This window comes from Rousettus aegyptiacus, unplaced genomic scaffold (genome assembly GCF_014176215.1).
Source record: "Rousettus aegyptiacus isolate mRouAeg1 unplaced genomic scaffold, mRouAeg1.p scaffold_m13_p_1, whole genome shotgun sequence".
In the NCBI taxonomy this organism is placed as follows: Eukaryota; Metazoa; Chordata; class Mammalia; order Chiroptera; family Pteropodidae; genus Rousettus; species Rousettus aegyptiacus.
Genome location: NW_023416284.1, coordinates 162,398,561 through 162,686,918, shown reverse-complemented (window position 1 = coordinate 162,686,918; position 288,358 = coordinate 162,398,561). Strand labels below are relative to the sequence as shown.

Sequence of the window (288,358 nt, the reverse complement as noted above, 5' to 3'; positions counted from 1 at the left end):
TATGGCCAACATAAAATCAGTTATTGATGAGATTCCATCTGAATTCAATGCCAAGTTTTGTTTTCTAATCTGTCTTGTGCTTGAAATCCATTAGAAATTCTAAATGACCACCTGTATAACTCATAACTAAATGGCCACCTGTATAACTCATAAACACTCTGAAATGATCTTTAAAATCTTTTAAATGCTCCTCTTTCATGAAAATATTTTTATTTAAAGGCTCAAAAACTTGTACTGGTTTCATTCCTCTGTTTTATTTAACTCTAAAATCAAGCTCTTTCATTTTGTATTTCTTTTGTTTTGTGGACACTTTTTGATCCTCATCTTAACTTTAGCCTTTTCTTGGCATGCCTCCTTGTGGACCACTTCCCCCATGAAAATTCAGTCATTGCTTCTGTGCACATTGCTTTCTGGGTTCTCTTCATACCTTTGGGCTATTTCTTAGTTTTCTTTCAGCCTCCTGCTTTATCCTACCACTAATATTAAAGTGGCCCAGGCTCAAACCTTGGCGAATTAGCCCCTTTTCCTCTCACTATCTCTTTCTCTCTTTTCCCTCCCTGGTTCTCCATCTTTCTCACTTTCTCATGTACTCTGCTTTCTCTCCTTTCCCTCTTTCCAGCAACACACAAGTTCATTCATTCTCATGCTTTAAATACAATCCATACAATCTTCCATAAATGTTCAGTTCTCTGAATGCCAGATGCTATTTCCAGTTGTCTACTCAACATTCCCATTCAAATGTCTCACAGACACCTTGAATTAATCATGTCCAAAACTGAATGCTGATTTTACTTCCTACTTAATTTTGTTTTCACCAGCTCAATAAATTAGACTGCCATTTACTAATTTGTTAGAGCCAGAAACCTACGACTGTTCCTCTTTCTTTTCTTCCAACATTAATGCAATTCATTGACACATCCTATTGAGATTACCTCTAAAACAGATTTCTTTTTTTTCTTCTTCTCTTCTTTTTTTTTTTAATCCCCTACCCATTATCCCCAGGGCCTTGATGCAAGGGCTAAATTTTTTATAATAGAGCTTCTTTACCCTTCTCTCCACATCTACTCTTCCCTGTCTCCACCCCGCCTCTTGACTTTCCCATGAAGAAATCACAGCACTGTAGACAGATGAACAGTTTCCCCATAACAGTGAGGTTTCCCCAAGGAAACAAGGCAATGAAAGAGGAAGGAGCCAAGAGTCATCCTGAGAAGTGGCACACTCAACTGAGAAGCCAGGTTCCTTCTTCGTGGCAATTAACTCTTTCACTTCCTCACATAGCTGTTTTCTTTTTCTTCTCTTCATGACTTTCTTTCTTTTTCTGAATAAAAGAAGCATTTAATTTTGTGAAGAATTGAGGTATTTGGACCCTCTTGAGAATACCTAATGTTATGCTTTCATTTAAATTACACTATTCATCCCAACCTATCTCAGGGCAAAAAAAAAAAAAAGTCACAGGGATTAGAAAAGCTACCAGAGGCTCAAAACATGGTCAGAAGGCAATAGCTTAATTCTTTCTTTGAAACTAAAATAAACAGACATATCCAAACATTGAGTATGTACAGATTGGAAATTTTATTTCCAGATTGGGAATTTTTTTTTAAGTGTTTTACTAAGCTAAAGTATAATAATAATGTTAGGAAGCATACTTTTTATGGGTTTTACTGTATGTCAACCTACCATTTTTGACTGTTTAAAAAGTCTTCAACTTTCTGGATACCTCCAGCACACTTTATCTTATCTCCTATACTCCTTGGCATGACTCCCCACCTCTGTTATCTCAGGGATACCCTCTCTCTCTTTCTCTTTTTATTCTTACCATCCTTCTACCTGAAAAGTTCTCCTTTTGCTCACCGCTCACCCTACCCCACACTTGGCCAAATTCTACATATTTTTTCAGAGCCAACCACCGTTCCCTGTGAGCCAGTTATGCAAGGCACAGACTGCTTTCAAATGCTTCTTCAACGTTTAGAAAATACTGACTTATAGTAACAATTACCCTTTATTTGACTATAATATACTAGCACAAGTAGTGTTTTCATAGCACTTAGTTTAGAAAATGTTCAATAATTTTTTATTTTTCCCTTGTGTCTCATAACTCAGGAATGCAGGTGTCCTTAACCCTACTTTAACAACAGGGATGCTAAGCATCAAAAAGGTTAAGTCACTTCCCCATGGTCACATAGATAAGAAGTCCCACGTCTACTGACAACACTTGAGATTCTCTTTCCATGACATCACATCACTTCTCTGGCAACTTTTGTGGTTTTTCACCGGGCATCCTACGCTTATGATCTTCTACTGTAGGAACATCAGAAAATTGAAATGAAATTGTTTTTACGCTAGCACTGTCAGAGTCTTTGGTTAGAAGTAGAAGGGAATCCCCTTTTGTCAATTTTGTCTCCCAAATAACTTTTGCTCTTGTGTTCCTTTACTTACGAGTGGTCTGCCATTTCCTGAGCTCAGGCGACCTTCATCCTTCCTTGGAGAACTGCTACCAGGTTGCTCCACGGGATCCTCCAAACTGCAATGTAAAAGAGCTTTGTGAAATGCAACGTGTTCACTGTGGCCTGACTTGCACTGCACTGTAGCACTGTGGCTCATCCTAAACTATTCATTCATATAAACATTTATTGAGAAACTGCTAGGCCCAGGGATTTTCTAGGTGCTGGAAATAGAACAGGGAATAAGACAGACAAACCTGCCTTAGATGCTTACATTCTCAAGAAGTGAGATAGTCAATAAACAAAATTTAGAAAGTAAAACACTCCAATTCCAAAAGGACAAATATTATGTGATTCCACTTGTATAAGGTACCTAGAGTAGTCACATTGATAGAGACAGAAAGTAGAATTGTGGTTGCAGGGGCTGGAAGGGAGTGAGGGATGAGGAGTTAGTGTTTAATGGGTACAGAGTTTCAGTTTGGGAAGATGGAAACAGTTCTGTATTTGGATGCTGGTGATAGTTCCACAACAATGTGAATGTGCTGAACTACACACTTTAAAATGGTTAAAATAGTAAGTTTTGCACTATATATTTCACCATAATTTTTAAAAATAAAACACACTATATTAGATGGGAAATGTGCTGGAGAAAAATAAAGATTGGAAGGAAGGATAGGGAGGGCCAAGAGGGAAGAGAGATCTCACCGTTACAAGATTTCATGCCTGTGTTTGCTCAGGACCCGAGCCGTGTGCACAATCATGTGTCTGGAAGAGGAGTCAGAAAGACCTAAATCTTCCATCTGATTATCAGTGGGTACAAAAGTAGAGCTTTTATCATGTGCATTGCTAAATTCCTGAGAACAGGATGCCTTTCATTCTCCAGGCTCTTCCTCATAAAAGCACAGTCATTGAGTGAAATTCTCAAGAAAAACATTGACATCTCACGTTGTCGCTCAGACCTACTATTTATCTTTCCTTGTTCACATTTCATTTGACATAAGCACTCTCCGCTGTGCTTCATCAAAGAATTACGAGACCATTTGAGGAGGTGAAGATAATAGGTTTTTGAAAATCAGATAGTTATAACTGATTTATGCCTCCAATGTCTCCATAAGTCACCTTAATATCCATGGTTTCTTTAGTCTGGATTTATACTATTTACTTTTCTTAATACACAAAAGGTAATCAATATGGATTCCAAGTCTAATTGTAGTCTTTTAGTAAACGATTTGACTTCTTTTTTTTTTTTTTTGACATTTTAATACAAGCTTTTATTAAAGCAAATGTTTTCAAATCTTGAGACAAAGTTTGATCCATATAATGTCAAAACAACTGGTTATAAAGTGAAACTTCTATCCAAACAACTCTGTTTTGGCTTTACAATGTCAACTGTACCGTCTAGCTGAGCTTTGTTGTTTTAAAGGTAATATGGCTAATAAGAAAATGCAGATGCTCTGATAATCTTTTTTGCCTCAAACCAAAAGATTTCATTATATAGGGACACTATAACCAGCAAAGCCTCACGAAATATTAAATCTAATACTGTTTTATAATGTTATCTTAGTAAAATACAATGATTTACGATTTTAAAAATTTACAAATCTTTTTCAATGAAATAGTAAGACTTAAAGCTTATTAAAAATCATCAAATTATGAGCCATCTTACATTGTCTAGATCCTAAAATATAGATTACAAGAGCTTAATTCTTCAAAAATTAAAAGCATTCTCTTTTTCTCACCTTCTTCTGACACAGACAAAAAAATATATAGATTTTAGCTAAGATCGTAGCCTAGAAACAAGTGGATTATCTAATTATAAAGGTGACACATGACCTAGAGAAGACACTCCCATGATCGTGGTGCTGCCATTTAATTTCCCTCTTTTGGTCTTTTTTTATTCTGTCACAGGGAATCCTTTGGTATTTCAATCACTGTAAACATGTATTTGTAGTATTCCCAACATTCTTAAAAAATAGAAATATTTAAGCGACTGGTAAATCAGAACTCTTGACTGAATAAATATGACTTGACCAGCTTCTGTGTTTTAAGGTCAGTTATAGCTAATGCTGAAAACATTTTAAAGCCATTTCCTTCATGATTCAATTGCATTTGGACCCTTTTTATCTTTTTTTTTTTTTTTTGTAAGATGACCCCTTCTATACTGTGAACCTGAGCTTCATTTTCGTGATGAAATCCATTTGTGCAGAGCAATGAACTCTTTAAGATTTAATTTTTTTAAGTAGTTTTATTCATCTGAGTCTCACTTTCCTCAACCGTAAAATGGCAAAAGGTCTTTTCCAGGAGTGTACCATGTGAAATGGTTTGCTCTCCTGCTGTAATTCGTAACTAATACATACACCCTCCACTCTCCTATAGTACAGGCCCCCGTGAATTCTCATCTGGACTCCTTCAAAAGGCTCCTAACAGAGCTCTCCACCACCTATCTCTCCTCACTCTAACCATACCCACAGGCTGAGCTGCAGATATGCAGTGATAGGTGTGGAACTAGCTTACAGAATTTACTACAAACCCTTACGATGGTGCCAAAGGCCCTAGTATCAGGACCTCAATTGGATCTTTCTTGCCTTCCCATCTTTTTCCTCCCTGCATGTTCCCTGCAATCATTCATTTGTTCATTCAGATATACTTACTAAGGACTGACTATCTGATGAGTACTATGCTACCGGCTAGAAGCAATAATGAGACAAACCAGATAAAGTTCCAGGCAGGGCACTGCTTGTGTTGAGACTCAGGAAGGAAGAAGTGAGTTAGTTTATGAGAGATGGCATACAGACCACCTGGCTCAAGCAGAGAGCCTGATAGTAGGGGAGACGTTTAGAGAATAAAGTAGAAAAACTAGATAGGACCTCATAGACCTTAAGAAGTGTGTCATTATCTTAAGTACAATGAGAAGCCACATTCATTGAATGGAGTTGCATTTCCCTGTAATTCCTCACCCCCCAAGTCATTGTTTCTATAGTTCCTTCAATGTGAACTACACTCTTCATGTCTCCAACTCATAACCATTTTTTAGAACACTAGTTTCAAATGCCGTCTCTTCCATGGAACAGCTCTTCTTCTCTCTAACCCAAATGGAGCTTTTTTGTAGTCATTTATGTTCTTATCTCTTTTAAGTATTAGGGGTGAGGGTCCGATATGGGAGTCACCAGTTCTAGGTGGCTATTCAGCACACAATTACTGTGTGGTGAAATTATTGACCAAAATGTGGCTAATTTGAATTGAGATGTGCTATAAGTCTAAAATACATGCCAGAGTTTAAAGACACACACACAAAATACTCATTGACAATTTTATATTGATTAGATTTTGAAATAAAAATATTTAGATACATTGGGTTAAATAAATTATAATGTTAAAATTAATTTCATCCTTTTTAAATTTTATTTAATGTGCCTGGTAGGACATTTAAAATTATGTATGTGGTTCACATTGTATTTCCATTGAAAACACTTTTCTAAACTATACACTTCCTGAAAAGTGAATGTTTTTTTGATTATGTATAGGTTTATCCCCTTAAGAAACAAACACACTAGCTTATCCATAGTAAAGACTCAGTAAATGTGTTGTTTAAATTCATTGTCGTCTACTAAAGGTTTTTAAAAAGCACTTTGCAATTTGAGTATCTGAAATATATACTTTCTATCTGAGATAGCCAGAACTCTACAGTGAAGGTAGTGGGTAAGGGGAAAGGAACACATTTTTCCCTCGGCCTTAAGAAGGCTAATGTATGGGACATGTGGTGTGACCATGGCAAACACACAGGCCCTGACTGCTGATTGAAAAGGTTTCTTTGTTTCCAAAACAAAAACCTTTATTGCAGTGTATGGAAGGAACATTAAGACAGGAGGTTCCTTGTGGTTTCTCGCTGTATCTGTGGAAAAAATCTGTGGTTAAGGTTTAAATTAAACTGACATTAAAGAGCCTTTGTAGTTACTATGTGTGTTTTAACATCTGTTGCTATCACTAAACTGACACTGATTATTACGAATGATGGTTTATGAGTGATAGAATAAAATGTCCTGCTAATGGACATTTTCTAGTGTTGACTTGGTCCTCTTTAATGCCAAGACAGAGAATAAGGAAAATTATTAAAAGTACAGAAAACACAACACGGAGAAAAAATTATTAGGATACCAAGCATTTCTGGTATGAGAAAAAGCATTTAGGACTTCCAAGTACCACATCTGTAATTTTATGGATTATTTTGTCTTGGCTGACTTCTCTTTATGGTTCATAGAAGCTCTCCATGGCTTCCTTTCATACACATTTTCATTTTTGGTAAGGGACCTTTGAAGATAAACAAACATTTTTCTAATCATAAGATGGTTAGAGACACATCTTTGCCAATTAGAAAACTGATTCCGAGGATATTATGTCTTATAGAAAAGACATTTAGTTTTAGACTTCTCTTCAGGGTCATTTTCTTACACTCTCCCATAGGAGCCTTCTGCTTCAACCAAACCTGTCTCCTCACTGACCTTTGAAATGCTTGCTGTTTATCTATGTTCATCTCGGCCTGCACCCTGCTACTGACCAAGTGTAATCTCTGAATGTCTCACAGTCAGACACTCTTCAAAAGGTTGTCAGATTGCTACTGAAGATTAATGTGGAAAGAAATCTCATACTAATCCCTCTCGTAGGGCAACAGCAGCCTAAGCGGGCTGCTCCCATGATTGGTGCTTAGTTTTGGTCCAATTGATTGTGGCCAATATGACTAAGTCACATTATTGCTTTTCCTCAGAAGGACCAGACACCCAGAACGAATAAGCTCCTCTCTAATATACCATGTATCATACCTATTTATGGGAATGCTGTTTCTCTATATTCCTAGGCTTAAAGGACTTTGTTTCCAGAAATGATTTATTTAATGTCATCGAGCATAGTGGGATAAAAACATGTTTGTAAATTTGTTGTTGAGGTCCAGCACATTCTTTAGAGAGATTGCAGGAGGTACATAAGAATTCTGAAGGGGCTCAGACATGGATTCTGCATCCTGTTGTGTGACTTTAGGCAACCTCTCTGAGCCTCAGTATTTGTCATCTATAAAATGGTGATGATGTTGACCTTGTGGGGTGTTGTGCATAAGAGGTGATGACTGTACAGTACCTGAGACACAATAGGTCTTGAAAAATAGAAAGCTGCTTTTAATATTACTGTTAAAATCAATGGTAAAAATTTGACTTCATTTTTACTGAAATTAGTCCTTATTTTATTGAGTATTGAACATCTATGAATTCAGAATGGGGGAGAAACATCAAATCCAGATTCTACAACCTCAGAAATTACATCATTCAGAAATGTATTACATTGTAAATAGTCATTGATTATATGTGGCACCAAATATCCAAGGAAAACAAAACAATCTCCTAGTCAATCATTTGGATTTTAGTGTATTTAGCAGTCGACTTGACAACTTTGGGGCAAATTCGTGTAGCTTTTAATAATAATGTACATTTGTATAAACCTTTACAGTTTACGATGTTCTCACAAACATTATCTTAACTGATCTTCACAATAACTATCCTGTTCTAGAGCTAGTTTTCTGATGATGATAATGAGCATGATGAGAATAATAATGATTAGAGAAAAAAATAGTAATATTACCGGATGGAAGAGATTTTTTCCTCAAACTGGATATTTTATTTGGTCCTTTCAATAGCCCTGTCAGTTAGACAATATTTCCATTTAGTAAATAAGGACCTTGAGGTTCAGAAAATTTAATAGTATCAGTAAAGTTACAGCCAATGCTCCAGCCAGAATTCAAACCCCATCCTGCCAAATGCCAGTGATCATGTCCTCTTCAGTATAACTGTATATTTGTTGCACATCCACAAGCATCTAACGAATAATAGGCTTCAAGAATGTTTGAACATATAAAGGAATGGATTTGCACTGGAAATGTAGCACAATGTCCCAGTTGAACTTTAAACTGTACATTTCCATCCATCTATAGAATTGGAACTTACACAAAATGATGTGCATTTGTGCTTTTGTTTTTAATTTAAGGAAGAAGAAGGCACTATTTAACAATGAAAGAGTAATGGGGGGACGCTCAGGCCTTTAAGAATGGAGAGGGTGAAAAGTTGGGAGAAAATTGCATAGTATCCGTTTCCCTGCCCACATCAAGGTACATGTTTGAGCAAAGGTGGAGAAGCAGATATCAGTACAAGACGCTGAATGGCAGCATTCTCCAGTGCCTTTGAAACTCTGAGCGTGAATTGTGCCACTTGGGGTTCCTGTGGTGACCAAATGAGAAAGAGAGCTGAGCAGAGAGGTGTCTCCCACCTCCTGACCACCAGCCTCTTCATGTTATCATCAACGCAGAGCAGCTACAGTACTACAAGGATGCCAGGTAGTCACCAGTAAAGGTGGCCGGCCATTTGGCCATTAGGAACCAAAAACTGCAAGCAGGGTTGGAGGCAGAGATGAGGTTGAAGAACACACACACACACACACACACACAGGATTTATTTCCAGAGTACTCTGAGGAAAGACTGCCGCTAAGAGACATAATTTGGTTGTCACCTTAAAATTGATCTTGTTTGTACCAGTAGGCTCCTGAGGGGTGGGACATATTCAAATTAGCTAATCCGATTAGTAAATAGTCACTTTAGAAAGTACTGGCAACTTGGCTGGTGGGAAAGAGAAAACTAATGTTTTCTTCGTGAAGAAAGAAGATACCAGGGCTGCGAAAAACCCTCCTAGATTTGAGGGAAAAGGAGGAGCGACACTGGGGAGAAAGAAAGAACTGTGCAAGACCGCCAGCAGTGGTTCTCAGAGCAGTGTCTCAGGAACAGCAGCATCGGCTTCACCTGGGAACTTGATAAAAACGCAAAGCCACCCTAGACCTACTGAATAAGAAACTCTGGAGATGGGGTCCAAAATCAGTGTTTCAACAACCTTCCGTGTGATTCTGATGTGGGCTTAAATTTGACAACCACTGGCCTAGTGGAAGTTGAGAACTGGAGGTGGCCTGTTAGGTGGGAGGGAGCACTGGCAGCGGTTTTGTCCCTAGGACCAGGGCCATAGAGGTCCCTCTGGGCCGAGTTTATATAATGCTTCCTCGGATAGCCTTGTCCACCAGCAGGCAGCAGAGTGGACTGAGTCTCTTAGGCCCACACCTAAGAGAGCATTAACCCGCTGACGACCACGCCCCCTGTAGACCACACCCCCAGGGTCCACCTAGGGTTTCCTGTACAAATGGTCCGAAGCCCTCTTCCAGAGCCCACCCTCCTAGGGTTGACCTCTGGGTGCTCTTTAGGGGCAGCATTGGAGTTGGAACCGGAGCCCCTGGCAGCGAGGTGGAGTTAGGTGACCTAGCTAGGGCCTCAGGCAGCTTCCGGCGCCCCGGAACTGTCAAGGACAAATCGCCTGCTCACAGTTTTATCTAGAGGCAACTTAGGTGACCCCAGTTCTAACTACTGACCTGCTGAGAAGAAAAAAGACCATCATTTTTTCTCTGAAATCTAGTCTTTGAGAGAAAAGCAAGAAATTCTACGAAAATTGATTTCGATGTACTTTAAAAAGAACAGTTAATCTTTCTTGTTGCCTATTTATATACTGTAAGCGGAACTGTTCATTTAATTACCATACTGAAATATGCTTTTTTCCTAAGCTATTATATGTGTAATTATGAAATAAGATCTGAAAACCTAGGTTAACTAGAAAATTAGTATCAATTGAATTTCAATTTAAAAAAAACTTCAAATTCTAAATCAATAAACTTTTTTTCTAGTCGAGAACTAAGTTTTTTTAACACATGCCAGTTCTGAAGATCTTTAAATATTTTGTTAAAAATTTCTTCATTTCCAGAAAAATGAGAAATAGCAAACAAGAGCACATGGAGATCTTAGGAGCTGGAAAATAGTGGAAAATATATTCAATTCTAAGCTTCATTATTTCTTTTCAGATTGAAATGAAATAGTTCTTTGCCCCTTTTAGAAATTCATTATTAAAATATGTCAAAGTCTACATCCTATTAATACAATTGTGTATATTTTAATGAAATAAAAGAAAGTAGAAACAAGGTCATATTAACCAGTGTTAGAACACTTACAATACCTTTGAGGTAACTAGACATAGGGACTTAAAACAGGTATAATTTCTGTCCAAGAGCTGATGACTAGAGTTAAAAGATGTCTCGTTTTAAATGAGGAAATCCATTATATTCATCTCCAGTGGCAAAGGATAATTATTATATTATAATTATATTTTACGTTGGCTCCATATTTCAGCCAAAGTTGCTTAAGAGTAGAAAAAAATTATAGCAAACAATTGCATGAAGTATATATTGGGGAATGTAGTATTCAAGGGAGAAGCCTTCTATGAGTACGTGCTTATATGATGGCACCCAAAACTGGGTGCATAAGACACACTTAAAGTATATATTTCAAGGGCATAGTTGGCTGATTTCTAAGCCACCTTCTAACTTTGAAGTAATTTTCATAAGATTCAGTCGTTTTGAGCGATGCAGACAGTAGTGTTAGGCATTACAACATAATAATGCCATTCGTGCATTTCAAAGATAGTCTTTTAAAAATTCAGTTATTGAGTCTATGCTTATCTAGCACTGAATTTATTTTACTGGCTACAAGCTTACAGAGAAATTTATGGCAATGATATATTGCTAAAGACATTGGGTTGAGAGATGCCACCTAGTTTGGTAAGAAAAACACTAGTTCAAATTCTATAAACTTGCTAATCCTGTCTAAATCCTGCTCTGTTACAGAATAGTTGAATATCAGCAAAGCATCAGCTTTATCTTCTTTGAAATGAGAAGCATATGAGCATGAATGTTGATGACTATGTGTGGTGAAGCTTCAATGGTCCACAGATTAGAAATATTGTTTATATGAGTCACAGTGACATTCTGGGAAGAACAGTTATAAAGACTGTTATAAAGAGCAAATAAAAATTTAAAGAGCTATAAGGGAGGGACTCATTTAATGCCTAGAACCAAAAAGTGCATTATTTTGGTATTTCCCTTCACAGAGTGAAAGATTGGTTAAACTTTGTCTTTGATGTGCTCTCTGATGTTCATCAGCTGCCTTCTTTAAAAGAAAGCCCCATTGAACTTTTGTACGTGGGAGGCCCAAATATGCCTTTCTGTACCTCCATCCATTGGTTCATTTTTCATATAATAACTATTCAAATACTGGAAAACTGTTGGGGTGGAGAGAGAGAGATTTAAATTAATTGGCTCATGTGACTGTGGGAATGAAAAGTCTGAAATGTTTAGGGCTGACCAAAAGGTCGATGCTGTAATCTGAAGGCAGAATTTCTTCTTCTCAGGGAAATCTCAATTTTGTTCATAAGGTAGTTCAACTGATTGCATGAGTCCCACTCAGATTATCTAAAATAGCTTTTTTAGTTCAAGTAAATTGATTGTAGATAATGATCACAGCAACATCCCTTCACAGCAATAAGTTAATATTTAATTTAATAACCAGGTACTCTTGCCTAGGCAAGTTGATACATATATCTAACCATCACAATCTTCTTGCCCATTCTTCCTGCTCTTATTTGGGTATTTACTACTTTATCAATACCTTTATTAAAATTTAAAAAAAAAAAGTCTCAAATCAGTATTTCAGATTTGATTTAGCAAGACAAGATCCTTTCTTATTATGGCTTCAATGTTTCTACTAATAAAGCCTCATTCAGGTAGTCTATAAAATGGATTACATTATTTCTATAAGACTTGGAGTGAACTAAAATTCATGGGACTTTTTCTACATGAACTGCTTTTAAGTCAGTCTCTCTCATTCTACAATTAGGATGAAAATAATCAGTGAGTTGACTTGTCATAGTTCAAGAATAAAAAATTTAGCTAAAGTACATAAATAAACTTCATTAGCATGTGAGTGATTTCCTAGTATAAATTGTATGTGGGATTATAGAATGTCATAATCGAACAGGATCGTAAAGATCTGCACTTCACTCTGCCTATACATACCTGAAACTTTCTTTACAGTAAACTATAAAGCAACTAAAAAAATTCTATCCCTTCTGTTAGCCAATTTCATCTTTGGAAAGCTAACTATGAATAATTCAAAATTAATTACCCTTATGTATGTATATTCATTGTTTAAACTTACGGAGAGCTCACATCTTCTCATCTACCATTGACTTATCTTCTAATCCTTACCACTTGTTAGATAGGTAAGATCATTACCTCTTACTGGATGAGAAAGCACTCAAAGGTTAAATTACTTGTGCAAAGTTACACATCTAATAAGTGGTAGAAATAACACTTCAAACCACATCTTCTAACAGTACTAGCTTATGGAGATAAACACCAAAATGGACAAAAACTAAAACTATGAATGGGTAAGTGGATGAAAAAGTTGGATTAGGGATTTAAAAATGTGGTTATGATCTAGATTCGAGGAAGCCATAACAGAAAATGAGGCTGTGAAATTCCCACAGATAGGGTCTGCTACTTCATTAAGATCTCACAGAGTGACATGTACACACATACTCAGCAACTAATATAACACACGTTTACTGAACTTGATCCACACGAGACCCTGCTGGGGGTGCCAAGTGACACAAAATGTGCAAAGTGAAATCTTTATCCACAGAGAATTTACTATCTAATAAGGGACACAATTAAGAAGCTAAATTACCACCAAAAAGCATCTATCCTTTCCTTTACCCATCTTGTCATTCAATAAGTACTTAGAGATTTCTATGTGCCTTTAAGACAGTCATGAATAAGATGTAGGTAATAAAATGGTAATGGGAAGTATATTCCACAGGGTAGATATATCTTTATGAATGAGACTGGAAGAAAACACTTCATCCAAGAGACAAAAATTATGAACACTAAAGGTGAGAATTCCTAGTAAAATAGGCCAAGTGTTCCTACCCCCAAACATTCTCATGCTTGTCCTTACATGTTTCTGGGGAAAATGACTAGGCAGGCAATAGCTATAACCAGACCAGTGATTTTTCAAGAAAGTAATAAGTGAAAATATTAAAGCCTGATATAATCAGGGAGGCAAAACTAATACCAATGGATGGAAAGGCAAGATGCAACTGGAGATGGAATTATTGGCCACTCCCCAAATCAAATAAATGCTTTGGAAATTGGCAGTCCGAGGATGTGTTATGAATTTTACTGTAGCATTTGAGGTTGTGTATACCCTCTTATTAAAAGGAATAGCAATAGTAGTGGCAAAGAAATTAGTTTTACAGACTGAACCCTCAGGGAAATTCTCAGGGTATAAATGAAATCTTCCTATTTTATATATGCGTGATGACTTATTTCTCCTTACCCTTCTAGCATGACATTATGGCAAAAAAAAAAATCTATATTTTTCATAATCCTGGGGTGGGGGAAACATATCTCATGGTAATTGCCTATAAAAATAAATACTAGCTGGAATAATTAAAGAGTCCATGAATTGTGTGCTATAGAGCATGATAGATTCACACAAGAAGTTCAAAGTAAAATGAAGGTTCAAGGAGAAAGATACATTAGGGAGTTGTAATAAACATTCATGAAGATGATTTGAGAGCCAAGTTCAGAAGTTTGGGTAAGATTTGGTTTAGCAAAACTAAGATGAGGTGCTGAAGAAAGGGTACCCCCATTGACAAGAACACATGAGTAGCCAGAGGCTCAAAGGTTGAAAAACACAGGATTTGTTAGGAAAAAAGAGAATCTGTTTTGGCTAGTATATGGCCCAAAGGTAGGCAAGTCATGGGAGATAGGACTGTAAATTATGCTAAGACCAGAGCATAGAGAGAGACCAGGTAAAGTACTAAAAAATATATAAAAAATTAAAATTAAAATTAAAAAGTGGCTTGGCCCTTATTCAGCAGACAATGAAGAGTATTGAAGGTATGAAGCAAGGAAGTAATATAATCAAAACTACATTTCAGAAAGATAGATCTAGCAGCAAAGTGCAGGGGGCATTGGAAGGAGGCAAAGGAAAGAAGGGAATTGAGTAGGAAGGTTAGTCCGATGTTGTTGAATCATCACTTAACCTGCAACTTCTGGGTTCCTAAAAATGTTCCCTGTGGAACTCAGAAGAGAACATGTGCTGCTGAGCTAGCTGACTGCTGACCATGGTCCTTCATTCAATCAACAGCATCTCTTTACTATTTGGTTTACTAGAGTCAGGCCTGGAGTTCAAATTCCTTGTTTCCACTAGCACTCTAAGTTTTCATTTTATTTTGTTTTAGTGGTTTAGTAGCCAAATTACCCACAAAAATATATTCAATAAATTTTATTCCATGTTTCTGGAAAATTATTCCATATTTTTCCAGGATAACAGAAACAATGAGTGCAGACAGACTAGACTTTCTAAGCAAGGCTGAGTGTTTATATTTTTGCTTATGAGACTACAGTAGAGTACTTAATGAACATCTATCTACCTATTGATTCCAAATTTGTATGTTAACTCAATACCTGACTTGTTTGAGTATTAGTTTTACAGTGAAAGATTGGCACAGCACAATGATCAGAAGTTTCTACAAACCACCTTTTCATGAAAAATGTTATACACGAAGCTCTCCCTATAAAGCTAAAGAGTTTGCTATTTCCTTTTGGGATTTAATGAGGACTACCTTAATAAAATGCAATCAATGCATATTTCTGGATTATATACCCCATTTCCATTTTTTTTTCTTTGCCAAGTTAGTTCGTGCTACTCGTATTGATTTCCATCGACAAGTTACACCATTTATGATGAAGTGAGGTCACTAGTGTCTTTCTTTGCCAATATCTTTCTTTGGTTCTGCCCGTTTATGATTATTATCATTATTATTTTGCATATTTCAAAAAAATGCATCTGTACTGAGAAAAAATTTTGTTTTTTCCTTCTCCATTTGGAATCATGTTAACAGTCATTTTCCTGTCTCAGTTGTCCTGAGATCACAGTGAGTTTTCCAATTTCAGCAATTTCTATGGGCCCTTCAAACATCTGCAATTCATTCTCAATCCATTCTCCTATCATCCACATTTTCAGAACCTCATACAATCCTTGGATACAGTAAGTACTTAGTAAATACCTGTTTATTAGCTTTGACTCTCTTCTTGTTTTCAGGGAACAATTAAATTCTACCATTTTCTTTGTAAAAGATGAAATGAGGAAAAAAGAGAATACCAAAATAGAAACCAACCCCAAAACAGCACAGCATCATTTGGAGGAAAATTGGTTTTGCATAAAATTAAAACTGAGTGTGTTGTGCAGCTTCTTGTCTAAGAGGACTCAACAAAGGAGCAGAAACACCGGAGAGTAGTAATAAGCAGTAATAAGATGTTAATCGTCTTTCCTTTCATTCAGTACTTTCAATTTAATTAAGTAATGTACACAGTTCAAATAATAAGACTTGCTTTCAGTCTCCATTATTGCAATTTCAATGGATTGTCTAACCACTGCCTTTAAGACCATAAAATTATTTTAAAGGCCTAGTGGGTTGTTTTTTTTTTTTTCAGTTTATCTAATGGCAGTAATATAACTTTATGGAAGAATGTGATTGGAATGCCAAGAGAGAAAATGTACAAGGTAAAGCAAATGCTATTGATTCATTCAACAAACTTGTGCTGAGGGCAGCCTACTGCAAAAGTAGAGGCATCCAAATCATGTTAGCATAACTCCAGTGAATAAATAGCCTTGAATCTGAGACATGGCTAGGAAGGACTGCAAGGCTTATCTGCTCCAAGCCCTTCATTTTGGAAATAAGGGCACTGAAGTTCAAATGGATTAAGTGACTTGCTCAATCAAGGTAGTTGCAACTAGAACTAGAATCCAATTCTCTTAATCCAGTTAATTATTCATTTCTGTAGAAAATCATTTTCATAGTTTAAATGTTTTTCTTTTGTTTAATAAATTGTGAGGAAATCCGAAGCACTTGCAAAGTAACTGCTTAACCTCAGACTAACAAAAACAATATTGTACTGCAGCGTAGTAACCTTTCTTGTGCCTGACCCTACTCTTAACTATAAAAATCTATTAAATTCATAATATACCTAGATTATTATAAGAATTAACAGCTATATGAAATAATAAACCTCTGACATTATGTTAGTGGGTTGGGGGAGACCAGATGGAGGAAGGAGATGGTCTTTGAAGGACAGTATTATAAAGCACCGGTCCCTAACCTTATTGGCACCAGAGACCAGTGCTCTTATGAGAATCTAATGCCTGAGGATCTGAGGTGGAGCTGATGCCTTGATGCTAGCACTGTGGAGTGGCTGCAAATACAGATGAAGCTTCGTAAGTTCACCTACCACTCATCTCCTGCTATGCACCCCAGTTCCTAACAGGCCCTGGGGTTGGGGACCCCTGCTGTAGAGCTCCAACAGAGGTTAAGGAATGGCATTTCCATGCTGTAATTACATGCAAAGATAACCCCTTCCCAGTGCCTTCTCCTAGTCTGCCAGGGACATCCTACTCACCCTACCAGCCTCAAAGACTTCTAAGGCTCCGCCCATTTCGTGCTCCATTCTGCCTTCTCTGACCTTCAACCAGGTCACATAGAACTTTAAAAAATAAAATTTAAAAATGTGTAAAGCCTCTGGTAAGCCTTCTTGTTTTAAAAGCAACCCTGGGTTTAGAAATACGTGTAGTCTATGGCCATGCCACCCTGAACAAGCCCGATCCCATCTGATCTCGGAAGCTAAGCAGGGTTGGGCCTGGTTAGTACTTGGATGGGAGACCACCTAGGAAGACCAGGTGCTATAGGCATAAAAAATAAAAATTAAAAAAAAAAAGAAAAGAAAAAAGAAACACATGGAAAAGATACACATTCTTGAAATGCCCTCTGTATACACTGCTCTTTCCTCTGGTCTAGCCTGCCTTTCCCCTGGACCTACTGTAATTCATCCAGAATACAGCAAATCAGATCAGATCAATCAAAAGTTTAAAATTCTTAAGGGTTCTCTCCCTAGGAGTTAAGGATAAGGATAAGAGTTAAGGATTTCAGCATTTAAGCATTCAAAGGTCAAGTCCCTTTGATATCTGACCCCTTTAACCTCTTCGGCCTTCTGCCTTGCCATACATGCTTACCCTACAGTTGGCTTCACTCAAGCCCTCTCTACAAGCATGCCTTTAAACATGCTATCCTCTCCATCCAAAGTCCACCCCCATCCCAGCCCTATCCTATTTGTCCCCAAAGATGAATTCACACCAACTTGGACACTGTTTTACAGCTGTTGATTTCCTTACTTATTTTTAAGAACAATTGTCTCTTATTTTTTATTCCCTGTACCTGGCATAGTACCTGGCTTTAAACCAATCAGCAAAAATTCTTTCATTACTTAACTGTACGCTGGGAGCTGTGCTAAGCTCTGGGGATAGAATAGCGAGCCTCTTTCCTTGGGGGCTGCAACTCAAAGTGAAGTCAGACAGGAAATGGAGAGGGCATATAAGCTGGGAAGAGGGAACACACAGAGGGAACTTTGTAAATACCCCATTAATGAATATGTGAGAGAAAATAGTGTCTTGGTCCTTGTGAAACTTGCATTCTTATAGAGAAATAGACAGGAAAGCAGATCAAATGTGTTTCCATTTAAACAAATAAATACCACAACGTGTCAAGGGGTAGTGAGACAAAGAAGGACTGTCTTAAATATGTGACTCTTAGCAGGAGTTCTCAGATGGACAAAGTGGGTCAGAGGGAAGAGTCAGTACATAATCAAAGATGTAGGAGAGCGGTCCGTAAAGACAACTCCAAATCAAGCCATATCATAGAGGGTCTGGATGCACTGGGGCCACAATGGGGAATAAGAATTCAGATCCTAGGGAACTTGGTATCCCAAGCCAAGAAATTTAGATTTTACCATTTAGCTGTTCTCTAATTTGTGTGACAACTGTTAGTGTAGTGGGTCATGAAATCATGTCGGTGGGTTGCAAACAGCACTGGGGTAAACCAGTTATTTCAGTTATATTTTTATATTTATTATACATGTATATGTGCACAGGGAATTCTTACAGTACCTCAGTCCTGATCAAATAGGTTTGAAAGCCACTGCTGCTAGCTATGGGGAACCGCTGAAGAGCTGGGACAACTTTGGCATTTAAAAAGATGTGGTTTTAGTAAGAAGAGATTAGAGGACAAGGCCGTTTAGACGATGGCTTTAGGAATCCAGAAGAAAGACAGTAAAATAGTGGCACTTGGAGAGAGAAAAGGAGATAGATTTGATATCTCAATAATAGATATATTTGATGATTCATCCCTTCTTTCCATTTCCACTACTACAATCCTCGATCGGCCCTTATTATTTCTTTTATAATCAGTTTCTGACTCATTTTATGTTCTTGACCATCTTAAATTCATTCTTCACACTGCACTGAAAAACACACCTGATAATCCCACTTTCCTGTTTAGACATCAGTGGCCACTTCTTGCCCCATGATCCAACCTCTCTAATCAGCTCCAGTTCTTGACTCTCTTCTTCGGGCTCATTTTCTACACGTTCCATGCAGATTTTTGCCTCTATATTTTGGCTTTCGTCGTCCTCTCTGCTCTGCTGAAAATGTTTTCCCCACTTTAAAGGCTTCCTTTAACTCAACCTGCATTAACTTTAACCGTTATTTCCTCCAGGAAGCCTTCCCTGATTTCTCCCATCACGGCCAAATACCACCCCCCTCCCCCCACCCGCATCTTTTCTCTCATGATATTTTGTATAAAATTCTCACAACATGAAGCCATAACTGCAGTAGTAAATATTAACCAAGCATTCACCCAGTGCCAGGCACTAAGTTTACTTGCATTACCTCATTTAGTCCTCACAAAACCCTGATGAGGTAGGTATTGTTATTATCTTCATTTTGTAGTGCACTGGGGAGGCTCAGTCAGTTGCAGTGGTGCCAGGCAGTATTGTTCTAGAGCTTGTGATTTTAACCGATTGCTGCATTATACACTTAACTATGCTACGATAAATCACAGAATCATGGATCGGTCTTCTCTGAAATCTAAGCACCTCACTCAGCATAATACCAAGTAGGTAGCTTAACTTATGCTGAAACCTTTCAGCGCTGCAGAGTAAGGAAGCCAGGCAGGGACTGAGAAGTGTTTGCTGGATTTGGCAATGAGCTTTATTAGCATCTTGGTGAAAATTTGTTTCAATGGAGTGAAACTTTTTGTCATGTTCTTCACTTTAGTTCCAGCAAATATTAGGTGATCCATAAATATTGTTTCATGGATAAATTGCCATGAATTTAAGAGTAAATGTGAGGTGAGGAAATGGAGATCATTTTTCCATGAAGCTTGGCTAGGAAAGAAGAGTTTGGGGTGATGGCGAAAGAGGCTTGCTGAAACGAGGAAATTTGTGGATTAGAAGGAGATCTTAAGTTTTTAGGTAGTCTGCTAGCTTTTTAGAGATGTTGCAGGAACAACGTATTGAATGTTCTAAGAGACAGTAGCCAAAAGAGGGAGAAGTTAAAAATACTGGAAAAGGGGATTTCTTGGACGAGATGGGAGAGCAAGTTTCTGGAGTGCTGGTGGATTAGCTGCGGGTATGCGAGCCAGGTTCTTTCCCAGTGACCAGCGTAGCATTGCCATTTTCCCTGAGCCTTATTTTTCAATTCCAAAAGCAAATAACACAAACTGTCCCTTAGAGATATGATATTACCTAAAAGAATCCTCTCTCACATCCTCTTTCTTACTTTTGCTTTCTTTGCTTTCTTTCCTTCTTTCTGTTTTAATTGTCTAAATCCAAACTAAAAGTCTCAGTCGCATAACTTAAGGGACTACCGAATCTACCTTCGGTTCAAAAGAAAGACTTAATGTCAGTAAATTCCTGTGAGTGTGTTTTTTCTACTTAAAATTTGGTGCTGTGAGTGCCACAGTGCAGGGAGAAAGAAGGGGATTCTATACAGAGCTGGGAGTGCAGGGCAGGGATGGTGTTTGACGTCGTTTGACTCTCATCCTCACAGTGACAAGCTGGCTTCTGGGGAGAGGGGGTGGAGTTGAAGGCGCCGCCCCCTGCGAGCTGCAACATGAAGCTGAATGAGGAGATGTGGTTAGACTGTGAGAATCTAGAACAGGATGCAAGTACCCCGGTCAAGGCTGAGGAAAAAGGACCTGAAAATCCCACGGGGCCACAGCAGGGATCGAAGGGGAATTCCAAGCGACACTCAGTTGCCAGGGTGTCTGCTCCGGGGAGGTGTGTGGAAGGGAAGTCGTTCTGTAGAACATATTTATTATCCTGCTAGATGATGCGAGTAAAGCACGTTAGGAGCCTGTACATAAATAAATATATATAATGATCACCAAAAATAAGCAGTTCCATTTTTATTGCCTACTATTTGTAAGACCATGTGCCAGTCTGAGGAATTAACAACCAGTGAGCATAGAAGTCCCATAGTTTTATATAAGCAATAAACTATAGATGTTCAGAGAAGAGAAAACTATATGATGACCAGGTATAGCTACTATCAGATTACTATCACTGACCTTGTATCACAGTACTGTTGTATTTTAGGAGCCATGCTATGAAATAGTCCCAGGCTTCAATGTGAGAGGAATTCCCTTCCAGGAGCCTTCCCCTGAATTACATTAATGTCATCATCAACCTGGGGTCTGAAAAGGAGTAGGTAGGGTGGTGCCTTTTTATAATCAATTGAATTACCCAAATAACTTCACTGGAAAACTTGCTTGACTGTAGCCAAATTGGAAGTTATTGTGGCATCATATAAACAAAGTCAATTTTCTGTAATGAAAAGATGCCTCTCTGGCAATTGAAGAAGTTGTGTCAAAGTCAAGTTCACTTGGACTTTAAGGAAAAGACAGCTCTTCACTCCCAGAAAACAGAAAAAAAATGATGAGACTAGAAGACACTGCCTATGGGTTCACAAATAAATACCTGAACACTCCATAGTTTTTTCTGAATCAATTGGTATTATTATCAGCTAAACCATTATGAATTAAGAGGAATATTTGTTTACTATCATGTAATAGCAAAAAAACCACACTTGGAAAATCCCCAGAAGCTGGTCAGTCTTTTTAATCACATCTGGCTATTTTCTAGTCTGAGGGAGCTGTCCGGTTAAAAGAAGGGTCTTACTTTCTCACTCCAGTGTCTAGAGAGGTTGTGGCTTCTAGTCTGGTGAAGTGTGGAGACTAGTCTCCTATAAACCCCAGGTGAACAAACTCTTGATTTGTTCAGGGAGGATGCCTTGCCCCAGTCTATGTTTGTTTCCAATGTTCTCCACAAACGGTTTGGTAGCTCTGAATAAAATCGTGGCCCAGGTGGCCAAGGAGCCAGGTCTGAGGGTTGTATCCAGGCATTCATTTTTCTCACACACACAGCTGCAACAGCTATCTGAGAGCTACCGCGACAGGTCTCTGAGGGGCTCCAAAAGCCACTCACAGTCAGCAACTCCCTCCGGTTGGTAGAGCAACTCACCGCCTGAAGGAACACAATAAGCCAGTTGTAGCTTGAATTCCCTCAGGGGCAGAGGGAGCATTTCTCCACTCAGCAGTTTTGGAGGGCACCTTGTCTAAGTCTAAGGCCAGAGGAAGCATCATATGCGTTCATTTCACAACTGAGCCTCTCTCAAGATCAAGTAAACATCATAAACTCTGTCATTAGTCAGCCCATAAAACCCACTTGGGAGGCTGCAAAACCAATGAAATGTGTAAAGGAGTAGCAGGGAAGGGACATACTGAGACCAGAATGAGGACTTAGTGAAGAGATAAAGCATTTCAAGACAAAGCTTGTGATTTTGTGCCAGCAACAGTGCTGTTACAATTGTAACACCTTTATCCCTGATGTTTCTTTATCCCTGGATGTTTCTTTATCCCTGATGTATCTTTGATCTTTCTAAATTTCGCTTGCCGCATTCTCTGTGGAAAGGGAGTGATAATCATCTTCCCGTGTCCATAAGGCTCAGAGCAGTTCATTTGTTGAAGGCTATTTTGTATCATGGGCCTTTCAATGAAATATCACCCCACTCACCCCTTGCCCCCAGTGGAATGTGTTAAGGCACAAATAATATACCTGCTCTTTGAACACTTGAGTAAATTATATATGTCAGTAAGTTTAACTGAAATATAATAGATTCTAATCATCAAAGCTGCATAAATATGCGCTTAACACCTAGACACGTGCTTCACAAGAAGATTCAGGCAAGTCACTGTTTTCTTTTGTTTTTTTTTTCCCTTGGAAGACAGGTAGACTATGGCTGTTTGTTTCAAGTCTCCAATTCATTTTTGCCCCTTGAATTTTTCCCCTGAAATCCAGGTCCAATGATGCCTCTTCCTATTGGACAGCTCACTTGAATGTCATAGCCTTACCACCTCTCAGATCTTTACTAAAAAGCCACTTTCTCAGGGAGAATTTTCATTCTCGTATAATTAAAATTGAACCCTCCCACTCCCAATATCCTGCTCACTTGTTTCTGCTTTATTTTCTCCCTTACATATTATAATTTACTTATTTTATTAAATAAATAATGTAGTCCCTTAATAAATAAATTTATTCCCTTAGCCATAACTCAAGCTCCATGAGGGATCTGTTTTGTTAACTGTTATATTCTCGATGCGAGATTAGGCCTGACATATAGTTGCTCTTCAATAATGAACACTGAATGAATGAATGAATGAATGAAAAATAAAATGTCGAAAGCATTGGATTGTTGTTTTAAAAAGTTAGAAGATATGAAATTATTCTATTTCTACTTTATAGAATTCTACTTCATACTTATTCCACTTGACGGAATAACTTCCAGGGTCAAGCGGTGACCCTCGAAGGTGTGGGGTAAACTTGATTAGGGTTTTGTTTGGATAACATTATTTGTTTGCTTTGGTTTTTTGTTTATTTGCTTTGTTTTTTTAATTTAAATGCCCTTAGCAAGCATGCACTCCCAGTTTGCCACACACAGTCCCTACCACTCCCTATTTTTATACACTGGTCATAGGGCTTTAGGCACTTACTGTTCCCACCAGCATCTGAAGACATCGAGTTTGCCAGCCATACCCTAGTAGAAACTAGTTCAATGATTTGCTTAAACCAATAGGTGTAGTTTTGACCACATAATAATTTACAGTGTGATTTTGGGTACATTATTAACATTTTTGGGTCTCTTCTGACTCTGAAATTATATTAAAATATCTATTGGTTGCTGGATAGCCTGTGTTCAGGTCATCTGAACTATTTTGGGAATTCTTAGCTGAGTATCAAAAGAAATGACAATTCCTTATGTGATTCTTAACCCCCTATGGTTTCTAATATACAACAGATCATTTAAGTTTATAGATCATTTGTATGCTTTGAAGTGAGATATAATGTCTCTAAATTCTTATCCTTTGATAAAACCAGCCTACAGCCTAATGGTTAGATTCAGTTGCATGGTCATTTTTTCCGTATAAAATGAATACTTGTAAGATGATATTGCATAAGATTTATCTAAATATATTGGTCCATAATATAAAATTTGCATTTCAATATACCAAGATTCTTACTTGGGCCACACAAATTCATTTGAAGGCAAGTCTTTTTAAAATTCTAATCATAATAACCCCAAAGTTAAATCTACTTGGCAAAAGAGACATTGAAAGTAAGCCAGAATAAAAGATTGATTTTAAGATGCAACGCTGGCAACTGATCAGAAATGATTACTAAACTTCGAGCTCAAAATCCTCTGAATAAAAATAACAAAAAATGCTTTCCATCTCTAATGAAATTTAGCACTTTTAAGATTGATCAAAAACATTTGGTACTGACATCAGGAAGAGAGATTCCATTGTCGTCTCAAACTTTCAGGGTTTTATTTAGACTTTCATTAATAAAGCAAATAAATATTTTGAATGCAACTATTAATATGCTTATTGGGCCCTAAAGTGCAAGAAATACTGCTGGAAACCTCCCAAATGTTAACATTAGGGTAGTTAACTGAAAAAAAAAGAAAAAGAAGAAGATATTTTAAATGGTTTTGAAAAGAATACATATAAATAAAGGAAATAAACAGTTAAAATACATATATAAAACCAAAAAAATAAATATGATGATTTTAATTGCTTGAGATTCTTATAAACTTTTAAAGAATTTATTCTTTAAAAAATGAAAGGACAGGACATTGTAAAAAGAGAGAAACTAAAACAGCCATAATCCTAACAATGAATACAACAGTTTCCGTTTGGCCTGTTACTTTCTTGCTTTGTAACTACAATAATTGAAAAATTCTGTATTTGGCTTTTTTTTAATATAATTATGTTCTAAACATATTCCACATAGCTAGTCTTTACAATATTTATTTTTAGTGATGGCATATTATTCCATCAAATTGTTTAAACAATTTTTTGCTATTGCTACTTAGTTTATTTCTCAGTGTATTTTTTAAAAGTTAATTATAGCATTACTAACTAAAATTCGGTACTGTGATTTTATTTCGTATTCCTTCTGGAATATGCTAATTTCACTAATTGGCTGACTATAAAATAATACTCAGGTGTTTGTTTCAAAGAGCATGGAAAGCCATATTAAATCAAGATAAACTTCAAACATTTGATGACCTCAAATCTCACAGTACTTTAACGCTTGTTGAAATTGCATGCTCATAAAGGCATCTCTGGATTCAAAGTGCCTGGATCCTGACTTCGCTCAATACCAGCATTGTACCTCAGGGAAATTTGCATCATCCCTGTGTGCCTCTGTTTCCTCATCTGTAAAATAAGATTAATAATAGGGCCTACCATAAAGGACTGTTCTGAGGATTAAACAAAACAATGCATGTCGAATACTTAGAACGGTGCCTTTCATATATAAAGTGCTATATAAATATTATTTCTTTTAATATTAAAATAGCTTTATATCTTTTGAGATAATTTCTTAGTCAGAAGCAACTTCTTTCATAATCAAGTTTTTGCAATAGTGAAAAATATGTTAATTCATTTAGGAACAATTAGAACCTAAGCTATGGGCTGAGTATATTTTCTCTAGTTAGAATAACTCGTAATCCACCTTAGAGATTTGTAAACTATCATTATCTCAGCATAATTATAATAGTAAGAGTCGAAGTAAAATAGTCACTATCTACTGAACACTATGCGCCAGGCCAAACACTTGGACATTTAAAAACATTGTGAAATCTTTACAACAACATGAAAGGAAGTATTATTACCCTAGTCTTACAGATGGGGAGACAAACTCAACAAAATGAAATGACCAGCCAAAAAATATACACTCCTGGATTGCCAATGGTCAGCATTGACCAATCTAGGTTATGTTTAGACTTGAAAGATAGAGAAGTTTTGAGACCGAATTCTCCCTTCATGAGTATCCATCCAACAAATTTCCCACTGAAGCCTGGTTCAACATCAAGAGGAGTCAGATACATTTGTTTTTTCTTTTCTTTTGCATGGTATAGGTACGAAGATGGATCAAGAGTCCGATGGTCAGTATGGACAAGCATCAGAGTCCCAGCCTGAAGTGCACAGGCCCTTCGGGGGTACACGTCCCATCTGGGGAGCCCGACTTCGAGCCTTCCTTGTGTCAGACGTGCCTGGGAGATCACGCTTTCCAAAGAGCGGTTCTCTCTCAAGAGAAAGAGTCCTGTTCATGGGAAACTCAATCTGGGTGTGAAGTAAGTTTCTTTTTGCTCTGGATCTACTCTCCTAAAAGAATTCTAGGTCTTTGTTTTTCTTGTATTCATGCCATACTATGCTCTCCCCCAACCCCACATTTTTAAATGTACATTTATAAAGCTTCTGAGGAGGATATAGAATTGTAGCCTTTGTTAGCCCATTGTACTATTTTTTTAAAATACATATATATATATTTTTTGAATTGATTAATTTTAAATTACAATTGACATTCAATATTATTTTATGTTAGTTTCAAGTACACATCATAGTGATTAGACATTTATATAATTTATGAAGCGATGCCCCCAATTAGTCTAGCTCCCACCTGGCACTTTATTCCCTGTGCTGGGCTTTACATCCCTATGACTGTTTTGTAACTAACAACATGTACTTCCTTATTGTTTAAACTTTTTCACTCAGCCCCACAACCCTCCTCTGACAACCATCAGTTTGCTCTCTCTGGGTCTATTTCAGTTTTGTTTATTCATTTACTCTGTTCTTGACATTCCACACTAATTCAAAAAGATATATGTATGCATATGTTCATTGCAGCATTATTTACAATAGCCAAGATATGGAAGCAACCCATGTGCTCATCAATAGATGGTTGGATAAAGAAGCCATGGTACATACATACAATGGAATATTACTCAGCCATAAAAAAAAAATGAATGAAATCTTACCATTTGCAACAACATGGATGGACTTAGAGGGTATTATGCTCACTGAAATAAGTCAGACAGAGATAGACAAAAATTTTAAATGTTTAGAGCAGTTTTAGGTCTACAACAAAATTAAGAAAATGGTATAGAGATTCCTGTACATCCCCTATCCCTACACATGCATGTCTTCCACCACTATCAACAACCCCCACCCAAATGGTACACTTGTTACCATAGATGAACCTACATCATCACCCAAAGTCCACAGTTTACATTAGGGTTCACTATTGGCTCTTGGTGATATATGTTCAATGAATTTGAACAAATGTATAATGACATGTATCCATCATTAGAGTATCATGCCCTAAAGCCCTCTGCGGTCCACCTATTCATCCCTCCTCCCCCCTACCCTTGGCAACCACTGATCTTCTTACTGCCTCCATAATTTTGCCTTTTCCAGTTATCATATAGTTGGAATCATATAATACAGTGTGCTAATTTTTTATACTGTTCCAAGATCGACACAGCAATGTTTTGGTTAAATAGAAATTCTCATTAGTTGTTTGATCACAAAGAGATTAATTCTTGTGTGATGGAAGAAATATACCATAATAGTTATCTACAAGTTTGTAGCTTCCATTGAAATATTTAGCACAAAATAATTTGACCCACGACAAAGCGGTATATCAATGCTTCACTATTTTTTTCACATGTACTAATATTTTTCATATATCTTCATATTTTTAATAAAACTTATTTTTCTCTACTACTCCAAGAATTTTCTTTGTCTTTTAATTTTGCTAATCCAAGCGAGATGATTAATTTATCTTGCAAGTTCTAAAATTTCAAAAATTCAGTTGTATTTTTAACTTATAGCTCAATTAGGTTCATATTTATTTCCACTTTTTAAACCAGTAGATTAAATATTTATTATTTTTAGTACTATCTTATTGATATAAAAACACATTAAAAAAACAGAACTTGTTATTAAAAGGTAGAATTAGTGGCAAGTGATCTTCCAACACGCTTATTTTAAATCAGTGCATCATAAGATATTAAATATTAATAACTCCCTCCCTCCTTTTTTTTTTAATTGGTGTTTTCCAGAGGTAAAGGAATCAATTTAGCTGCTAAAAGAAAAGATTTAAAATCCTTGAATCTGAGTTCCCTTTAACTCTGGGATATCCAATATCTCAGAATCTGTTTCTTCATGAAAAAGTAACATCTGCCTGCCTGCTTTTGAGGGTTATTGGAAAGATCAAATGAGATTAAAAAATTATATGAAATAGTTCATAATCTATAATGTGCCATGCAAATATAAATCATTTTTACTTATGTTTGCTGATTTACATATTAGTTAAGCCTGTCAATCTGTAACACTGAATTAGACTTCCATGACTAGGTTAGCACTTTGCTGATTGATGAACATTTGTCACGGTGCATTTATTGTTTAGCCAGACACTGGCTCTACTCCAGGTTGGTCATAAAAGGTAATAAATAGATTCTAAAGACAAGAATTGGCTAACTTTTTCTGTAAAGGGCCAGATAGTAAAGACTTTAGGCTTTGCAGGCTATACAGTCTCTGTCATTTCTATTCAGCTCTATCCTTGTAGAGAACACAGCCATAGATAACATACAAATGAATAGAGCTGACTGTGTTTTAATAAAACTTTTGTTTACAAAAACAGGTAGCTGGCCCACCAGACATAGTTTGCAGACTCTTAGACTCTTAGAGTCTAAAAGAGTTTTCCAAGTCTTTGGAGTCTAAAGAACTATTCTTGACTCAGAGGCAGAGAGAGCTCTGCAAATCCTACACAGAGAACAAATGTCTAGGACTAAATGTTTACTTGAGAGCGTACTATATGCTCCCTTTGTTAGAAGCTGGTGATAGATTAATGGATAAATGGAATTCCACACAAGAGGAAACAATAGACAAAGAGCTGGAAGAAATTTAAAGCAACATTGAGGTTTATTCTTTTTACTTTATCTGGGATAATAGGTGAATCATTCTCTAATTTACAATGGATTACCTAATTCTGATTTTGCTGGATTTTTTTTTCTAACAGTCGCCACAAATTAAGAAGACACATCTATTTTAACAACTTAAAAACAAATCTATACTTTGCGTTCCTGTAGAAATTAAACCATGAGATAGTTCCTTGAGAATGCACCACTGTCCTTTCAGGAAATGGAGTTCTGTGATTAGAAAATGGAGAGGCTGTTAGATGCGGAAGCCTGAGAGTAAAAACTCCAGGCTGTTCCCTTGACAACTCCTGATGTGGATTATTTTAAGCAAGTCATTAATTCATCCTTCTCTCTCAATGTTCTCTCTTATGAAAATTGAGATCATTCATGCTTGACATCCAGTTTCTTTCCAGGAGTTTTTTAGTAATTTGCAGATGAGATGGGATTGTTAAAATCTTTTGTAAATATAAACTTATAGTAAATAGAGTGCTGGAGTCAGGCAACATTCTGGTGCCCACTCTGCCACAAGGTCAGAACATAATCTTGAACAAGTCACAAAACCTCTGGCACATCTTATGATGGGCCTAACCTAATTAACTCGAAAGCCCTTTTTTAGTCTGAAATCCTACAGGTGGATTTCTATGACCTATAAAGGAAAATAAACTCTGTATTCTATGTGTAAAGATAAAATATAGACTATGAGGTGAGCATTTTTTAAATAAAATAAAAAAGCAAATAAAGCACTAGTTCTTTACAAATAATTGTGGGGCTTTTCTTTCCCCTAACTTTAAAAATAATACATTCTAAATGCTACCTTTAATGGCCAAAAATCAATTGTAGTTAGTTTGTGCCAGGCCTTGCCAATAGTCCAGTCAATGGTCTTTGAACATGTTTCTCTCATGGAAGAAACTAGAATATGTATATTGCCAACAAATTACCCAGAATAATAGCAATATTGTGGTGTTACTAGTAATGCTGTCTAAAATGGAGTGTTTATAAATTAAACAGACCTTTCTGGAAATGAGATAGAGAGATGATAAACTGTTACTGAAGATTGCATACTAGTGGATCTCAAGTTGTAGTTTTAAGTCTGACATCAACTTTTAGACCATAAAGAGACAGACCAAAGTAGTTTTTCAGTGGGTACATGCTAACTAAACATATTCGCAAACTATGTTCTCTACCATATCTCTAACAGCACCTACAATAACCAGATCAACCAAGTTGGAAAGGAAGGAGAGGAGCGTTTTAGAGTAGAACTGAGGAAGGAAGTCTGGAGTTAAAAAAGTGTAGGATTGGATGAAGATGGCAGCCTGAACAGATAAGGTCATCTCTCCTTTCTGCCTTAAATGACAAAGCACACACACATATATACCCACTATTTAATTTATAATAGTGCTAGAAAACAAAGTATGTCATTGTACAAATGAGAGGTAAAGAGAAGGCGGGTAGGATTATGAGGTTGATGTGAAAACCACAGTCAAAAATGATCACATCATAGAACTGCAACAGATAGGGACACCACAAGCTTCTGTGTTCAAACGGACCCAGTAATTTGGAAAATAAAGATATACCTGGCAAGGCCTAATAAAAAAGAAGTAGTTTTAGTAACATAAATCCAGACAAAATGTAGTGTAAGTAAAAAAAAAAAAAAAAAAAGAAAGAAAGAAAAAAGGAGTATTTCACACTGATGAAAGATATCTACTAAGAAGATAAAGCATTCACAAACCTCTGTGCCACTAACGACATAACACAGAAATCTTTAAAGCAACAACTAATAGAAATAGAAAGAAAAATTGTCAAATTCAAGTCATAGAGGGAAGTTTTTATCATTCTTCTCCCATAAATTGCCAGTTGAAGAAGATTGAAAAAAAAGATAAGGATAGAGGATTTTAATAAAGTAATTAACTAAATATGATTTATGTAGAGATTTGTATCTAGTAAACAGAAAAATACTCATTATTTTAAGCAAGCATGGAACTGTCACAAAAACTAAGAATTAGATAACAAAGCAAATCTCATCAAATTCCAAAATGCAGAAATCATACAGATCACACTGTATTACTGATTATGATTTGATAAAATTAGAAACCAATAACAATATGAGAGCCAAGAACCATCCCCAGATGATCCACCCACCTGGAATCCATAAACACCCTTCCTGATAACTCTGGGCTTACAAAGAAAATAAAAAAGGAAGTTAAAAATTATTTTAAGTGCTTTGCTACCAGGAAAATGCAGATCAAAACAATGAAATACCATTTGTTTTTAATCCATCAGATTGTCAAAGGTTAGAAAGATTGATAATGTCATATTGGTGAAAGTGTGAGCCGAAACACTATTGGTAGAAGAGGTTTTTTTCTGTCAATGTTTCTCTATTAAAAAATTTAAAATCTCATATCTCTAATTCAGCAACTCTATGCCTCCATACTTGTTTATGTGATAATGAGGATGGGTGCAATGATATCCACTGTAATGCTGGAAATGGTAAAACAAACAAACAAACAAACAAAAAACGGTAATATCAGTAGATAACAAAATTGTAAACTCAAACGGGATTATTAATTATGGCATATTTATACTGGAATCTCATTAAAAATGAGATCTATATGCACTAATATATCCCAAGGTATATTAATTTAGGAAAGCAAATTGAAAATGAATATGTCTCTAGCATGATATTACATCCATGTCAGGGTATGTATATGTGTATCTATCGGTGTGTGTGTTTACATGTTTGTGTCTATGTGAATGCAAATATAAAGATCTAGAAGTATGTATATCAAACTGAAATTTTCACGGGATTAAAATTGAGAGCTGATTAGGTGGGAAAGCATAGTCAAGAAGGATTTTAGTTTTGTCTATATTGTTTGAATTTTTCAAGACCATATTGATATATATTACTTATGGGTTTGGGGAAAATATCATGCCCACCAGGACACTCACTTGTACAAAGTGAATATAACTCAGTCTTATTGGTAGAAAGTCAGGCACCACTCCAAAGATGATTTCACACCATGAGACCATCCCATCATTACAAAGAAAGGCTCCTGGAGAAAAATGGAAAACACAGAATATTTATGCTCCCATCCCACCTTGCTTATATTTCTGTGAGTCAATTCTTTTGCCCCACCCTGTGTGATGTTTGTTCATGTGCATGTCCATTTATTCTCTCAGCTTCTGGCAGTCATTAAATTTAATGTGGTTTTTTTTCATTCTCTTCCCTGGGCTTTGCATGCATGCTATAGAGTTAACGTGTTCTTCTTTTTCTCTTTGCCTTTTTTAGCTAAAATTGAAATTTTCTTCATGCAAAAAAAAAAATTTAACATGAAAAGGAGAGACTAAGGCATAAAATTCTGCAGCCCATGCTGGCCATAAATCACATGCATTCCAGAGATGCTGCAGGCTGAGGGCTCATGCCTGATTCTCATTAATTTGTCCTCTCATATGGGATAGATTTGGCTGAGTGAGGATTTCCTCAGACTTCTGTCTGTCTTTCAATTCAAGACAGCTCAAAAAGTGCTTAGTCAGCAACCAATGGCTGAAGCCAGGGCACTGTGTGCTGTTTTTAAGGCCTAGTGAAGTTAGGCCTCTGGAAGGAGCCAACCCACTTGGAGAAGCTATTAACCACAGAACTAAAAACAGAAAGATTAACATTGAGTCTTTGACGTGATTAAATATAAGGTTACTGCCTCTTCTTCCTCCTTAGCAAATCACTAAAGAAAATAATAGAAGACACTTTTAATTAAGCCGACTTCTTCACACAGTTCTGGAAGAGAGTCTGTCCTCATTGTTTACTCTGCTTCAGATGCCTTACCTCCGTCTGTTAAACTCCCTCCATCCAAGGTGTTGCACCGTTACCTTTATATATCTTCTCCAAATTATTGAGCTGTTCCTTTGAAGCCCAAGAAGCTCTGTTGTAAAGTGGTCAGCCGAGGAATAGTTTCCATACTGACTTACTTTCATATTGTCTTGGGTTTTTCTGATCTTTCTTAAGAAGAGGCTATAAAAAATATACTTAAGTCAGCCAGATGGCTTTATAGATTTCTGGTTTCTTTCAATTTACATAGTAATTTTTTTTTTTCTTTTATGAAGGCTCTAGAGAATAAAATAACATTGCTTCAAATTATCCTCTTCTCACAGTTTTCTGCTCTTGACGTTAGGGTCTCTGGGGGATGTCTGCTGATTTCTCAGCTTATCAGCCACAATTGTCCTTGTTCTGCACAAAATTTAAGTCAGTAATTATTAAGAAAGCACTCATTACATAAAATGAAAGTTCAGACTACTAAGGGGAGGGGGATAAGAAAATGCCCTTTTCTTTTGCTCTGTATACTTAGAATGTGATTGAGGGATAACATTCCAGCCAGGACGAAGCCTGGGTTCTAGGCCCAGCTCTGCTGCTGGAGGGTCATGTTACCTTAGGAGAGCGACTTGAACTCCTGTGGCTCACCTGCAAGTAATGAAAAATAATATAGAGATGCCTACCTCACCTGGTTGATGAGAGGATGGGGATCAACTGAAAGAGAACATGTGGAAGCTCTTTAAAAAATAACCATAACCAGTATTTGAAATATTATTAGTTGGCAAATATATCTAAGGATAATACAAACTGAAAAAACTTTAAAGTGAGTAAATTAGCCTTAAGCAAAACATTCATCACATTTCCAAGCTTTCTTAATTAAAATAATAATAATTAATAAAGAATACTACCTGGAAATATATCTTAGGAAACATTAAAAATGATAGTATATTGCCTTTTTAAGATAGTGAGAATCCCTATAATTACTATGCCATTATTATCTGAATATTACTATTCTAATAATGAGGCAGAATTGGGGGGAAAAAAGATACTTTTACCCAAATAAAATTTAAAATTTTTTTCCTAGAAAGCCAGCATTAAAATATACATATATATATTTAAGACAAGAGTATGTAAAATAGAGGAAATTCTACTGGTTTCTTCTTGAATTTTTCCATATTTTCTTCTCTTTTTTATACAGTAATTTGAAATGTCCTCAGTAACTTTTTTAAGCAATTCTCTTCAGCTGAGAGGTAGGGGAAAGATGACTTTGTTATCCTATAGCTCCCGCTAAGAGCTATTGGTCAGCTGAAATTTTCATTTTTAAATTTCATATTATACTGGCACCATTCACATTTTAAAAATAAAGAATGCTATTTTCTTAACATACCAACTGTTTTTATTTTTATTTTTTGCATTCTTTCAGTTTTTTTCATTTGCACTTGCTTCGTACATGATGTAGTAGATATGATACTGAAACTGCCTTTATTTTTCACTTAACATTTATTGGAAACATTTGTATGTTGTAACATAAATTTAATAATTATCATTACGATGTCACTGCATGAAATAGACACCATCTTATGTAACTATATACCTACTATTAGCACTTTAATTTTATTAATTTTTTCTCTTTTTGATAAGGCTACGAATGATTTTGTTTCCTCAATTTGAAAAAAAAAAAAAAATAGGATAAATCAGACCTTAGTATAAATTCCAAGTAGTGGAGTATAGTTTAAAGATAATTATGGTTCTTGCCAAAATACTTTCAAGACCAATTTAGAGAGTCAAATCAATAAAAAGGTCATCAGTCTTATCCAAATAAACCCATAACATTGCCACTTCACCCCTGAAGGTCACTGCATGTTTTAATTCTTGATAATTAAATGATACCTCAGTGATGTGATATGCATTCTTTGATTATCAAAGAAGTTAAGGAATGTTTCCATTTTTTAATTTAGTAATTGCAATTCCTCATGGAAATTGTTTTTGTTTTTGTTTTTCTATCCTTGCCTCTTTATCTGTTGGAATTCTGCATTTATTTTATCAATTTAAATGAATTGTTTCTATGTAGATTTAAATTCTCTTTCAATCCTATCTATGTCAGATTTCCCCCCCCCCAATCCAAGTCTTGGTTATTACATACTCAAAAAGGATCCAGGTCTACTTTTTGTACTTTTAGAGAGGGAATATCTATGCTAGCTTAAAGCTAAAAGAAGCACACTCTCTTCCTTCCCAAAAGGTCCTGTTGCCAACAGAAGGATTGCATGTGAACGAATGCCAGGTCCTGGGTGATTACGGCTTTCTGTCTGTGCCACGTGCACATTTGTATCTGGCCAGACAGCTTGATATCCAGGAAGCTGGCTTCTTCTCTTCTAGGAGTATTTCCATGTTTCCAGTCTGTGTTTCCAGAGCTCTTAGTGCCAGGAGGCCACATCCAACTGAGTCAGTGCTGCCCTTTTTTTCCAGTGGCGAGGGCCTAGAATCTAGAGGGGAGTTCTGCCAGGATACAGGGCACAGGAGGAGGCAGGGTGGACTCCGGGTCACTAGCTGTCTCCTCTAGGCACCGACCAAAGAACTGTTTTATCTACTACCTGGCATATGCTTCTGCTGTATTTAGAGACAAGTTGCAAAAATTAAATTTTAGAGTCAGGATTTTGGGGTAAAACAAGTTTATGTCTACACTCATAGTTCACTTTATTTTTATTACCTAAGCTCCCCTATGAGTTACAGCCCACCAATATGCCTCCTTCCCAGGCAATATGTCTGAAAAGGGATAAGGAAACTCATCCTGACTATTTAGGGCATAAAAAATTTTAGGAAAGTTACTCCCTGCCCTCTCCTGGAAATCTCTAGCTCATGATTGCTCTTACCCTTGGGTTAGAACATATTTCGTTGGCTTTTGTTGTATGTAACCAAATCTTTCCTGCTTCTGATTAAACTTATTCCTTTTAGTATAGTCTTTCCCAGAAACCATATGGCTACTTTCCACTAAAATAATATCACTTCTTAGTAGTTTTGAGACTTTGAAAATTTTAAAAGAAGAATTTTTACAAACTACTAAAAATTTACAAGCAAGAACAGAATTTAAGTGATAAAGGAAAGATTAATTATATTTGATTTTTTTTGCAATTATTTCCCTTTTTCTCAACATTTACAATTATATATTTTTCCCTTGGATCGCTTAGTAAAATGATAGGATTTAATATATTAAGTAGCTTCCCTACAGTATAAACTACTCAGTAAAGAACAAAGTAAACAAAAATACAAAGAATCTTGGAAAATATTTAATGATTATTTCTTAAAACAGTATAACTTAATTCTAAAATTTCATTTTGGGGACCTGAAAAAACTCTTCTTATAAATCTTATGAAAAAAAAAAAGGACTAAAAATCATTAATATTACCTTAATATTTCCTATTCTCATAGAGCAAATTGCTTCTTGTTCATTCTGCTTACACACAGAGCCTTGGAAAAATACTTAAATGTGCCAAAACCCACATTTGTCCATGCTGTTCATGATAAATAAATCATTCTATTTTCAGTTGTCACTGATGTTAGATCCCCTTGTCTTTGCAAACTAGCAAATCAATCAATCTATTTCTGGGCAAGATTCTAGCAAAGCTCAATTTGGGTGACATCATCTCTTCAGGGACTTATGACCAGCCAAAGTCCACTGATACCATATGACTCAGCTGTATTTCATAATAAGGTTAAACTTTTCTTATCTACCTTGAGTAGCAGACATTGGTAAAAGAACATATTAAAACTCTCTTTGAAGTCAAGCCAAGCTCCACAGCTCGCTATCTGTAATTTTAATTTACTTTTCCAATGTCTGTAGCCTTGATAACTATAAATACACAATTCTATTCTCAATTTTTTCTTCCTCCTTATGATGGTAGGTTGTTTTGCTATTGATCCTTGCATGAGATTCACCTAGATTTCTACTTGGGGGAATATGTAAGAATTCAACACCCTTGGGTAGGTTAAATAAGAAGCATACCGATGGTTCCATTGCTAAGTAACATGAGGATCAGGGGTTATAAATTCTTGCAGAGGCAAAATGTTAAGTGCATTAACTTGGTGGTACCAAAAAAAAGAAAAGAAAGAAAGAAATTAATGGCCACTATAGTTCTCTTCTTGGCTTAGAACTGTGTGTATCGGCAGCACCAAGATGTTTTTAAAATAAGCAATCTGCTATCTGCATGAAAGCAGACCTTTCCGGGAGTGACCACCTAAACAAATGGTTACAGAGACATCAGAATCCCTAGTCCCATCCCAGCCCACCACGAAGCCTGGGTTTGTTAGTTTCTGTGATAGCAGGGCAGTAAGTATCCCATGCAGTATTTCCAGTTAAGGGGGAAATACTGACAAATAACCAGGCAATTATAATACATTATGATACATGCTCCCATAGAAGCTATAAATTACACATAAGAGGGGCCCATATTTGGGGGCCAATGAAGGGCCCAGCAGAGTAGAAATCTAAACTAAGTGAAGGATGAATAAATTAGCGAGGTAGGTAAAGATGGGAAAGAGAAGCCCAGAAAAATAACTAAAGGTCTGAGAACTGAAGTGACAGTAAATTTAAAGCAAGAGAAATAAAACTGAACTGAGAATCAAGAGTTCAAATCATTAATGCTTTCACAAGGCATCTAAATAATTTACATACTATCCTCAGGAAACAAAGATCCATTTAAATGTTTCAATCACAGCAGTGTTATCATAAGGCATAAGGAATGGATAGCAGAGAGCCAAATTCCAGAAATTCTTCCACTGGAGATTTATGGCTTTGGATTAAGGTTTATGGCTCTGACCCTGCTAAACCTAAATATGCTGGAGAGTTAATACAATAAGCTTAATTCTGTTTTGCAAAAAGAAACACAGATTCTAAATTTGGGGAAGGGTAACATTAACCAAAGAACTCTCATTACTGAGACGGGAAAAAAATTATTCACAAGAGGAGTCTGACACCATGAACAAACTTTGTCATTTGCCAAGTTTGTCATTATTTAGTGACTGAAGAGAAAAGGCAAAATTAAGATGTGAGAGAATTAAACACTTCAAAGAGGATAGTAGTTGGGAGGGAGAAGAGAACAAGGAGAAAGAGGCGAGGAACACTTTGAGTGCAATTTAAGATTACAGACTATACTTCATTTTGTTTGACTTGAGAAATCTAACAGTCTCCTAGAGAGGTGGAGCCTACCTGGGTTGGAATCAGAGAGTTCTCTCTATTAGGACCGATTGTATATGAGTAAGCACAAAGCCGCAGAAGGTGGAGGAGAGTAGGTGTTTCTAAAATGCCTGTGCGTGGGAGTCATTAATCTTTGTATGGAAGATGGCATTATTGACTGTGTATCAGTGTTTAGTATGCTTCCTAGATTAAAGACTGGGTTTGTACTGCTCTGTTTATACTCTCTTGCCTAATCTCACTGAAGACGAATGGGACAAATTTTTTCCCATAGAGTTGGAAGGTTAATCTAACTGACCTTCCCTGGGCTTGAACAAGGAGCCCTGGCCTTTTTTGCACAATGCTCAAATCAACTACACTAATCAGACTCATGGCTTGTGATACATATAAGAAAAAAAATAACAGAATTTGAAGGAATGGTTTTTTTTTTCTTTAGAGTGATTTTTAGTCACTGAAGAATGCGAAAGTTCCAATTTTCTTTATAATTGAAATTATAACATCTATAAGAGCTCAACTGTTTATCAAGGCATGAGCAGAAGTCATAGGCTATATTTCATGAATTAAGTCTAAAAGCTGTATGTACTTTCATGAAGTCTCATAATGAATTTGTAATGGTTATTGTGGATGATAATATTTATTTAGACAAGTCAGAACTATCAAGTACAAAAGATGTTTAAAGCAAAGATGGCATACACTATTTTGCAAATGCACAGGCTGAAATTATCTGTAATTTCAGTGAATGGCGTAAATTGTGTGACACAGACTTGGCTCTGGCTTTCATTTTCATGGTAAGGACAGCTTGTAAATCAATGACATGACTCATGGGTCTCAGGCGTGGTGCATCAATCTAACACCTGCTTTCCCAATCAGTCAAGTTGCATTCGTATCCGGACACAAATAGCCATATTATTAACCTTAGCCACCAAAATTAATCTTTTAGTATTGAGAGGATGTGCAAATTTAAGCTAATAGGGGTCATTCTCTCCTCATGGCATATACAGTCACTTAATTTATAAAAACAATGCTGTTTCTGCTGAGTATCTCAGAAGTGGATGCCATTTTGGGTTTTTGTGTTTGTGGCTTTTGTGTGAGCCGGATATGGGTAAATTTTACAAAAGGCCACAGCAGACATGCCTTTGAACTGAGGACATGTGACTAGCAGCAGCATGCAACCGTAACCTCACTTTGGGGAAATCCAAGCTCCAAAGTTACCACACAGGATATTTCATCAAAAGAGGGATTTCCCCTCTGCTGTGAAACAACATTACTTTCTTCCCCTTCCTCAACTCTACGGCACAAAAATATTCTCAAAATGGTTAACGATTTGCCCTGTCACGGGTGACTGTATTGGAGGAGAAAAGAGTGGGGATAGAGAACGAGAAAAAGTTTGAGCACTTGGGTATGAAAGGTCAGTAAGAACAGGACCACCTGAACATTCTGCTCAGCCCATCGTGTCTCCGGGCGTACTACTTGATAAAACCCAACAGTAAAAAAAAAATCTTCACTGGCCCACATGTGTATTAAGCATAGTTTTGGTGTCAGGTCTCAGTTCAAAGCCCAGCTCTGACACTTACCGTGTATTCTTGCAATTCCCCATCTATAACATGGATAATAATGCAAACTTAACAGGGATGCTGTAAGGTTTAAACAAGAGAGTTCATAGATATTTACTTCATTTGTCTCTGCTTCCATCTTGCCTCAAACCCCACTCTAGTTTCCAAAACAAAAAAAAATCAAATAGGTCTACACAATGAAAATTATATGGTGATTCTGAACTATGTATAATGTACTCAATCTACTACTTTTCTTTACCTTATAATTTAAGTCCATTGGATATGACACATATTAATCATAAGCCTATGTTCTGTGTCTTTTTGTTCAGCAGAAAAGGAATGAAAAGAGGAAGAAAAGCAAGTACATTATTAAATGAACTTCTGTCAGTGTAACTTGCAGAATAAGTGAGCTTTTTACTAGTCAAGGTATTTGTCAACTTATTTCTTGTCTCAGTTGTTATGTCTCATTTCTGAACCTCCTGAGAAAACCAGTGATAAAATTGGAGGAAAGATCTTCAAGTTTTCTTTCTCCAGGGCAAAATTTTTAGGATTTCCACCCCCTGTTCTGAAGGTTACATCTCCCCTGAAGACCTGTCTTTGACAAAACCACACAGCTCATTTGCACAACCCTCACTGTAATCTAAAATGTTCTCACAGAAAAAGAATTCCATTGACATTTTGTCTCACTGAACTTCAGCCGCCTTCAGAAGGGTGGATTCTCTATACAATCTCAGGACAAGGCAGCTCAAGACATCGAGCAGGTGTGTCTTTAAGAGATAATTGCTCCCTGGAAGATTAAGCTAATTGGGCCTAAAATATAAATAAAACTACAACTCCTAGGATGTTTTTTATTGTTGTTTAGTGTTTCCTCAAACTCAACTTTATTATTTTAAATGCTGATCTCGAGACCTAATTTTTCTTCACCTATAAAGATAAAAATGCAGTAGAGTTTTAAAAACATAAATAATAATTATCTGTATATTGATGAGCAGCATCCTGAACTTTCTGAGCATAAGCCAGACAGTACAATTTTTTTGTGTACAAGGTTAATGAATAATACAGATTTAAAAATCACTAGAAATTGAATTTCTTCAAGGATCATACTTTAAAATTATAAATTACGATGAAAATAATAAAGCTTTAACTTGGTATATAATGAATGACCTCAGTTACACTTTTATAATTTACTTTTAATATGCCTTTATTTAAGCTATTTGGAAATAAAACTCAATTATTAGTTTATTAAAGGTGGCATATATTCTTTATTATTTTCATGTTAATTTATTATTATTGATTCCATATTTTCTACACCAAAAGGTGAAAGCTAAATAGGAAAACATATCAATGACAACACTTTAAAGTATTTTTATTTGGAAGACATGAGACTCTTTAAAAGGTTTTTTGTTTTTGTTTTTGTTTTTTATCATTGAAATACCTAGCCAGACTGTCACTGTATAATCTAGTGCATACTGAGCAAAGATTAATATTTTGAGGATTTAAAAAAATTCTAAGTGTTCAAAGGGTTATAAAGCAACACTGGATAAATTTCACATGTTCAAAGTAGCTTCACCACCGGCCCAGGCCACCTGTCTCCTTCACTCTTTCTCCCTGCAAAGTTCCAACATCTAGATCCCTGCCACCAGCTCCCTCAAACTGCTCTGCTTGGGCTCCATGATTCCTGAGTGTAGCCTCACTGCAGTCACTTCCGCTCACTCCATCCCACTCACGGTTTTAACCTCATTCACTTTTTCTCACTCAGCCACTCTATTAATCCCCTTGCTTCCCCTTTCTACAACATCCCCTGGGACTGTGGTCAACAAACTCCATTAAATTATTAAACTTTTCCTCAAAACTCTCCTTCAGCCCTCTCATCTTGTTATGCCAGATCGTTAATATGTGGCATATATTAAACAGAGTTTGTTGGCCAAGTGTTTTTTAAAAGCCAGGTTAGACATCTCAGAGCCTTCATTTGGGTGATGTGCTCTGTGACTCCCCAAGAAGAAAGAGCCTTAGCATTCTCCAGATATATTGGACCAAAAAGCTCTTTGAAAGGAACATCTTCTGGAAAATGCTGCCTTAGTTGAGGTTTGACTTTCTACTGACAGTGACATGTCTCTGACACCCTCAAGCAGAAGTAAATGGCTCCTTCTCCAGGCTCCTCCGCCTGGAGGTCAGGAGCTTAGTCACTGCTCTCCAGCAGCCTTTGAGAACTTCACCACCTTTACTCAATCACAGCCTTTAATAATCACCTACTAACCTCCAAGACACTTCTTCCAATCTTTTAATCACTTTGGTGCCTGATGTAATCATTTTCCTCTGTACTTCACAAGCAATTATTCTAGACAAATTCAATATTCACACTCATGATTCAGCTAATAATAACAATGATAGTAGTAATAATAACTAATATACCATTTTTGAATATCTACTATGCACCAATAAGTTTCTTTAACAGGCGGCATGCATCATCTCATTTATTCTCCACAACCACTATAAGAAAGAGGTATCATTACTTCCAACTTGCTAATAAGGAAAATATATTATTTAACAAGTACAAGGATATATAAGATATTCTGTGGCAGAACCAAGATTCAGAGCCATATTTAACTGATCTGAAACGTCTTTCCCTGCTTTATAGTCATTTAAACTTTTTCATCTTACCTTTCCAGTTCCATTCTTTCATCAACCTATAGGCACCGCCATTTGTTGGATATTCTCTTGTCCTAAACTGCTCCTTCTCCTAGTTTTTAAACTCTGCAGTTTGCTCTTGACTGTGGCTTTCTGCCTTCTGATCCCTTCCTCACTATCATTGTCTGCCCTTCTCCTTCATCGTGCCTTCCAGCCATTTTCCTTGCACTTCATCATGTAGAAGCCACCATTATCTGCTGAAGCTACACATCCTCTCTTCATCTACTGGAGATTCCTGCAGTGTGTTTAATGTGGGGTTGACCCCACAAGCTGTGATAGTTTGCAGAGAGCTTAGAACAGAGACGACACCTACTTAATTTGCTTGCAGAATTATAAAGCACAGTTATAATCATCTTAGAGGTCATCTTTGAGTGCAGCCCTCTTCCCCAAGGATCTGATGCCACAGAGTGATACGCTTTCCCAGAACTGGATTCAAATTCCCTATTTCTCAGTAGTCTTTTCACTCAGTGCTCAGCATATATTCTATAAAATCCCAAATTTGTGGAATATTAGAATTAGAAGAGACCATAAAAATTTTATAGCCCAACTCCTTCATTATACAAATAAAAAAACGGGGCCTGGAGGAGCCCATAAACCAATATTATCAACAGAAGTTGCTGGAAGATTAGATAAAGATAATAGAACTTGCCTATACAAATTTATATGTAGATGCCACACTGTCAAGAGAGAAAACAAGTAGCCAGAAATTGTTTAATCCAGAGCTTAAACATAAAACTCACGAAGCAAGAATGCGAGTGCTACTTCCTGAAACGGCCATGTGTCACTATTTGGTGTGATTCAAAGCATTGCTCCCAAATAAATCTTACCCTCCATCCCTTATCAGCAAAATCAGCATGGCCTCTGAATGCCTTGCAAAGCACAGCTGATTTTATCATTTATAACTAACAGGGAGTTAACTTAAGAAGTTATATACATATGTAATAGTGACAGGACCAAAATACTTTTTTTGCCTGTGGCAATTTTAATTGAAAGGTGATCCGGAAATACAAAAAATAAAACCAAAAAGTCACCAAGTATGGTAAGAGGATACTGGACACCTGAAACACCCTCTAAACTATCCGTAGGGACACTGAAATTTACAGCAGTAACTGATCACATGTTATAGACATATTGCCAGATACTCACAATTGATTCCATACACTAGCTATGTAAACTCATGGAATCAGTTATGATATGCACTAAAACCAGTCATATTCATACAATCCCCAAATCCTCAATTGGAGTCATATTATGTACTGTCTTAATTGTTATGATGAAAAGTCATCCATTTGAACTGAAAACTCTCCTACTGCCACACAAGTTCAAAAAGGGATTTATTTTACAAATATATTCCTGCCAGTTGTAGGTCCAAGCTTATTAGTAAATACTCTGTGCACATATATTTCTCTTGATCACTCAGTAGTTGAGAAGCTGGTGTATTATCAAGGGAAGTAAGGCCAACCTCTTTTCATAGCAGCACAATGAGGTTCTTTCTGGGTGAACACTTCTGTGTCTGGGTGGGACATTTTTGTCCAGATTTCCTTTGCACCAGATGGCTGTCCCCCAAAGCTCCTGGGATCATTAGGATTCCAGATGTGCCTGCTACTATTGATCTAGGGTAATGTGACTGTAGCTGTCTTCTTGCCAAGTGTGTGACCAGCTATGAGACTGTACATAGATATGTTTGTCATGCTTCTACTATATTTGACAATTTTCATTTTTAATTTTTAATCCTGAAAATAAGCATTATGCAGTAATTAAAGATATTTAGAGTTTAAGTAGTTAACATTTTTCTGTATGAATTGTGTGTTCTAGAAATGTATTGGTGAACATCTGAGACAATCTAATTCCCAGGTCCCAGAGTTCCAAGGCATCTCCTTTCTTAATACATTGAACTTGTCCTGAATCCAGTTATACTCCTTCCATTTTGCTAAATAACTCATTCTGTGTGTTCATCAGTAGAATGTACTTTGATATTAGAAAAAAAAAGTTTTTACTTTAATGTGCTCCAGATCGAAAATCCTTATTAAGGCTAGTCTGCTTTATTTCCCAATTGTATTAATTAAAAGTACTAATTATTTCCATGCTAGGATCCCAGGACCATCTTTTTATGCATGAAAGTTTTGAGAGAATTAAAAAAAAAAAAAAAACTGACTAACTTTGGGAATCAAGTGAGAAAATTAATATTCTTAAGTCCCAATTTTTAAAACGTTTGTACGTCAGCGCATTTGACTTTCAGCCCTACTTTAATTTCAGGTCTGTTCTGGATTTACGCCATGTAGGGAGTAGTTAGTTGCCAGACTCCCCTTTCTTTATATAGCAGTTAGTGTAATGAATGCTAAAAAAAAAAAAAAAAAAAAAAAAACTTACCTCACTCCTGATGCTAATAAGCTTCTCAAAAGCAAGTTTGTTTATTTTTTTTTAATCTAATTCTTGTCATTTATGAAAGAGAAAAGAATTTCAAGAACCTTCTTATATCTAAAGTTGGTGGTTTTCTAAGACATATTGGTCACTTTCTTAATTCATAAATCAACCTATTTCTTGCTCTAATGAGAAATAATGCAGGTGTGCTCAGGCAGGAATTCAGTTATTTACTTTTTTTATTCAAAAACTGAGAGAATGGAAGAAATATTATCTTTCCAGCTGGAAAGCAGCCCTTTCCCACAGATACAGATAAACTCTTTTAAAAACTCCTAGACTCCAAAACAATTATATTCTTTAAAAAAATTAATTCACATAAACCAAAGGAGCTATCATATTGGGAAAGAGAGTTTTATTCAAACTTTTACTGGTGCAAAATTTCATGAGCAATGTGAATTATTTACAGCATGTTATTCTCAATGGTGAGTTTATTCTAATTTAGATCCTCTGGAATTGCAAATACATAACTGATTTAATTCCTTGAGTATAGCTTTGCTTGAGAAAATATTTTTGGTGGCAAGCTATTTCAGTAGAGTCAGACTATGCAATAAGACAGAAAAAAACGCTAGTAGAAAACAAAACTGGAAAAATGCCTACCTAAAAAAATTATATATGTTAATAAAATTGAATCTATTTTATTAAAATAAAGTCAATCAAAATGAATTCCACAAGTGGAATACATTCAGTAAACAATGAATTTTTAAATAACGTAGTAGCAGTATTAGCGATGCTTGCTGTTGGTGCCTTGCTGTTCAGCTGTAATGTTGGTGGGAGGTGTAGGGAAACCGAAAATAGCAGCAGTGGCTTCTACCTGAATTCCATTAGCACTTGGGAGTTAATAGCCACCTGATTGTTGAGAAGAAGAGAATTGGAGCTCAATAGGTGACAAACCATTCCATTCTGCAATTAATATAATTATCTAAAGATCCTTTAGCATTCAATACTTAGAATAAAGTTATTTCAGATATTTGAGTTGCTGGCAAGCTACCCCTAAATAATCATCTTGTAATGACTTTTTAAAATCACGTATCTAGGGCTATTGATGGAAACAACAAACTAGGGATAAAGCATAGAAGCAATTACAGGAAGTGAAAGTGCCCGATAGTATGTAAAACATGTTGGAACTGAGTCATATGTAATTTTTTTTTAACTTTTCACTCTTAACTTCTAGTTCCTGGAATCCTTCCTTCATAACTGACTCACAATCTATTTTGGGACAAATTTTTCAAAACTACAACCCTTTCACTATACATTAAAATTCATGTGGAAGTCGGAGACTAATGTCTTTATCAGATGAGACTCACACTTGTGGCTCTGTGCTAACACTGAGCTTGTGACCTCCAAGCTGAGGCTGACCTAAACTCCCTGTGCTTCGAAGTTATGTTTCTTAATGCTGTGTTTGGGAAAAAATGAATTGATTAGAAATACCTAGTTTAGCATTTAACACTTGATCATGTTCTTTATTTAAAACATCTATTTTTCTACTTCCTTCTGTCAAAACTTCTCTAAGCATTTTTTATAATGAATTTCATTATTTTTAAGGAATTCTTTTATTGTCTTTTTTCAATAAAGGCTTTGGAGCTACATTTTCACCTTGATCTTAGTTGATTTCTCTCCCTTTTGTTTACTAGGTTCAGCTAATTTGGTTCCAGAGTTTACATTACATTCTTGATTTGAAGAAGATATTTTTCAGGGACCTGAATCTTAGGCCTAGAAGGGACATGAAAGTTGACATAGGGCATCCCTCACCTTTAAGCAGAGCCGCTCAAAGAAGATGACACATAAAGACTGGTTTTCATGGGTCGAAAGAAGATTGCGCAACCTCAACCTGAATCTCATTTTGACATTTAAATACCCTTACTCTGTTTAACCAAAGCCTTTATACTTCAAACCCAGCCTGTTTTCTCTTGTTTTATACTCAATGGAAATAGCCAACCACTCCTTTTAAAAGGCTCTCCATACACTCAAAGAACATATTCAATTACCATCTGGCCTTCTCTTCAAGAAAATAACAATCTCACATACCTCTCCTCATTGGTCTTATTTTCCAACACTTAAATCATTTTGCCATCTTCGAAGGCGCCTTCTAAAGAATTTCCAAATTCTCTAATCGGTCTTTAAATATGGACTCTAGAGGTTCACATTTCAGAATAATGCTAAGTTGAAATTATCTAACAGCTTCTTCACATCATACTCTCATTACATTTATTTGTTTTTTCATTGATCTTTTTAAGTGTCCCGTTATTAAAACATTTTTTTGTCTAGATTTGGATTTTTTAAAGTAACTGATTTTTTTGGATAAGGGTGTCTATACAGAGTAGAAATTTTAATGCAACACTGATACATACACAAGATTTTTCCAGAAAGCATTTAACGAAATTATAACTACAGCTAAAATAGTTTTATTGTTTCTCTATTTAGCATTATTTTTTCTACTATTTTTCCTCTGTTTAATCTTGGATGAATTTTCCAGCAAGTTCCTGGACAAAAGAGAGAGAGAGAAAGAGAGAGAGAAAGAGAGAGAGAGAGAGAGAGAGAGAGAGAGAGTCAGAAACTAGCTGCATAATACCAGTTCAATAACTATGTCAATTTAGTTTGGCATCGGTGTGATTATGAACAAATATAGAGCCTTTAGGAATATTTGGGGCTATTTTTGCATAAATTATCTTTGAATCCCAGGTTTGTTTGTTTGTTTGTTTGTTTGTTTTAGAAATCAGTCTGAAAATAATTATAACATATGGAAATATGCGACTTGTGATTTATTAATTTCATTAGCTCTTCTGAAGATTCAGTCTTTTAGAAAGGGCAACCCTGACTGACATTCTATTATTAGTCTTGGAAGATTTAATAAAGTGCTGCTCTGGCATGCGGATTTTCATTTACCTTGGGAGAGAACCAGGTCCATGGGCAAACTAGGCAATAGAAATAATGATCGAGGCCCAGAAGACTGAATGGAAAATCTTCACAAGGGAACTTTAACACTCCCTGTCCTCCTATTCCAAGAGACATAAAATGAACCTGTCATGGACTAGAACTACAGGGCCTTATCTTTGCACAAGTGCAGAGAAACTTGAGAACACCAACAATTCTATGCTTAGAGAGTATGAGATTGTAGCCTCAAAATGCATATCATTTCTTTTTTATTGTCAAACTTTATATCAGAACCTTTTCCAGTCATTAGGACATTCATCCCTCCCCTACATTTCCTTGATGTGGACAAAGTTGTTCTGTTTGCAAGATAAATGATAGGTAGGTAGGTAAGTAGACAGACAGACAGACATATAGGTAATGATAGATTTATAGATATAGATGCTAGATAATTTTTAAACTATCAAGATAATATAAAAATATTATTGAAATTTAAGAAGTAGGAAACAAAAATAAACCATCCATAATCTCACTATAAACAATAAACATTGCTTTATGCATTGACTTGTCTGTTCTTCTATGCACAATTGGAAGACAATTTTATCTTGTGATTTTCTTTATTTAATGTTTTCTAGGTAACATTTCTCATATTATTAAAAATACTTAAGAGGCACCATGTGAATAGTGGCTATGTCATTCTTTAGCCAATCATTTCTCTATTAAATGTTAGGTTCTTCCAGTGTTTTGTCATTGTGATAATGTTAAGACAGCTTTGTACATAATGATTTGTGAATTATTTATTTTGGATAAATTACTTAAAATAAGATTAAGACAATAGAAAGATTGATCATCTTAAAGCTCTTAAAATATAATCACTTTTAAAAATGGTTTAAATATTAAAATACAATGATCAATCTATGAGAATACCAGTTTTAGTGAACCCTTGCCAACACTGAATATTGCCATTTTAAAAATTAGTTCCATATATTATTAAGATTGTCATTTCCTTTTTAAACATGAATATTCCAACAATATATCATCATTGCTAACTCTTATTTTTTACATGGGAAAAAGAGTCAAATATAAATTATTTGAAATATATTGGCAAAGGTTTTTCCACTTAGGTTTTCAATGAGGAGCTTGGATTATTTGAAGAGTGTGGTGATAAACAGTGCCTGTTTTCAGTTATAACCTACCACAGGAATCTCCAAGGCAGGTTTTTCCATAGTATTAAGAGTTAAAATCTATCTCACTTTAGGGAGTTACTACATAAACTGTTGTGTAGTATCCTGAGCTGCTAATCTTCCAGCCTTACTCAGCAGCTAAATTGCAAGGTCAAGTCCTGTTAATTATCACAACAAACTCCTATGCCCTGAACTAGTTATTTTGCATTAGAATTTTTAGTGACTTTAATTTGGAAACAAGGTACTGATAAAAGAAGTGTTGAGTTCAAAAAAGAAATGACAAAGATTCTAAACAAGCCGTTTTCTTTTTTTATCACCCAATTCCCTATGCCTAAAACAGAGGCTTCATTCTTGTTATTCTCTGCATAGAATAAAGCCCAAAAGTGTATATGCATACACACACACACACACACACACACACACACACACAGAAGAAATCATTGCAGATATACATCTGTGTATATATGAACGAGCATGTTCTGGAAGAACCCACGAGAAACTTGGTGATTATTCAGTTGTGGGCCTGGGGACAGATCTTCCTTTTCTCCAGGTACTTCATGAGATAATCAGGAATTTTTCCCTCAGTAATCAATTTGGTTTTAAAAAATGGATCACTTCTATGAATGTTCAGGAAAGATATTCTTTCATTTCTTTTAAGAAATTAAGCCTATGTGACAAATATAAATGAAACTGGCACTTTTGTATGGTTATAGAGCAAATGTAACAGGATGGAGTGACTTTAGCAGGTGTTAATAGACTGTTCAGATTCATTTTTCTCTATATACTTGAATGCTTTAGACTTACTCTTGTTAGGTTAAAATACTCCATAGAAAGAATAAGGGGGATTTGGGGACCAAGCTACAGTAACTTAAATGCACAGTGTGCATGAGACAAAGCCTTACTATAAATCTACCCCCTAGTACCTCTCTTCTGCAGCCCCAGTGATTTGTAGCAAATACCAAAGCAGGTATAAGGACTGAATTTTCATTCTCTTTGTAAACAGTATTTGGAACTCTCCAGGGGAGATGTTGGGATACATTGAAAATAAAGTAACATAAGCAATCACTTGCAACTGTTTACTTGGAATACCTTCTGGTTTTGAGCAAAACTGAATAACAAGATATGTAGATAAAAGTAAAACCATGAGTTTTCATTCATTCGTTTGACCAGTTCCTATTGATCGATGACTACGATCAATGCTAGTATAGTGCTATGCTAAGACACTGAAAATTAACTGGTGAGAAATTCAAGACACAACCCCTTCTTCCACAGAATTTACAGTCTAGGAATATCTAAATTATAAATAATAAGCAATAGAAAGACTTCATTTTTATTCAGAAAGTATATGGTTTTTGTATTTTTTCTACTCTCTCCCCTTTTACACTTCCATTTCTTAGAAATAAAGATTTGTCCCTAGTGAACTTTTAACCGCTACTTTGTGAAAGGTATCCTATTTTATCATCTTTATTTTTCCATAACAAACTAATACTCAAAACAGAAATATATTTTATGCTATCTGGGGGGAAAGTGAGCACTGAAGCTATCGAGAATGAATTCCATTTGTTCTTCTCTTTGAAACAGATTAAATAAACTCTAAAGGCAGAAATAAGTAAAGGTTAAAAGAGTAAATTTCAAATAAAATTTTCAAGTAAGATTTTATTAATATACTCATGTATAATAGTTCTAACCTAAGTCCTTTGACTTTAAATATGTACATAATTGGAAGTACCATGGCATGAAAACAAAGCCTGGGCTTGCTAGTTGCGTTTACCTTTTCCGAGTTACCTCAGCTTCCTCGTGTGTAAAATGGGAATAATGATAACAACACGTTCCTCATAGGGATGTTACGAGCATAAAGTGACTTAGTAAACATGAAGCCCATTGAACAGCATGCTTTTCCTCCTTGGTGTTAGGCATAATCTTTTACCCTGGAAGGCTATACTTTATCACCTTACAAGTTTTCCAGAAATGTTCACTGCTTTTCTGGCCTGGCTGAGTGATAAGCGGCTTACGTCAGTGCTTTGGTAGGTAGCTCCCAGACAGGTTCAAAGAGACATATATTCCAGAACCAGGAAGCAGGGACTGAGAATGGCAGGAATAAGGGCTACCTGACTCTTAAAGACTGCCACTGAGCTGGGGAGAGAGCAGGGTGAGGGCAAATAAGAGCAACACAAAAGTTTCTTACCATTTTTAGGTTCCCCCTCGCTTCCATATTTTTTTGATTCGGTCTTCCTTTAGTTGCCGTAAACTTTCAACTGTTCTCCAGAGTTTTAATAAATTAGGTTCTGACCAATTCTGCTTTCTTTTCAATGTTTCCATCTGGGGACAGAAGTTTGAAGATGCCTAGTCTCCCATTTTGATGATGTCACTTAACGCATAAGTTGTAAAGGTTAACTTGTCTGTACTTCCTTTTCTCCCCCAAAAAAGAGACAAGAAAAATGCCCAGAGATTGTTGTCAGGATTAACTGAATAATGATATAATAAATGTGCCTGGCCCACCATCAACACACCATAAAAATATTATCAGTAATTATTATGCTGAAATTTAGTGTGACTTGAAATGCTTGCTATTGTAGGTCTAGGGAAATCTTTAACACCAGATTGCAGTGGCATTTACTTCCACTAAAAATATCATCATTTGTTCCTTAGTAGCAGTCTCTTGCCTTTAAATATCTAGAATGTCTTTGCAACCTTTGACTGACCTCTGGATCCACAATTATATTTCATAAATATTGTAAGATCTCTATAAGAAATGAAAAATACAAACTCAATTCATGTAAGGGTTTCCTAGAACCTACTGAAAAATAAACAGAAAAGAAAATATAGACAGAAAGAAAAGGTAAAAGTAAAATCGCATATGGAAAATACCTGCAAAGGGAAAAAAACTAATGTGGATCTTCTCGGAACACTCACAGACTTGCATTGTTATGCTGCTTACTTCCCAGAAGTTAAGAGCTCAAGTGACCTGGCTGGGATCAGAACCTGTGCCTCTTAAAGTTGAAATTCAGTACTTAGTAAAACTATCCACTTCTCCACATGTTATGTAGATTTTTTTATTCCCTGGACATTCTCCCACTTATTTCTCCATGGGTCTAATGACCTACCCGCTGAATACCAAGGAGATGTTGGATAAAGAATCATTGTCGAGACGTATGATTAACTTGGCTAAATGCTAACAGAGTTTCGCAATGAAAACCTTCCATCTCTGCCATTCAAAACTTCGTAAAAGATGTATTCGTGTTGTTTTTGCTTATGCAAAAAAAATATATTTCATAATGGTCAGGTATTGTTTTCAACATGTGTTCCATATCATACACAAGAAAGGTCAAACAAAATCCAAAAAAAATGTTGGCCAGATCTTCTATGAGTGAGCCTTTTAGCACATCTGGGAACCTCTGTAAAAAATTAACTCAATATTCTGGGCTCTTGGGATGGCCAGATTATTAACTGGTTTTGCAGAAGCACTTTGTGCAAGCCAAGGCATATAAGAAATATTTTTAGACCTGTAGACCATTAAATACTGTACAGTCAGCCTAGTACATGAGAAAAACAGCAGGTATTAAACGAAGATGTCTAGTTGCATTCACAGAAGAAAAAAGAAACCATGCATTTGTTGGCAATTGCTCTTGACAATTTAGACTCTATAGCTAAAATGTTATTGGAAGATTGACTGTAGGACATTTTTATTAAAAGAAAATTGAACATCAAGAATTATAGCACAGTGCAAATTATAATCACATTGGCCTTGAAGCTGACATAGCTTCTGTATAGGAAAGCTGTAAGAACATTTCTCCCAGAATCTCACATAAAATCTGATTCAAATTTCTATTTTTTTCTTCTCTTGTCAAATACTTTTTTTGGAGGTAAGCTCAAGCAAAAAAAAAAAACAAACAAACAAAAAAAAAACTAAGGAATATATTGTCACTTAGAAAGAGAAATATTTCAATGTTACTTTTTTCCTCATAAAGCCTAGGTGAGGACATTTCTTGATCATCTAACTTAGGTCTGGGAATCACTTTTTATATTGTCCTTATGCGGTACAGTGACCCTGAAATAGTCATACTTAGTTTTTTCCTTGTACCCAGTGGATAAATACCACTTAATCCATATTGCTTCTGTTTGGCAGGAGTTGGTTTAAGCAAGAGATCCCCCCGGGAGCCTAAAATATACTGATACTCCCCTCTCTTCCTTCTCCTGGCACTGGTATTTATTTTTTTAAGTTCCTCATTGTAATATGTAGCAATGATTGAGAACCACTGAAAAGCAATATATCTTAGATGGGGGCGAGGGGAGGGGATCTAAAAGTGAACTAGTCATGGATAAATCCAAATGATTTATTTAATTGAGGCTGAATCTATGCGAATGGTTTGAAAAATTATTTTTTCTGAGCCACATATTGGCTTATAGTCACAGATAATAGATAGCCTGAAAGATGAAAATGGTCAATCATTCATAATTTTTTTCTGCTGAATATATTTAGTACCAGAGTATAGCCTAAACTACTTTCCACGTCTTTATGCAAAACAAACGAACAAACAAACAAAAAGGGACTGAATGGCAATGTTAGGAGCTTAACAGCAGGCCAGGTCCCAGCCTTACTGCTTGGTTGGGATTAGCTACTTACACTCCTAATCATTTATGAAGGCATCAACTAATCTAAAGGAATCTCACCCTAAATCACTTCAACATCCTAACATCAAGAATTCAGGATGGTTAAAACACTAGAAATAAGAAGACATGTTAAACCACATCATTTTATCATACAACTATCTTCTTTTAGTTCTAATAGCTTAAATCGGGTGGGATTCGTAGTCTTCATTTTTAACTTTTTAAGGAGTAATAATTCAATAATTCAGCTAATGTTTATTGAATGCCTACTATGTGCCAAGCACCCTTTTAGGACTCATGAAATTTACAAAAGAGCATAAAATTGAATAAGATAATTATACATGAGGAGGTGTTAAGTGCAATGGAGAAATATCAAGCAGGAAGGGGGAAAGAAGTTTGCATTTCATAGTATCAGAAGTTTCACTGAGGTGACTATTGAGCAGATATCTGAAAAAGATGAGTGATACAGATATCTGAGCAAAGAAAGTTGCAGCTTGCATGCTCAACAAGCACAATGCTTGGAAAGAAGTCTTTTTACTTTTGTCAATATTATTTGCAATAGATAATTTATCAACAGAGTGAACTTTTCCTATTAAAAGATTCTATCTCTTCCAGCCTCCATTTTAAGTTATTATACTGTTAACATGTTTGATTATATGACCATAGATAATAATAAATCCTACCAATTTTGAACCCTGGGGGAGCTAACCCCAATGCTAACTTTAACTTTGCCAATTTTTCCAACAAGGAAGCAAAGACTAAACAAGGTTGCTGTATAACTTGCCTGGGCCACATACAAGTGTGGGCCTGCCATGTTTTATTCCAGCTCTGTCTGACTCCAAAGCCATGCTCTAAGGAGCTATATATAATTATTTTTATCAACTTTGCATTAAAATGTAAGGGACCATCTTTTAATCACAGAGGATATAGTATAAACAACATGAATAATTTTTTACTCTCTGTGTGAGCTTCCGTAAGCCATTTTGCCTCTTTCAAAATTTGTTTTCTCACTTGTTAAACAAGGAGTCTGAACTAAGTCATCTGTTAAATCCCACAAAATACTATTATTCTGTGACATATTGACTTTGGCAACTTTAATCTTTTGAGTTCTACCAAAACAAAGATGTAATCAATAAACACATATCGATTTCCTTTTCTGAGATGAACACAATCAAAACCACTGTGTCACAAAATAATTTTTAAGAGTTTAATTATATGCTTTGGTATAGAATATATAAAGTTTTAACCTAAATTCCAGTCAAACCTACTCTGTGTGCCTAGTGAGCTTTGTGTTTTAACTTACAAATGCAGATGTGTGATCATTGATTCTGGTGATATTATTGAAAAAATATGGAAGAAGATGGACTCTCTTAAAGAATCTAAAATGACCACATATCACCTCACTCCTCACTCATGTCATTCTATTTATTTCTTCCATAGCACTCATCTCAACCACCAGCATTAGAAATAAATTTTATGAGGCCAGGGACAGGTCCATCTGGTTCCCATCTATGCCTGTGGCTTCTAGTACTGTGCCTAATATACAGTAAGTTATCCACAAAGATTTATTGACTGAAATGTATAACTGAATTAATTCCAAAATTGAGGATAAATCCAAGTTTTAATACTAGTTTTTCAACTGACATCTTGAAATCTAAGTTGAACTTGGACTCCAGCCTTCAATCAGTTACTAACTTAAGCTACATTATCTTCTAATATTTGGTTTCCTCATCCATAAGGCAAACAGGGAGATGAAAAAAGATCGTTTCCAGCTCCCCCAAATTACTGATGCTCTGAATTGTACTATTGGTATAAAATATAGAAAACACCTAATTTAATAAAGCTTTAACCTGGTTATCCTAACTTTATGTAGACCAGAGGTTAAAACTAAAATATTTGCTGGGCCAGGCAGGAAACACAAATAAGTAAAGTAGGCCGAGTGGCAAATTGCCTTAGTAATTTACAGTCATAAGTGACAAAGTAAAAAATACCAAAAACAAACAAGAATGCAAATAAAACAAAGCCACAAAAGGAAGAACATTTGTTTAGTTTCTTGAGATCACAGTCTTTTCAGGGGCCAGGAATGGCCCCTATGCTCCATGTTATATGGATGCAATTGATGTTAAGCAAATGAATGAGGATAAATCATTAGCTTGCATGGACCAAAACATAAGACCTGTGACCAAGGATGAGATTCTTTCAGCAACTTCTTTATCAGACTCCTGCTGTGCTTGTCCAAACTGTCATCTTTACGAGGGTGAAGTTAGTGATATCAGATACACAAACTGTGGGATGTTCGCTGTAGCGAAATCATGTGGATGGATTCTCATCCTGTCACGTGCAAGTGGAAGACTGTAGCCCAGAGGAAGTCTGGAGAACCCCACCTGCCCATGACCACGTGAGTGAAACCTCACCACTAAGCACCCAAAAGGGAAATGGTCTAGGTAGGTCAGAGATGCAGTAAGTGCTCCCAGGAGGACAGCAGACCCAGCATTTGAAAAAGGGCCTATATGCACAAGAGAGGCCAGCCATGCTAGCTTAACCATGACACAGTGTGATTCCTTTAGCTGCCAGAGACTGTGGATAGTTGTGACAGCATTTGACCATCCTCCTAGTCACCAAATTCCAAAGCTCTGAAATTTGTGTGTTCTTTCACATTCCTTCATTTTCGGTCATCAATTTTTTTTAATTTATTTATTTATATTAGTTTAAAGTATATAGTACATTAGTTAGACATATATATAGTTCATAAAATGATCCCCCCCAATTGCTCCCTCCCTCCCCTGGCCCTCCACCTAGCAGTCATTTGTCAAATTTTATCAAATCATTTCAGCTGCCCTTCACACCATGCCTCTCTTTGCATTTTCATAGTCCCCAGGTTCATCATGCTCTCATCAACTTTCCTTTTATGGTATAGCAGCCTCCCAATCTCCTCAGCTTTGGTGTTTTCTGACTCTGGTCTTTCGTACAAATGGCAAAGGCCCTTGAGTTTCTTCAAAGTAAAGGACATATGGAAGTTCAAAACCTTTCACCATCTGGCTTCTACCCAGTTTCCAGTCACTTCTCCCATGAGCTTTCTATTCCCAGGAAATCACGCAGTCAGCAGTTGCCTAAACACACCTCATTAAGTTCTGCCTCCACGCCTTTGTTGGTATTGTCCCGCCCACCTCGGTATGTTTCTGCTGCCTGCCCAACAAGCCAAACAATGTCAGTGTTTTAAAAACCTGTTCAGGTCCTCCCTTCTTGCTTGACAACTTTGCCCAAAGTATTGTTTCCTTCTTTAAATAATGACAAAATGTAATAGCTATAGTACAGTCTTCACACTGGGCTTAGAAGTACTTAATATCAGGTTTCACATCACTTTGTGGCTGTCTGTGTCCTGCTCCCATATCAGAATATAAAGTCTTCATGATCAACAAGTTTCCTTTATGTCCTTGTAACAACCAGGGCAGCTGACCTTACTTGTAACAAATACTCTATAACTATTTGTTGGATGTGATAAACCCATCTAAGAGAAATAATCAAGGAAGACTTTTCTTCCACCTGGGTACTCAAAACAGAATTCAAAATTAGTATTTGCAAGGTGGCTTTACATTCTGTAATAGTGTCCAAGGGACTGTTTTTAAAGCCTCACTTAAAGAGTAAGAGAAGCAAAATTTTATTTCCCTAGATATAAAGTGTTCTTACTTTTGAACATCAGATAAACTGAGATGGGGGAGAACCAACTTCCTTGGGTGATAAGAGACAGACATTTTGAGAATTTCTGTTTGTGTTTTAGGAAAAGCTAATGACTTTATCATATACTGCTAAAACGATTTATGTAAAATCATATATAAATTATTATGAATAAGTGAAAAATAAATCAAGGAGAAATCTATAAGTTCTCATTTATTTTTCCTATATCATCATCACAGGTGATTTTTAAATTATTAATATATGCATCTATATTTATTCGTTTTGAACCGACATTTTTTAAATCAGGATGAGAGGGCATAGAGAAAGATGACCACAACTTTTTTCTTTCTAGCAATTCTACCAATATTCCAACTTGCCATTAATTGGAGACACTTTATGGAATTAAGACAGGCTATTTGCTCATGTCAGTGGAAATTTAATGATGTATTTCCAGGTTCATTCCTCAGAGCTTGTCCAAAATTTCTGAACATCTGGCATCTCCCTAAATGTGATATTCTCATGAACCCTATCCTCTAATATTCAAGTCCTATCCTCATTTAAATGCCCCTATCTTTCTATTGTCCTAATGTTATCGTAATTTATAAAAGCACTTTTAGATTTTGAAACTATACAGATTAAGTACTGGGCAACGACGTTCCTCCTCCCTTAACCTTCACAATTTTTAATTCTATCAGGCAAGAAAATTCTCTTTTCTTTCCCTCCAGGGATGCACTGAAAATAAGTTGAAAGACAATATCACTTTTATTAGAAAAATAATTTTTTATGATGACTCTCCCTCCTTCCCCCCCCCCAAAAAAACTATAAGGATTTAAATAGGAGAGAATTTCCATTGACTTCATAGAGCTTATAATTTTAAAGGATTTCTTTTTTAATCATCATTTCCAAATTGCTCTATATGCAAAATAGCGCAAGTATTCATTGTTTTTCAGACTGTGCATGCTATCATTTATTAAATAAACTTTAATAACCCTCATTAAACTTTAATAAATCTAATTATCGTTAAAGTTCTCAGTTGCGATAATGGCATGATGGTTATATAAAAAAAGTCATCAGTTAGAAACACATTCTAAAGAAATTATAGATAAAATGTCATGATGTTTGCAATTTGCTTTAAAATATTGCACCCTAAAAAAGGAGGATAGATGAAATAAGACTGGCAAAATGTTAATAATCATTAAAACCGGATAATAGGTACACAGGGGTTTATTATACTGTTTACTTTTATGTATACGTGAAATTTTCCATAATAAAATGTTTAAAAAGTCCCTAATGTTCTGCTGTTCTTGTTATATCATCACCTTTTCACCTCTCTTCAATCACAAGTACAAGGTGCATATTCCTTTCCCAGGGAAAGAAAAAAAAAAAACCAAGGACCTCATTGTGGATTCAGCCAGGGGTCATACTCTAAGTACGGGCCTCTTCTTCAGCCGCAGGTATCTTGCGAAGACTCAGCAGGATTGAAATCTCATAACAAATTTTCTCACTTCTATGAAGCACCTAACACTACAGAAGTCAGTAGTCAATTTGCTTACAAATTGTTGCAGAATATATAGTTATTAATGAATACATATAAACTCATGCTGAAAATAAACTGTGTGCATTCTATAATTTGCTGTGTGTACTTTGATGCTTGGGGATCATGAAGAATCATATGTTCTATTGCACGATAAGAACATGAAGAGCGAGAAGAAATTTTTGATGGCCCTGAACTTAACAGGAACAGCTTCAATAGAAGATTTTTCCAACAAATAGTGATAAAGAATCATTCATAAGTAAATGAGATTTGGAGGAATGATATTTGTTTGACGCAAACACCACAAAGACACAAGGTAATTAGAGCTTAATGCAGAAAGAATGCTCATACACAGCAATTTTCCCAAATGCATCTATAGTTATAAAATCAATTAGGACTTTTTAGAATAAGAAGCATAAGAAAGCGGCTAAATAATAGAGAATTATTTATAGGTTCTTGGAAACATTTTAATTACTCACATCTGGAAATAATGTTTATAGTCCTTTCCAAAAGCCATCTCAAAACCAATTCCTTATTTTAGTGGCTATTATTTGGCCTGGGCCCAGGCCCTGGCCTTGGTTGCTCCCAATGGATTAGCTCACATGCCAGAGAGGATGATTTCTGGGGCAGAATGATCTCAGCAAAAAGACTTAACACCACTTCATAAGGAAGAATGGAAGGGAAGAAGGACGGCTAACCTATGAATGGTAGGCTAAGGTAACACATAGTAGCTACTTTCAAATATTAGAGATATTTTATGAAAGAGAATAGATCTATTTTATATAACCTAAGAGCGGGCTAGACTCAGTGAGGAGAGTTTTAAGGATCCAGATTGCAGTTCAATTTACAAAGAGCTTTCCAACAATTGGAGCAATCCTTTAGTGTAATTGACAAATCCTATGAAGGAATATAGCCTGAGGCTACCTAGTGGGGTTTGAGAGATATTTCACAGAGCTGTTCAAAATGTCATCTGCAGAGTAGTGCTGGTCCACATATTGTTGTTGTTGTTTTCCCTTGAGATTTACATTTTAATGTATTTTTTTTTACCATAGTTTTACTACTAAAATCATGTTTACTATAAGATAAAAACCTATTACATTACCAGGAAATTCCACCAATAAAATGTATACCACTTACATATTTACGTATGAAATATTTTATCTACCTTTATCTTATCTGACATAAGATTTTAATTGTGGTAAGAACACTTCACATGAAATTTATCATCTTAACAAATTTTTAAGTGTATAAATAGAGTAATGTTAATTACAGGCACAGTGTGGATCGGCAGGTCTCAGAACTTAATCATCTTGCATGACTGAAGCCTTATACTTACTGAACAGCAGCTTCCCATTTCCTCCTCTTACAGACCCTGCTTCTATGCGTTTGACTTCAGATACCTCTTCTAAGTAGTATCATGCAGTATCTGTCCTTTTGTGTCTAGCTTATTTCACTTAGCATAATTCTCAAAGGTTCATCCATGTTGATGTACATGGCAGGATTTTCTTCTTTTTTTAAAGTAGAATAATATTTCATTATATATATAAGCCATATTTTTTTTTATCCAGTCATCTGTCCATGGACATTTAGGTTGTTTTTTCATCTTGGCTATTGTGAATAATGTTGTAGTGAACAATGAGGGTGCAAATAACTGATTTCCACACATTCTTTCATACTAGTTCACAACAAGAGAGTTTGTGCCAGATTGTAAATCGAAGCACCGCTTCCTTCATCAATAGGACTTGCTATGGAAAGAAAATGTCATTGGAACTAAACAATTTAGTTTGTGACATTTTTGAGTACTTCATTACAATGGAAGGAATTTATCTATGAAATAGTAAATACTAGAGACTTCACCATAATCAAATTACCACACTATGAAGCATATTTAAATGGAAGGCCTTTTTTAACCCTAAGGTTTATATTTCCCCAATTGAAAATGTGTTTGAAAACCACACATCACAATAGTATAAAGTTAAAAAAAAGAAAAAATTATTGCTCTTCTCTGGAACTATTATAAGGAATCTATTAGTTAGATGTGTACTAGGCAGAGCCTTTAGGTTGAATGAATGATACACATTGCATATATGCATGTGCTACTATTTAAAAATATAGATTCTTATATGGCTATAAAATAAGAATTCATTTTAAAATGCTACTGTGCTACTGATTAAAAGTAGCTCTTCTTTTACATGTATTTTTCCAAGCATTATACACACACACTAAAAGTACTATTTGTTAGGTAGAAATCCAAAATGCTTTTTTATGTGATGAATGTTCTTATACAAATAAGTTTGCTAATTATCCAGGGCTTCTGCATATAGCTGTGCAGTTCATATACTGCAAAAAGCAGGAGGTGAGGTTGCCATTGGGGCCTGAACTCCACCTCTGTGTGCTCACCCAGCTATGAGCCCTGGCAGTGAATCTGTGCTGGGCTTGGGGTGACCAACCATTTGGGCTTGCCCAGGACTCAAAGTCCTATATCTTGGGAAACGCTTCACTCCCAAACAAACTAGAATGATTTGTCACCTTTATCAGGGAACAGAGGTGCCATAATGTGCTAATGTCATCCTTAAAATCTTACCTAATGAACTGTAATCCTGAAACAGCTGAAGTGGTAAAGTCGTTTTCACATTACCTCTTTTCTCCTTATATTTTCAAGGTGAAAGAGCCATGTAATCATGCCAACATCCTGACCAAGCCTGATCCAAGAACCTTCTGGACTAATGATGATTCAGGTATTTATTGGAAAAATACACTCTTGCCCTATGATATACAGAAAGCATTCTGTAGTAAAATCCTACACCAAGACAAGGTGTAGGGCAAATTTTTGGTTTTGTTTGTTTATACCTAGTCCAGCCCTTAAATATACTTCAAAATCATTTTTTTAAAATAATTCATATCTTCTTTTCAGCAGCTATGTATCTTCTTTTTCAGTAGCTAAAGCAAATATACTATCAGGTACAGATTTCTGGTTTTTGAAGTATATTAAAGAGTTGGGTGAGACAGAGAAATGAGTCTATTTTCTGGAGTGGGTGACAGAGGGACATGATAAGGAAGACAAATACATTGGTCCCAGTTTTTCTTCCAGGGGAAGGAAGAGATTAAAAAAGCTAAGGTGAGTCATACTTCAGAATGCTTCGTGGAGGGCAGATATGACTTATTCTATCGATCCAGGTGTATAAATCTAATCAGAATCAAAAGAATGCCACTTCCTAGGATCTGAAAATATGCTTCCAGTTACATAAATTGCACTCAGCAAAGGGTAGGGTATGTTCTCATAGGAGAAAGAAGGTATTTTTTTTTGTTCTTTTTCAAACACATTGAGCCATGAGGCCTATTTGCACCAAGTAAAGACGTTGGAATTAAAAAGGGAAGATTAAGCGAAAGGAGCTAAAATAATTAAGAGAGTGCTACTAGAGCTTTCACTTTTTCTAATTAAACAGAGAACCAGTGATGACACCTAATATTTGTACTAAGCCTCATGGTTTTACAAAGTGGATTCACAAAACTCTAATTTAGTGTCTGTGGCAATCCTGTGAGAGAGGAAGGGGGGTTCTCCTCTCTGTGTGAGAGATTAGATCAAAAGGTGAGATAAGTTAGCTGACATATTTAAAACTTACAACCAGAAAATACTAGGCCTGGGAGTGGGATGGAGACCCTGTGTGTCCAGTTCTCCATCTCACTTCATAGGAAAAAGAGGCTCTCTTCTGCGAAGCAGCGTGAGCTAAATTTGTGCTTTAATCTTTTCTTCATAAAAAAAGTCAGAGACTATACCTTCATAAAAAAAGTCAGAGATTAGCAGAAGTTGGAGGGGTTCGGAAGGGAAGTAAAAACCTTTCTGATGCTTTTTTTTTTTTCAAAGACCAGGCTTATGGTCTAAACTTATTATCAATTTCATCTGTCAAAAAAAATTGTTCTGTCTTGTTTTATGTCTTTTGAAGAAAGATGAAGAAACATGAAAGTGAATCGGCCTATTTATGTCATTTTGGACCATTAGTAGAACAACCACAAAATAAACAAGCCATCCACAAATTAAGACTGCTATAAAGAGCTACTGCACATTTACTGTGAAAAAGCTATGTTGAACAAAACATTACAATTTAAAAAATAAATGCTTCTCAAAGGTATATAATGAGAATGGAATGGGAGGGGAATCTGTACAGGACAGGTCCAGAAAATGATGCTCGGGTAATTTTTGGAGCTGGAAAAATTATGTTATAAGAAAAATTAATGCAAAACATGTAGAGAAATATGAACAGGAATATCTCAGATGCGCTTATTTAAAAATTTTTTTTTAATTATTTTTGTCATCAATGAGGCTACAAAGACATAGTGTCCCTCCTGCACTTATCTAATGAAGATCTTTCTAGACCAAGGTCTATGTGTAGTGACTTTTTTGGTGAGGGAGGGGCTGGTGGTTCAATAAATTACTGAGACAGGACTATTATAGTCTCCACCTATGGTGGTGGAATTATCCTCTGCTTCTTTTAATGCAGTCAGCTTTTTCTGAAAATATTGTGAAGCTCTGATATTAAGCACATACGCTTTATAATTGTTATGACTTTCCTGATTAATTAATCATTTTATCATTACAAAATGTCTCACTTTATCTTGGTACAAATCTTTGAGGTTTATTTTTTCTGATATTAATATAACCAAGTCAGCCTTCTTATGCCTATTCTTCACATGGTATATCTTTTTTATCCATTTACCTTCGACCTATCTGTGTCTTATAGTTAAAGTGCTTCTCTTACAGACTTCATATAGTTAGGTTTTCTTTTAATCCTATCCAAAAATCTCTATTTTTTTATTTGAAATGTTTAGACCACTTATACTTAATGTAATTGTTGACTTGATTAGATAAAACTGTACCATCTTGCTATTTATTATCCTCATGCCCCTTCTCTTCTTAGTTTGCCTATTCTTCCTTTCCTGACTTCTCTAGGATTATTTGAGTATTCTTTCGAATTCAATATTAATTTATTTATTGACATAGTGGTGGCTCTAGGAATCACAATAAATAACTTTTACTTTTTCACAGACCATTGTCAAAATCTTGAAACAGTATAGTTCCATTTTCCCCACTTTCCTCCCTTCTTTTACATTATCATTGTCAAAAATGTTACTTCTACATATGAAATAAAGCCTGCAGTACAGTGTATTCCAAAGAAAACATCTTTAATATTTACCCTGATGTTTACCATTTATGATGTTCTTCAGTTTTTTTTAAAGATTCAAATTTCCCTCAGGGATCATTTCTTTTAGCATTTCTTTGTGAGCATTTCTTATAATTCAATGATTCTCTGAGAATGGTATTGCTTGGTTCTTTTTTATCTTCATGATATGGCTTCGTGAATCAAAATATCTTCATTTCATTCTTAAAGGATATTTTTTCTAGATATGGAATTCTGAGTGAATGTCATTATCTTTCTTTCATCAATTTAAAGATGTCGGTCCATGTCTTCTGGCCTCTACAGTGTTTAAGAAGAAGTCAGTGCTTGTGTAATTATTGTTACCCTGAATGTAATATGTTTTTTTTTCACTAGCTGCTTTAATTTTTCTTAATCTTTGGTTTTTATCAATTTGACTATAATGTATCTAGACTAGAATCTATGTTCTTTTAGATGTTTAGAAAGTTAAATATTCTTCTAGTATATTAGTAGTTTTCTTAGAATTTGAATCTGAGGGATGCAGTTGTTTCTGCTGTGGTTTCTACATCGCCCTTTCTTGTGTGCCCTTTCTTCTTCAGCGAATCAGCACTCTCACTAAAACTTTCTAAATGCCTTCCATGTGTCAAGGATAAACCCTAGCTAAAGCTACTCCACAATCAACTTTCCACAACGTGCAAATTTATGAGCCTGTAAATGGATTTTTTACAAAAGCAATATTCTAGTTGCAATATGAATTTGATTATGATAACCTTTACCAATTCCTGAAATAATTGTGATAAAAATGATTCCATCATTTCCCATGGAAAATATGTTTTAGTGGATGGAATATTTTCATTCGAAGCCAGCCATCATCAGAGTACTTTACTTTTTAAATCTGATATATAGTCTCTTAATACATAGCTTAAGGAGAGTTAAATATTAGAGATAACTAGTCCACTTTACTTGATAGAAATACAATTTAAATTAAATATTATTTTGTGATTTTTTTAATAAAGAATTATTGAGGTTTTTCATACTTGCTATCTTTTTGCATTACTACCAGCGGACAAGACTGGCCTACTCAATTGCCATATGCAGACATTGATAGCTAAAGAAACAAAAGTAATTTTTAAAAAGTTTTTTTTAATATAATATAAAAGTAACAATGTTCATTCATCATAGGAATGAAATGGAAAATAGAGAAAAGTAGAAAATGGATCACCCGTGATCCTACCATTCATACTTTTTTTTATTGGACTTCACTTTCTTACGCATTCCCAGCAGTTTTCTGACAATGAGCAAAGAGGCTGTACAAGTTTAGGCTCTTTTCTATTATTTCTGTTTTTAGGCTTTGAAACCTGAGTTATTAGTTTTTGTACACGTTCATTTTTTAATTGCTGGTTCTGTAATGACTAGCAACATCCTCTTAAATTAGAATTTCAAGGTAGGATGAATTTCCCCACACTTTCAGAATGCGTATTTTTTTTGGTACTATTATTGGCTATTCAGATAATGTTCTTTGCTTAAAGGAAGTCAGATAATGAACTGGTTAAACAATAAGGTGTCTTTTACAAGAGCCATGATTCTAACCTGGCAGTCCTTTTGCTGGGTGAAAATATAAGACCTTGATGTTCTCCCTGGGCTTTTATTTGAAATCTCCTTTTAACAAGAACACAAACTTGTACACTTGAGATGTTTAAAATCTCTAGATATCTTTCAAGCAAAACTTAAAGAGAAAGAATTATTATTGTGCACATTTTTTCCCTAAAAGAAAATATAATTTTTCTTATATTTTTAGAATTATGCATTGTTTCTTCATATTTTCTAATGATTCATCACATTTTAAAATTCAGCCCAAATTTCTGGAGATGTTGAAATCATATATTCATTTTTATTCAAGAGCAGTAAATAGTTTATGTACCAAATATATAAATGAAGTGATTCACAGTTTAAAAACACATGGACTACAGAAATATTTTAGTATTTCAGAGAATATATAAAATTAGATCATTTAATTAATATAAGGAGAGGAAGGGCTTATTTATATAATTTTTTTAACTAAAGAAACATAATTTCTAGATTCATTTTCTTAAAAAAAGAACTCTCATATTTATATCTAGAAAACAGTTGCTTCCTCTCTCAAAGTATGTCCTTCTTAGATCAAGTAGCCACAATCATTCTCAGTCTCCTGAACCACATTCTTTCAGACAACTGGACTCTCCTCAGAGCTGACCAGTGAGCCTTGGGTTAAGAAGCAGGAACTGCTGAACAGTTTACCACCTGTTGTGTGGTTAGGCCGCCTGAGTTTCCCACCAACTTCCATGCTTATTACCTGTGCAACTTTGGACAAATGATTTCACCCTGTGTAATTCCATTTACTTGGAGAAAGGATTATACAAACCTGAGCAAATCCCCCTTCCCTATGATTGAGTTTACAGACTATGGGTTGAAAGAATAATACAATTTATTTTGTCATTACTGTTACTATCTCATACTTCACTGGACCTATAGCTTGTTTTTTTCTCCCTAAACCACAAAGCTCATCATTCTCTACCTTCTGTTGTCTCAGTTCCCAGTCACAAGACTGATAAGCTCCTGGAAAATAGACATATGGCAGGACATAATATCTTCAAGCTAGAGAGAACCTTAGAAATTGCCTACTCATTTAGATAAATATCGCTTTTTAAGCAAAGATCCACAAAGTTTTGCATGACTTGAACGATTACAATGTTTTAGAGGGTTTCAAATTCATAGACAGATATTTATTCCAGTGAGCAGCAAAATGTCATTTCAAAACCTTTCTGTTTAAAGATATTAAGCCATGCTCATATAGCATATAAGTATGTTTGACAGCAAAGTTTTTCAAATCTGATCTTCGTGATGGTCCTGCTCCCAAGTGCATGAATGTATGACTATAGACTGTTCAGCTCAGCATAGAGAAGCACCCTCCTTTTCCTTCAGATTAGGTAAATTAAGAATTCAGCTTTCTGAAGCTTTGCAGTTGGAGCAAAATCTGTTTCTGCCTTTGTTGGACTCACCATTTTCTCTTCCTCTTTGTTATGAACAAAATTACTTGTTTTTGCTGCTGTTTTACTCAAGACTAAACCAACAGTGTTTCACAATGGCTGATTTTTTCCGATTCCCCGGGGCTCTTTAAAAAGATTTTCACACGGTTTTTCCTTCTGCCCATTTTACCCCAATCATTCGTTTTATGCGTAAGATCTTGGATTTCCAGAGTATTAAAGAACATTTTATTATGGTTAAAATGGTACTAGGAAAATTTCTCACTTAAAAAATACAAGAAAATAGATTACATGCAACTTCATTCTTTTAGCAAAGTCATTTTTCTTGTATTTTAATAGATCTTTTCTTGTTTTATTAGTTTACAGCAGACTAATATGATAGATTTTCAAAACGTGGTGAATTTTAGTTGCAGCTAATGTTAAAATGTCCTAATGCATTTTATTATTTTAAACATACTGAAATATTCAGCCTTTGCCACCTTTTTGTTTTTTTGCCCAAGAAGAGTGTTCCAAAATACCAGATACATAATATATAAGACTATATTTCAGGAGGTTATATGTCTATCATAGAAAAAACAAATTTAAAATTTTTGGATTTTTGCCTTTATTAACAAAAATATTTTATTTGGTCATATATAAACATTGTTTTCAAAATCTAAAGACTTTATTTTACAACTTTAAAATTGCATGTAATAAGGCAATTAGGCCAATGATCAATAATAAATACAGCCTATCCCAGGAATGAAATGGCCCACAGAGAGAGGCAGGAGCAGGGCAGAGAGTGAAGGATTAGGAAAGGGAATGGAGAGGGTGGGGGGATGGGGGATGGGGGTGGGGGCGGGGCTAAGATGAGCATAGCAGGGTAGAGGCGCCGATGATGAACGTGGGAGGCTCAGAGACTGGGAACAGAATTCGAATTTAGAGAAGGGAAACTCCAGCAAACTCCTTTGTAAAATAAGAGTTGATTGAAGTAAATCAACTCTAAGATTCTTATTCTGAAACTCCCTTCTCTGTGAAGGTGTAAAATGACAGTAAACAAAAGGGTTTAGAAAAAAAATAGCTCCAGGCGGGCTGAGGCCCTTGGAATAGACTTTGATGAACAGTTTAGCTCTGGGAACCCTAACTTTCCATCTTCGGAAATATTGACGATCAGCTTTTTCCACTGATTAAAATTTTGGCTCTTTGAGGAAATTTTTATATTAATAGTTCAGCTGCACTGTTCTTATAGATATTTAAGTACATAACACAGGAGTTTTCAAAGCATTCTCCCATATCTAATCTTATCTGACCTTTCCAAACACCCTGTGGGTTTTGGATTAAAAAAAAAAAAAAAAAGGCTGTTAACCCTCAGGATACTTGAAGATGTTAAGTGCTTTGCTCAAAACTAACTATTGAAATACAAAAGCTAAGACACAGAGATGAAGTCGGATTTCCTGGAAACTCCTCAGGTTCTCTTTCTACAACTTCAAAAAGGTGAATGGAGCTTTGCAATGAGAGTAGCTTGAACATGAGCACAATTGTTTGGGGGAAAGAGCAGTAAGTAAAGGATGAGATGCAGACTGAGATGTATGTAGTCTTGCCATCAGGCACGGGAAGCTGGGAAAGGGAGAACATTAAGGCAAATGCAGGGTGTGTTTTACAAGAGTGAGATATATTACATCCCTCTCTGTCCAGCACTCTGCTAGGTTCTATGGAGGAGACGGTCATTTTTGCCATTGAAAACTCAGGCAGATAAACTGGACAGATTATGAATAAAATAGTTAAAATAACTATTTTAATAATATAAGTTAAAATAATGATTGCCTACAGATATGTGAAGGACTGTCACTTGGAACAGATAGGAAGGTAGACTATTTTGCTGGTTGAAAGCAGAGCTTTCAGCATTGGAAAAACCTAGATTTGCATTCTGGTTTTGCCATTACTAGCTATGTTGTATCACACAACTGTTTACTTCTTTTTAAGCCTTGGGTCTTAAGAGTGTATCAGGGAATAGTGACAGTTTTTTGTTTTTGTTTTTGTTTTGTTTTGTTTTGTTTTGTTTAATAAAAGGTCATTGTGAGGATTAAAGGAGAAATTGTATAAAAAGCACTAAAGCATAGCATCTGACCGTTAGTGTGATCATTCAGTTGTTAGCTGTTACAATAGATACACTAAACCATGGACAGTGCAGAAAGGAACAGGTTCGTTTCTAATCGGTATATTCTTAGCACCACAATCGTGCCTGGCTTTAGAATATATAGAAGCGCTATTCTTTAATAAACTTTTGTCAGTATATTTGAACACGGTCTAAGGAAGAACTCTACCAGTTGATGCTAGTTAACAATGATAGAGATAGCCTTGGAAGTAGAGGCGATTTTAGCGAAAAATTAAAGAGAGAGCTCCATGGTTATCAGAAATATTGAAAGGAGGTTCATAGTTTCTGAGGTCCTTTTAACACGAATAGAATCTGTTCACAATTCTGTGAAAAGCATGAAGTGACGCCGGCGGTGCTGTTGAAATAAATACCCCCAACTTTCGTGTATATACAATAGTTTCGAACTTTAAAACAAAGAGAAAAAGGTCATTTAATGTGCTGCCTGTGAGCTGTCCTTCATATATATGAGTATATGAACACAATAGAGCTAAGGTGAGTAGTGGTTGGATTATTTTTAGAAATGGCAATGAGTCTACAATGAGCAGACCACATGCCTTCACCCGGTCTCTTTGTGAGACAAACTATCAGAAAGCTGTCTGTGAAAATCAGAAAGGATTGCTCTGTAAGGAAAAATAATTGGCTCATATGGGGAAAATAATGTTAGATGCAGAAGTACCATGTTGTAACAAGGTTACCTGTGTTAGACACGTTTTTACTATTCTTCCTGGAAATAATTTAGTTATGTCTATTTATTCCTCTTTGACATTTTTATATAAGGGTACATTCTAACATTTTAAAGATATTAACATTTTAATAACATAATGTAATATGTAATACATTATATAATGCATACATACACATTATATAATGTTTGTAATATTAATTCTAATTCTCAGAAACTGTTTTAAGAAAAAAGATGGAAAAAGAATAGCAGTCCTAGGAGCCTTACAAGGTCTCTGTGAACCTTACAAAAACTAATAATCGTAAAGAAAATGAAAATCTGAAGGGGAAAAAACATGGGAAGTAGGAAGAGGTAGAAAGAAGGCGGCAGAGGAGAGTGGTAAATGGAGCTTGGACAGAAACTGTGTCAGTTGTACCGACTTATGTCTGCCCTTTGGTTGTTTTATAAAAGGAAAAGGCAGAAGGCAGTGGGCCATCAAGGATGCTTACAAGAGCAGCTTGTGAACATCAAAGTATAGTATTTACAATGTGGGTAGAGAATTAAAAGAAAATGCTTTTGCTTTTAAAAAGTAAATTCAAGCTTGTTAAACAAAACTTGCCAAACTGGATTTGTGCTGGTATATGAAGATGTATATAAACAACATAATTTGAAAAATGAATTTCAAATAGGGCTATCATGATGATCTATGTTTGTGTTCTAAAGCTTTAGATTTTTAAGCAACATTTTATGAATGTGAAATAGAATCATTGTAGATACTAATGATATTGTCTTCTTGCAATTTTGAGGGTAAGGTATTATAAACGACATTATAGTAACTTCTTTAAAGTGACCATATTTAGCTTAGAAAGTGAGGCATTATTCATGATATCTATCTTTTGTTCATATTTGTTTTCTTTCTCTTTAATTTTCTTGTGGTCTTATACAAAAGCTTATTTCCATTCTTTCAGATTTCATTTCTATCTTTTTGTGAAGTGGTGATTATGAAACAAAGTTGATATTGTAACACACACTAAAAAATAACAGAAGTTGATATGTCTGAAACTCTTAGCCAAACCATCAAGCAGTTCTTTTCTGACAACTAATCTTATCTGTTAAAGGGATTTTGTAATCACGATTCAAAAGCAAATAGTATTGCCAAAAGTGTCTGATGCTCTTAGAGAATCAGGCTATGACAGCTAATCATGGAAGCTCTGATCCAGTATATATTAATAAAAACAGAAATGAATTTACTCTCATTAACTAGCTAGAATGAACATCTCTCACTAAAATGTGTCACAAGCCAAGGAACAGGGATTTTAATGTTTTTCTTAGAATTCAAAAGCTGAGAAATAAGTAGAAAAAATTGTGGTGAGCCCCACAGAGAGATTTATTCATCAAATATGTCCTATATTTACAGAATGTTTGTGTTTGTGTAAACATCTTTGTTTTTTTCTCTCTCTTACCCCCTTGCCATGTAATATAAAATGTATTGACTTTATATCACAGTCTTTTAACATTTATGAACTTTACATCATAGTATTTAAGTTACAAGATATCAAAGAGAAGAGTAAATGTCCTACAAGGATTTTGCATCCTCTTCTGGCAAGAGGTATGTTTTTGGTTATGTGTAGGATAATTATATCATGTTAAGTGGAAATTGAACCTAATTATTGTCTCTATGGAGATTAAATATAAGATGTATTCGTGTGCCAAGTTGTCAAAGGGTAGACTCATGATAATTAATTTCATATATCAACTTGTCTGGGCCAAAGTGCCTAGATATTTGGTTAAATATTATTCTGGATGTTTCTCTGAGGGTGTTGTTTGTATGAGATTAATGTTTAATAAGTCAACTTTGAGTAAAGCAGATTGTTTTCTATAATGTGGGTGGATCTCATCCAATCAGTTGAAGACCTTAGTAGAACAAAAGCTCACCTCCCTGAGCAAGAAAGAATTCTGCCAGCAGAAAGCCTTTGGATTTGAGCTATAACACTGGTTCTTTCCTGGGTGTCTAGCTTTCAGGTCCACCCTGCAGATTTTGGACTTGACAGTCTCTATAATTGCATGAGTCAAGCCCTTAAAATATCTCTCTGTGTCTGTCTGCGCGCTCTCTCTCTCATTCTCTCTCATTCTCTCTTTCTCTCTCTCTCTCTCTCTCTCTCTCTCTCTCTCTCTCTCTCTCTCTCTCTCTCTCTCTCTCTTTCTCCTTCCCTCCCTCCCTCCACCACACACATATACACACCACACACAATATTTGTTCTGTTTTTCTGGAAGACCCCAAGGAAAGCACACGTATGTTTATATAACCACAGATATGAAAATGCAGTTACCAACTTGGTGGTAAGCATTTGCAGCACTTGCATGTGTGCTGTAGCTCTTGCCACTTCTGACAACCTAACAGTGGTCATTCTGCTATGGCTTTAAACCTACACACTAGGCACTGCACAATAGGGCTCCTGTTATCACGGTCTCATCTGCATAGAGAAGGATATTTTAAAGGAAAGTAAAGTAGAAGGGTTTTGTAGTAAGTGTTCATTCAGGCTTTCTAATAGTAGAAAAGTTATAGAAGAACTTTGTGATCGCAAAGAGAAAAGGAAAAAGAAAATCCTCTGTGAGGAGGCAATGTTATCCCCTGTGTCCTCAGGCTGGGCAAGAGGTTCAGAAGCTCTTGGCGAAAGTGGATTACATGACAGAAGTCATACCGGTTAGGACAGCATTCTTTTCTACCAACCAAATTTATATAGCATCATTAATTAAGAGGGTTTCCCCCTTGATTGCTATATATCTGCAAATGCACTGTGACATTCTACCATCATCTACTAAGGGTACAGGTAATTTTACAGACTTTGTCAGGCAATCATAGAGTGCTAGGAAGACACCTTAAGAGCCCCAGGCTGCCTCCCTGACTAAATTCTGACAGTCTTGGAAAGGTAGCTTGTTATCACTGTCTTTAAATGCTAAGGAAAGGGCAGTTCTCCTCAGTCAGCTGCCAATACCTTATAAACATGATCACTCCTCATCTGCAAAACTGAGTTGGTTATCAACAGAATAGGCCAGAGGACTTTCAGCTGAAAACAGAAAAAAGAATTATGGGACCTAGTGGACTTCTCATTTTAAATTCTGTCTTTATAGACAAAGAATTGGGGTCAAAGGAGAATTTGGGAGATAATGTTAAGAGGAGAGAATAAAAGAATATATATTATTTTCTGACTCATTGGAAGATTACCTGTGGTCCTTGGAAAAAGGCTAAATTGACATTTTAAATAAGCTGGGTGAATGAAAGCCTTGATGGCCACCCTTCCAATGGTTTGATTCTCTGAACTTGACAAAGTATTCATTCAATGCTATTAAAAAGAGACCAACTACTTTAGTTTTCTTGAAAAAACGTTTTTTAAAATGATTGTTTAATGATCCCTTGGGACCAAAAGAACAGCCTTGATTTAAAAATCTTCATTGTATATCATTCCTAAAATCTAGTCCCTTGGTTTTCTGAAACAACTGAGAAGTGTAATATGCAATATGTAATAAAAAAGCTAACACCTGAGGGGTTTTAGTTTGCTCTGATTTTGTTTTCTTTTTATAGTGAGTTGTAAAGTGACTATATGGAAATATACCCTTAATTATTAGGTGAAAGGAAGAAATCTACATTTTATTGAGAGGCAGTTATGTGTTCAGAAATATATAATAGGAACATTAGTAAACTATTTCATTTGTTAAGCACCTCCCATGGGCCAGGGATACTACAGAAAATAACATAGATCCTCTCCCCGCTTCACAGAGACTACTTTCTATTTTGGGGAGACAAACAATAAACCCTAGAGACATGTCAGATAATAAACTAATATGCAGATAATTGAAATAGGGTGAGTAACAAAGGAAGGCCAGCTAGGTTCTATAGGTCCACTGTGTAAGTGATGCTTACTCTGAGATCTGCATAGCAAGAGGGATTCAGCCATCTGAGTGTCAGAGGAAAGCATTTCAGGTGGAGAACACAGTACAAAGTCCCCAAGGCAGATAAAAGCTTGGTCCACTAAAGGAATGGATAACCAAGATGGTGGACAAAGGGGAGAGTGGAAAGAATGGAAGTCGGGGGAAAGATATGATTGGAGGATGTTGGATAGATAAGAAACATGAATTGTGCTGTCCCGTGTTCAAGGAACTCAAGGTCCAGAGAGGCAGCTGAGATTTAAATAACTAAGAGCACAAACTCCCTCACTAAATGGTACAGTGAGGGAGGCAGGGTGGGATCAAAAGGATTAACTAGGTGTGGGACGTTATTACAGGAAGCCACGTGAAGTGGTTCTGGGCTTCCAGAAGTTCCTTTTAGATTTATCTTTTCCCAGACATCACAGAACTGTACAATATTAGAGCTGCAGGAGAACTTCCAGATCATTCCTCATTTGGAAAAGTCAATCTTCTAAATGGCTAAACATGCCCAAGGCTGTATTTTAATGACAATAAGGCATAACTGGGTCTTCAGAAAAGTAGAACTTTGTACTGTGTTCTTACTTTTCCTTTTGGGAAAGCGCTGTTCAGCTTAACAACATAAATAGAGGCCTTCCCGAATGCAGCAATACTGCCTGTCTTAGGCATCCTCATTAGCTTGAAAAATAACACAGTACCTGGCACCAAAGAAGTGCTCGATGAAGGTCTAAGTGATTAAAAATAATTGGCCATGATCATTTGGAGCTCGTTCCTCTTTCCCTAACTGAAGGATAAGCTGAAAGACCTAGACCTCTGTGCTAGCTGCCCTTCTCTGACCCTCTTTCAATGACTCCGCCCTTTCAGTAGGCCAGTATTTCCATTCTATTGTTTCCCACCCACCATGAGCAGTTGAGAATTCCTTTGGGTTAGGTTTTGGCTCCCTCTCTGCCTTTTCGCCCAAACCTTAAGCTTTACTTCAAACACTTGGGAAACAAGTATTTATTCTGTTATCACATCATTTAGTTCTTTGAGACAGTGCCTTCTGAAGCATTGTCTGTGGGGAGACCAAGGGAGGAGGAGTAGGAAGTTTGAAGAACAAAGGCCTATCCTTGGCCCAGCAGACTAAGTGGCCTATAGTATTTTCGCGCTTTAAACACGGCACATGCCATTATTATTTTGACTTGTTGGAGCCCTCTGCTTTGTATGATGTGTTTTGTTTGTAGGGCGATATGTATATGGTAGGGTTAAGGGACATAGACATATTTTCCGTGTGAGATTCCAACTTGAGTGCAGCACTTAATTCTCTATTTCAACTACCTTTCGCGATTTATATTAAATGCTAGTCTCTCCATTATGCAGAGTAAGAGATTAGGTTTAGAGAATACTTTGTCTATGTCTCACAGGTAATAAACTTTAGTTGTAGCCTACTAACACATACCTTCAGCCTGCTACTGACACTCCTGAGCTCGCTGTGGGAGGTGGGATAAACATTTACACAGCTTATATTCAGGGTTGAAATAATAATTTAAAAAAAAAATCCCTAAATTGTTCAACATTAAAATGACACCAGCCGACCTCCTGCCAGCCATCCTGCCCTGTCTGTGGTTTTTCCACTGCTGGTTACTGTTACTGCCGTTGTCTTATTTTGTTGCTGCAATTTGTAGGAAGTGTTTACAGGAAACAGTCCTTAGGGGCAGGCTGAATTTCTGCTGCTTCTCACTAGATTATATGGTCAGAAATGGAGAGAGATTTACACTGAGACAATGAAAGCTTTTGGGTTTCGCTTTAGTTTGGCACAAGACTGTCTACGAGAAATCCAGGCTCCTTATTTATTATTGGCACTTAGTAAATAAAGTGGGGGTGAAAGACAGCCCTTTATACTTTCCTCATGTAGATTATGAGTTTAATATCTGTATCCCAAGGATTCAGTCTGCAAAGAAATTCCAAGCCCTGTGCTGCTGTCTGGATGCTGTGCTGCAGAACTAGTAAGGGAAACAAGTGGGCATGTGGATTCTCTCTGGGCAGAGTGAAGGGAGAAACTCCCCAGCCCAAAGCTCTCTGGTATACCTTGCCATAATACCGGAAGTTTTGTTATTACAAAGTATTTTGTTTTAATTAAACAAAAAAGTCTTTTAAAATGCAAGTGCCTAATAATGAATAAATGCCTACAATAAATGCCCAAAGCTATGTCAGTAATATTATAAGGCTTTCAGTAAGGCCATAGTTCTCTTGGGTTTAGAAAGTTGCATAGATAATATTGAATTTTGACTTTAAAATTTTTCACTTGCTTTTGTATCATTTTTCATGATCATGTAAAAAAATTCCCTGGATGTCATTTTCCAGGCCAATCTTGAAATCTAAATATAAAGCTGTCAGATACGTGTTATCGTTTGTCCTTCATATTGTATTCTAGTTGACAGTCATTATTTTTATTTGTTATTTATTGGATTGTGCTACATTACACATTGACAACATTACAAAGATAGGGATAAGGTGAGTTTTCAGCCCATTATAAACCCATTGGTTTGGGGCTAGCTAGATTCCTATTCCTCCCACGTCAAGAGCTACCACTGGCCTCCTTCTTTAATTTATCACTTGATTGAAATTTAAAAATTTACTACAAAACCATGTTCCCACCTGCCCTGCCCACTTTCCTGTGGCCCAACTTTCTAGAAGGAATGGGTACAGAAGATTGGTGTGATTGACTAGGAAATATCATTCGTTTCTATGCTAGAACATAACGATGTTTGTCTAAACTTTCATCCATCTTCCAACTACTTAAATTTCCCCATTCCAACTTCCAACACCCCCTTATACATTTGTGTATGTAAGTTTGTTCATTTTTTAATGAGATAGGGGTATTTTTTAAAAAAGCAAATATTCTTAATAGAACGAGTAATAGTTGAATGAAGTCTCCAAACAGATTGAATCTGTTTCTTTAAAAGCCTTGGTGAACGAATTTTCCTTGGTGGCTTTTAGATCTTTTGACACTAGGGCTTGATCTACTATTACAAGCAATTCCCCAACTGCCCTTCACCCTGCGAGCTCATGTTTACTACAGCATCTGGCATAGTGTGTGATGCATAATTCTAGACGAATCCTTTGACGAATGAATAAATGAATTCCAACCATGACTAGAGCTGTACCAGACACAAAGGTGCCTATGCAGGCTAACAATTGTCAGTCCTTCAGATGGATATATTTTTAAGATATAAATTTATTGGGGGGGGGGGGGACAGTGAGAGGGAGAAGCAGATTGTGCCAGCTAAGATCTTTTTAATTTTACTCGAAAGTGTGGTTTTCCTACTTCAGCAGTAGTGGCAACCGGACAATATGCATTTTGCTTGTGTGTGAGGTCTGAGTAAGGACCATAATTCCAAATTATTCCACGGATGCTGCACATCATCTTAGAGTTTGGTACTCATGCTTTTTCTTCCGCTTAGAACAACTTTCCTCTTTTATAACAAGCTGGTCATTTTGGGGTCAGCCCAAATATCATTTCTTTGTGGAGACTTTCCTCAACAATTCCCTGCCTGCTGCTTCTGCCCAGGAGAAAATTCCTCTCTTCTACTCTGGCCGATTGCTTAGACTTCTGTTTTAACACTCATTGTGTTGTATCATAAGTTATGTGTATGTGTCTCCACTTAGAATGACAGCTTTGTAGAATTCGATAACTGGATTACTCATATTTGTGTTCCTTGATCTCAGTATTTGTACTTAAGTGCTTTTTAAATGCTTGCATGAATGAATGAAAGGGAAGCAGCAGTGAGAGAAGAAGGGAAGGAGGGAGGGAGGGAGGGAGGGAGGGAGGAAGGAAGGAAGGAAGGAAGGAAGGAAGGAAGGAAGGAAGGAAGGAAATAAAGAAATAAAGAATGAGAGGAGGGAGGGAGAGAAGGAGGGTCGGTCTGGTCAACATCTGTAGCAATTAGCTGAAAGCAAAGCTTTAAGAGAGTTGGCATTAGTGGGAAGGAGGGTGGGAGGCAATATTTCAAAGTATGGGGGACTATATGGTGTGCTGGTGCTGTGGGTGGGAAGTGGGGGAGGCATAGGATCAACTAAGGTGACAAAGGGGTACAGGAAGAAGACAAATTTGGTCCTGAAAGGAAGTTTTGCTCCTTGAGAATTTTGCCTATTATCTGCCCAACTCAGAAGAAAAATAACAATAACTGCATATCCTTAATAGTTTAAAAAAATGCTGTTAGGGAAAAATAATGTAAGGCCTCCAGTCTAGACAGCTACATGTACATTATTTAACAGAACCCTATTTCAGGGTTCTTATGTGTATAGTCTTGTTTTTCAAAAGCACTGTCTTGGGCAGAAAAACGCGCCCTGCATCTATAAACCATGTAGTTTTGTGGGTTTAAGTAACTCTTACCACTATTATTCTAGATAATGTGTTCTTCTCTTAGTCACTCACTGTATCACATTCTCGTTTCCTTTATGCATGTCGGTTTTGACCATTATGAATATGGAAGGTAACAGTCACTATAGAACCTGTGTTCTATAAGTAGACATTTATTTAATTGTCATTGCTAGTTACATATCTATGATAGCTATCCTGAATAAACTCATTTGTCATCATTTTATGTTTGACGAATACCGTAAAAAAGACAGGCACTTAGTGATAACCTTAAACCAAAATGGATCCATTTAGTTGCTCTGTAAAGTAATAACTAGGTTTTCTGGCATTCCTATGTACTTTCTTTGGTGATGCTACAGGGAAAGAATTCTATAAACATCAACTAATGAATCAATAAGGATGGGAAACTAAATGGCACAGGATTGTTCTAGAATGTATAACACTTTGAGCAATACAAAACAATTGCTCTGTTACCAATCAAATATTGTATCTAGGGAAGGAAGACTAACACAGCTGACACCGTTAAGAAGTAGCCCAAGTGCAGATATAGTTAAGTCTATATAAAAATATTTAGAAACATATTTCTTTTAATATGTTGAGAAACATCAGTAATTTGTTTGCTGAGCCTTTAAATTAAATGCAAAGGGTCAAGTCTTAGTAAAAGTTTCTGATTTTAGTTCTTACAGTCCATCATTAAGCAAAAATAAAGTAGAAGAGCTAGAATGATTTTCTGAAGTATTAAAATACATATGCACTAGAAAATGTTTTGTTTCAGTGCAAACTTTCCATTCTGACAAATCATTTCCATTTGAGAGTTTTGATTGCAGTTTGCCCAGTATGAGGCCTGAATGTGAGAGGACTGGCTAGGGGGAGTGAGGAGGTAATTAGCCTATTTCATATCAAGCCGTCTATATTTTCTATGATTGCACAAGGTGTTGTAGAGAAATTATCTGGAACTGATTAAACCTCAGGAGAGAAGTGAGGGAAATCCTTCATTCCAGAGTGGTTTTCTTAGAGAACGCGATCGCCCTCTAGTTTGCATTTACAAGCCGAGTTTTGTGACGCAACTCTGGCCACTTCGCCACCAGAGAATAAGAGGGAAGGAGCCGGATTCCTCCTGGTAGGTGGACTATCTAGACCGAAGAAAGAGGCTGGCGACGGGAAGGAAGAAGCAGATCAAGCATTCGAATAGCGGCCACCGGGCAGCCTAAAGCCTGTACCGAGTTAATAGGCGCGCGTCACACACAGTTCCCTCGTCTTCCTCCCCCCTGCCCCGTACACCCGCCGTGTGTCACCTTCCTGTTGGGAAGTCTTAGTGGGTTGCTGGGACAGAACAGGGGGCGCCTGCTCCACCCATAAGGTATCCGGTTGGAAGAAAAGCCAGTCTCAACAACTTGCTTCTCTCCGTTAAATGATAAGTTTTGCAGACCGTTCGTCTCCAACAGCTGAACGTTAGGGTAGGGGGAGGAGGGAACACATCAGACATTTCTTTTCTATTTCAACCACAAATCATATGGTTGTGCCTCCTTTCTATTCCACTTAGAGCCCTCTAACTGAAATTCCACGTTCTTCCTGGAATGCATAGTGCAGCGGCAGAGCTTCTTTGAGAAAATGAACCCTGAGCATGTGTTTTGATTCTCTAGACTGATCTGTGATGATAATCAGTCAGGTTACATTTTTGTGTGTCTTGCTGGGGGTGTAATAAACCCAGGATGCCGATGACTGTAATTTTCTAGTGATGTTGCAATGGAGGGAATAAATGGCCCAGTGTTGAACTTTGCAGCTTGTTCCCTTCCTCTATGTAAATTGCCTTTATATAAAGTGAGGTTGTTAACAGAGTAGGGACAGTCGCCTCTGACTCGTGCTTCCATGTCATCTTAGCCTGCAGCCTTATCAGGCACATAGCAAGAGGCTACTCCATCCCTGAGCTCTACCTACCTCCAACCTCCAGGAAATAATCTCCAACCTTCATATCCTAGGCAAACTGAAGAATGAAAGAGGAGGCTATAAAGTCCCCTTTGAAAGGTTTGTCTGCTTTTATTACTATAATTTGAATGAAATATAAATATAAAACAAAGATACTTCAGAGGATTTGGGGTTACCTAGCATGGGGAAGGCACAGAATGTGAAACGTAGGGGAGGGTCTCTGATGGAAAGTTTCTTAATTTAATGCTTTAAAAGCAAACAAGCAGAAATCTATGTGCAGGTTGGTGTTTCTGAGCAGTCTTTGCAAAAGTTGGGCTTTCAAAAGGGGAAGGAATGGTGTGGGAGCAGGGCTGGGCTAGGCTTGTTAAAGTGGTACATGGAGGCACTGGCAATAACAAATCATATTATACGAAGAACTCATTGTAAGAGGAAGCAGAAGTGGGCCAGTAAGTGTGACTGGGAGTTTCCTAAACCTTGCTTTAGGTTGAAGCATCAATTTCAGGCAATAGTAAGAACTTTCTCAAGAGTGGATACTGAGACAAATTTCTCAGCCAGTCTCCAGGAGAAAGGATGTGTGTTCCCGTCTCTCAGTTTGGGACTGCTGTAACTGGGCAAACCAAGAAGAATTGAGGCCATAGATCATATTAGGGCAAATAAGGTAGTTGTGCCTGCAAAGCAAATCCCCGTCCAGGACCAAAGAAAACCTGCTTCCATGCTATTCTTGGTTTGACACCTGGTATTTCTGAACCACTAGGCAACTCTGAAATGGCAGGGCCCTTGGCAGTAAGGGGTCACGGCAGGGCAGCCACCGCCGATAGCACCAGCGCGAGCCAGGTACCCGACCCAGCAAATTTTAGTAACTTGCAGCCGTCTCCTCGCTCCTGGCCAGTGGCACTGCTTAGGGCGTCCCGGCCAGCGCTGGCGCGACTTCTCGCGCAGGTCAGACTGCAGCTCCCAGGCATCTCCCCCCTCCCGGCGGCGGGGTTACAGGAAGGCACCGAGCCGCCGCTCTGCCAAGCTTCCCTCTCTCCTCTGCTTTCTGGAGCCGAGGCTCCCGGCTAATCTTTCAGGAGCTAACGAGTCAGTTTATCTGGGACTTGAGAGAAAGAGCCAGGTGGTAAAACTGTAAGAAGACTCCTGGGCCAGCCCTTGAAATAAACGGGAGGGGTAGGGAAGAAGAGGGATTTTAAGACAATGTAATGTGACCTTGCGGAGTTTTCAAGTGGGAGAGCGGGAGAATGAATCCGGGGAGTCGACGATGCCTGGGAATGCGGATCCCACGCGGTCCTGCGGCCCCGGGGTCACGCCAGGTCGGCCCCCTTCGCCGAGCCACCGCTCCCCTCACTTGCCACTTCTTCACGTGTTCTTGGCATGGTGAGGATTTAAAATGCAAGGGAAAAAAACTACATGAGGAAAGGACAGAATGTTCTTAGAGATTACTTTATTTAAAAAAAAGTGCAATGCAGATTGTATTTTTCCCCCCTTAGTGCAGAGACGAATTTTATTTCCGCCCCCTCCCCTACACATTCCTGACCTCTCCCTCCCCCTTCCCTCTTTCTTTCCTTCCTCCTCTTCCAAGTTCTGGGATTTTTCAGCCTTGCTTGGCTTTGGCCAAAAGCACAAAAAAGGCGTTTTCGGAAGCGGCTCGGCGGTGCACAAGGGCCATTTGTTTGTTTTGGGACTCCGGGCAGGAAATCTTGCCCGGCCTGAGTCACGGCGGCTCCTTCAAGGAAACGTCAGTGTTCTCTGGTCGCCCTCGCCGGCTGCGCGCCCGGCCGCCGCTCTCCATGGGGGAGATGCAAGGCGCGCTAGCCAGGGCCCGGCTCGAGTCCCTGCTCCGGCCCCGCCACAAAAAGAGGGCCGAGGCGCAGAAAAGGAGCGAGTCCTTTCTTCTGACCGGACTGGGTAAGCGCCACCGGCACGCGGGGACCTGTGTCACACACCCCACCAGTTGCTCGGCGAGGGCGTGAGGGGCTGGGTGCTTGCGATCGTTCTGAGCAGTGCCGGGATGAGAGCGGGTGGTGGGGAAGGGGCGGCGGGACCGGGGCACTGGCTGGGCGCCCGAGCCCCGGGCTAACCCCGAAGAGAAGGGCGCGCGGGGCCATCCTCCTTCGGCGCGGTCACCCTGCGCCCGAGAGATAACCCCAGCTGGTGGCGCGTGGCCGCTGGACGAGGGCAAAAGAGGTTGCTGAGGGAAGTTGGAGAGAGGGTTGGCGTCGGGGCCGGGAGCGAATCCGAAGTCAGGGTTTGAGAACCAGAGCTGGCACCAAGCCACCCGGCTGGCGCGCACCGGGCGCCGCGCGCCGCGGTGCAGAGACTCTGATTTCCTTGCAGGACGGAATAAATGAGAAGGGTGGAAATTTACCCCAGGCTCTCCTCCTCTCCCACCCGCTCCGCCTGCGGTTTCCCTCTCTCAAGCCCTGGAGTGAAAGAGGTTGACAATCGCCCCGCTACGAGTCCTTCCTCGGCGGCCGCCGAACCCCGCGCCCCCCGCCCCTGCCTTCGGGTCGTTCGGAAACGCCCGCCGCCCGCCGCCCGCCGCTTAGCGGCCCGCGGAACCCCGCGGCAGTCGGGGGCGGGGCCTGGGTTGGGCTGGGGGCGGGGCCTGGGCGGGCTGGGGCGGGGCCTGGCAGCGTGACTTCCTCATTGTCTCGCGGGCCCCGCCCCCGCGGCGGCGCAGCACTTATAAGGCGGGTGGCTGGGCCAGCGAGCTGTGTTGGCTCAGCCGGGCTTCTATCTGTACTGGCTGCTCTTACTCTGTGCCATCTCTTTGGCGATGACAGTGAAAACCGAGGCTGCTAGAGGCACCCTCACTTACTCCAGAATGAGGGGAATGGTAGCAATTCTAATCGGTGAGTGTAGGAATAAGGCTGGATTTGTAGGATATGCGAAGTGGAAAATTTTTTGAAGGTCCCGCATCAGACTAGTGCGTGTGGCGTCGGCTGTTAGAAAAGCATCTAAACGTTTATTTCTCTTTTCTGCTTCACAGCTTTCATGAAACAGAGGAGGATGGGCCTGAACGACTTTATTCAGAAGATTGCCAATAACTCCTATGCATGCAAACAGTAAGTTTGGTGGGGGGATTTGGGGAAATAAAAATGAGTAGTTTCAGGTTTACCAGAAATAAAGACAGTCTAATCAATGCGTTGATCAGAAAGACAAAGACTTCCCTGGGTTTGGGGATCCCTTTTCAGGTTCCAATTTATTTAAAACATTTTAAACGTTGAAATTAATCTGAGGATTTGGATTGTTCTCGAACTGTAAAATAAAATTTTTATGTTTGCCTGATTCAACCCCTGTAAAGAACATTCCTCATCTCTGTGTTTAGCTAGGTTTATTTTTTTTCTTTGGCTGTTATTTTCTTTAACCGAGTAATTTATTTGGGTGTTTTTATTTTAAACATGAAATTCTCTGGGAATAGCTGAACCAGAAGCTCACTGTTGGTGTTGGTGTGCCCCCGTGTGGTGAGTTAGGAGGTTCTAAATTGTTCCTTTCTTCTTTGCAGCCCTGAAGTTCAGTCCATTTTGAAAATCTCCCAACCTCAGGAGCCTGAGCTTATGAATGCCAACCCTTCTCCTCCAGTAAGTGTTCTGTATTTGTGATGCATCTGTGCAGGAATTTTGTAAATGAGTCGGTTAATAGTCCTACGTTGATGAATTAAAATGGCATTTATAGAAATTAGTATCAAGGCAGGAATGCCTCTAGTCGAGGGCATGACAAGTTACATAAGTGCTTAAGTATTGAGTCAGTGGATTATTTCTGAAGGCATGTTTCATGGAAGTTTTATCTGCTTACAGTAACATTGTATACAATTTCTTTAATTTGAAATATTAATATGTATGGATGAAAAGTAGTTTTGAATGTGTTTATAGCTATTTGGTAACTTGCCTTAGTTATTTGCAGATGTAACATCTTTATTATTGCTGTTTTCCTTTGAAACCGATATTAAAAGAAAATATTTTATTTTCCAGCCAAGTCCTTCTCAGCAAATCAACCTTGGCCCATCATCCAATCCTCATGCGAAACCATCTGACTTTCACTTCTTGAAAGTGATTGGGAAGGGCAGTTTTGGAAAGGTAATTTCAAATCTGAAGACCTCATTATTTATAGTCAGTCAGTCATGCACTTCTTTTACACCTCCCTGCAAGTGGATAGAAAAAAAAAATGATTTTTAATTGAAATTTCAGGTTCTTCTAGCAAGACACAAAGCAGAAGAAGCATTTTATGCAGTCAAAGTTTTACAGAAGAAAGCGATCCTGAAAAAGAAGGAGGTATGAGATGTGTTTGATTAGTTGAGTTTGAAGATAGATTTTCATTGAATAGTTTCACCTTGGAATTTTGGTACCATGTTGAAATTTGCCACTGAATCTTAATTGTCCTTTTCCTAGGAAAAGCATATTATGTCGGAGCGGAATGTTCTGCTGAAGAATGTGAAACACCCTTTCCTGGTGGGCCTTCACTTCTCTTTCCAGACGGCTGACAAACTGTACTTTGTCCTTGACTACATTAACGGCGGAGAGGTGAGCAGAAGGGACTGTGAGCTAACTCTGTCTGTGGTTTTAGTTGGGGAAGAAAGTTTTTAAAAGATATTTAGGGGGAAAAAGTTACCAGAATTAGCATTTCCTTTAACCTGCCAGGTTTCTAATAGCTAATGGACTATTTAGGGCCACTTCCTGCAATTGTTCTCTTTAGCTATATATGTCAAGACTAATCAAGTACGTTGTTATCAGGCTTTGGCAACTCAGACCAACTTTGTTCTGTCTCCTGCAGTTGTTCTACCATCTCCAAAGGGAGCGTTGCTTTCTGGAACCACGGGCCCGTTTCTATGCTGCTGAAATAGCCAGTGCCTTGGGTTACCTGCACTCTCTGAACATCGTTTATAGGTGAGCTGAAGTGCTTTTAAGGCTGCCTTCCTGAGTGTAAAGGAGACACATCCCTAATCTTTGACAGGGCCTTAAAATAGTGCATTTTATGTATAAGTCGGTCATCTAAAACCAGATCCCCCAGCATGTGAGCTGCCTTGACTCCATGCCACTGGGGAGCTAGCCAGCTAGGATTGTGCTTAATCCAGAATAGATTAGTAGAACAAGTGCTCCCTTTTTTATTCACTGTACAACTACAGTGAATTTAAAATGACTGTAATACGTCTAGCAATTATCTTTACAGAGGATTTCTTATGAAGTAAAATTAAGTTGTGCAACTATTTTTCTGTTCATTTTTTTTTTTTACAGAGACTTGAAACCAGAGAACATTCTGCTAGATTCACAGGGACACATTGTCCTCACTGACTTTGGGCTTTGCAAGGAGAACATTGAACACAATGGCACGACATCCACATTCTGTGGCACGCCTGAGGTAGGAACACCCTTGATTTGCTGTCTGGCCTACCCCCTCCTTCTTGGAGAGATAAATACAGAATGCTTTTAACTACAAAAAGAGTCAACTGTTTGCCACGATTTTAGTCCAATATAGTGCAGGTAAAATACATTTGCTTTGACAAATTGAGATATTCTAACGCCTTACATTGCTTTAATTAAAGCAAGTTCCATGTTCTAAAAGGTTTTTAAATCCCCAAAGAAGATGCTTTTGACTGCCCAGTAGCTTCCTGAAAATCAGTACATGTAGACGACCAGTTAGCTTCAAGGTCCAGCAGCTTTATCAGGAAGTAATCTAAGGAAATGTGTTCTCCAAAAGGACCTAGTGTCTCTCAGCTCTTTCAAAGCGTATGCCTGGTCTTGGGATTTCTTGGTTTTGTGGGCTCTAAACTCTGTTTTCCTGATCTGTCTTTTAGTATCTTGCACCTGAGGTGCTTCATAAGCAGCCTTATGACAGGACCGTGGACTGGTGGTGCCTAGGGGCTGTCTTATATGAGATGCTATATGGCCTGGTAAGTAGCACATTGAGAATCATGGAATATTGTCCCTGATTTGATAATGTTCCCTAGTATGTAGTCTTAAAATCCCAACTTTTCTGGGCACACAAGCCCTATTGCAGACCTGGTCAGTGTGTCTTGCCCTTTATCAGTAAGCTTATTGAATTCTGATGAGAGGCATATAAGTGTTTTAGAGTAAACTCTTACCTAGTGGATTTTTCTTTTGTGAATTCACATTTTACTAGATATGACCACGCTTAACCCATATGAGTAAAAAAAAAAAAAAAAAAAAAAAAAAACTGGCTTTATTTGTATCTCTACCTCCTGGTAAGAGTTGCAAAATAGATACCAAAAAATCCAGGGCCAAGAAAACTTGTCAAGGGAAAGACTTTGTCAAATCCAGCTTAATATGTTGTAGTTTAAGCCTTTTTCTCTATTGGTAACGTATGTATACAAAACTTCCAATTAAACATTAAGAAATTTCCTCCCTTCTTTCAGCCTCCTTTTTATAGCCGAAACACAGCTGAGATGTACGACAACATTCTGAACAAACCCCTCCAGTTGAAGCCAAATATTACGAATTCTGCAAGACACCTCCTGGAGGGCCTCCTGCAGAAGGACAGGACGAAGAGGCTGGGTGCCAAGGATGACTTTGTGAGTAATATTTTTCCTGTTCTCCTGGATTGTCTGAGAAGTGCACTAGATCTCACTGCCCTTCTCGAATTCTGCCTGTCTAAATTAATCCTGTTTTTCCTCTCAACAGATGGAGATTAAGAATCATGTCTTCTTCTCTGTAATTAACTGGGATGATCTTATTAATAAGAAGATTACTCCCCCTTTTAACCCAAATGTGGTGAGTATCTTTCTCTCTTCTAAGTATAGGGAGGCCCAAAGGGCATTTCTTTAATTCAGAGTTGGTGGTGGTGGTGGACCGGGGAGGGCCCTCAAGGAATAGATTGGCAGATCTTTTGTTCCGGGACCATTATTTTACCTAGAGAAAAAGAATTTTTGTCCCAACAAAGCTCACACAATTTTTCAACACATTTATCAGTTAAAGTGCCGCACGACAAAAAGGGTACACTATCCTTATCATCGAAACTCCGTGTGGCCTCTGGGTTTTGTGTTTGAAATCTATTATTGTTGTGGGAGTTTTCATATTGTGCTCTAAAAACTGCTGGAGCTCCAGATTGAGAGCCGGAAGGAGGATTTCCCTGTCTTGCATCCACTGTGAATTTTGACACTGAGTGTGCTTTTCCTTCCTGCTAGAGCGGACCCAGCGACCTGAGGCACTTTGATCCTGAGTTTACGGAGGAGCCAGTTCCCAACTCCATTGGCAAGTCTCCCGACAGCATCCTCCTGACAGCCAGTGTCAAGGAAGCCGCTGAGGCCTTCCTAGGCTTTTCCTATGCACCTCCCGTGGAGTCTTTCCTCTGAACAGTCGTAGGGTTGATTTCGAAGGATTTTATGTGTGTTTTTAAGTGTTTTAGTTAGCCTTTTGGCAGAGCTGCCAGCTGACAGGACATCTTAAAAGAGCATTTGCACATCTCTGGGAGCTTGCACATCTTGGCAGTCTTATTGCACACTGTTTGCTGGAAGCTTTTCGAAGAGCACATGAGGTTTTCATTTTCATTCTTCCTTCCAAGTGGTGCTATCTCTGAAATGCGCATTAGAGTGCCGCCTTAGACAGACGCAGTAGTCTTAATAGGAGGAGGACGCTGTTCTAAGAAGGAACTCCTGAAGGTCTGTCCGGGCTGTGATAACAAATCTTATGAAATGTGCCTTTTCTGATGAGATCATGTTAGCTCCAAAGCTTTTCCTAGTGCCGAGTGTTTTAGTCCTTTATTCTCCCTTGTGGATTTACTGTGCAAACAGTGGTCTGAGTGTGATATGCTTGATCGCAGAGGGATTTAGTAATAAGCATCAATGTGACACTTGCAGGACACTACAATGTGGGACATTGTTTGTTTCTTCCATATTTGGAAGATAAAATTATGTGTAGACTGTTTTTTTTTTGTAAGATATAGTTAATAATTAAAATTTATTGAAATGGTCTTGCAATGACTTGTATCCTGATGCTTAAAGAAAGCATTGCTGCTACAAATATTTCTATTTTTAGAAAGGGTTTTTACGGACCAATGCCCCAGTCGTCAGTCGAGCCTGGTGTTTTCATTGTTTAAAATGTCACCTGTAAAATGGGCATTATTTATGGTTTTTTTTTTTTCATTCCTAATAATTGTATGTATTGTATAAAGAAAGTCTGTACATCGGGTTATAACACTAGTATATTTAAACTTACAGGCTTATTTGTAATGTAAACCACCATTTTAATGTACTGTAATTAACATGGTTATAATATGTACATTTTTCCCCCTCCCCATCACACAACTTTTGTGTGTGTGATAAACCAATTTTGGTTTGCAATAAAACCTTGAAAAATATTTACATAAAGTGTCATGCATGTTCTTTTGTGTATTTTGGTTGAGGGAGGCAATAATGGGTCCATTTAAAACCTAAAACCAGGAAAATGCAGCTATAATTTTCAACTCAGTGGTTTGCTTCTAATAGCAGCAGCTTCTGACTCCAGGGGAGTATATAGGGTCTTTTTAGACAACTTATATTCCAGATCTTCTTAGCATATCATGATGTCAGTTGTTCATCAATCCATCCAAACAAATCCTTTTCCATTTAACAGTCTCACAAGGACAGTCATGAAGTAATGTTCCTTATATTTATTGCCTGCCCTATGACGTTGACTGTCCGGACATTCAGCTTGTCTGAAGTAACAGGTGATTCTTTGAACAAATATTTGCATACCCACTGTAGGCCAGGCTCTGTCCTGAGTACTGGGGATGTAGCAGTGAGCAAAGCAGACAAATCGCTGCCCTTACAGAGCCTGATGGAAAAGGCAGACTTTCAATTAAGCAGTTTATTGAAAAGGAAATCAAGATAATAGTCTGCAGCTGCAGAAGACTGCCACTAAAGAGGGTGAGGATGTTTGTCATAAATGGATATATTCCCAAAAAGCAGGACTTATGGTTTCTGAGAGTACTCAGAGCTGAACCAAGTGCAGTACCAGCTCAGAGAAGGATTCCCAAGGAGCAACACATCCCTGGCTTGGACCAGAGGCCTCCTGAGCTGGTGTGCACCCAGTGCCGCTTGGGCCCGGCATATTCGGCTGTACAGAAGCCACTCCTGGAACTCATCCCACTGGAATATTTACAGTGGAAGAGAAGGTGGCATCATATTAGGCGATCACCTGCTTATGTCCAAATTGTTTGGACTTTCTCACTTTTTTAGGCTTTACACAGAAATTGCTATCAAACAGGGAGTCCCCCAACAGTTGATCCTGCTGCTGCCTTAACCTCAGCCTATTGCATGCCCTATACCTCGACTTCACAGTTTGCACAGGGATTGTCCCAAGGAAAGCTGACATCTTTTTTCCCTTTTATTGTGGCTCTTATATTTCAATTCCCCCTGAGCCCCTGCCCTCCTAAGGCTACTAAGGGCTGAACAGGTATTTGGAGATCACTTAGTCCTTGTCCCTTATAATCCACTGAAGAAAATGGGATCAAAATGAATCAGTGACTTCGTGCAGAGGGTGGCTTCCAGGTCAAGGTCTGCCTTTCAGTTGCTGCTCTCCCTACAGGCGCTAGCTACATATTAAAGCCCCCACCAACCTCAAATGCCAAAATCAACTACAGAGAGTATGAAGCCTGCATTTTCCTAGTAAAGACTAATGCCAGCCTTGACAGGGAGGTTATTTGCATATCTCCCCCTAATTCTCATTATCAGTAACAGTTATGAATTCCTCCTTGAACAGAAAGTGCTTAAATCACATTTTTATCTGAGCACAGATCTTGTACACTGAGAATCTGTAATCTGATCACAAATAACTCAGAGGGGCTAGTCATGGATTATAAAGCTTATTAATTTTTTAATGGTAAAAGTTTGACTTATTAGGTTACAGTCAATCGCTAGATAAGATCTGATTTACATTGTTTGAGAATTGAAAGGAACCAGAGGCGTCCCAGGTGGTGTCACACAAGTGGGAGGAGATTGTATCAAACACAAGTGGGTGGGAAGGGAACAAGCCAAGAACAGGGAAGTGAAGAGAGGACAGGGATCAATAAAAAAGGACAAATATTTACTAAGCCCTAGTATCAAATGAATCAAGTGATGTCAGATAGCATTCACACACAGGTATCTTTTATCTAGAGGAGTGCTACACATTTTTGCCAGTATTTCAAACTCGGTTTGAGCATGATGGTTGCAAAAGGTATGGATCTGTCTAAATATGAGTCTGAGTAAAATTAGTGAGCTAAGAATTGAGCTCAGATGGGAATTTGAAACCACCGCCACCATGAAGTGGCTGCCTAGAGCAGGCTTCACAGAAAGGATGCCGATGATTCGTGCTAACCAATTCTATCTCTAGGGTGTCTATTATGATGTAGGCTCTGAAGATCTGATACTAGTAATAGCTAATACTAACAGTAATAGCTAGTAGCTCTTACTATATGCCAGACATTGTTCTAAGTATTTTACATTCGATTTATTTAATCTTCAGAACAGTGCTGTGACATTAAAAGTGAAGAAACTAGCACAAAAAGTTATTTGAGGTTAGAAGTAGAATCATGACAGTTTGGCCCTAAGCCTGTGCTTGTAACTATTACATTAGCCTGCCTAACAGGGGACAACAGAATACAGAAGTGAACAATGGTGTGCTTGTTAGTTATTCAGTTACTATTTCACCAGACTTTTACTAAGACACCTTCTAGGTGTCTTGGTAAGGAGAGAGAGAGAAGGAGGAAGAATCTGCAATTATAATGTAGACACTATCAGTTCTTGATGACGCTGAGGAGCAGGTTTTTTCCAAAATGTTTTTTTCCAAAACTGTTTTTTTCCAAAATGGTTATTTCCAAAATTTTTTTTTTTAAAACTATTTTGGAAAACTGGCACTATCCACTAAAGATGAACATGCATATAACTTATTATCTAATAGTTCTGCTCTATGGTTTATGCCCCAAGGAGTCTACATAGATTCAATAAAAAATTTGCAATAATTTCACAGTAGTACTATTAATACCAGCCCCAAAATGTGAACAATTCAAAATGTCCATCAGTAATAAAATCAGAAAATTACTGGTGATTTCATTAGTGAAACTGGATTTTGAAAGAGGGGTAGAAAAAAGGGCATTCCAGGTGCTGGCCGATAGAGGTAGGGGAGAGCGGGGCAGCTGGCATCACCACGGGAAACGGGATCTTGGAAAAAAGAAGAATCTCAGACAGACCCAAGTCTGAATATCAGCAAACCACTGATCAGCTTTCTAGCTTTGGGCAAGTTGTCACTTGGGCAAATCTTTCCTAACTTCAGTTTTTCAGGCAAAAAAAAAAAAAAAAATGCAGCCAGCATCCATCTTTTCACAGTTATCTATCTATGACACAAGTCTGAAGGAATTCGTATTCGACGAATGCTAATTAATATCTTGTTTCCCCAGTGATTACCTTTCTCAATTTCCCCTCCTCTTTACTAGATTACAGGAGAAAATGATATTAAAAGCAGTGAGAAATCATTTTAAATAGGGAAATGGATCTTGTCACTGATGTTCTTGAAAGTCTCATAGAGAAGTTTAGATGTTATAAAGTAGAAAAAGAAGCATTTGGAGGTTTTCTGTGAAGAAAATAAAGTGATCAGAAGGAGTGTTCCGTTGCCAAAAGTTGTGAGTGTGGGAGAGCTTTGGAACTGAAAAAAAAAAAAAAAAAGAAGGAGAGGAAGAGGAAATTAATTAGGAGACTTCTGTGGTAGTAATAAGAAAAGGATAGAGAAGAGAGAGTTTGAAGGCCCCAGATCAATGGGGCCGAGTCAGTTACTGGGAATGGAAGAAGTGAGAACCCAGAGCAAAGCACATTTAATGGAGTTCATTTCTCTAAAGTGACTGACTTAACTTACTGAAGTGGTTGTCACAGCTGCAACAATAGCATCTAGCACAAAGACCACCCGCCCGTTTCTTCAACATTCTCAAGATATAATGAAACAGACAGTCAGTAATCACTCTGCGTAATTAGCAAAGCAAGATGTTACACACTGTAGTCAATCTCTACTCCATCCTGTTAAGAAATTTCCCCCCTCATCCACTAAAAAGCCTCTAAAATCCTATTCCATGTGTCTCAAGCCTATAACAGGAATATAAAGATGTTAAAGTTAAGATGGCGTTAATCAAAAGAACACCTGTTGAGAAAAACCATGCTCCTCCAAATTAACTAAACCTTATTTGAGAAATTATTTAAATGTTTTTCTATATGGCATGAAAATTGTTAACCAATCACCAAAAACAACAATTGAATTACTATTGCCTAGACTTCACTCGTGGCTTACATGTGATCTCTTTTGGTGTGTTTTGGCCACTATATACTTGCTGTATAAGTACACATTTAATATATATATGTTTTCCTGCTTTCCACATCTTTTCTGTGAGGACTTCAGCAACAAGACTAGGAGCAATCCTTGATGTTTACTTAGTGTTTACCTATAACATTGTGTTCAGATGGATTTGTTTGTGTATTTGGAGACCTTGGAAACCATGGACTATGATGGGCAGGGTTCTTGATTTCCTCTTTTCTGTGTTGTATATTCTGCGCTCCACCTACGGTATCATGGTAGGCATGGTGATGATGCTGAAATGACCATATACAAAGTACAGAGTGTTCACAAGAAAATATACATGTAGCTAATCACTGCTTGTGAACAGTAGAGCAAGGGTCATAAGCATAAAGATGTAGTGTCATTTTATATGCAATTATATAAGACAGATGAGAGGCTGCCAATTTGGTCATGACATTCGGATGATTTAAACACAATTCTATTCGATCTTCATTTATTGCCACTTTGGATATTCATAGACTCTTTTTTAATTATAGTATAATTGACATATAATATATTAGTTTCAGGTGTAAAACATAGTGATTCAACTTTTATATTCCTTACAAATGATCACCAGAATAAGTGTAGCAACCATCTGTCACCATACAAAGTTATTATGATAATATTGACAATTTTCTCCATGCTATATGTTACATACCCAGGATTTACTGTTTGTTTTTTTTTTTTTTTAATAAATAGAGATTTGTACCTCTTATTCCCTTTCACCTTTTAAAATCCACCCTCCACCCTCCTTCCCTCCAGCAGCGATTAGCTTGTTCGCTGTATCTATGAGTCTATTTCTGTTTAATTTTTCATTTCATTTGGTTTGTTCTTTTAGATTCCAAATATAAGCAAAATCATATATAGTTGTATTTCTCTGTCTGACTTGTTTCGTTATCATATATAATACCCTCTAGGCCCATCCATGTTGTCACAAATGGCAAGATTTCATTCTTTTTTATGGTTGAGCAGTAGTACTTCATTGTGTGTATGTATCAATAAGTGAAATAAATGAGTAAAGATAGATTCCATTTATTGATGAACACTCAGGTTGCTTCCACATCTTGGCTACTGTAAATAATGTTTCAGTAAACATAAAGATGTATATATCTTTTCGAATTAGTGTTTTTGTTTTTTTCAGAAGTGGAATAGCTAGATTGTATGGTATTTCTATTTTTAACTGTTTGAGCAAACTCCATACTGCTTTCTATAGTGACTGCACCAATTTACAATCCCACTAACAGTGCACGAGGATTTCCTTTTCTCCACTTTCTCACCAACACTTGTTATTTGTTGTCTTTTTGTTAATAGCCATTCTGACAGGCGATGTTTCTTTGTGGTTTTAATTTGCATTTCCCTCATGACTAGTGATGTCAAGTATCTTTTCATAAGTCTTTTTTGCTATCTGTATGTCTTCTTTGGATAGATGTCTGTTCAGGCCTCTGTCCATTTTTAAATTGAATTCTTGTTATCTTCATGTTGAATTTTACAAGTTCTTTATACATTTTTGATATTAGCATCTTGTCAGATATATCACTGTGAAGATCTTCTTCCATTCAGATTGTCTTTCCATTTTGTTGATGGTTTCCTTTGCTGTGCAAAAACTTTTTAGTTTGATGTAGTCCCATTGGTTTATTTTTGCTTTTGTTGCCCTTGTCTGAGGAGTCATATCCAGAAAAATGCTGCTAAGAGCAATGTCAGAGTTCAGTCTATGTTTTCTTCTAGAAGTTTTATAGTTTCAGGTCTTACATTTAAGTCTTTAATCCACTTTCAGTTTATCTTTGTATATGATGTAAAAAAAAAAAAAGTGGTTCAGCTTTGCATTTTTGCAAGTATCTGTCCAGTTTTTCCAAAACCATTTATTGAAGAGAATGTCTTTTTCCCGTTGTGTATTCCTGCCTCCTTTGTTGTAGATTAATTGACCATATAAGCTTGGTTTAATTTCTGGGTCTTATAGTCTGTTTCATTGATCTATGTGTCTGTTTTGGGGCCAGTACCATACTCTTTTGATTACTACAGCTTTATATTATACTTGAACTCAGAGAGTGTGATACCTTTAGCTTTGTTCTTCTCTATCAAGATTGCTTTGACTATTCGAAGTCTTTTGTAGTTTCATATAAGTTTTAGGATTATTTATTCTAGTTCTGTGGAAAATGGCTTGTATTTTGATAGAGATTGTGTTGAATCTATAGATTGCTTTGGGTAGTATGGACATTTTAATGATATTAATTCTTCCAATCTGTGAACATGACATATTGTTCGATTTATTTGTGTCATCTTCAATTTCCTTTTATCAAGATCTTATAGTTTTCAGAGTACAAGTGTTTTGTCTCCTTGGTGAAATTCATTCTTAGATATTTTAATTTTTTGATGTGATTATCAGTGGAATTGTTTTCTTAATTTCTGTTCCTGATCATCATTCATTATTAGTGTATAAAAACATCACTGATTTCTAAATATTAATTTTATATCATATAACTTTACTAAATTAATTAATTTATTAATTCTAATAGTTGTTTCATGGAATCTTTAGCATTTTTCTACATATAGCATCATGTCATCTACAAATAATGGAATTACCTCTTCTTTTCCAATTTAAATGCCTTTTTTGTTTGATTGTTTTATTTTTTGATTGCTGTGGCTAGGACTTACAATACTATATTGAATAAAAGTGGTGAGAGTGGGCATCTTTTTCTTTTTTCTGATCTTAGGGGAAAAGCTTTTAGCTTTTAACCATTGAATGTGATGCTAGCTGTAGGTTTGTCGTATATGGTCAGAATTATTATATGGTCTTTGTATGTTCCCTCTATCTTCATTTTGTTGAGAGTTTTTTATCATAAATGGATATTGTATATTATCAAATGCTTTTTCTACATCTATTGAGATGATCATTTGATTTTTGTTGTTTTCGATGTGGTATATTATGTTTACTACTTTGTGGATATTGGACCACTCTCTCATTCCTGGAATAAATCCCACTTGATCACCATGTATGATCCTTTTAATCTATTGTTGTATTTGGTTTGCTAATATTTTGTTGAGAATTTTTTCATTTCTATTTATCAGAGATATTAGTCTGTAATTTGTGTGTGTGTGTGTGTATATGCGTGTGTGTGTGTATGCGTGTGTGTGTGTGTGTGTGTGTGTGGTGTCCGGTTTTAGTATCAGGGTAATGCTGGTCTAGTAGAATGAGTTTGGAAGCATTCCTTACTCTTCAATTTTTTGGAATAGTTCGAGAAGGATAATAATTATTAATGCCTCTTTAAATGTTTCATAAAATTCACCTGTGAAACTGTTTGCTCTCGGACTTTTGTTTTTTGGGAGTTTTTTGATTACTGATTCAATTTTGTTACCAGTCATTAGTCTGTTCAAATTTTATGTTTCTTTCTGAGTCAGTCTTAAAGGATTATATGTTCCTAAGAATTTATCTATTTCATCTAGATTGTTAAGTCACAGATTCTTAAAGCAGCATTCCAGAGGCCAAAATCATCACTGCATGACCAGACCTAAACCCCTTGATTCCAAGTATATTGCAGTGTTATTAGCAGAGCAGAGCACAAATCTATTTGCTTTGGTCATAACTAATTAAATTAATGTTTATTTAATTAGATTAATTAAAGTTAAACTGGAGACAATTTGAGTATCAAATTAAAAACTATGATTATATTTTCCTCTAAGAGATCACGAAGAGACACAGAAATGATCTGATGCTTGAAGTTAAATTACATGCTACTTGAGAATAATGGACAGTTTGGGATAATTTTACAGAAAATATAATTTTCAAATAAAACATATTTGACAACTCTTTTAAAATATAACAAACAAAAGATGAAATAATCAGAGAGGAGGAGGGGAAAAGTGAAATAAATAATGTTTCCTTACATTTTTCTTTTATTTACAAATGGATAACATACTCATTATAAAATAAATAAATAAAAACATGGCAGGTTAAATGAGTAATAATTTCATCATTGCCTCACTCAACCCTTCTCATCTTAATTTGCCCTTTCTGGAGATAACCAAGCTGTTTCTTGTATTCTCTTAGAAATTTGGTATGTATGTATAAGCATAAAGGCTTCTAATAATAGAATTTTAAAGGAGGAAGCAGAGGAGGTATCTTGATTGCTGCTTGAATTTTTAAAAGAAATCATTGATATTTTCTAAAAGTTTGAAATCTCGCTTTTGTGATTCTAGTGTTTAAAATTATTTAGTGAAACATAACTCATATTGCATGTCAACTTTTTCATCGGCTGCTGAATGAAGACACAACAATCTGGTTTCATGTTGCAGAAAGAGCTAGACTCATTGAGACACAAATACTTGACTTTCAAGGTTGTTCATTGCAACTATGTATGTTTTTTGCCTTGCCCACAGTCTTTAAAACCTAACAGCTCAGCAATGTCACTTTAGCTACACACTTTCTAAAACAGCTAGAAACTGTCACTAAATAGTCATTTCCTGCCTAGGGTAAACCTGAATGTTTTCACAAAAGTTACCTAATTCGAGGATAATACTTTCACTTTCAACCATTCCTATATCCTTTAAGTGACTCTTCAACAATTCTAGATTCGTTTCCAAGTTCATAGAATCATAAAAATATCAGCGCAGGACAAATCAGTAGGTCCAGTGGTCATAAACTCAGCACCTTCATATCCAGACTTATAAATCACATTGGAATAAGAAAAAAAAAAAAAGGAGTAATGGATGATGCATTTTCTCTTAAAAGCACTGAAATTAAAACAATAATTAAGATTGAAAACAAAAACCACTGTCTTGGCCAAGTAAAATGAGTCTATAATGGGAAACATCTGCAAATTTTCTAGTCTAACCTCACATGCAATTTATGTACATTTTACAAGCTGCCTTCTCTTTTGCATTTGTGTCTAGTCCTTATCTCTGAGTAACACAACAAAAAACAAAACCCTAAACACTAGGAATTGAGAACTCTGCTTCTCTTAACTATGCAGTAGTGAGGGAAAAAATAGGCTTATAAGAAGGACACTAGTCATCATTTGATGACATAAAGTCCAGCTTCTGATATTCATATACCTGGTGGTTCCAAATTACCAGGTATATGATAATTATCAAGCATGTGATAATTACCAAATTATCAGAATTTCATAACCAGTTTTAAAAAGAAAGCAGGCCAGCTCTTTAGTGTATCATTTAGGAGCATTCAAGAGGCCCCCTTTTTAGCAGACCACTCACTCACAAAGGGAAATGGATCACACATTGTTTATAATAATCTGAAGAATTTTCCATCTTCCATAAAAGGACAAGGAATTAGTTTGGCCAAGCTGTCCTGAGTTAGAATGAACAGGAAGCCAAGAAAAGATATGTTGAGTGAGACAGTGTAGTAAATTAAATTCCTTTTAGGTTTCTTAAACATACACCATAAAATAGAGAAGAATTGTACTACTTTACTTGCCAACAAAAACAAAGTGGCTATAATAGCCTGACATTATACCATGTGAACCCTTTCTTTAAAGAAAAAAAAGGATGAGTGACGCTCTCACAACAGCTTTGTTCTTGACTTTGTCATCATTGCTAATTACAGTATGGTCAAATATGTGGAAAAAATCTAGGGCTATTGAGGGCATATGTGGATATAAACCAGAAGATTGGGGTTCAGGTTCTACCTCCATCTGGTGTAAGATCCCTTTTCAAGGGGGATACTAGGGATACTAGTAACTGTTCTGCCTTCTTCACAAGTGGATGCAAAGTTCCAACAGGAGTGACACTGTGTGAGAATGGGCTTCCTTGAGCAGGAAGTGATCAACTGGTTTCAGATCCTTCTCAGAAAGGATCATGCATCCAATGGTACCAATTTACACAGTTGTTTAAGACTTGAAGCTTCTATGAGTCCTTTAAGACTTTTCTAACAAATTGTCCTACTGAGAATTTTGTCATTTAGTAGACATCAGTTTTTAAACACATCTAGATGCATATGTTTATTTAAATGGCTTTTAAAAATTCTTCCCATTAAAAAGCAGGAAGCTTTTTCAAGGTATTAAATATTCAAATGCAGGTCTTTGGCCACGCTACCCTGAACAAGCCTGATCCCGTCTGATCTTGGAAGCTAAGCAGAGTTGGGCCTAGTTAGTACCTGAATGGGAGACCACCTAAGAAGAGCAGGTGCTGTAGGCATAAAAAATAAAAAATAAGGGTTTGTAAACTGATAAGGTCCTTGTAATCTGTGAGGTCAACCAAAGGTTGCCCCGCCTAAAAATTTCAAATGCAGAAATTAAGAATTATTCTCCATTTGCTAAAATAATAAAATCTTATATATAAACAGGCAATTTAAAATATAAAGTATAAAATATATTACTGAATAAAATTATCTAAATCATTATTTCATTATTTTTTAAGCTTTATTTAGATGAAAATCATACTTTGGAGATAGAGATAGAGAATGAGAGAAGTGAGAGAGATATCCTAATAATATGAATCAGTGTCACTATTCCTAAATTTAGAGGTCCTAGTCAAATAAAAAGATCAGAAAAAGAAGTAAGAAGTATAAGTGTCAGGTAAGAAAAGACCAAGTTGTCTTTGATGTTGATGATATCATGATTTATACAGAAGAACCGAGAAGACCAGCAAGCTGTAAGACCTAACTGGTGAGTTCAGAAAGGAAGTCTCATACTGTATCTACTGACACAATTTCATGATGTTCCTCTACCCATCAATTATAAAACATAACAGAAAAAAATTTTGTTTATAGTTATAGCGCAAGTTATAAAGTCTAGGAATTAATTAACAACACAGAATGCACAAGAATTTTGTATAAAGAAAAAATTAACTCTTTATTATAGGCACTGACTACATGGAAAGATATATCAGTGGAAAGGATGTCATAACTTTGCAAAGATATTGATTCTCCCTAAATTTATCTATAGGTGTCAGTAAATTTCAAGTGAAAATTTTAAAAGAAATTTTGGGGGGGAATTGGAAATTAATTGTAAAAATGTATATATGAGAGTAAGATCCACTAATATTTCATATGAAATTTACATGAAACAATTGATCCGCGTAATAGAAAATGAAGACTAAAGAGGGGGAATCAGATCTACCAGCTCTTAAAAAACATGTTACAAAGACATTAAACAGTATTAAAACAGCATGCTATTGGCGTACGGAAAAACAAATGGGACAGAAGAGATGGTATATAGAATATGAGATTAGTAACACCACAGATCAATAGAGAAACTAAGGGTTGTTTAGTAAATGATGTTAGGAAATTTAGCTCATTACATGAAGTGAAATAAATTGGATCTCACACAGCATATAAAAATAAACATCAAATAGATTAAAGGCCTAAGTGTGAAAGATAAAAATAAAAAGCTAACAGAAGAAAATATCAAAGAATATCAAGTCATTGATTAGCTAATTAATAAACAGGTACATCCAGTTGAGAGGAACTGGTGATCACAGAGGCTAAGAAAGTTTGTGTGGGTGGGGATCATGGATTGAGCAGAATTAAGGCAGTGGGAGGATATTTTATTATTATTATTATTTATTTTTATTATTAATTTATTTATGTGGTATGAGGTCATTTTTAAAGAGTACAAATTTAGTTCCTCTATAAGTTTGCAAATTTATTACGCATAAAAGTTTTTACATGAAACTGTATGATCTACTGAGCATTCTTCAGACCCGGGATGAATACAAATACATAAAATAAATATGAATATTAGTTTTTTCTTCTTTAAAATTGGATGTAATTGACATAAATGTTATATTGCAAAATGGTCACCACAATAATTCTAGTTAACATCCATCACCACACAGTTACAATTTTTTTCCTTGTGATTTGAACTTTTAATATCTCTTAAAAGTTGGCTCTCTCAGCAACTTTCAAATATACAAAACGGTACCATTAACTCTAGACATCATTATGTATATTACCTCTCCATGATTTATTTATTTTTTGACTGGAAGTTTGTACATTTTGGCCATTTTCATGAACTCTAGGCTTTACATAAAATTAATTACAATTAAAATCTATAAACAAAGGAAACATAGATGAAAGCTGTTTATCATTTTCTCTCTAATAGAATACACACATGTACACATTTATATATCATAACTTGAAATGAAATATCTAGCTAATAAATGTAAGCTATAAGTCTATGAACTTTACTATTTCATTATCATAGATAGGTTTGATGATGAATGACAAAGTATTAAATATATTAGGATACTGAATATGACAACCTTATTTAACATATCAAAAGAATAGAGGTGTTTTCTACATTAGGTTATTAACAGAACAGTAACTATATTATTTTTTATTGTATATGCTATTCATACATTGTTTTAATATTACAGGTTCATTTCTCAATGCAGTATAAACTGCTGCAACCTTTCTTAAATAAGTTGTTAATGAGTATTGAAAACCTTAATTTTTAAAATTAATTAATTAATTGGTATTAAATTTATTGGGGTGACATAGGCTAATAAAATTATATAGGTTTTGAGCATACAATTCAATAATACATCATCTGTATGTTGCATTGTGAGTTTGCCATGGAATGAGAAATATTTTAATGAACGTGGAGTAAGCTTCCAGAGAAAATAACAACCTACATTTACAAAACACTTTATACTTCCCCATGTTAACTCATTTTATCTTACCAGATGGTTTAGGCAAATGGGGTAAAATATTTCTAGTCTCTTTTATATATGCTAAAATTGAGGATCTGAAACGTTTCAATGAATAGACAGACATCCATGAATAAGTGGAAGAGTTAGACTCAAAGCCACTGTCTGACAACAGAGACTTTCTCTTGTCACAACTTCCTTTGAGCATCATGGTGTATTTGCTGATCAGTGAGCAAAAGAACCACCACCAGGAAAGCATAGGCGAGCTATTTTAGTCTCCCTTCCACAGAGATTGCCCTTTTATGAGACAGACACTTGAAACTGGAGAAAGAAACCAAAGCCATCAGTAGATAACTGTGGAATATGCAGCTCTGATGTGAATAGACCATTTTATAGCTCCATTAAAATTGTTACAACTCTCCTGAGAGGCAGTTTCTCATGTTTAATGGTGTCTAAAGCCTGTCTTTAAGGAATGGTAATACGCACTCTACATTCCTCATAGAGTTGTGAGACTCAAATGAAAGGACTTTTTACATATAAGGAATCACTGTCCCAACTTTTATTTCCTGACACCCTTTAACAATTTGTGGGATAACATCAACATCAGTCTGCAGCACCACCCAGTGGATACAATAGTGCTTGATGTTTTTATGTGTCTTCTCATTTTCAGGTGGTAAATATTACCTGTATTACATGTCTATTACTCAGACCTTTTGTTCACACTCATTATATTTCTTTCAGATTTTTGATTTATAAAAATTATTTATATGAGGTTTTGCTACTGAATTTATTTTTACAAGTCAAGAGGCAAAAAAAAAGCCAGGTTACAGAGCAGAAACCCATATTTTACTTATAACACTTTACTGTATATAGCTATCCTTGTCATAATTACAACCCAGGTGTTTGTCTTATAAACCAGCTGTTATTTAACACAAGAAGAGAAGTTGGGGATGTTGTTGGAGAAGTCTGTGTCCTTTATGATTCACCCATAATTTGTGCTTAAAATTGTTGAGTCTACATCTGAAACTTTTCTCATTGTAGTTCACTCATTCAAACATATACCGTTGCTTTGATAAAAATCTGTGGTACGTTTTCACTGGTATACATGGCACCTGATGCTAGGGATACAACTTTGAGCAACTAGAAATGTGGTCCCTGTTTTCAAAGACTGCAAATCTAAGTCAGAGAGATCTACAGTCATTAAGCAACCACCCAAATGTTGCTGCCTCACTTTGATCAGGAGATGAGAATATTTCTTTCCTTGTTTGGTTTGTTTGTTTGTTTGTTTGTTTTGCAAAAGAGCAAGAGTCTAATCCTTCCTCATGCATATTTGGGTGTCCAGGGCCTACAATGGAAGTGCTTGGAGTTCTTTTGTTTAAACCTGACAATCGGCAGGAAGAAGAAGGGTGCTTCCTTCATCTTATAGCATAACTATGTGAAGTAGTGGAATGTGGAGTCAGAAACACCAGGGCTTGAATCCTGTAATCTCTTACTTTTCTTGTGACCTTAGGCAAAGAATTTTATCTCCCTGATACCTTTTATTTTCTGTAAAATAGAAATAATAATAATAATTCCTACCATGAAGGGAGAAAGCCATGGCTATTACAGTGCATGGTATAGGATAGGTGACTGAAAAATACATTGCCTAAAGCATACTGTGATTTTTAATGCACCACTCATATTCACCGAACCCTAAAGTAGTACATAAAGTTTAAAACAATGAGAATATACATACATACATACATACATACATATATATATATATATATAGAGAGAGAGAGAGAGAGAGATCAAAAATGAGAGAAAATTAGTAGTTTCGTGACCATAGTACACAGCATTATTACGTTTGAATGTTAAATTGGCTAGCTTAGGTCTCATGACTAGTTAAAAGAAGAAATAGACCTAAAATCTACTCTCTAGATTATGTCTTTTTAGATTCTATTGAAAAGAATGGATACTTCTGACTATTTAAACCTTAGTAACAGAAAAGACTCCTCAATATTGTTGACAGTCTTGCCATGAAGATATTCTTTCTTATAATTACCTCATTTTATGGCTGAGCAAAGGAAATGTATGGAATGTTGTCTCAATTATATGAGAGTTTTTGTCCTATTAAGCACATACACATCGATACACACAATTCAAAATATCTCAGAAAAAAGGGAAAGATTAAAGAGTTAACATTTATTGAAACCTATATATATGTTAGGCATTTAAGATACATTATCTTATTTAATCAAGTAAGTACTATTATCCCTGGGTTATGGAGGAGACCCTGACACTAACGAGGATAAATAACTTCTCCATAGAGCTCGTGAATGGCAAGGACAGAATTTATGTCAGGCCTTGCTGACCCCAGGGGCCTTTGTATTTCCATCACTTCCCAGTCAGAAGACTGACTGATGGAAACAGAATGTCCTCCTTTCCGACCTGAATATATTTCATCCTCACGATAGCTAGTCAACTGGCAGTCATAAACCTCTCCTCTATGCAGCGTCAAGAAATTGAAGATGGCTAATGTCAATCTCTATTTTTACAGACAACATTAAAGAAGTTAAGATCCTTCTCGAAATATTATTTGAATCAAATCAGGTCTGTTAAATTAAGTGCACATTATTTTATACTTTCTGCTTTTGGGAAATATTTTGAAACTTATTCAGACCACACTGTTGTATTTTTTCTGTCCGCACGAAGAACGTCTGAGAAAGGTCCACTGGGTGGTTCCTCCTTGGCTCGTGTTCTCAACATTTAATATGATATGGAAAAAAGAAAAATTGGAAGCTAAAGCTAGTCTTGGCAAGAGGCTGGTGTCCCTACACCTGGATATTAATTTTCCAGATGACTTTGTGGCTGAGTTGGCATTACTACATGACATTAGAAGATTGAAAGTAGGTAATAGGGTTAGTGGAAGGACTATGCCTGCAAGGACACATGCATACTGTAAGGTAAGAATAGTGCACAGCATTTGCACTCATATGCACACACCTACTGAGCCCTAAGGCAACTGGGACTTTTCAAAAGGGTCTATCTACTTCGAATTGTTTCTGTGCCTGCTCAGCCTGTAACTACTGATTCCATGTGTAATTTCAAATGACAATCCCCGTGAAATGGCCCATAAAAGAGAAATCTCTTATTTGCCATGTGAGAACTGACCAGGGCCAGGCTGAGTGGCCAGCTTCCTGAACTCAGGGCTATGCTCTGGGGAAAGACTTCTCCCTGTGCTCTGGTAGGAGCCAACCCAAGAAGTCCTTTGCTCGGGGCCAAGGTCATACTAAGAACCAGATAGACAGAAACTAAACCAGATCATACATCCCAGGACCTGTACATACTGGTTAAGCCCTCATTTGTCTCAGGGTTTTCCATTTGCTCTTCCCTCTTCCTAAAAGACTGCCTCACCTATGCTAGTGAAGATGTGCTCCCTTCACCCTATCTAAAGCAGCTCTCCTTGAAATTATTCTGTCTTCTCAATATGTTTTATTCCTTTATCACACTACACTCCGTAATTGTTCATTTATGTCTCTTCTTATAATCTGAACTCCCTAACGGCACTTTATCTATTTGATCTCTATTAAATCACTAACACCCACATACCTGGCATATAGTAAGTGCTCAATAAATATTTATTAAATGAATGAATGAGTAATCACTTGGTTAATACTTTCCAGATATTTTTTAAAAAATCTCTGTGCTAGAAAAGAAGTGATAAGACCTGGATCAATGTCAACTTGTCAATTAGTCAAAACAAATCATCTGACTGACTAATAAATATCAATAGCCTGAAATTAAAACCTGAGACTAAAAAAAGGATCTATCACATGACATGTAAGAGAGTCAAAATTACAAAAGATTATTAAAGGAATCAAAGATGAAAACCGATTAAAAATAACTATATAAAGTTTCAGATAAAAGTCCAAAGAATCAACTTCACAACTATAAAATTGAAAAAGTTGGACTTACCTGTAAATGTGAAAATTAGACAACTTAACTGATTGCAATTTCAATATCATTTAAGTGCAAATAAAACTTTCAAAAATCAAATGTGCTCTTAGGCTAATTAACAGAAAGACAGTGTCCAAAAGAGATCAGTTCCAGTTTTTTGCTGATGAGACAGTATCAGGGGAAGAAGGTTTTGTTTTGGAAGTATATTTCAAAAAAGACACTCAGATTAAAATGAATGAGATGAGAAGGTTACCAAAATGAGGTTCCATGAGCAAAAACTGTGAATGTCTAGCTGGGAAAGGAGGAGTTGGGGAGTGGGGGGTAGTCAACCTGAGAGGGAAGGGATGGAGAACATGATAGCTGTCCACAAACACTTCATACAGAAGAGGAATTAGCCTTACCTTGCTGTGCTATGTGCAGGACAGAACAGAACAGGGTGGAAATCAAAGGGACACAGGCTTCGAAGCAATCGAATGAGATCCCAATGGCTGTAGTGACCATGTTGTGGCTCTGAGTGTTAGAGTTCTCCAGAGAAGCAATTCTATCTATCTATCTATCTATCTATCTATCTATCTATCTATCTATCTATCCATTCATCTATCTAATCATAGAGGCTGAAAATTTGCATGATCTGCCATCTGTAAACTGAAGAACACAGAAAGCCAGTGCTATAACTCAGTCTGAATCTGAAGGCCTGAGAACCTGGAGCACCAATATCCAAGGGTAAGAGAAAACGAATGACCCAGCTTAAGCAAAGAGAACACATTTACCCTTCTGCCTCTGTCTTTTTGTTCTATTCAGGCGCTCGACAGATTGGATGATGCTCACCCACAGTGGTGAACATGATCTTCTTCACTCAGTCTACAGATTCCAACGCTAATCTCTTCAAAAACACCCTCACAAATATACCCAGAAATAATGTTTGCCAGTGATCTGGGTTTTGTTAGCCTAGTCAAGTTGACACATGAAATTAACCATCACATTTTATAACTACTTTTGGGAGCGGATTACACTAGAAATTCCTGTGTTGGGTAGGGGTCCAGGCAGGTAACCTTCACATTTTCTTTTAAATATTTTAGATTTCCAGTGCTCTCTCAGGGATGTTGAGGATAAATAAAAACATTTGGAAGTATATAAAAGTTCTGTACAAACATAAACTATTATTTTTATCTACAGTTTTAATTTCCTGCCTAAACTTACAGCTCTTAGAAACAACTAAGAAAATTCTAGAATCAGATTATAACAAGAAAACGGAAAAGGTCATTCAGCTGACATTAAGTAATGGTGGTATAGAGGTGCCATGTCTCTCACTTGCTTGGAGAGGCTACTTTCAGGGGAAACAAGGAGACCAAACCCCACTCTCTTAGATGCTTGGTAAGCGCTCTGTTTATTTCGGCCACTGATATCTCACAGCAGACTCCCAGGGAAATTAGAATTAAGAAATTCTCTGGGAAATGCCCCATAACACTCATTTTAAGCCAATATCACATCAAGTGCCAGATCAGCCTGGGGAACATCCTGGGAATAGACAATTCCCTGGCCCTCCTCACGCCCTTCACCCAACCCCACCCAAATCTGCATGTAAGAGGGCCTGCGTCCTGTTACGAAGATGAAATTTCCCAACAGTATGGTTGTGGGTTAGTAAACTCTGGAGTGCATTGTGGGGGAAGGCTGAAAACAAAATCCTTGTTAGAAGTGATCATTAAAACAAATAGGACAGGTTCTCATTTTTCTCGGGCCTTTTAAAGCAGTCATTGAGGGTGGGATCACTTCTGTGTCATCCAGGACATCCAGGACATCCAGGACACATCTACTACTGGCATCTGTTCAAGTAAAAGTTACCCAAACCTAGGATCACCCTGTTAGGATAGAATAAGTCGCTATAGATGCAAATCTGTGTTGATGCTGATGTGGCACAGTTAATAGGCTGAGGAAGAAAGAAACCCTCCCATTGTGAGCATGTGAGTATATGGTAAATCTATAACATTCACTCTGGAGATGGGTCATGCAGACCTTTGTGCTTGCCTGAAATTATAGACCAATTGCACTGAATTATATCCAAATTCCAGATAGAAAAATAAAAGGAACTGTGAGTGACCCTTAGCTGATGGGGACCAATTTCCAAACCCAAACCTGGAGATAATTTTTCAGAAGCAAACCAGCAGGAATCTAGGATAATTCCTTAGGATCAGGGAAGGCCAGAGCCAGTAGGTCCTGGACACAGCGTAGGTTCCAGACTCACTGAAAAGACTGGCTGTCGTCCCTCAAGCTTAATTTTTCTGAGGCCTAGTTATAGATGGATTATTTCTGCTTCATACTGAAGCATCTGGCTTCTGGTTTTTTCCATCCCGTTTTCTCCTTGGAACCCATCAGGAAATTTCACATTCTAGTTGTTTCTAATTTTTGACAACTCCTTAACTTCATGTCCTTTATTTTAAGGCATTTGACTAAATGGATATAAGTATTTTATTTTCATGGAAGTCAAAGCTTTTAACTTCTTTTGTGGATATATGAACAATTGCTTTATTTTGCTTTCCTCTAACTCCAAAAATAAGTAGAGGTTTGATTTTGAACTTTCTATGACTGAGTAATAAAAATGTAAGTAGCATGAGAAATTGTATTATCTTCATTGCATTTGGCACAAATCTGAGATCAAATAACCAGTAAAAATGTTATTAGTTTAACTTTTTGAAAGAAATGTATTCCTGGTCCATTATCTCACAGAGTAATGCAGTGACATTTTCTAAGTTGCTTTTTATCCAAGAGTTTTAAGTGCTGTGTAAATGCAGCATTGAGTTGCATTTGTTGGCGCAATTATCTCCTGTTTTATAAGTGGAAAAAGTGAGAGGTTAAATGTCCCCGAGCTAAAGTGCAAGTCATCTCTCGAGCCAGGATTTGAGGTTGTTGGTATTGGCTCCTCATCTCCATTTTACCAATAAGGGCATTCCCCTGTTCCTTGCTATAAATGAGCTTTTGCTGTTGGTGCAGAACCTACGGAAGGCCAACTGGCGGGAGAACCTTATAAATACGACTGGCTCTGAGCGTTCATCCTTCATGACCACAAGTTTGCTCCCCATTCTAAACACCATCTAGAGATCATCTGTTGGTATTCAGTTAGGAAATAAATTTTTATTCTTAGTCTCTATAAAACAGAGAGCTGGAAACAAATAAATAACATTTATTATCTCCCAGAGTAAAATATGTTGAATTTTCCCTCCTACTCAATATTTTGGATTGAAGTATTTTGGCCTTTCCTTTTACGATGCTAATCAACAATTGATAATGTGCTTAAAGATTTATTACCTATAGTACAGAAATACTGTAACATGCTTTTTATTACCAATCTTTAATCACACAGATACTACATGAACATATTCTCCTTGTAGAAAATTAGGATTACGTGTAAAGCAAAATTCCCTTTGATCATAGCTCTAATCTAAATCCTTTTCCCAAAACATAACAAATGGTTAGCAATTGTTTTGTGTATCCTTCCAAATATTTTTCTAAGCCCTACATGGATTTATGTAGACCCACAAAAATACATAGCATTATTTGGTTTATTTTTCACATCACAGCACGTGTACCAACTTCCTTTTTCACTTCACAATATGACATCAATTACTTTTTTAAATTTCACTATAAAAATTATGGTGGGAATATGTCATTAAGTTTTAGCTAACTTTTGATTTATGAATATTTCGGTTATTACATTTTTCCCTATTTCAAACATTGCTGTAATGGACGTCCCTGTACCTGGGCATTCTTCTGCTTCTCTGAGGTGAAGATCAGAAGGAAAATTGCTAAATTATAAGGTATAGATATTTTAAATTTTAATAGATAATACTAATAACAGTTAACATGGAGGAATTATTATCTAACAGTTACTATTCTAAGTGCTTTACATTTATGAACTCTTTTAGGAGAGTGTTAATCTTAAGCCATTTTACAGGTGAGAATACTGAGATGTGCAAGGGTCAGTCACCATCCTCAGGTCCCATAATTAGGAAGTGATAGCATCAGGATTTGTTTCCTAAGAGTTTCCTTCTGGGCTTTTTCTTATCTAAGATACTCTACTTCTTATAGTATGATCTTTATTATTTTCCAACTTATGTGTGTTTGCTAATTAAAAAGTGGTAATCTACTTACTTTAACTGATTTCACGAATCTTACTAAACTATATATGGAAATTTTTTGTTTTTTCGGATTGAAAAGTTATCTTCCTAATCATGGCTGATCATGCTCTGGCCTTGGCAAAGCAGGTCTCATAGCTTGGCAAAATAAAGGAAAGAGAAATCGTTCCATTGCCACCTGAGTGATATAGAATAAGGTAAGTAGATAAAAAAAAAACCTCAGGTTAGAAACTTTGCAGAGAAGGCAAATCAGGTCATGAGCACATCTGTCCTCACTAAAGAGCTTCATCTGAGGCTCTTACAGGCACTTAATCTGTAGAAGCTGATGAAGTCTATTTGAATCAAGCTTGCTATCTTCTCCTCTGGGCAGTCTTTGAAAAACCAAAAGATGGAAGAATCCTTTTTGTATAGCTGTTGTGTGAACATTTGACTTTATTTTTGAAACAGTCTCAAACTTAGAGAAAATTTGCAAGTTCAGTACCAATAAATTGCTTTCCCGAATAATTTCTGAGTAATAGAATTATTGCCTCATTGTCCCCAAATATTTTAAAATGTTATTTCCTACAAATGAAACTATTTTTTTACATAACTACAATCTCATCAAAATCAGGAAATTAACATTGATACATAACTATCATCCAATCTTTGGACCTCAGTTAAATTTCATCATTTGTCCCAATGTCCTTTATAGCAAAAGGATCCAGTTTACAAACACATTGTGCATTTAGTTGTCACATCTCTTTAGTGTCTTTCAATCTGGAACAATTCCTCATACTTTCCTTGCTTTCCATTACCTTGACATATCCAATTTCAGGCCAGTTGTTTGTTTTGTAGAATGACCCACAATGTTAATTTGTCTGGTGCTTCCTCATGATTATATTCAGATTATACATCTTTGGCAGAAATGTCACAGAAATGATGCGTTTTTATTGCATTCTATTAGATAACAATTTCAAATTCTCCTATTCCTAATAATATTAACTTTGATCCCTTGTTAAGGTGAGTTTGCTAAGCTTCTCCACTGTAAAATTACTTTTATTCTTTAGCATTAATAATTATTTTGCTGTGTGTTTTGGGTAGTGGGATTATATAAATATACCATTCCTCACCAAACTTTCAATTTATTCATTCACTCATTTATTTCAGTATACACTAATTGTTTCTTATTTGATTTACTAGGTCCTAATGTGACAATCGTTATTTATTCTGGTGCCCAAATTGTCCCAGATATGGTATATGGGAGCCCCTTTTATCTATGTACTTTTGACATGTCTACGTAATCATTGAGCATTTCACTTTCCAGCAAAAAAAAAAAAAAGATGTTGAATCAGCCATTTATCCATTTATACCAGAGGTCCCTGACCCCTGGGCCACGACCAGGTACCAGTCTGTGGTCTGTTAGGAAAGGGGCCACACAGCAGGAGGTGAGCGGCAAGCCAGCAAGCAAAGCTTCTTCTGTTATTTGCAGTCACTGCCCAGCACTAGCATCACTGCCTCAGCTCCACCTCCAATCATCAGGCACTAGATTCTCATAGGGGCACTGGTTTCTGGTGCCAAAAAGGTTGGGGACCACTGGGTTTAGATGGAGAATGTATTTAGAGACTAAGACTGGGTATTAGGTGTGTTCATCACTTTGCTAGGTTTTGGGGTATCACTACTTCCAGGACCTCTCTGTGAACAGAGCCAGGGACTTTCTCTCTCTCTCTCTCTCTCTCTCTCTCTCTCTCTCTCTCTCTCTCTCTCTCTCTCTCTCTCTCCCTCTCTCTCTCATTCTCTCTCCACCCTTTCTTCTTTCCCTCCTTCTCTCCCTCCCTCCTTCCCTCTTTCTCTCCCTCTTTCCTTCCCTCTCTTCCTCTCTCTTTCTCATCTATCTCAAGTAAAAAACATATTTACACCAATATTACTAATTTAGACTCAGTTCATTCTTGTTTTCTCCCTATCATAATTGTAACTGCTTGTGCCAATGGTGAGAAACCTGCTCTTGTTACCCTTCAAGTATTTTGTTTATTTGATCAGTTCTCTGTACATAACCTATTTCCTGTTTCTCCTGCCAACCCCACCCCTGCATGGGTGCCCTCCTCACCTCCCTCAGGCTCCCAGGCCCCAAGCTGGGCTCCCCTCCTACAAGGACACCCTTCCAACTTCACACTGGCTCAACACTCACACCAAACAAGCACTCCTCAAACGGACCACCTCCGTACACAGTCAGGCTCTGACACACAGCTATGTCCCCACCCTAACCTGTGTGGACATCTACCTCCTACCTTGCCTGACCTCACCGGGTGATTTTGGACACAATTGTTCAGATAGAGAAGAGGAAGAGTAGTATGTAATTTTAAGAGTAACTTTTGGTTTAGCTATTTTAACTTTTGATTTCTTCCTTCCTTCCTTCCTTCCTTTCTTTCCTTTCTTTCTTTCTTTCTTTCTTTCTTTCTTTCTTTCTTTCTTTCTTTCTTTCTTTCTTTCTTTCTTTCTCTCTCTCTCTCTCTCTCTCTCTCTCTCTCTCTCTCTCTCTCTCTTTCTTTCCTTCCTTTCTTCCTTCCTTCTTTCTTTTTATGGTTGTGTGAGAAAAGCTGCATTTAAACTAGCTACAGCTAAAAATAATCTCTGATATTTTGAATTAATTATGTTAATTAATTCTTGCATCTTTTTTGGACTTAGAGACCTTGAAAAATAGTAATAATAACAATAGTCCCAGGTAATTCAGGATTCGGTCTATTTGTGTCACAGTGGATTTTTCAGAATCTTGCTTCCTGCTGTCTGTCCTAGACATTTAGTTTTCTCATGAAGGTAACTTTTTTCTTCTTTCACACTGCTCTGTTCCCAATATTTCCAAGGCTTCATTCCTGTCCACGTATTTCTGAGTACCACCCCAGCTTGTTTTCCAGAATTCTCTTTTGTGTCCCACTGCATAAATGTTTCCATGAGGCTACGTATTTCAGAAAGTACATTCACAATGGTTTACGAAGTGTTTGAGAAATGTAAATCACTTCATTCCATGAGTCACCGGGGAAGGTCAGTCATTCACGATTTATAAGCTAGGGAGAGTCTGTTATATATTGGTTGCCCATTTGCTCCTCATAGAGAGGCCATCTTATTAGCTCAAACCGGTGGATGTCATTTTCCCCTGGTATAAAGACATCGGCCTCCCTGGAGTGGGCATGCCTCTCAGAGGACAGCTGTGGCCCATAGCCCCCCATTGCCAACATGATATTCCCATCATCTTCCAATTAGCAAAAAAAAGAAATTCCAGTCAAGAATATCAAGTGATCTGGATCTTTGCCATAGCTATGAAAAGAAATTAGAATGGAATTCTTACTACCGGTCCCCAGTAACTGAATGTTCCCTCGGAAGGATTTGGCATTAATTTGAGTTATGCTGCTGATCACTTGTGAACTCAGGTTAATAACTCTCCTGGCAAGTTTCAGATGCAAAAGTAGAATTAACATTCGTTGTTGTTGTTTTGATGTGTTTTCCATAATGGAGATACTTTTCTCTGCAGGAGAACAGTAACTAGGATAGAATCATAAAAATTTCAAAATAACTTGCCGATAAGTATTCTTTAAATAAAACATGCTTGGAGGGAGAATGATGCAAGTAAAATGACCGTAACACACAAAACCTGTGGACATCACATCTGAACATGACAAAGGTGTGCAGTCCTTTGATGAATTCACCCCAGGAGTCCAGTAGATAAGCTTGGGAAATGGTCACTGGGTGTACTGGGTTGTTTGGGAGAACTGACAGGCACTGGGCAAGAGAAGACCTTTCACTGAACGTACTTTGGAAACATTTATTTAGATCAGCAATCACTCTTTCTACAAGAGACTGGGAAAGGGTGCCTATTTCTGTGTTTAGAGGGAGAAAGAAGGAAGAATGGAAAGAAGAGAGACCTAATTAGGCCAGAAGAGGATAAAGGAAATGCCTCCACAAGGTGAGCAAAGTGCCTGGCCCTCAAGGGATCCCGAGGGTAATTTTGTGCCACCATGAGAGGACAGTCACAAGGCCTTGGGGCTAAAATTACTACTCTCACTTTAAATTGGCCTCTTCACCTCAAAGGGAGTTAAATTAAATTAAATTCTTTCAGTGCTTCCCAGTACCTGCTCCCCAGGGGGACCCTTATGAGACTCTTTAGTGTTCCCAGGGCTTCCTTCTGTAATAGGCCAGGGCATTTTCATGATCCTCCCTCAACTTGGAGCTTCTGAGAGTGTTTCTTCATTCTCTTTGACAAGTTTTATTATTACTACAGTAACAAAGTAGGAAACAAGTTTCTCGTGAGATGGTAAGTATTCTAAGAGGAGTTAGCAGCTTGGATTTTGAGGACTCCATGTAATTCATGTAAATCCTCTTAGATTTCCCTTTTAGGCCATAACTGCTCTTCTATCAGCCAGGAAAAGATGTGGCCTCCTTCTGCAGGAGAGGAGCAGCAAGAGATGGAAGCTCAAAATATTTGTTCCTCAGCTGAGTCTGCAACAGTCTAAAAGCAGCACTCCTGTGCGTGGATTGGAGAAGAGATAAATGCTTCCAGAAAAAGGCGTCAGGACAGTCTTCCAGCTGGGACAAGGGAAAGAACACATGTCTACATGTGGCCTTTTATGGACGAGACACTCCTACAGCGTTAAGACATTTCTAACTCACAAAAATCACGAGAGAGATTATTTTCTCCACTTGTTAGGTAGGGAAAACTTAGGCTCAGTGGAGTTAAATAACTTGCTCAACATTATATAACTAATAAATGCATAGCTGATCCAGAATTGGAGCTCAGAAATATTTAGGTTGAGAAACTGTGCTCCTTCCAAGCAGAAATGGGGATACTCCAGAGCAACTCTTCCTTCATTAAATGACACTATCATTATAGGATTTCTGCTAAAGCTGACGCTGTGATAGTGGTTGCTACTGTTGTTATTATTATTATTTGGATACCTACACTGAAGAACTTGCGGTAGGTATATCAGTTCCTCTATCTCTCTACACATTAAAAAAAAAATTCCTGGTAACTCTAAACATAAACATAAGTTATTAGAAGATGCCTTATATCAAAGATTAGCCATCTGGGCCTTTGTAATATTTTTTTGACTAGGTTCATTGGCTTTAAATCTGATCTCCTTCAATAGTCACTTACTAAAGCAACATGAAGTACCTATGAAAGAAAAATCCAGGAGAGAAATGGGGTATTTGACAGAAAGGGCAATTTTTAGAAAACTGTAAATGAAGCACAAACCAACCAAGCTATTTCTCTTAATCAGTTGTTCATTCTTGTGAAAGCATTTGGCTGATGAATCATCTCAGTAATGCTTTTTTTAAAATCAGAAATGGGCTGAGCTAGCTTTATAGCTAAACTAGATATGGTCAAATACATTTCTAATTCTTAGCTGAGTCAGAGATTCTTCTTGGCCAGTTGCTAAAAATAAGATCACTTTATATTCATACTTAGAGCAAACCTTGATACCCTAAGCTCCCACCTGCTTAATTAATTAGAAATCTAGTCTTTTCTTAGGATTCACTTCCCTAAACATTCAGAAGAGTCTGTGGGTCTTATGTGTGTCTATGAATCAGTTTTTTTGCCATCTGTTGAGGAAATAAACAATCCAGATTTAATTTTAAGGTTAAACTCCTTAAGGCAATATTCTAGTAGAGGGGAACTTCTTATTGTCTTCAGCTTTTTTTTTTTTATTATTATTAACTTACATGCAATAAGTTGTACAAGTCAGAGGTGTACGCATTAGTGAATACCATGAATCTATTCTTTAAGATAAGGCACCAAAGATCCCTTTTATAGTACACAATTTGTCTATGAGAGATAATACACTAAGCTATTACTGTAGCTCCCCCATAAGGAATTAATCTATCATATTAGGAAATCACTTGAAGAAATGCATTGAAAGATGGGTAGGCTTTGATGAGGATCAAGATTGGAGACTTTAGAGTCATAGTGAAGAAACTGGAATAATCAGCATGTCAACAGAAGGGCAGGAGAGTAAGCAAGGGGAAACGGAGGGAGGAGCAGCTACACAGCACCCACATTGGAATGAGGTTGATTTCATGAATAAAATAATTCCTTTCAAAGGCTGAATAAAAACTGATGTTCAATATTTTCTTTTTATTTTGAACTATTAATTTTTAAGTGTACAAGCACTAAATGGATATATCCTCATTATAAAAATTCAAGTAGTTTGAATGAATTGAAAGTGATTCTCAACCATTACCTCTAAGCGTAATTCTTTATAGAGATGACCGTTAGTTTGGTGTTTATCTTACTGCATGGATTCCATTTCCACTTATATTTATATCATCTATACTTATATCATACATACCTATAGTTGCATGGATACGTGGATATGCTGTATTTTGTTGTTGTTGTTGTTTTACGTGGGTGTCATAATGCCACACATTCCGTTCTGCGACTCACTTTTTCACATAACAGTGTCTCTCGGTGATCCTTCTATATCAAATATTTAAATGTAACTCTTTAAAATTGTTTCATAATTGTGTATGGCAGGTGGATCCACTATTTTCCACGTTTTTCCTTTTACATACAATGCTGCAATTGTTGACCTTAAATATCCTTCCTTGTACATATGTGCAAGTGTTTCTCTAGAATAAACTTCCATAATTTAAATTTCTAGTTCATAAGGTATGAGCATTAATTTTAAAATCGCACCATATAATTTTATAGAATTTTAACTACCACCCATGGTGCATGAGAAAATCCCTTTACCCATACATTTGCTAACAATTAATATTATCAAATTTTAATTTTTTCCCAATATTATGGGTACAGTATTTCATTTAAATTTGTATTTTGCATTATCCTGATTTGTGGTAAAATTAAGCATCTTTATGTATTCTGTGAATTATCTGTTCATATTACTGTTTGTCTCTTACTTAAGGGTTATGAATTCTTTATAAATTTTTGATATTGATCCAATGATGGTTATATATGTTGCAAATATAAAAAAATAAAAAGATTTTGTTTGCAATGATGTTTGTCATAACAAAGTTTAGAAATTTGATAAGATTAAATGTATCTATCATTTTTCTCTATGGATTTTGGATATTACATAATATTTAAAGTCTTTCCTTTAACTAAATTATATTCTCTTCTTTTTTCTTTTAATACTTTTGTAGTTTTTTCAGCCCAACTTATGTTGAAATTATTTTTGTGAATGATGTGAATTAGAGACCTAACAATGTTTCTTCCAAATAAATTAATAAATATAATTTTGAACAATTTAATTTCATTTTGCTTCATTTTCCTCAGAAGAAGAAATGGCTTTTCTCTTTCACCATGGATCGATAAACCCCAGGGAAGTGCTGGGCCTGTCCTGGCTGGAATACACGCCCATATGAGTGGCCTGGAGAATAGAGTCCCATGATTGACAGCTGCCCTGAATCACACAGAATGGGAATTTGGGGAAAGTCTTCAAAAGAAGGGGTGATGCTGTTCCCAGTGTAGGAGAGGCCAAAAAAATCTTGACAGATAAAAACAGCGGATGTTCACTATAACCCTAAACGATCCCTTTTACCTTATTAGTGCATTTCTCCTGATCTTTTCTTTTGTTTCCACATAGAAGATGATAACAGTAATTGGAATAACTAACACTGAGCACTGCTCTGTGCAGAGCTAAGTGCTTCACAGAAGCACCTTTAAAAGGCATCTCTTTGATGAAAGTAACTTTAAGGATTTTGAGTAGTTTGGCAATAAGGTCAAAGCTTGTGTTTGAAAGCTTTAAAGCTCAATCATTCTTTTCTCTAGTTAAAAATAATGTATTAATCTAATAAGTATAGGAGATGCCTATCAGAAAACTGGAAGGGCAGGAGCCCACTATGCTGCAAAACATATGTTATTTGTGGGGAGAAAAAAAGTTGGCACTCAGATTAAAAACTTAGTAAAGCTGTCTTTGCAAAAACTATATAATGACACAGAAAAAAAGCTTAATGACATCACATTGAAATGGTCAAAACACCTAGGTTTGAATTCTGGTTATGTTACTTTGCAGCTTTGAGATTTTTGACTAAGTTACTTAAGCTCCCTCAATTTTCTCATTAGTAAAATGGAGGTATGTAGCATTTCCTACGTCCTAGAGGCGCCATGAATCTTAAAAGATGCTGTACGTGTGAAGTGTTCAGCCCTTGCACCTGGGACGTAGTAAGCACTCTATCACTGTCAGCCATTGTTCTTACCATTGTCGTCATCTGTGAGTATAACAACAACAACAACAACAAAAACCTGTGTGAAAAAAAAAATCAGAAGAAAATGCACAATTTAGGACTAGCCAAAGAACTACTCCTAAAAACAGTGAAAAGGAAATTTCAGGAATTTATAATAGCATACGGTAGACCTTACAGTTTGAAAATATAAATATCAGTTTAATAGCTAACCTGAGCCTTAAAAGCCTTAAAATTTAGCAACATATGCTGAAAGAAAGGTGAATTATTTAACTCATATACTAAACACCTATCTTACTGCATTCAATTCATAAATTATTGACCATGAACTTGGTATCAGATACTTTGCTAAATTCTGTTGACAAGTTGATTAATTCCCATGCTCCAGAAGCTTAGAATCTAGCAGCTCAGCTATCAACCACCTGTGCCTGAGACAGAAAAATAAAAGAGGACATTATCACCATGGACTTTCAATTCTACCACCAAGAAAAAATTAAATGGCAATACTTGGCTGGTATATAATCAATAGTAGAACCATAGGAATGTTACGAGAGATAGGATGAGATTAATGGAGCACTTGGAAAGTCTTTCAGAGAAGGGAGTCGAATTTCTTTTAATGACATGGGGCAAGGGGAGTTCTGAATGCTTTTGAGCATAGAAAGATAATAAAACCAGTATTCTAGAAAAAATAACCTTCTGGAAATGTACAGGATGGATTGGTTTGAGGATGAACTGAAGTAGAATTATTTAGATATTGTAATTATTTACAGCCGGGATGATAAGGATCTGCACTGACTCGATTTCAAAGTAAATATAATCAACAGTCGACTTGGCAAAAGTGATTATATTAGACTTCTAATTCGTGACACACAGATGAAGAAAATATGTGTTTCTGTAAACATGGACAAAGGATTATGTGTGCCCAGAGATCTGCTCCTACAATCAGACAATCTCAGTCACTCCTTTATGTATAACTTAGGCTGCTATAAAAATCACACTTTTAAGTACATTTATCTCCACCTATTGAGAAATTGTCTTTCTAAATATAGTTCAAGATACCACAATTAAATATTGTTCAAGTAACAAGAAGCAATTGTATGTAGTTCCAATCTCATTTGAAAGAACAGAATCTTAACCCCATGGAATCCTTTACTCAGCCTGCAGAAACATGTACCGAAATGCTCAAAGAATACTTAAATAAGAAAAAAACCTTTTGTCTTTGAAACCTACATTATTGACAAATTTCTCAAAGATTTTCTTAAGTACACCTTTCTGTCCTAGTTACAAAGAAAGTATATTTTTATCTGTTCTCTGTTTATTAACTAGCAATACCTCAGTTCATAACAGAATGGACTATATAGACTATTGTTCAAATTGGGACAATTTCAAGAGTGAAAGGAGGAGGGACAGATGCTAAACTGGATGGACTACGGGAGGCCCCAGACCTGTGGACAATCAGGAAGTGCACTTGTCATAAACACGAGTGGAATCCTCCTGGACTCCACCATGAAGTGCCGTATGCACATCCCATCCTCCGTTTATCTGTCTCTCCTTCAAATCAGTTTGGCCCAGTGCTCTTACAGCTTTCCTCTGTCCTTGAAGGTTTGCTGTAGAAAATCCCTAACTAGCCGCTCGACCTTGTGCAAGTCTCCAAATCTACTTCAACTGCAGGAGGGTGGTCAGTTCACTGCTCTGCTGCCCACCCTCCCCCCAAATAATCATGAGGATAAAATAAGATAATGAGTGTGAGAGTGTTTGAAAACAATAAATTTACACATAATAAAGAGACACTGGTAAAGAAAAATAGAGAAAATATGAGTCAGTGGGAGCAGTTATGGTTCTCCTGAGCCACTGCGAGGCAGATTCAGCTTATCTGTTGGGCAGCAGGAGTGTGTTTCCGTGTGTCACTCAAGCCAAAGTTCTCTGTGGTGCAACTAGAGGAGGATGTTAATTATACACTTCCAATTCGCAAGACACAGAGGCGCATTCAGGGTATCTCAGTTCCCAGAGCTCGTGGTAAGGACGCATTGAGAAGAGAGGGAGATAGGAAGCCCTGCACAGCCAGGCCTCTGGAGAAGGAGGCCTTCGCTGAGCTCTCAAGAGAACTCTACTGTCCACCATTCTCCCTGGAGCCCAGCTGCAGCCCCTTGCAATGTCCCTTCAGAAGCTGGTGTAGTGGCTTCTTGCCCCAGTGTTTGGCTTCAGAGTTCTTCCTCTGGTAGCTTTAGCTCCTGTGGTTAATGACTAATGTTGCATTCTCTGCTACAGCACGAGTCTTGTTTATTCATGGATTCTACGCCTCTTGGTTTCTGCTTACAGCAATTCTTTGTGTGTTTCTCTTCTGTGTCACTGTGTCCATTTCTGAATGTCTCCCATTCAGGCACCTCAAAGAAGGGGCTCTGGTTGGCTGAAAGTGCCACCATCCATTGCAGAATACTTCTGCCTGGGCAGAGCACTGGTTCCAAACAAGTTTAGAGATTAATGGTTAGATAATAAATAGCTGTTTTATGTCAGACACTGGTTCCCTGTATAGGGATAAACAAAGCTGGCAACCGGTCTTTAAAATAATTTTTTAGCTCTTCGCCTTAAGGGTAGTCTTGTTTGATGGAACTGTAGGCCATACCATTTGATGTGGTATAAATTGATTTTCCTTTAAGACTTTAGTTATATCACTTTATCTCAGCTCTTCTACTCTTATAAGTCTTTCATATGTTCCAATCTTAGCAATTTCATACTCACCACCTAATTCACAGTACCCAAAATAATCAAATGTGTCATCTTTAAATATAAGCACTTTCTCTATAAAACAATAATAATCATCATCATAATTGATTAGATTCCTACTAAACCATATATTTTATGTATATTCACCTCTCATTTAATTGTCACACCTAAATACAGATAGGTATGCTTAATCTCATTCTGCAGATGAAGAAAGTAAGACTTAAAGAGATTGAATAACTTGTTTAGGTTATAGAACTAGACTGGTAGAGAACTACAGTGACGCGTGTGGTGTGTCTATGCGTGTGAAAGCCTGTTCAAGTCTCAGGGTCTGTGACTTCTATAGGTTGCTGCTCATGTAGGCATATCCTGCTATTTAAACAGCCATGTTTACTGAAACTCAGACTCCCAGCAATGAAAATAGGTGCATCTTATCAATCTTGATGTTTGTGCAAAGCAACCTGACAAGATGGTAGAGCATGGTCAATCAGTAACATAAAGAATAGTCTGAGAGCCACATTCCCAGGGGTTAGCCAAGGGTCAATCGTGGTTCCAGATTCTCTTGAAAGCATATAAAAAATAAGCAACCAGATCTGTATTAACTCTTTCCATATGTATATGTGTATATATATGTACAGATGGATGTATGTTTATGTATAAGACGATGCTGGAAATGTAAATCGAAAAACAGTAGATTTCAATAGACAATATTTAAAAATTATTAATTTTAGGCTACAATGAAATGATGGAGTGAAAACACTTTTAACAAACATGTGATCGAAAGCTTTACCGAAAATACAATTGGAAAATCAACACAAAAACTCAAATAGTGACAGTATGAGATTATTGATGTATTTTAGATTCTGGAATACAAGCAAAAACATACTTTTGAAAAGTAAATGTCATTAAATTTATTTAATCCATATCAATTTGACATGATATTTTAAGTGAAATTGAGGTTATAAGTAAAAGAAGAAAGGAAACAAAATTTAGTGTACATAAAGCCTTTGAAGTCATCAAAAGCACTAAAAAAGTTTTGAAGAAAAGGAAATTTGTTTATAAAAAATGAATAATTGAGACTAAATAAATTGCACAGTGTATTTATATTAATGTCAACTTATCTACACAGAAAACACTAAAAATATTAAGATTTATCTTAACTGTAAATCACAAAGTCTGTCCCATCTATAAGCCAACACTAAATTTCAAAATCAATTTTTTTCTTATGTAGGATATAACAGCACTATTTTGAAAAGAAAGAGTCACTGTATCAAAAGAACATGACGGCCTTTCTAAGGTTAGATGACAGAAGTGATTTGCGGAACTTTTATAACTATGTAAATACCTCCAACTGAAAGGAAATGCTGACTGCAGTAAGGAATGTGATGTTGATGAGCAGCAGCATACAAGGTTTTTCCTAAAATCTATTTTAAGCCCCATTTTAATACAGCAAAATTTTCAGAGATGATTTCCTGGATGCATTTCTGAAAACTTCCTTTTTAATATTACATAATGTATATAACTTTGCCAAAATTGGTCAGCAGTGGAGAATGTGGCCCCTCAAAATGAAAATTTATTAAAAATGACATAATGTCTACAAGGTCACATGAATGTCTAATCTAGTAACTATTTCTGTAGAAAAAAAATATTGGAGCTAGTAAATGTCGAAACTATCACAATGAATTTTCTTTCCATTAAAGGAATATGTATAATAATTTTATAACAAATTATTATATTCTAGTGACTTTGAGTACCTCATAACTACAAATAAAATTTAGATATTTTGTTAATTGACATGATTTATATAAATTTGCAAAATGACTTTATGTTTCTTTGTAATTATTATTATCTCTTTCTCTACCCTCCCATCCCTACCCGCATGTCCATATCCACAGCAACTCCAACTTAATTCTTTGATAGGCCTAATCATCTAAACAAAACAGGATATGGTTTTCATTAGCAAAATCCCTAGAAAATAAAGAAGTTTATGAGTAGTTTTATGTTTGTTGAAAGCTGTGGCAGAGGGCAGGGCAGAAAAAACATCCCCTGAAATCAGAGCCCTGATGTTTTTCCTAAAAGCGGCAATGCGTGTAAAAAAGTACTATTTCTTCTTTCTATTCTGGTAGAAAAAGCCCTACAGAATATTCTGCAATGAAAAAAATTTAGGTTCCCTTGCTACCAAAATGCTATCAAAACAACAGAAAAGATATAAGAATATGATCAATGAAAAGGTTTACCATAAACAAAACAGAAGTTTTGAGGACTGCCTAAATGACAGAAATCAGATGGGCTTATATTAATGAAGCACTTAGTAAAGAGAAGCCACAAACCAAAATGGATGTAGCTCTGCAAGAAGACATTTACAAATGCTAATGCTATTTTTCCTGATAGTGCCCTTGGGCAACCTGCAGCTCCCAGCCTTTATGGGCAGGCTTAGGTGGAGACACAAGGTCATGAAAGAACTGGCACTGGGTAGTCACCTCAAACCCGTGCCCACTACCCCAAGAGACTGAGTATAAAATGGGCAATGGCCAGACTCTGATCCACAACCTGAAGTGACCTGCCCAAGAAGCCATTCTCCTTATCTATAGTAACCAGCCCAAGAAGCCAGCCAGCTAGAAGTCAGAATTGAAGGAAGTCAGGCTGGTAACTCTAGTAACAATCCAGGAAGCAAAACAGTAAATTATCTAACAAATTGGCTTCAAATGACCTGGACTTGAATAATAACTGACAGCTTCCCTAATTTTTGTTTTTGCTTCTAACTTAAAACCAACCAGAGAAAGCCAAGTATGCATCCCTAAATGGGCACGCCCCACTTCTAGTTAGCCCACTGGCACCTTCCCCGCTCCAACAGTCCCCAGTCGAGGCACACCTGAAGTCTTCTTTTTCTCCATTATAAAATTTTCACACCTTCTGCCTGCCTTAAGTCCTGCCAAAACACATGTGACGGTGGCTAGCTCCCTCACAGCTTTGAATAAATAGCCTTTGCTTTTCTCATTTGGTTGGTTTTTGTTTATTTCACAACCCAAAAACAACTCCCCTAGATAAGTGGGTGCCTCCTTCACAGAGCTGCCACTAGAGGCCAAGAGTTGTAAATGAAAGCCCAGGTTAACTTCCAACTGTACCACAGGTCCAGTGGGAGTAAAGTAAAGATAGCTTCACCCGATAGTGGATTGCAGTAAAGCCTTCTCCTTCATATTTTTCTTTGGCAACTGTGAGGGCTTCATCCGGTCTGCTTACTATCCACAAGGATGTCATGAAGGTGATTCTGGCTGTCTGCTCAGGTGTCCTTCACTCACATGGCCCTGGAGTTGGTCCTCCCATTAAAACTGTTGCGTGATGTGTAGTTTTCCTTTAAATACTTCAGCTTGGGTACTGTGGTGTATGTATAAAGTATGAACATTTGAGGATAGGTTACTTGACATTTAAAGTGTATTTTTCCTAATCAAGAATACACACTCCTTAAGTAGTTGGTTAGCATTTGAAACACTTTAATCAGGCGACCTCACTCCAGAGGCTACTGCTACAGCCTTCAACTGTTTCCATCTGCACTATAAGGATTGTTTATCAGCAGAAGAGCTATTATAATTAATTCTGTATTTTTAAAACGAATGATGTTTAAGTTATGTAATTTGCTTAGGAATATCATACAGGAACATTGGCCCTTGCATGAACTGGGATATAAGAATCTGATGAGGACAGATACCTGTACCCTTCAAAACCCTTATTCTGGAACTCCAAAATAGACCTGTTGGCACCAATTTCTAAAAGCATCTAATCTAACAAAATTACCTAAAACCTGCAGCCAGAATATTGTCATATTTAGTGAAACTTAGGTGCAAGGTAGTCACTGAGCTTTTAAAAACAGATTGCATAGCTGTTACTGTGTTGCCTTGCTAAAACTTGTGTGGCATGATTCAACCTGAGTCTTGTTTCCATAATAACATATACCGATAGTAAGTTTGTACAGTGATCCTCCTAACTCTCTCCTACCCGTTAGTCCTGGAGACTACTGGCATGTCCAAAAAGAATCTATCTCAAATGAGCAGATTAGCTTAGGTCACTTTAAATTGAGGGGAAAGGCTTGTTTTGGAAACATATCTAGTAATGCTGAAAGAATCACAGTAATGCTAAAAGAATCCTGTTATTTTCTCTGCTTAAAGACCTTGGTTATCAATATTAATCAATAATTTTCTTAATTTATAAAATTATGGATAACCAAGGTCTTCAGGCAGAGGAAAAAAAACAGGATTCTTTTGGCATTACTGTGAGGATTAAATCAGACAACATTGTAAAGTATAGTATCTGTCACTTGGTAAGTTCTCTAAGTGGTAATTATTATTTTTAATAATTAAATATAATGTCTAAAATAGGTAATAAAGACCCTGAAGTTTCATTTACTTAATAATTTTCTCACAAATTCAACTGATTTTTTCAAATTCTCTCTGTATGGTAGTCACTGGAGGGAGGTATAGCAGGGAACGACTCCTGCCTTTCAAAAGTGTGCACCCTAGGGAGACAACCGAAAAAGAAACATGCAATCCCGGGGAGTGACTCATGCTCCAAATTAACTGGTTCAGGGATGGAGAGTAATGAGACAGGGATGAGGAAGGGGCGGCTGCTTTATTTAGCATGTCGAGGCCTTGCTGTGGAAGTCTCATCTGAGCAGAGGCGTGAATGATGTGAGGGACCACAGCATCACACTGTCTAGGGGAAGAGTACTTACTCCAGGTGTGTGAAACGGTCAGTGCAAAGGCTCTGAGGTGGGATGGACTTAGAATGTTCAGCAAGAATGGAAGGCTAATGAGGAAAGGTGTGGAAGAGGAATCTGGCAGGAAATGAGTGAGATGGTCCCTGACCAATTTCTTCGGGGCCCGGAGGCCATGGTAAGAAGTGGATTGTATCCTAGCATGATGGGAGGACATTGAAGAATTAGAACAGAGAAAGGCCCTGATCTGGTTTACATTTTTAAAAGATCAACTCAAAGACTTTTCAGTAGTCCAGGGAGAGAAGATGGCCACTTGACCTGGGGTGTTAGCAATAGAGGAGGTTAAAAAATTCGGGATGTATTTTGAAGGTGGAGCTGATGAGTTGTTTATGAACTGAAACTGAGATGCAAGACAAAAAGAGAAATTAAAGTTGTTTCTAAGACTGGACCTCAGCAGTGAGACGAAAGGTGGGTGTCATTTATGAAGATGGAACAAGAACAAAGTAGAGACTCTAGGGGTGGGACAGAAGATGTGTGGCAATCCAAACACCAGATCTGGATGTGTTGTAGGAGCTCTCTGCAATTAATATAAAAGCCTTGATACAAGAAAAGTGACCATTCAGATTTAACAAGAGTAGGATTCATAAAAAGAGACAATGAGGAAGTCAAATCGAGAACTGGACTCTCACAGGACCGTGGCAGAAACATCTGGTAGCAGTTTCACCAAGTCTCTGCTGAGAAAGGACATGGGTTATTATTTAAACTGCACTGTGTGTTGTTAATCGTGATGTATAAAAGATTAACGTGAATGGGTCACAGATACGATGATGGAAATTTCCCCAGCCCTCCTCCCCATAACCTTCTGAGGAGGACTCTGAGGGAGCCAACTATACTTTGGAGCCATTTCGATATTGACCAGGAGAATCAATGAAGAGAAGATTTGACAGAAGATGGGAAGAGAGAGGCAAATTTACAGAGGAAAGGGCATGAGCCTACAGAGTAAATCTCAAAGTGAAGAAATGGGACAAGGTGGCTGTCGGGAGAAAAGAAGCAGTGTAGGAATATCACAGGAGCCCTCGGTGAATTTCTGACCTGACGATGCACAGAATGTGTATCTGTTCCTTTTCTGTAATATCCATATTCTAGAAGCTGTTTTTAATAAGCATATGCTGCATTTCCAAAAGCATTACTCGTTTTTCATGTGTTTATAGTTTTCTTTTTCAAATTTTGTCACCATAATAAATTGAGTTTGTAGAAAAATGTAAAAATTCAAGATAAAACCAGTAGTGTTTATTAAAAAAAAAGATTATAACCTGAAGTGACTCTCAAATATATTTAAGACTGATTAATTTCAAGAATTGAAAATAAAACCAGCAAAATTTTAGAATTTCCATTATATCTTAGAATTAAGAATGTTCCCAGAAAATAATTGAGAAGTTTTTGTTCAGGTTTGCCTTAATAAGAAAGTAATAATGATAGTTACTATCTATTGAGCACATATTATGTGCCAAACATTGTTCTAAATATGTCCATTTTGTGGATGAGAAAGCAAAGACTCAAAGCTATAAGTAACTTGCCAAGGTCACACAGTAGGAAATAGTTAATGTTCTTAGTCACTACACCAAACTATGTAATTTGTTCAGAAAGTAGAAGAAATCGTTTCCTTCCTTCTATTCCAATTTGAATAAAATTCACAAAACAGACCAAAGCAAAGGCAAAAAAACCATCACCATTCATCAACCAAAATTTCATTCTGTACGATACTGTAACAACGTTACCAACAGGTGGCGATGTTGGCTCAGAAAAGTCTGACCAACACGCTACAACTAATCCTTAAAGAAAATTCTGGCACTGAAACAACAAGCTGCTTTTTATGACTTTTTCAAAGACGATTTTTGCTTTCGTTTACATATGACACTGTTCTTTTATTCTGAGATTTCTCTCTAACCTTCATACATTGAATTTAGACTTGGAGCAAAGGAAAATTCTAGAAACCTTAATTTCACAAACTTTCCAAAATAGCATTTTGATTGGACTCAATTGATGAAGCAGCACAAGCAGGAAAATAAAAATAAAGTAAAAATAAAATAAAAATATGTCATTTCAAACACTTAAAACATTAATTTTTGTCTTAATCACTCGAAAAAAGAAGCAAAACACATTTGTCCCCAGGACTGAAAAACTATAAAATCATAGGATTTAAAAGCTGAAGATCATTAAATTTTAAATTTCTCATTATAGCGCAGATTCACTGAGGTGAAGCACAACAAAATAAAATAAATAAGATGATTGTTTAATAGAAAATTTCTAAATCATTTGCCTATGTCATGTAAATATTTTTGTAAATATTTACTTGACTAATTTGCCAAGGTACTTGATGTGATTGCTTAACCTAAGTTTTCCACTAATAATAGCTAAAATCACTTTTATAATGAACTCATGTCAACATTGCCATAAATGCTGAATATTTTAGGGAGTTGCTGCACCAGAATTAAAAGAAACTTTTCTAAGGAGCTTTGTTTTAAGGCTCAAGTACTAATTTACATGGAATTACCTGCTGTTAATACCTGTCACAATATTTTTAATCATGAAAAGTTTAGACAGGAAATATCTTATTTCACTCAGGAGTAATTTCTTTTTAGCTGATTGTACCTATTTTGAAGTTAACCATTCTGAAGTTTTCGTTACCTGTGTTGGTGCCACCAAATAATAAACTCGTATAGTGACTTGTTCATTTCTAATACAGATAATAGGAACCAGTGATTAATCCTCCAAAGTGGATAACAAAGAATTTAGGACTGGATGTGACTTAACTCATTTGTTCATTCATTCATTCATTCATTCAATAAATGTATACCAAGCACCTAGATGCTAAAGGTACAGGGTGGACAATGAGATATCATTTCACACCTGTTAGAATAGCTATAATCAACAACAAGACAAGTAATAACAAATGTTGAAGAGGATGTGGAGAAAAAGGAACCTTCATACACTGCTAGCAGTACTGCAAATTGGTACAGCCACCATGGAAAACAGTATAGAGCTTCCTTAAAAAACTAAGAATTGACCTACCATGTGATCCAGCAATCCGTCTAATGGGTATTTACTCCAAAGACTTGAAAACCTATATCCGAAAAAATATTAGCACATCGATGTTCATAGCAGCATTATTCACAGTGGCCAGGACATGGAAGCAACCAATGTGTCCTATGATAGATGATTGGCTAAAGAAGCTGTGGTACATATATACTATTACTCAGCCATAAGAAGAGATGAAATACAGCCATTTGCAACAATGTGGATGGACCTCGACATAATCATGTTAAGCGAAATAAGCTAGACAGAAAAAGTAGAAAATCACATGATATCACTTATATGTGAGATATAAACCTAAAAGCAACAAAGGAACAGGACAAACAGAGACTCACGGACATGATGAATAGACTAGGGGTTACCAAGGGTAGAGGCGATATATATATATATATCACTGTTAAAAGGTACAGCTGAAACTTTGAAACTTACTGGATTTCATTAACCAATGTCACCATAAAAAATAAATTAATGAATTAAAAAAATAAAAAATAAAAATAAAGGTACAGGATCGAAGAAGAATATTAAAGCCCTATGATTAAGGAACTTATACTCTGAGTGGCTTAAAATAAAAGCTGATATTTAAATTAAGTTTAAAACATATTTGCTGAAATAGTAACATTATACTGACTGCTTTAAGCAATGCTCTTTAAATCTTCACGATAAACTTATGAAGTTATGAAGTTGGTACTAATTTACATTAGTTGAACAATGAATTGGCTTAGTATCTGAGCAGCATGATATTTTAACCTTGGAAATGGGTATAAAATTTCTTTGTCAGTTGTCAAGAAATGCCAGTTGGATAATTAGGAATTATCTATGATTTATATCAATCTGATTTTATCCATCAAAGAAAATCTATTGAACAACTACCATGTGCTAACACTGTGCTATAAATGAGATAAGAAATGTAAAATTAGTTTTTGCCCTTAAGGAACATGTACTCTGACTATACCACTGTAGTCATTTTTATTTCCTAATTTAAAATGCCATCTGCTGAGGAGCTTTTTGACCCATCTTTTCTCAGTTTCTTATTAAAATTCTTAAGAAAAGGGAAATATATGGGGAAAAAAAGAAACATGAGAGCACACGACACTGCAGATTGAGACTTAAGAGAAACGCTCCTAAACTCCATGGATAACCTGGATTGAGACGCCGAGCCCGTGCTGTGACACGGGAACCTGGACAACCCTCATATCTTTCAACCCTTTGCCCCAGGCTCGGAAACACAAGGCCTGGACTGAAAAGAAACCAGGTCACTCTCCCTCTCCTCTGTGGCTGTTGCTTTTTTAGACTGCCAAATTGCCGTTCCCGCCTCTCTCCGCCATTTCTATCAGCCTTTTAGTACCTTTCTTCTTATATCTATTTAGGAACTGAAACTAGAAGGAGACAATTGGACAAGAAGGAGGGAATACATTAAATCTGGGGATTAGTAATTTCCATAACTAACGTGTTATAGATAGAGAGCGCCAGCCTTGGGGGAATCATTTTTCATATTCTCTTTGTGTTCAATGTCAGAAAACTGCTAGCGGGATAGAATGAATTTCCATGGGTTCCACAGAACGAAGTTAGATGGATGTGATTTTTCATCTGCTAGAATTTGGGCTAGGAGCTGAGTATACTAACCTAGTAAACAGTTGCAGATCTAAAGAGGAAATTTAGCCAACACTTAAATTGTCAGAAAGCGAAATCAAGGGCATCCATCCACCCAACCAGACAAATTCTGGATTTGGATAATTAGCTCATCATGGGACTGTGAATAGGCTAGCAAATAAATGAGAAAACACAAGTATTCACTAGCTGTTAATGCATAACAAATAACCACAAAATCTTAGTGACGTACAATAATAAATATTTATTCTCGTGAATCTGTGGATCAGTTAGGGATTGGATGATCTAGGCTGGACTCTGTAGTCTATATTCCTACATAGAGGTGAATATTTTCTAGCAATAAGCTAATCTACTATATAGACAAACAAAAATTATAGAGATTTTGAAAATTTATCGCAAAACAATATTTGTGATATTGAGGACTCGATAAAAAGGGAGAAAACCTCTAAAAACGATTTATTATAGAAACCGAAAAAAAATTGAGAAAATTTTTTGAAATTTTCAGTAAGATACAAAGCAACATAGTCTATGTGAAACAAGACCACAAAGTATAAGGAGAGAAAGGCTAAATTAAAAGAGAGAGAGAGAAAGGTGTGTTAAGACAATGAAAGTAGAAAGATAGCGAAACATTTTTAATGAGATTAAAAATACAGAATCAATTAAAAATCCACATTTGAAGCAAAAAAGAGCAGATTTGATAATGGATAAAGTCCAATTAGTGATCTCTAGGAAACTTTTTACAGTGTAGAGAATGTGGTAGAGAATGGACATTCATGATATGATATGAATTTAAGTGTTTTCTGCAAAAACCTCAAGCAAGAGTAACCAATAATTATATGCATTATTGAAAAAAAAAGTTTCCTGAGTTACGTGAATGCCCTTTGGCCAAAGGTCACCAGGAATACACCTACAGTTAAACAAAGTTCGTTTTATTGACTTGTTGCAAACAAAGGAGAACACACACCATAAGAAACTGTGGTAAGAGTATGTGCAAAAAAGACTTAGGTGATTTGAGGAGGATTCAAGCAAGTAAGGTTTTGCTCTGGATTTGATGCTGTCAGAAAAATCAAGAAAGGATTATTTTATTATTGGGTATTTATAAGTTTCTGTTACTGTCTCACAGTTCTGGAGGCTAGAAGTTCAAAACCATGGTGTTGGCAGGGACATGCTCCCTCTGAAGGTGCTATGGAGGTCTCTGTTCAGACCTCTCTTAGCTTCCAGATCGTTCTTTGGCTTTTGGTAGCATAGTACTAATCTTCACAAGGCATTCTCCCTGTGTAGTTGTATCTGCGTCCAAATTTCCCCTCTCTATAAGGATGTCAGTCACGTTGGATCAGGGGCCCATCTGACTTAACTCTTCCCATGTGCAATAACCCGTTTCCAAACAAGGTTACATTCTGTGGTATTGAGGACTAGGATTTCAATATGTGAATGGGGTGTGGGGGGCGGGGGGGGGCGTGGAGAAAAGCACACCGTAATGCATAACAGGTATCTCAGTGAATTTTATCCAGAACGAAGGAATAGAACGAGGCTAAAGCTGTAATTGGTAAAGAAGCAGCAGTCACTTTTCTGAGCCAGGCTAGGGGTTGTTTGGTTATTTTTGCGGTTTGAAGAACGTTCATGTTTTTGTCTGTTCTCAGGCATGAATACAGAATGGACTTGTTTTTGTCCTAATCCATCATGGTCACAGATGGCCTTGTCTGGTGTTAATGTTCTGTGAAACTGTTCTCCTACAACAGAAAAGGACAAAATTTGGCTGTGACTGCCAGCTGTGATTGCTAGCAAAACTAAGACCTAATTAATAGTACTAGGCTAGCTCCCTGCTACCAGGGCCTGATTCTCTCATTCTGAGTCTACCATTTTGACCAAGGGCAGATGAAATTAGGTCACAGGACACTAACTTGTGATTTCCAGATCTTCACCATGGCCCAAATGCTGTTGATTAGGTTTTCCAGAGAACATAGTCCCTATTTCTATATTTGAACTTTTAAGGCTTCACATGTAGCTCTTATATCACTCTCCTTTGAGCAGTGTGAAGTTCTTTTCTGTTCCCTCCCCAAAAAGCAAACTTTATCCTAGTTAAGAATTGCCAATAGAAAGACAGCTAGGAAGTGTCCTTTCAAAATATATAAAATAGTCAATCATCTTGTTTCGTAGAAAGAGAAAGGCTGAATCCATTCCATAGAGAATGAAAAGCAGAGAGCTGTGCTTACATGTCCCTTAGATGTATGGAGCTTTTGAAAGGCCCATATATTTTTTGTTTCATTAAAAAATTTCTAAATTACTGTGACAGTGAGAATTATTTCTTTCAAGTGTTTCAGCAAGAAAAAGGGATAGATGTTGGGTTTGGTCATTACTGAGAAACTGAAATCTAAGTTGTGCAAAGCTCCAGATTTATCATTAGCTAAAGGATGTATTCTAAATCTAGATGGGGAATGAGTTTTATTTTCTTACTAAGTGCTGAATCCGCTGCTTCATCATATTTCAGCAATAGTTTGGACAAAAATATATAATTTCTGACAGAAAAAAATCTCTGCTTTGATGATGAGATTTATCAACATGGACAATGGCAAAATTCAAGATTAAAGAACATCCATAAACGAGATTTTGTTTCTAGAGTAGTCATTGTTTTGTTGAGCTGTACTTAGTATTCCCTTAAAATATATAACTAGGAGGAACTTCATTAAAATCTAAAACTCAGTTCTCAGGCTTCTTTACTTATGTTGTATTCCTTTCACATTACTGCTGATTAAAGACCTGGTATCACTTTAGTAAGACGTAGAATGATGGCTTGTCTGTTTAATCTCATCCCCTTCTTCCATTCCGTCTTCCCCCATCCCTCTAAGGAAATTTTCTAAAAGAGTTTTGCAAAGACAAACTGCTTTTTAAATCTTCTACTATGTTTTTCTGTAGCTAATAAATTTAAATTCCAAAACACAAACAAGATTCTATAAATCCTAACCTTAGTCACCTCCTTCCCTTCTGGGTAACCCTTAAATGTTATATCAACATTTGGTATATAATCCCAGAATTGATAGATTCACTTTGCCATTTGTCTGAATTAAATATAATAGTAATGGTTAATATTCTGCAGTAAAAGTCTTAAAAATCACAATATAGTCTAAATGTTAATATAAGCAGTTTTGTGCTTTATGTTGTAGATATCCTCAGCATTAAGGATAATTCTGAGCTGCGTGATATAGTTGAAAACATGTCTTTGGTTCAAATTAGGCTTTCATCCTTTATGATCTTTATGGATATATATAACTTTTTAGATACTCAAGTTCTTCATCTATAAAGTAGAGATAAAAATGGTAGTTTGTGAGGATCCAATGAGAAAGTGGATGCCAGACATTGAATTTTAAATATAGATTTTCCTCTTTATCTCCCTTAAGTATAGACAAGTTGCACTAATCCATAACAGAAAACACTTGTGTAGTGTTCATTGAACACTGTGAAACATATATATTTCATTCAAGCGGTCAAAGATCATAGAAAAGAAGGGGATGGAAAGGCTCATTAATTCTCTTTTATCGACACTTCAGCTCTATCTGCCTCACTATCTTTTTGCCTTAGCTTTTTCTATTTTCTAATTCCTTCCAGTTCCACACTGAACTATGCTATACTATTCAAAGTGGAACTTGTGCTGCTCCTGGATTCTTGGCCTTCGCCTCACCTTCTAACGAAGTGATTCTAACAAAGTTTTGGACCAGTAAACTTTCTTTATAAATAAGGTGGACAATAATAAGGCTGTACAATTTTTAGTTCAAATGAAAAATTTTTTAAAAAAGCTACTACTATCTATTATCACCGCCATTCCTGTTTCGTGAAGGATGTAGTTAGAACATAATCTCAGAATTTAAGAAAAGTCCTTTAAACTGAATAACTTTAACTTCACAAAAACCTCTCTGGATGGTTGTTATTTTTCTCATTTTGTTTTAGTCTGGTAAAAATTCAGGTCCAGAAGCTGGCTTTAAATATAACTTTTTGCTTTTTTTTCTCTCCTCCTTCACCTCGTACCTTTTTCTCCTCCTGCTCCTTTTTTCTTTCTCTCCCTGTTATCAAAACATAACTGCTTTATGCTGTATTTCTTCAAAGCCTACCTAGTGACAGGAATGAATTTAAAAAGCCAAATTCACGATAAAAAATAGCTGAAGATGTTACCACTCTTTTAAAAAATTTTTCTATCTACTTATTGGCTCAAATAATAAAGACATTTTATAGGCTCTTGTAACTCAAAATTTCAGAGGTAGGATAGGATTGGTTTGACTCGTCAGTTCAAAGATGTAATGAAGAACTCAGCATCTCTCCTCTTATTCTGCGTTAACCTGGCTCTCCTTCACATTCACGAGATTGTGGCGAACAATATCTGGGTGACCTGTTTCTTCATCCGCATTCAAGGAGAAAGCCTGAGCATGGTTTATTTATAGTTGTATTTTGATTTTGGCCTTTAGATTTTTCTTTTCAAGGCAAGACTGTTTTCGAAAGTCATACTGCATCAAACATATCTTTCATCGGACAGCTGCCTGTACCACCAGAAGGTCCACTTTGAAGGAGAACATTAAGAATTGTCTATTTTATAACTGGCCAGAGTCTCATCTTTCCAAAAAAGTCTTCTTTCTGTCAACATAGAATCACTGAACTCCAGTGCTAAATCTTCAGTGATGTGTGAGGGGAAAGATTAAACTTTATGTTGTCTTCCTTCTTTATCAACACTGAATTTTAAACCAATCTATCAAAAATGCCTATTATTTAAATTATAAATGTTATTTTAACAAGATGAGCAGAATAACTTTCAGAATGTTTATTTGCATTTTACTCTTTATTCTGTAAGAAACCTGATGAATGAGAATCGTTTTTCCCTCTTTTGCATCTTAAAAAACTAGATTCTGACTGTGTGCTCTATGGCTTCAGGGATACTGTTATTACAGAACAGAAAATGTAAGGTGCTCATAATAAGCCATCTCCTGCCCCACCAACCCTTTCCTCTGGGATTTTAGCCCACTCAGAGTGAAGGGGCCAAGACTAGCCAGACAAGTATGCAGGGAGTGTTGGTTCCAGAGTCTGAAGAGGAATGTGTAATTTGGGGTTCATGATGGATGGGTCCTTGTGCCCCAGGAGAACATAAGAAATCCTTTATGAGGTGGCTCATAACTGGTAGAGGAACTAAAAACGGATGTCAAGGGGAGCGAATTTATTCCCTTTCTTGGTGTTCCCTCCCATGTGCAGAGACTTCTATAGGAGTCAAATACCTGACCTCTTTCCACCCATCACTTTCAGCCCTCTCAAGGGAGGAGAAGTAACTGCTCTGATGAATAAGTTGGGGGAAAGAGCCAGGTTTGCACATTCTAGGTCTTCTCCGTTTTTCTCTCTTCCACTCTGCTATTGGTTTTCCAGGCTCTGCCCCAAAGGAGGGCTGCAGCTGCTCAGAGTAACCTTTGCTGGGTGAGTGAACCTGTCTAGCTCTAGAGTTTAATATTAGCAAACCACTCAGCCATTCTCCCCACATAGCTTTAACAGGAAGTTTTGCTCTATATCTGCACTATTCCTGTATTATAGGAATACACAATAGTTCCTATACCTTACTCATTTCAGAATCTCCAGGAAAAAGATTTGAAGACCCTAAAATATTAAATGCACGATTTAGTGTTAAATGTTAATGCACTATTTCTGCATCTATCTCTCAGTCAGTCCTAAACTCAAGCAGGGGAAAAGAGGGAGTGTTATGTCTTGACCCCTTTAGACAACAACTAAAAATCATGGCCTTGGACATTGGGGTAAGAGATCCCCATCCACTTTGAATAACCATTCCAGCATTCATTTATTTATTCAACAAACTCTAATTAACTCTCCACGATGTTCTAGGCACAGTTCTTAGCAGTGGGAATATGGCAGATGGGTATCTCAATCGTGACAATCATGTAGTAAAGACTAGAAACTTTTCTCATGTCTGGGGGAACCATGTGAGTCTACAGATCCTCAGTGACACCCCCAAAACATAACTGATATATTTAATTTAGAATAATTACAGTCATTTCTCACATGTAAGTACTGTAGATCAAGTTCATAACTGCTACTAATAATTTAATTTTATTTTAAAAAGGTAACTGTTATTGAGAGATTTGGAGGATGGCATAGGAAGGGGAAGATAGGACCTACCTTTAAACTATATGGCAATTATACAGACAGTGTAAAAATTGGCAATCTTTTCACCCAAAACTACTCCATTACTTGGGGGGAAAAAAATAAAAAGCAAAATGTAGCTCTCTATTCTATTAAAACATGTTAAAGGCATCGTATAGAAAAATAACTTCAAATATATTAATTCTATGGTTGTGAATATTACTTAATATGACAGAATAATATCAAAATTAGCTTCCTTGTGGCATTTGAAAAATACATTGTAGTTCCTATACCTTACTCATTTCAGACTCTCCAGGAAAAAGATTCGAAAACCCTAAAATGTTAAAAATTGTTATTGTTGTCATTCTTTTAATTCCTGTCTTTGACTAGGGCCAAATGCTAAAAATATTTAAAATTTTTCCATTTTCTCCTCATCCACCATGTTCGCCAAATCCTAAAGTGGAATGTGAGAAATAGCTTAAGTTTAGTTCAGTTTAGTTTTTTTTTAACATGTGGAAGAAAAAAGACATTATCATGATGCCAATTCCTACCATGTTCTAATCGCAGAATATTGGGTTTAATTTGCATAGTAACTGTTGTAAAACTTGTTCCTTGGCAAGCAGCTCTGGCTCTCAGCAAAGTCGTGAAGTGAACAGATGTTCGATTGGTCCACCTAATTCAACCTTCTTATGGTCTGGACCTTATTCTACCCTCCTATTCCCTATTTACTTACTAGGAAATTCCAAATTTAAGGGTACTGACTTTCCCCAAGTAAATTTCAACTTTAAGGATATGCAGGTAAGAAATGCAAATGAGCAGAATGAGATAGGAAGAGACCGCCACATAATTCTGTGTCTACATCTGTATCATGAGGCCACATCGTGTTGTAACTCTTGTTTACACATTTGACTTTCCCACTAGACTAAGAATTATACAGAACAGGCTTGTTTTTATTCAGATTTGTATCCTTTGTGCCTAACTCAGGTCATGGCACACAGTAGGTTATCAATTTATTTTGGATAGATTAATAATGTATGAATATTTTCACATTTGAACACTTTGACAATGTATGTGCTATCTTTATTCATATAAATTGCTACCACAAGACTGCATTTGAACATCAAGAAAACAAAAATCACGACAAGGGGTTCTAGAGCAAATTAAGCCTGAAATATCACTGGAGGAAAAGTGACAGAACAGAAGTTGTTCTATTTCGGGCACATCATGAGAAGGTAAGTTTCTTTGGAAAAGATATTAATGCTGGGAAAAATAAAAGGCAGCAGGAAAAGATGAAGACCAAATACAAGATGGATCGACTCCATAAAAGAAGCCATATGCAGGAGTCTATAGGTGCTGAATGGAGTTGTTGAGCACAGGACATTGTGGACATCACTCATTCATAGAATTGCCAAGACTCAGTGGCATATAACGCCAACAATTCTAACTTCAACTTTCCTCAAAAGGTACATTTGCAAGTTGTATCAGAGTGAGCAGAATGGAAATGTAGCTTTCATGGAACGCAAGCAGAAAACGACTTTATTCTTTCTCTTCCTCATCCTTTCAAAACTGCTCTGCCTGTTGCATAAAATCTAAGGCAGACCCAAAAAATCTTATAATAACTCTCAGAAAATATAAAAGACCTCCAGTTATTTCTAGTCATAGCAACAGCTTTATTTCAATATCAATATATCTAGTTCCATGTCTAGTAAGAACTTCAAACTTCATTAAGTGAAGGTATCTTCTTTACCCAGCTCAGACAACCTTTAGATTGGAAACTTGCAACAGGAAAGAGAGGCATGGTCAGTTTCCTTTTTATTTCCTTGAGCTTCTTTCTTCTTTCTACCAGCTGATCTGGGGCCATAAGTGAGGATGGGTTATACAAGTTCCAAGATGACTTTTTTATTTGCTTATGAGGTCTTCAAAGACTGCTTATGAGACCTCACATTGCCCAGTCCCATGACATGGGTGATGCACTCCTTAACCGAACTGTTATGACCACTCGGACCCTTAGCACTAGATCCAGTAGTGTTCCCTTGCTCTGAGACTGATGAGACTACTTCATTTGGCTGTTCTCCTATGTAGGACCCCTTCCAGATCAATCCAGTTACAATCCTCACTGTCCACTTGGTCCACAATATGCTCAAGCCTCCTTGAGAATACCACCTATCTCCACCACAACCCTCTTTCCTTTCCCATCTTTACACATGGCTTCAGCTTAGCTTTTCGCTTTGGCTTCATAGGTATAGCTCAAAGACATCCCCAAACTCTAAGAAACACTCATCAGGCTTTCCAAGTGTGTCAAGTGTGTCTCTGAAGCCCTTCTCACTAGACTTTAGTAAAGAAGAAGCAGCCTTCTCTCTTACCAAATGTCTGGGATCAGGGAGAGGAAAAGAACTTCAGTTTGCAGCATATTTTCAAAGGAACTTGGAGGATGTTAGCCTAGGTCGGGGAAACAGCTTTTGATCACTTCCTTTGCAGTACCTCCCTTGGGAATGTGGGAACATTTGCCATCTATTAGTTTTGACTCAACCTTTTAAGGCTGTTGTTAAAATTGAGAGCAAAATATCCTATGTTAACACCTTATACAAACACAAAATGCAGGGTTTATAGCAGCCTATTATTTCATATCCAGATTGTTTTTAAAATAAAAGGGTTATGTTTCTGATTCAAATTTTTTGGATGAATATATACGTTGTGAGTAAAAAATACAGAGGGAAAAGCAACTGCAATGGGTAATGAACGGACCAGAGATTTTGATGGATTTCTGAAATTCGAAAGAAGACCGGAGAGTACTGTAGTGAATGACAAGACGAGCCATCCAGCACTGTCAAGAGAAGGCTGCAGTACAGGTGGCAGCTGTTCTCCTTTGCAAGCTCCAGGGAGGCTCCCAGCATAGCATCGGCAGATTCAGAGCAGGAGTAGGAGGTCGACATTTATAGGAAGGCTTTCTACAGAACAGTCGTGCTGGGGCTTGCTTTCCCATGTATCTTCTCTCACCTCACACTTAATAAGCAAGTGGCTGTTACTGTCTTTGGTCCTAGGGAGAAAAACACAGAAATCTGGCAGCTGAAGAAAGAGAGTGACTTATTACACTTAGTTTAGAGTTCCAAGAGTGCCCTGTGGAGGCAGGTGAAGCACTTGACGACGTAGGAAATTTCAAGCTCTGCCCCCAAGAGGCGTGAACCATCTCAGTCTCAGCTAGTTTGTTGCCAGGTAACCAACAACGATTTCCCAAAATTAGTCATCTAAAGAGAACGACCAAGAGGAATAAACAGAATAACTAAATCACAGAGAAATCAAAGTTTGCCCAGGGAACTCAAGAGAAGCTAAGAGAGAGAAAGAGAGACAGAGAGAGAGAGAAAGAGAGAGAGAATGAGAGAGAGAGAGAGAGAGAGAGAGAGAGAGAGACAGAGAGAGACAGAGACAGAGAGAGAGAGAGAGAGAGACAGAGAGAGAGAGAGAGAGAGAGAGAGAGAGAGAGAGAGAGAGAGAGAGAGAGAGAGAGAGAGAGAAACATGATTTTGTGCTACCTCATTCCCACGGTAACATCTGGCTACCTACTTGCCTTCAGAATAGAAGAGTTGAATTGTCAAAGCAGTCTCGCTTGAATAATAGATCTTATCCAGCACCAACTTTACTGATAATTCAAAGACTATGGAGAAGAACCAGGCACAGATGTGGCATTTCTTTTGGAAGGAGGCCAAATTCATCAGACTCAGCTTTTTAAAAATGTCTCTTTCCCTCTCACTAGAGTACATTTTGTTTTCAGAGCAACAATTGGTTTCTGAACAACGTTATGTTCAGAATAAATAAATTTATTCAAAAAGATTTCTAGGCTTATTTACAACAAGCAATCTTGACCTGATACTCTTTCTTCCTCTGATTCATTTTAAATATTGCTGAAGTAGATCCTCGATGATTTTTTTTTTCAGGAGGGTAAACAGTAGAAAATGTTCTGAGGTGTGCATATCTGAAAATGCCTATATTTTACTTTTATGTTGGAGTAATGGTGTGGGTTGTTATATAACTCTAGGTTGTCTTCGTTGACCACCCTGAAAACTAAAACTTCTCTCTCTCACTCTCTCTTCCACTGTCCCTGCCAAGGTCAACTACCTGCCTCCTGTGTCCTCTCAGTGGGAAGAGGCCACGTTCCTGCTATTAACAATTCTCTTCCCAAATATAATCTTTTCGCTTACTGTCTATGTCCCTATCTAGGGCCAATCTTTCCACTTGCACATCAGATCCTGTTGTTCTTCATCTAGTAAAGGTTATTGTTCCAGTTATTGTTCCCCTTCTCTCCGGTATCATTTTATTTTTGGCTCTTCTCTCCTAGATCACCACCACCAGCATAGAAACACGCAATAACTTTTCACATGTTAATCTCTCTCTTGACACTGCATCCTTGTCCAACTCCTGCCCCATTCGTTGCTTCTCTTAATAGAAAAAAACTCCAGTATGTCGATTAGTTTTCAATAAAACTGGGAAACAAATATTAATTAGTTATTTTAAAAACCCGCCCCTCCATAGTATCGTCTGGAGTTTCTGACTCTGGTTCGTCTCTTTCCGTTCTCTTTTGAATCCACTCCAAATAACTTCCATCCCCATCGTTCCACCAAAATTGTTCTTGCCAAGGTCACAATGTTCCCACGTTGCTAAGTACAATGGGGAGGATTATCTGTCCTCCTCTTTCTTGACTTATTAACAAATAAAACACAGTTTTAATGCTGTCGACCACTCCTGTCTCTTTGAAACACGTCTTTCGCCACACATCAGGACATTACACAGTCGCGATTTTTCTCTTGCTTCCTTGGCCTCTTATTCTCAGGAAGAACAAGCAAATAAAGAAGATGACACCTTCCAAAGGACAGATTAAAGGGAAGGAAAAGCTATTCTAAAATGAAAATATGGAGGGTGTGGGGGGTGATTAAGAGATCTGGGATGCAGCGGACAGATGCTAGGGGAAGCCTCTCATGATTCTGCTTCCTGGTGTGCATTCTGAGGTACAACCCCCTCCCTTTGAGTGTGGGCTGGACTCGTGATTTTTTCTAGTGAATTGACTATGGCAAAGGTGATGGGATGTCACTTCTGTGATTACATTACATTATACATTTCTTGCTAGAAGATTAGTGCTAGGGATTCTCTCTCCCCTGCCTTCTTTGAAGAAGAGAACAGCCATGCTGGGAGACCCAAGCGGGAAGAGTCTGAGAGCAGCCTCTAGGAGCTGAGGATGGACCCCAGCCAACAACCCCCAACAAACCAGAAACCCTTAGTCCTAGTGTTGCAAGAAAATGAATTCTGCCAGGCATGAAAGCAGACTCTTCCCCGGTCAACCTCCAATGAGACTACATACCGGTCGACATCTGGATTGCAGTCTTTTGAGGCTCTGAGCAAAGACTCAGTTGAACTACACATGCTCAGACTCCTAACCCAAGGAATCATAAGACAGTAAACGTGTTTCATTTTAATCTGCTGAGTTTGCAGTAATTTGTTATGTAGCAATAGATAATTAATACATGAGAGATAAATCCAAAATCTGGTCAATGGGAGTTCCAGAAATAAAAAATAGAGAAAATAACAGGGAAGACATAATAAATGAAGTAATACAAGAATATTTATAAAACATAAAGAAAAATTTAACAACTCAAATTGAAAACTGCTGAAAGTGATTAAGTGTGTGTGGGGGGAAGGGAGGGCCATTGACACCTAGATAAAAATATCAGAATACCAGATTTTGAGAGAGGGGAAAAACCACAGTTTCTCTAAAAGGAATGAAAATTAGGTGGCCATCCTAATGCTTGGTGGTTTCAAAGTTCTAAGGAAAGGTTATTTTAACCTAGAGTTATACAGTAACCCACACCATTCCTCCAACATGAAGGAAAAATAAAGGTATTCTCAGATATGTATAGCTCAAAAGTTTAATACTATTTATCCTTCTGAAAAAAACATTGAGAATATATTTTTAGGAAAACTCAAAATGAGTTCAAGGAAGTAGAAAGTATGAGGTCAAGAGAGAGAAGACTAACCCATGATGAAGATTGTGCAGTTGACCTGCAAAGCAACCTGTTCAAATTAGAACAAGAAGTCAAAGGTCAGTGGATTCACCTTGACAAAATACCTTTAGGAAACTAGATGACCCTCACAAAAAGGTAAAGGCATATGCTTCTTTTAGGAAAATACAAAGGCAATTAGAAATTAAAGAAAAAGCAAACATCTATAAGAAAGTCAAGTTTCAAATATGAAGCAATCTAAAATGTGGTGTAATTCAAGCCATTGATAAAACATTATTTGATTTTAACATTTGGACATACTTTTTCTTTTCGTGTTAGAGCTTTTAGTGACCCATGAGTATATTTCTTTTTGTATCCTATCACATTACTTTATTTAGTTCTATAGTAAATAATATATTCATAATCATCCTGTGGTAAATGCTGTATGGTGAATATCAGTTTTTAAAAACAATCTGCAGACAAAGCGTGAATAAATTAATTTAGCTGAAGACACTAAAAACATAAATTCTACTAATATTGAGAATGTAAAAATAAGTTTAGTTTTAAAAGTTGGAAGGTGTTATAGCAATAATTGGAGGCATGTAGGAAAATCCAATAGGAGAATTAAAAATAACGAGGATGAATTGGGAAGAGAAACGAGGGCGACAGGTTTGTGTAAGTGAAGGAGTCAGTGGAGAGTGAAGCCCATTCTGTCCTCTCTTCATCGACCCCGGTGTGTGAGAGGGACAGCCTGGGGCATTTCTTTCTAATTCTACAAGGACTGGATGGGGAGAGGAAGAGCAACCTTTCTGAGCGAACCTAAAATTTATTCCTCTGAGAATCTGCCAGCCTTGCCCAAAATGCCCAACATAGTGGAAATACGTGTGGGGTGGTGGAGGTGCGGGTAGGGGTGGGGGAGGTGATGCTTCTCTAGGTAAAAAAATTACAAAAGCCCCCGTTTTCTTCCAGGTCCGGAGGGGGGCTCTCGAAAACCTTCCTCTCCTACAGTTGCTTGAGTCGTTTCAACCCTGAGCACTCACTCCACTCCTTTCTCCCCCGCAGCTTAACTTCCCTCAATCAGCCCAGGCCTTTGCAAAACAAAAGCCAGGAGGAGGGCTGTCTTCTGGGTGCCTGGCAACCGCTACTTCCTGCAGTGCCACACAAAAGCACGAGGGCTGCCTCGAACACAAAGGCCTGGCTATCTTCTGGGATGGGGGAGGTAATCTCACCCGAGCAGCAAGATCGAAATACAAACTGATAGATTCGAAGAATGATCTTGCATCATCCTCGTCTCCCTCCCGCCTCCCGGCACAATCTCGAAGTCTCTGAAAAGAAAACTATTTCCTACTCTGTTGTCCCTCTAAGAGGACCAAGTCTAGGTTTCTCAGGATGTCAGTTCCCCTACCCAAAGCAGCTTATTAGTTAGAGAGGGATCTTCCCCAGATGTCCTGGGTTTTACTCGGTGGGGAGCTTGGGTCCGCAGCAAGTGGATGGGAAGGCAACTCCCCAGGTCGCTATGCATCCCAGGCTTATAATTTTCTTAGTCAGATGAAGCCCTGAGCAAACCTCAAGTTTGGGGAGGCAGTGTTTGGCTTAAAGATAGCTGGAGAGGAAAAGTCTATTTTTGACAAGAATAGGTCTGGTTCACGGTTAGGGGACTGCGCCTTCTTCACTATTTCTTCTCCCATTTGCAGGACCTTCGTGGAGTATAAAGGAAAACCTAAGGGTCCAGCTCAGCCTAATTTCTTATTGTGTGCAATGTCTCCACTTCCTGCTCCCCCTCCGATTCCACAGGATCACTGATCACCATGAACACACCAGAGTTTCCTCTAGCCAGCTGTTCATTCCTGGATGCAGTCTAGCATAAAAAAAACCAACAGGCCTCTGGCCTCCCTAAACCCTCAGTGGTTTGCTCTGAATCTTCCTACCGTGAGAATAAGCAGGGCTCCTTGACTTCACTGGAGCCACTGGGGGCCTTCATGTCACAATCATTTCACTTGGGTTCCAGACCATTTGTTCAAAGACTAAGTAAGAGCCATGTCTCTTTGATGGGGTACCAGGCCAAAGGGTACTCTCTGTGCCTCAGCATCCAGCTCTCAGGTGGTCTGTGGAAGGGTGCCCATACCAAGCTCCCTAAAGCCTGCAGGAGGACGTCAAGGCTTTTTGTTCCCACCTATCATAAAAGGCAGGATATGGGCCACTGAAGTCAACTCATCCACGCCTGGTTCCCCTACTCACGCCTACTCACTGAAATGGGCAATAGCTTCCTGGCTCTTGCCCTCCTTTTCTTTACCTGCTTTATTTTTTATTTATTTATTTTTTTAACCAGTAACAGAGCAATTGGTAAGGTGGAAGAGGATACACAGAATCTGGTAAGGATGAGTACACAGCATTTCTGTTTTAAATGACAAAGTTCTGAACTATAAATAAGTGTCTAAACCTCTTGGGTCAGTTCTTTCTGTGCCAAAGACTCTAATCTTAATTAATTAATAAATAGAGATCTTAACCTTTTCAACATCCTTCAGGTGGGTGTTTAGGGAACTGACCTGCAGTCTCCTCTGGTTTTCAGTGGATCCTAAACCTTCTAAAGTTCTTTGACATTCTGGCACAATATCGGAAGAAAGGCTGTTCTAAGCAAGGTCTCTATTGCCAACCCCCCAACCCTGCCCCAATTAATATGTTGAAGTCCCAACCCCCAGGGCCTCAGAATGTTACTTTAGTGGAAATAGTCTTCACACATGTAATTAATTAAGAAGAGGTAGTTCTAGAGTGGGGGGGGGGGTGGCCTTAATCCAATATAACTGGTATCCCTACAAAAAGAGAACTCTTGGACACAGACACTCGTGGGGAGAACACCATGTGAAGATTAGAATTATGTTGCTACAAACCAAGGAACTATCAGAAGCTGGCAGAGAGGCCTGAACAGAGCCTTCCCCAGCACCCGAGAGGCAGCATGGCCCTGCTGGCACCTTTCTCTCAGACCTCTGGCCTCCAGGAAATTCTCTTATTTAAACCACTCAGTTTATGGTATTTTGTTATAGCAGCCCTAGCAAACTAATATTCCTGGGACGTTTCATCAGTTGATATAACTTCTGGCCTTGGATATCTGCGACTGTGGCACCATCTCCTTCGTAGTCCCACGGCTCCCAGTCTGGGACCTACAGCCACTTATTTTTCTGATTGGTTTCCACCACAGGCTTCTTCTACTGCCAATTCCAACAGCTTAGCCTGTTACTCAGGCAGCATGGCCAGGCTTGAGCGCACTGGGGCTGTTCTCGTATTGCTAGAAAAGATTAGTTTTTAAAAGAAATTCAGAATCTAAGATACAGACCTTAAAGATCTCCGTCTGTGTCCTTCTCTTTCATGATGTTCTCCTAGAGCATGTAGCAAACTAAATTTCTTCAATATACGCAAACGAGTTTCTCTGTTTTCTCTTTCTGACATTTTTGTTGAATATCTAGCCTAGTGTCTGCCCAGGAGTTTTTAAGAGTTTTATAGTTTGCATTTCTTAAAAACATGTTATTTCAAAATCCACATATGTTCCTCAAATCTACAGTGACGTATAAAAGTCCTCACTCAACCCTGTTGACCAATTCTCCAAAAGAGTCAAGGCCTTGTCAGAAAAAAAAAATGTTGGCATCAAATCTTATGGGCTGTAATCAGCAATGGATTGTACAAGAATTCAAATAAATTCTGGACCTATTCTTCATGTGGAGTTGTTATGAATTTCATTCTAAATCATAGGGTGTAAGAAATGCGACATTTCCTGAATTCCTGTAAGTCTATTATATAAGGCCCAGTTGGGCAGGGGGAGTCATTTCAGTCATTTGGGGTCTTTCTCTCCTAGGTTCAGTAATAACATGGTGATTACAATATTGAAAAGAACCCACTGGTCACCATGGAGCCTTCTAATTTACAATTCCCATGGTTCCTTGATAGGGTAATTTAGCCGTTTCGGTGCCGCTTCTGGACCCACGGATGTGGTAGTCACCGTGCTTTGTGCTTGAGCCCCTCTAAGAGTACCAGACATCCCTTGTGGCTGAGGCCGGGGCAGCTCTCTGGGGCCTCCTAGGGGATGTATTTGGGATCCTCACCAATTGCGGCACCACAAAACTCTCTGTCTTCTCCCCCAGTTCTCAAAGCCCCACTTGTCGAGGGCTCTTCTTCAGCCCTGTACTGAATTGAATATTGTCTCCCCAAAATTTCTGTCCTTCCTGCAACCTCAGAACGTGATCATATTTGGAAATAGTGCTTTTGCACATGTAATTAGTTAAGAAGATGTCATACTGGAGCGTGTGGGGGGGGTCCTAATCCTATACGACTGGCATCCTTATAAGAACAGAAAGGATACAGGCGTAAAAGGAGAACACCAAGCAACGATGAACGAAGTGCTTGACTTGAAGTGTCTACAAGCCAAGGAATGCCAAGGATGGCCAGCCACCATCAGAAGCTAGAAAGGACAGGGAGAGTTCTCCCCTGGAGTATGCAGAGAGCCTGCTGACACCTTGATTTCAGACTTCCAGCCTCCAGAACTATGCAAGAATACCTGCACGGTTTGCGATACTTTTTTACAGCAGCCCTCAGAAACTAATCTAGCCCCCAAGCAGTGCCCCACCTTCCTGCTGGCTGCTGGATAATCCAGCACGATCGCCCTTCCTCAGCCTAGACTTCAGCAACAGTAAGCCAGGAGGTGGCTTATTTCTCAGGTCACTGCTTACTTCAGTCTGCTGCTCAACACCCTCAAGGAGGGCGCCAAGAGGCGAGGATACCCTGAGTATCTGTCAATAATTAATGTGGAATTCGTACAATATTTGTGAAGCTGATGGGGGAAAGGTTGTTTTTTTTTTTTTTTTTTTTTTTTTTTTGGATGAGTCTTTAGATTTGAACTTTTTCATCACCAGGTGTATTCGGACCCTACATATCTGGTGTTGTCTCATATCCATGAAGGGCTCAGACTCAGAGTTAAGTACAGAATGTGGCTCGGCCACTCAACCAAAAGAGTTATCACAGGTCCGAGCTTGCTGTTCACCAGGGGAGGGACAGAGTCGCCCGGTTCTTTCTCAGGCACAGAGCGTGTTTAATTATGTAGAGGCTTTTGGGGTGTCTGTTTTCCTTAGCCTGAGGTTCCCTCCTAGGATCCAAGTGGGGAGTGGAGCTGTAGAGGACGTGAGATACAAGACAGAGAAGGGCAAAGAGTCACAGCCCATCAGGCCTCCCGGGGCCCCCACCATCGGGTCAGTGATCAGAATTTACAGAGAAGGAGAAAAGATTGCCACGAGGCCCTTGGGCAGCTGGTGCTGTCCTCCCTTGGCCTTTGTCCTGATCCAAAGTACAGACCATTGCCTCGACTCCCTAGGGTGTAGTTGTGACCAGCTGCCACCTTTTGCCAAATCTGTAGACAATGTAGACACTAAGAACAACAGCTCAGGGGCTCGGGACCAACTTGCATTAATTTCACTGCCATCCGCCCACCTGGTTCTGTGCCCAGAAGCTAACTCCTGTCACCCCTGGGCCTCCAGCAAGAGTTCCCTGGGCACTGACTTGCTTCCTCTCCTGAACCTTTCTTCTCCAAAGTCCAAAAGAAAGAACATTTCTCTCCCACTCTAGCCAATCTCATCCTTGACCTCGAAGTTTTCATTTTTGGTTTCTAGAGCAGCCCTTTCTCAGGATGATGATGGAAATTTCCACTTGCTTCCTGGCATTGCATCCCCATTTCAGAGGGGTTTACCTTCTCCTTCAGCCCCAGCAAAACAACAGTACCCACACGGGAGACCAGCACTGGTACAGTTCCCCAGGCCAGAGGGATTCGGTCTGGTACTGTACCACCTATGAGACACCCATAGACTAGTTCAGATTGAGCTTGGTCAGTATAGTCCAGTTTTTTTAAAAAAAAAAAAAAAAAAAAAAAAAAAACCTTATTTTTATAGTAAGTTTAGATTCTCAGCAAAACTGGCAGAAGGTACAGAGATTTCCTATATTCTCCCTGCCTTCACTATAAACATCCTTATCCTCACAGTACATTTATGACAATCGATGAACCTACATTGACTCATCATAATCACCCAGAGTCTATAGTTTACCTTAAGGTTCATTATTAGTGTTGTACATTCTGTAGGTTTTAACAAATGTATGAAGTCATGGGTGTACCATTGTAATATCATACAGAGCAGTTTCACTGCCCCCAAATTCCTCTGTGCTCCACCTATTCACCCCTCCCCCCGGAAACCACTGATCTTTTTACTGTCTCCATAGTTTTGCCTTTTCCAGGACATCATGTAGTTGGAATCATACAGAATGTAGCCTTTTCATATTAGATGATTTTGCTGAGAAATATGCATTTAGGATTCCTCTATATCTTTTCACGATTTGAAGACTCTAGTTGTCTTTTTTGTTTTGTTTTGTTTACAATTTCTCCAATATGAGATGGGTGTTGGGCCTGCCTGTTTCTCATGTAAACTTCAGGTCTCAAGTTCCAACTCATGTCAAATTCCTTTCTTTCTTTCCATCTCCTGCCAATCTATTTTAGAACAAGAATTCAGAAATGAGAAGACTGTCACAGAAGACACTTGTTAATGTGATTATTTGAACTTAAAAATGAGTTTAAATATTTCCTGGCAGAAAATAAGTATTATTTAAACATTTGGTGTGACACAGAGGCCTATCACAGTATGTGACAGATATTATCCACAGACTGAATGGGTAGTTCCTTCTTTCTGATGAATATATTTAAAGAATATGTGCATTATATGGTACTCTAGAAAATACAGACTTTGCAAGTATTAAAATTTATGGTAAAACATAGATATCAGCTTTAAAATGTGTGAAGAGTTACAGAAGTTTTCAAGAGTTTTTCGAATTCTTTTAAGGTGTACTTGAGCAAACATGTTTGAGGGCCATCGGCAAGTGAGTGAGGGAGCAAAGTTGTCTCCATATTTCACACGTAAGTTACTCTTCAGGACATCAGTGTACAACAGCTCAATACAGTGATTACCCAGGATGATATAGAAAATATTCCATCTGGTTCCTACCCTATGTTAACTAAAGCAGGGAAATGTGTAATGCATATTGGATGATGATTTTAAAAAAAAATTTCAGAATGTTCGTCAAAAAAAATTTACTCATCATTTAATTCCCTCGCCATGGCAAATTTAGCCATCCAATATATTTTAAATTGCTCGCTATGATGTTTAAATGTTTTATCATATACAGAAGGAAATAGAAAGTGCCTGAGAGAATAAGGGAAGAGAATGTTATATTTACTAGGGCATAATATTAATCCTTGTTCTACTCCTTACCTGCCCCTTGAGCTTGGACAAGTCTCTTTCTTTGTCGGTCCTTTGTCAGGGGTGAGGCAAAGTGAGAGTTGTATCTGGAGGGCCCACATCAGATTCAACAGCACAAGTAATTTGTAGTTAATGAAGATTTTTTGTAATTTTCATAATAAAAGATAACATGAAGTTAACAATTCTACTATATAATAATCAATGTCTTCCCTAACAGATCAGTTTTATTTACTCAATAATGATCATGCATTGGAAACACTCGCCGGAGCCCTGTAAAGGCTCATGCTCAGTATAATAACACCTTTACACCTTAAGAGTCTCATTAAGATTTCTTTCTAGAGTGAATACCCTTTCATGCCCAGGGTAGCTTCAAGTGGTAGATTCTGCCTCAAATCCCAGTATAAGGCAAGAAAATAAGAATTCTGTAGAGAGTGAAAATTATATGAACCTAAGAAAGTCATTTAATAACTAAAAAGCTAAATGTCTTTATGAAATAGTATTTGGGATCTGGAAAACTGAAAAGATGGTTGTTGGATGTAATAAGAAGAAAAAAGTCTTGGTCAAGGCCTTCAGTCTTTGAGATCCACAATTAGAAAGGAAGGATACTAGAGCCAAAAGGTCAGGCACAGGTGCAATAAATGTAGTCACACAATTGGGAAAAGTCTCCTCTTCTCCCACAAGAGTGCCTCGTTCTTTGTTCATTCCTGTCATCTTGCATTGGGCCAGGCACATAGTAAGCACACAATAAATATTTGTATGGATGGATGGATGAATTTTTTAATAAGTGTCCATATTCCCTTTACTCGAGGGCCCCAGGACACCTGGTCAGGCATAGATACAGCGCAAAGAAGTGGCTAACTGGAGCCACAAAGAAACTATACAGAACGGTTGACAAAAGCAACACCCAAAATTGACATGATCTCTTTTTTTCCTAGTAGACCTACTGCCATCTCCTCAGTCCCTTGGAAACTTGCTCTTCCTTTTTTCTATCAAAAGGGGGCAGCAGAGAAGAGCAAATTCAGATTTGAGGCCTGCTGTGAGTAAAGCCACCCCATGCTACAAATACCTTAATGCAGATTTCCCAAACTGTGCCTTTCTAAAAGTTAAGAGATTTTCTTTTTATTTATTTATTTATTTATTTATTTATTTATTTATTTATTTATTTATTTTTTTGCAGGGGGTGGATGGGGATAAATTAAGGATCTAAAATTAAAGAAGTTAGGAGAAATCACTAAAACTATTTAGTGTCTCTACTGAAAATTTTCTTAGTATCAAAGTGGTTTTTGGTGACTCAAGGACAGCATATAATATGGAGAATTTCTCGATTTTTTTTTTTAACACTTACAGCACCTGGTAGTCCTAGGTGGTCTCCCATCCAAGTACTGACTAAGCCCGACCCGAGGTCAGATGAGATCAGGCATGCTCAGGGTGGCGTGGCCATAGACTCTCAAACTTTTTAAATGATGAAAGAGCCCTCTCATTGTTTAATTCCTCAGAATGCTTATTAACATCTTAAGGGCCACCAAAGCTCTGAAGAAGATAAATTAGGAAATGCCATTCTAACAAATCTTTCCCTTCTTAATGCCTAAGTATGATTCTTTCAGTTTCAAAGTATCGGCTCTATTTGTCAATAGAGAAAAGGGCTGTAACATCGACCCCTGCCGTTTCATGAGTAAACACTCTTAAGATGAAGGTTGAAAAATACAGATACACCCTCAATCCTTTATACTTGATGCTTTCCCTTCTAACCTTCTCTCCTAGTAGGAAAGACCAGACCCCAAGTTTGCATCCAAGAGTTAAAGATCTCACCAGGGGCCTCCAGTTGAGTATGTGGCTCTGTGAAATGTTGAGTCAGATCATGCTATTGTCAAGGCTGGAGGTTCGTGGATCTTTCTGGTTTATCACCACTGAATCAGTTGCCAGTCTACTGTCATATGCCTCTTCCGTCCTTATTTAGAAAGAGAGAGCATGATTTGAATGGATAAACAAATAGACTGAGCATTAATTTGATTCTCTTCTATAGTTGCTATTGCTGCCACAGTGGGGAGTAAATTATATTTATATAGCACTTTAACAGGTTTTAAAGTGCTTTTAAATACTTCATCTCATTTTTTTTTCTTAACTGAAATCCTTTTAGAGAGTGTATGTTAGAGAATCTTTAGATGAATTTGTTGCTTGGCTTTGAAGTGACTTATAGAACTGAAGGGAAAAATGGGAAGAACCAGGAAAGTTTTGGAGAAATGGGTAATAAGAAATCGTGGATGATCTTTTCTGGGTTTTGCCATGGGAAATGACTGACTTTTCCATCCAGGTATGGTCCTTCTGTCGCCTCTCAAGACTCACATTCCAGAGACAGAACATCTAACTGTCATGGCAGGCAGTACAAGCCTACCCCTTGGCTACGGGACACTGCACACAGTTCGCAGGTCCACTAAGATGGCATGTAATTTTCCAAAAAAAAAATCCCAAGAATATTTTCAAAATAAGTTAGCTTGGCTGTTTGGCAAGAAGGTTAGTAGCCTTAGGCAAAACAAGTATAGGTCTCCGTATCTTAGAGATGAGGAAACTGAGCCTAGAAGGATGATTTAAATTGGCCACAGTCATGTGGATAATAAAAAAGAATCCAACCCTAGAATTTATATTATCTTATTCTTGAATCAGTATTTTTTCTATTGTTACCTTATACTTCTATGGAGTCCCTTGAATACAACAATAACAAAAGCTACCATTTATTGAGGATCACTGTGGTTAGATACTGTTCTAAATACTTACCAGCTGGGACAGGGGCATTGACTTATCAGAATAGGCTTCGGCTATAAAAACAGTTTAGGCACACTGAGATGGGTGCTGATATTATCCCATTTTAGATCTGAGGAAATAGAGGCATGAAGAGGTTCCAGAACTAGTAAATGGTATGATCAGAGTTAAAACCAAGACCAGTCCTAGAACCTACTTTCAAAACCATGCTGTAACGAAACAACACAGGATCTCCTTGAAGTTTTATTACTTACACCCTCTTCTCCATCCTTTTCTCTGGTGTTTCTTTCAGCAAATCTTTAGTGAGTGACTAAGTTTCAGACACCGTGCTGGAATCCAGAGGAATTGCAGTAAACAAGGTGATCACGTCATGCCCTCACAGTGTGTATAATCTAGTAGAGAGAACAAGTTAGTAAATCATTACAGTGCTTTATGCTTAACCTTTTATTAGTTATTGGCACTTGGCCCAGCCTGGGGAACAGAAGTCAGAGAAGACCAAAGCACCTGGAAAAGACAGATAGGTAGGGAGTAGGGAGAGATGTCAAAGATCACACCACCTAGTCCCTTAAGTATCAACAGGCAAATATAAAACACAGCCAGACCTTATAGAAAACCAAAAACCCAACACCATTCTCACGGGGCCATAGCGTTCCATCTCTCCCCTTCACTGTGATTCCGTGTTCTCCTGCTCTCCTTGTGCCCAGCTTTATTTTATTTTGCTCCCCTCCTTTGCTCTCACCACTGTAACTCTGGCCTGTACAAACTTTGGCCTGCCATGGCCCTGAGCCCAGGCCTCACTCCATATCTTCTATTAACTCAAACATTCTCCCTCATGGTGGAGAGAGTAGAGTGGCCCTCTTTACCTCCATTCCACTCTCTTCATCAGAGAGATTAGAAAGCTACATTTCCCTGACTTCCTTACAGCCGGGCCCTAAGCGTCAGTTAGATGTGTCTGCCTGAAGGTAAATACGATGGGGAGGCTGTCTTTGGCCTCCTTAGGGAGTCTCTGCTAGCCTATGAAATCAGGGACTAAACTCTGATACAACCAGTACCTAACTTAACTCGGAGAAAAAAAAATATGAAAGAGAGGGTCCTGGCCTATCCTATTTGCTCCTTGAGCATGAGCAACCTGGTTTAGTTAGTGCTGCGGATGAGATTGGGGCAGTCATTGGGGGTGGGGGATTGTTAAGTCAAGAAGTGGCAGGAGATGGGCCTGGAGAGGTCAGTTTGAGTCAGCCTGTGCAGGGCATCTTAGGCCACGTTAGGATTTTAGACCAATCCTAACACAGCTGGAATCTATTGAAGGGTCTAGATTTTAGGAAAAAATCTTCTTGTTGCAGTATGGAAAATGGGCTTCAGGGAGCAAGGACGCAGGCAGGGAGGCTGTGTGAGGCTGCCGCAGCTGTCCACGTGGGAGGTGGGGAGGTGGCCTGGGGTTAGAGAGGGCAGCGGGGATGGGGAGAAGGGAATAGAACTAGAAGATTTTTAGTAAGTATGGTCATCAGGAAAGAACTTCATTTTCTAAACACATTCACAAGGTCAGAGCCAAGGTTTGTGGGACCTGAAAGGTTACAAAAATTGAGGGGAGAGGGTTCTTATTTTATCAAATAAGAACACAAAATTAAGTATGAATGCAAATATTTATTTAGATAAAGTACAGATGTCAAAAAAGCTGCCAATTAATATAAACATTACACAATTCAGGGATTGCCTTATTCATCTCTATATTTCCCCCTACCACCTCTTCATACATGTGTGTGGGGGGGGGCGGTATTTTTTATAGCGAGAATAGAAAGAACCCAGTCCATCCTCTAGTGTGGCCCTCCTCCACGGCTCACATACTCCTGCCATTTGGAGCCATAGGAGAGGTTCACACTGAGTGACAACCTGTAGCCCTGTGCCTTTTGTCACTGTGCCACATGAGTGATGATGTGGAATACATGCATTAAGAGCTGGCACAATGGGGAGCAGGAGAATTCCTAGAAGTCCTCCCTTTACAAGGAGAACTAGCAACAGCTTAACTACACACTGAAGTGCCTGTGAACCAACTAAATGAAACCCAAATCAAATATTTTTCTAACTTAACTGCCCCTAAACCAGATTCCAAATATTCCATGGACACTCTTATGTCAATTGACACAAGGAAAATGTGACAAAGAGATCATCAGCGTCCATGTGTAAAGAGTTAGTGATCTTAACTGATCGCAGTTAAATATATTACCTTTGCAAATTTTACTGAAACATATAAATTTTATGAATGCATTGCTGGGCCCCTTCTAGGGGCTTGAAAGGGCCAGTGTAGATGAGGGGCCCTGAGCTTCAACTTTGTTAGCTTTGTGATTGATCAGCCCTCTGAACACATACAGAAGGACTTAGCTAGGGGAGTACAGAAATCAGCTCCAACTCAGAGACAGAGGCTCTCAGAGTTAAGAATAATTCCCAAAGTCTTATTCTGAGCTGGTCCAGCTGCCCCTGGGCACAACATATATCTAGTGACTTTGAACACCGGACATGGAGGCCAGAAACGCTGCTGCCATCATTGCTTGAATGGGGTCTGCAAATCCTACTACTCCATTCCACAGACTCTTGATGCAAAACCTGGCATGTGTGATCTGCTTGCCAGAACTTGGCCCTAGGTGTAAAGGAAGCCAGAAAAGGGGCCTTTCCAGCTTCTGTGTAGGAGACAGTCGATCTACCATGTAGTGCCCCTTTGTTGGCCATCAAATAAGAATACATGTAAGGAAGGTGGACCAGAGCTCCCAAGTCAGTAAAGTCTGCTATTGTCACATAAGATTGAGCAACTTTTCCTGACATTATGGTACAAAAGTAAGTATAACCTAAAGGAAAGCCTTAGTCATCGAATAAATTTTTGTGTGTGCGAATACCTTCATTCAAAGAACACAGTAACAATACTGAAGATCTGAAAATTAGAAATAATTTATTTGGAAAAACAACTAATCGAATGGAGAAGAGTACTCATTTTATATAGTTAGGCAGTACAAAAGCAGACATAGACTAAACTAACAGTTAAGACACTACAATTTTAATAAGTTTATAATTTGAATAGCCCTATTAATTGCCAAAATGCATCATCGTGCAAATAAGAAAAAGCTACCCCGTTTTTGATATTTTAGAAAATCATTTTCTGGAAAATTTGTTTTATAAATAAACAAAGAAACCTCTGCTCTCTATGAATGGGAATGGCCACCTATAGTTGTATAGTGTATAAATTGTACAATAGTATATAGTAGCCCTAAATTTGAAGAACTTTTTTTCAGATTTATGCTTAAACATACAATAGTATAACAACATTAAGAAAACAATTTTTTCAGAAAATACTTTTTGCATAGTTTACACACAGTTAGGATTAGTCTAAATTCCTTAACATGGCCTAAGATTACCATTCCAAAATAGTAGTTATTTTCAATTTTTCCAAGTTCCCTTCTAATCTCTACCAATGCACACATATAATTTTAAAATTTAATGTAATGGTAGTCAGCATGCAATTTTCTATTCTGATTTTCCTATCTAAAATAATAGAAATAATGTTTCTTTGCATTGCTATCTTTTAATGATTTATTATATAATTTTATATCAAGCGGACATATCATAATGAATTTAACCATACTTCTATAATCCGAGGAGCTTTAATCAATACGTTATGATTGGTATTATTCTACATGTGAGAAAATAGTTATACTAAAAACTTTTAGAGAAAGTAGTTATTTAGATAGTATAAACAGGTAAAATAACAAATACTCTTAAAAAAAAATCCTACCAGGATGAGTATTTTATTGAAATATGCTTAATGAAGGGCTGAATTTGTATCTGGATATTTTTTTTGTCTAAAGGTCATATTTCCCCCATTTGTGTTTACAGTGTAAAGAGCCATTTTAAAAAAGAAAAGAAAACCTCCAGAGATGCATTTCACGTAAACATAGTGCAATGGGATGCCCTGCAGAGAGGCCACAGGGTATAGTGGAAAACTGTGGATTTTGGAATCAAATAGACTTGGACCACTGTGCTTTGAAATGTTATGTTTTGCAAAAAGACTTGTCCAAGAATGCTCATCACAGCTTTATTTATAATAGCCCAAACAAAACAACCCAGGTATCTATCAGCAGGAAAATGGATAAATAAGCTGTGGTATCTTCATCAATTGAATACTATTCAGAAATAAGCAGAATGAACTACTAATACACACAAAACCATGGATGAATCTCAAAATTATGCTTGGTGAAAGCAGCCATACAGAGAATACATACCCTATGATTCCATTACAAGAAGAGGTACAATGAACAGAGGTAACCCGCATGGAAGCAAATCAGAACATCAGTACTTCTACAGGTTGAGGTGGAAATTTACTCAGAAGACACATAAAGGAACTTTCTGGGATGATGGTCATGTTCTGTAACTTAAAAGGTATTTGGATTGTACATACATATGAGCTTTTTTGAATTCATATAATGGTATCCAATGAAGTGCATATAATGGTGCATTCATTGCATGTAAAATGTCTAAAAGGAAAAAGAAAAGAGAACCTAAACAAATATTAAACGCAAGTTAATAATACACATCATGAAGTATTTCAACTTAGTTTGGTGCGCATAAAATATAATGGAACAATGTGGAAGAATTGGTATACAGATAACTGGGTAAAGAGCACACACAGTAAAATGTTAATTATAGAATCTAGGTTTTTCTTATGCCTGAAAAGTATCATGATAAAACATTGTAAGTGTTTTTTGACCTGGGATATGTTCCATAAAGTTCTAAGTTTCAATATCTGCAAAACGGAAGCAATAATATTTACTTCATAAAGTTATGAAGTTTAAGAAAAATTGCCGCAAAAATAAGCCTGGTGTATAACAGACGTTCTCACGCCTTGCGATGTTGCTTGTCTTCTGTTTCAGCCTCCTACCTGCTTTGTCAATTTACAAGTCATGATATGTAGTTTTGGATTTGGAAGCACTGCCCATGAAAAAGTGGTCTACAATGGTAATAGCAAAACTATTGGGATTATGGAGGATGAACTATCTTTCTGCTGATTATACATTCCTTGGATGGAGGAACGGCTGTTAACGAGGGTAGTGACTCAAACCCCAAGAAGGAAGGATAGCCAATGGTTATACTTGTTCTAAAGAGATTAACAGAAAGAAGAAAGGACAAAGTGTCGTAGGCGATCCTAATTTGTGTTTTGATAGCGAATAACAAAATAGTTATTCAGCTCACTATCAGCTCTATGGTGAACTTTCATTTACTGAACAACTATTCATTAAGGTTCTACTACACTCCTGGTGTTACACTGAGATGGACGAATGCAGGAATGCACAGGACAAAACAGGTGCCTGACTTCTTTAGCTTACGCTCTGGAAATGATAAAGTTGATTGGATTTACAGGTATCAGTCTGTTAGCCAACAAATATTTACTGAGTATTCGCTCTGTGCCAGAAACTTTTAATATCATAATGAACCAAAAAGACAATAGTCCACATGCTCATGGAGGTTATTATCTAGCAGATCAGGTAGATTTAGCCAAATCACTGTGTGTAATTAAAGACTGAAGGAGAAGTACAGGGTTCTTAAGGAAATTTAGGCAGGAGAATATTCCCCTCTAGCCTGGATGAAAAGAATTTTCTCTCTAAACTTTTCTCTGAGTTAAGAGAATAAAGTCAGCGCAGAACGGTTTGCAATAGCCAGAGGCCCAAGTCAGGCCAACAATGGAATGTCCAACAGTGTACCTGGAGGCAATGTGGCCAGTCACGTTGCTTGCTTAGTCCTTTTGATTTCTTGTTGATTTATGACTTAGGAGTTCCTGTATGGTTTCACTACAGAAAGCAAGGTGAGAATTGTTGAATTGCTTTTAGCTATTGTAAGGAATTCTGGAGTTACATTTTTCTTTGCCTACTCAAAGACCACAGCGAACACCCCAACACTTCCATGGTGCCAAGAAACTGCTGGAGACACAGATCCTGGGATCACAAACAAAGCAATTATACAGCTGATTCATTGTAAGAGCATGTCCCCCACTGAGGTCACTGGTTCTGAGCAGAAAGAAGATAGAAGCCAAGAGAATATGAAGAGTTGATGAAAAATATGTGTCTCACAGATAAAAACTGCTGCTCCTACAATCATTAACACATCCTGCGAACAAATAAAAAACTAAAGCATCACTGCACTACATTCTTTAGTGAGGACAAGCTGATCTGTGGAATTCTGAATTACCTCTTTATCAGGAGGGGGTTGGGCCGTGTTTGGAAAACTTTCACTTTCCAACACTATCAGCAGACATTAAATAGGTGCATTATAAATGCTAGTTGAATTATTACAGGTTTGAAGGATAAGAAAAATAAAGAAATAGCTAATGATGAGTAAAAGAAATGTATAAATGATAAATTAATTTAGAGCTGTGTTATAATTCAGCCAAAATGCAGAAAGTGAGTTCTCTGTGCTTCGACTTATGCCTATTTAAGCACAAACTCTTCTTTCTGTCCAGATGAATGACTAGGACCCAGAGTCATATTTCATGGCATCTTCTTTAGGTCAAGAAGGGCTGAACATGAAGGAAGCCAAGAAAATCAGAGAAGGAGAATGCTGGGAATTTAGGATATAGGAGGGTAATAGCATTAGACCAGGGGCTTATAGTCTCAGCTCTGCCACTGACTAGCTGTGAGACCTTAGGCAACTTACTCAGCCTTCATATCTTTTGTTAAACTGGTACCTGCCTCACAAGTTTTTCCTAAAAGAATTATTTGAGTTCATGTCCTTAGCATAGTTTCTGGCACATAATAAGTGCTCCATAAATTTTAGTTTTCACTTCTAATGAATGGTTTTCTAAAATAATTTCTAATTTCTACTCAAGATTTTTTAATTAATACGATTTGCTAAATACAAAGCTGAAGGTAAACTGTCATAACTCTGTAAGAAATTTTCTCTAAATGCCCTCACAAATCAGGGGAAAAAATCCTCTTTCTTCTAGCCTTACATCACCACCATACCCACATTATTTTGTCTGGCTTCTTCAAATTGAAAATACCCTCCTCCTATCATCAGGCTATTACAGAACCTGGTACAAAATTAAGGGTTGGTTCCTCTCTTAAAGACAACAGTGCATAAATAAACTGGATTACTTTGTTATAATCCCAGGGTATAGGAAGTCCAAAGAATTTATGCATTTGAGTGCGTGTACGCTGCGTGTCAGGCCTTGATTTGTCTGACAGGCCTTGGAGGAAGAGAGAGTATATAAGGCATTCGCCTAGAGTAAAATCAGGTTGAAACAATAAAGATGTTTTATGCTTTATGTAAACTGGTAAGTGTCACAACTCTTAGAATAACAGTCTTGCTGAAAAATTGACACTCTTTTCCTCCTGGTATGTCTTGGCATAAATTGTTCCCCTCTCTGCAAGATTAACTGATACCATCTGTGAGTGTTCTGGGCCCTCACTCTCAGCCAGTGTTTGAATCTGCATGTTTCTTTTCTTTGCCTCTTTTCAAAGGTGCAGGAATGCAAACGTTACCCCTAGCTAATGGTCAAAAACGCAAAGTGCAAAGTCGAAGGAGGAGCCCGGAGCCCTTTGCTTCCCAGTACGTTCCCAAGCCTTTTAACCCCTTGCTTCCAACTCTGCATCTGAAGGCAAAAACAGTCCTCGGAGACATGGCCCTCCCACTGCCTGTGATAGGCTGCTTGGAATAGCAACAGCCTGTGTCACCGAAAAGGGCAAAGCCTTCCGAAATAGAAACAAAGTTGGTCACAAATCACATTGGATTTGCCCTGAAGTTTTTTTTTTTTTTTTTTTTTTTCTTCTGCTTTTTTTTCCCCCCTCACCTTCTTTAGCATGCGATCATGGGGAAAGTGACTACTGCTGTCAGCAGGAGAAGTCGGGGTGGTCTGGTGCGGAGGGAACTGCTGTAACTTCTACGTGACCATGGTACCTGTTGAAAACACAGAGGGCCCCAGTCTGCTAAACCCGAAGGGGATACCAGCGGATCCCCTTGATGGCAGCGACAGAGTCAGCGGCAGCCGGCATCCTCCGTGGGCCAGAGGTAAAGCGAGACAGATGGGGCCGGGAGACCGGTTAGAGCAACAAGCTGAACTCGTGTCTCACTCGTGTGTGTGTGTGTGTGTGTGTGTGTGTGTGTGTGTGTGTGTACACGTGAGCGTGCTAGGTGCCCGGGGAGACGGAGACAGAATCTCATGGGAGGAGTGACAAGGAGCTATAATGTGAAGACTCATTCCCACTACTGGTAAACTGGGTCCCTTCAATTGTGTTGACAATATAATGTATGATCTTTATTTTCATTTTGGAACAACCGACGAATAAGATAGTCACATGTATAAACACACACACACACCTGCACATGCACACACATACTTTTGCATTTATTGTCACAGTGGACAATCTGTAACAAGCAGACATTATAATTACTATTTTTAAAATCCGTATTTTAAGTAGGTTTCATAAAATTATTAGTTACATAATCAATGAACACAACTTTGTTTTTGAGTTCCCAGCATCTGTTTGTGATGATTGTAGCTTTATTCGGAGCCTAAAATCTCTGCTTCCTTGCTCCTGCTTTCTTTAAAACTGGTCTTTCAAGCTAATGTTTAATACTTTTTCTTCTGGAGATGAAAAAGTTTTAATTTGTTTCAGTTGTCTTTGCTAAACGAAAAGCTTTTCTTCACTTCCACATTCACAGTTCCCACAAACACGTTGCACACTTTTAGCCGCCTATTTCTATTCATTCAGTTCGTCCTCAAAGGAATAGACAGGAATGTAATATGAAATGAACTCGAACACAAATAATTATCTCCTTCCTACTGCTTTCCTCAGCTCTGCTCTCCCTAGCCACACAATACATTCTCAGATGATATATTGGAATTTCATGAATAATCAAAAACATCAAGTGATACAAAAAGCACTTACTTACCTTTCGCCTTAGAATAGATCTGTATACTTATGTTTGCGTTGCGGGTTTGTCCGATTTTAGAAGTGAATCTAAGACCTCTCTCATGGTGGCACAGAGTGGCACCTCCGAGGAACTGAGAAGCTGTCATTCTTCCCTGTCTTGCTCCTTGCTTAGCCTTCTCTTTCTTCCCCTCTTCTAGAATGAATAATACCTGGGCTCATCTTTCAGTACAGGCTAGCCCTCTCTGAAGCAGAGATTTCTCTAATTGTGTTTTCTGGCCTCTCAGTTCTAAATCCAGGCAAGTGAAACTTGTATTTGGGGGTAAAGGGTAAGATTTAAAAAATTCTTCTCTCTAAACTTTTGCAAGATTGAACTGAAGGACTAGCTGAGTTAGGGAGAGCAACAAAAATGTTAACTAGGGTCAATGATAATGATTCAAAGAAGATGAAAAATTTTGTCCTAGAGGGGCCTCTATGATAACAATTAAAAATTGACCATTGAATTTTGATATGGCTCTGAAAGTACAGTATACTCTTAATAGGTTAAACTGCACAAGTTCACAATTATCCAGAGGCATCTTAAGATGTATGTATGTTTGTAAAGGTTGAACACATGCACAAAATTCTGCTGAAAGTGCAACTGTTTAAGCTGTTGAAAGAAATGATAAATGAATAAATACCATAAGTTATCCTTTACATTTAATTTTAAGTGACCCAATTCTGTAGAAAAACCTCAAATGTTTCCCTGAAATTTTAAATGAATACACTTTTGATTTTTGCTACATATAGTTTATATTTAGATGATTACAAACCTTCTATAGTTATCTTTGTAAGTTTTCCTAAGTTGTTTTAAAGATCTTGGTATCCAAAGGCAAGGCAATTATGTGTGTGTGTGTGTGTGTGTACATACATACTACATATGTGTGTGTGTGTGTGTATAGTACAGACTCATTTTATTTTACTTAAACTCTGCTATTGGGATTATATTTTAGTCTATTTTATGAAGATGTTGAGGTTTAATGAAATGATATTTGACAAATACTCCTTTGGACATTTTTATATTTTTAAACTTCCAAAGTTTCATCCAGGAAATTCAGTGTATTTAAAATATGCTTAAAACTTATCATACTATTTGTACACTTGAAGGTAGCAAGTTTTTCTATAGTCTTAGATCAAAAAAAAATTAAAGCACAAAGAGAAATGAGTAGTACAACCTAGGACAAGGTAATTAAATCATTTGAGATACTGAAAAATGAAACAAAAGCGCTAAGATCTGTGATTGCACCCTCGTAGCGCTAGTGTGTGCAATGAAAAGTGTTGGCAGGTCTTTCTCAGCCAATACCTATTAAACTGGAAAGAAAGCTTTGTTTCAATGACTAAAAGCTAATGAACTTAAATTCAGTTTCAAAAATCTATGACTCAAAATGGATACATTTTCAGCAGATTTTTCAGTGTTTGTAGATATGTTATAATTGACCTTATAGGGCAGGGTTGAGCTCAGTGTGATATTCTGGTGCCTGGAACCAACAACATATACAGGTGACAGGAGAAACATGGGCTGCTGGAGTGTCTCACACGAGGAGAACATGAGGCCAGAGATGCACGGCTGGCCTAAGTTCATGCAGTGGCTGGTGCAAAATTCATCCTAGCGGCCTCTGACCCAGAAGGCCTAATGTCTGTTCCTCCATCTCAGACGGCCTGGGTCTCCCAGGCTCTTCTAATTTCATGATTCAAAAAACTGGCTTGGAGGAGAGTTTCCTTAAGTACCCCCTAAACTCCACCAGCACTGCTTTTTCCTCTTGGATCTACCCAAAAGGACAGAGACCAAGAATAGCGTCCACTGTATGAATGCAAGTTCTCAGCTCTGCAGGTCTAGCTGCCGAATACACTGGAAGTCAGATCACTCGGAGCAGACTCACCCACCCAGCTGAAAGGGCTGTACTTTGTGTTCTCTGAGACCCTGCTAAATTCCAGATGCTACAGTCTGAAATTTAAGAAACGCACTCTTCCGTTAATCAGATGAATGAGGCAGTTGTTCGCAAATGTTTAAAGCTGTGAACTTTGTACAAATGGAAGCTTAGTAGGTGGTCAGTACGTAGGACAGATAACCACAGCCTGCTCTTGAGGGAGGAGGGGAGGCGGAGAAAGGGAGGACCTGCATCTTCCCAGCCCTCGCAGGTTCCTTGAGTGGGATCACACTAAGCAAACCTCAGGTGCACCCCTACTCTGGTCAGGCAGGCCTTGCTTTTTGTTCGTTTGTTTGTTTGGGGCATATTTACTGTGCCCTACTGACTATTGGGCTCCCAGGTTTAGCCTAATATGACCCCCTGGAATTCAGTGAGGCCCAGCTTTCTCAGGCTTTTTTGGGCAGCCCGAGGGGAGGTCTATTGTAAGAGAGACTGAAGAGACTTTGAGAAAGAAACTTATCCCCAAGAGAAAGTCAGACTGACCAGCTCGACCTAATAAGAGAGCTTTAGTTGCAGGAGCAGCAATTCTAACAGTAGATGACCAGTCACTTTGGGAAGACCCTGGTCTGAGTCATTCTCATTTTTTCAAACTCTCTATATATTAAAAAGTAAAGTGGAAAAACCCATGACAAAAATTATTATGTTTCTAAAAAGTGTATTTAAAAAATTAATGGCTGATAACAATAACAAAAAAAGTTATGTGTAGCTTGATATTCCCAAGGAAGCGACAGAATTTATAGACATGAATTTATGAGGGACTATGAACTCTTTTGTGTGCAGTTAAGACCAGATTTAAAAAATATATAACCCTCTCCACTTTCATTTTAGTCAACTTATCTGTCTCTGTGTGTACATTTAATCTTACTTGGAAATTACATGCGACATCTATATTTGAGGCTTTTTTTTTGTGACTATGAAGTCTGGGCAAATAGCTTCTCCAAGATCTAGGAAGGAAGGAGGCCCTAAACAAACTTATGGAAGCTATTTCACCACAAAGTCTGGGTGGCGTCTTGCTCACCCAGATCTTAACCTTCTTCCTGTTCAGAAAAACCAAGTGCGGCTCCCTGTCTGTGTTCATTTAGCATCACGCGTAGGAATGCTACCTGTTCTAGGATTTGACATTTTCAGCGATCGAATTACTAAAACCAGAACGCTACAAATAAAATGATGTCATTTGTTTCCAAAAACTGTCGACATACTAGAGCAATATGAAAATAATAAGAAGAACAAGACATTTCGTGGCAGACTCTGAGGATAAGGTTAGGACTTTAATCCACGAGTTAATGGGGTGAACACTGCAGCCAGTGCTGCTGCCGGGGAGCAGTCTCAAGGCAAACGGGAGAGGGTTAAAAGGCTTTTGTTCCCCTTTAAGATCATGTCACCAAAGAGGGCTGAGAGATCACCATTTGCCAGCGAACACCTCTTGGGCAGCAGACACACACTGGTGGGAGCCTGGCAGAGGTGGGTGAAGCTAGGCCAAGATGCCACCAAGCAATGCTACTGATCTGGAGTGACAGAAATTAGCTGGCAGATACCAGTGTACTTAAACTGTTTTTATAGCCAAAGCCTATTCTGCTAAGTCAGTGCCCCTGTCCCAGTTGGTAAATATTTTAAACATTACCCTTCTCTCTGGTAAGACTGTGAGCAGGAGCTGAGGCTCAGAGATCCCAAGAACATGCCTGCTGTTAGCTGATAGGACCTTAATGCTGGCCCTTGAGACAAATTCTCAAGGAGCTGCTTTCCAGTGGTCTAGAGCTTATATAGCTGGTAAAAACAGAACTCAAAATATAATAAATCCACCCTGCAACAGACTGAGGAAACTGATTTATAGATAGTTATCGAAGGTGAATCAGCTGATTTTAAAAGGTAATTTTTAATTGCCGTAGATATGTGGGATTATATTTTTCACTCAAGAATAGTTAGTTCCTAAAGCTGGTTTTGTAGGTAACATTCTCTTAGTAGGAGGAACCGGCGTACTGTTTTAGCTTCAGGGTTGAAAAAGTTCTGATCTCTAAACCGCCCTCCATTAGTGCTCAATTAGCTTGGGCTTTAAGAGCTGACACAGCTATTTACTCAGATTGTATGAGCAGAAACTGGTTTTATAAGATTCTTAAATGGAGCAGAGTCAGGGCACCCTAGTTCAGTGTTTTTTCTCATGAACAGTCTTCCCCAAGATGATGAGTTATTGAATAAAATTAGACAATTAAAACCATGTAACAGGACATCAAGTTATGGTGGTAAGAAAGAGGAAAAGTTGGGATGGGCTTATTCCCAAAAAACTGTTTGACCTGTGGAGCGAAAAAATAAATTCCCTCCTACTTTTCTAAATTCTGGCTAGAGTAATAATCAAATGAATGTGAGACAGATTAACAGGAGAAAATGGCCACATTTATTGCATATATATTTATTACAGATATACATATGTATTTTTACATGTGTATTTTATTACATATATTAATATGTAATATACATAGGCAAGGGTCTCACTAGAATAAGAGACCGGAGGACAGATTAGGCAGTTAAGGCTTCTATGCCATCTTGAGCTAAGAAGAGGGGTGTTGTGGTTTGCGACATCATAGGACGAGAAGACAATTCATCTAGAGATGGAAAAGGAAATGTTTAGTTAGTAAATGTTCGCTGAGCCATGTTTATCAATGGGACACAAGAGAGGACTTTGATTAAAGGGACCTTGCTAGGTCCTTCCCGATCACACCCACTCAGCTCATAGTAAATGATAGTTGCCAATGATGGTCTCTCTCTTCCTGGAGCAGACCCTCTGTCTAAGTTTCTTAAAGAAGTTAGGGGCAAGATCAAAGTTTTTCCTGAGTCTTTCTTTTCTTAAAAATAACCAGCTTAACACCATTAATATCCCAAGAAGGCTACGTTGGAGTGCTAAACTCTGCTTCCCTTCAGACCAAATACCAGATAAGATTTCTCATCCCATCTTCTCTCAAAAAGTAGCCAATCTCAGTTAAAGCTGCAGAACCTAAATTTCCCAAATGTTTCTCGGCTGAAACTTTGAGTCAAATATATTGCCTTTATAGTAAATCATAAAATCATACTTTAAAAAAAAAAATTTTACTTAATTTTGGCTCAGTGGTTATCATTTTCCTTCCAGTATCACAGCATACTCATGCATTTGCTAACTGGCTATGCCTCAATGATATACTAATTTTTCTACAGAACTTAAATCAAAGTAATAGTAAGACTAAAATAATTTATCTCATTATTCTAATTTTAGGAGCTATCATTCTTTGTGAACAATGATTCATTTATACTGTCCTGCCAAAATATCAGGGAGAAAAATGCAGTCTTTCTTTTATCTTTTAAGAGTGTTTTTTTTCCTTAAGAAAATCAAGTATAATTTACCTTTGAACTATCAAATCATGCTTCTCTTGGAAGTAATTGTTTCTGAGAACCACTTATGATTCAGGTCTACCTGCTGCTATTAAGCTCTGGAACTGTTAACTATGTCCATATTATTTTGTCCAAACTGTTTTGCTCCTGTGTACAACTGTTGCCACACTTTGTGGAAGTTGGAGTCAGGAGCTATGTGCTAATTTAGCGACCGGCCTGAAATAGCATCTCAGCTTCAGACGTGTAAGGTTTTTTAAGAATAGAGGGGAGAGTTTTAATTAGAATCAATCTGTATGTTGAAACAGCATCCCCAACCTGAGAATTTTTTTTGTATTTCCATTGGGAAACAAAGCTGTAGACACCGCAAGGCAAACTCACAAGACGAATGTTTCATGCTGTACACCCAGTTGTGTAGCTACTGTTGAAACCAAAAGAATTCAAGAATTTCTAAAAAGACATAACTGTTATGCTGGAAACAAGGTATCTTTTTACTTCCTTTGCTATCTGTAAGAGAGACTGTTTCAAAGTTTTACTTCCCTGTTATGGAGATTTTACCTCATCACCCAGACTAAAAAATATCTTTGTTGAATGATTATTTGGGGCCAAAGGCTTCTGTTATCACTATTCCTTCTTATCTTTACAACAACCCAATGAGGTAATATTACCTCCTGTTCACAGAGAAGGAAACTGAGCCTAGCAGAATAACAAATAAGATTTACTAAATACTTACTACTATGAATTTCTGTCGAATTTATTCTCATAACAACTTTATGAAGTAGTTAATATTATCTTTATCTTATGAATGAGGATACAGGAGAACAGAAAGATTCAGGGACGAGTCTAGCTGATAAATAATCGGGCACTCTGACTCCAGACTGTGCCTTTACCATTAAGCCCTGTTGCCTCCAATAGAGAAGCAAAGTGACTTGCTCCAGGTAGCATGGGTAATAGGTGGCAGCACAGAGATCTGAAACTCAGTATCCTAAATCTAGTCCAGGGTTTTGCCCACTTGACCAGCAATACCATCCAGCACTGATGTCTCTGCTTCCTACTCAGTTCTGTGAATTCGGGTACCCATTTATACTCATTTCAGAACTCTATTGCATTCAATTTCAGCTAATTTCCTAATTTTACATGTAACAAGTTCTCAGATAAAATATATATTCTTGTACCTATCAGAGTTCTGAGCTGACTGCAGGTGCTTGCAAAGTACTGTAGAACTGTGCAATTTAGGAAAGACACGAACTATGCCTCTTCTCTTAGGGATCACATGCGTGTAGCCCAAGTGCCATCATCTTGGGCCATCAAATCCAGATGTAACCTTGGAAATGTCTCAACATAGTGCTCACAGTGACCACTCTGCTGACTATACTGTCCACTCAGAAGAACCTATCTACCATCTGTGCCCAATGCAGTGCTGACACACAGTACGTGCTGAATTGTTAAATGAGCAAATAAATGAAGTGTTTGTTGAGCTGAACTAAAGAGCATTTTAATTCAGCAATGCTTATTGAGAAGCACAATGCTGGATACTTTAGAATAAAAAAAAATCTAAGATGTTATTCATGTCCGTAGATTTTTACCAACTCATCAGAAAGATAAGAATCTAAATAACTACAAGACAATCATTTAACAAATTTTGAATGTCTACTGGGGTTCACGCAGGATGCTAAACTCTGGGTCCACTAGTGAACAAGAGACACCCAAGCAATGCAGATGTTTATGAGCAGTTGAGGGAGAAAAACAGAGATCAAGACGCCTACCATGGAAGAGGTGGGCAGATATACATAACACTACGGTAGTGCTCATGGGGTAGCTCAGCCACATTTGAAGGATTCTGGAAGATAGTGTGGCTAAGCCAAGTCAAGAGTCAAAAAAGTATAACTGAGAAGCATTGTTCTCAGTCTGTTGAAATCTTGCTTCCAGGTGCACACTCTTTTTGGCTCCAATAAATTTTTACAAAAATTCCCCCCAAAATAAAAAAAAAGGTATAACTTAAGTTTTACAGAGAGCATTCTAAGTAGAGAAATTATCTTGTATACAACTTTGGAGAAAAGAAAATGGCCCTTTCAGGGAATGCAAATATTTTTGTATGTCCAGAGTATGGAGTGGGGAAGGAAGATGAAAAAAGAATCTGAAGATGGAAGCAAGAACAATATCATGAATCTTTTTATGCTAAGTACCATGAGAGGAGGAATTCTTAGGAGACCATATCAGTTTAAGAGAAATCAAGAAAGTTTCTGAAAGTAATGGTAGTGGCGACAGAATCAGGGAGTCTTAGAAAATCTCACCTGCCTGTCTCCAAAGCCTCTAGCTTTATGGGGTCACCATTCTCTTGTTATTTACATAAAAATAACTTTGGCTTCCATAAGTTTAAATCTGCATGCCTCCTTGTTCCTCAGTCCTGCTCCTACCCCCAAGAGCCTTATGGGCCCGATTGCTTCTTGCACCAACTTCCTGTTTCCATTGGATTCTTGCCCCTCACTTCTTGCATCTAGTCTTTTCTCTATAATTCCTGCTCCAATCCATACACGGATTACAGCCCCTTTTCCTGCATGTACTCAAATCCCATTCACACAGCTTTTGTAGATTTTTGCTGATGATTTGAAAAGGGCTGGGCTCTCTCTGTCTTAAAATCTTGTCAAATCCACCATAGGGAATTTCTTGTAAACCAAAATTTTCTAAAACCCACAGACCTTTTGCCCTATTGGTCCCTTATGTTCTCTCCCCATCCCTGTTCCCTACAGCTTGACAACCTGTCCTGACATTTTCTTCCATTTCTCCTATTTCTGTGCTCTTTTAGGTATTTCTCTCTCTCTCTCTCTCTCTCTCTCTCTCTCTCACACACACACATACACACACACACACACACATCAAAATTCTCCCTTTATATTATGTAAAACATCCCACCCTTTTCTCCTTCTCTCTTCCTCTTTCTCATAGTCTGCCTGTATATTGTCAACATGCCCTATGGGCTTCTTCCCTAATACCTGGATGGCCATCCAGGTATTTATTTTTAGTAAATAAAGTACTCTTTCTAAGAGTTTGACAGCCACAGACTTTATAATATTATTTCTTTTCTTCCCATTTTATATCCCTAAATAAAGAAATTTAAAAAGCACTAAGGATGATTCATAACCATTTCTGAGTACACGAACTCCTTTTAAAATAGAAAAGCACTTAGAATTTAAAAAACATTTATCACATCTACATATGTTTAAAATCTTGACATACAGATATGTATGTTACTAGTTTTCTCAGCAGTCAATGATCATTGATGTGATGGGGATCCTTTTTAAAGACCTTGTCAATTTTCAAATGTCCATAGTTCACCACACCTCTCCCACATGGAGAACCTCCATCGTAGAGATATCCAGTCTCTAGGTAAGAGGGCTGCCGGTTTGCTCTTCAGAGTCATTCCTGTTATCTATTGAAAATCTCCACAAAAACACTGAAAGAGATGTACAACTACAGAAGCTTTAAAGCCAGATATATTCGTCAATGAGTTCAGACTTAATCTTAAATAAAATGTAAACGTGGGCCTAATGTATAAAATTGGTCAGTAAAATGTTAGATTTCTACAGATTTTAACTATACATCCCTCAGTGAGAGAATTGTCACTCTCCAAAGACAGAGAAAACTTCTCTCAGCCTTTAGAGCTGCTTTTTTAGAGGGTCAGAAGTTTTTGCTCCACGGTGCAATTCTTCCCATCCTTTGCAGCCTTTATTACTTCTCTTTTTATATTTCTTCAGGGGCTACAGATTCTAAGATTTCAACAACTTTGAGATAGATAGGAAAGACAGTGCTCATTACATTTTGGGGCATGAAATCAGTATAAGAAGGGACAAAGCCTAGAGGAGCCACTGGAATGGTGCAATCTAGAAATTGTAGTTTTGCATATACTGTTTTTGACAAGCAAAGCCCTACAGACTGTTTTCAATAATACAGGAGTGATTTCCCTTATTCATAGTCAGGGGACCAAAAAAATTCCTTTCTCAGTTCAATGGAGCCACACCAGAAAAAGTAACTTCTTAGCGTCAGAAATCTGGCTAGCGGCTCCACACATCAGTTGCTCCTCCAGGTCTGAGAGCTTGCAACCAGGTGGCTAGAATGAGGTCATACACTGCCAACCTAACAGCAGTTCCAACTCCCTCTTAATTCTCTGCCTTTCCTATCTGGGGAACTGAAATATTCAGATCCTCACTTCTCAGTCTCTCTTGCAGCCATGTTTGACCACAGATCCCACTGGTTCTGGTCGATGAAACATTAGCGTAACTTTGTAGGGGAGGAAAAAAGTTTTCCTCAATCCTTTTGGGGTCTCAGGCTGGGTCTGAATATTAAACTGACAAAGACAGATTACAGAAAAAAGCATACAGATTTATTTAACGCAAGTTTCACAAGACGTGGGAGCCTTCATAAGGAAATGAAGATGCAAAGAAACAGTTAAACCTCAGTATTTTTATGCCAGGTTTGATGTAGAAATATGATAGAGAAGGAGTATGAGGTAAGTGTGGAAAACTGGGGGAAACTTAGCAAGGCCTGTTTGTTCAGATTCTTCTTGGCCTCTCTTTGGAGATAAGTGTGCTCCTTTCCTCCTGGTATAGGGAAGGCAACTCTCACAGGATTTTATGACCTGCTTCAGGGGCAAGAGTGAGGGGAAGGTCAGAGGGACCCTCTTGCTTCTGCTATTTTCTCAGCCTCCTTTGGCTTAAATTATTCAATATGCCAAAGTGCCATATTTCGGAACAGCGTGTTCTGAACCTCATCATCTTCCAAGGTGCTATGTAAAGTTCCCTCCTTGATGAAAGGAAAGGGGTTGCCTTGAGCCTGCTTCCGTTGTCTCTTGCCTTCGAATCTGGCTATGAGAGAATCTTCTGCCTGAAGCTGTGGCAGCCACCTTGCACAAGTCTGGACAAAAGCCAATCCTCCAGGAGGCAGGAACAGAAGGATAGATGTGAATTCTTGAAGACACCAAACTCAGCGTGGTCTTCTTGCTAATTAAACATTCAATACTATGATGTTTTAAGCCCTTGTTTGTCAGGTTTTCGGTTTCTTGCGATCAAAAACTATCACTGACTTGTGGGGCTGCATAAAGAGAATGCAGGGAATCTGGTCATTGACAAGTGCATTTTAAATACAAAGGCAATGCATGCCTTAGACAAGTTCTTATTACAGGACCTACATTTTGTAAAGCATCCGATTTCTGTTCTGTATGATCTTTTAAAAATGGACTCAGAACAAAGAGAACTAGGACAACATCTAACGATAAGAGTAAAATGAGGCGAAGCTGGAGCTGGCTAGGAACGAAGATACTAGTAGCCCTATATAAGACATGTAAAGAGTGTGAGGAGACTAAAACTGAAAAAGCAGAGTTATTATCTGAAATCTGTGATGTGGTGGATAAATATGAGAAGCTCTTCTCAATGTACATAAACAGGGCGAGGAGATAGAAGTGAGAGAGAAAATAAATATATATAAGTAGTACATAACGAATTATTTCTAAAACTATGGGGGGTGGGGTGAGGAGGGAGGACTCAACTAATTGCAGAAAAACCTGGAAGAAACAAGCACCGACACTTGTTCCCCAAGAAAGTTTTACATTGAAGGAGGAAAGAAGAAAGAGCAGAAAGAAAGAAAGAAAAGAACAAAAGTCATACATGTAATCACGCAGAAAAACAAAACAAGATGCAGGGAACTGCTAATATGCAAATTTTAAAACTGTCCTCTCTTTATGCCTCCCTAGCTGATAGGATTTGGAGAAGATTGGTTTCAGAAAAGCATGTCTGTGAAAGCACTACCAAATCAAACCTAAGATTGGAAGAATGAAAAGGAAAGAAAACAAAATTCTTTTTTTTTTTTTGTCTGAGAAAGATCAAAGAATAGTAGATATAGAGAGAGGCCAGATTTTTCTCTTGGTCTGTTTCATTATATGCTAAAGAGAGGATTCACGTACAGGGGAGCAGGGGCGGGTAGTGGTCAGATAAATATTGGGCTCCAGCCCAATATTTACCACCACAGGGGGCACCACGCATGCTTCAGGGACCAGAGGCAGCATCGGGGACCTTTGACAGCTGTTGGAAACACCACACCTCAACTCTCCAGGGGACATGCCCTCTGGGAGATCGTGCGAGGGAGCTTTCTGGGTAAGCCAGCTCTCCTCCTTCCTAGGGTCCCCAATAGCGTCTGCTGAGCTCTTGTGTCTGGTACTGTGTGGGCCTCCCTGATACAGACACTCCTGCTCTCAAGGCACTCCCAATCTAAGGCAGAAGCAGATATGATTAACACAGTCCGGGGTGCTATACAACCCTGGCTGCAAAGGCAAGAGAGGGAGAAGAGATTAATGCCAACCAAAGAGAGGGAGTCTGGAAAGGTTTTGTAAAGAAGGAGATATTTGAGCTGGATCTTCAAAGATAAGTCAGGTTTCCCTAGATGCTGAAGTAAGAGCGAGGACACGCTGTGAGGGGGAACAGCGTGATGAGAGACAGGAGTCTGGGAGGGCGTGCAGCATTTTCCAGAAATAGCAGGTAGTCTGAATGAGCTGAAGAACTGGTCCCTGGAGACTGTGGTGGGACCCGAAACCCTGGTCTCCTGAAAGGGGACCAGTAAACACTGTGCGTGATTGACCAAAGAACGAGTCCATGCACTGGGCTGATATTTAATAAAATATAAATATATGAGGAACCACAAAACACTTTATGGTGTACGTAATAGTTTTCATGTTGACAGGCTAATAATAGTGCCGAAAGCTTTACAGAAATGTTAACAGTATGCTGTTCAAATGTTAAGTGTTTATGTAAATATAAATATAAATAACACAAAGTTCTAGCTAGGAACCATGAAGTTATACTAGGTATTAACCTTAGCCTGCTGGCAAAACTGTGGGGAAGAGAGGAGCGAGGGTAGCTCTTCTGGAATGCTACTATCATCCATTCATTTATTCATTCACTCAACAAACATTTCTTATTTACCTTGTGCCAAAGACTACATGTGAGAATACGGATATAAGTAAAACAAAGTTTTTGCTTTCAAAGAACTTCCAGTCTAACAGGGGAAGACAAAACAGGTAAGTGAATAAATTCCTTAAAATGTGACCAGTGCCCCTGAAAACATACATTCTGTGCACGGGGAAGCCCAAAGGGGCTGGAGGTGAAACGGCAGAATAAGGCAGGGCAGGGTGGTCATCGTCGGGGAGGTGGCACTTGAAAGATGGGTTGGTATTTAGGAGAAAGGAGCAGGGAAAGGGGGGACCACAACTGCAAGGCCATTTGGGGGAACACTGCAAGTTTTTCTTGGCAAAAGAAGAAATAGGAGATCTTTTAAATTTGTGAAGCATTCAGTTTGTCAAGCTGTATAATTACCTGGCCACCTGCCAAGAAAAACCTGTGTATGCACGCTTTTCATCCTGTTGTAGGGTTTAGTCAGCCGGCAAGTGTTTATTGTGTGTTCATTATGTACATACGCTATAATAGGCAAATGGGAAGAAAGGAAAAAAAGAAAGCAGGCAGAAACGCAAATATTGTGGAAAAATGGAGTGTTTCATTTTGTGCCAGTCAGTCGTGGTTTCATCCGAGTAGCCGTGAGCCGGGCAGACAATGAGGCTATTGTAGGAGTGGCTGCGGTCTCATGGCCTATGGGGGCTGTCCTTTGCGCCCTCGTGAAGGTCTCAGCACTCTGCTTTGCATGAAGCCTCCTGGTTGTTATCACATCTTCGACAGGAACAGTTTTACTTTATTATCTTATTAAAGAATCATCATTGCATCGAAAAGAACAAGGCTGTTCTTCTAGGAAAGCAGCCATATGGAGGGTAGGCAGGACCCAACAGATCTTGGGGACCAGTTGCCAGTCTCCAGATAGTTGCCACTTCCGTGATGTCCGCAAAAGCCTGGGAAATCCCTGTGGCGCTTTTGGGGACTGCAGGGATGTCAAGGAAGAGCCGCTGTGAAGCCAGGCCACGAGCAAAATGACTAGGGAAGCAAAACTTCATCGGAACGTTAAGTGCAGCCTGACTTCGGGGCTGGGTGTTTCTTTGAAAAGGCACTAATTAGGATTCCTCCCCCACTCTCTCCTTTAGCACTGACTGCTTCTCCTCCGTCCACGCGGCTAACCCAGATTTCCCCGTCCATGTTCAGGCAAACCTAAACCCCACTTTCTTGCCATATCCTCTCACTTTCCTCCTGTTCACTGCCAGATTTCTTGGGAAAGTTCTCTTTACTTTCTGGCATCCACAGGAGAACATCTTGCTCCTGTCACCATCAACCAAAAGAGTAGACACAGGAAAAGCCCACTCTTTTCACTGTTTTTATGTGGTAAAATAGCACTAGGAAAATTACCTGTGATGGAAGTTGACAGGGAGGGAAGAACTCTCAAAGTTCTTTCTGCTTGTCTAATAATTAAATAGTCACAAGACAGATTAGCAAGAGAAAATAACCAAATTGAATTACATACATATGTATGGGAACTCCACATATGTGAGCGAGTCAGAGACCCCACTTAGATGAGAGGTTCAGAGACAGAAAGAGAAATTAAGGTACAGATGACATTTTGAGCTAGGGATGAGGTAAGGAGCCTTGGGGCTTCAGAAGGCAATTGCAGGGAGAGTGCATGTTCAGCCATTATGAGTTTACCCTGCCATGCAGGCAGGTAAAACGTGATTCCTGGTGATAACTCTTATCATAGTCCAAGCCTCTAATTTAAATTCTTCTAGATAGTTAAGGGTGGGGTGGGGAGGCAAAGTTTCTCTTTAGCCCACAGCATCTTGATTGCCTTTAGCTCAAAATAGTCTGCATACCACTGAATCACATCTTGCGATGGCTCATTCTGAACCGCTACAAAGTCCTGAGGTGTCACACAGGCCTGCATTCTTAGGAGCAATAGGGACTATCTTTCCACACTGAATTGGAATTCAAAATCCTGGATGGGCAGCTTGAGGATTGTAGCAGAACTTCAGCAGTAATAAATAAAAAGCCATGAGATGAGGGGGGGAAGCTAGTTTGGGACAGTATCCCTTAAAGGATATATCAGGGAAGGTATATCCTTCAAATAAAATTCAGATGATGAAGATTTTAGTGTAATTTTGAAGCATGTAACTGATATTAGTAGTCCCCTCATCATGTGGGAATAGGGTCATAGAATGTGCTAGTACAAGTTTTTAAGCTTTTAAAGGCAAATTCCCTAGACAGATTAAATTAGATAGATAGATAGATAGATAGATAGATAGATAGATAGATAGATAGATGGATGGATGACAGATAGATAATGTGATATACAATTTAAAAAAATTTAATTTTATAAAATTTTTAAACCAGTCTTTATAGAAATAATTTATTATATCCCTGAAGAATTACACTCAGAACTAGCAGCTGGGTCTCAAGAGGGATATTGACAAACTGGGATGGTTTCCAGACCCTTTGCATACATCCCAGTTTGTCAATGTCCTATGAGGTCTGGCTAAAAGAATTAGACCTATGAAATTAAATCCAGGAAGCACAAGAAAAGGCTGGATCCCTCTTCTGTTGGAACTTTTTTCCAGACTATAAGAAGCTGTCTTGCCCCACTCCTTAACCCCACCCCTTAACTCGCCACCTTGAATTATCTCTAAAGAAGGTTAACAATCATCAAAGGAAAAGATCTGGTATCTCAAGGGGTCTTTCCTTTTGTAAGGAAGCACTGTTTTTCATCTAACGAAAGGGGAAAACTAGGAAAGGGAAGGAAAAGAACAAGATGGCAAGGACAGTCGACTCAGGTAGCAGTTCTGGCATCTAGTCCCCTACATCTTTGACTCAGTATCTCCTGCTGTCGTCTGTCACTCTAAGTCCCCTTCTGCGGTGCCTCACTCAGTCTGCCTCACAAGCGTTTCATTCTCCAAAGTCATTATTTCTCCAATCTTAATATCAGAGATCAATAGCTAAAGCAGACCTGCTAAACCACACATCACACACAGATAAAATGAAGAACGAGAAGAGAGAGATGAAGCAATATACTATTCTTATCCAAATGTGAGATTTGACCCAGTTCTCTTTGTGGTAGAGGAATTTGTTGAGGATTTTAAGATCACACAGGAAAAAGAATATATGGAAAATGAGGACATGAGTGAACCTATAAGAGAGTACTTTAAAGTCTTTTGGCATGTAAAAATTAAAACCATACATAATAAACAATAGAAAATGGAGACATCACTAGAATGTTGTTTTTTGAGGTGCAAGGACCACACCTGTTTTGTTTCTTTGCTATAGATGCACCCTCAAAGTACGTAGAAAAACGTCTGCCGCATAATGGTGCAAATGTTTATTTTTCCGATTAGCTGGATGAATTGCTGATTCAATTCCAATTTAATGGTTTGTGCCTGCAATGCTCATAAAGTACTTTTATATTATTATGGATTGTATTTTTATTTGCTCCTCCATCCAATTATTCAATCCTTTTTAAACTTATTTTTTGGAGTCTCCCACCTCCCACAGGGTCCTGGAACTGTAAAGTACCTTGGATATTTGTGGCGAGAAGAGATTTGGATCACCTCTGTTTGACTTGCTCCTTTCACTAGAGCTAACCATCTTTAACCACACCCAGGCGCTGACTGGGTTAAACAGCCTCAGTTCAGCCTGTGACCATGTGTAACCAGGCACATTGTTTTAGTCCTTTTTCCACACACTTCAGTTCTGCCTCTTCTCCATCTCTCTTGCTATTGCCTCCTTTTCTAGATGTTGGCATTCCCTGGGTCCCAGTCCTAGTCTTGCTTCTCCTTTCCCGCTATCCTGTCTCTCTAAGTGATCTCATCCATTTCCTCAGCTTTAAATACCAAATATATCCTCCTGAATCCCAGACCTACCTCTTAAGCTTCAAATCTATATACTCAACCCCCTACTTGACATATTTATCTCAATGTTTTATAGGTAAAAACAAACAAAACATTATAGTAAGTCTAAAATGGAGCTCCTGGTTTCCACTTCTCTTTTTGCCCCCCATTCATGGCCAGTTTTCGTCCTCATCTTCCCTAGGTCAGAATATCAGCCAACCAACTGCTCAAACCGTGCAGCCGTCTTGTGTTCTGGCCTACTTCCTTACCCTTCAACTTCAGTTCATGAGCAAGTGTAGTTATTTTTATCTCCAAACTATTGAATTGACTTGTCCTTAGTTTCACTCCTTACATCCAATTCTAAGCTATCAATAGCGCTTGTCGAGACTAAGGCAGGCAACACGCTGCTCCCTGCTACCCGTCCCGGTCCTTGAAGAACTCATTCCCACACAGCCGCAAGAAACTCAGAGTGTCAGCAGCCACTTCCTGGACAGTGGCAGTGACTCCATTATACTTGGCACTGAGACCTGCCAGGCCCTGCATGAAGTGTCCCCTCTGTACTTACCCATATTCACTGATGACCTCTCCTACCTGTCTCCGAGTCCGTGATGGCCTGGCTGCCTGACAAGTGCTGAAACATGATGAGAGCTTTCCGGCTCTCAAGCCTTGGGAACTGCTACTTCCTGTGCCTGCGAGGCTTTTCTCTCAGCTACTTTTTGTTTTGGCTTATTTCTGCTTTGACGAGTTACAAACGTAACAAACACCTATGTACCTACCATCGAAAATTAATAAATGTTATTATTTTACCATTTTCCCTCATATTTTAACATTATAACAATACAACAATATAAAGTCTCTTTTGCTCTTCTTTCCCCACATTCCACTCCTTCCTTCTTTTTCAGAACCACTAATGGCTGCTATTGGTTCCCTCCTCCGTATCCATTCCTTCCTTTCTCTGACAGACCTTTATTAGGATAGTCACACCTCCTCCACTCCTCACCACGCCCCCCTGTGCTTCTGCAAAAGCCTAGGCCCAGGGGTGGCCAGGAGACCTGAAGGAACTTTTCCTGGGGGTGAGGCTTCATTTTCCCTCAGGGTACACAGTGGGAAACCCAGCATTTCTTGAGGTTCCAACCTGCTCTATCCTCCCCTCGAGGGTTTGCCTTTAGAGAACCAGTATGAGGCTATCTGAACTTCTGATCCCATGCCAAGAATTAATGGTCTCATTTGTTTGGTCTTCTCATCTTGCATTGCGGTGTGCTGGACTCAAAACAACAGCCTCACAAATAGAAGGACCCAACTTCCTAATGTCTCCACCCCTCTCCTCCCAAAAACAAACGATAAAGGATTTTTCCTCTTATATCTAATCATTTTGGGGGTTAGCATATTACTTTACTGTACTTATGTATGTGTTTATGCTCAAGGCTGTGAAAAACCTACTTATACAAGGTCAAGTCTCCATTCAGATGCAAAGTGTTTAAAATAACAGTTCCGAACTGACCCCTCTGTTTCTCCTCTCTGCTCCTAGGTTGCGGCATGTTTACTCTCCTGTCATCTGTCACAGCTGCTGTCAGTGGCCTTCTGGTGGGTTATGAACTTGGGATCATCTCCGGGGCTCTTCTTCAGATAAGAACCTTATTAGCCTTGACCTGCCATGAGCAGGAAATGGTTGTGAGCTCCCTGCTCATTGGGGCCTTCCTTGCCTCTCTCACTGGAGGGATCCTGATTGACAGGTATGGAAGAAGGGCTGCAATCATCTTGTCGTCCTGCCTCCTTGGACTCGGAAGCCTCGTCTTGGTACTCGGCTTGTCCTACACAGTTTTTATAGTGGGACGCATTGCGATAGGGGTTTCCATTTCACTCTCTTCAATCGCCACTTGTGTTTACATCGCAGAGATCGCCCCGCAGCACAGAAGAGGTCTTCTCGTGTCACTGAATGAGCTGATGATTGTCATTGGCATTCTTTTCGCCTACATTTCAAATTACGCATTTGCTACTGTTTCCCATGGCTGGAAGTACATGTTTGGCCTTGTTATTCCCTTGGGAGTTTTGCAAGCAATCGCAATGTACTTTCTTCCTCCGAGTCCCCGGTTTTTGGTGATGAAAGGACAGGAGGAAGCTGCTAGCAAGGTTCTCGGAAGGTTGAGAGCCGTCTCAGATACAACAGATGAACTCACTGTGATAAAATCTTCCTTGAAAGACGAATATCAGTATAGTTTCTGGGATTTGTTTCGTTCGAAGGACAACATGAGGACCAGAATGATGATAGGCCTAACGTTGGTATTTTTTGTACAAATCACCGGCCAGCCAAATATATTATTTTACGCATCAACTGTTTTGAAATCTGTTGGCTTCCAAAGCAACGAGGCAGCTAGCCTCGCCTCCACGGGGGTCGGGGTCGTCAAAGTCATCAGCACCATTCCAGCCACTCTTCTCGTGGACCATGTCGGGAGCAAAACCTTCCTCTGTGTCGGCTCCTCTGTGATGGCAGCCTCGTTGTTGACCATGGGCATCGTGAATCTCAACATCCATATGAATGTCACGAATATCTGCAGAAGCCACAGTCCTATTAATCAGTCCTTGGATGAGTCTGTGTTTTATGGGCCAAGAAACCTGTCAGCCAGAAACAACACTCTTTTAGAGCCCTTTAAAGGGATCACTTCCCACAGCAGAAGTCCACTAATGCCCACAAGAAATGACATGGATAAGAGAGGGGAGATGACGTCAGCATCCTTACCGAAAGCTGGACTAAGCCAAACTGAATACCAGATAGTCACAGACCCAGCAGAAGTCCCATCTTCTTTGAAGTGGCTATCTTTAACCAGCTTGCTTGTTTATGTTGCTGCTTTTTCAATTGGTCTAGGACCGAGTAAGTATTTTACTTTTTTTTTCTTTCCCTCTCACCCCTGATGAATGTTAGTGTATTGCTTTTGATGAGTGAGCTCATCCCACTGCTACAGTATCTCTCGTATACAGAACAACTAGAAGCAAGACAGGGATGACATGGCCCTCATGATGTTTCTACTAATGCAGAAAGTGTGCTTGCTTGGCTTATACCTGCTTTGTGAAATGTTCGAGGCTAGTATTCACCCGAAGGGTAAGCTCACCATTATCTGTCGCTTGAGGATACTTGATTTATTGATTGAGGATAAACTAGATCTTGAAAGACATTTATTGCCCAATAAAATATATTGTTTTATGAAAGCAAAGTATACTGGGATGACATTTTTTTTTTTTTAACATATTATTCCTGAGTTTCTTCATAGGTGAAAGAAAAAAATCAAGATTTTCTTAAAGACACAATAGTGGATGCATTTCAGTAATAATGAAGAAGAAGGGAATTTTGAGTTGGGAAAGAAGATTCATTATTTCTTTAAGTATATTTTAGCACTAAATAATGTCCCAGGGCTCTTTACTCTGGCCTATTAAACAGGAGAATGGGTGTCAAGTTACTCTTATTGAACATAGTACAAACAATTTACAAGGCTATTTTACTTTATCTAGCCAATCTACTCTAATGACAAAGTTTAAACACTTCTCTGGAGCAAACTCTCGAATCTCCTAGAATAGGTTATTTACTGCAGTTCTTTAGTTTTTTTAGCTTCACAACAAAAGTTTAAACCTCTCTGTAGGGAAGTTATAAGGGGTCTTTTGTACGTCTCACTAGAAAATAAACTCCTTAAATCTTGGGTGGTCTCTCTGTACCACCCTCACTTCCTCCTTCTCACCTCTCTCTCTCTCTCTGTTTCTCTATCCCCCTCCTCTCCTGCCCTCTCCCTTTTTTTTCTCCCTCTCTGTTTCTCTCTTACAGAGTTGGTATTAAAACTTTTGCTAACAAGGATCGAGGACAAAACAAACTTGCTCAAATACAGGGACACGGTGGAGGTTAGGAATAAGAAGACATGGGCTGTGTTGAAGGAGAAAGAATCTCGTGGACAAATGTAGGTTTCTAGTACCAGGAACAGGACAATGTTTCTGGAAAGAAAGTTAATTCAGAGCTGTGTTAGTGACCTACTGTTAACTCCTTAACTATTCTTTCAAGTGATACGTATGGAGTGATTAATTTTTAATAACCAAGAACCATGTTAAATGCTGGAGAAACTGTAATGAACAAGACAGATAAGTCCCTGTCTTCAAGGAGATCACAGTTGAATGTACTGAGCTGTATTCCCTGTGTGTGCTTCTTTCTGATCAGCAACAAGCAGATTTGGCTTGCTCAGTCTTAGTTAATGAATAATTTGCACGTGGCCGATATGGTCTCTCCTTAAACTCTATTTTCTCATCTTTTAGTCTTCTCCCACTTCTAAGTGAGATCAGTCTAAAGATATTGATTTATTCAAATTCCAGAGCAAGAGGGAGGATCTGGTTGATCCTAGGATCTGCCAAGTCCTAGGTGGTGGTTGTAATCTAATCGACAGTGACAAGATTGGGTCATATAGTCTAAAACATGGATGAGCAGAAGCTGGCCCTACCTCTGGCACTGAGTTGACAGATTTCCCCATAAGGGACTGTGCATGGGCATTTAGAGTAAATGTTACAATACCATCAGCCTCAGATCTCTATGACTTTTTCCTGACCCCTGGCCCTGCTTTTTAAGACTTAACGATGATAGATACCATTAATGAATAGTTTCCTGGAAACAAATTTCTACCATTATTTCAGGATTCAAATTCAAATGTGAGATACTTGTCTTAGTTGTTTCTGGCTGCTATACCAAATTACAAAAGGCTGAATGGTTTAGACAACAAACATTGCTTGCAGTCTGGAGGCTAGGAAATCCAAGATCAAGGGGCTGGCAGATTCTTCTTCCTGGTTTATAGATGGCTATTTTCTTTCTATGTCCTCACGTGGCAGAAAGGGTGGGGGTGGGGGGTGCTGAGAGATGGAGGGGGAGTGGGAGGCAGGAAGAGAAAGAGAAAGAGAGAAAACTAACTAGTTATTTTGTGTATCTTCTTATAAGGCACTAATCCCACCATGAGGGTGACCTAATTACCCGCCAAAGGCCATATCTCTAAGCACCATCACACTGGGGCTTAGGGTTTCCACATACAGGGAACACAAACATGCAATCCCTATAATACTTATGTGGTTACTTGGATGTATAAAGCTAATCAAATCTGAGCAAGCATCTTACATTTTTATTTTCAGAAACTCTTTAAACTTTATCAGAAGGGCAAGATATGAGTGCTATCTTGTATCCAGGGACAGTTTAACCTTGTTTATGAACTTTTCTATATTAATTAGTACAAGAAATTTTGCTCTTTTGATAAACTTCAGCTGGTGGTTATTGTTCCACTGATTTCCTTCACAAAGATCTTTCTTTTCTCTTGTATATTCATTATAAAACTAAAAATAATCTCCTTTTTACATCAGTTTTCTTGATCCAATCTTAGGAAGTATCAAGAATCAACTAAAAATCTAAGAAGTTTAGCAAGAAGAAAAGGATGCCTTCTTTGGTTTAATTCAGAGAAACTTTCAGGTTGGCAGGATTATGATATGGCACGTATTATAATATGAGAGACATTGATGTTCAGTTCCCAGAACTAACTTATTTATGGTAAGAGTCTTCCCAAGCTCATGCTACCTGCCTCTCTTTAATTTTGGGGTAACTTTGATAAATGTAGGAAGTCTTCTGTCACTAACATATCATTTGATACATTATAATATTAGGACAAGAGTTCCTCTCTTCAGGTAACACGATCTGTTTTGGAAAAAAAAAATACTGGAAGCTGTTCATTTACCTTTTTCAATTACTTAAATAGTATTCTATATGAATTCTTTTAAAATACAATTTAAGCTTTAGATTTAACTAATATTTATTGGCACCTATCATGTCAAATACTGTGTTGGGAAGTTCTTACATACTTCAGAGGTCTTCATTTTACCTTCACAACAAAAATGTGAATCAAAGCGTATTCACCAAATTTTACAAATGATGACACTGTGTCTCAGAGAAGTTAAGTGACTTGCTCAAAAAATAAAAACATTTCTTGTCTTCTGAAATTCACTGTTAATCTGTAGCCCAAGACAAGAATAGGCAGGCCTGCATTGGTCTTGATAATAAATGTGAATTATTTTTAGTTAAGTCCTCTCTGTAAAGATATATTAGAAGTAAGTAAGTATGAATGAAAATAGTGTATCATTCTTTGTCACATGAGGCCGTTAAATGCACCACCCTGCATTTTATTCAAGTCTTTCTTTTCCTGAAGCTCAACTAGGGAAATAAGCATGTACTTGTTGTAAGGCTAAGCTACAGGATAAAAGAGGAGGAAGATAATGATCAGAACACATGAATTTTTGATGTGCATGTACTTGAATAACAACTTGATTAAAATAATATTTCATGTGTATATTGGTTAGAATTCAAAGACCATATAATAAAAACCAAAATAACAGTCACTTAAGCAAGATAGGAGTTTCTTTCTCTCTCATTTAACAACTAAAGCTGAATAGGTAGGTCTAGGTGCTGTGGAGGCTCCCAGGGTTAGGCACTTAAAGCCGGCAGCGTCCCCAGACCTCTGTAGCTTTAATATTTAATATAACATTTGGTGCTTTAGTAGTGGTTTCCAGTCTATCATGATGGCTATTTAAAAATATGAAAATGCATTTTAAAATTTCATCACCCTTTTCTGATAGCTAATTGTCCCTTGAGAATAGGTGAAATGCACAAAGTACACTTAAAGGGAGGCCGGGTATAGAAAGGCCTGGAAAATAAGACAATGTGAGACCTCTGTCAGGGAAGCAGAATCACTGTGTGTGATGTGGGATAAGGAATTTTTTATCATAGGGATTAGACCTAACACAATTGTGGAAGATGTTGAGAAAGCAAAGTTCCAAAGTGGACCATTAGAGGAAAAGGAGAGAGTCACTAATCAGAACCATAAAAGAAAGCTGGTGAAGAACTCTGTGGAAGGCCGTTGCCTCTGCATCTGCCTGTAGCAGGAAGTCTCTGCAGATCAACAGAGCAGGCTGGTGGAAAAGCTGGACTCACAGCAGGGGAGCAAAGACAGTGGACCCTGCTAGGGCAAAGTGGAATCCGGGAGAAGAAACTGGAGCCCATGTCTGTCTCTCACCACATCAACACCAATGGAAAACTGGTATCCTTCTCTATAGAGCCCTGACACCGTGCCTGGCCTAGTAGTTGAAGAAGCTGGAGGAGGAGATCTGGGCACAATAGCCATTCCCTCACACCAACAAAGAGAATCAGCAGATCACAACAATGTGCATAAGCTGCAGTGATGTCTAGGGCCCAGCATCAACCCTGCAAGCATAGGGCTGATGTATCGCTTTTGCCTTTTGAGTCTCATGCAAATTTCTCATCCTGCCAACCCTACACAGGGAAGGGAATTCTGGGAAATGTAGTTCCAGCTTAGCAAAACTGACACAGTGCAAAACTGCCAGAGTAATAAAACTCTTGACTAAGGAAGAATAGATATGAATATGAAAAGAAATATTTGCGGTCAAGGGCCCTGTATTCTGTCTTCAATTGCTGTAATAGAAATTTATTTCTTTTCATGAAAACATTGTTAAAATATATGACTAGCTTTCATTCCATCTACTTCTGAAAAAGGGGTGAGGTCATTTATTAATGACTTTTGGTTTTTGTTTCTTTAGCTATAAAACCAAAAAACACCCTTTCACTGGTACATTATGAAAGCTCTCATATTTATTTTCTCAGGAACATAATTATCTCCCTTAAGCTGATGACTCTCACTTATCTCCAGTTCTATCATCTCACATGACTTCCAGTTCCTTTTTTCCCAGCAAGTACTGGACTTTTCCACTTTGATGCTTCACTGTAAGCCAAACGCAAGAAGGCCAATGCTCAATTCTTGTTCCCCTCACACCAGGAAACTTCCCTTTCCTTTTCTGGGAGGCAGTCACTGTGCTAATCACTCAAGTTCGATGATCTGGAGCCTTTTCCCAGTCCAGTTAATGACCAAATGGTCTTGAATTTTTCCCTTACAAATGGCTCCCTTGTTCATTTGTTCATTTTTTCCTTCCGATTTCTGCCGTCCTAACCTATCGTAACCCTTGTGGTCTCGTTTCTAGATTGCTAGGAGACCTTTCTTTTAGCTCATGCCCATTCTAGGCCTTTCTCATGGCCATCCGCCCTTCATACCAGTATTCCTTAAATGCCATTTTCATCATGTCACCAAGCTCACACACCTTCCATGGGGTTCTACTTTCTACCAGATCCCAGAAGTCAAAAGTCTTGCAAGTTGAAAAGATTAGAAATGATCTAGTCCAACATTTTCTTTTTGTAGAAAAGAAGTAAGAAGCTTTAGGAGACCGAGATCATACCGATTTAGAACTAGAACCCCAGGCATCTGAAGCTAAATTCCATGTTCTTTCTACCACTATATAACCCATCTTTGAGGGAAAAATGTTGTGATTTTCAAGACCCTCAGTTATCTCACCCAACTCTATCAGGGCATTTGTACAAATGCAGGGGGCACCATTTACACTGTAGTCTGTGGAATTGTGCTCCAAGGCCACCACTCATACAGAAGTACATGTAAACTCCACATAGACTGCAAAACGAATGATGCCCCCTGGCATTGTGCAAGGAGGCAATATTTTACCTCTCTGGTTTCTCTATGTCCCACTGCTCTACACACAAGTCAAGAGACACAAAGCCCTTATTCCTTCCATTTCTACTCTACTAAAATCCTTCCTATCTTTAAAGCTCAGTGAAATTCTTCTCTCCTCTATAAATCAGTCTATTTCTTAGAGGTCTTTATTTGTGTGAACTACTAGTTATTAATAATACAGAGTAGTTCAGTTCTGGATTACAAAAAGCCTGAACTTAAAATCAGAAAACTTGGGTTCTAATCCCAAGTCTTTCACCTACTCGTATGATATTTAAGTCATTTATCTTCTCTAAAGCTATTTTCAATCTATGAATTGAGTATAACAATACCTGTTTTATCTCACAGAGTATAGGTGAGCATCACGTGAGCTAATGCGTGTGTGAGTGTTGAGATGTTATAGAGTATGAAATAAATGAAGTTACAGTATGATAACACAGCTTAGTCCTCTCTGATATGGTGTATTGCTTCTTTATGTTTTGGTTTGTTAGCTAGAATATGGTTACTAGATTATGAGCTCTTCAAGGAAAGACATTAGATCTCAAATTTTGCTTCTCTCTCTTTAAGTGAACATTGCATAAATCTATTTGAAAACCATGCAGGAATACATTTTTGTTTCTCAGGGAAGGTAGACTTTAAAAATAGAATGCGGATATAGGAAAAATCTCAAAGTGTGCTTCTTTACATGTGTGATGCTATCTCGGGGTGGGGCACAAGCTAAATGCCACGTGAATTAGAAATACTGGCCGCCAAAGAAACTCCTGTTCTTGCCAGACACTATCATGAGTTGATTTTTTGTTTGTGGTTTTTGTGTATTTTATTTTTTTTATTTTTGCAGAATAATCCCTCAGATGGGCATGAGTTCTAAAACTCTCTATTTTTGTTCTTTTGCATGGGTTTTAGTAGTGGGAGGCATTTAGGAGTTTTCTTTGTTAAGATAATTATTTGGGAATTTCAGAGAAAGAATACCTAAAAGTAGTTCCAGAACTTTTTGGACACCTCTGTGTTTTGCTACAACATGGAGAAGAGAGTCTTTTGAGAATTTCTTAGACCAAAAGCAGTACTACTGAAATACAGAATCTCAGAGTTGAAGAAGGTTTGGGAAATAACTCTTCATTTTGTGGTTTCTCCAACTTATAATTGCAATTCAAAGGACTGAATGGGTAATCCTGCTTGTGGCGGGGAGGCATGTAGCCTGTGACAGAATCTCCGATCAGCCACTCCAAGAACAAGCAGTTATATCCCATCTGTAGTTTGGAGCTATCATTTCTCCCAGAGCTTTTTAAAAAGATCTAAATAATTGTCTTATTTTTGTTTTTCTTGCTAAGAATTTGCCATTTATGTCCCTATTCATGTTGTAGTCTAGTTTTCATCTTTAAATAAAGCATACCATAAGAATTCCATTTCAATCACCAAAGTTATATTCAAGAGCATTGGCATAAACTTTATGAACCAGTGGGAGTTTAAAGAAGATTTCTATTAGAAGCAAGGTTTTCACAACAGTCTTTGAATACATTCTAAAACTTATTAACCTAATGTGATTATTGCTCAGGTATTTTAGTTAGAGAATTGATTGCTTGTCATAAAATAAATCCTTTCTACTAACAGAGGTATAAAGGGAAAAGTACTTTCTGTTCTAAAGCACAATTGAAAGCAAGATTATACCATCTTTATTAAACCTTCTTAACTATGGGTTAGCTTAGAATCACACTCCTTAATTTCTTCTGCCAAAAAAAGTGTTTCAATTTTTAAGTTAAACTGTATGCCTATATCATTTTACTTTTTTGTCCTCTATTTCCCTAGCTGTAAAATAAGAGGTTTTCCTTAGAGACTGGAATTTGAGAGAGGACATAGTTGGTATCAAGTAATCTTACGTATTGTATTTTATGCATTTAAAATAGTATTCCAAGAAGGAATTCATAAACTTCACCAGCCTGCTAAAGGGTTTCATGGCCTAAAGAGGTTAAGAACCTCTGCTGTCCATTGCTCTATAACTAATCCAAAAACTCTTCAATCAAATAAAACCAGGAATATTATATACTCCATTGCTTTTATTGGAGACTATTATTAAACATTCTGTTTCCTATACCTTATTATTCACTCTAAAATATGTCCAAAATCTTAACCTTACCCTTCACAATGTTTCTGGGGTGGTCTTGGTCATCATTCCTTTTAATAACAATATTTTTCTATCATGGTTCAAGCTTCTGGGTGTAACTGAAGATTCCTGATATTATGAGTACTGAGAGCCACATGAAGATTTTTCTTCTACTCATGCTTCAAAAATAAAGCAGAGATGATCCCAAAAACCTAAGGCACAAAGTTATTATCTCATAAGTTCATTTGAGGTAATACTTGTGCAGAAACTTAGCCTTTCTTAAAATAGCCACTGTAACTTAGAAAAATGTATATGGCTGTTCTGGTCACAATAACTACCAGGGCCTTTATTAATCCTCAAATTCCTATGTCCATAAATTAATTAACCTTCTCTTCCATGATTAATATATTTTCATTATAAGCAAATGAAAGGAATTTGTCCAAGGTCACATATTAAATTCAGTAATGAGGCTATGACTGTCATCTTTTAACTACCTTTTTATTCACATATTCAAGCACAACCTTACACTGAAGGCTAAGTGACAGGTGAAACCCACTCCCTCCCCACCCCTATCTCTTCTACCAAATAGGCAGGAGTTGCAGCAAGAAAGCATCTTGGAGTGACCCAGAAGAGAAGAGAGAGCAAGAAAGCCTTGGATACACTATTTGCTCACTCGTCCAGCACATGTGTGTTGCTCACCCATGATGTACTGGGCATGGCACCAGGTGCTAGAGGTTTAGGGACAGCTGAACAAGATCCACACCCTGCCCTCATGGAGCTAGTATGGGGACAGGCAATAAGCAAGAACATCAATACATGTATAATACAACTTCAGGAAAAGAGAAGTGTTATAATTTGGGTGGAAGTAAGAAGGATAAAGAATAATGAAGAAGGATAAGCCAAAGAGCATGCTTGGAGGAGGGCCATTTCAAGTAGAGTGATCACAGAAAGCTTTTCTGAAATGGTGACATTTGAGCCAAAGCTTGTATGAAAATCTGAGAGGAGGGAGTTTTAAGCAAGGAGAATGGCAGGTCAAATGACCTTGACTGGGATATGCTCTTGAAGGTTTAGGAAAATGGTAAGAAAGCCTTCTCAGGCTATATAGGTAGTGCTTGAATTCAGTTGAGGCTTTGACATCAAGCTGCCTGGCCTTGAGTACCAACTTCACATGGTAGGACTTTGAGCAAGTCAGTTCATCTCTGAAAGCATCAGTTTCCTTATCTAGAAAATTGGGCAATACTGGCGATCTCACAGTGTGATTGTGGGTTGTTTGAAGCAATCTGAATAAAATGTACCTAGTTTAGAGTGTGATGTGCAGCATGGACTTAATATACTTAGTTATTAGTGCTATTAAATGTCTAACTATGATCTAGACATGAGATGAATAGTTTTGATAATGCCAGCATTGACTTCAGTGGGCATTTTACTTATGTCATGTTAGGACACACAGGAAGGGCTCCATAGTCTTATGTGAAATTATGATGCCATGGTCCTCCTCACCTCCCTTCTGTAAATCATTCCATTTGGGTCAAGACTGAACAAAAACTGATTTGTGTATTGAAGTATGGTTCAATTCCGCACTACCTCCAGTCTGGAAAGCCTCCTAGGAAACCAGAAAATCCCAAGGCTTTGGTGAAAGATGAGAAATGTGAGGTAGGCTGAGAAACATTCCAACGTCAACTCTTCTAAGTTGGTATAACTTCTTTGACCCGAAATTATATCTGAAAAGCTACTCAGTTGAGAATACAGGGCCATCTCCAATTCAATTGATGACCAAAGAAAGTTCATGTTTTGAATATACTAAAATTAAGGCCGTTTAAAAAAATTATAGTATTATACAAAATATTTATTTCTAAATTTCTATTGTTTTCTCCAAATATAAGATCCAGTTCTTCCTCTGAGATTAGCCATATCATGGGATAGTTATTCCTACTGGGGTTTAGTAATCGAATGTTTTTAAACCTGCCTCTTTACCAAAAATAATTCAAGGTAATTCTTTTATGGTTTTCCTAAGAGAAATATGTGAAAATCTGAACTTGGAATTGGGGGGTTGTTTTGCTTACTTAATTAACCTTAGAGCTTATAAAAATATTTCAATGGATTATCTCAAGCTTAAGAATCATATTAAATCCCTCCGATATGAATGGGCAGTCCAAAGTTAATAATAGTAATAAAAGGTCTTTGTAGAAAAATTACACCACGGCCACAAGGAACCCAAGTCTTAAGAACTGCAAACTGGATGATATTTTAGCTCACTTGCAAGCTAACAAGTTAGTCCGTCACAGTTTCATGGATGCCGGCAAAAGACACAGGCAGCATGGTCAGAGACAAAGGACTGCTTATTACTCCTAGCAATAGCCATAGCCACAACATCAGCATTTGCGTCAATTCCCCAAGCCCTAGTGCTCTCAGGGCAACATGAAGAAGGCCAGATGACATCTACGCACAGGATGGGTTATCTTAGAGGAGAGGAACCCCAAGTTTAGGAAACTCAAATCTTTTGTAACAGACAGTAAGGCAGCCTGATATCCTCCCTACAAAGAGACTTCAATTTATTGGATAGTAAACACACATCTACTCCAAATGAGACACTGTCTCTATCTTATAGGTTGTTTGTTATACGAACATCCTTGGAAAGACAGCCTGGGACAAAGCTGGTCAGTGCCTTTGCTCATAAGACGTGCAGAAACGCAAGAGACACCTGCATTGTCTCTCCCCTTAAATATCCTAAAAAGTCCACTTTGCTGTTTTAGACAAGAAACTGGAATTTTAAGGTTCAAAGATTCTAAAGCCTGGCTTTTTGTTTGGTTTGGTTTTGTGGAATTTAACCAGCCTTTTGGAGGATGGGTTTCAGTAAGAAATGTGAGATTCATCTGCCATAACATTTAAATTTAGGTTTTATACCTAAACAACTCTAGCTTTTTACAAAGAAATTTGTTGTGTGATGTTTGCACAGCTAAAGATTCTGACAATTCCAGGGGCGTGGAAGAGCACGTTCTAATTTAGAAACTTACCTTGCTGCTTCACTCCAAAATATACTGGGTTTAGAGCAGAGAGGCTTATAAACCAGACAGACATCAAATGTTTCAGAAGAGATTTTAATATTATTTATATTTCATCTTTTACCTAGACCCCAGGCCCAGTATTCAGAACTGTCACAGTCAAAACCTCTTTTTTTTTTTAGTGCTCATCATCCTTTTCCACCATTCTTTAGAGAAAAGGAATATTTCATAAATTATTATTCTTTATACCAGAGTGTTTCATTACCAAATGTAGCTATTATACAATTATATCTATACACTGGGTTTGTAGTATGTGTAAATGTCTACCTTTAAGATCTTTCAAACCTTTTTTTTTTTCTTTTAAATCTTATGTTTCAGTTAGTACCAGTATTCACACTACTACTGCTCCTTTTTGCCAGTTAATTAAGTTAAAGTTCATTTTGATTGATTAAAGTGGTGAACCATTTGGTCCTCTGTTTAGTCATTAAAATAATGCGAAATTAAACAAAAAATAGTATCCGAATGGTTTTATACCAACTTTACATCCAAACAAAAGAGGAAAAACTCAAACCTGTGCCCTGAGCTAATCAAATCTCATTTTCCTCTGTGGAGTTAAATGATGCAGCAGTAGTGCCTGACGGAACAAAAGAGTCTTACGCTGCACTGTGTAGCATGAGCACAAACACATAGTGGAGTGACACCGTCCCTTCTGTTGCCATCAGCAACTGTTCAAATAAAACATCGGTGTTTAACTTTCTTTTCAGTTCAGCAGCATAACCATAGTCCCATGCTTTTGAAAATTATGAATATTGGACAGTAAGGATTTCAAAGAAACTGACTGAGGTTTTACTGCTGTCTTAATAAACACAAGCCTTCATTTGTTGCTAATTGTTTTCCCAGAACTCAATGGTAAGAATTTTTCCAAGGAACATTTGCAACTATGAAAACTATAATACTTTTCTGATTAAAGTCTAAAACATAAATCATAAAAGCACAGCATAAAATATTACATCTGAAATATGACATTCAAGTTACAGTCTCAACCAGAAAACACTAATTCTTGTAACTCTTTCATTTTTTTTTGTTTGTTTGATTTACATTTAGAACTCTAGTTCAGTGTTCTGCAAATTAGGATGTGCAAACTCCCAGGGATTCACTTTCCAGAGTACTCCTTCTATGATATTTCAAATGATATCACTTTCCAGAGCTTCGATTTCAAAAAAAAAAAAAAATCTGTTTTCTAAAATTTCTCCTTCCCTTCTCCCTAGTTCTAACTGTTCTCTCACTTAAAAAGAAAACATACCTATTACCCAACAGAAATCTTATTATGATACATGTCGCAAATTATTAAAACTTCAGGAACACTAATTAAAAAGAAAACTGGAAATACTGGCATAAGTGTGGTGCAGAAAAATGACTCTCATAACTAGATAATAAATTCCTTTATAAACCTAGATGTTTCCAATAATTTTTCATCAGCAAACTAAAGGATGACCTTAATCAAGTTATCAGCCGATATTACAAATAGCTGCTGTTGTTAATTGAAAGAATTGAATGACACCACTATTATAAAATTTCTTCACCTCCCCATCTGTTTTCATTATTCTTAAGAACAATACATTTCATCTATTTAAAGAAGAGAAAAGTATCGTGTTATTCTAGAAGTAAGTGATATTCCCTCTGGAATGTCTGAATTTGTTATTTAAGTAACCCAAGATTATATTCTTACATAAAGTATTTCTTTTATAAAGCTAGGAGTGAACAAAATTTAAAGAGATTGAGAGAAGGGAGAATATAAGATATAAAAATAAAAATAAATTAAAACTACCACATCATTATTGATGTCGGAGATTGTGGTCTATGTGGAGTATATTTTTTAAACATAATTTTCCCATTTAGGGAAATTATGAAGCCAGAATTTAAACATCTGGTTGAAAGAAATGGACATATTCCCTTTCAAAGTCACATATTAAGTATCCCTTTACGGTGGGAGAACTAGTTGTTCTGCATATGACTTTAAGACTATTTGGCTTCACTCCTACAAAGTATAGGACACTGGCTTCTTTGGAAATCAAGTTGTTGACGACTCTGCAGCCCGAGTGTGGAACTTCCTCCAAAGTTGCTAGGAGTTCTGTGTTAAGATTTTCAAGACCTTCGTGAGTCTTTCAAACCTGGGGCTAGCCTGCCAGTAGTTCAGGAAGAGCGCAAGCCAAATGGAAAGTATGTCTGGAGAGCTCTAGAGTTTAAACCTGAAAGCACAAGGAGTGAAATGACAGCCTCAGTGGGAAAAAACTGTGACAGTGGCAGAAACACGGAGGAGGGAGGAGATGAACACGGCAAATTTCACGTGGCAGGGCTCAGTCATTTCCATTGACTGCCCCTATTAACCTAAGTCCATATCTTCCACTGTACACAGAAACACTTCGACATATTTGTCCTTCACGATTTTTTTAAGATACTGTGTGCAGCCATAAACGCTGTCTGCCAAATTAATCTGGATCAGGCAAGTTCTGACGGGCTGCCCTGGTGACAATACCACGTGAAATATGAGTTCCAATATTTTGGGGAAATTACCTCCCATCAAAGCCAAAATTTCCTCAATCCTTGCAGCACCGAGAAGGCCTTAAAGACAAGTGCAGACACTGGCATTTATAGAGGCACATATTGCTGAGGTTGTCCTGGGACGATGGGGGTCAAAGAGAATGGGTTCAGGGCTCGCTAAGCTGCACTCACTATATGAGTTCATGACATCTCTGAGTCTCTGTGGAGCTCTCACAAGCAAATAGCACAAAAAATCTCCAGTAGATCTTTCATCAGGGTAGAGGATAATGAGGACAGCCAGAGAGAGCCACCATTCCTTTACTGTGGCATGTGGCAATAACCTAATTTTCCTTGGAGGAGAAATAAGGCCATCTCATTAGAAAAAACATCAGTGCTTTTAAGAAAACTTACACCTGTCATTATAAATATCAATATATTAAATCCTCAGGTGATGGTTTATCTTCCTGTCCTCCTAACCTATGAACTAAAGTAGAGCTTCTCTGGTCTTTCTTTGGGCATTCACAGCTCATTTCCAGGGAATATAGAGGCCTATAAGATTCTGGCACTCTCTTGCTCCTGAATCTGCCATGGAAAGACCTTCATTCTTTCACTTAGTTTTATCTTGCTGCAAAATACTATTTTAATTTTTTTTATTTCACTCTCTCTAGATCTGAAAGGTTGGACTATCCTTCTTGAAACACCTGTCAATTTTTGCAACATTCATTTTGTCTCTTAGATAAATCAAGGCACCAATTTTTGAACTCTTCCCATTAGATCAAAAAAGAAGCAGAAGCTTTCAGTAATGATACATTATCTTTTGAACTGTCAGGTGCAAGATTTGCCTGAGAAGTTTCCATCAGAGACTGAGGGAAGTCTCTTTCAATATTCAGCTCATTGCTCACTGACTGGTTAAACTTCCCAAGGACTTGGCTTGGCTGATGCATCAAACAGGCTTTCAGTGGGGGATCTCTGGCACTCTTAAGCAAACCAGACAGAGCTCTCGTAACTAGTACTTTGTGCGACTGTCCCGTTTTTTTTTTGTAGGCAAGACCCACCATTTTCTATGACAGCATCATCAGCTCATTCTCTTCTGTGGCCAACATGGCTCTGATGATCCCAGCAATAATTTTCCTAAAATCCCACCAAATAATTTGAAAATGTCATCATGATGAAAAGTAGGGAGGGGAAGAAGAATGTTTCAGAGGTGGTGAGGTGGTGATGGAAGTAGATCGAGATAATCTGTGCTAATTCTTTTACTAAAAGAAAATAAAAGTGTCCCCTCCCCCACCTCCTCCTCATAGCTGCTAGAGACAAAGGCTAGGTGTGGGACTGTCTGCTACATCCCAGCCCATGTTAAATATTCATGGCAAGAAGGTACAGAGTGGAACTGGTTTGAGGCATACATTGTTTAGCTTCAAAAAATTGGATTTGCATAATTTTTTATTGTATTTGCCCAAGGACAGGTCATTACGAAGGCTTCACCAGAATTGTACAGCTATCATTCTACTCAGAGCCAGATACCCCATTTGCAAAGATCAAAACAAAGTTACCTGATCATCTTACTGGTCTCCAGGGATAGAATCTGCAAGAATCTAGTGAACGTCTTCTGGGGCAGGGAGTGGAGGGGGAAAATGTGAATTGTATTTTTGAATTCCTCGTCAATTAGAACAACAGTAATCATGTTCTTTTTGTTATAATTACCTTCCAGGCCCTAAAGGAAACCCTATATAGATTTGCTTGGAGAAGATAATCAAGAAAAACATGTTTTCCAGCCCTCTTCTATAATTTAATTTTCTTACTTTCAAACAGCAAATTTACTAGGAATAGATGCTTTCCCTACAGAGAGTGGTCCTGTCATGAGAGGCATTGTTAAATTAGAGGCATAGTTGACTGCTTGATTCAGAGGTGGTCCAAGTGGTTGCTGGCCGATGGGGCCCTTTCCTGAGTGCTACCTTCTTCCTCCCACTGCCTTCTCTGGTCTAGGATGATGCCTCTGGTCTGTATATAAATGCTGGCTTTCTAACACAAGGTGACTTTGTCAGCAGTAAGCCAGGGCAGGGGCAGCTCCTAAATCCTTCTTTCCTCAGAATCAAAGGTGCTTGTACTCCACATTTAATTACACATTAACAAATATTTACTGAGCCACCACTAAGAGAGCACCATGATTAAAAAGCATGAGTTCTGGAGACTGACTGCCAGGGATCAATGCCACCTCTGCCACCTTTGAGCCCTGTGATCTTGATAAATTATGAACTCCTTTAAACCTCAGTTGCCTCCCCTATGAAAAAAAGGATAGCAATAGTTCTTGTTTTGGAAAATTTTGTGAAGATCAAATGAGATAAGGTTTGTGAAGTGCTCAGTCTCTTGTAAGAACTTGCAGCAGTTTTACTAGGCAAACTTGGTCTGATAGTCTGTGAGCAGGAGACAAACTAATTCACTCCTCTACTGCCCTTTCTAATCCTGTCAGGTAGGTTTCTTGTCACTCTCAGATAATAAAAAGTCTTCTGATCAGTTTTCATGCCAAGAAGAGTCTTCTTGCAGAAACTGAAATGTTTAGTTTGGTATAATCCCTTAACTTGCCCCAGGCTAGGAAGCCAAGCAGAAGTGAGAACAGCTGCCTCCTTCCTTCCACCTCCTAGCTTTATTTTCTACCCACTCAGTAGCTATAATGTTGGACCTCTCCAAGGTCGGGGCAAAGGAGATTACATGAAAGGGCTGAGAAGATAGAGCAGGGGGCTGACATCGAGGTTCTGTGCTTGGCAGGTGGCTTCAGTCACTGCTCTTTCCATTTGTATTTATCAGGCCTGTGTCACATACCAGTCTCTCTCCCTACTCCCAGGGACCATTGTCAGGCTCTCACTGTTTCTCCTCAACCCTTTCTCACTTGGCTGGAGGTCAGGAGCAAGCACATGGCCCTGATCTGCAACCACAAACCGCACAGATCGGGGCTAGCCTTCTGTTTCAATGGCTTTCTGAGAGTCCCGCTGTTCCCCGCCACCTCTGCCTTTTCTTCTAGTGCCCTGGCTGGTGCTCAGTGAGATCTTCCCTGGAGGAATCAGAGGACGAGCCATGGCTTTAACTTCAAGCATGAACTGGGGCATCAACCTCCTCATGTCTCTGACGTTTTTGACTGTGACAGGTAAGGACACGTCTTTTTCCTCTAGTGTGTTTGTGCTCTTGGGACAAATGTTAGGGAAGCACGCTCACATCTAAAAAACATTCTATGTGGACATTTTCAAACAAATTCAAATGTAAAGATAATGGCAAGGACCCCGATGTACCTACCATCCAATTTAAACAGTTGTCAATCTTAATCCTTTTATAATCCAACCTGCTTTTCCCAGATAGGATGTCATTTTGTCTGTAGAATTTCAGCATGGACCTCAGAAAGATATCATATTTAAAAACCGTTCGGATTGTACACCTGAACCTTACTGGATTTCGTTAACCAATGTTACCATAATAAAAATAAATAAATTTAAAATATGCAAAAAACAAAACAAAACAAAACAAACCTATAACCACAATATCATTATCATACCTGAAAAATATTAATAATAATCCCTTGGTATTACTATCCAGTCTGTGTTCACGTTCTTCCAGGCATCTTATAATTATTTTTTTTATATTTGTTTGAATCACAATCCAAATATATCCTTTACAGTTGATTTATATGTCTCTTATAATTCATAGACTTCCTTTCCATTTCTCCTCCCCTCTGCGCTAACTTTGTATTTTTAATGAAGAAACTGAGTCATTCGTTTCAGTTTTCCCTAGGTGGGATTTTGCTGATCGTGGTCCTGGCGCATGATCTTCTGCCCTTTGTGTTTCCTGTAAACTGCAGTTCAGATCTACAGGCTTGAGATTTAGATTTTCTTCTTTCTTTGTTTGCAGACTCCTTCACGGGGGTGGCATGTGTCGTGCCACGTGAGGCACATCTTGTTTGCTTGTCTCCCACTTTGTCACGTGGGTTTCTTTTAAAGATCATTTCCCAGATACGTTATTTTCACTCTATCATTCCTTCTAAAATTTTATCCGTACTACTTCTTCAACTATTTCTTCTATAACTATTAGAAGAAATTTCTCATAACTAATAGCTATTTGCCTACCTTAAAGTATGGGTCATATAAGAAAGGAAAAAATAAATGCTGGAAACTTTCTCTTTATTTTCTAGTTTTTGAAATAATGAGGTGGTTCCCCAGCATCCTCTAAAACTGACCAAGGAGTTGAATTTTCTTTCTTCCTTTTTAAAAATAGATATACACATATATACGTGACCTGTAAAAAGTTTGCAAACAAAGAAACAAGAAAATCTAAATCTCCTCAAGGCTCTAGACCTAAATAGCAGTTTACAGGAAACACAAAGGGCAGAGGTCATGTGCCATGATGACGATCGGCAAAATCCTGCCTGTGAAACCAAGGACTCAGTTTCTTCATTAAAAATGTAAAGTGTGTATGTGTTGGGGGGAGAGAAATGGAGATTAAAACATACAAATTAAAAGAGACATACCAATCGATTGTAAGTTATATATTTGGGTTGTGATTCAAAGTATAAAAATAATTATGACAACTAGAAGAATGTGAATGTGTATATGTTATATATGAATTTTCAAAAGTGGATGTATACTCGAAAAGTATATATCTATATATGGTATCTCTGAATCTTGTCACCCACGTTTTTTTTTTTTTAGCACATTTACTTTTGGGAAATGAACCTTTAGAGTTGTTAAATAACCATGATTTGAGTTTTTACATAAAATTTTCAAATGTTTATGTCCTTCCTACATTTTTAGGAATAGTCCAAAATTAAAGGAAACAAAGGAACTGTCATGAACACCAACCATACTTCTCCTGCTTAGGTCACACGCATACACCTGTGCCCTTCACCTTCACACACATGTATATACACATGCTCATGCATATGCACACACACACACACGCACACACACACACACCTTGTCTGATGTTTATATGGAGAAAGAGAAATAGAAAAGAAAAAACAGAATGATAAGGGGCAAAAATAGATGACACAAATCTCTGGGAAGGATAGCTAATACAGAGGATGAACTAAAGAAGATTCAGAAGTTCTGCACGGCTTTTTAGAACCAATTTCAGAAAAGCATATCAACTTTAAAAAATCCTACAATGATCTGAAACCTGTAGATGACATTTAGTTGTGATAAGTTTGAAGTTCTATATTTACTTTCAAAAATCAATTTTCCAAGTAAGAGATATAAGGGTAGCAAGCCCTGGGACATAAACATCTTTAGTGCAATTTCAGCTGTATCAACAAATGCAGTATTCCGGAGAGACAAACTTACTCTGCTGTGGTCAGGATACAGCTGCAGCATTGCACTCAGCTCTGAGTAAAATCTTTTACTAGGGTTGTTTAAATGTTTTAAGAGGGTTGCAGTGTGTCCGCCAAGCACGTGCAGTCTTGGTGGCAGGGGCATGTGACCTATAGTCTGTGAAAAAACAGTTCAGGATGTTTGACTTGGATGAGATGATGTTTAGGGAAGGGATAGTGGTGCATTGAAATAGTCAAACAACTGTCATGAAGAAGGAATGGGGAGAGCTGATCCAGAGAACAAAGTAGAACCTCTGAACCAAAGTTCCTGAAAGGTAGACTTGAGGTTAGGAATTAGTAAGGAGTGCCTTTCTTAATAGATAGGGCCGGCTCACTGTGCATTGAGAATCTTCGTGAAGTGGTGAGCCCCCTGTGACTGAAAGTGCTCAAAACAGAACATGGGACAATCTTTTGGTTTCTTTCACACTCTGTATTCTAGTTTTATGCCCCAGATAGGGAAGAAAGACGAAGTCTACGAGCACTTTATTAAGTACTCACCTGGGCAAAAACCTGTGCCAGCAGCAAAAACAGCACTGAGGAATCAGAGTTAAAATAGAATTGTCAGAAGAACTGCAGTGCTGTTTCCTCTTCCTGCATCTCTTCTCCAGATGGCACAACTGACAAGTGGTTAAGATGCTTAGCACCTTCCACACTGCATTTACAAAACTGCCTCCTATGGAACTGTTCAGTCGCATTTCCTGAATGACCAGTCATGACTTGTGGCTATGAAGGGCACTTGCACGGTTTCAGCCTGTGGTTGGTTGGTCTGAGCCTCTGTTCACGAAGAGCCAGCTTCCTGCTCACGACTCCCTGCCACACTGCACTTTTCTGCTGCTGAGCCTGGGGTGGCACAATAAAAATGGCAGGCTCAAGTACACTTGGGCCATCTCTTACCAGTTAACGTGCCTTGACCTTGGTCAGTAACTACAAAGGGTCCGTACTTTCAGCTAGAAGTAGTCAGGAGAAAGACTAGGTGGGCTGATGAGATCCATCCTGCTTCTTGCGGGTGCATCTAACCAAGTAAGTGCCTTTCACTCCATTATCGCGTTTTCCCTCTGAATCCAGGAAGAAGCGCTACAAATATGCTGCTAGCTATTAAACAATAAAATAATGCCAGCATGAAATTATATAATCAAATCAAAGTAAGGAACAGTGAGCTCGTTCCAAGAAAAGTCTACCTATATAAACATGTGTTAAAAAACATCCACTAAGTAGAAACCAAACTGTTATAGCAGTGATTCCCAAGAGAGGAATTGTGGCATGAGGAAATAAAAGAGTTATCTTACCTTCTGCTTTATATGTTTCTGTGTGGTTTCAGGTTCTCTTTTTGCAATGGGCATAAATATTACCATTTTGAAAAAGAAAAGCATGCTCACCGAGAAGATGGCATTGGGTTTAAAGTGTGATAGTTACAAGACTACTATTTATTTTACCAGAGGAAGCTGGGATCGTTTGTAAACATGAAACTTCAGAGGCTGAAATATTTTAAATTTGTAGTTACAGTTTCCTTGGATACTATTGGCATGTTTGAAAATACATGTTTTTATACATGTGCTAAGAAGCAGCTTTCCACAAGCGAGATCAAAGCAACATAAAAAACATTTCTAACCAATATTTATCGGCCTTTTTAGATCTCATTGGCCTGCCATGGGTGTGCTTTATATATACAATCATGAGTCTCGTTGCCCTGGTGTTTGTTGTTGTGTTTATACCTGAGACAAAGGGATGCTCTTTGGAACAAATATCAAAGGAGATGGCAAAAGCGTAAGTATTATATGCATTACTCTCCAAACAGCACTCTTTGGTCAAAAATACAGTTTTTATATATACAACCAAATCATAATAATATCAGAAATTATTTTGGGATATCACTTCAGGTGTAAAACCACATCTCAAAGTGTAATTCCAGTTTCTCTGCCATGTATTTCATTTGGGTGACCCAGCTAAGGAATTAGGATAACCAGCGCTTTCTGACAAGTGAACCTGTCAAAGCTCTTTCAGTATAGATTGATGACCCCTCCCACCTCCCTAGCTTCCCCACAACAGGAAGGCTTTTTTGTTCTTGTTTGGGTTGGCTTCCGGCTCATTTTGTGCTAGAACCATGGGCTTCATTCCTTCCCTCTCTGTCACACTGGCTAGTCCCCCTAAGCCCTAAAACACTTGTTAAGGCTAAGATGATGGGGAAAATTAGGGCTTAAATGTCTACAGTTATTCCAGAGATGGCACAAAGTAAGTTTAAGAGAGATCAAGAGTTTCTTATATGAATACACATTCAGATAACTGATTAAGTAAATGTCACATGGAGAGATCGCTTAAGCAATTTAACTAAAAGTGGGCTGTGAAAAACTCCCCTTGTCTTTCAGTAGCAGAACTCACGGCTCTAACTGCTAAAACTGAGGCCTGGGGAAAGGGTTGACTGCAGGGCCCAGGCGTGCAGGGGAACTTCTTCCTGTCCTGGGATTAAATCCTTGTGCTTGGAAATGTAGAGAGACTCATTCTTGGGTTTTAATATGATGGGAGGAAAATACATTTACAGTTTATGACTTCTTTCTAAAGACTTTCTAGACACTGGAAAGAAATGTATGATTGCTGAAGAAACTGTAGGCATAGTGATTCTTCACCTTTTATGTGAAGGAAGAATAAATGTGAATCAATGTGTGCATATATGTTTATATAGCCCAAACTGTTGATCCTAGTTTATTATAAAGGGTGTACAGTAAGCAGGATTGTGAAATGTTTTTACTTTTTACTTTATGTACTCTTAAATGGTTTACATTTTAAAGACATTTCACTTTAGTAAGAAGAAAAACTTTTAATTCAAGCAATAACTTAACTATCAACTTGTAGGGCTAATTTTTGATACAGACCAGGTCGTGTTTTTTTTTTTTTTTTTTTTTTTAAAAGAAAATGAAACATTCATTTACAAAGAGAAATGTAATTGTCGAGAAGGCTGGCTATACTCTTGGCCCGGCTGGTACATTGCCTGGCTCTTTGCAAGTAGAAGCCAAATGATTGGATTTCTTGATAAGCACAGTGTGAACAAGACTATTAATTACAAACACATGATTCAAATAATTAATAACCTCAGATCTTGATAACTGGATGCATTCACCTGTAAACTGGAAACATTTCTGACAGATTCAGGGCTTTTCTGCAACTGAGATGCTGACACCAGTGTCTTCCAAACCTGTTGGTGATCCTTCGTTTCCTATCCTTCCCTGTGGCTCGTTTCACATCACTTATTATGTAGGCATACCAAACTACCCCTAATGCGGCAGCTTAAAATAATCATTTACTGTTGCTCATGATCTGCTGCTGCTGCTGGTTTCACTTGGACTCACTCACATGATTTCATTGGCAGGAGGGTCAGTGGACTGGAAGGTCAAAGAGGCCCTACTCACATGGGTAGCAATAGGTATTGGCTGAATGTAAGGGAGTCACACTCTATCAACTCCACAACTTTCTATCTTTGATACAAGTGCCAAGGTCAGTCCAGATTTAAGGGGTGTAGAAATTGACTTAATTTCTTAGTGGAATGAAGGATAAAGAATTTCTATCTATCTATCTATCTATCTATCTATCTATCTATCTATCTATCTATCATCTATCATCATCATCTATCTATCTATTTACCATGTCATCTACCACACCCACTCTTCCTTGAAATTCAGTTTTAGTTTCTATGAAACAATCTTCTATTTCCTCCTACCTCACTGTCTCTTACCTCATTTCTCCTATTCCTACATTATAGGTACCTTTGAAGCTTTAGCTCTATATCTTTATGCCTTAAGGGCAAACTCAAATCTTCATCCTTGAAGCCCTGAGTACCTCCACTGCTGGATAGTGTTCTGGATTTTCAATATATTCTAGTCCCACTGTCTTCTACATTGCCTTAGCTGACACTCTTGTGGTTTCACCTCCTTAACTATGTTGATAGACTTGGTTCCCGGAAATGGTCTCTGCTGATCATCTTTCTCATGTTAGCTTTACAGTGCATATTGATTTCCAGGAGATGATTAAAAAGTATCCACTGTTCAATTCAATAACTTGTGGACAAGGCCAATGCTAAATTCATTGTGTGTGGGGATTAGATCATGGATAATCGAATAGGCCACACAGGTTTTGACCTGGGGGTCATAGGATATAATTTAATCTGTACTCTATGCAATGGGAGGGGGAAGAGTATAAGTGAGACATATTGGCTATGCCATAGTATTCCCTCTCCACCGCTTCAGATATTATTTATTCAACCCTTTACTTACCATCTACTATGTATCAGGCACTGTACTGGAAAAGAACTGAAGATATAGGAGACAAAGAATCCATAGCTCCTTTACTTTAGGAGGCAGACAAGAAAACAGCCCGTTGTAATACGCTGTGTAGGACAGCACAAAGGAAAGTACGCACATATTGGAGGATTCGTCTATAAAAGCTTCCTGAAAGAGATCATGCCAAAGCAGAATCTTGAAAGTTACCTGGGCCCAGGGAACTGTGTCAGAGTCGGAGGAGGGTTCAGATGCAATGGACTAGTGGTTACCAGAGGGGAGGGAGGAGGTAGAAGGGGGAAGAAAGTAATTTCTTCAATTAAAAACAAACAAAAAAAAAAAAACTGAGAAAAAAATAAGTAAACTGAAGAATAAGCTTTTAAGGCAAAGTACTTATGTTACCTATGGCTGAGATAAGATTTGAGAGGCTGGCACACTCATCAGTGAGGTGTCAGGACAGGTTCTGAGCCAGGGATGGAACGGTGTGCCCGCAGCACGGGACACAGCACAGTCAGGAAGGGCCTTGTCTGTCTTGGTAAAGAATTTGGATTTTATCCTGAAGGCAGTATGTCATGTTTCAAATGATAGGCAAAGGGGGAAAGTAACCAGACTTTTGAAGGAAAACTCTGGCAAACTATGAGAAATGGGAAGGGGAGACGCCGAACGTGGGAGACCTACGAGGAGTCCGTTGGAAGACTCAGACAGGAAACGGGCTGGCCGAGGTGCAGGAATAAAACCTAAGGGCTCACGCTGAGACTGGAAAAGGCAGCTGAGGGAACGGCGGGCATTGGGATCTCTCCAGCTTAGAGAACCCAGTAGACAGTGGGACCTGCACCGAAGTAAGACCTGGAGGAGGAGAAAGACAGGTTTGGGAGGCAGGAGTCTGGTGGAGGGACAGGGACAACACTGAGTTCAGTTTGGAGAGACTGTATGTGAGGTGCCCATGTGGCATGCGAGCGGAGGAGAGAGAAAGCAAATGCACATTGGGAGCCGGAGTTAAGAAATATCTTATGTTGGAGATGTAGATTTGGTCCTTAATACATAGTATACAAGCAGGGGCAGATCCATGTTTTGTGATGCCCAGTTTAAGAAAAATCATACGAACTATGAATTCAAAATTAGGCAAGACTATGTGGGCCTTGGAAGGGACTGTTTGGTGAGTGTTCCCAGACTTAAGTCTCATTGGCTTTATGGAACTCCAAAAGTGTATGTACACTTTTGAGCTCCCCATCTACTAGCTGGGGGAGCAAAATTCCTTTAAAAATAAAGATTTATTAAAATTCTCATGAGCAACACTCATGAAATTGAGGCAGGGAGAAAGTGGTAATAAATTAATTGAAGAAAGTTAAGGGGCTACTCTATTATTAACTCCTTATTGCACTCTTTCTTAGAAAGTCTAACTTGAAAGCAGAATGTTCTGGATAAGTTAAGGACATTTTAGATCTGTTTTTCACATGGGGCTGTCAGAATGTATCAAACTGCAAATCAAATGAAAATTCGAAGGGAAAACTTAAGAAAAGCCCATCTTTCCATGTAGTGGACCTCCAGAATAAGACATGTAATCTAAAACTCAACAATACTATTCAGTTAGAAGAATTTAGGGTGAGAAAGGAATGTCTAAATTAGCTGAAACTCTGAATTAGGAAATGTTTTTGCAAGAATCACATTTCTGTTACTCTGGAGTCATGAGATCACTCAAACTTAAATCTAGACTCTCTCCAAGAAAGTTATAAATTGCAAATTAGGTGAGATCCAAAAGCTATGAATACTGGGAGGCTGATATTGAAGAACAAAAGTAGAAAGGGGCATAGGCGTGGAGGATCGCGAAATATGAGGTGGCAAAATAATTCTGCATTTTAAACCCACTGATAGCAGCAGTACCAGTATCTGCTAGGGGTATATATATCCTTATGGGGAGGCCCAGTACTGAGGGCAGACAGGAAACAAAGTTGCTTTCAGAAATCTTGCCAAACTCCTATTTGTGCAACACTAGAGAGCCTGGGGCTTATCTTAGCTTGAAGGAGCAGGTTGGCAAACATTTTTAAAATGAAAATGGAGAACCCTTTAAATATGTTCAACTCAGCTATCACATTTTAACTGTTAGAAACATGCAGACTTAGAATCACCAATTAAAAAAAATGCAAATTATGCATGCTGAACAAGGTTCCCTGGAGGGAAAGACCAGAGATAAAAATATATATATAAAAAAATACCTAATGGTATTGACAAGTTATCGAACTAGCTAAGTAAATGTGGGGTGGCTGAAGCCCAGGGAACTTGCTAGCACACAGAAGCTTAAGTTAGCTTGAAGACTGAGGAAGGACACTAAGGGAGTCTATGAATTTAGGAGTTAAGGGAAGAATAGATCAACTTTTGTTGCCAAGGAAACCAATGGTTCTGCTGTATATTTCCCAATGATTTGCTTAGGTGTGAAAAAGGAAACTATTTATAATATCAATTAACTTCAATTTTGATACTAGGCATTTCTTAACATTTTCCTCTCTCAGGTTTGGAGTTTGGTTCTTTTACTCCTATTCCTACCAGCCTGAGAAAACAAATATTCATCCAAGGTTGTTAAGTTTCTTATAAAATAAACAGTGACTCAGCTGAGAGGTCAGAAAAGATTTCAGCAGTCATGTAATTTGAAAGGATTTTATTTTGAACTTGTGCCAGCTACGAACTCAAACTGGGACGTTTGCCACATGTGCTATTTCAGCTGTGACTTTTATTCTTTTCCCCAGTTTAGCTGGAAACAGAGAAACCCAAGTTAGAAGTTTTGTAAATATGCTAGTTCTCAGGCTTAGATTATTGTCCACTTTTAGCACTTAATTTTATATGGCCATTCCTTCATTCATTCATACACACTCATTTATTCAATAAATGTTTACTGACCATCTATTATGTGCTAGGCACTATTGTAGGTGCTACAACAGCATTCTTCAGTTAGCAAATATCCCTTAAGAATGAAACGCACTGATAAAATAGTGATTGGGTGATCTGAAAAGGTTATTCTGAGAGGTAGCATTTGAAATAAAGTCTGGGTGATAATCAAAGACAGAGGAGCAAAGGGCATTCAGGCCAAGTAACGAACAGCTAGTGCAAAGGCTAAATCAGAAACATACTTGATTTGTTCCAGGAACGAGAAGAAATCAGGAGCCTGTAATCTTTGAGATTCATTTAAAGTCAGCAGAGACCGGTGTGCAGGGGTTTGCAGGCTAAGTGAGTTTGGATTTCATTTTAAGTGCAATGGGAAGCTACAAAAGTATTTTAGGCAGGAGAATGACATGATCTGATTTACATTTTAAGGCATGCCAAGTTCGAGTCTGTCGTCAGTCACACAGCTGAACATGGCTGAGAAAGCACACAAGCATAGGGCTGGGTCTCATTTAAAATCATGATCACTGACCTCCAGTGGCCCTCAATACCACTTGTCTCTGGAAACTTCCCTACCTCTCCGCTCTCCTCACCCCTGCTGATGGCCTTGCTTCTGACATTGAGAAAATAGGCTCAATCAGAAGGGAACTTCCATAATCTTCTACATCAACCCACACATCCGTATTTATATCCAACACACCACCATTCCTCCAGGTTCTCTCAACTCCATCATTCCTATGTGAGGCCAAACACTTCACACCATCTTCCCTTCCCATCCTCAGGACATTCTCCAATTCATTATCCATATTTACCTCTCTGCTCCATCTCTACTTCTCAACAGCACAGAAACTTGGCATGGTTTTTTCCCTATCAAAAAAAAAAAAAAAAAAAAAAGGTCTTTTGATCCCATTTTCCATCCATATACTTGCCATGCTTTAGCCATGCTGGTCATTCTATAAGCATAGTACTTTACTTGGAATTCTTCACATGGTGCCAATTTCATGGCCTCTTCATGGTTTCTGATCAAATGGCACCTCTTTAGAGATGCCAGCAGTATGATATAGTACCTCCGCCCCCAACTAAGTCATTCTTTTTCCCTTTCCTTGTTTTTCTCATCACTTCTACTTGAAATTATATGCTTCTGTTTTTATCCCCTCTATTCAAATGTAAGCACCTTGAAAACAGGCATACTTCTATACTCTCTATCCAGAGCATCTACCACACCACCAGGCATTTTATGACCACTTGATTAACTGGTTAAATGCCAAGAAAAGATATTTGAAAGGAGAGAGAGTTTCGATGATGGCCTTCTCTCTTTTTTAATAAATATACGATACTAGAGCATATTTGTATGCTGAGGGGAAAAATCCCATAGAAAAGAACTTAATGCAGGAACAGATAACTCAGAAATCAGACTATGTAAATAGAGGGCGTAGTGGCAGAGTCTGAGAAATGGAAAAAAAATAGGGATGTGACCTCCATTAGCTCGATGAAATGCTATCCTTGGAATCCTCCTCTGCATACAGAAAAGTCCTGTGTTCTGAGAAGACACCCTATCTACTCACTATAAGCATGAGGTTGACCAAAGGTCTGGTTTATTGGGACTATAAGCATGAGGTTGACCAAAGGTCTGGTTTATTGGGCGATTTAAAAATAATAGCCTGTACATTTTTTTTCTCAAGTCCTGTAAACTAAGATGATATTTTCACTAGTGCCTCTTTCTCTTTCAGGAACTATGTGAAAAACAACATTTGTTTTATGAGTCATCACCAAGAGGAATTAGTGCCAAAACAGCTTCAAAAAAGAAAACCCCAAGAGCAGCTCTTGGAGTGTAAAAAGCTGTGTGGTAGAGGACAACCAAGGCAGCTTTCTGCAGAGACCTAATCTTACAAATGCTGAAACAGTATAAAAACACTTAGTAGAGTGTCTTCATACCAATACATATTAGCCACTCCCATGTTTTGTCTTTAGTGTTATGGAGCTAGTTTTAGAGGGACACTCGATAAAGATAACCTTTATTTCTCCACTCACAAAAAATAAATGCAGTGTCTCAAGTGATCTCTTTTTTACTTTGAGCAGAATAACCAGGTTAAAAAAAAAATACTGGCTGGTTCAATACTTTCCACCTTTTTCACAGAGCAGCCTTTGAAAGACTATAAATTAGTGATGCAATCACCTTTTGCCTTAAGGGATCTGTGTGTGTGTATGTGTGTGTATATGTATGTATGTATATATGTATGTGTGTGTGTATATATAAATAGAGAAGGGGGGCCATTCACAACTTTATTATTCAGACATATAAGTGTTCTAAATACAAGCTTAGAGTTTTTTGCCTACTAAGACATTACTTGCACTGGGTCTTGTGTAAAAATGAACCAGGACAATTGCACATATGTTCTAGATTAGAATAAGGTCCTGGCTAGGATTTTAGTGATAATTCCTAATTACAGTTTAACAGGTACAAAGATTATGCATCTTATTTTATGAATTATGAATTATAATGAATGCAAAATCTTTTATGAATTTTGTATTACTATTACAAAATATTACAAGAAATAATTCGACAGTTGAGAAAAATAAGTATTTTTCTCATTCATTGAAAAAATATGAATAGAAAGGACAATTTCAAAATCCTCGGACCATATTTAGAAGTAGCTGTTAGTAAAACATTGAAACATTGAGTCAGGCTACTGGGTTACTTATCTAAATCTCTAAGCAATTAGGTATGATTTATTAAGCCAAGCTTATAAAATTCTCTTTGTAAAGCATTCATAACTTAATAGCAGTCCATAGCTTCCTGCAATTCTTTGCATTTCTCAGGATTATCACTACCTCAGGTTATGACATACAGGTATAACTGAAACTCTCAGATGACTGCAGACATAATGAATTCTCTCACTGTCATCTTCTCTATGATGAAACAGAGATTGCCAACTGTACCACAAAACTTGGGTTTTCACCCACACAACAATGGGTTGCTCTTGTGTTATTTCCCCAGTTGAATTTTAAGACTTGGTGAGGCATTTTATCAAGAGAATTTGGATATGACAGAAAATCTACAATAAAGGATCTCAAACCACCTAAGTAGTAACCCATTAAATTATTAATATTATAAGCTATGGAAGACAACAAAAAAAGCATGAACCACCTAACTTGAAAAGGAATACAAAAATATAATTAACCTGAAAAAAAAAAAAGAATCCTAAGAGTCAAAAACCCTTTTTACTTAGCTTGGATTTTCCTACTGGCCTGTAACAAACCTTCCTAAGTTTGATATGAGGATGTATGATCTACAATTCCTTATAACAAAATGGAAGACTATAATTGATGTAAACCATAGTAAAACTGTATTATCAGAGACTCAGAAGAGTGACTAAAAGTCCTGCTCCTGAAATGTATTATCTCATTTAGAACTAGCAGGGGGAAATTATGAGGAGAGTTGAGATATTAATTCTGCCCTGATCATTTCATATACAAATTAGAGCAGCCTTGCTTTTTTTGTTCATCTGTTTGTTTTGGAAGAAGAAGGAAAAGTACGTTCTGTAGAGGATCAGCTTAAGAAATTCATTATAAATCTTTGGTGGAACTGTATGCTGATTTTTTTAAAAAATCAAGACAGGAAACCGATATGAAATTTTCTTGTCAAGCATAACAGAATGTAAGATATTTAACAAAATTATTACCTGTTTTCTTTGAAGTTCGAACACTACATATACTTTAGCTAGTTCTTGGTTTACCCATTCATTATAAATGTGCAAAAAAATTGTTCAAAACCTATGACTAGTGATTTCAACTTCAGTATCTTAGAATACATTCTTAAATTTTTCTTTTAGTATCCTGAGTCTGTAAGTAAACAATTGTCTTCATAATAATTTTTACCCAATACACCCTCAACCAGAGCTTTTTGATTTTCAAAAATAAAAAAGGGGAAATACTTATAATTTGTATGTATATATTCACAGCTTTTATTTATAAAAAAAATTTACAGCACTTGTGAAAAGCCAGCAGAAGACATCAGACACACTCATTTCTTACTAGCTTTGTTAAGTTTTGTAGGTTATCCATGACACTTAGCCAGGCGATGCTCATGCAGCAGCTCTGAAACCTGACCTGGTCAGATTGTCTTTCTTCCTTTTTTCTGAGAAAGCATTTTAATGTGCTATGGATCCACGGTTTTCAAGTCACTCAAATACTGAAAATGTTATGACATCTGGATCTGTACCTCGACCATATGAGTCATGTTTTTTCCCTTTTTCTATATGTCTTTTTAAAAACATGGCAAAACAAGACGTCAGTTATCAATTATTGTAAATTAAAACTAAGTGGAAAATCTCGAATTTTTAAAAGTCTTCCCAGAACCTATAACTTTTTTCATTGAATGATATACTCTCTTTTATTTTATGAGGATATCTATCCTACTGGATCTTTAGACAAACAAATGTAAAAAAAGAGAACAGAAGTCTGAAAATCATAATTAAGTCTTTCACAAGAGAGAAAATATAAAAAGCTTTGTCACCCACTTACGAGGGAGAGGCAGGGTAGGGGAAGGTGTCAAGAAGATGATAAAAATAAACAAAACAATATGTATTGTTCAGTGCAATGCTTAAGTTAGATTTTCAAGATTTAATAACATGGTAAGGAAAATGTACCAGAAAACGGAGGTTAAAATGTTGCAATTTTTCACAAAGGTTTCAAAACATTCTGGAAATTCAGGTTTTAGTGAAAGCTTGTGTTGGAATATTATCTCTACTAACTGAGAAGCTAATTTGACTCTTCACTCGGTTTTCGGTGAGCCAGAGAGCCACTGTTTCACAAATACTTCAAGAGTAGCCACCCCTTAGGATAGAGTCATTGAATAAGACACAGCAAGGGAAAAACATATATTGCAAAATGGCTTTAAAATTCAAGTTAAACTATATTATAATGACACTGTGGCACAGAGGCAGCCTGTGGACCCTGCTTATTAAAACAGCACAATATACCAGCTTCTGATAAGACTCTTAGGAGAGCCTTGAGTACCAACCTAAGATTATTACTTCCCTACAACTAGAAGTGAGTCTTCCCAGAATAACAAAGGTACATATGAGGTACAACCCATCACAGCTTCTTTCTTATATCCATCTTATAGGTAAGAGGTTTCTCTTTTTAAAACTACAATTTTGTAACCTTTAAAAGATATTTATATTTTCTATCATATTAAATTAGCAACATAAAACATTAAGCTTAATCTATAAAGTTCTACTCCGGTTTCCTAGAATTTATATACACATTTTTATTTCTAGCAAGAAAAAATTTCCTATTCAATATTTGGTAACAGAGCATTAAAAGATATTATATACACGTGGTATATATATATTTACAAAATACACTTCAAAAAGAAGCCAACACACTTTAGCAAAAGTCTAAGCTTGCATAGATTAAAAAAAGAATTATGAATACAATTTTTATTAAAATAGAAAATGGGGAATAAAAGTTACAGAATGGATATGAAGAGAGACCTTTTCCAAACTTTTATTTGTGCACATTCAATTGAAAAAGATAACTTTTACAGGTTCTTTGGTGCCCATATTCAGCATACAAAAATGTAAAAGACTATTCACAAATAAAACACATTAGCTCAAACTGGAAAAAAATAACAACAAAACAATATAAGGTAGTGCACACTGTGACAGCTCTGCTTATGGGGACATGAGAATTACTGCAAAAATAAATAGAATGTCCTTTTGTAAAAGCAGCAATGTCATGTCTTGTAAACTTCCTTTTTATATTACAGCAAGGTTTGAAATAAAACCCAAAGGGCCTGGAGCTTACACTGCAGCCGTGAAAGAATAAGAGTCTATTTCCTCGATTGCTGTTGGTCCAGTTTTCCTTCTGTTTTGAGTCCAATGTGCAGCAGGTTTTAAAAGGTGCTCAGTTAGGGATTCTAACCAATTAAGTGATGAATTATAAAATTTCTTTCCTGCTTTCAAACACAAATGGGTAAATCTGTTCCACGGCAGTAGCAACAGCCTTTACATTGGGCCCTGTAAGCAACACAAGGAGGGAATGGGTGAGAAGCAGAGAGAGCACTTAGGCAAAGTTCATTTCTCAGAATTAAAAATATCTAAGTACTTTCAGGCTCATTGTTTTAAAAAATCTACACTGACATTATTATACACAGAGTCATAATAAAAATCAAAAGAATAAATTTTTTTCTGAACAATTAAAAGAAATTTGAAACAAAAATGATGTTACTCATCTTGTTTTAGGTGACCAGTGTGAAGAGTGTACATAAAAAAGGTCACACAAACTATCATAGAGGAGAATAAAAAGTGCTACAATATGCTTATTAAAGGGAAAAACAACAAATGGGATTAGTCGACTATTATCCCTTTGGTCACTGCAGTGTGGCTTTTGGTTAGGCTACTTCGAAAGCTTATAGGAGTGTTGAGGAACTCAGTAGAATAAAAGAAAATCGCGTCCAAAGTGCTGGGAAATGGAGGCTGTTATAAACTACACAGTCTAAAAATGCCCACTCATTACTACTACTGGGCAGCAAGGTGTTTGCTACTAATCCAGCCATCTTGCCCTCACAGTTTACTCAGTCGACAGAAAGGAAAGCCCAAGGGGATGAAGTGACACTATGTATTAATTAATCCATATAACACTAGAAATAACTTTTTTAAAAAATGTAATCTTTCGTTTAAATTCAAAAGACACAAAAATGGGCGATGAAAATTTTCATAAAATTCATTTAGAATAAAAATGGTTTCACTAGCGAATAATGACCTCCTTTGAAAGATACTGAAAATGTACGTGTGCACCCACTGGGCCTTTGACAGTGCTGATCACATCATACCCTGGTCTGCTCCTGTCTGACACCTCACCCCATCCACGGAGGACAGTGCTTTGCCCACCAGAAACCATAAATATGTGTTCACTAAATTGTTAGCATTTCATGATATTCCAGATGCAAATATATAATGTATACCAATTAACCAGGTCAAAAGTTTGTTACTGAGTTAATTACTAACTCAATAAAGACATAGATTTTACAGATGCATCATTTTATTCTATACTTAGTAAAGACATCAAAAGACTTTGGGGCCCCTCAGAAGTCTGGGTTCCGAAGTGTAGAAACAGGAGAAAAAAGGGAAGAAACAGACTTGCTCCCCACCACTCCATTTTTAATATTCAGGCTCTATCCTGGTGATGGGCGTTAAAAGTCTCCAAGGAAAGTGTGAAAGCCCATGGGTGGGTCAAAATTAAAACTTATCTGTTGAGAGTTTAAAGGTGTCAATTAATAATTTTTATTCTCCTCTAAGGATTGAAGGAATAAAAAGAAAAATTCAAAGATACTAAGGAAACTTCCCTTAACTCAATTTTTGCCAGAAGTTGGGCCTGACTCCTAAGTAATGTCTCTGTACAATTTATAACTGCAGTACCATTAAAAAAGCATCCTGCATGGCTGACGCTACCCTTTGACCTCTATGCATAGTCTTAAAACCACCCCTTCAAAATACTTAAAAGACTAAAAAGATATAACAAAATATACATAATAAGTAACAAATAGGTAGCAATTATACTGAAATACTTTGCTTATGTAAAATCTCTATGAAGTTCATAAAGTATGTTTCTCTTGAGTATTTTAAATGCAAGCTATTATAAATTTAAAAATCATATTATGAAAATATATGCTTGAATATTCTTAACACTTCCAAACTGGAAACTATCCAAATGCATATGGATAGTATATTGACACAATGGTATCATATAGCATCGAGAATGAATGAGCTAGCTAGAGTTACATGGAACAAGAAGGATAAACCTCACTGTGATAATGATGACTGAAAGAAGACATATAAAAAATAGTATATAAGATTTTAAAATAGGATATAAAGGCAGGTAAAACTATCCGCAGAGTTAAAAATCAAGATTCTGGTTCCACTTGAAGGGCAAAAGTGGTTAATGAGGACAAATTAGATATTATTTCTGATTTGGTATGGATACCTCTTATTTCATTCAATTCATAACTGACAGGTTTGGTTCCAATATCATAAAATACCTGTTACTGTGATACTTCCTGTTGAAAAAATCTGTAATGTAGCTCTTAGAGATTTTATCCGATAGCACACAGCAGGATGAAGTTCGGGTTCATAACTATATAAAAACAACCTCAATTAATATAAGTATTTATACAGCTTGACAAATAATTTCAAATTTGCTAAGTTATCTTGATTTCTTAAAGACCTACCTGGCATGAGGTCTATTATTCTTTGTGAATTCTGGCAAACGGATTTCAAACGGCATGTTACATACTGCTAAAACGTTAACAACCTTAAAATCTGTAAATATTACCTTTAGGAGAGAAGTAAAACTCAGTGAATAATTTTGAAACAAACAAAAAATCTGCTTTTAGGGCAATCCTTAATAATTAAGTTTCAATCTTTAAAAATAAAAGCAAACAGGATAAAACAGATATCTTAAGTATGGATACAGTGTTTTAAGTTATCAATGACTCTTTAAATACTATAATTAAAGAAAAAACTCAAATACCTCATTAAAATAAATAAAACCTGAGATATTTGCATGATTAAAACAGTTCATCTGGGGTCTTTTGAATCTTATGCTTAATTTTTTGAAACTTTAAATGGGAGATTTAATCCACTGTGACAGGAAAGTGAATAACAGAAAAAAAAAAAAATCAAGCCAGAGTTCTCTTTTCAAGAGTTAAAAAAGTTGTCACTTTAAAACTCAATAAACAGCTAAGTGTACACTAAACTCCAAAGATCATTCTTTTTCTTATATGTATAAGGTAAAACAATATTTCTGTGAGTTTAGTTAGATGTTTGTTTTCTTTTGGGATACAGAAGAGGGATACAGTGATAAAACTGTGCCTTTAACTCACTGGGATTTCTCTCAACATTTCTAATTTTATGCTAAGACACGAAGCTCCGAGACTGAAAATAATGTCCATTCAAAATAACATCAACCATTCCTATCAATATGTTGAAGAGTTTTATCATCTTTTCAAACATTTCTAGTAAAGCCATAAGTCTGGATAAACTAACCACCCTCCAACATAAGTACTCACACAAGGTAGCTTTAAAAAGTCATAAAATTGTGTAAAGTGGCACCATCATTAATCATGGCTCTCTATACTGCACTCACTCTCAGAAGCTCCAACACCCCCAATACCCCGCCAGCACTGCAGTACCATCCTATGACCCTCCATCTTAGAGGCCAAAGTCATAAGATAGAAAACTCAACTCCCATCACTTCCATCCAAATCCCAAACAGCCTAGAACCACTTCTTGAGGGGCCATAGACTATCTTTACCTGTCTTTCATTTACTCAAGTGACCTAGCAAGTCTACAATGTATATTAACTTTATTCCAATTTATACCTCTATAAAATTGTATTTAAGACTAACCTGACAGCAATGGTCACTGTACCAGTGTAAGAGGATGCCAACCAGTGTGTACATGTCAACAGCTCTCTAATCACCCTTACATACCACTCTTGAGATGACCAAAAAATATGATTTTTTTTTTCCACAAGTGAGGAAACTTAAAGAGTTGAAAAGATAGTTAACTTGTAAGGAAACAAGTCTGTCTCTACAAGAAAGAATCTGGAAGAAAAGCCAGGCTCTTTTTCAAATACCCACATAAACAAGATTTGCTACTAAATTTTTACTCTGAAGAATAGTATAAAAAACCTAGAAAAAGGTCAATCACGAGAGAAGTTTCTGCGATGATATCCTTAGTCTATTAAATTAGAAGTTTTAAATTTAAAAACTTTTAAAAATAAATCCCTGGTTGGGATATTTTTTGAAAATGTTACCTGAAAACCTAGTTTTTGGAGACTGCGGGCTAAACGTCTGGCACCAAATTTAGCTTCTTCTTCACTATGGTTTTAAGGAAAGAAAAAGATTATCAGTTATATAGGACAAAAATTTTATACTGAGGAACATAACAAACTATACATATAATTCTGTTTTCAAGTCTAGAAATGTACTTTCCATGATGGGAAAATTAAAAACCTAAGTAACATTTACCTTGTTGCTCCAGTGCAAATAATTTTTCCTGAGGACCAAATTGTAGCTGTAATTCTAGGTTTTCTAAGCTTCATTAATACTTTCTGGAAAAAAAATTACATAATAAGGATTAATTTTCACATGTGGTTCTGCTCTGTGTGGCTATTTTAATGTTTAAATACTACTCCAAGCTTACCCAAGATTGAAATAAGTGTTCTCCAAATCACATATTCTGAAAAAAGTACCATACTGAACAAAAGAATGTATTAATCCAAAAGGACATTTAATTAATTTAAAAATACGTGGTCTCTATAAAACTCTCCCTAATACCTGAAGTCAATATACTACCAAGTATATAAATTTCATCTCTCATTTCATTCCCGTAACATAACTGCAATTTATAGTTGGTATGGATCCTCAAACACAGCAAATTTGTTCAAGCCTCAGGAGCTTTGCAGTAATTGTTACTTTCATCTAGAATATTTTTCCTTCAATATTCTCATTTCATTCAGGTCTCTCACCGTGTCAACTCCATAGAAAGGCCTTGCCTGACTTCCACCAAAACAAACATCCCTCCCCTCTACATTCTAACTGCTTTATTCTGATTCATGGTACCCATCACTATCTTAATTGTGTCTTATAGTTGAGATGGCTATTATATATTCAAGTTCCATATGTGAATCTTGAATGCAGGCAAAATGTAGGAGCTGGAGATGTAATTCTACATTTCTTAGATATGAAAGGCATTTAAAGCTATGGGTTTGAAAAAAAATTACCTACAAAGTGAATATAAACAGGTCAAGGATTAAGATACAAGTTATGTAAATTTAAATTTTCAGTGCAACTTTCATTTATGAAAATATTTATATGCCTATTATGTGTAAGAGAGATAAATCTTTAGTGAATAATGTAACACATAAACAAATCTGACATTTTTCCTTAAAACTCTTGTTATATTTTGAGGTCTTCTCTTTCTCTGTCATATGCCATATTATCAAACTGGAAAGCTATTAAATCTGAAGAGACAAAATTTATCAAAGATTCAAAATAAATTTGAGCTAAAATGCATTATAAAAATTTTATACATAAGTGGCTGAGAAATACTAGACTAAGTTTATTCTACATTTAATTGTCTTTCACCACCAGCTTGTCTGTCAAGTCAGCTTTTTCTGTTAACCTTCCCAGGAAAAAAATGACTTCTTTGCCATAAGGCATGCTGAAAGTTTCAAAGATGCATTAGGTTTTCCTCTAAACTTTTTAGCAGATATATTTACTCCTTTTTTAATGAAGATGGCATTACTGATGAACTTAAAAATCTTTAATTGTGGATCGCTGAAAATTTTAATTGAATTTAATTCATCTTTACTTAGTTTTTAGTACTAAGAACTAATGACAATTTACCTATGTAGACTGGCATCTAATTTTTAGAGCTTAAATAAAGCTTTCATATGTATTCTTAATTTTTAAAATAAATGTAGATGATATATATCTCATCATTCTTTGGTTTATAAAAGTCAAATGAACACTTACTGTCATTTATGATGATATCTCAAAACACTAAGGTTAAAAGCCAGTTGTCAGCTTTTATTTTAAATATTATAGGTTTAATGAAAACTAAAATTTAAAATGTACAGATTAGGATATGAACTCTATTTTCTAGCAATTTGTTACTAAAGAATATCAAGTACCTCAGCTAATTAAAGAGGCTATGTAACATACTACAAGATTTACTATACACATGCACAAACACACAGGGGCATCACTCAGGTATATATGAATGAGAATACATCAAAGTATTAACATCCCCTTCCTCAGTTAAAAGAAACTGAGAGAACATAAAATGTATAGCAACCAGTAAGTTCTTTAGTAAGACTTGGAGATGAGTATCTCTAAAAGCTGCCACTTCATGAGAGGAGGGGCCACTTCTACACAGCTCACTGCTGTATCCAGTAAAACAAGCACATGGTAAGGTGCTCACAAACTATTTGTAGAATGAATATATTTTATTATAACATTTGTAGCACTATGAAATTAGACTATGTAGCATACATACCAAAATTCAGATACTTACTCCAACATCACGCTTATAAATTACATTTGCTCCCTCCAAAGCAATCTTCCTTAAGTTCAAATGACATCTTGTTCTAAAAACACAGACTACGTTTGTAATCAGAATGTCCAATGCAACATCACTGTCTGCATCCATTGGGGTAGTTTAAAAACTTAGCTTCCCACCACGAAGATCACATCCTGAGAAATAAAAGTAATTAAATGTTCTGTGAATTTTTAAATAATTTTGAAAACTAAAGTGTAAAAAAATGAGTATTTTTAAATGTTACTCAAATCATGTTCTTCTGTTCCCCACTAAAAATGTCATTTTTAAAAAAGATAACACGTCATACAAAATCCTTCCAAATCTGGACCTAGCTTTCATTCCTTAAAATTAATAAATAACTAACATGCCAGGAGCCTGTTAAGACTTATCTCCTGCTACTTGCCTTTATAACCACTATGTTCCAGGTATTTCATAGTTAGGGCAATTTTCCAAAGGCACCAAGTTCAAAAGCTGTACTTTGTGGTCCCAATGTCCAACCATTAATGGTACTATAACCTATCTCCTAGGGCTATAAAAAGGTCCAACCATTAATGGTACTATAACCTATCTCCTAGGGCTATAAAAAGGTTGACCCATTTTTCTCTATTTCAGGTAGAATAATAGACTTAAGTTTAAAGAAGTAGAAATACTATTTATAACATTAATTAAGAGACTTCTCATTTACTAGTCATTCATTCATTAACCACTTACTGAACACTTTCTACACACTGAGGATATTGGGATAAAAAAATAAATAAGGCAAAGTCTTCTGTCCTCAGAGAGCTCACAGACCTGTGTGTGTATGGAGGAGATCTAACAAACAATTAGCACAACACCATTTTTATCAAAATCGCAATCTTCCACATTATATATCTTTTCAAACTATGATAGCATTTCTATAAACAAACAAAAATGAGCCGTTGTTTGTACTAAGCATATGATCCATATCCAGCTAAAAAATTCTTTAACTGGGTTTCCATATCTTAAAAAAATAAGTAATGGTAATTCAGCTCATCTAACTCACAAAATCAGAGAACAGTAACAAAACTATTATAATTATCTTTAATATTCCTTGCGGCCACAACATAAAGAACTAGTATTCTTTATAAGGATTCAAATTACTATAATTAAAGCAATGAAGATGCCAAGAGTCCAAATAAAGTTCAACCTTGTTTTTCTGCCTTTCAGTATCTGATGGAACACAAAGACAAGTCAGATCAAGACTTCTGGCACCTCTGGAGAATCATACAGCATTCAATTCTGTGTATCAATTATACCTCAACTTCACTGTATTTTCTCCCTTTTAAGTCCCCTTCAATCTGCTTATCTCTTTATTCTTTGTGTATGTTGGAGCAACCTCAATAAGTCATGGGACGGCTGACTGATAGGTAGACTAATAAACAGAGGACAGAGGCAGTTATCAATACTGATGTTAAGTAGCATGCTCAATGTCTGACTAACCACTTACAGGTTAAGAGAACCTGGGCAAGTTATGCAATCTGCCTGTGCCTTGGTTTTCTCACCTGCGACATGTAATAGGTAGTGCCTACCAAATAGTGTTGTGGGGATTATATATAATGTTTAAAAAGCGCTTATCACATACAGCTGGGAAATAATAACACAAAAATGACAGTGATTATGGGTAAAATAAGCTCAAATCAACAGGCAGAACAGATTTCTTAGCATCATTTCTCATGATTATATTATAATAGTGAAGTAGAGGCTTAGAATATCCATTTCTCCCTTCCTTCACAAGGAATAGAACTCAGATGTCTAGCTGGGTACACTATAAAATGGAGTAATGGTTTTGTGTCTTTTGGAAAGTCTGCTTAGAGGGACTGAATTCAGCCAGCAAAAACCCCTTTCTCCTTTCTGCCCATCTTTATGCTTGCTGCCTGGAGTTTGGAAGTGAGAGCTGGAGCTCAAGGAGCCACCTGGGATGAGACTATGAGATAAGGATGGTAGAACGGTCAAGACAAAAGAAACCTGAGTCCCTGATACCGGAAACTATTATCCCTGTACTTCCTAATTCCAGATTTCATGAATATGAGAGAAAAATCAATGTCTATTTTAAGCTCCTCTTAGGTTGGATTTCTGTTGTGTGCAGCCAAACCTAATCCTAATTGACACATTCCCTATGAGAACAGGCTACCAAAAGCACTACTTAAGGAGATATTACATATAAAAAACTGTCAAATTTACTGTTTCACTCAGGTTTTTTTTACATCAAACAGGCTAAAACAAATTGATGTGGTTCTACTACCCTACATATTAAAGTACTGAACTGAGGGTAAAAATAAGTCAAGAAAAAAGGGGTAAAGCAAATTTTGTGAATGCAAAGAAGCCTTGAAATTAAAATACATGACTGTTTCTGTACTTCAGCAACTTAATTTCTAAAAATGAGGTCATGGGCATAGTTCATCATGAGTTATTAAGTGTTTCTATTTTAGTCTGTACATTCCCATGGTTCAACACATCTGGCACACAGTAAATGTTCATTTATATGGTTGAATGAATACTAGAAAATCCAACATTTTAATCTCTAATCTGTATTAGATTTCTTATCTACCTAGAATTCCAATGTATTTCTTTTAATACTAGGAGTGGACAAGCCTGAAACTTGACTTCCAAAGCCACCTATTTTCATATGAACACAAAAGAGCTAGGAGTCTTTTTCTTCTCTACAAGCCCTTAACAGAATGTCCATAAAAATGTATATGTAGAGGTCGTATACTTTCTATATTTCATATTGGTTCATATGTAAATTTCTTAACTGGTTTGTATAGTTCCAGAGGGAATATTAAGTGACTCCATAAAAAAATAAAGTATTTGAAAGTCACATTTAAATTCATGAAGCTGTTATATCTGCTAACACTACAGTATGCAATATTTAAGATATACAAAAGGGCAAAAAGAATAATGTAATGAACATCTATGTATCCATTACCCAGCCTACAAAATAAGTACAACTGATGCCTCCTCTTGTACTCCTCCTAAACCACATTCACATCTCTTTCCAGAGGAAACCTCTACTCTGAATTGATGTTTTATCATTAATTTAAACTTTTTACATACATATTATATCCCTAAACCCAATTAAGTCATGAGCAAAAAAAAAACCTCACACATTGATGGATTTGGTTTCCTAACATCTACTGTAGGATTGGTACAGCTATGCTCATAAGTAGAATTAGCCTATAATATTTCTTTCTTGGACTGTCCTTCTTTTATTAATTCTCTGGAGGACAGTTTAGAAGATCTAATCTAAAAACTGTCTGAATCTGTTTCTTTGCTTGGCAGATTTTAAAAGGCTACTTTAATTTCTTTAAGGGTTTTAGGGTAGTTGATGTCTTCTATTTCTTCTTGAGTCAGTTTTCTTAAACTAAATTTTCCTGGGAAATTTTCCATAGTTTTTAAATCAATTTTTAAAATCTCTGCTGTAGTATATTTACCTCTTCTTCCTTATATTACTTATCCCTGCTTTTTCCCCCCTCAACCTTGCTGAATGGTTTCTCTATTTTGTTAAGTTTCTTTAAGGAACAAAAACTATCATCAGTCAATTGATTCTCTTATATAAAATTTTTTGCCTTATATGCATCATTTTCTTCTACAGATCTATTCTTTTTCTAATTTCTTACACTGGAAAGTAAGCTGGATGCCTAATATGTATGAACATTTAGGGTGATATAACCAAGTGGTCTGGGTATGTCTTAAGTTGATATACAGTGTTTTCATTATTTCTGGATTCTAACAACATTTAAATTTCCACTACTTTTCTTGTACTAATTATTTATTTAGAAGATCTTGTCTTTAAAAAATATGGGTTTTAAGTTCACTAGTAATGAAGAAATGCTAACTTAAAGGAAGGAAGGAGATACCACTTATTTATGTTGGCAAATATAAGAGTGCTGGTGAAGGTGTGTGTAAACCAGCATTGTCTTATAATGTGGAACAAAAACCTTCTACAGGCAGTGTGCATTCAAATGATTTAAAATGTACATATAGGCTGAATTGAAGTTGATTATTAAGAATGCATCTTGAAAATAATTCAACTGAACAAAGTATAAGATTATACATTGCAATTCTGTAATAACAAAACAACCTGTATGCCGAAGGGAACAAATAAAGTATAGCAGTTTTATATAATAGACTAGTAGGCAGATTTTACAAATTATAAAATTACATGAATGTAGACAGAGGTCCAAAATGTGAAAAAAAGGATATGTTTGATAAGAGTTCATTTTGGTTTATATATCTACATATGTACTGGTATACAGCCAAAATGATAACAATTACTATATTCAGAGTTGGCGACTGAGTGACAAATTTTCTTTTCTTCTATTGTTTTGTAGAGTCCAGATAGTTTTTAAAATAGCAAATACATATTAGATTCACTATCAGAAAAATAAAGTTAATTCCATTTTGATTTAAATAAATTATCAGTTATTCTCTCACTGCCCAAATTAAGACATGCCTAATATTAAGACATGGTTTAGTAAGGTGTTTTGTCTTATTTCTTAAGTAAATACCTAGTATAAGTATGTCAAATACTTCCTTCAAATAAAAGCAAAGTTCAAAATTGCAGCTGTCCTGACTTCAGAAATGTCGTATTTCTAGCTTTCTGTTAAAATGAATTGTAGAAGTTGAAGCAACTTCTTTCTCAATCTATAATTTTATGGACAATACTTGAGTTCTTTAGGTCCTCTGATTTTCTAGCGGTATTAAAAACATTCAGCAATCATCACAAACTGCAACCTTAAAGCATAGCCTGGAAAACACTGCCATCTCTTGGCTTTTAAGACAAATTACATCTAAGACTACTACATTTAAAATTTTCCACACTAGGAAAGATAATTAAACTGAAAAGACGCAATAAACATTGTCATAAAAAGAAACCAAAAATTACTCTAAAATCTAACTAAAAGCTAAAGAATGAAACTAAATAAACCTAAGAATACAAAAAAGTAGATTCTAGCTACTTAAAGTGTATTCAAGTTGCATCTGAGGGTACTGAGGGAGAGGCCTAAAAGGTTTAACCACAAAATTACCATACATGATTTGAAATGGCAAAAGGGTAAGACTGGATGGATATAGACTAATTTGCAAACACAACAAGAACCCATATGGTCTCTTAGAGATCATTCTTTTCTAAAAGTAAGACACACCATCTAAACTAACTCTTCTTTACAAAGCTCCCAAAATATCAGGTTAGGAAACAGACATTTCAGACTGTGATTCCAACAGATAGATTACTATACTTCAGTTTCTCAACACATGCCTGTTACAAAGATGGAGTAACTGAACATTTTGCCTTTTAAAAAAAGGATGTTATTTTTTATCTGTTTAATAGTACAGCACATACTTTACTTTTCTCTTGTGGAAATTAATAATAATAATAATATCACTGTACTTCCCTGGATGCTTTTAAGGATTCAAAATAATTACCTAGGTCAAGTACATAGCATATGACATATTTATGAAATGGTAGCTATTACTGTTTGATGAACTGACATGTAGTTGAACATTGTAACCAAACAGTATTTAATGAATTGATATGAAACTTGACAACAGTCAGGAGAAACCCAAGATCTTAATAGGTCAAGCAAGGGTGAGCAAAACTATACCCAAAGGGTCAGTGCTTGTTCTATAAAAAAGGTTTTATTATTGCCCCATTCATGAATCGCTTCACAAAGCCAATTAGATCTTAAAAAAAAAAAAGTTTTATTGAAACATAACCATGCTCATGTGTTTATGTAATGACTGTGGTACAGCTGAGTAGTTCTGCCAAAGCCCAAATGATCCACAAGCCTAGCATAGTTACTATCTGGTCCTTTAAGAAAAAGAGTGCTGCTCCTGGGCTAGCCCAATGAAGTAATATTAATAAAATAAAATTTAATGCTGATAAATATAAAGCTTATGTTTTTATTTAAATGACCAAAACAGCTGTATATCATGGTCCTTCTTTCAATCCTGGTAAGAAAAAACAGCTCTAAACGATATTTGAGGGAAATTTGAATATGAATCCTGAGTGATAAATATTAGGGAATTACTGTTACTTTTGAGTGAAATAATAAAGTAGTTATGTAGACAAATAAGCCTGTTAGAGATGCACCCTGAAATATTCAAGAGGGGATGTCATGTCTGTAATTTACTTTAAAATACAAGTATTTTTCACTATGTGAACTCAGTAATAGATTTGAATAAAATTTCATATGACTCTCTCAATATCTGGAATCTTGCCACAGGAACCAGACAAATTTAGATAATCTATTCTGAGGTATATGGGGTTTTAATTATATTACTTTAAAGCAAGCAAACCAACAAACAACCATCCAAACCATAGGTTAGACAGGAGTGTCCAGAACAAAGGAAGTAACAGTCTTCTGCTACCAAAACACCTAGAATATCCTGACCTTATCGTTTAAAGAGGGTACTGACATCCAGAGGAAAATAAGATGGTATGAGATATAAAAACAGTTGTGCGAGGAAAGTCTCAGGACATTTAGCACAAGAAAGATAGCAGTTGTTCTTAAATACCTAAATAAAAAGGAAACTGAGAGATCCAGTTAGTCACAAAAAAGTAGATCTCATGAAGTCATATCAAAAACAAAACAAAACAAAAATTGAAATATCTGCCAAGTAGTGGACTCCACAGAAGATAAGTGTCAAAAAAGGGAGGTGGGGGAAATAGGGCTAGATAATTTACCAACAGTTAGTAATGTTATAGAATGAGTCTTCTGGTAAGTAGAAGACGAGACTAGATGGTTTCTAAGATCTTGTCTAATTCTAAAATCTCGGATTCTAACATCTTAGATGAAGACATACTATAGACAAATTTAGGAAATATAAACTAAATTTCGATTTTAGTTCTAGGGCTACTACTGTGGTTTAGTTAAATTAACATTCCAATTCTGAACTTCCCACCTTCAACCTGCACTTGTGTTCAAAGGGGCAGTAAAAGAATAAAGTTAGATGCACTAAGGAGAAACAGCATAGACTGAACAAAACCGGAAAACCTTTTACTTATTTGGCAGGGTGACAATTTCTAATGAAGACATTTTTGTGCATGGCCTAAAGCTTATACACCAGTCCTCAGGGTTGGCAGTTTTATATTCTAGCCACATGAAAAAAATTATATTAACAGTATGCCTGGTCACAAAAACCCTTGTATTTTCCAAGGAAAGGATTATAAATTATACTATGCATAATATAAGACATTTTAAAAATGCTTAATTAAAAACAAAAGTTATTTTATGTACAAAACCATCATTACATTAAGTTAAACAGAAAGTTTAACTATCTTCATTGCTTGTCTCCACCTACTATATCTCTGACTCAATCTAAATACAAATTCTGAAGACTGGTAAGCAGGTAGCATTCTTGTGAATGATTTGCACCATAACAAATTATTACAATTTTCTAAAATCGGTATTAAAAGTACAAAAAAAATTTATGGAAATTAATTAACAATAACTCCGAGGGTTGTCAGCAACCATCTATTAAAAAAAGATGGTTTCAGTCAATAAAATATTTGTAATGGTATCTAAAAGGTTGTGAAGAAAGATTTAAATGCTGATTTTTTGAGTGAGTGCTTAAGGAAAGGTAAGTCAGTGGTTTACACTCTCATGAAAAAGTTCCAGTTGAAAAAAAAATGAAGTATTTGGCAATTTAGAAATATATAACCCAACCCATATTAATAATAATATTTAAACATTAGCCTACTTAATAATTTCACTATTTTAGAATGAATGCACTAAGATGTATCTACAAAGAAAACTTAGATGTTTAAAATGTGATCCTAATGGAAGCTATATGACAGTTCTGAACTGTTCTTACCTTTATTTGTTAAATGCAAACCCCACAATTTATTCAAGATTGTTTTGAGAAATGAGCACCTCATAAATTAAATGTGCTTTATGAATGTCATATTAGTCAGCGTTAACATTAATACTATTTTTAACTAATGTCTAATTACAGATAACAAGAGAAAAAAGTATATTTTACTGAATACAACTTGAAACTTGGGTATTCAAATTTTGAGATAAGAAATTTAACATAGCAATTCTGTATTATTTAAAAGCAAAATTTTGGACTTAGTATTTCTAATTAATGGTCTTAATGTATGGCTTTTAAAGAAAATAGCGTGCCATTTTCTGATTATATAGGACATACGCAAAGAAAAAAGTGATAATTACCACAGTTGCAATTATTAAGTTTTTTTCTATGTTCATATAGACACGTTTTAAGGCTGCTAAATCCATGTTTATTTGTGCACATTACACAAGACTGGGAATATACATACACACACACACACATACATACATACATATGCTATTTTACCTAGTCAACAAAGTTGATCTCATGAAGTCACACCAAAACCTTTTAACAACCTGATATAAAAAAATAGCAATACTGAATTAATTTTCCTTGAATACTTACAAATGAGAATAAAGTTTCCAAATATTACTACTTATATTTATTCTGTTAACTATTTCATATATTTTGTTCATTTTCCTTCTGAGATTTTTTACCGATTTATAAAAGCTCTTACATGTAAAGAATATCAATGTTTTGCCTGCTTATGCTATTCCTTCTGCTAAAAATGATTTAACCCCACTTCTATGGCCGGCTCAGTATCGCCCTCATCCAATCAATTCTATAACAATGAATGAGAAATCTAAGCATTATGCCTCCTGCTAGGGGATGGGATCCAGGAGTAGTCAAGACTTGGCAGAGGGAAAAGCCAGGTGTTTTCAGTTCTAAGGTGAGTTAAAAGTTTAAACTGTTCAGACTTGAAGAAATGTCAGCATGGCTACAGTGAGAAGAGTGAATGGGACGGTTGCATGAGACAAGGCTGGAGATGCAAGGAAGGGTCAAATAACTCCTTCTAGGCCATGTTAAATAAAATTTTTCATATTTATTCCAAGAACAATAGTGAGTTAAAAGAGAAGCAAGAGATGACATGATGTATATGTTTTTAAAAAATATATCACTGCCACTTCTGTACCAGGAGCACAAACTGGAAGATAAGAATGGACACATTCAATACAGTGTCCATACAAGCTTAACTATTAACTTGAGATTATAAAAAGGTAGTATTTACACAGAACCCCTTCCCCAACACACACGTTTAAGGGTCTAGCACAGCAGTCCTGGTGAGAGATGACAGCAGTGGAGACCTGGGTGGATGAAGATGGAAGTAGACAGAAGAGAGACATTTTCAGGAGACAGAGTGAACAGAGCTTTGTGATTGATATAGGGAAGAGGAAAAGAGAGCTGAAGGATGACTCTAGGTATGTGGCTTAAGATACTATTTACTGAGACAGGAACAATGAAGAGAGAGCATGTTTGCAGGATGGATGGAAAAAGAAGGAGGGGTAAGAATTCTGTTCGGGCGACACTGAACCAAAGGAACTTCTGTGGCACACAAGAGGAGATACAGAACTTGCAATCAGGTAAGAGTACATTGCTCCAGACAGCTCTAGGTCTAGATTGGAGGGAGAAATTAGTGAAATCCTAGTATAGAAGGTAATTAAAACCACGGTGGGTAAAATTAAAAAATCATAGGAACTAAGACATCTGATCCCCAAGACTGAGCCAGAGTATCCCTGCTGAGTTCCATTACATGCTCCTATGTATATACCACTATCACTACATTTCCCCACGCTCTAGTGAAATTTCCTATTTATATATGATTCCTTGGTAGACATAAGCTTCTCAGACATATGATCAAATCTTACTTATTTTTGTACCCTAGCCTTGGCATAATTCCCAAGGCACTAAACACATTCAATACAGTGTCCATACAAGCTTAACCGTTAGCTTGAGATTATAAAAATGTAGTATCTACACAGAACCCCTTTCCCAATACACACGTTTAAGAGGTCAGACTCTAGGGCAGATCACTTGAATTAAACTCAGACTCTACCATTTTTCATTCATGTGACCCTGGGTAAGTTATTTAATGCCTTTGTGACTCAGTGTTCTCATCTGTAAAATAAGTCAAGATAACAGTGTTGTGAAAATTGAAGTTATGCAAAGCACTTAGCACAGTACTTGCACATGGTAAGCATTCAAATTTAACTATTCTCATTGTTACTATTATTATTTGTTTTGCTAACCTTCCATAGACAGAGAAGTGTTCAAAAATAAAAAGGATTTCCAGTTATTTGTTGCGGTCCTTAAGCTTTGGAACACAAAAACATCATGTTCCTTCAAGTCTAAAAGCAAGGGGTAAAAATAAGGAATACAATTTTGATGTATCTTATAAATAAAATCAGCATTTTAAAAATAACTAAATTAAACAGTGAATTAAAAAAAAAAATCTCCAGTAATAACAAAGCAATTTTGAACCAAAATAAATAGTTGTTGATTGGCTCGGATATTAAATTGCAGCAAAACTGTTAATCATGTTCTTTCCATTTAAAGTGTAAATTTATCATGTTCATCTCATTACAAGTGTAAGGCGTCAGTTCTCTCCACAGGTATTATGTTTCCCTATTTTCCCATATTATGAATGGTCATTTAAAAAACTAGGAAGTTTATTTCTTTCTAGAGAATCTTGATATTTGTCCCGTTAACCATAATAAGTAATTACAGTTTGTAAGACTAATTTAGCCATTAAGCCGACGCTAATAAAACAGTATAATTTTGTAAAGATTATTATTTTCTTTGCAAGTATAAATGTTAATTCACTAGGCAGCTGACAAACCAAGTAAGCCTTTCAGCTTCTGGTTGGTATCAGGGTTGGCATGCATAAAGTTCAAATTTCTCTGTATTCTGATTTGTACAGCAAGAGTGTGAATGCAGGGTTCAAACTTGAACTGCTGACAGCTAATCAAGAATTTCATCAAGAGAAAGTACTGCAAAGTGAAAACACAAGAGGTGAAATTTCCAATTTTGAAAGTTTTCTTTCAACTGTTTTTATAGGTTTACCCTTTATACAAAATGTATTAGTATAGACAACCTGTTTAAGGTCTACATCATACATGACTGCCATAAAAGAAAAGGAAGGTAAGATTATGGAAACAGTGCACAGAGTTCAAACTGTACTGGTTAAAAAAAAATAGTTTTAATTACTTAGTAAGAAATGTAACATACTTAAATAAAAGCAAACAGGATTACAGAATAAATACTCTTTCCACATGTAAGTAAGCACAATTAAAAATTTCTTGTTTTACTCAGAAAGGGTCAGATCTTTCATTGATATGAGGGCTGTTACTCAAAAAAGATAAAACATGGAGAACTTGGCTAAAGATCAGAAGAAAGTCATACATTTTTTAAAAATGAGAAACTAAGGTCTATGAGAAAGACTCAAGGACATTGATTTAAAACTAGCGCAATGGTAAACTGAGTGATGAAACATACAAGTAAAAGAAAGGATTCTTACATAGAACACACAATAAGAGTGATGGAAGTGTTCTGACTGGGACATTGGTTCTTAATTATCAAGATGACAAACAAAATAAAAACTATGAAGAAGCTCAACACCCAAAGATATTAACTAACCTCTGAAGGGCCCTGATTTTTAAAACATTTCCAAGTTGTTTCTAATGCACAGCTGGTTGAGAACCACTGGGCCGAAACACAATAGGTCATCAAAATAATGGAATTTTCCTTTCAGCGAGTAAGTCTTTGAAAGGGGCTATATTCTCATATGGGGACTGTTTATCACAGAGAACATCAAGATTTCTGCACTCTGTTTCCCATGCATTGTTTCCTTAACTCGAATTCATGTGCTAAACCGACACGATCTGCCTTCTGCCTCTAAAATGTTACGAATGAATAGTTCATTCTGAATCCAATGTCACAGCTGAAACTCCCTCCTACTAGATCTTTCCAGGGCATAAAGCAATGGGAACCCCTGATTCTCAAAATTCTCCCTCTGGTACCGCTCCCATCTTTGGTTTCTGTTATATCTTAGGTTCTCCCTTATCAAATACTTTTCTGTCTGTTCCTTAAATCAATTCTTACCTTAAGTCCATGACAGATCCTAAAAAGCTCAACAATACGTTCCAGAAGTGAGAAACTCCTTGAAATTTTTATGTACACGCATAAAAATTTAGATTTGTATGTGAGGAGGTAACTGTTTTCTTCATATTCACAAATGAGTTTAAGATCCCTGAAATTTAAGATCACTGCCTTAAATACTTTCCTTCGTTGAATTTTCAATTGTTATCCAGTGGATTATTGCTCCTATATCAATCCTGACCTATCTAAGATCTAAACCCATGTTCCTGTCTGTTAGGCACATTCATTGAATTAAACCAACACATCTAAAATTAATTAACCCCTTTAGAAATCCTTGCTGTCTCTTGATTCTTAATTTTAGTTAATGGAGCCACCATCCAAACTTCACACACCTGAATTGGAAATTTCAGAATCATCCTTCATCTTTTCTTTTTTCTCCTATACCCGTTTAATTTCTCATCTAGCTTCTTTTCTACATCCAAAGCATCAGTGTTTCATTTTGGGCTTTCATATGCCATTATGGCTACAGCCTCCTAATGGAACTCTCTGCTTGCAATCTCCACAATCTGATCGGTCCATCTACCAAATAGGCAACCAGAAGCATCTTCCTAACTGTGCCATGCCCCTGCTTAAAGAAACCTCTTTAAAACAGAATCTAACTTACTTTACTTGGAATGCAGTGAGCTTCATGTCTCCAATATACCTTTTGTAACCTAATTTCCCACTTCCAACACACGTTAACAGTCTTAACTTTTTACCACTCCTCTTGCAACAGCAGATCTTTTCCTAATTTTATATATGCCTAGGATGCCCTTTTCCCCCACTCCTTCGACTAACAAATTATTACTCATAATTGCATTCACTTAGTATGAAACACATGTGAATTAACCACTGTGCCATGGGAACCTAGTTCAGAACAAAACATTCAGGTAAGGAACCCTCATGGCAGTTGTATTCCTGTGGAAGAAGCGAACAACAGAGAAGCAACTAAATAGAGAATGTGATCCACGTAATAAAGGAAACAAGATGACACAAGAGAAACTTTAAAAGGAATGATCCAGGAAGGCCTCTTAACTTGCTCAAAAATAAGAAATTACTCTTAAAATCAGATCTTGAGGGATAAGGAGCCAGCCATATGAAACACTGAGAGAAAAGACCCCAAGCTGAGGTCACAGGCAATGCAAAGGTACTGTGTGTATTTCAACTCTACTAGACTGCAGGCACCACGCTCCTTGAAGAGAATTGTTTAATATAAACGTGTGTCTTTAGAATTTTTCTTGGTAACTAGTACTTAGTCATCAACTCAAAAAATAGTTGCTGAATTAAATGAGTATTTATTTAGAAGCAATTAAAAGAAACAATTGTGAGGCTAGGGAATAAACAGAGGAGCAGAGATATTTTACTATAATGATAAGAATCTTAGTACCCCCAAACCACTCAAGTTCCTCAATAGTACTCTATTATTTCCTTATTTCACTTTCTGGTATGTTCTAGTTAGTGCTCCTGCACCTAACATATTATTGTCGATTTTAATTCAAACCCCCAAATCCTGAAGGGCAATTGTGTTCCCGGAGCTTTTACAAATATAGTAATATAATACATTTCTGATGTAAGGCAATAATTATTTTAATTAAAACACACATACAGAGCCTCAGCACTTTCGACATATAGTTCCTTTTTCCTCCCCTAAGAGTTATGTTCTCCATTTCACTCTCAAGGGTCCTAACTCATCCACATGCTAAATTCATTCCATGATAGCTAGTTATAGATAGATTGGCTACCACGTCAACTAACTCAGCACAGCAACCATCCAATCAAACAGGGTTTGATGCCAAAGCCATTATTCCTCTCTTTACAAAGTGAAAGTAAGGCTACAAGGCAAATTAAGTTAATATAATTACAGGCATTTGAAACTCTTCCAATTTAAAAGGCCCAAAATAAAATGCCTCGAAAGAGTAAATTAAAAGGCACATATCCTTAACGTACACACAAATTAACAATTATCCAAGTAGTTCTACACTATGTATTGAAGCAGAATTTTCAAGATTACTAGCCAGCCAAAGGTTTTCTCTGCTACACTGACCTGAAGACTTACATTAGCAATATACGGCTAAGATGATAAAAGTATTATTCATGTAGCTTTTAATCAGTTGTGACATATCAGATCCTTTACCTCGGGTTCCCCACCACCACCACTACCATCAGAAAGAGCAGAGAACTGAGTTAAGAAATCTAGTGTACCAAGCTGGGGTTCAGAAAGGTCTAACAAACTGGTGACCGTGTCTTCAACATTGTTGTGCCTCCTACAACCACCCTAACCTGCCACCAGCAGAGATGCTGGGATGTGGTCGACCCATGAGCATTGCGGGACGCTCATTACGACTTTATAAGGTTATAGATGCATACAAGTAACTGGAAATACTAAGCTCACTGGAGCCATAAGCAAGTAAGAAAAAAAGGCTTTGTGGCTCAACAAAATGATTTGGCAAATTAAGAATGAGGTGTGGTTGTCCCACAAAAGCTTCAGATTCACTATGAATCTTAGCAAAGGTTCAAACAATGGATAGGTTCTATAAATGTTGAACACAGTCATAAACCAAATACCCATCTTCACATTTGCACTTTTATAACTGGCTTTACTATCTTCATATCATTAGGGCAGTAACATCTGTCCCTGAAAACGCGTGATGAAAAGAACACTAGGGCAACATTAATGTGTTAGACAGATCTTTATCTCAATACAGGCAGGTTTTATTATGGACAATAGTATTGGCACCTTGGAGACCTATTTTTCTAAAAATCCCCTAATACTGTGTGTGTGCGTGTGTGCGTGTGTGTGCATGAGATAGTCATGATCATTTCCTTGTTTATCTCAATATTTTTTAGATCCAGAATCCATGATGGCTACAGGAATAATCTATTCTGGCCAAGGTAGTTATTACTCAAATCAACAATATCAACTAGACTTTGCTCTCTTTAAACAGAATAACTAAAGCCACACCTCTTAATACAAAATATTTGCTAATTTTCTTGGGGGATGGATATAAAAACCAACTAAAACAAATAAAAATAGAACATGGAAGAAAGAATTCCAAAACTTTACCCCTGAACATTTAAACCAAACATACTTTTTAATAACATATCCTGCATAAATTTCTATAAGACATATTTTATAAAAACATTATTTTAAGTCAAAACCAAGACTTGGACATGAGCAAAAATAGGAAAAAGTTTGCAATTCATTGTATTTAAACATAAATATTTATTTTCTATTTAGCAGTTTCAAATGTCCATAAAACGGAACTGTAACATTTGGACTTAACTTTAAAAACTTAGCCATTTAAATAGCAGCCTAAACAAAGTTATACTTATCAAGTTATTCCTTTGATTAAGCAGCCTCACTATTTGGTGTTACCCTTACCATAAACAAATAATTTTCCAATTTTACACATTTTTGAGCTGATGAACTATTGGAGTAGAGGAGCAGTTTCAGCTACCTCTAAAATTACAAGATAGCTTGTATGTAGAACATTCATAATGACACAGAAAACTCAAGATAAACGGCTTAACAATGACATGAAGTTTTGAGTTTACCACCATTTAAGGTTATACAAGTAAAAAACAGCGTCTACTAAAGAAAGACTAATCCTACTAAATGAAACCATTGGGGTCTATTACGTTTATTCAGAAGTACCGTACAGCTAAACAAGCAGTCAAATCCACAGGGAAATAGCATTTCAATAGCTGCAACACAGTGCCAGACCAGGCTTTGTTGGTCTCCCTTTTCCAAGAAACAGAGATGTCTTTTTACTTAGTCCATCTGCCATAACTGATAACCAAATGTCTGTGTGACAATTCAAAATTAAAACAAAAGTGCTTTCCCACTCCCAAAACCTAACAGCAGAGAAAAGTCCAATAGTCAGTGATCGCAAAGAATTTCAATGCTTTAATAGAAAGCATCCAAATGAAAGAAAGCATTCAATTGTCTAATGATTCACCTTTAATGTACTACCAAGCACCACTGCTACAAGCACCAGCTAATATTTTTTCAGCTAACTATATGCTGAGCATTGTTTAAGTGCTATGCATTTAATAACTTGCCCAAGACCATAATAAGCAGCATAGCCACCATGCTGAACACAGGCAGCCTATAACCAGAATCCATACTCTTAAGCTCTATACTAACCCTAATCCTGAAAAGCATTAACTGATTTTGATCAAAACCATTCTGCCTCACAATAAAAATATTAGTAATTTATCAGGAAGAAGAAGGTTAATATCTGATTCTTTGGAACCATTTAATAAAAACAAATTTTCACTTCTTTTTAAATGGTGTAAGGTAAAAAGCAAAATGAGTAAAAAACCCCAAAAAACACGCCATGGACCAATGTCTATAGACAGACATCTGTGATGCTAAACATAAAACACAAAAGTCATCCACACATGTCCTGAGAAAACTGTGTCCTTAACACACAGTGTGATTTTCAGTATTCTTTCTTAATGGATGTATGTTGCATGGTCAAAGTCACAAAGTCAAAAACTTTTGTATTTTTCAGTGAAATTTTAAAGTTTCAGTATTGACTCCCACATGAAGGCTGATTTGAACCATCCTGGAATTCACCTTAGCTTGTTTTTGAAAACATTTCAATGGGACCCCAGCAGCATGCTTCCAATATAAAACAAGCCATTTAAACCAAATTCTGAATTTTATCACCCGTTAGTCACAAGGTAAGTTAGACCTGTGTACAATTTCTGATACATCCTGATTCCTTTCCGCTAATGAAAACTTCTGGAATATTGCTTTTTCACAATTATATACACATATTCTATCTCTCTTTTAAATAAGAGGTTGATTGTATCTGTGTGGCTTGGAAAGACCTCAGATATGTATATACTGTCACCATTTTGAATTTTTCCAAAGTGGGAGTCATGTGAGAAGAGCGAACACTATATCTACCATTATTTTTATTGTTTGATGAGGTTCCTTTCATCCACTAGATTAACTCCCTCAAGTAAAAAAACGTATATGTATCCTTCTATTAACACGTTAATCTTCAAATACACACTCACACATGACCTGAACGTACAGAATGATGGGAACTCAGTCCGGAACATCAAGAAACTTCCAATTTAGCAGGTATGATGAAATCTGTACACCAGTAACTATCACACCAGGTAGTATGTAATAAAGGATTTAAAATTCAAATTTGCATCTGTCATATTTTGGTATCCATGTATGTTATTTCTTTACTATCTACAAGTGCACAAAAAGCACCTGAAGAGAAACACCTTTCATTTAGTTTTGCACAGATGATGTGGCACCAGGCATATAAGAGGTGCAATAAATGAGAATATAAACTATAGGAAATCTTTATTAATTCAAAACGTCACAATACAGCTAAATATTCAAAGTACTACAAGTTTTGACTCACAGACATTGTGGAAACATTCTATTATATTCTTTTAAAATCAATTTAAACTTCAATTGTCTAGAAATAATAATCTCATCACATGGTCTATGACACAACAGAAGGAAATCAATCTCTAGGTTATTACCAGCCTCCTGCATCTAAAAACAGCATTGATACCCACTCAACTAGATTATATACTCTTGGCTGATTTTTAAAATAACATGCCAAATACATAATAACACTCCCCAAAAAAGTTCAGCTGTATTGCGTATGTGTTTGTCTTACTTTATAACAAATTCTGTACTATCTATGTGTATACATCCACAAAAATTTTGACATGACATGAAGAAAAATCTGTGGAAATCATTTTGTCCCCTTGAATTTGGCAAAATATAATTTCAGTTAAATATTCAAATGAAAAATGATCAGAAAAGAATGATGTTAGAAGTTTTTTAAAATAAGAATATGAAAATTTAAGGCTCAATTAAAATCACATAGCAGGCTCTACTTTTTAAAAAAAGTGACCATGTCTACTATTACATTATTACCACTTGGATTTCTAAAACACCTTTGATTCTAAAAGTTTAAATATTTTTACATGCCTTATTTCAAAAGTCTTTTGATTCTCAGCATAAGACTCTTACCTGTTGTATTGCACAACCAACATTTATTCAGAATGAATACAGAACATCTAACATGACCACTTCAATTCTTCAAATAAAGGGGATAGATACAGAAAGAAAATGTAACAAAGTAATATTAATAAAAAGGATATACAAGCCAAGGAGGTATGTTGAAAACCCCCTGAGAAACAGAAATAATACAATAGAATAAAAACTCATTTTTGATTGGAACATGATTAAGTAAGGAGAGGAAATAAGACAACACCAAACGTCAGTGTTGGAGCAGAGAGCAAGGAAAGGAGAAATTGGATTGTTAATAAAGGTGCAAGGTAGAGTTTGACCTCCACTCAAACATGTAAGGAATATATGCAACAGCGAATTAGGTCTAGGTGAAGTGAGTGTGATGGCAGCCCTGAGACTGAGGGAATTCACAATGTCACATATGTACTATGAACATCTTGGCACTTAACATCCAAGAGCCTCCAGTAGGGTCACCTCCCAGCATATCTTTCACAGAAGAACAGTTATATGAAAAATTACATTAACAGTTCTTGAGTCATTAACCTAAAGATGATATTGAGTTTTTCTTCTTAGAGTTTTAAAATGCAATTTTAAGTTTCCCAGTGTTTATACTTCCCATCTTTATTAAAGGAAACTGTCCACCTCTTTGCATCTACATCCCTTTAACAAGACACATCGAACATCAATTCCATGAAAAGGCCTATGTTAAAAACTATATTCTGGCATCAGTCAAAATAAAGAACACACAGATCATTACGGTTTCTGAGACTGACTCTGAGTACACAGAATATAAGAAGAGAAGGCTGAGGATAAAGAAAACACCTTTTCGTTTAAGAGAAGCCAGGCTTAGCAAAAAAGGTGGAGGACAAACAGAAGCTGTGCTTGACATAATTTCTTCTGTAATATATCAGTTTTATTTTTATCTTTAATCTTCAATTTTATATAAAGAGTTCTGTTCTCATTGAACACAAAAATGGTATTATTATAACATGTATATGTGGCCTTTTTAGTATGCCACAGGAAAACCCCATTTACTGACCTAGAATAGTTTTGGAATGTATAAAACCATTAAGTAGTGACGTAAGGCTTAAAGACATAGCATACACCAATAAGTGTTTAACTGGACAGATCAACCTAAATAATTCTTTTAACAAATTAGTGATAAAAGCTCTTTGATTTGAATGAACTGTCTGTCATTTTCTCAAACTTTCAAAGAGACTGAAAATTATTCAGATTATAACTGAACCTTCTCCCATTTCTTTTTCAATTTCCCCAGGGAATCTGCCATTGTTTCTTCACACAAAATCACACCAAGCTTATTTCTTTTTCTTTTCTTGAGCCAATTTTAAGGCACTGTTCTTAACTCTAAATACACAAGCCCACGCAGATTAACTGCCAATGTCGCTTGGGAACTGCAGGTGACAGATGCAGTCAGAGAGCTCACAGATGTGGACTGGCTGCAGTCTAAGCCTTATTGCAACGAGCACACTGACAGAACCCGCAGATGCACATCTCGACAAAAGAGAGTTTTAAAAATCATCACTCTCAATTAAATTTACTTTTAAGATTCTTACTGGCGCTTATCCCGACTCTTGTTCCTGCTCAGCCCTACGCACAATTCACCTTATCTTCCTCAGTTTCCAGATCCTTCTTCACATTTTTGGTTAATACAAATAATAATAAAATAAAGCGGGGCTTTTGGCATTGCCAGAACCAGGAACCGACGAAGGTGCTATGTGGGAGCCTTCCCGCCGCAGCAGGGGCTACTTAAGTTTTCTGGGAAGCAACGGAACCCTAGCATCTTTGAACGATCCCTCTTTCCCTGGGTGAGGGCTCCACAGAGACAGATGGAGAATCTCCCTTCTTCAGTCTTTCCCAGAGGTAGCAAAAATGAAAAAGAAAATACCTCTTTCTTATCCTACACCCCGTTGGATAACACTCCCAGGCAGTGACGCCCCACCCCCACTCCGTTATCCCTAATAAGATCCCCACATACCGCCTTGTCCTCCTAAGAACTGGACCCTCCCTCGGTCCCCGGACCAATTCCTCCTACCCGAGCGCCTCCCTTCCAGCCAGTCATCCGCCACCGCACAACCCACCCGCAGCACGGCCCCCGCTCCGCACACGCCCGCCCCGCGCCCAGATGCCCAGCGCTCGGCACTCAGGCCGCCCAGCTGCCCGCGTTCCCCGCGTCCAGGGTCACCTACGGGGTTACCGTGGGAAGAGGTGGCGGTGGCAGAGGACGCGGCGGCAGCGGTGCTGCCGGTTGCGTCGGACGCGAAGGATAAGCTGGAGGGCAAGGATGATGATGAGGCGAGCGCGCTCCCCAGTCTCCATGGAACTCCCGCCCCGGCCCGTTGCTAAGGAGCCCCCGAGGCTCGGGCTCCGTCTTTCAGGCTTTGTTGTTCCGGGTACGGGGCGGCCGCCGCTTCCCGGCGACAATAAATAGAGGAGACGCGGGGGACAATAGAGACAACGCGAGGGGGCTAGAGCGTCGCCGGACAAGGCGCTCCTGAATGCCTCGCTAGCCGCCTATTTCCGGCTCTCACTGCTCCCGTCACTTTCCCCGCCCTTTCCCCCACTTTCGTTTCCTCCTTCTTGGTCCGGAAGTCAGGCCCCTCCATCCCACGAGCTAGGCGAGGTCGGGTAAGGGAGGGAGGCTAAGCTCTTGGGCCAGTCTCTTGCTTGAGAGCTGCTTAAAAAGATTTCGAAAACAAATGCATTTCTTGTGCATTTTTAGCGGTTATCTAAACACGAATATGTAATTTCTGGAGTAAAGTATAATATAAGTGAATTTTAATTTTTTTTTTTTGTCGAAACCTTAGAAATTTCTCGTTAGCTCAATTTACAGGAAAGGTCCACCATTCAACATAATTAGCAAAGCTAATCCTTAATTAAATTTATTTTCTAAAACATTTTTTATCTGAAAAAGTTTTTTTGCTTTTCCAGTTAATGGCGTTAATTTACGACGTCTCGAGAAAGCTCTCGAATTAAGGAATTATAATCCAAGTCCTAAAAAAGAGCAGTAGGTATTGATAGACGACGAATGAACAGAGTAAGTGGGTAGGTTAGGTAGATAGATAACTGTGGGAGTTTAGGTCACACTTCTGTTGCCTGTCGCTTTGAAATTCCTTACTCAGCTTGGGTTTGCAGTCAGGACTCTGCCTTGGGGATCGGGAGGCACTTCAGTGGCTTCTACGCCGTGTAGTCAGATTCTGGGAGGATGGGCGGTGGAAGAGGGCGACTTCAAGCTAGGACTGGGGCGCTGGGCGGGAGAAGAGGCAGTTCGGGCTCGCTGGCGTAAGAGGGCGCTCACATGGAAACTGGGTGCCTGGGGACTGAGACCCTTCAACGGCTCTGCGCCCAAGTAGCCCTGGAATGACCCGGGGAACCCCGAGGGGCGCACACTTCGTCAGTTTGAACCGCCGCGCTGTGGTCCGTGCGCGCCCTCGGGACCCCTTGGGGCCGGTTAGCGGGGTGGGGGCGGGGGATGAGGGCGGGAGCGAGACTCGAGTAACTGCCCGGGAGTGCCAGGCGGTGAGGAACCCTGCGGCCCCAAGGATCCCACTCCCGGGCCGGCATGGCCTCAGCTACTGTGCTCAGCTTCAGTCAGAAACCTCGCCCTGGATGAGGTCAATGGGCACGTCTGATTTAATGAAAGGGCACGAGGCGTGCTCATACGTACCCACCTGTGATTGATGTGAATCGTGGATGAAAAATGGTAATGTCACTTATTTTGAAAGAGACGATATGGGCTGACTTGGGGATTTGGGAGTAGGAAACAATATGGGTAACTATTTCATTATATAGGGGCACTGCAAGGATGCTTCTTGATGTTTCGTTTCCCACTCATTGTTCAGAAGAATGAGCATTTAGAAGTTATGTAGAATTATGGAATTTCCATTTTGTTTCAATTTCTGTGCTAAATTATATTTCAAAAAATAGTTACAGCTTGTGTTAGGTATAATGAAGAGAATGAACAAGAAGCTGGGTTAGAAAGTAAAGTCCGTAGTAGTCAGAAGACGACTTTTAGGTCTCTCTTAAAAGGGATGGGAGTGGAAGGGATGTGCATGGTGTTCCAGGAAGAGGGAACAGGATATGCTAAGACTTTGCCGTGCTGGCATATTGGCTAGTGTAGATGGGGCATTGTGATCAGAGCAAGAAGAGCCACATGAGATGAGGCTGGAGAGAAGCTAAGTCCTTGAACCTTCAACGCCTTAGAGACCACAGAGGGGAGTTTGGATTTTCTTCCCAGTGATAGAGGAGGTATCACATCTTCTAAAACAAAATGAGTTAATGAAGATTTTCAGGATTTCTTCCAGCAACTTTTTTCTTCCACGTGAAGGATTATAACCTGTAAAGTTACTGATCTGATTTACCAAGGAAATGGCAGGAGAAAGGCTGTATTCCAGTGATTACTGGTACTGCCATAAAGTCAACATTACAACAATGGTGACCAATTCTAAGGTCTTTATGAGGCATTCTTTCCAGGGGACAAGCAAGAAACCTGGTTCAAGAGTGGCAATTACTTTGGACTCCCTTTTGTCACAGATCAGTCAACAATTTTTCTCACTATAATAGTTCCTCATTCTGGAATTGGATTTGGTTTTGCTGCAAACATCATTCGTCATAGACTTATTGAATGTTGATACACTATCACAGCCCATACACCCACTTTTCTGGCCTGTGTGATTATTTGTGAAGAGGAGATAGGACTAGTCAGGTTAAAGAGTATCCTACTCCAGGATGAGGTGCAGCTGAGGAAAAAGAGTTTCCTTTTCTGTTAGTGAAACTGGGAAGGTGTATACTGAGAGCAACAGGCTGGTGTATCCTCTTCTGCATGGAACAGGATGATACAAGGGAGGTAACAGCTGATGTGAAGAGAGAAACACACAAGATGGAGAGAAAAGAGAAGCAAGTGTAAAACTGCATGGAAAGGATCATTGGCATAAAAAAATCAATTCTTAAATATACCTATAAATTTAATATTCTGATCGATAGCTAATGATAATTTTTAATGGAAATCAAATCAGATTTTAACTTTCATCTGAAAAAATGCAAAAGCATAACAATTTTGCAAAAGGATATTAAACTGTGAGATATAAAAACATTAAAAGGCAATAATACAGTAAAGAACTGTATTAGGGATGGACAAAAATGAGTGGAAAAAACAACACAGATCATGTATTTAAAGGAATCTAGTGAATGATAAAGGTGGCATTTCACCTCTGTTAGAAGAGGGTAAACAATAGTATTAAAACAATTGGCTATCCGCTTGAAAAATATATATGAGTCAGATCTTTATTTCATAAAAATAATTCCACATGGATTAAATATCTCTACTGTCTCTGATTTTAGCTCCATTTTGGAAGTGTTCTTATGATATTTGTCAAATGTATGGGTTCGAAAGATCCTTTGTTAGGTTATATCATCAAATCTCTGCATAATTTATTTATAAATGACTATGTAACCTTTTCTGCACAAATAATACGTGGACACATTACTTTGTAGAAATACAGACAACACAAACATACACGAAATGTAGTCTCCATTAATTCCCCTTGTGCCATCCCACTCCTCTCCTCGGATTTAACACTCTAGGGAGACTTCTATTTTATATGATTCAGAAATTCTCCACTGTTCTGGTGTTCTGGTAGAACCCCAACTCATTTTTAGTTCTGCTACGAATTAACTTTTTTGTTTGTATTTCTTCTAATTTAATTGAATTTTGAAAGGTTAAGGAAGAAAATATGTGTTTTTAGGTCTCCGTAAAAGTTCAACTTATCATTTGATAACTAACTTCAACTCACAACTAAGATAAAATTATTTGGAAATTTGTAAAATAAAAAAATGGGTCTTACTCTCTAGACACAAGGAAGTTATTTATTTCTACTTTATCATGCATATTTAGCAACTCAGTTAAGTTGGGGAGCGGGACTTAAGTTGTTTGAAAGAGGAGCTAAGGTGCGATGAGTTGTTAAATAAGATTAGAGAAATTCAAATAAAATCACAATGAGATACTCTGTACAACTATTGGAATGGCTAAAGTTATTTTTTAAATGATCATACAAAGTGTTAATAAGGATATGAAGGAAATGGATCTCATACACTGCTGGTGGGAATAAAAATGGTCAAACCACTTTAGAAAACCATTTGGCAGTATGTTAAATATTAAAACGCTACCTACCATATGATTCAGCCATTCTGCTCCTAGGAATGAAAGCATACGTTTATACAAAGACTTGAACACAGATGTTCATGGCAGTTTTATGTGTTAACAGCCCAAAACAAGAAGCAATCCAAATATCTATCGGCAGGTGGAGAAATAAACAAATGGTGGTATCTTCATAAAATGGAGCACTGCTCAGAAATAAAAAGGAATGAAATATTAATATAGGCAATAATAACATCAATGAATCTCAAAATAATTACACTGAGTGGAAAAGGCAAAACGAAACACTGTGATTTTATTTATATAAAATTCCAGTAAATACAAACTAATGAATGGTGACAGAAAGCAGATCAGTGGTTCCCTAGGGGTGAGGAGGAGGGGTGAGCAATATCTGCTATTCGTTGGGTATCTAGTTTGTGCTGGAAACTGCTCAACGTGTTACATTCATAATCACAACCCTATGTTAGTACCTTCAACAATAAGCATTATCAAACTAGGATAGCATCTCTTATTTAAAAGCGCGTTCACCTCAAATGGACAAAATATGTGCAACATGATCAAGGCTTTCTCTCCTGAACAATGCTGCAGAAGACATTTTAAATTCTCTGTCTCCTCTTTTTTAAACACCATAGATAAAACCAGGTAGCCGACTGCTGTTTTATGTTAATTTTTTTTCTTCAGAGGAATTATAATGTTTATTGATTATGTATTGGTACCCCCACCCCATCTCCAAAACTGCCTTGATGGGTAGTTTTGTATTTCTCCTTCAAGAAACTATTATAGTGACTTCCATTAGAAATTGATTCTTTCTAGTTTTCCTCTGAAATTTTAATATATAAGGATTGACTTTAGCACATTTTATACATAAGGATTGATTTTAGCACATTTTCTAGGGTATGGAAATTAAACACTTATCACCAGTGTTCTCTAGCTCATAACTTCCTTCGCAATCTTCCTTAATTTCTTTTGTTCTGAAGACCCTCAACCGTTCACGAGGTTTGCTGGGTTTGTTTTCTTGTCTTCTATTTTGAAATGCTGGGAACACCTTCACTTCAAGCCCCCTTTCACTACTTTACTACTCTGCCTGTGCCTGTTCAGCTTGATGAAGGTTTTATTCCACTGTCCTCTTCCCACAATCCTTTAGTAGATGCAGGTTCAATGTCAAGTCAGCTTTGGAATCATAAGTTAGACCTGGAAGGGACTTTAGGGATTAATTCAGTTTTATAATAAGGAAACAAAGGCCCACACTCCTCTTCCTATTAGTTTCCTCCAGAACCAGTTTTTTCATAGTTGGCTTCTTCTGACACCCAGCACCCATTCATTAACAATGAGAATCCCTGCTGTGAAAATACAGAGGTGATGAGAAACAAGGCTGCCATCGTGTGGATGATACTAAAATGGAAAGGAGCATTTTATGCAGAGAAATGTGAGAACTGGGGAAATTAGGCAAGATGAATTTCCATTAATCAGAACAGCCATTACCAACTTTTGTAATTGTCATTTAAGGAGATTTACCAGAACAGGAAATCCTCTTTGGGCTACATCAGGAACTCCTGGCACAGACATTAGACCTAACTGTGGAACTGTCCGAGGTCTCAGGAATATATTACAACTGATGTCCAAGGGTTGAGGCATCTTACCCAAGGCTCTTAGGAATATATTTTTCATCTTAAAAATAGGCCTAGCTATGCAAAATTTTATAAAATCGAATTAAAATAACAGAGAATTCTTAAATTCTCTTTGTATCTATCTTTTTCAGATATTTTTGGCATGAAAGTCATATATAAATAATTTAATAGAATTTAATTTAATAAATGATAATGAGGCAAACATTTAAATATTAAATATTTATATTTTCTTTCTTTAGTTATGTAAGTTCTGCCCTAGTTTAATGTCACAGAAATGTGCACTAGGATATTTTAGTTGAACACAAGTGGAGGCCCAAGGGGACTCAGTGCTTGGGTTGCACAGAGGCCCCCCTGTGGGTATGATGCTTCCAGCAAGCAGACACAGGCTAAGAAGCAAGACCGTGAAAAATAAATCTGCCAAAAACATTTACTCTATCAGCTGCTCTCCTTATCCTAGACAATTGCAAATTGCTCATGTCGAGTTCCTGCAGGTCTGCCCTACCTCACCTGGAATTAATGAGGATGGGCAAGTGGTACCTACCAGTAACTCTTTCCCTGCTAATCTAACAGGGTTAGTAATAGGCTGCTCTCTGTAAAACAGTTTAACATTCTTAAAGGAGCCTAATAATCTCAAAGAAGCAATCTCCCTTATTAATTGAAACCAGCTGAAAAATTTATTAACCTCATTTTATATTTTTAAAACTTAAAAAATCAAGAACATTTTAAATAAAGTGTACAATAGTGTGACTGGAAGGCCTCATGGGATGGTCATAAACTTGAGCTCTCAAATCAGACCTATTTGGATTATAATCCCATTGCCACCACTTAGAGAATAACTTCGGTCTAGTTATTTCACCTCTCTAGTCTTCAGTTTCCTCATCTGAAAAGTGGCTCTAATAATCCTTACCCACTGGGTTGTGGTCAGAATTACACAGAAAAAGACATGCACAGCACTTAGCACAATGATAACACTTAGCCAGTGCTCTGTAAATGGTAGGCTGATAGAATCCCCCAGCAGTGAAGATGTGTGTACAGCTAAACTCTTAAGTGTGCTCATAAGGATGCTATCAAATTTCATAAAGAAAATTCTAACTTTTGCATTTTTAGACATTTATTAAAATGTGTCGTCCAAAAAATAACATTTGATTTCCAGCAAGGTTTCTCAAAGGCCTTAGCTGAGCCACCACATTTTTAGCCTAGAACCTGGAATTTCTTAGCACATCACATAATCACACACACACACACACACACACACACACACACACACACACAATCGGCAAGAAATTCAGGCTGAGTTAATGAACAGAACACCTATTTTCTAGATGGTCTCAGATTCAGATTTTTACACTCATCACTTTCTGTGTATTCTTAAGCTTCAATTTCCTCATAAGTTAAATAAAAAATAGTAGCATGTACTGTATAACATACTGCATATTATCCTACATCAGGGAGATAATGTATGTAAACATCTATTCTAGAGCAAGTCTCCATAATGTTTTTTGTTTCCTGGGGACTCTTTGATGATGGTGGTGGTGTCTAGAGAATCCTGGGATTAAGGTGCTTGGGAAGTTGATTTGAAAATCCATTTTTTCTGCCAAATTAAACAATAAAAATGCAAGATAATGGTTTTGGCAGTATTCTAGTTATCAATGCATTGCCCCTCAGCTCTAAATCCACTGTTCTGGCGCTGAATTTTATAAGCATCTCTCCTTTGCAGTTGGCACAATGTTAAACTTTGTCAGTAGAGGGAGCCGAAGGGCCACTGCAAGATAAAAGGGCTCCTCTTTCTGGTTCACCCATTGTCCTCCTTCCTGCAGCCTCCTTCAGGGGGCCAGCTTCTGCAGGCCACGCTCCTGCAGTATGTGTGGCAGCTGGAAGTGTCTGGTGGTGAACAGAACACAGCATTTTCCAGTGGGGACCTCTACCCAGGGTCTCTTCTAGTGGCACCTCTTGTGGATGGCTTTCCCTTGCAAAATTCCCAGAGGCCAAATTCCCAGTGAGTCCCAGACAGGGGTCCTCGTTTTCCAGTTTCGGCTTGCCTCAATTCCAAGAGAGTTTTTACAGCATACTAGTCCCTTCTCAAATTTGTTGCTTGCCAGCCTCTGCTCAGGCCAGCTGTGGACCAGTTCTGGCCCAGAATAACCCGAGGATCTTCTCTGTACAGTGAACTTCTCCAGTAAGGCCTGAATTTGACCTAGCCTTGCTAAGGGATCCTCTTTTCCAAGTTTGTTCCCTCCTTGGATGTATCTCTCAGCCAGGGTTATCCCCTTCTAGTTAATCCTCTGCTGTAGTTAATAACCTTTAAATTACACTCTCCTTGTTCAGATTACTATATGGTTTCTTCCCTCTAACTGACTGTCAAGGTTGATTCTTTATCCACCCTCTGTGAAAACCCAATGGAATCTGTTCTATCGTAACATTACCTTGTGACAAAATTCTTTCTGTCTCTCATATCTTCCTAAGATAAGAAGTTTTGAATATAGAATAGAGATTTCGCTTCTTTATGCCAATTACGTCCCTTTTGCCAATCCATTCTTGGCTCAGATATATAAATTTTGCTAAATAGTCAGACCAATATTGATGGGAACCTACGAATGTTATGCCACTTCCGGTTATTAGCTGATTTGATCAGGCTGGTTTGTACCATTCTAGAATCTGCCTTACTCACACTTCAGCTGTTACATCCAAGCTGAGATGTTTGGGAAAGGCTTCATGGAGGAGGTGGCATTGAGTTGGACTTTGAAGAAATGATAGGATTTCACAAAACTGAAATATAGCCATAATCATGGAAATATTTCAGACATAAGGAAAAGGTACAGAGGCATACATGTTTATCTGGAACAAATATTAAATTGGGAAAGAGTAGGAAGAGAGTTGGGAAGAAGGTAGAATCAGATCTTGAAAGGCCTTGAATGCTAGGCAAGCAAACATGGAGAGATACTACTTTTTAAGGAAGATTTTGTATCGATGTAGTACAGATTGAATCGGAACATGTTCCTAAGACTGAATCAAACACACCAATGAGAAACTATTATAATAATCAAGATATGAGGCAATCTAGACCTATAATAGAGCAATGGCAGGTAGGGGATATGAAAAGGTAAAAATAGATGTATAAAAATTATGTAAAGGAAGAATACACTGGAGACCAAATGGGTGAATATAAGAGAGTAAGTCTTGATGGTTATAGGTGTCCAGTTTGTGTGTGGCAATAGAAATGGGGTAATGGGGAGAAAGAGTGTTAATTTTTCGACCCACTTGGAGTATGCTGTGAGGAAAAGAAAGTCCCCATAATAAATACAACTGTTAAGCTGATTTTTTTCATACACTTTATTTGTTTGCTTGTTTGTTTGTTTATCCTTTCTCCTATTGCCTCTTTACTCCTATTTTGCCTCTTTAAAAAGCATTCAGTAGAGAAAGTTCTTATTTCCCCAAATGAAAATTTGACAAGTCATAATTTTTGTTGTGCTAATTGTTAGATAATAGATAGTTCTAAGTGTCATAGGGTCTCAATTCAGTAATTAGAATGTCCATGCCAAGATGTTAATAGAAATTATGGACTATTTTATGTGTCAAACCTTAACTCCCCAGCACAGGCCTTCCTGAGGTTGAAAGCGAAAAAGTGCCACATAGTTGACCTCATTTCAGTCTCTCCTCCCCCGCTTTTTTTCTATTCCTCTTACCCCAGCTCTGCCACTTTCTGACCCCCAAGAGTTGAAACAGGAAGGAGTGGGTCCAGACACTCACAAGGGGAAGGGCACGATCTTTAAAGAACAGGATATCATTATAGTACACTTTGCACCTGGCAGATGTTTACAGTCGACCTTTTATGGGCACTGTCCTTTGTCCCAGGCAGATACACCTCCATTTCCGGAGGCCACTTGAGGCTCTATCTGTGGATTTTAACCTACTGCTTGGGTCTTTCTGTCTCTCTAGGTAGTCTGCTTGGACGAGTCTGCTCTCTCTGTCCTATTGGGAGCAAACTCTGAGTATACAGATTCCGCTTCCGGCTCTGCCACAAAGACAGTTAACTTCTAAGGCCTCAGGAGGGAACCACCCCCATGTCACCCCCGAATAACATACAGAGCTCTCTGAGTAGCCCTAGAGAAACTCCACCACCTCATAAGATGGCAGAACTCCTCCTTTCCCCCTCGGGACTGGGGTGAGATGGAGCTCACACCTTAGGCCCATACCATATACAATATCTTCTTCTCCTTGAAGCAGTGGTTCAATATTTTCTAACACAGTGTTTACAATGACTTTATAGAACATAACTACCACAAATAAGAATTGAGCGTATTGACAGATGTCCTAGGGTTTATTCTGTATAGTCTTTTTTCATTGTGTAGTAGCAATACTATTTCCTTGTTAATCAAGACAAATCGCTCCAGCCAATAGAATAACCATTTCTTTGCCTATTGATTCAGAGGAATTGGGACATGAAAATAGTTGGATGAGAGTCTTAACTTCCAGTTTAATGTAATTTTGTGTCTTCTGGTAGAATCATTCCTTCTTTTGGAAATAAGACTAGCAGAGCTGAAGGTCAAGTGGACAGGTAGCAAAAATTTTGATAAAGAATCACTAAGGGTAATACTGTGTGAAGTCATTCCTATTTTCTCCCGTTGATTTCCATACATGCAAATCCTGGCAATTGGGGGCACGACATGTATTGAATGATGATTTAGAGTGTATACAGCCTCTTGGAGGACATTACCCCAGCTTGGCAAGGTATTGCCACTTAGCTAGTGCTGTAATGGGTCATTGAAAGGCCATTCCACCATTCTATCAAGCTAGTTACTTCAAGATGGTGGGAAACATGGTAAGACCAGCAATTTCCATGAGCACAAGCCCATTAATGCACTTCATTTGCCGTAAAGTGATTTTTTGATCAGAAGCAATATTGAGTGGAATCCCATGGCAGCAGATAAAACATTCATTCTTGGTCTACTCTTGGGCACAGACTAAATCTTCTGTCCACAAGTGGAATTTCTGCTTCATCCAGAAAAGTTCAGCTCTGCTTTTAAGATCTTTCAACTTATCGAATCAGGCCCACCCAGGTTTTCCAGACAATCTCTTTTACTGACAGTTAATTGGTTATAGATTTTAATTACATCCACAAAATATCTTTGCAACAAATTAGTGACTAATTGAATAACTGGGACTTTAGGCTAGCTGAGTTGACATTTCAAAGAAACCATCACACTATATGACGTAGTATATTCATAGGTTCCAGGCATTAGAAGGTAGACATCTTTGGAGACCATTATTCTGTCTACTACATATGGATAATGCAAGGCAGGATAAAAATTAAAAATAAGTGGAAGAAAATATAACAAAAGGATAATGTGAGTAAAAAAGCAAAGATGAATTTTGTGCTGGAGTCAGTGCCCCAAATCGGCTGCACGATGCTGCGTATTTGCTATGGTCTTTCTACTTACAATTTGCATGTGATCTTTCAAGCATCTGTGAAAGGGAGACATATTATATCATTCATAATATTAAGAAGAGAAACAAACTGGTTGGCAGGAGAAGCACAAATATACCTGGTATTCTGGAACATCAGTGAAATTGGTAAGTGCACCCTGTTAGTTTCTCAACAACACCCTTAGAATAAATGCAGTAGCAAGTGATAGAACACTATTTTATGTGTTTTGTATGTAACCAGAGCAGTTGAGTAAATGAAGTCCTACCCACAATTTGATGTGGTCCACACTAGTTCTCTGCTGCTCCACCATACAATCAAGGGCAGGTTTTAGAATATTTGGCAGTTGGGATGGATCGTGTATGCTTTTGGCTATTCTCTATATTTATTGATTATCTCAACTGAAATTTACATAGCACACTACTTTGTGTTGTCATTTAAGTGAAAAAAAATTGCTTTAACACTAAGCTGTTATAAATTAGAACTTGGATATGAATACATTACTAAATAGAATCCACCTTTGTCACACAAATAATAGTTCAGAAACAAGTCCAAGTATATGTGAGAATTGCATATGTGATAAAGTTGACATTTCAAATGAATTGGTAAGGAATAATTATTTAATAAATTATTTTGGGACAAATGACTATTCAATTGGAAAAATAAATTAGGTTTCTTCTTTATATTATACTCAGATAAATTCCAAGTGGAACCAAAATTTTAACATAAAAAGCTATAAAGGTAATAGACAAATTTTAGAAAATATTTTAATAATAATCCTGTAGTAAGAAAAGCCTTCTTAAGAACTTTCTGAGGTTATTCTATATCCTTACTTATTCTATGTTGAGTTGTTCTAACAGCTGTTGAGTGAGGGTTGTTGGTTACTCTATCATTGTGGATTTGTCTCTCCTTTCAGTTCTATCACTTTTTGCTTCACATATTTTTCAGCTCAATTGTTTGGTGCAGACACATTTAAGATTGTTGTATTTTGTTGATGGATTTATTTATGATATTAATGTTCCTCTCTGTGGTAACTTTCTTTGCTCCAAATCTGTTTTTTTTTTTAATGATATTAATATAGTCACTCCTGCTTTATTTGTTTGTGTACTTTTTCCATTCTTTTACTTTCAACCTTCCTATATTTTTGAAGTGAATTTCATGTAGACAGCATAGAGATCAGTTATGCTTTTAAGTTCACTCTGGCAATCTCTTTTTTTTAGACAGAGATATTTAGATCATTTAGATTTAATGTAATTATTGATATGTTAGGACATAAGGTCTGCTATTTTGTTTTTTTTGTTTGTTTGTTCTGTTTTCTGTTTTTGTTTTTCATGCCTTCCTGTGGGATACTTGAATATTTTTAGAATTTTATTTTTATCTATAGTGTTTTAAGTGTATCTCTTTATACAGGTTCATCAGTGCTTTTTCTAGGCATTACCTTATATATACTTAACATATTGCAACTACTAGTGTCATCATTTTACCAGTTCAAGTGACGTATAGAAATCTTACCGCTCTTGATGTTCATTTATCCTCTCTCACTTATAATATAATTGTCTGTCTTAAATATTTCCTTTGCATACATTTAGAACCACACTGGACAGTGTTATAGTAATTTTCGTTTCAATTGTCAAACATAATTTAGAAAACTCAAGAGGAGAATGAAATCTATTGTATTTACCAATGCTTTTACTTACCTTGTTTTTACTTTCTCCTTGATGTTCCAGGGTTCCTTCCTTTATCATTTTTTTTTTACTGTTTGGAAACTTCCTTTAGCCATTTTTAGGTAGCTCTACTCATGACAAATTCTCTTAGTTTTTCTTTGTGTGACATTGTCTTGATTTCTCCCTTCATTCCTGTAAGAAAGAATTTCTGGGCATGGCATTCTGCCTTGACAATTCTTTCTTTCTGCACCTATGATTTCCACCTCTATGATTTCATTTCTGTTTTCTTTATTTTATTTTATTATTTAGATTCCACATATAAGTGAAATCATATGACATTTGTCTTTCTCTGTCTGACTTACTCCACTCAGCACAATTCCCTCTAGGTTCATCCATGTTGTTGCAGATTCCTTTTATGGCTAAGTAATATTTCATTGTATATATGTACCATATCTTCGTCCATTCATCCATTGATAGACACCCAGGTTGCCTCCATATCTTGGCCATTGTAAGTAATGCTGCAATAAACATATTGGTCGCATGTCCCTTCAAATAGTGTTTTGGGTTTCTTCAGATAAATACCTAAAAGTCAAATTACTGGGTCCTTCTTTCTCTTGTTTTAGCCTTTGTTTTAAAGTCTGTTTTTTCTTTTTTATTAGTTTCCATTTTCATGAAATATCTTTTTCCATCCCTTTACTTTCAGTCTGTGTGTGTCTTTTGATTTGAAGTGAGTCTCTTATAGGCAGGATATGTTAAGAGTCTTGTTTTTTTTTTCATTCAGCCACCCTATCTTTCAATTAGAGTATTTAATTCATTTACATGAGGACCTAATTAATTTGGTGTATTTTCTCTCTTTTATTCAGATTAAGTAATTTCTATTCTCCTATGTTCCAATTCACTGATTCTTTCCTCTCTGTCCTTCAGATTTGCCATTGTGTCCATTGGCCCAGCTTTCTATTTTGGTTATTGTATTTTTCAGTCCTAAAATTTTCATTTAATTTTTTTTATGTCTTCTTTCTCGTCCTTTTCTTGCTCTTCTTCTTCTCTCCCTTCATCTCTCTCTTTCTTCCTCTTCTTGGTTGAAACTTCCTATTTTTTTGCTGAGGCTTTATATTTCATCATTTGTTTCGAGTGTGTTTGTAATTGCTCATTAAAGCAATAATTCTAACATCTCTGTCCTCTAAGTATAAGCATCTGTTGATTTGCTTTTTAACAAAATACTTTTTTTGAGAGGTTTTAGCTTCAGAGCAAAATCGATAGGAGAGTATGGAGATTTCTTATATACCCCTTTCCCCTGCGTGTTTCCATTACAAATACCACACACCAGAGTGATATAGTTATTACAGTTGATGAACCTACATCGTTATCATCCAACATTTGTAGTTCACATTAGGGTTCCTTCCCTCTTGATATTGTACACTCTATGAGTTTGGACAAATGGGTAATGACATATATCCACCAGTATAGTATCATAGAGAGTGTTTTTACTGCCCTAAAAATCTTTTGTGCTCCCCCTATTTATTTTTCCACTGCCCACCCTAACCCCTGGCAACTACTGCAGTTATATGTAGCCATAACTTTTTAAAAAGCAAGCTGAAAAATAAAATCTATAGTATGTTCTAATTTTTTATACAAAAATTGTCTAGTAGAGCTTTTCCTATTGCTTAGAATTGGCAAATAAGTTTATAAGCTGCGGACAAAGTGGTATCAACTATTCTGTTCTATAGCAACACCCTCCAAGGAAGCTTAAACATTTGTGGCTGATCTTGCTGTTAGGGCTTATAAACAACTGGGCAGATTAGCTCTGTTGCCTCCAATCATTATCCCACTGAACACTGCCTTCCTCCAGCCTCAGCCATCACCCCAGTGCTCCCTTACAGTCCTATAAGCAGAAGATCTGAGAATAGTGGTAGGGTAGGGAAAAGTCCCTTAAGTCAAATGCTGTTTGTTGGCTTATGTGGAAGCTCTGCTTATTCTTCACGGACTTCCCATGGAAAAAGAAAAGGAGATGCTCACTCCTTTCCACAAATTAGGTAAGGGAAGGAAGGTCAGGATAATTGCTTACAGACATTGAGAGTACCTAAAAACTATGAGACTGACATCTTGTTCCCCAAAGGAATTTTTGGGATTTCAGCTTAAGCAATTAATTCATTAAGCTGCCTGTGTGCCTTCATGAACAGGGGAAAACAGAACTAGAGGTAGAATGCAGACAGATAAGAGCTGATGACAAGGTGAGGGGAATGCCATTGGCAAGACGGGATGAGCCGAAGAGATTGGGAAAGCTAGACATGAAAATGTAAGACAAACTGCACTTCAGGCAACTATGCAGAGGGTGGTTTCACAGCATCCTCTCCCTGCCCTAGGCACCCCTCCTCCCCTCATAAAAGAACCTCCCTGCAAAAGAACTTACTCTTGAATCCAAGTGAGAGGATATATTTGGACCCTTGCCAAACATAGAGGAGAGTCATGGCAAATGGACCATCAGAAAAGGAGCATTCTCTCTCACCCTCCCTTTGAACCTCAACCACCAAAGAAGTAAGTTCTTGAATAAGGTAGAGGAATAGATATGCCAGATGACTTCCCTTTACTCCAATCCACGTCAGTGACTTGGTGGTGTAACCAAGGAGCAAATCCACTGCAGATCCATAGAGCCATGGGCCACAACTAGTGGAGGAGGCAAGACTTGCATCAGCTATGAGACCTGAGTTGTAAATTGAATTTGCATTTTAATAACAAAGTGTTGGAAATGCCTTGGTATCTGCCTAAGATATCATTAACGATCTGCTCCCCACTAAGAAAAAAAGATTCAAGGTAGCACAGTAATGGTAGAAAAGTGAAACTTGTTTACGTTTCTATCTCTGTGAAGTTAAAACTGTGAGTCAACACGTGACATACATATATATATATATGTATGTATACGTACATATGCATATATATGTATCTATGTTAGTCTATATGTGTATATTTTCTCTAAGCAAAGAAGCTGTTTGGAAGGACCAGCTCTTAATTATTAACAATGGTCAGAAACTAGCATGTATAAAGATGGAATATGATAATCCATAAATGTTTAATCTGGGAAATAAAGAGGTTTCCTTTATTACCAATGGATGTGTACATTGTAAGTTCTAGCCAGATAAGAACATGTTCGTAAGTTTCGTAAAAGTGAAGAAGCCTTCACCAATAGATTAGAATCAATTTTTCATGTTTGAACCCCACACATCCCAGTGCAGAGTTTTCCCACCATCTTAATTAGCACACTGTGGTCTTTTGCTTAGTAAGGTCCCCAGGGATATGAGCCTGTATAGGGTCATCTTCATTGTCAGAATCTCTGGAGGACTGGTTGGCAGGGGGCAAGAGCTAGGTTGAGGCTTCGCGGCTGTCCTCTCAAGGTAATCAGAGGGGTGGCCTCTGGCCCTCTTTAGCCAGTGTCGGCTCCCCTCCCCTTCCAGCTCAATTGACAGTTGTTGCTCTTCTACTGGAACCAGCTTCTTTGAGACAGCTGACTCCCTCCCTCACATGGGTTTCTGCACCCTCCTCTGCTGATCTTGGGATAGTTTTCTGGTGTTCTTTCCATACTAAATGTTGGAAATCTGCTTCTGGTGACTTGCTCCTAAAAACAGGGTTCTTACAACACAGTAATTTGCTCTCCTGGGAAACTGTTCTTTCTGTCCTCAGTGGCTCGTTCAATGGATGGTTATGCACAGTTTCTCATTCTCCCTGGAGCTCTCTTCAATATCCATGCCCTACTGTGCAGGTTAGGCCACTCCATTCCACTCTTTTTTACACAAGGTGATGGTTTTCTTTTGATTTTCTCGGTCCTCCCTCCATTCCAGATTACTCTGGGGACCTGCTGGTTATCAGGTTTGTATATCTCTTAACTCTGATGGTGAACAGAGTTCAAATTATTTCTCACAGGACTTTTGAGCTCCATGAAAACTAAGGGGTGTCCCTCAATATTTCATAACAGTAAAGTTAATCAAGAACCAATGTGACCACACCATTTAGGAAACCTCTAGGGGGTGGTGGTGCCTAACTCAAATTGACTACATAGCTCAACAGCTACCTAACCCAAATGCTACTGGGAGATATAACTTGTCTTTCAGAGTAATCTTTGAACAACTCTAGGAGAAGGAACTCTAAACATCTCAATAAAATCCATATAAATAAATAAGTAAAGTTGCCAAGATGTGGTTTGAAAGCAACCTGGAAAAATAACAAGATGTCTCTGATGAAGATTTAGAAGAATAATGTTACGTGTTCATGAAGATTCATTGTAATATGCTTTTTTATACACTGCTGGTGAGATTTTGAATGGGTATAGCCTTCCTATAATACAACTTTGCAATATGTAAAGGAATCATTTCTAAAAATCTATTCAAAGAATAATCTGGGAGGTAATAATCAGGATGTATACGGATGTTCAATGTAGCATTACTTATCACTGGAAAAATTGGAAACAACTTAAAAGTCCGAAAATGAATTATGGTTTATGCATAAATGAAAAATTATCCAATCATTAAAAACTGCATCTCTAAAAATGTTTTTGAATTATGGTTTATGCATAAATGAAAAATTATCCAATCATTAAAAATCGCATCTCTAAAAAAGTTTATAATATTAAGTGACAAAAAGTAGAATATAAACTGCATATACAATTTTGTTGTTTATTAATGTATCTGTCTAAAAGTAAACCTGTTTCTAAATGTTTTAAAATAATCACATTATTTTTATTATCAGAAAAAAAGTTAACAAAATTTGTTATAATTCAGCAACAACCTGTTTCTGGGGGTCCTGGTTTGGCATACAGAAACCTGTGAGGCATGCAAAGTAGAATTCTGTTTTTAAAAGATCTTAAGGATAGAACAGAAAGGCACAAACTGGACCAAATTTACTCCCTCTCCCAACAGCTGCTCAGTTGTAATAGTTTTTATTTTTTCCTGTTGTCCTTCAACCTTTGCCTAAAAACGAATGTTATTTTTTTTAAAAAAAAAAAAAAGATTATAAGTTGATCCCAAAGAGGGGATGGTACAAATTAGTGGTGGAGACAGAAACACATTCATCTTCACCTCTCATTCCCTTTATCTGCTGAATGTTTCGAGTTCTCTAAGAGAAAAAGAAAAGAAAAGAAAAGAAACAAAGAAACAGTTACATTTAAAATTCAGTCTAAGTAATGATTGAGGAAATTGCTTGTGGGGTGCAAAATGAGAATGTATCAAGAGCCTTAAATTGGTCATGCTCATTGGCCCAGAATTCTACTACTGGAAGATGCAGGCAAAGACTCAAGATGGGAATCGTGGCCTAAAGTGAAATGATAAAAAAGTCAAACACAATCTAAATATCTTAAAATCATGGAATGGTTAGGTAGGTTGTGGGTGGGATAAATAAAATATGATAAAAATATTAATTCTTTGGAAGGTTTGCTAAGTCTTCAGAGAGCACCATGCCCATGGCACTTTTTGCTTTCCCAGCCATTGGTAGAGATGAGTACCAGATCAGGGTCAGAATGGTAACTAAATAGATGTGAACGTATCATTTATTTTTAAATTTTTTCTAAATATGATGTAACTTGTAGAAAAGGAAATTATTCTAATGAGAGTCTTAGAAGAAATTTCATGTTATTCTTGGTTCTGATAGGGCTAGCAGAGGTTCTAAAACTTGTCACGGTATCAACAATTGCTGGGACATTCAGCAACATCCAGTTGATACCAGGTGGCCATTTATTTGGCCAAATCCCAGTAGTCTGGCTCGAAAACCACAGGATGTTTTCTCTAGAGTCATGACACTTTTTTTTTTTTAAATACCAGAAGGAACTTTAAAAATCTCACTAGTGAAGAAACCAAGGCACAGTTAGATTAAATGATTAGTTCAAGGTCAGAGGAACTTGGGGGCACAGTTCCCAAAGCTCAGGCTTATCTATGAGCTTTTGAAAATATTACTTTCTAAAACCTTTATTCTAATAAATTAGAATGCACCTAATATAAAATATTGAGAAAGATAGTGAAATTTAGTAGCATATAATCTGTGAGTTGATTTGTAATATTCAAAAGAGAAGAAAAAGCAAAGGACAGATTTGGGAGACAAAAAGTTTGGGAAATTTATAAATTGTTTGAGAGGAAGGCTCCTGAGATGATGTAGGAAGCTTAGCAAGTGAGAATTTAAGCTAAGCTCAGCTATCACATGGCTGACTCTGATGATCTGCCATTCATAGTTTTGGTGTTAATTTTCTAGTAGCAAAGATAAGTTTCACCTATCATATCCTAAAAGCTTTTTCTTAAGACCAAGAGCAGGCAGGCATTTGGAAAGTGACCAGCTATTTCAGTGTAGCAGAATCATGGCTCACTATATTTATTCCATCTTGTAATGGCCCAAGATCCAATTTTAGCCTTAGGAAAATAAAAACCTCCAGGACAACCACCTTAGATGCATAAAGGAAGCTTTTGAAATCACTTCCCCAGATATTTGCCCACTACTGGGAGATAGGTTCGTCTGGAGTAGAGACAGCTGGGAGTGCTCCATGCTGAGATAGCATTGTGTCAGGGGCAACCAGCATGTCCTGGTAGCCCACCTTTCTGCGAACTGGCACAGCTGGTGCTTTTCAGAACACAAAGTTGTCCTATCCTTCCAAGTCCTTGCAGAGGTGAGATTCTGCTGCTACGGGGGAGAAGGACCAAAGCTGGAGGTCACTGAGGAAGGTGTCATCTTACTCACCTATTTCCAGTGTACAGGGTCCTGCAGACAGTAGATACTCAGTGATGCATGGAATGAAATGAGTAACTGTATATCATCATTCTAAGATGGATTCCCCCCGCCCCCCCACATCTACACATTTCTCAAATTGGGATTTACTTTAACATTGGCCTGTTCTTTTGAATTACCTATATTGTTGGTATTACCCATACTGAGTTTAATTGTCACTAAAAATGCCTTTAAAAAGATTATACTTCGAGCATTGGAAAAAATCTGTTATACAAATAATTTATATGAGGTGTTATATAAATAATTAATAGAAAATGTTTTTCTGTTATCCACAAAAAGGCATGGAAATAGAAAAATAGTGTGTAGGAACAAAGGCATTTGTCACTGAAGGAATATCTATAATTCTGTAGTTTATTACAAAATAACATCCAAGTGCTCTATAGAAGGTAAGCAAAGAAGAAAACCATAAGGAGATAACCATGTTACATTTTGTTACTGAGACACATGCAAAGAATTGCCAGTCATATGCTGTATTAGTTTCCTGTGAATGCCATGATAGATGACCACATACTTGGTGCCTTAGCAAAACAGAAACTTATTTTTTCTTCATTGGTGGCCAGAAGTTCAACATTAGTTTCACTGGGTCAAAATCAAGGTTTAGGTATGGCCCTATTCTCTTTGAGGATTCTAGAGGAGAATCCATAACTTTCTTTTCTCAGCCTCCGGTGGGTGTATTACTCTTATCTCTACCTCTGTCTTCGCATCACTTTTCCTTTTATGTGTGTCAAATATCCCTCTCCCTTTCTTGTCTTAAGACAATTGTAATGGCATTTAGGGGCTACAGAAATAAGCCAGGATAATCTCTCCATCTCAGCATCTATAACTTAATAACATCTGCAAGAACTCTTTTTCCAAATTAGGGAACATTCAGTTTTCAGGGATTAAGATCTGATACCTTCAATCTACCATTCAGCCCATTATACCCGTCAAGTAACACTAGAGTCAGAAAAACTTCTAAATTTCTAAGAGTAGGTGAAGGAAATGTTAGTGTGACTAATTTATGTTAATAGTTCCTTTATGTTTCTTTTCACAAAATCAGGAAAGGAAAGTATTGAAGCCTGCAGAACAAGTATCAGTGGCTTGAGAGAAAATCACAGTGACAGCAGGGAACTCTTCTGAGAGGAGTCTCTTAGAAGATTAAGAACTCTTCTTAATTGGAGGAGAAAATTGGGTAATAAATCGCTAGATATTGACAATTTAAAGTAAAAAATGATTCAGAAGGGTTAGACTCTCACTATGAAGAACTATTAGTAAAACCTCAATATGGCAAATTACTTTTAAAAATGGTCCTGAATCTACATTCCTCTGTATTCATGCTTTATTCGATGTGACTTTACAGCTTCTCCAACCAAGAGGTGGACTCTATTTCTCCACCTCTTGAATATAGGATGTCTTTGTGACTAGCGTTAGCCAATAGAATACAGCTAGAGGGATGCTATGCCAGTTCTGAACCTAACTCCAAGAGACCTTGTGAGTTTCTTTTCCTTCCTTAGTCTTCCTGAGAACAAGTACAAGCTAGCCTACTGGATGATGACAAAAATGTGGATCAGTCACTTCATCACTCCAGCCAATAGCTATCCAGCCACCAGACATGAGTGAGGCCATTCTTGATTAGCTAGCTCTCAGACAAATCACTATCCAACACAGATACAAGATCAGTGAGAAGAGCAGGGCCTGACCCAGATCAGCAGAACTGCCCAATTGACCTGCAGACTCATGAGCAATAACATATGCTTATTTTTTTAAGTCGTTGGGTTCTGAGGAGATTTATCATGTGACAAAAATTAACTGATACATGATGGCGGAAAATCACCAGATTTTAATGATACAGTGAATAACTAATTCAGAATGAGTTGGACTCTGAAAATAAAAACAGTTTTGGGGATATTTTAGCTAATTTATTTTCCTTATAATTTCCTTTTTTGTGTGTCCTAAATGGTCATACACAAGAAAGGTATACTTATAAATAAGTCTAAAGGAGATCTTTAAATAAGTAGAAAATAAAATTCTGTTTCATTTTTTAAAAAAGACATCACATCCTACTTTTATTGGAAGCATTTCTTTTTTTTTTAGGATTATAACTGTCCTTAGTTTCTTTATCTTGGGAACTCCCCTATGTTCAAGACAGGAGTGCATTTTAGTTTCAGTGAAATATAATAATTCTGTACTCAGCTTTCGGACACCAATTCACTATATAATTTTTCATGATTTACTTCCCCTCTCTGAGTTTCATTTACTCTATGGAAAAGTAAGGATGATAATATCTCCTGGTTAGGGTTGTTTTGAGGATGAAATATAATAGTGTATATGAATGTGCTCTGTGTAACACAAACGGATGAAGAAAATTAAGAAAGATCAATCTATGCTGGTATTTCTTAAAGTTACTCAATAATAGCATTTTATTGGCTAAAAAGTAGTGATGGTATTATCAATAAAATTGTTGTATCCCATAAAGTAGATCACTTAGGTTATATGAATTTGTTTTCTTGTTGTTATCCCTACTATTTCTCCCTATCATAGACATAATAACACCTGTGAATGTGATCCTTTCCCAAACACATGCTGCTCACCATTGATGTAGCAGAATAAAATCAGGTGGGTCCAAATGCAGAAGACCCTGACTAGATGGCAAGAGATTGCATTTGTAGCAAACAGATTTGAGATTCTTTTTGTATCCAGAGCCTCCATCTCAAAAAACCTGTCCCAGCCAGCAGCCAATCTGCCTACCTATCCCCAGCCAACCACAGCTGATAGAACAAGAGGCATCCAACTGACCTGGAGAATATAATCAGAGTCTCCTAGAACACATTCACAATTGTCCCTATCTTGAGAATTCAAATTAAGAAATGCGGAGGCTAAAATTTTGGATAGGGGAGTTGGAAACTGAATGTTCTTCTAGAACTAGGTCTGTAATTAGCAACCTGACAAACCCACTCCATATGAAATAGAAAGTTTAGGAGGAGTAGAAAGTGATCCAGCACAGAAAATCGGATTGCAGAGCAGAAAATGCAGAAGACTGGCAGAGATAAGGGCCCAGAGAACTCTAGAAAAGAAAGAGGGAGTTTTACTCCTGACTTTCAGTTTCCCAACAGTTTCTCTAGTGTTTATTTTCTGCCTGGAGATGTCAGAGAAATCTCTGGACTATCTTTACAATGCCTTATTCCCTTTTTTTATTTGAGCCATTTTGAAGGAATATTTGTTTCTTGTAACAAAATGACCCTTGCTGGTTTGAAAAATTTCCTTGGGTTTAGAGATATCTTGGATTTTGTTTTACTCCTTGGTGAGGAAAGAAAGAGTGCTCATTTTTTTAAAAAAAAAGGTAGAGGAAGGAGCTATTGAGTGGGTAAAGGGCACCTGAAAGAGATTAGAGGGCACCAGAAGATAGTGGTATTCACATAAAGTACAAAAGAAGAAAAAATATTCTAATGAGATTCATTAGCAAACGATCCCAGGAATCAAACAGAAAAGCTTAGAGACGACTGACTGCCCCGACAATGGTAAGAATGCTGAAAAGAGACAAGTTATTATGAAAGACAGTGTTTAACGTGAACACTTTCCTGGGATGTAGTGCTAAAAAAAAAACAAACCACGTGTGGTGAGAATCATTGTTTCGGGTTAATTCCCCTCAACAGAACTGATGGTGATTGTTTTTTCATTATAGATTTATTTTTACTACAGAATAACGGTCCATTAGTTAATCCTATAATTAAAATTAGACAATATATTTGAACCAGCATGTGGTTATAGTAATGTAACATAAACTTACCTAGCAGACAGAAGTATCTCTAAGAAGCTTATTATTAAGTTTTATGCATGCGTTCTTCTTTAAGTACTTACTATGTGACTGTCACTGTGCTACGTACTTGGGAAAGCAAGGTAAACTAACAAGATATGGTCCCTGCTCTCATAGAGCTGATAGAAATTGATAAAAACAAACTAAACAAAAAGAAAAATAAAAGAATGATAAGGTGATAAGTGCTGAAAAACAGGAGTGGGATTCCACTGCAATTGGGTGGTAAGGGCTCACTAAAGAAAGATGAGACCTAAATGAAAACCTGTTTTTAATCACACTCAAGATGACCTGAAGCTATTGGAGTATCACAATAATTTAATTGCTTACTATTGGCTAGAGAACTAGAGAAAATGCACACCATTCTTTCATGTACGTTTGTAACTTAATGACAAGAAGAAGGGGAGAAGAGGGGACGAAATCCAAAATCAATTAGTGCCTATCATGTAGCAGATATTGCCCATATATATTACCTTACCAAAGCAGTCATTATACCCATTTTACAGATGGGAGAATCAAGGTCCTGAAAGATCAAGTAATTTCCCAAGGACTCAGTCAAAAGCCCTCTCCACTATATCATTCGCTAGGTGTAGATCTAAACCACATTTGCAAAAGGCAACACATTTTGACCTTATCTCTAAATGAATTGATTTTCAAATACATTTCTGTGAATATTTTGTTTTTATAAAATGTTTCAAACTAGTTCCACTCTTTAAAGCTAATGATTCTGATCTAAGGGCCGCGACGATTCAAAACTAACAATGGCATCTTCGACAGGAAAGGGAAAAAACATTTCGTCTGAGTGGCTCGAACATCCTCCTCCCCCAGTCGATGCCATCTGTCCCCTCAGGTCTGCTTGCTTTACTCTTTTTTAAAGTTTTATTTTTATTGAGTGCTTTACTCTCTTCTTTTCCCAAGTATGCACCTAAACTTTGACATGAGAGGTTCAGTTTCAATTCAAACATAGCAACAGCCCCATTATCAATTTCTTAGCTCAACCTTCCTTCACCATACCCTCAGATTCAACATTTATTGAGATGTCAGGTACTACGATGGGTAATGGACACACACACACACACACACACACACACACACACAATCGATGTGATGTTCTCCAACAGTCTGCTCTCATAACTCCGAGAACATTTTAAAAACGGTCGTTCTCCTCGCCCTTTCCATCCTTTTTCCCTCTTTCTGCCTTAGGAGATCTTAAGCCTAGTCCTCCGGGTTAGTTAATCCTTCCGAAAGCGTGCAGAAGGGCGGACCAGCGGAGCCTGCACAGATCTAAAAATCAAAGGTGTGCGGAGCCAAGACGCGGGGCGGAAGCCAGACGGCCTCTCAAGAACGCCGCTGGCACCACGCGAGTTTCCAAGGGCATAGGCAGCATTTTGGAAGGCACGATGCAAAGCTAAGAAAGGAAGTTCGGCTCGCCAGCTGCGTGGGGCCTGCGAATCCCCTCGCTGGCGGTGCGGAGTCGTAACCTCAGAACTCTCCCGGGCGGGCGTCTCTGAGAGCAGGGCGGGGCGGCAGCCGCACGCTCATTGGAAAGGAGAGGAGGACTCAGGAGGCTGCGTTCGTTCGTTGGGGCCTCGAAGCCTCCTACCTTCTCCCGCCTGCTTCCACAGACTCTTCAGTGAGGACAGGAGAGGAAGTGAGCAGAAAAGCCTCAGAGGAGTCCTTCCCTATTCTGCTTCTCCGCTCAGGTCCCTCCCCTGCCCATCCGCTCCACCCTGTGCTCTCCGTACGCTCGTTCACCCGGCGCTCACTCCCACTCCTCGGCCTCTGCACCCCAAGTCCAGGCCGACTTCCCTGGAGCCCGACATACAGGAACCCGAACCAGAACGAACGCACCTGCTTCCACTTGGTCGAAGGGGAAATATTTGCCCGCCTGGGCCGAGGGACCCTCTGTGCCACCAAGGAGTCACAAGGGGCATGAGTCTCGGGTGCCGATTTCTCTCCCTTTTAGGGGTCGCAACCGAGCCAACAGCAGCAGGGCCCTAACCCACCCCAGCTCTTAAATTCCTCTCCTGATGACGGAAATTTGACTGAGCACAGAAGATGAGCTCACACACATGTCCACACATCCAGGTAGAACAAATCTTTTATTTTCCGAGGACAAGTGGTTTGATTTCCCTAATTCTCATTTAAGTATTAAGAACACAGCAGATGCTATTGTGAAGTGAATCGAAAAGTAAATGAAACTTGAGCCCAGAATATGGAGCCTCTTAATTCCCCCCCCCCAAATATTTTATTTCCTTCTGCATTAACTTCTTTTGTTTCTCTAATAAGACAGATTCCCTCCCCCCCCCCCCAAAAAAAAAGTGATTCTCAAAGTTTAATTCCTGGGCCAGTAGCATCAGCTTCACTTGAGAGCTTGTTAGAAATGTAAATCTAGGGCTGCATCCCAGATCTCTTGAATCTGGAACTGCAGTGGATGGAGTCCAGCTGTCTACTGCCACCAGCCGTCCAGGTGATTCTGATACAAACTAAAGAACCACTGGCTTACAAGCCTCCTTAAGTAGTGTTCCCCACTCATCACTGAACGTAACTGGCAGGTATTGGACCTTGCTTACCACTTCTCTTTTTTGAAAGAAGTCTCCGATGTGACAGAGAAAACCTGCTAGACGCACAATGAGCTACTTGTAAAAAAAAAAAAAAAAAAAAAAAAAAAAAAAAAAAAAAAAAGTCATACCAGCAATGAAAGAGAGAGAGAGAGAGAGAGAGAGAGAGACTTCCCCAGTCACAGTCGTTTCAGTATTTGCCCACTCCTCCTGAGAACTCGCAGGCACACATTTATTCCAGGCTCCTACCTTCTGAAAGCACCTTCCAAGATAATTTTTACAAAAAAGAGGTCAAAGAAAGGACACTCCCTACCCCTCACCCCTAACTATATTGACTTTTAGCAAGGGGTGGGGGGCAGTTTCCCCTGTTCTTCCCAGGTAGCTGTTAGCCTCCTATTCCAATCAAGACACATCAAGTGCCTGGGCTGGGCACGGGTAGGCTGGAGCTTGTGCCCTGTTGGGACAGACAGACTTCTGGAAAATAACAGACACAGAAGGACGTGGTGGGTGTGGGGGTGCTGACGATTTGGTTTAACAGTAAGGTCCATGGAGAAAGAAAGATGTTCAGACTGTGGATGCGTTTGTGGAAAAGGTATGGGGCGGTCTGGTTGTCACGTTCATGGGGTTAGTGGTAGCCACAGGCCAGTAATTCCCACTGTGTTGCTTCTTGCTCCTTTCTGTGGAGCAGAGAGTGCACCCAGGCCAGGAGGCTGAGGCCCCTGTGGGCGGGGCTTCCAGCAGCCAGACACCAGCATAGCCCTTGAATTTGCTGGTACCAAGGCTCGATTTTTGATCTCTGAATTTTTCTGGATTCAAGTTTTCTAAGAAATAATCACGTTTGTAGAAAACTCTGGACAAATTTGGAGAACATTGGTGAAGGGTAAAGGTGGGGTGAGAGAAAGAGGGAGAGAGAGAGAGAGAGAGAGAGAGAGAGAGAGAGAGAGAGAGAAGAAATTGTGATGATAAACATTGCATCCAAGAGCGGTGTTTTGATTTGATTCATGAGAGACCATCGCCTGTGCATTATAATAAGCATATACCCTTTTAAACTTCCTGCCCGAGACGCTTTCAGGTCAGGCCTAGCAGAGACAGCTCACCACACACAACTTGATAAAAGTAACGGATATTTGTGCAAATATAATCTTAATTGAGTCCCACTAAGTCTTTGTGAGGCAAAAGAGAAAAAGTGTGAGTATGATTATTAGGGCGATTATTATTATCTCCTTTCTCTCCATCTGCAGAGGTGAGAAAACAGAATCCAGGCCCTTTTAGGAAAAAGCTGGACACAGAAGTTGGGCTTACTCTACGTGTTCCACATGCATAGCCTCATGCCTTAGGCTTAAAGCAAAGCTTTCAAATTATAGGTAGATGGCAGGAGGAATTAAAAAAAAATTAGTTTGCAGTTTGGGGTGGTTAGAGAATGAACAAAAAGAAGCTTCTTCTGTATGGGGCTGCCTGCATCGGGTGCTCAGAATTTTGAGCATTTGGTTTGTAAAAACATGAGTGAGAGCTTGAAAGTTTACTGAACTGAAACTCAAAAAACTGAATCACACTGGGACTCATCTCTGCCTAGAACTCCTGATCAGTGAAGGCCAGGGCAATGACCCTCTTACAGGAGTGACGGAGGGAACACAAGAATCTGGGGAATAAGGAGATGGCCAGAGATTGAAATGCACTCCTGAAGGTCAAGTGTTGGGGTGTGGGTGTGGTAGAGTAGACTGACATCCTGAGAAGTCCTCTGATGTACCTAGGACAGACAGGTAGATGAGGAGCCACTGAAGTTCCCAGCCCTTGGAGAATGAATTGCACTTGTAACTGTAGTAACTGTCACTGGCAGAGGATAACCCTCTTCTTGACAAGCTCCTTCCTTGAAGGCCAAGCTAAGGGCTCCACCCCCTATAACGCCTTTGGATTTAGTTGGAGGTAAGCAAGGGAAAGGAGTGGTGGTGGGAGGGAGCTCTTACTTCAGATACCAAACAGCAGAGGAAAAGGAAAGAGAGGGAAAGAGAGAGGAAGGAAGGAAGGAAGGAAGGAAGGAAGGAAGGAAGGAAGGAAGAAAAGAAATCAAAATCATACACGACACGATAAATCGAAGAAAACGAAAACAAATCAGACAAGTAAAGATAAAGAAACTACCTCCCATAGAAATCCCTCTCTCACCCGCCCTCCGCCCCATCACTCCTACAAAAACCTACATACCCCTCCCATACTCCCGCCCAGACACTCAAAGAAAGAAAGAAAGAAAGAGAAAGAAAGAAAGAAAGAAAGAAAAAATGAAGCGGAAGTTTCAAGGCTCTCTGAGAGGAATAACAGTATAAATAATCGAAGACGTCTTGTAAACACTGCGGTCATAACCCCGAACATTAAACAGCCCCGGTGGCATCTGGTGCTTCGGCCGCCGCGGGCTGCGCAGGGCAGCGAGGGAACCCGGTCCCAGGCTCTTCGGCCTCGCCTCTCTGTTTATCTCAACTTAATCTTCCCCAACGAGCTGTTCCGTAGCCTGGAAGATGTTTAAATTAAAACCCAGTCCGCCGGAAGTCGTGGCGGGTTGCAGAATGCACTGGCTAACCTTAACCGAACGGCAGACAGCTGTGTTGTTATAATTAATTAATTAACTAATTAATAATAAACACATAAAGTATGTTGCAGCACTTTGAAAATCAAAAAATACATTCTAAGGAATAGAAATTTACATTTTTCATAGTTCCCATTATTTCTTCACTGGTTTGCAGCCACAGGTTGTTTGGGTTCACGTGGATGCCTGGAAAGTTATAAAACGCAGAGTTTACCTTCCCGTTCATGTCAGCAGTTATACTGTGGTATACATGAAAATCGGATTTTCCTTTGATGATGTGCTTTATTCTCTTGAACTGTGTGTGTAACTGTTAATAGCTTCAATCCTACCCTGTCTTTGTTTACAGGTACATTATTTCTAATTGTCTTGAAAGTAACCTGCAAACCTGAGACCAGAGGGTTTTTTTTTTTTTAATGTGTCAGTGCAAAATATGATCTGCAGCTTCATAGTTGAATTCGTATTTAATTTTTTTCTATCCCTGGAAGTTTGGATTGAGGTTCGAAGAACCACTTTTATTATCAAACTTCCCCATAGTGCCCACTTTTCTATTTCAAATAAAACTTTTAAAAATCACACCAATCTCAGGGCTTTTAGCAATATAAAGAAAGATTTATTTTCAAAAGTAGCAAAATTTGTTTGAAAAATATATATATCTTTAAGTGAATTACTTTATAAATGTGACTGTCAAAGTCAGCTATTCTATGATCTACGTTTTACAACATATTGTACAAAAAGATACACGTTGATAGGCTCTTATTATCTATTCATATATTTATAATTACATATTGCACTTGGACCAGCAAGGCTCGCAGAGTCATTCACGGTAGAAGTTAATAAAGTTAAATAGACGGGAATCTTTGTAAGTACAATTGATCTCCTCTGGTTTGGAAACGAATCTCCTCGTCGCTGTAAAGTGTTCTCGCGGGGTGGGCAGGGAGAGGAGCTTTGCAGGGAGAAGCAGAGACAGAGCAGGGAGGGCAGGGGTCGCCTTCCCGGGGCCCGCTCCCCCCGGGAGCGCGCCTTTCCCAGACTCGCACCTCCAAGGTCAGGACGCCGTGGTTCCACATAAGCGGCTGGCGGTCACCACTTCTTTCAGGTCACTCTCGGGCTTCCCGGCCACCATAAAGGGCCACGTCTGCAGGAGAGAAGGGGGTGGAGGAGGTAAGTGGCGGTAGAAAAAGGAAGGGAGGGGTGGGCTTCCAGATTGAGACCAAAGGAGAGGGCGCACTGTGGGCAGGCAGTGAGTTGGACAGACCCATTATCTCTGCAATTTACTCGGTGTTCCAGTGAGCCTCGTGGCTGGATAAAGCAAAAAGTAGCGTGGGCGCTATGTCACCCTTCGTGTGGTACAGCAAAGAAGGGATCACTTCTTGAGTTCGAAGTGAAACCCAAGAGACAAGGCCCTTGGAAAGCCCAATGTGGCCCGTGCAGTGGCACAGCCCAGAGGAAGATACCACGGTGAAACTGAGCAGGGAAACCCAGAAGGACCTCTGGCTACCTGGACACCGGATTTGAGGCAAAGTGCCCTCTTAAGCTCCTCTTTTGAGGTCGTGGTTGAGTTTCCCGAGCGTCTCATTTTTATCCCCATTTATTTCCCTGCTGCCAACTTTCGTTTCCTCCATCACAAATGAAGGCTTTGAAAACAGTTTCTAAATTAATCGCTACTCCCTGAGGAAAAAGCAATGATGCTAACAAAAGAATATACAGGTATATTTTATTAAGATCGTCTTCCTACTGGGCTGAGTAAGTGTAACTTTCTCTTCCCCTCTCCGTGGTATTTTATAATAAAGCTCACTTAAGTTTCTTACTCAAAGATGAAGGCAGCAGCAATTGTAAATGAAGGAACTACTTTCCTTTGAGTTGCAGATTTTAAAAAGCTATTTACTCATCTAATTCGAAAAATAAACTTAATTGGAGGAAAATTATTTTTCATGACAAAATGTGATTTTGCGTCCCCTCCCCCAATTCCTGAAACTAACTCAGTAAGAAGACAATTCAAACCTTCAAACCTCTCTCACTTCTGCTGGCCGATAAGACGACTTTTAAGAGGAAAACCTCTCTTTCTTATCATATATAAACAGAGGTGTTAGTAAGTTGTTTTTCTTTAGAGCCTGGAAGTTTTAACATTAAATCAAATGAAAAAGGAATTAAATATATTTTTTAAACAGTAAAATGCATTTGAGAAGAATAGCAGGCTTAATGAGCATTATTTTTAAGATAAAAAATAAAAAGTTCTTAAATTGGGATGAAAGTGACTTTTTAATATTATCAATTACACTAATACTCGTTAGAATGTACTAATCATGCTGAAATTTGCTAGAACTTCTGGGATTTAAAAAATTCAATCCATCTATAGGAAAAGTGCAGAATATTTAAGTAGTTGGGGACTTATATGACAATTATGGGGGGCACGAATGTGTCCAAATCTAATAGTCCTATATCTATATGGGAAAGAAACAACTGGGTGTTTTTATTTACAAGAATTAGAGGGGAAAATCAAGTTCTACTCTTTTGCTAAAAAAAGAATGAAGAGATTAATAAAATGCCTTCTTGCCGCGCAGCATCTTGCCAGTGATGCCCGTCCCACACCAGCCCCTCCACTCCAGCCCTCATGGCACGGGTGCAGGGGATCCTCCTTTTTGCCAGCTCAGTACACTTGCAAACTCCTAATTGGGCTGCCACGTCAAACGCTCGTATAAATCATCTCGGCTTTGGCCTCCTGTAGAGCAGAGAGAGAGGGCGGCGTGGGGGTCTCCTGCAACGGTCCCCAGAGGCGCTGGGCTGGTGGTGGCCGAGGTGCGTAAGTCCCAGCCCGGCGCACGCACTCACGTACCGCGGGGAGGACTGCGGGCGAGCTGGGCGGGGGCGCCCGCACCATCGCAGCCGCACTAGAGAACTTACCAGGTTGACCGGGTGGATGTAACCGTTCTCGTACTTGTCGTTAGCCAGAATCTGCCTCAAGTGGGCGATGTAGCTTGACGCCAGCCTGAGCGTGTCCAGCTTGGAGAGCTTGGTGTCCGGGGGGACCCAGGGCAGAGTGGTCTTGAGCCTGGAGAAGGCCTTGCTCAGCACCCGCATTCGGGCCCGCTCGCGCGCGTTGGCCGCGTTGCGCTGGACTTGCTTTCCCTCCTGGCTGACCCCGCTCAAGGGGCTCTTCTTGGTGGCCGCCTTCCTCCTCTTGCCCAGGCCGCCACGGCCCTTCTGGGGAGATCCAGTTTCGCAGTTGGAGCTCTCCTCGGTGCTCTCGTTGGAAGTCACGAAGTCCTTGTTCGAGTCCATTTTCAGCCCGTCGCAGTCCAGCATCTCCACCTCTTGAAGGTCCTCCACATCGCTGAGGGAGCCGGTGGACATGTTTGCGTGAGAGGATGAGAGAGGGAGGGAAGGGAGAGAGGAGACAGAGCAGAGAGAGAAAGAGACCCCGCAACCAATGGGTCCCCCGAGTGTGCAGTGCGGAGCAGCCACCTCGTGTTGGGAGTTGGACTTGGGGTTCTGGTCGGGTTTCACACCCCTTTCCCCTTCGCAGAGTTGTGAGAAGGAACCGCCACAGCTTCTTAAGGAAGGAAACCGACGCTCGGTTTCCCCACCCCCGGAGTCGTGGCCGTAGAGGAGTGTGAGAGAGCGCTGAGGAATTTGGTGGACACTAGGAATTTATCTGGGGAATAGAGAGGCGGATCCTTGCAGCCCAGGGGAGGGGCCTGCCAGGCCCCAGCAGGGCTATTAGACCCCTTTCCCCAACGAAAGGAAACTCGCACGCCCAGGCCTTGATTCCAACTTGTAATGTAAATCAATTCAACTGCAACACTTAAATACCAGTCACCCTCTTCCACTTCAGGCCTGGCCAAGGAGGAGTAGGCCCCACCCACAGCCCCTCTCCTGGGCCCATCTCCTCAGGCCTGCTTTCCCTCTTAAGAGTTCATAGATGGTTGTATGTAGAGAACCTTAGGGAAACGACCAGATCCTTTTGCTCTTTTGGGGCCAGATCCTTTTGCTCTTTTGGGGCCTTCCACCCATAAACCTTACAAAAACTTCCCCTGGCTTCCCTTCTCCCCAAGAAAGCACCAATTAAAATCCAGACATAGATCAACTTCCCTATAAGACCATGCCAACACCCTCATGGCTTTACCAAGATAACTTTCCACATTGACTGGGGTAAATTAAGAAAAGAAGTACTTCATAGAATCTTTAAGGCGATGGCAGCGAAAGTACCAAAAACTCCACCTGCACCTGGTTGCTTTAAAGACATCAAGCAACTGCGTCTGTGTACACAATACATCACCATTACACACCCACACACAACCACACACAGGTTAGCGGGAGTGGGGAGAATGAGACAAAGTAATGAGTTATATGGGAAAGCATTTCGTTAGTTGATAATCTTTGCTTAATGGAATTAAAACTTTCCTTTAAATTTTTTTTTCTAGAAATGCATTTAAATCTATCTTAAGAATCTTAGTTGCTCTCAGACATCACTTTGCCTGGGACTTGTTTTTTCTCTCCCAATGCTGCTGCTGCCTTTGCCTTCTTCTTACATCCTCTGCTACCAGGGTTCCTCATGTGAAGCTGCCATTACAAAGCTCTAAGAAGTATTGTCCCTTTGAAAAAGGTTCTTTTCCATTCCTAAGCCCAGCTTGAACCATCACCTTTCCTGGGGGAAAAAGAAACTCTGGGGAGTAAGTAGGAAAGCAAAGGGAATGAGACCAAGGGATTGAATGAAACTGATGAGATAAAATTAGAAAGACTGAATGCGAGACTCTCTCTCTTCTTTCCTTGCAATTAGGCATTGAAGATGAGAGGGTGAAGCAGAGTGTAGGAGTGGCATTTGAGATTTTGGCTGGGAGCCTGTACCCCCTCGCCTACATTAAGATATCATATCTCTAATCCTGGGCTCAGCTGGGAATTCACTAACCTCTAACGTTTTGTTTTGTTAGCAGGGTCTTGTTTGCTTTCCCCCTATGCTGTAAACTAAACAGATTGTCAGCAAATCAGCCTTTATTAATGAATTAGTGAAAACTGCTCCCCCCTTCACCACTATAATATCTTTGCTTGGTGTTCAAAATTTGTTAATCACCAGTGTAGAGATTTATGAGCTCTCTTATTTTCTGTTGTTTGTGCAGGTGGAGATTTAAATGACCATATCCACCACCAAGATTTATTGCAAGAGTGATTGATGTTATAAACCAGGAAAAGGGCTCTTCCCACAGCATGGATGACAGAAATATCAAGTTGAAGTTGCCTTTGTCCTCATGCACAAATGATCCAGCATTGAAAAGCAGAAAACATAATAATTTAATCTAAGATCCAAGACAGCATTAAGAGAGCACCCAGCAGGCCTGTTAAACTTTTCCCCACTGATTCTCAAACTAGTTTTCTTTGATTTGTTCTTCCTTTCCTCAGTTTTGGTAAGACATAAAAGTAAAAGTTATTTTTAGACTAAAAGAGCTATGTGAAAATGGGCATTGGCCAATACTTTGTGAAACACGTGTGTGTGTGTGTGTGTGTGTGTGTGTAGATACTGAGACATCTGCAAAATAATCATAAATAATTTATTCATTTCGACTCTGGAATGGGATTATAATTAAGAATCAGAACTATGGTTGTGCCACATTCCAGGCTATTAAGCAGTAAAGATTTTGCCTCTTGGAGCCACTGTTTTTTGAGGGAAGGGGGTGCCTGTTTTTCTGCTACACCTTAGCTGGTAGGCTGCTCGGGTCGTTTGGGGCATAATAACAATCATAGTAATACATACCACTGAATAGATTTCTGCTGTCTGTCTACTTTTTCAAGGTTTGTGACTTAAAACTAAATTTCTGGCTAGGAGCAAAACTAGCTTCGCGCTACAAGCTGATTTTTGTGCTTAGCAATTATTATTATTACTGCCACTACAACTATTATTTTTTTAGATAAGCAAGAATTAAGTCCACTTATTTTGCAGTGATACTTTTAGGCTAGGAAGGGCTAGTGGGTTGATAATGAACCTTGGGGTATTTGTAAAAACTGTGTAAGAGGCGGCTACCAGTTTGGGAGAAAGGTGAAAAAGGCTGTTATTTAGGTATCTTGATGTGAAGTCTTGCAAAAAGAAGATTGATATAAATAATACTTTTCTTCTCTTGATGTTTTGTGTCTATCCTTGCTAATAAACACTACAGGGCCAATGGGTGGGGGAGATGATTTATTGTTGGATTCTACTGAGAAAAGCAGTGAAACTGTAACTTAAGCTGTGCCAATTCTCCCAAAATATAAACTATATTCTGTGAGAAGAGAAGCACTTTTCAGAAACTATATTAACTCTTTCAGTAACAAGAGATATGCTTTAAAATTACTATTTCAAAGCACTACATAGAAGACTTGTGGTTTGAAAGCATAAGGTAGTTACTGGAAGTTCTCACCATTTTTTAAGAGAGCATTCATGCCCCAGAGACATCTGGCCAATTTGCTACACACTTCCAACAATTTGTTTTGCAAGAAAGTCTATCTTTGAAAGATTTCAGTGCAAAGGAAAATTTATCTCCAAAAGTTATAAGATGAAGATTAAGCATGGAATGTATCCTTGAACTTAAATCCTGGTTTATCAACTGATAAATGTTCAGGAAGTTCAAATTTGATTCCATTGCACTTGGATGGAATAATTTGCTTCCTTTTTTATGAGAAGGAAAACATTATAGCCTTCTTTTGAACTGACTTCATGTGCCATCTCATTCTTTTTCCCCAGGAAGAAAAATATATCTTTAAGTTCAAATTTTAATCCTTTTCTCATACTACCCATTGTTTGGCCAGGAGGCACATAGGCTGGCAAATTGGCAAAACTGTCAATTCTCACCTTTGTTTTCCTTCTTCTAATAAACACCTCCAGATGTGTTATTCTTTTTATTTGATGATAACCAGGACCACTGCAACGATGTACTGACCTTCTATGCACATCAGTGCATCTTTCTCTGTTTGACTTAATTGTCACTATACCCTTGGTTTGTTGCTGACTGATTGGTTTCCATCTTCTGCTCATAAGCTCACTGAAATATGACTCTATTTTATTAAATTTTAACTTTATTTTATAAAGTGAGCATTACATTATAATGGTGTTTGCCTATTATATTTTGGCCACCAAGATGAATATAGATAGCACTAGAGAGTGAGATTGGTGGCTGCCTAAAGAGCTCAATAAGGGTGATGAAGGGCGCTGCTATTATCTTTACCTGGTATCATTTATGATCAATGAGTCATAAACCCATTCAGTTATCAGAAGTCCTCTTGGCATTCATTATACTCTAACCCTTCATTTCACATGTTATCCAATGAATTGTAGATCAGTTGCCACAACACTAAGATTGAAAGCTAGCCAACAACAATAATAAAGTCTAAAGAAAGACTCACCATGATTCTTTAGATCCAAGAGGTAATTTTGCCTGCCACATGCTCTGTAATGTAACTTTGAAAGCAGCCAAGCTTTGCACCTGAAGGACAGAGTTTACCTCAAGGAGCAGGTGTGCTGAAGGAAACTCAGGTGAATAGTAAGAAGTGAAAACTTTACAAATCTTCTAAGTCTTCTAATACTAGAATAATATTACTAGACCCACTTAATATTAGGAAAGAAGGGAGGAAAAACTGAACAACTCTCCAGTTAGCTACCATTGGAGGTTCTTTGCATCTATTCTCCCATTTGATGTATAATCTCCTTTTTGTTGTCACTTCTACAGAAGTCACTGCTATAGGGAATGAAAATCTTAATAGAAATGTATGCCAGAGACTTCCACCATAAAAATGAAATTTTAGAAAAACTTGCTTAAGTGATGATGTTTCTATATTTTAATGTAAAGCCTGAGAGCAAAGCCTTCTGAGTTTTCCTAAAAAGAAAATAATCTTGTGGATTATATGAAGGATATCTGTAAAATACTTATATGTTAAATATGGTGTATTGATGGCTATAACACAGATGGAAGCCAACTTGCTGCCAGCCTCCTTCTTGTCAGGATAAGAGAAGGTGGGCATTAGAATCGAAATTTCCTTCTGATTATCTTTTTGTGATTATTTCCTTGTGGCAGGTGTTTTTAGCCTCAAGGAGCCAAGAATCATGGACTTCATGAAGTATTTCCAGGTGATATAATATTTTAAATAGAACCCCCGAATAATAAACTATCAGAAACAGAAGGGGTTGAAGACAAAGGAGGCCCTAAATAATCAAGAATTCTGTGCAGGTTCTCATAAATCATCAGTGACAGTATTCCCTCTTGAACCTGTGTCCTGATTTGCCTTGTAATACTTCTACTAAGCCAGGTTGCTTTTAATTGTTTTTCTCATTTGAATAATAAGAAGAAATGTGTAAGCAAATTTACATTCTGTCATCTCTCATTTAGTAACAAGAATCTATAACAATTGAACCCTGAATTATATAAAATGAGATATTTTTGAGCATTCTTGGGATATAATGGTTAGAACCCTGTCTAAGGGAATTTAAATGTTAAAATAAAATTTTAACATTAACATTAAAATAAGATTTTATTTTGTTAAAATAAAATCTCGTCTCTACCACGAAGGCCCAATGAGCAACCCAAGGGCCACTCGTTCAATGAGCCATCCTCACATCCGTTCTCTTCTCTCCATCTTCTCTGCAAAACTGGTTCAAGTCAACTGACTACTCAGATGACAACTCAAGTCTCCTAAAGAATCTTTTTGTTTTCATTCTTGTCTCTCTAAAGTCCATTTCCAATAGAGTGGTCCAAGTCATCCCCCTGCTTAAAATTCCTCAAAGTTTCCCAGTGTACATAGTAGAAAATTTAAATTCCATGTCATAGATGCATGCTCCTTCACTTTGCTTACCACCCTCCAACCATACTGGCCATGTCGGCGTCCCTCAGAGACACTGTGTCATTGCTGACCCCAGGACCCTTGTCCTTGTTCTCCTTTCTGTCTGGATGCTCCAATCTGGCTCTCTTCATGGTTGGGTCCTTATTTTTCAGATCAAAGCTAAAGTGTCACCTTCCATGTAAGAATTTTCCTGAGCATCCACTTAAGAATATTTCTGTCTCATCATTATTTTACTTATTAGTAATAAATAATAGTAACTAACATTTTCTAAACGTTTACCAAAAACTAGGCACTGTCGTAAGTACTTTCCAGATTAACTCATTTAGTTCTAATAACAACTTTACAGATAAGAAAACTGAGGCACTGAAAAATTCACAAAGTTGGTATTTTAGTTATCTACTACTGCGGAATAGCCCAAATTTGTGACTTAAGTTATTGTTTCTCTCGATTCTGTGGGTTGACTGAGTGACTGGGCTCACCTGGGTGGTTCTCATGTGGGGCTCTCATGAAGCAGTTAGAAAGCATCTGGAGCAGGAATCATCTGGTCTTGATTAGGCTGAACATGATAGGCAACTTCATTCACCAAGTTTTCATGTGGGATGGCTAGAAGAGCTAGGGCCTGGCCAGGCATCTCTCTCCATACAGCCTTCCACATAGTTTCTTGAGCCTGGCAGTCTGAGATACTTGAACTTCTTACACGGTAGCTGGCCTCCTTTTGAGTGAATATGCCACTAGGAGTCCTCTTATGACTTAGTCTTGGAAGTCACACACTATCACTCTGGCCTCATCCAGCTGGTCAAAAGCAAGTCATGGGGCTGGCCCAGATTCAAGTGGAAAGGCTTATACAAGAGCATGAATACCAGTGGGTACGGTTCAGTGGGGAAGGGGTCATCCATAGAGGCTGATTACTGCAGTGAATGGCAGAGTTTGTGTTTAAACCTAGACCATTTGACTCTAGAGCCCTCACTTTAGACTATTATTACTGTTCTGAAATTATTTTGTTTAATTGTGTTCACTTTGTTATTGTCCTTCTGCCATTCTTCTTCCCTCACTTCATTACTGTAAGGACTTTGTGTGCCTGGCACAGTTGCATGACCAGAGCTTAGAGCTTGGCTGATATATAATATGTACTTAAGAAATACTTGTTGAATGAATAGATGTTCTAGACCATTCATTTATGTTGACTGAATGGATGTTCTGAGCATATGGAAGGTACACTACACACTATAAAATACACACACTATTTAGAGTACTAACACAACTCTAAAATACAGTGGCTCAGACAAACCACAAATTTACTTCTCTCTTTCTTACAGGCAGATCTAGGCAGGTGATCCAGGGTGGATGGGTGACTCTCTTCTACAAGGACATCACTTTCAGGGACTTAGGTTCCCTCTATCTTGTTACGTGGTTGTCCTTTCGGAGGTGCTTTCACATACGTAGGTGAAATCAGCTTACCCTTATCAGCCCTCAAGAAAAGGGAAGAAGAGGCTGAAGGGCAAGCATATTTTTTTTTATAATAAAGGAATCTAGAAGTTATACATATAATTTTTACTCCTATCCTATTGGCCTCTTTAGCTTCAAGGAAGTTTTAGAAAGATAGTCTCTAAATCTACTCTACTAAAACTCAGAATCGGAGGGGGGTCTATTAGTAAAAAGAAGGAGAGCCAATTCAATCTCTGTCAATATATTTGTAGCATAAAGTATATAAAGTAGAATATTTTGTTTGATTCTGATAGAAAATGCAGATCATAAGTTTTCCATGAAGTTTATAGTTAGTTAAAATCAAGCACCAATAGGCTTCATTTTTTATTTGGAACTCAAAATAGTTGAAATATATTTAACAACTTACCCCATTGATGAGAACATTCATCAATGTGAGCCATTCCAACTAATGTTGTCATTAACTTAAGCTCAGTACAATGACTTAATAAAGTTACTGTTTTTGAGGACTGAACAATAAAAATGTGCATGCAGGTTGCTAAGGTTATTGACTAACAATCATTGGCCCTCACTAAAGTCCTCTAAGTTGCTTGTTTAATTTCTATCAACCTGATCATGCAGGAGGTATAGTTATAAGGATTTAGAGCAAGTGGAAAGTTTTTTTTTAAAAAATAATTTCATTTTTCTGATATACTTTCAAGATTTGAAAGTAGTCTACTTTCTTAGCTCGAGCTGCAATAACAAAATACCATTGACTGGGTTGCTTAAACAACAGACATTTATTTTCTCACAGTTCTGAAGGCTGGAAGTCAGAGATCAGGGTACTAGTGTGGTTGGTTGCTAGTAGGAACCCACTTCCTGGCTTACAGATGGCTGCCTTTCTGCTGTGTCCTCACGTGGCCTTCCCTCTACTTGTGGGGAGCGAGAGAATGAGACAGAACTTCTTTAAGGACACTAGTTCTGTTGTACCCCACTCTTACGATGTCATTTAATCTTAATTACCTCTTAAAAGCCCCATCTCCGAGTACAGTCACATTGGGGGTTAGGGCTTCAACATGAATGGAGTGGAAGGAACCACACAAATCAGTCCATAATATTTATCTTTATAAACTATAACTGGAAAAATATGGGGTTTTTTTTGAAATTTATTATTATTTTTGACTTTCAACCTATGTAAGAATGCCTAGGATCCTTTTGTCATTTGAGGATTTACTATACTCCAACATTATACAATGACAATGACAACAATAAGAACAATAAACCTCAGGCTTTGTTTGTCTTGGTTTCTTTTTTGAGGAATCATTAAGAGGAAGAAGTTTAAATCTAGATTCATGGTCTATGATGAGGAGGGTCATCTGATACCCATTCTTAAAATTTGCAAAGAGCAATCCTCCTAGAGAGAAAGGAGGAGCATTTTTTAAGTAAAAGCTCTAAATCGATTCTAATGAAACCATTAGTAGAATAATTTAGGAATTCTTCATTCTATGCATCTGAATATGTCGTACAGCTCTCATGTAGGAATAGACACAGATTAAATCAATTCAGTAATAAAATCAGGCAAACTTTTTGGGTTATTCAATAGACAAAACAAACAGTTGATTGACTGTACTGGGGTCCTTTTAACTGGTCACTCTGACATATTTTAGATAAAGCTAGTGTTATTTTCAGCTAGAATGTTAGGCAGATAATAAACTGTCTGTCATATAAATAAGTTTTTCTCTTTTAAGCCTATTGCAAAACTGACCATAATGAGACAGTCTTCCCAGGAAGGGTAGAATATAGCACTTCTCAAATTAATTTGGACAGAAAAGTGAATTAAATGTTGTATGAAAAATGTAATGCTAACATCCTATTAAATTATAAAACCTGAAAATTCTTAATAAAATTATGATTTTTATTCTTGTGTTTTTCTTTTAAAATACTGTGGCATAGTAGAACACCAAGGGGCTGGGTCTAAGTTCTGCTTCTACAACTAATTACTTGTGTGAACTTGGACAAGTTCCTTAACTTAGCTTCATTGCATCTCATTGTCCTCCTGTTTAAAATATTAACAACAAGGCTGGGTTCTCACAGCATTTTGGGTGTGTGTTAATTGAAATGGTATATGTAAAGTGATTTAGTTTAGTGTTTAACATAGTTAATGTATAAATAAACACTTGTAAGTGCTTAACTATAATTACATGTGCTTAACTAAAGATGTGATTTAGTTTAGTGCTTAACATATAAGTAAACACTTACAAATATTGGTGGTGGTTGTTGTGACTGTTATCACTGTGGCCTTTTTTAATAATAGAATTCCACTCCCCCCCACCCTTTTCCTTTTGGGTTAGGGTTAAGATGATCAAAAATATAAGACTTTTAACAATAAAGAAACAACTTTCCTAAAAAGTACGCCCTAAAAAAGTCTGAGGTAAGAAGAACAATTTCAATAACATCTACAATCCTATTATTTGGGATGAAAATCAGCTCATGGTCTCAGTCACAGAGTTTAAAATTTATTCAGTCTTAAGTTATAACTACTTCAAGCATTAATCTTCACTCTCTGATGATTTAAATGATTGATTTATTAACAATCATCCTTTTTTTCCTTACAAATTAAATTTATGAAGTCCACACCATGGTAGAATAAAGATATAGCATGTTTCGTAAGGACCTCACAGTAGGGGACTGATTATCACCAAGTATTTGACCCTGGAGATAAAAATCACAACTTTCTTTGCCATGCAAGTAACTATACCTAAAACAAGAACAAAAACAAAAGCAAAACTATCACCGAAGATTAAAATACAGCTACAACTATTTTTATTTGGAATATTTATTATAAAATTAATGCTGGGTTAACATCTCTTTTGAATTTTTTGTGATTTTAAAAAGTGATGGAATTCTTTGAATAAGTGATTTTCTCACTGTGGAAGAAAGAGATGCTTGATCAAATAGATATCTATTTTTTAAATTTCTTTTGGTACTTTTGGTTGATGTTATTACTTCTAGACATACCCTGAAAGGTCAGAATATTCTCTCTTTTAAAGATTTTAAAACAAATCTTTAACAGATAACACTAACATGATACAACGAATGAAAATTTGTTCTGGGCACAGGCAAACGCCCATATTGTTTGGTCATTTGGTGGCAGTAGGAACTAGTGAGGACCTGGGTCCACTCCAGCCAGGTGCTCTGCTCACACAACCAGTTCACCACTCAACGGGAGACAGTTAATTGATTTCTCCTCTTCATCATGGTGTAGCAAACCTTTGAAGTGCAGAACATTTTATTCTTAACATTGGTAAAAACGAATTAAGAAAAAAAAATTAATATCTGTTTCTTGTAAAGGGCCATTAATTGTAAAATTGAAAATAAGTAAATCAATTAGTTGCAAATATAGTTACAAATGAGAGAAAAGTGTGTTTGAATCTAGGATTTCATTGTTAGAATAAAAGTTTGCAAAACATCAATTTAAGGATCTTCTAAAAATAGGAGAACAGGTATTTATTTTGATATTTACCTGTAATTATGACTTTTATGATAATGTTAAAATTATTATTAAATACAATGAGTTTAATTAGATACTAATTTCAGTGACCTTTGGGATTGATTCCTACAACTTTAACTTTGGAATAAAAGTATATTTCTATTCTTTACTTGCAGGGTATTTTCAAGGCAAAGGTCCTTTGTTTGCACTGCTGTTTTGTAAGAATTATGAAATGCCTTCGGTGGTCTAGATAAGACATGTGCCCATCACACAACGAACTGTCTGGCTTCTAAAAATTTACACTTTAATTCTTTACACTCTTTTGGAAAATATTAGTCCAGCACATGGCCATGATGGATTGAAGAAAGGGTAGAGATGGCAAGCAAACATTTTTCTTCCACAGTTCTCTTTTTATTACGGTGTCTTTGGTGAGATATGAGAGCTAACTTAGGTCCTGAAAAGCAACTTACACTAACAGAAATTCACTGAATTGGTGAAGGGAATGCTAAAAGGTGACCTTCAATGAGAAATTCTCTAGGTGAACTACTATCATTAAAAGTTTTTTATGATGTTGGTTCAGATGTACTGTTTTGAAAAAAAAATAAAGGCGACATAAAAAAATCACATTGTATTAGATTTCCATTTTTGATACTAGAAGTGTTATTGATACATACTATGTGCAACTAGTTAAAAATAATATTATCTTAAAGCCTCTATAGATATTTTTACTCTTTCAACAATCAAAAAATGGCATATAGGAATAAAACAGTCTCTCTCCCATCCTAGAATACTCATAAATTTTTAAATCAAGTGACTAATGTCTATTTTTTAAAAAAATATTCAGAGTGTCAGAGAAACTCAGACTTGTTGAGAAACTAAATATCTGTGACTAGATTCTTCTTTTATAACATAAAAGAAAAATCTAGTGCAAACTTTAGCTGTTGGGTATTTATAAGATGGCAGCAAACTCCATCATCTTACAATTTTCTGTACAGGGAAAAGGGAGAGTGGTAATGTCTTTTTTTGACTGCTCATTTCTAGAAATGTTAAACTCTACATGTTACAAACTAACACGTTTTACTTACATTGTTTCTATATATGCAAAACCATTGGAGTAATTTTCATCATTAGGACAATCCATGACAATTTTTTTCTTCTGAAATGTAAAGATAACTGAGACAAAACCGGTGTTTTGGAAATGAGCTGAAATTATCTAAACAATTACCTTTCTTCTCTGTTCCACACACATTATTATAAATTTTTTAAAAATTTTAAATATTTTAGCTTTCTTTTTTCTTTTTTCTTTTTTTTTTTTTTTTTTTTATTTTAGCTCTGGATCTGGTCCATATTGAGGTAAAAATGCTCTGTTTCATTTAGAATTATATCCAAAAGAGTGAAAACGACTTGGCCAAGCCACCCTTCTCTTTTTGACTTTCTGTTGCTGGCTTCCTTTGAAACATGTCTGGGGCACGATGTTCTTCTTTAATTAACAACTATCCCTTCACAAACCAAGCTCCACTGAGAGTTGCAAATTTGTGGAAACAAAAAACTTCAATGTTTCTGACCAAAAGAAAAAGGGTTTAAAAAAGAACAGGCAAGACATAAGTTATAATGAGCACTGTAGGTAACTCTATAGTGTAAGTAGCTATTGACCTGTCCACTGAGTTAGTGAAACCTCTCCCGGAGCTGCAGGAAGGAAAATAAAGTGTTAGTCGAAGTTTCCTGTAATCCTTCCTCATCATGACATAGGATCCCTTGGGAAATCTGCTGCTGTTTTAGGATTTTTCTCCTATGGAGTGGTGGTTATCTTTCCGATGCTGTATTTTAGACCCCTTAGCACATAATCCAATTCACTCAGATATCATCTTGATGAGCAGGTTATCTTCTGTTGTCCTTTCTCTCCTATTTTAGTTTTACTTTAAAATGGACACATTAAACTGTTTATGTAAATGGAACAATTTAGCAGACTTTAAACTGTTTCTTCAAAACCCCAAACAGCTTACAGAGTGTATTAACTAACTGAAATCAAACAACAACAATAAAATATCAGATTTAATATTTTAAAGACATTATGGCAGACAGCTTTTCAATTTTTAGCAGCTTTATTGAAGCATGATTTATATATCACGTAATTCCCTTTTATAATTCAATAAATGTAGTAAATTTGTAGAATTGTGCAGCCATCACTACCATCCAATTTTAGACCATTTCCACTATTCCAAAAAGTTCCCTTTTGCCCATTTGCTGTTAATCTTCACTCCTGCCCCCAGCCCCAGGCAATCATTGATCTGCTTTCTGCATCTATAAATTTGTCTTTTTCTAGACCTATTATATAAATTAGAAATATAGAATATGTTATCTTTTGCATCTTCCTTCTTTCACTCAGCATAATGTTTTGAGGTTCAGCTGTATTATTGCATATGTTAGCATTTTATCCCTTTTAATTGGTGAGTGATATTTTTGAATTTTAATTTTTAACCAGGTATTTGGCATAATATAGAAATGCAGACCCAACTAAAGGACAGAAATTTGATTTCAGTATTAGCAACTATATTTTAAGTGTTTTAAAGAAAAACAACAGGATAAGTACTTACTGTTCACTTTTTTTTTTTTCACTTCTGGAACTGCAATGGAGTATGATAACTAAAATAATTAGAGGGCCTTTTCTCATAGTTTTCTTGGAAAATTTCCCCATCGTTCTTCATAGTTTCTACCTATGTTTTTTATGAAGACCGCACTGCAATTTGTTCCGGAAAGGCTATAACAAATGGAGTTAGCAGCTTTTCCTTTATATCAATAATTCCTGAGAGAGATAATGTTCTTGCCATGATCTTTTCACATAGACACTGGCTGAGATATATTCTTTCTATACATTTTATAGGAAGAATATATCTAATATAGTCCCCCAGGTTATATTAGGAATGAAGAAAGAGGGGAAAAAATGCATAAAATACCAGATAGCAAACAAGGGCTTAATATTATACAAGAAAATTACATGAACCGCATCTATACTTAACATTAGAGATAAATCATAGGAACATAATGTTAAATGAAATATCAAGCCATAGAAGATTATATACAGTATGAATGTGTGTGTTTATATATATGTGTGTGCTTATTTATATATATAATTAAACCGTGTATGTGATGAAACATATATGCATATATACATATAATGAAACTATATAGAAACATAAGGAATGTTGAACACAAAATTCAGAATAGAGATTTCATCCTGGAGTACTAGAGGGATGTGACTGGAAGAGCATAAAAATGGATTCACTGGCGTTGGAAGTGTTTTAGTTTTATGTTGAATAGTGGTTTTAGGTGTTTGCCTGGTCCATTTAGGATGTTATAACAGAATATCACAGACTGAGTGGCTTATAAACAACTGAAATGTGTTTTGTATAGTAGAGACTGGGAAGTCCAAGATTAAGGCACCAGCAAACTCTGTGTCTGATGAGGACTTGCTTCCTGATTCACAGAAGATGGTCTTTTTACTGTGTCCTCCATAGTGGAAAGGGCTAAGGAGCTCTGTAGATTATCTTTTATGAGGGCACTAATCTCATTTATGAAGGTTCTACCCTCACGACCTAATCACCTCCCAACGGCACCACATCCAAATACCATCATATTGGGAATTAGCTTTCAGCACATGAATTTTGGGGGGAAACATTCAGTCCATAACAATATTTTTTATTACTATGTTTCATAACATACAAGAGGGAAATTGCAAATATTTCTTTTGTGTGGATCGAATATTATATAATTATATCACATGATATAAACCATAAAACAAGTTTGGTACAACCATATAAGTTGAAGAAAACCTTAACTTATGTCCTCTCAAATGATGTGGAAACAGATTTATATTTCTAAAAAAGCTATTCTTTTATAGTACTGAATATTTCACATGTTAACATTCAAAAGAAAATCTGCTGTCCACTCTCCAGAAGTATGCCAGGAAGAACTACCTGTGATAACTAAAGTGAGACCAAACAAGTTTTTACTCACTGGACTAAATATCTTTGGGGTTCACTACTTTAGCCTTTGGGATTGATTATCCAGTCTCCTTCTCATTCACCTTTTGGGACTTTTCACTACTCATTAAACACCTCCATTAGAGAGGAGGGAAGGAAAGAGAAAGAAAGGAGGTGAAATTCAAAACGCCCAATGTTATTTCAGTGTTGGTTAGCAAGCTGTGCTGGTAAGGGCTGTGGGATAGACACTGAAATTAATGGCCATGCTAAAATATTTTTTGGTTACCTTGAAATTCACTTTAAGGTGTCCTTTCTTACATTATTTAGATAGAGTTCCACATAAGAATAGACCTTTTGGATGGGTTCTGCATCAAGTGGCAGAAAACCCATTGTAATTTCATCAAAGAAGGGGATTTATTGGCTCCTACAGTGAAAAGTTCAAGGATATACGGTAGTAGTTGGTTCAGCACATTAGGGTTTAACACTTACATTCATCATTAGAAATCAGCTCATGTTTCACCTCTGCCTTCTGCTGGGTTGGATTCTGTATCGGCCTCCAGATGGAATCTGAATTGCTGCCTGAAGGTTCAGACATACCTCCTCCCATATCTAACCTTGGTGGAAAAAGAGGAAATGTTCTTTCACAAATCCAGTAAAAGGTCTCGTGGCCGCTCAGTGGCTCTGACAGGCTCAGTGGGTACTGCATGGACTTAACCCTGAAAAGTCTGTGGTTACCTGTTCTCTTTAGTCTTTCCCCCAAGGCACAGATAACAATCTTGAGAGGATCATACCTGTGATCCCCACTTTCACCTATTCTCAACCTTGTAATCAAGATTTTTTCCTCACCAGTATTCTGAACTTGCTCTTTTAAGGTTACTACTAGATCTCTAATGATGAAAACAATCGCTTTTCCTTTGATTGTCATACTTTTTGCTTTCTTCTGACAGCATTGGTTGCTGGCTTATTATTGGTTTAATATAAAAATTGCATATAGTTTAACATTGTACCCAAATAGTGCATAAGTATAGTTTTGTCGTAAAGCTTCAAACAGATCAGAAGTTTCCTAATCAAAATATGAAAATGTAATTTCACATCTTCCTCTAGTCCTCTTCTCCAACATAGTGGTCAACCTGAAAGTCCACCAAATACTGTATTTTATGTATATCTAGCTATTAATCAATCAATTTTGATATGCAGATATGTTCATGAATATGTATCTTATGTATATATTATGGCATGCTTTTTACTTTCCTCTTACATGTTTGGAATCACACACTATATATATTTCTGTGATTTACTTATAAATTTAACTATATGACTCAGAAAATTTTCCATAGTAGCATGCACAGATCTGCCTCATTTCAGTGGTCGGTATCGCTGAACCGTAATTTCATCATTTGTTGATTGATAGGCATTTAGATTAACACCTTTTTGTTGTTGTTATTTCAAATAATGATACATTATTTTCTCTGTATATATTTAAGTTTTTTCTTTTTGTTTGGATTTTGGGACACTACATACTTAATGCTGTCTTCACTTTATCTTTGATTATGTGTTTTATTTTCACTCTGTCTTCTTCTAACACAGATCATGTAAATGTGGACATTTCCCAAGGTTCTGCTGCTGGTTTCCTTATTTCTTCCCTTTAGATTTAATGATCACATCCATTTTCAAGTCTTTCTTATAATTTCTATACATATGGTTCACCAATTAGGTCTTTGTTCTGGATTTAATTCCTAAAGGTTAGGGATGAATTTTCATATGGCCCTTGGTCATTTCCATATGAATATGTCTTACAGACACAGCATGTCCACAATTAAGCTCTTTACTTTCTCCTTCAGACAAACTTCTCTGTGTCAACACTGGTGATCAATGAGAAGGAAGAATTGGGAGTACAGTGAACCAGACTTTTCAAAGACTTCCAGTCTGATCAAACCAGTTCAGACCCAAGTTAGACAAAAGGATGCAAATAAGGTTTTATAATGATGATAAAGGAAAACCTTAAAAAAAAAAGCCCTTAAAAACAGCCATCAAATAGAGAAAATAAGGTTATGAGAGATCCACCTGTCAGAGCCTGTATTCTTTCAAAAATTATGGTGATCTAAATCTAGCTATCAAAAGAGGTATAATCGGATCATCTTTGGTTAGACTTCAAGTCATCCTGGATGATGTAAACAGACACTATGCCCCACACAGTTGATCAGTTGGTCAATAACCCAGATTAACCTTGGCCGGTCTGAGAAAAGACATTTTCTTCTCTGAGTCTTGTAATAGTATTGTAAGACAGCTGATAATCAGCTGATAAGTATAGCGATGGCTATACAGTGGTTAAAATTAAAATATGTCCATTCAGTTTGGCAAATCCTCTAACTTTGCCACACTCCTCCTCAATCCTCCCTTGTACTTCTACAGCTCTCCCCTGACTTAGCCGCTAAAGAGTCTATACCTGGGACCACTGAAGTGGCAGGAGGGTGGCGGAGCTTCCCAGCTCGCTTCAGTGCTGCAGGCATCCGGTTAAGCTTGGTGAAAAGTAAAGGTCATCGCTATTTTGAATATTGTCTGTCCAGACATGGAAAATTACTTTAAAAATGAGAATAAGTATAGGAATAATAAAGGGGCAAATTTAAATTCAAGGTATTCATGCATTTTAATCCATTTAAGCGTAGTAAGGAGTTTTTATAATTATTGTGATCTTTGGTGTGAGTTGTTTGAAATGTTTACATATACTTAATGTATTAGATTTTCGATTTCAATTAAATGTGAGAATTTCAATAAAGTATAATTTAAAATCATTAGTGAAATGGTTATAATTTTTTTTGTTAAATTACAGGTTTTGGTTATTAGTCGTATAATAGTGTTTGCTTTTAATAAAACTGTAAAATCAATAAACCGATCAATATACAAAGTACAGACAACAGGGGTTATTCCTGTTCAAGCAGTACTCTCCTTAAATGTATAAAATTATGCTGTCAACGCCTGTAACAACCCATGCCTGTTGTCCATCCTTCAGGCTTCTTTTTTCATTAGGCAAATGTTTATTAGAACCTTTCATGTGCCAACTAACATACAAAGCCCTAAAGACTTTACTATTCACATGCGTCTTGTTCATCTTCATCTCCATTTCATTCATTAGGTTGGAATGTAAGCTGTCTAGTTAGCCACAACATACTGTTTAGGACAGCGGGCTGTACTTGTAAACTGAAAATCAGCAGCTATAATGTTGGATGGGCTTTTTCTTCCCCTCTCCTTTTGTGTCACACACATTTTGAACTTAGGCATTTATATAACTTAAATTATTTTATAGATTTAAATTTGTGCTCCAAATAAAAGAATTGAGTTTGTTGACTATCAAATGGACAGGTTTTAAGTAGAAAGTATTCCTTAATTTATTGTGGCTCCTGCCTTTCAGTGAACTGGCTACTGGAGGGAAATGGGTACCTATGAGGGCAGAATAGCACAGTTAGGTTTGGAGCCAGATATTAAATGAAAATTTAACTTCTGGAAAATGTGATATTTTGGATCCATGAAAAAATACATTCTTTAATAAACTGTGTTAGGACAAATAAGCTATATCTCTATTTCACTACTTGAACCCTAATAAATTTTAAACAGACAAAAGATTTAAAAGTAAAAAATAAATCTATAAAACTACTAGAAGAAAAGTGAGAAACTATAAAAAAATGAAGTGTGTGCATGTGTGTGCATGTGTGTGTGTGTGTGTGTGTGTGTGTAAGAAAGAGGCTTTCCAAGAAAACTAAAACCTGAAAGCTATGAAAGAAAAGACTGATAAATGTGCTTATGTATACATTTTAAACATAAACAAAATCCAAAGACAGGTTTTGAATAAGAAAAAAATTTAAAAACATGATAGAACAGGGACTCTTTTTTAAAAACTGTTTAAGAATGACACAAACCTACATGAACAAACCAAACAACTCAAATACCAACAGGGACAGATGATATGAAAGGGAAGACTTACTTTCCATTGCATAATGTGTTTGTATTTTAAAGTGTATATATATGTACATAATAAAACTTGAACAAAAAGATAGGATACCGCTATCCTGTGATAAACCACTGTCACATATATCTTCCCAAATCTTTACAATGAATATATTTTTTACCAAAAATGAATTATATTTTATAACAATCCATTTTGTTATCTTACATTATTAACATTTTTTAAATGCCATAATTGAATGGAAAAATGAGTTTCATGTTGTATATATTTGTTTCCAGTTTGTTTTATTTTTTTTTTTTGTTATCATGAATGTTCTCCTTAAGTAAAATCTTTGCACATATCCTTAATTCTTTCCATTGAATAAATTCACCAAGGTAGAATTACTAAGTTAAAAGGTACAATCTTTAAAATGTCTTTTGCATGTTCATAGGTTGTTCTAATTTACACATTCTCAAGCAGTATTTGAGAGTAGCTGTTTCACTGGATTCTTGTCAAAACTGGGTATTCCCACTTAAAGAAATTCTGATCAGACCTTTGGAAAAAGATCTTATTATTGCTTTATTAAATAAATGATTACTGTTGAGACTGAATTTTATTATATATGCATAGTGACTTTTCTTTTGTGATTTTAAGCATCTCTTTAGAGGAAATAAATGCTATGTGTATTAGGCTAAAATAACTATCCGGTCTGGAAATAAATGATCTATCTGATCAAAGGATCTCTATATGCAAATTAAGCAAGCAGCCTGACAAGAAAAAAACAAAAAACAAAAAACAAAATAAAAACCTGAGGAAATAATCACAGAATTTGGATGGTTCTCCAGCGCTCTTGGTGATAGTAGTGTTTTTATGACTGTTTATTGTACTTTTTTCCTTACAATTTCTTTACGTGCTAAACCCGATAATTTAGACCTCTCCCTTCAGCGGGGTTGGTTTCATTTCCAACAGTCAAGAGAAGACACAAACAGCTCGGTGTTACATTGTCAATTAAACCAGGGTGGAAGAGGGGGAGGGTGGGCACAGTGATAAATGAGCAGTCATTTCAATGTTTTCTTTCCAGCAGAAATCAGAGCCAGATTACACTTTATCTCGCCCTGACTTTTAGCAAGATAGATAGTCACGCAAAATTTTCAGGTTCAAATAGTCTCCATCAAAAGGGGTAAAACCCTCATCTTCTGGCCATACTGAACTTTCATCTTTTTAACTGAAAGGATCCGATTTCTTTTACTGAAAAAGAAAGAATTTATTCAAATTACTCTCCCAGTCTCAAGTTTTTCTTTAACCAAAATATAGGCAAACAATGAAAGAAATCAACATCGCCACTTGATGCAAAGACTTTTTTTTTTTTAACTGATTGTCCAAAAAGGGCCGTTTTAGATCCTGAAAGCAAAGTGATCAGGTTTATTTGTTACTAATAGTTCGAGTTCCTGTTCAAAATTACATATTAAGTATCTAGCCTTACATCTTTGCATTATCTGATGATACAGCATTGGCCTTAAACTCGAGGCAACAATAAGTTTCATTA

General features: G+C 37.5%; 4 protein-coding genes, 2 long non-coding RNA genes, 1 other non-coding gene and 1 pseudogene across 12 annotated transcripts in view; 5 read left to right on the top strand and 3 right to left on the bottom strand.

The window, feature by feature from the left end:
* Nucleotides 1-87,645, top strand: part of SGK1 (serum/glucocorticoid regulated kinase 1) — a 101,009-nt gene extending 13,364 nt beyond the window's left edge. The window contains exons 2-14 of one of the 4 annotated variants that reach the window (XM_016155672.2): nucleotides 25,784-25,999; nucleotides 60,811-60,886; nucleotides 82,319-82,394; nucleotides 82,835-82,910; nucleotides 83,301-83,405; nucleotides 83,517-83,600; nucleotides 83,718-83,849; nucleotides 84,100-84,212; nucleotides 84,561-84,684; nucleotides 85,121-85,216; nucleotides 85,700-85,855; nucleotides 85,965-86,054; nucleotides 86,468-87,645. In XM_016155672.2, the coding sequence (XP_016011158.2) occupies nucleotides 25,784-25,999; nucleotides 60,811-60,886; nucleotides 82,319-82,394; nucleotides 82,835-82,910; nucleotides 83,301-83,405; nucleotides 83,517-83,600; nucleotides 83,718-83,849; nucleotides 84,100-84,212; nucleotides 84,561-84,684; nucleotides 85,121-85,216; nucleotides 85,700-85,855; nucleotides 85,965-86,054; nucleotides 86,468-86,635 (1,512 nt within the window). In that variant the 3' untranslated portion in view covers nucleotides 86,636-87,645. Of the gene's footprint in view, nucleotides 1-25,783; nucleotides 26,000-60,810; nucleotides 60,887-79,239; nucleotides 79,429-79,484; nucleotides 81,235-82,022; nucleotides 82,182-82,318; nucleotides 82,395-82,834; nucleotides 82,911-83,300; nucleotides 83,406-83,516; nucleotides 83,601-83,717; nucleotides 83,850-84,099; nucleotides 84,213-84,560; nucleotides 84,685-85,120; nucleotides 85,217-85,699; nucleotides 85,856-85,964; nucleotides 86,055-86,467 lie in introns of those variants that run through there. The other 3 variants (XM_016155675.2, XM_016155673.2, XM_016155674.2) reach the window with 3 other exon arrangements.
* On the top strand, nucleotides 17,040-17,158 carry LOC118604427. The gene has a single exon (XR_004951739.1). It is a non-coding gene; the product is annotated as a 5S ribosomal RNA (ribosomal RNA).
* Nucleotides 87,646-97,647: 10,002 nt separating the features above from the next.
* Nucleotides 97,648-97,766, top strand: LOC118605340 (annotated as a pseudogene).
* Nucleotides 97,767-149,403: 51,637 nt separating this feature from the next.
* LOC107516173 lies at nucleotides 149,404-159,779 on the bottom strand. Its single transcript, XR_001598206.2, has 3 exons — nucleotides 159,667-159,779; nucleotides 150,993-151,130; nucleotides 149,404-149,929 (listed from the first exon to the last, which is right to left on the bottom strand). It is a non-coding gene; the product is annotated as an uncharacterized LOC107516173 (long non-coding RNA).
* Nucleotides 158,496-207,562, top strand: SLC2A12 (solute carrier family 2 member 12). Of its 2 annotated transcripts, XM_016155670.2 has the most exons (5): nucleotides 158,498-158,781; nucleotides 177,289-178,629; nucleotides 195,009-195,131; nucleotides 198,971-199,103; nucleotides 206,209-207,562. In XM_016155670.2, the coding sequence occupies exons 1-5, from the start codon at nucleotides 158,664-158,666 to the stop codon at nucleotides 206,360-206,362; spliced, it is 1,869 nt and encodes a 622-aa protein (XP_016011156.1). In that variant the 5' UTR covers nucleotides 158,498-158,663; the 3' UTR covers nucleotides 206,363-207,562. The 2 variants fall into 2 exon arrangements, with proteins under 2 accessions (XP_036077839.1, XP_016011156.1); XM_036221946.1 differs by lacking the exon at nucleotides 198,971-199,103 and having other exon boundaries at nucleotides 158,496-158,781; nucleotides 206,209-206,348.
* LOC118603149 lies at nucleotides 159,916-166,530 on the top strand. Its single transcript, XR_004951128.1, has 2 exons — nucleotides 159,916-165,448; nucleotides 166,232-166,530. It is a non-coding gene; the product is annotated as an uncharacterized LOC118603149 (long non-coding RNA).
* A 2,168-nt stretch (nucleotides 207,563-209,730) lies between the features above and the next one.
* On the bottom strand, nucleotides 209,731-237,059 carry TBPL1 (TATA-box binding protein like 1). Of its 2 annotated transcripts, none has more exons than XM_036221947.1 (7): nucleotides 236,821-237,059; nucleotides 216,565-216,743; nucleotides 214,515-214,597; nucleotides 214,301-214,364; nucleotides 212,712-212,815; nucleotides 212,523-212,617; nucleotides 209,731-210,501 (listed from the first exon to the last, which is right to left on the bottom strand). In XM_036221947.1, exons 2-7 carry the CDS (start codon nucleotides 216,697-216,699, stop codon nucleotides 210,422-210,424), a joined length of 561 nt encoding a protein of 186 aa, XP_036077840.1. In that variant the 5' UTR covers nucleotides 216,700-216,743; nucleotides 236,821-237,059; the 3' UTR covers nucleotides 209,731-210,421. The 2 variants fall into 2 exon arrangements, with proteins under 2 accessions (XP_036077840.1, XP_016011157.1); XM_016155671.2 differs by having other exon boundaries at nucleotides 236,829-237,058.
* A 28,875-nt stretch (nucleotides 237,060-265,934) lies between these two features.
* TCF21 (transcription factor 21) lies at nucleotides 265,935-268,815 on the bottom strand. Its single transcript, XM_016155696.2, has 2 exons — nucleotides 268,083-268,815; nucleotides 265,935-266,316 (listed from the first exon to the last, which is right to left on the bottom strand). Exons 1-2 carry the CDS (start codon nucleotides 268,530-268,532, stop codon nucleotides 266,227-266,229), a joined length of 540 nt encoding a protein of 179 aa, XP_016011182.1. The 5' UTR covers nucleotides 268,533-268,815; the 3' UTR covers nucleotides 265,935-266,226.
* Between the last annotated feature and the right edge of the window lie 19,543 nt (nucleotides 268,816-288,358).

Coding starts and splice junctions, on each gene's coding strand:
- TBPL1 (XM_036221947.1), bottom strand. CDS start 216,699: ATGGATGCAGACAGTGATGTTGCATTGGACATTCTGATTACAAACGTA. Junction 214,598..216,564: donor TTTATAAGCGTGATGTTGGA/GTAAGTATCTGA, acceptor TTTTTTTTCCAG/AAAGTATTAATGAAGCTTAG. Junction 210,502..212,522: donor AGGAAGTATCACAGTAACAG/GTATTTTATGAT, acceptor TGTTGCTTACAG/GGCCCAATGTAAAGGCTGTT.
- TCF21 (XM_016155696.2), bottom strand. CDS start 268,532: ATGTCCACCGGCTCCCTCAGCGATGTGGAGGACCTTCAAGAGGTGGAG. Junction 266,317..268,082: donor ACATCCACCCGGTCAACCTG/GTAAGTTCTCTA, acceptor TCTCTCCTGCAG/ACGTGGCCCTTTATGGTGGC.
- SLC2A12 (XM_016155670.2), top strand. CDS start 158,664: ATGGTACCTGTTGAAAACACAGAGGGCCCCAGTCTGCTAAACCCGAAG. Junction 178,630..195,008: donor TTCAATTGGTCTAGGACCGA/GTAAGTATTTTA, acceptor CTTTTCTTCTAG/TGCCCTGGCTGGTGCTCAGT. Junction 195,132..198,970: donor GACGTTTTTGACTGTGACAG/GTAAGGACACGT, acceptor CGGCCTTTTTAG/ATCTCATTGGCCTGCCATGG.